This window comes from Chelmon rostratus, chromosome 2 (genome assembly GCF_017976325.1).
Source record: "Chelmon rostratus isolate fCheRos1 chromosome 2, fCheRos1.pri, whole genome shotgun sequence".
In the NCBI taxonomy this organism is placed as follows: Eukaryota; Metazoa; Chordata; class Actinopteri; order Chaetodontiformes; family Chaetodontidae; genus Chelmon; species Chelmon rostratus.
This window is the reverse complement of record NC_055659.1, coordinates 14,649,080-14,882,586: the sequence shown is the minus strand read 5'-3', so window position 1 is coordinate 14,882,586 and position 233,507 is coordinate 14,649,080. Positions and strand designations below refer to the sequence as shown.

At 41.6% G+C, this 233,507-nt stretch overlaps 10 protein-coding genes across 17 annotated transcripts; 6 read left to right on the top strand and 4 right to left on the bottom strand.

Annotated features, from left to right (window-relative positions):
* The first annotated feature begins 24,926 nt into the window (after positions 1–24,926).
* cfap20dc (CFAP20 domain containing) lies at positions 24,927–59,542 on the top strand. 2 transcript variants are annotated; one of them, XM_041961916.1, is made up of 17 exons: positions 24,927–24,947; positions 25,072–25,161; positions 26,163–26,256; positions 26,353–26,425; positions 27,390–27,504; positions 27,648–27,795; positions 28,187–28,333; positions 31,146–31,318; positions 31,436–31,544; positions 33,152–33,262; positions 33,367–33,492; positions 34,770–35,092; positions 46,766–47,101; positions 48,893–49,132; positions 53,734–53,795; positions 58,452–58,546; positions 59,424–59,542. In XM_041961916.1, exons 1-17 carry the CDS (start codon positions 24,927–24,929, stop codon positions 59,540–59,542), a joined length of 2,382 nt encoding a protein of 793 aa, XP_041817850.1. The 2 variants fall into 2 exon arrangements, with proteins under 2 accessions (XP_041817850.1, XP_041817858.1); XM_041961924.1 differs by having other exon boundaries at positions 33,152–33,271; positions 46,766–47,086.
* A 7,695-nt stretch (positions 59,543–67,237) lies between these two features.
* Positions 67,238–78,256, top strand: si:dkeyp-67f1.2 (uncharacterized protein LOC556106 homolog). Of its 2 annotated transcripts, XM_041944479.1 has the most exons (9): positions 67,238–67,420; positions 67,507–67,605; positions 67,689–67,730; positions 67,813–67,936; positions 68,029–68,087; positions 69,573–69,620; positions 69,723–69,807; positions 69,889–70,015; positions 70,126–73,435. In XM_041944479.1, the coding sequence occupies exons 1-9, from the start codon at positions 67,408–67,410 to the stop codon at positions 70,228–70,230; spliced, it is 702 nt and encodes a 233-aa protein (XP_041800413.1). In that variant the 5' UTR covers positions 67,238–67,407; the 3' UTR covers positions 70,231–73,435. The 2 variants fall into 2 exon arrangements, with proteins under 2 accessions (XP_041800413.1, XP_041800406.1); XM_041944472.1 differs by lacking the exons at positions 69,573–69,620; positions 69,723–69,807; positions 69,889–70,015; positions 70,126–73,435 and adding exons at positions 75,963–76,143; positions 76,222–76,378; positions 76,886–78,256.
* Positions 78,257–78,281: 25 nt separating this feature from the next.
* Positions 78,282–97,311, bottom strand: camk1a (calcium/calmodulin-dependent protein kinase Ia). The gene is made up of 12 exons (XM_041944460.1): positions 97,241–97,311; positions 95,597–95,715; positions 86,160–86,291; positions 85,116–85,190; positions 84,346–84,484; positions 84,134–84,260; positions 83,787–83,862; positions 83,594–83,706; positions 83,418–83,496; positions 82,501–82,588; positions 82,186–82,360; positions 78,282–80,855 (listed from the first exon to the last, which is right to left on the bottom strand). The coding sequence occupies exons 2-12, from the start codon at positions 95,680–95,682 to the stop codon at positions 80,752–80,754; spliced, it is 1,194 nt and encodes a 397-aa protein (XP_041800394.1). The 5' UTR covers positions 95,683–95,715; positions 97,241–97,311; the 3' UTR covers positions 78,282–80,751.
* Positions 97,312–99,219: 1,908 nt separating this feature from the next.
* Positions 99,220–112,288, top strand: pbrm1l (polybromo 1, like). Its single transcript, XM_041945170.1, has 30 exons — positions 99,220–99,325; positions 99,662–99,836; positions 100,104–100,201; positions 100,405–100,552; positions 100,654–100,803; positions 100,950–101,066; positions 101,157–101,225; positions 101,344–101,442; positions 101,540–101,625; positions 101,755–101,846; positions 101,933–102,149; positions 102,325–102,466; positions 102,644–102,729; positions 102,900–103,179; positions 103,302–103,407; positions 103,803–104,442; positions 105,243–105,463; positions 105,543–105,728; positions 105,947–106,104; positions 106,208–106,447; positions 107,016–107,161; positions 107,287–107,444; positions 108,119–108,302; positions 108,403–108,610; positions 108,738–108,936; positions 109,016–109,171; positions 110,271–110,432; positions 110,814–110,878; positions 111,195–111,399; positions 111,861–112,288. The coding sequence occupies exons 2-30, from the start codon at positions 99,696–99,698 to the stop codon at positions 112,022–112,024; spliced, it is 4,923 nt and encodes a 1,640-aa protein (XP_041801104.1). The 5' UTR covers positions 99,220–99,325; positions 99,662–99,695; the 3' UTR covers positions 112,025–112,288.
* A 214-nt stretch (positions 112,289–112,502) lies between these two features.
* stau1 (staufen double-stranded RNA binding protein 1) lies at positions 112,503–120,871 on the top strand. 4 transcript variants are annotated; one of them, XM_041949230.1, is made up of 15 exons: positions 112,503–112,654; positions 114,532–114,846; positions 115,716–115,837; positions 115,929–116,073; positions 116,205–116,358; positions 116,472–116,643; positions 116,748–116,843; positions 116,975–117,187; positions 117,274–117,417; positions 117,550–117,696; positions 117,777–117,852; positions 117,975–118,294; positions 118,406–118,528; positions 119,276–119,355; positions 119,899–120,871. In XM_041949230.1, the coding sequence occupies exons 2-15, from the start codon at positions 114,654–114,656 to the stop codon at positions 119,984–119,986; spliced, it is 2,073 nt and encodes a 690-aa protein (XP_041805164.1). In that variant the 5' UTR covers positions 112,503–112,654; positions 114,532–114,653; the 3' UTR covers positions 119,987–120,871. The 4 variants fall into 4 exon arrangements, with proteins under 4 accessions (XP_041805164.1, XP_041805157.1, XP_041805148.1 ...); XM_041949223.1 differs by having other exon boundaries at positions 116,202–116,358; XM_041949214.1 differs by having other exon boundaries at positions 115,929–116,085.
* Positions 120,872–121,648: 777 nt separating this feature from the next.
* On the bottom strand, positions 121,649–125,270 carry LOC121620708 (retinol dehydrogenase 10-A). The gene is made up of 5 exons (XM_041956872.1): positions 124,818–125,270; positions 123,970–124,068; positions 123,599–123,744; positions 123,120–123,251; positions 121,649–122,185 (listed from the first exon to the last, which is right to left on the bottom strand). Exons 1-5 carry the CDS (start codon positions 125,268–125,270, stop codon positions 122,065–122,067), a joined length of 951 nt encoding a protein of 316 aa, XP_041812806.1. The 3' UTR covers positions 121,649–122,064.
* Positions 125,271–128,962: 3,692 nt separating this feature from the next.
* Positions 128,963–132,987, top strand: si:dkey-7k24.5 (somatomedin-B and thrombospondin type-1 domain-containing protein). The gene is made up of 5 exons (XM_041961638.1): positions 128,963–129,197; positions 129,619–129,810; positions 130,617–130,695; positions 130,802–130,984; positions 132,870–132,987. Exons 1-5 carry the CDS (start codon positions 128,963–128,965, stop codon positions 132,985–132,987), a joined length of 807 nt encoding a protein of 268 aa, XP_041817572.1.
* A 6,376-nt stretch (positions 132,988–139,363) lies between these two features.
* On the bottom strand, positions 139,364–164,815 carry kcnb1 (potassium voltage-gated channel, Shab-related subfamily, member 1). Its single transcript, XM_041948021.1, has 2 exons — positions 164,207–164,815; positions 139,364–141,289 (listed from the first exon to the last, which is right to left on the bottom strand). Exons 1-2 carry the CDS (start codon positions 164,813–164,815, stop codon positions 139,364–139,366), a joined length of 2,535 nt encoding a protein of 844 aa, XP_041803955.1.
* Positions 164,816–169,030: 4,215 nt separating this feature from the next.
* Positions 169,031–176,022, bottom strand: ptgis (prostaglandin I2 (prostacyclin) synthase). Its single transcript, XM_041948031.1, has 10 exons — positions 175,891–176,022; positions 175,039–175,162; positions 174,413–174,588; positions 174,157–174,303; positions 173,946–174,058; positions 173,632–173,816; positions 171,371–171,533; positions 170,877–171,058; positions 170,272–170,423; positions 169,031–169,732 (listed from the first exon to the last, which is right to left on the bottom strand). The coding sequence occupies exons 1-10, from the start codon at positions 175,959–175,961 to the stop codon at positions 169,573–169,575; spliced, it is 1,473 nt and encodes a 490-aa protein (XP_041803965.1). The 5' UTR covers positions 175,962–176,022; the 3' UTR covers positions 169,031–169,572.
* A 4,915-nt stretch (positions 176,023–180,937) lies between these two features.
* Positions 180,938–214,543, top strand: LOC121612049 (SLIT-ROBO Rho GTPase-activating protein 3-like). 3 transcript variants are annotated; one of them, XM_041944807.1, is made up of 22 exons: positions 180,938–181,393; positions 188,665–188,860; positions 192,968–193,130; positions 194,827–194,889; positions 197,879–198,070; positions 198,371–198,499; positions 198,615–198,836; positions 198,973–199,074; positions 200,578–200,775; positions 200,874–200,958; positions 202,399–202,426; positions 204,641–204,671; positions 205,006–205,066; positions 206,907–206,984; positions 207,318–207,452; positions 207,543–207,648; positions 207,721–207,948; positions 208,893–208,966; positions 209,082–209,262; positions 209,992–210,132; positions 210,324–210,639; positions 212,068–214,543. In XM_041944807.1, exons 1-22 carry the CDS (start codon positions 181,327–181,329, stop codon positions 212,524–212,526), a joined length of 3,255 nt encoding a protein of 1,084 aa, XP_041800741.1. In that variant the 5' UTR covers positions 180,938–181,326; the 3' UTR covers positions 212,527–214,543. The 3 variants fall into 3 exon arrangements, 2 of the variants coding, with proteins under 2 accessions (XP_041800741.1, XP_041800731.1); XM_041944797.1 differs by lacking the exon at positions 204,641–204,671 and adding an exon at positions 203,461–203,563; XR_006007128.1 differs by lacking the exons at positions 207,543–207,648; positions 207,721–207,948; positions 208,893–208,966; ... (2 more) ...; positions 210,324–210,639; positions 212,068–214,543 and adding an exon at positions 203,461–203,563 and having other exon boundaries at positions 207,318–207,373.
* Positions 214,544–233,507: the final 18,964 nt, after the last annotated feature.

Here is a 233,507-nt window from a genome sequence, read left to right as displayed (position 1 = left end):
TCTCGCTAAAACGTCGGAAGCCCGAGTAAACCTTCAACCGAAGCAATTTCTGCTAGATAACAACATTCAGACGGAAATACAGTCAGGTTTTCGAGCCGGCCGCAGCTCCGCTGGAATTAATTGATGGTGTCAAAGCCCTGGACAAAAAGCAACACTGCACCGCTTGATTTGTTGATCTGTCTGAAGTGTTTCACTCTGTAGACCCTGAGCTATTGCTAAATAGATTAAAAGATACTGGAATAGGATCCTCACAGCAATAAAACGGTTCAGGAATTATCTTTCAGAATGCACACAGTGTTTTTACAGATGGTCTTAAAAGAGACTTTTTTTTAGAGATTTCCCAAAATTTTAGCTCCTATTTTACTTCCTGTATCTACAAATAACACCGGGAAGGACTTGCAAACCGCTAAATTGCACCTTTAACGCAGACGGCACAGTGGCACACTCAGCTGGTCCTCCTCTGAGCAGAGCCATTAATGAGCTTCAGATGGCGGTTCGACAGCTTCTAGTCTCACTACGTGGGCTCAAGTTAGCTCTCGATGCTAAGAAAAGTAAATTCACAGCTTTTTCTAGGGCTCGTTCTCAATCCCCAGGTAACACAAATCTCTGCACTCTAAACGGGGACTCAGCTGTGTCATAGCTGTGGCATTTCTCCACCTTTCTTTCAAAGTCCACAGAGAAAAAAAACACAAAGAAGCTTTTTATCTTTTTAAGTGCTTTGGCCTATGGTGATGTTGTCTGCATGCACGGTGTCTGTTCTACACTGATTTATAACCAGCTCTGGTTTCCGTGCTCAGCATTGTATACTTCATGATGTGACGATAACTTCATTTGTAGATTTTTCTGTACAAGGCCGTACTGGGTAAACTCCCCTCATGTATATCTAATCTGTCTACCTTCAGCTTCATTTCACCAATTGGCTTTCGTACCTGGTTCTGATGGTTTGCACTGAAACTGGGGAAAAAAGCCTCCTACTTTGCTCCGTGGACTTTGCAGAACATACTTATTTTTTGATTATTCCTTGTGTGTTTGATGTCTGTATTCCCTGTCGGTTGTGTTTTCTTTCAATCTCAAAGGACTTCCCGGTTAAATAAAGGTTAAATTCAGTAATGATAATAATAAAACTGAGTCTCCTCCGGGGTTCACAAATGACTTTGTATTTCTGCAAAGAAGTTGGCAAAACAAGTGAAACTGTCATAACAGTAATTAGCCAAAGAATCTCACTCTCCAGGAAACCAATCTGACAAATGTTGAGCAAAAATATAATTGATTAAAAAACAAGCTCTAAACTAAGCATTGCTGATTAATTTCGCTACAAGGGTGAAGCAAATCACTGGCAAGTCAGACATGCTCTTCTGCCAAGTCACGTGGAGTGTATGTACAGAGCTGATATTTGACATCCGAGCCGTGCCTTCATCCCCCTTGTGCAAACACACGCCTCACTCAGCACAGCATGGATCGAGGGGTGATGGTAGAAACCCGCTATCACATGCTACATTTTCGAACACGTTATGTGAGAAGGCGCGGCGGCTTGCAGGAAATGTTCACAGCAGCGTCACGGCTGGGTCTGCAGTGCAACCGTTGGCCTCGCTGCAGACCACGGAGGGAACGTGGTGTCCAGTGAGGCCTGCAAGCACCTGACGTGCAGGAGCGTGCTAACACAACAACATAGATTAATTACTGGCATAAATTGCTCTTAATGACACCTTTCAGGCTATATTGTTCTGTGTCCAGGGAGATAACGACAGGAAACCTTTGGACCGACCTGTCAACCAGGCAATGACAACTGACAAATCAGTCCTAATTAAATTGGTAGAGTTGCTATTATTGTCATGTTCACTTCTCTTTCAACTGAATAGTTATGTGTCTGTTCTATTTCAATGTGACTCTCTACTACAGCCATGCTTTGTTTAAACGGCTGCACTTAGGCACGGCAGCGCTTTGAGCTAAATGCTAACATCATCAAGCTAACATGCTCTGACTGACAATGCTGATGATGTGCTTAGCAGGTATAATGTTTGTTTGTTTGGCGTGTTAGCATGCTAACAATTGCTAATTAGCATAAAGCACAGAGGCTGAGGGTGATGCCATTAGCTTTGCAGGCATTTGGTCATAAACTAAGGGAGCGGACAAAGTGTGATTTTGAGCCTGACGACAAAGAACACTCACCTATGTGCTCTATGTCCCTCTCTTGCTCCTTCTCAAAAAAGAAAAAAAAAGTAATTTAGGCACTTTTATATTACACATATATATGTCTTCATGCACCTGCAACCCTTGTGCCACTTTTCTGTGTCAGGTGGAATGTGGAACGGAGCGTTGAGGCACTTATTCTCAAAGACTTCTCCTTGATCTATTCTGGCTTGGATTGTACCTCATTTGCACGTCGCTTTGCACAAAAGCGCCTGCCAAATGAATAAATGTAAAGTAAATGTAAAATGTAATGAATAATAGAGGAAAAGTCCGGGGATCACCAAAGTCACAGGATGAGATTAAACCATGAATGTCTGTACAACATTTTTCATCCACAAGAGCATCAGCAGCCTCGCTGTGCATCATACTGAAAGTGCTTCATTGATAAATGAGATGTGAATTATCATAAATTACCGATCGCAAGGAATTTCAATCAGCGGTGCCTTTGAAGTTTAGCATAACTTTCAGAATTGTGGTTTAGCATTTCTCCAGCCGGCTTCAGTAAAAAAGTGCTGTGATTTACGGTATTTGCACACAAACTTAATTCTTCGAATAGACTTGCTTTTATTATTCAGTGCATTGTTTTTGCAGAAACTCAATTTTATGGTGACAACAGATTTATGAGTTGAGGGAACTACAGTAGTTAAATTGAAAGAAAAAGCATCCACAGTGCAGTTTTTTTTTTTTTTTCATCATTTTCCGTTGCAGTTTGATTCCTGAGATGTCTGCGGGACTGAAAGGCAGCACGAGGGGATGCAGCTCATTTGTTCGATGCTAATGCGATGGAAAAAAGATGAGGTCAGCAAGGCATCGGAGTCACCAAAGTGGGATTGATTCCAGATCAGATCTCACTTACATGAGAAACATGGGTGTAAACGTATTGATTATGAGTGCTCAGAAATCCTCGGTGCCTCTGGCTAGATTAAAGCTGCCGGAGCCAGAATCAGCAGCGTCCTTCTCCTCTGCCCCCGTCCTTCCCTGACAAGATCATGATTATCAGGGATCCGACTCTGTCAGCTCTTCCCACCGTCGGCTTCATGGCATTAACAACTGGCCGGCGTAACTATACTGGAAATCACACTGGCTGAAGGTGTTTAATTAATAGCTACAAATTCCATTTGCGGGAGTATTCCCCTGGCGTTAAATTCAGAAAGCTGAAATGCAAATGGCAAAAAAATTAAGCCACATTTCATATTTATGTGTTATGACAAGGGTGAAAATCTGAACTCTTGACACACATCAGCAAAGTCTACAGGCTGACTGCCAGAATTCTCCTTCAGATATCTCTTTTTTTTTTCAAAACCTTGCCCTTGTATTTTTTACTTAATGTAGTAGAAATTCAATGCTACAAGAGAAAAAACTGCTTCTGTGCAAATATCTAATCATTCACAAGGTGACACTTGTAGACCTCAGAGGCGGCCCTCTTTCACAAGTCTCAATAATAATCTGCACTTACTTACATCACTGATTATGTCTGTGGAAGAGAAAGTCCTGCGGGCATTCAATCCCGCTATTGCACAGAGACACAGAAACACGAAACAAACAAGATTAATAATAGCCCGCGGTGTTCATCCCTGGGGCCAAGCAGCTAACAACTCTTGACAAAACAGGGTTTAGAACGGCAGATGGATTGTCTGTAGAAATGAAGGGAATGTGCAATGGGAGTGTAATGAAGAGAGAGAGGGAGCGGGGTGCAGGCTTCTCCCCGAGTCCCTTTGAACGAGCCTATGGAAATTAAATCAGCCTGTGACACTTCCCATCGACCGATTCCACCTGGGGACAGTGACCACGGATATGAACATACACTAATCAGCCTTTGTTTTATCAGAAGAAAAGAATGCTTTTAATAATCACAAACAATGCTCCTGTGGTTCTACAATAAAGACGACCAGTCCTTGGGAGAGCACAAGGCGACGAAACTGAACAACATCTTCGGTGGCTGTGACGGGAAACGTGAGATGCATCTCTTTCCACGAAAAGGGCAAAAGCAGTCGAGCGTGTTTGGTTGCGAAAAATTCAACATTTTTGATCATGTTCAACATCAAAGCTTACAAGCACCTTGATGTTAATTAAGACTCTCGCTTCTCTGCGCTGCAGATCCTGGTTATGACTTGGGATGAAACTAGATGCTGTGAGGACAGCTAAGTGACATGTTATCACTGCACTGCAGAAAAACTTCTCATACAAGAGGATGTTAAAGTATCATTCTGGTTATTACAACTTGGGCTTTTTTGTAGTTTTTGTCCATCAGTAATAACACTGTTACCTGCTGTGATCCTGGAACAGATCGACATCATTAAAAAGTCAGAGGGGGCAACAACCACGAACAGCCAAACAATTGTTCAGGTACTACAACAAAGGAGAGCTTTGAAATTAGTGCACATACTGCTGTCTCTCCATCTTAGTTTACAGTCTAACCTCTTGGTTAAAACTGCCATAACGACTTGTTCACACAGATTTCCTTTACAATGACAGGTGACTGACAACATTTCCAGTGTGCTCACTTTCTGCTTTACCTCCAAAAAAAAAAAAAGGTTCTTGGATAATCCATGGCTGGATTAAGCTACAAGGGCCCCTGGGCCCTTGTTATCCCCCTATTTCCTCCCGCTGCCCATGCAATGTTTACTGTTTTTCTTAACCCCATCACCAGACAAAAATTGGAAGTTTCTGCAAAACCCTGCATTTTGTTCACTGACAACCATCTTTTATGTCCAGTGGCAGCATTTTTAAAATTCTCGCCTTCTGTGATATCTGTGATAGCTACTGTGACATGATTATTGTTAGGGGAAGATCATCAGGTGATGGCGAAAGCTAATTTGACGAGGTGCGTTTTGGGTGATTGACTGCACATGTTTATCCACCGGCTCAACCTCCACATCCTTACAATCCACCTCACTAAAGGACACATTACTTCCTGCATTCACATTGAATGTTAGCACAGGTCAGTTTGAATGTAATTCCAAGAATAGCTTTTGTACACCGGAGCTGGAGCACCGGAGCACGAAGCATTTTAGCCTCTTTCAACTCATTGTTTAGGTTTTCTGACCAGCGGCTCTTGGTTCACTCTCATAGAATCATTTTTGGCTGCAGCGGGCAGCTGTTTTCAGCGAAAAAAGCTCAAAAAACCCATTGACAGCCGCCTCTGGCAGGAACACCCATCCACACTCTAAAAAATACACCTGGGCTTGTTGAATGAAACAGTGATAGATAGCTTTAATCATAAGGTGTAACTGCTAATGTTGTGCTCATGTCTAGGCAAAAAACAGGGATCAGAGATCAAATCCAGAGGCTGTCAGGAAACTACACCCATCGGAAGCCCCCAGGCAGCTGACATCACAGTCCAACTACTACCTGACACATTTAATCATGTGAGAGGGTCCACATTTAGACAGGCGCGGTCCACAGGGAATGTGCCGAAGGTCCTCACAGTAAAAGGAAGAGAAAGGGAGAAAAAGACCATCTTGTCTGACTGATTCGTTCAGCCCTTGATTGAAATTCGTCCACTGCCGTTTAAACATGTGACTAGAAAGAGAGATTCAGTATTTTAAAGCTAGGGGAGTATTTCTGAAGCATTTTTTGCTATATTTGTTGAAATGGGTGGGCTACCTGCCTGTCTACCAACGTACCTGCGGATACGTGCACGCTCTGTTCGTGCACTCTTTGCAAATGACCAGAGTCTGCCACAAGGCCATGCAGATTTAGTGCTAAAGCTATAGGAAGCAAGTCGCAAAAGAATAACACGTAAAGTGCAGCCAAAATGACCAGATCCACCTTTAACTACAAGATCTGCCAGACAGAGCAAGAAAAAAAAAGACTAAATGACTAAACAGTTAGAGTTGGTACAGAGGTGTGCTTGTATCTTTTACTCAAGCAGAAGAACAATGTGTAGGATCGTTGTGGTCTAACATGGGCCATGCACGCCAGGTTGCATAGCTCTGAGTTTGAGCAGTGCAGAGAAAACTAAATGACTTATAATCCTGCAACATCTGCCAGCTGTTTGCCACGTTTCTGACACTGAAAAGGGGGCAGATTAATGCCATCGACAAGTCACATCCCCTTTCCAAGAAAAGCTTTAGGTTTGTGAATTTTTAAAGAAAGACATCAAATAGATCTAAATGCGCTGCCGTTTTTAGGTACATGTTGGCCTTCAATGAATTTGCAAAAGCGTATTTCAAGGACTTGCATCACTGCAGACCTAAAACGGGATAAGCTGTTTTTATTTAATTTGATTTGAATATCTAGGACTGTGATTCAGAAATTACTTCAGTCCTCAGAGGTTGCACGCAGTATGTTGAATGTAATATCAGTTAAAGGCGCAGCGTAATGAAGATGTCTCAACATGAACTGGCAGCTGTATCGAGGCTACCTTTCATCTAGAGATGACACCATGTTGTAGAAGCTGGATGTTTCTCGCAAAAGACAGTTCTAATTGCTTTCAACTAGATAGATAGATAGATAGATAGATAGATAGATAGATAGATAGATAGATAGATAGATAGATAGATAGAGTACTTTATTGATCCCTTCAGTGAAATTGCAGTGTTGCAGCAGCAATTCACATGTCCCCCAGCAAACATAACTTACTACTGGCAACGACGTGCCCTCTACTGCTTAAATTCAATAAATCCTGAACCTGACAGCAGAAGCTCAATGAGATATTACTGGAGATTTTCATACTGTGCACAGGAAAAGCAGCAACACCTGCACAACAGATGACAGGTAGAAGATGTGGAATATGAGGCAAATAAAAGGGAGGGGCCACACAGGTTTGCGACCACCTTAACCTGCTGAAAGGAGTTAATCAAAAAGTGTTTTGCTAACGTGCTATCTCTTCTTAGAAAACACACCAAACATACTCCCTTACTGAACTTTTGTCTGCAACATCTGCACCCGTGGCTGCTCCACCTGGGCTTCTGTACTCACCACGGCAGCCCTTGTGGCTCCAGTTGACCAATGTAGCTGCATCGTGTGCTCAAAACTGATTGGTTTGGAGAGTTGTGGGGGAACAGCTGATGCTGCAGGTCAATATACTGTCTGATGGTTACTACATGACTGTAATACTGCTAATACAAATACTAATAAAGCATCGTGTTAGCTCAGGCAGTGTGCTCGTATTATCTGACTGACATCAGCTGTTTCAGTGTGTGTCACAATCATTGGCTCATTCTCAAGCTGCGTGGCTAGCCCAGTCATTTTCATGCATTTCACCGTTGGGCTCAGGGTGGGGGCCGCCCCCGTGTTTGAAAAGATGCATTAAAAGTGCCCTCTTCAATGCCCCTCTGGTAGATAAAACACAATAAAGTGCTCTCTGTGGTGGCCCACTGTGATGAAGAGCCCACTGGGGCGCCTCTCCAGTGGAAAAAATGTGATGCAGTGCTATACGTGCCGCCCGACATGCTAGAAAATTAGTTGGCCTCCACAGGCCTCAAAATGGTAAAAGAGAAAATAGCTCCATGTGTGTTTTAACAGGTGTAGCAGTTATACTTTAAATCCAAGTCACATAATGAAGCAAATGCTTCACCATAAACGCGTCACAACACCCCGCGGGCTGGTGCCCCACCGCACGCAGCCAGTGTACAGAGCAGGACTTTTTCACCTGAGACTTATCACTGTCGCCCTCAAACCGACCGCCGCAGCTCTCTCCTTCACCCTGACTTCCTCCTCACGTGGTAGTTCGTGTCCCTGATTTAGCTGAGATTTGTATTCATGTATGTGCTTATTAAGGGGGTTTAGCTTCCTCAGCAGAAACCTCGTCGCCGCTCGTGCTCTGTGAGAGCTCCCTCAGAGAGGAGAGCCTTTTCCGCCGAATGTAACTTCATTCCTTTGCTGTAAGTGACTTAAGCGCCACTGAGTGAACTGGTTTTTTGCGTTCCTCTGACTCCACATCCCAGGAAAGAGAAAACACAGCCGTTTGGTTTTGCCTGTTTAGTGATACTTTTCAACATCATCATCACAGACAAGCTGAAGCCTTGACGCTGTATATCAGCAGGAAATTAGGTACGGCGAGGCAGTCACAATACTGTGTGGCCATTAGTTGAGTGGTACGCTCCATAGCTAACGATGCCCATTCATCTTTGATGTGGACCGCTGCGGTGGCTTGTTGCAGAGCGAGCAGCTGCTGGTGTCCCGCATCTTATTACCCTCAGCAGAGGGGGGCTTTGCCCAGGTTTTGCACATGGTGGCGGCAGATTTTTCCTCCTGCTCTGTGGGGCGGCAGGGAGTCGGTCACTGGCTGGATGACTCCCCGGCATGTTGTTTAGCGGGGTTATGTGGCAGCAGGGTGCTGTTTCGAGCATCATGTGTGACTGGAGGGTGATTAGCGACTCAAATGAGCTGTATGCACGGCTTTAAGTGGGTGAATTAACAGCTGAGTAAACAGTGCTTACATATACCATGTTCTGTGTTTTCGTTACAGTGAGGCTGGGTCCACACACACACACACAGGAACTGATTTATTTTTTCAGGTTTTTCAGTAGGGATCTCTGTGTGTCTGTGTGCTGGTCTCACTTCTTGTCCTAGAGACGGACTTTTAACAATAAGTAATAGTTTAAACTGGAGTCAGATTCCTGCACACACACACTTGGCCGATTCTGATTCTGAATAATGCATACTTAAAAAGCTTTCATACAACACAAATGTAAAAAATAAGCTTCTTTGCAAATATACTGCTACTTTCTTTGCACCCCAGCAGCATATAGAAATCTGTTGTTTTAGCTAACACACACACACACACACACACGCGTCACATTTATTCCCCGTTGTTTTACGAGTGTCTTTCAGTAAGTCATTTGAGAAATATATATTCTGTTACCCCGAGGGTGAAGCTTCATAAATTAAAGTGAGAGTAGCGTCTTTCTCAACCTTATCAGGTCATGTTCATTATTCAAACAAACAGACGTTGGCACAGTTTTCTCCCAAGTTCTATAGTTTCCCTGAAATCAGTCATAAAAGTTGCATCAAGAAAAAAAAAATAGACCGCACAGTAATGAGACTAAGCCAAAAGTTAATCATGTTTCGTTTATGCGTTGTGTAACTGGAGGAGGACGACACACGGCGTACACACGGCACGTGTGGAATACCAGCTGCATGTGAGCGAGGCGATGGCATGGACTTAAAATTGATTTTTCGCCATTTTTGTAAGAAGTTTCTAATTAATTAACTTCAGTCAGTTGATGAATAGGCATATAATAGCGCATAACAGGCATAAAATGTAAGTCTAAATGTATTTTCCATATCGTGTCTTGACCCCTCTACCACATTATCTCAATGGTATGTCCACATCTTACTCTTAACACAGTATCATCCATACTGAGAGCGCTGCTTTGCCTGTGCTCGTGTCGTAATGAGGCATTGACAACATTCACCGGCGATGGAGTCTTCATCACTCAAGCGACTGCATGACGCTCGAACTCATTCAGCTGATGTCTCAAACCGGCTCGGGGAATGTGACAAGTGTGGGGTCCACGCAGGACATTTTACATAAAACAAGAGTCATTTATTCAAGCTCAAGTCAAACCAAAAGACAGTGATGCAGGGTGGATGTCAGCTGTAAGGAGGGGGAGTTAGTGTGAACACAGAGGCCGGCTTTTATAGCCTCTGGATCCAGGTGAGCTTCGTCAGGTGATGACCCTCACATGTCAAGCCGATTGCCTGCTGAGGCTGCCCAGAAAGCCTCTAGGACAGTGGGAGGACATCACACTGAGCATATGCAGAGTGCCGTCAAGGTCTCTTCAACAGGGACACAGCTCATCCACCAATCCAACACCAACGAGATCAGCAGTCGGAATGAATCTGAATTAAAATCTGCTTTGATATAGACACTATTTGCTGATAAATTATTGCTGAAAGTCTTTGCAGTAAATTGCTCTCTGAATTAACGGCTTTAAAGTTGAAGAAAACAGTCTTCTATGCAAAAAAAGGCAGTTAAATGTTTTTTTGAGAGCACGTCATCCATGTATGTCATTGTAATATTCTGTTGAGAGGAGGGCACGAACAGGTCTATTATTAACTATCATTTTTGATTAGCAGAAGTCATCCCACTGAATTGATAATGCACAACTCACCTTGCCACATCGCTGGCTTTCATTTATTTATTTTGCAGCCTTTTGTTCCTCGCTTGTCTGTCCACTGTGTTTTAATGAAAGCAACCCAGAGGCGTCGATGATGATTTCACCCTCTATTCTGACCTCGGCTGAGTCACTTTGTTGGCACTTTTGTTTGTTGATCTGTTTGCAATAAATTCCAAGAACTTTTTTTTAATGATTTCCAAACGCAAATTCCTTAATTTAATGATTGGTTTCCAAATAGAGATATCAATGACATTTGTTGGAGGGGTAATGAGGTGTCAAAAAACATGGTTAAAATGGCATCATGGAAAAAAAAACTTAAGATCATATATCATGATTGAAGTTATGATTGATGAAGTGGAAACCTTAAGCTCTGCTGAGCCCATCCTCACCTAAAAAAATGACTGTGTAGATCAAATCTGCAAGTACATTATTACGACCCCGTTTGTTGGTTGGAAGCCTCTGGTGACAGTGGTAATTATGACGGGAGCAAAGGAAGAAGTCAGGTGACGTAGTATAAAGAGCAAGAAAATCTGTATATGGAGGAAGGCGGGGTGGTGAGCGCTGTTTGTGTCACATGAGAAACCGAAAGTCAACACTGACCCAGATCAACTTACATCACACGCTTAACAGTACCATCTCCTAAACCTAACCAAGTAGTTTTGGTGCCTTACCAGAACCAAAGTGTGACCAATTCGTGCTCAGGATGTACGACGATGTCTTTTCGAGACTCACTGGAATCGACCGATTCAGTCGTTCGGGTATGAGGATGTGTTGGATCCATTTCACTTCAATTTCTAGTGTTTTAAAGCACTAGTCGAGTATTCTGATGCATTGATTCACAGTGGCCTTGAAAAGGCGCTGATGTTATGGCGGACGGTCCTTTCAGACTGCAAAGATTCGTAGGATCTTTGCATTCTCTGCTTGGCGAAGGAGACAGCAAGTCAACAATTAAACCTCATTGTCCGTTTACTCTGATGGCGATCAGCGCCCTCCCTTCCTCCAGCCCCGCACTGAAGATCCACACCACACATCCGACATCTTTTGTGACTTTTTCATTGGGTGCACTCAAACTAAAAGTGCTGAAGAGAGCTTGAATAGAGGAGGAACTGAATGTGATCGAACGCTCAATGAACGTTCGAAAGGATTAAGAACACTGGAAATAGTTGGAGTTGAACTGTCAACAAAAGAGGCGACACGAATACGAGAACAAGTGCCCCCCCCACCATTCCAATAAGCGCCCCCTTTATTTGGCCACTTCCATGAGTAATTCACAGATATTTGAAGTTGGGCTCCTGATTTTTAGCCAGCACTTTAAGAAATCAGACAACATTGTGTTTTTGTGAATTGGACACAGTGTGTTATGGCCCATGAGATCACTTAAAGTAGTGTTTGAGCACAGAGTGCATTGTGTGTGTGCAGCACAGGCAATGACCTTACCTTCCCTGAAAGAAAACATCCTTGAAGTAAAATAACTGTGATGCTCTGGGGCTCAGGAGAAATCTCCGTCCCCAGAAGAGACGTTGGCACAGGCAGACCTGCTTTGGGAAGAGGAACGTCGGAGGGCCCGCGGGCTGATGAGTCACTTTGAGCCAGATCTGAACGCCGCTATGGCTGCAGGGGCTGGAGAATTGTCAACCGCGCATTCTTAAACCTGAAGAGCTGCAGGAAGGAGTCTCCCCCTCACTTCCTCACTAATATTAAATGGCAATGAATGTTTTTTTTTTTTCTTTTTCATTTCAGTTCACATTTAGTTCACATTTATTTTATAGAAGTTTTTGAATAGCCACAGTTGAACACCGAGCGGCAGAAAGACGCTTTTTTCATGGCAAACACAAAGGTATGTTTCTTTAGGAAAAAGAGCAGGGCTGATGACAATATGCAGGGGATAATAGTCTCAAGACTCACAGATAGCGAAGTAAAGATTCTGCCTTAAGTTCAAAATGCCATACAGCAGAAAATGAAAGAGTTTCCGCCGGGTCTTATCTGTCTGTGTATTAGAGATTACTTTTTTTTATCTTAAGAAGACTAAAGAAACCGATGAACTAAATGCAGTTCATAAGGTCTCTTCTGAGCAGAGCAAAAGATTACCTTACTCTATTATACAGTAATTTGAATGTGAGGTAAAGGTTAATGATGAGAGGAGGGCCACTGTCTGTGGCCAAAGGTTCCACACAGGCAGACGGGGCATTACTCGTGAATGTTATACAGAAATGATTCGACACTTAGGAAACTGTTTCAATGACGAGTTAATCAAATGTATCAGATTTTCTCTCTTTTTCGAATGTTGCAGATTTTCTCCTTCCATAGAAATGAGATCTAAGCGGTAAACCCAGTCCTGCTTGGCAGATATCTGCGTTCTTCAAGCGTCCTCGTTCTGACTCGGTCCTGTTTATAGGCGGCTACAGTCAGAAGCATTTGTGTAATGGAGGATTCAAAAATGATGATACCCTGGCTGACAGCTTTGTTCCACATTTCATTTAAGGAAGGAGATCACGTGTCTCTGATGGTGGAAAAATGTTTCTGGTTACTCAGAATAAAATACAGAAGATCAGCTCAAGTTTAAAGCTCCATAAAAGGCACAGTGAAATCAAACCAAACATTTTTTCTGTTCTCATCCTTTGTTTCTGTGTTAATTGTTCAGTTATCTCTTGATGTAAATAAAATCTATGTGAAAGTAATAATCTTGTAGCATTTTTATCTCAATATCTATCTTTTTTGTCCTGCTGAAAAACATTTAGATAATGTTGGGTGACTCATCCTGCACTTACCACGGTGCATACACTTGCATACAGTAAGCTCGTCCAAGCAAATGCAATTTAGGGCGACAAGCTAACCTGCCCATCAGAAAAACACTCTTTATATCACGGGTCAGAGGTGTGTGTTGGATTTCAGCTGAAAAAAAAAAACAGAAAAAAGAAGAAGAATGTGCTGGTGCTCGTCATTATTTTCTCCCCCTTTCGCCTCCTCCTCTGCAGCTCTGTTTTCACTAAATCACGCCCACGTTTGAGCACTCCAATCACTTCACCTGGAAATATGTCACATTCCAACATTGTGGATAACATGCTTGTTTGCCATCTCTCCCAGAGTTACATATAACATCAGTTTATCAAATGCATGCAAAACAATGTAAATGTAAAACAAACCTCTGCCTCTGCAGGTGCCCTTTGTCACCTGAAATCCTGTTGCAGTTAATCTCTTATGAGAAAAGCATGTGGAATAACCTCAGTTTGAGGTCGAGCCCTCTGACATGCTGCCACTGTTTCCAGTTCAAGAAATAACCCCAATCCATACGCATGGCCTTGCAGCTGGTTTTTCTGTTTCTCCGTGTGCTGTAACGTTGTCTGAGAATCCAAATTTTCCCCTGAAAATGCTTCTTTGATGCACAAACACAAAGGCCACATTTATAATGCTAACGAGTTGACCTCAGTGCGCCGTGCAACAACAAATCCAAGAGGCTGAGGTTACTATGGCAACATGGTACGGCAAGAAAGACGGCAGGGGCATCCACAAGCTGTATGTTTGAGTGTGAGACAAACTCAAAATACTGTAAAGACTCCCAGCAACGCTCATCCCAACATGCAACACAATGAAAGGTTTCTTTGTGTTCAACACTGCCAGAGTATCAATACACCTGAGAAATGAGAGCAGCTCAATGTTACACACTGAATCGATTGAATACAGCTCAATGACTGACAAAAAGCTTTGTCTTTCACTGTGTGTGAGTGTGTGTGTGAGAGAGAGAGAGGCAGGGTGTCTTAATTTAGTGATGCCAACATGCCCCTTAATGTTACATGTCTGTCCAAACACCCAGTGCTGAGCTCTACAAAACACCAACAATGAAGCCATTGTGTCCTGTACTGAGTCGCGTTCACTGAGCCCAGTTTGTTTCATATTGAGTCCCGGCTGAAATGCACACCGCATATAAATATCCCATTTCACTTAGAATACATTGAACGTTTTATGTTGAAAAATCCAGCCAAATGGACTCGGAGGTCTGCGAGATTCAATTCTCTCGACTCTAACAAGCAGATTACTGACTTGTCAATCACACAACAAAGGCGATGTCCAGGGCAGGACTGTGTATCTGGAGATTTCTGTGCCTGGGAGGAAACAATCCGTCACAGCTCGCAGCTAGTCCCGAAGCAGGGAAACAAGACAAAAAAAATTAAAGTAAACATCAGTCAAAGCAAATGTCGCAATTACTATCATCGTTGTCATCAATAAACAATTAGTGGTGACATTTCTTGGAGTTGTTGGCAAGACGACTGACACAGATCATTAGATTTCTTTTTAAAGACGCGTTGAAACGAGTTTGGTCAGCGTTGTGCAGAACACACTGATGTTGTCAAAGCTGCCTTTTTTTTTCTGCCCCCAGTTGTGCAAAATTATTTAAAGCAGGTTTGATTTAGCAGTTGTAACATTGCCAACACGTAACCATGGCAACATGCAGAAACATGACGAACGTGGACTAACTTTTTCTTCATGACCTCAAAAAACAAATGCAACAATAATACGTTTATTTAAAATGTTTGCCAATGGCTCGTAGTGTCCATGTCTTGTGTTTGAAACCAGCTACTGACGCCTCACTGTGTTTTGCATCATGGCGTGTTCCTTACTTACAGCTTTATTCCACTTAGGAATAACTACATTACATCAGACAATCTTAGCTTGTGGCAATGCAAGCACATTAGGCGAATAAATTCCCCCAGCGGACCGGACATTATTATGTGCAAGCATGTGTTCAAGATATAGCTTGCTTCAGCAGATGTCTCGTCCTCAGTAGCAAATTAAATTAAACTGACCAACAAGGATTACAAAATAGCGTGAGCCAAGTTAAACAATGTATTATTTTTTTTCTTCCTGGCACTAATGAGAACAGAGCACGTGGCATGTTTTGATTAACATGTCATTTGTGCTCGGTGACACAGGGATCATGCAAACACGACGGCGGTTACGCTCTCATGAACGGGTTAAAACAAAGGTGTGTTGTGCACTTCGGCAGCTCCTCATTAAAAGTGAGTAAAGTAGCGACCACACTCGGCTTGACAGCGGTCGCTCCCTCCCATCGTATTGCAGGCACAAGACCCTGACTTCCTTCCTCTAACGTTATTAGTCATTATTTTGTTGTTCATCAGTGCTTGCATGGCCTGTGGTATTGTTTTCAGTGTATTGACTCTGTGTTTGCTTACACAGAAAATATAGGCGGACTGGCTCTCAGTCCCTCTCCCCGACTCTTATCTTGTAAGTGAATTGCTGCTGATTGCCATTGACTTTTTAAGGGTTATATTGTTGAAATAAAAGTGCTATTCATAAATCACAGCTCAGGACATGTATGTAATTAAAGCTTCAGCAGCAAGCGTGCCACAAGATCAAGCATGAGGAGAGTGACGAAACTGGAGTGTTTTCAGGCATATTTTGGAGAAACTGTTCATGTTTGCAACACTTTCCGCACATGGATGGAGAGCAGAGAAGTGGATTGTGCTGCGCAAGTGGTTTGAGAAGACGATATTTTTTGGTTTTTGGTTCTTTCATCTGCAAACCCGTTACAATTGGAGTACTGTACATCCTGATTTAAGTGAGTTCAAGCTGAGTGCAGCTGCTGCACCTTACTATCAGGACACTTTTTGCATGAACCATTGCTTGAAACACACATCTTGTTGTTTCCACTAGGTAAAATCCACAAAGCGCTTGTTGCTTTGGATCTTCCGATAACAGAACTAATGTTATTAGGTGGAACCGCTGTTATATTTCGTTCAGACTTTGCCCCTGAAAAGGGCTCTGTTGTTCTCAGGGCCACATCCACTACAGGGTCATTCACCATATTTACAACACACAGAGCCCTGTGCGCCAACCGTGTCTAAGAGAAATTAAGTTCAGTCTCAAGCTCGTCTACGTGTCATTTCTGTGCGTATGTGAGTATGCGGGAATGAAATGTCATTTCTCACGCCCCGAGGCGCTGACACAAGCACACAGAAGTACGACGTGCCGGACTAACGAACACACAGAAAAAAGTGCACTTAAAAACAAGAAAACAGAACCAAACAGAAAAGTCTGGCTGTCCCACAGGGAGGGGAGTTTTTAGCAGTCAAAACTCTCAGCAGTGTAACAGCCATTGTGAATATTATGAAATTATAGGTAACAACACTCTACAGTGTTTGTATCTTACTTCCGTTGTGGTGACAGCACTTCAGGGTCAGGGAAAGATCGTCTGGCATTAACCGAGTGCTGCCAGTGCCTGAACATAATCATACAAAAGCTGAATAATGGTGATAGTCACCACGAGTGGATAGTGAAAACATTTCAAATGTGTTGTCAGTGATACGTTGAGGATCAACACTCTTAATCAACAACATTTCCTCTGTATACTAATAGAAATGGAATAGGGCATTACATCTCCCTCAGAATGTGTTCGCTGCTGTTTGTTGTATATAACTGTAATCTCTAGGAGACAGGGCTGCGCGCAATCATATGTGACTCAAGGTTAATGCTGCACGTGCATAAAGAAATCCTCATATTGTGAATGGCACCATGCCGAACACAATGAGGGCTTTTAACAACAACAAAGCCAACAAAGAAACCCATAAACCAAATTGCTTGCATTGCAATCATTGCGATCTCAACCTGCAGGATACTACTAACAACCGCAAGACTGTCACGCAGCCAAGCCCACCTCCAGGGCGGTATACTCACACACACACTCACACACACACGCACACAAGCTGGCATCTACGAGGGATGGAGTGCATGAAACCAGTTCCACCGAGAAACCTGAGACTATATGTAGACTAAAAACAAAAATGACAGGGCAAAAGTAACACCGTGTTCAGTTTGAATTTAGAAAATGACAGCACAGTCTTGGCTGGCAGGTGGTGTAGGTGCTGGGTGGCAAGTAATGTGCAGTTGTTGGCACTGCTGAGCAATACGAGGGTTAAACAAAACCACCACTGAGCTCTCAATGCAGCTATGCCAACTACCACAGAAAATAACTGATTCTGTCTGTCTGTCTGTCTCTCCACAACTCACACACACACGCAGCTCCAAAACGTTTTTTTTTTTTTTTTTTTTTTTTACAAAGGAAGGTCAGATGAACCAGTCGTGAATCTATTCACTGCTGTCCAACAACATGAGAATCGGGCTGGTTAGAAAAATTGGTCTTCCCTCTGCCGCTTCTCAGTCGTCTTGACTGTCCAGCAGCAGCCTGCCGCTCATTAACTGAGCACAAAGCCTCCTCACAGTTAAGGCTTGCGACGGACTGCGTGCTTGACTCCCTCAATTAATAAAATATCAATAACATCAGTAAGATGAGCAGCTTGTCGTTTTCCTTTGTCAAAGCTCCCTGTGCACACAGACTGCAGTGCTGAATCTTCCGGCTTCCAATTTGCTCTTGTCAGTCAAGTCAACCTGATGTGTGTTTGGCTTTCGGTAGCCGGATTTTTAAGTATTGGGAAAAAAAAGGTGTCACCGAGGACACGGGAACAAAACAAATATGAGCGGAGAAGGAGCCAGACTATTTTTAATGACCAAAGTACTGCGATGGTGTTCCACCTCGGGAGCTGTGAACCCAGCCTGCGCGGGTTGTCATGTGCCACATAAATATTGTGATCAACTTCAATCGTGTTAGCTGCAACTTAGCAAAGCAACCTGACAAATTACATGTTTATTCTCATGTTATTCTCATCTAATTATTAAAGTGTTGTGCTAAAAATACATTAAGAATTACACAGAAAAAAACAATAAAATATCAATTACCCATACAGATGTTCTGTTTGCTCATTGCACAGATTAAATGCCAGAACGACCTGACAGAAAGTCAATAAATTTGCAATATTTAATTAAACATACGACTAACTCCAATGAATTTAATAGTATTATATACAAGAAGGAGCCCTCGCATGATCAGATTAAAGTCTCTCAGCAAAAACAACCAGTAAGTTAAATCAGAGTGGAAAATAATGAGGCCTGTAAATCTCCCATTTGTCTGCCTCACCATTCATCTGTCTTGCCAAAGCAATATTAGAACCTGATGAGAATGAGCCGACGGCTTTGCCAACCTACAAGTTTGCGTTGCCAGCTCCTGTCATGTGGAGGGAGGTTTTTGCAGTGTTTGCCGGTGCCATAAAAATTCTCCAGCTCTATCCACGTTTTTTTGGCCATCGAAATGATTTGAGACAGGATACACCATTTTCAATCCAAGGTAACAGACTCTGTGTTCCCGGCTTTGGTTGCTTTGTGCGGAATCCTTTATCCAGTGAGCAGTGCTCAGAGGAATAACACGCTGTGTGCATACATATCAAAAAGCACTGATCATTACTGACTTTCATCAGATTAAAAAAACAAAAAAACAAAAAAATGACCTCACCCATCCACAAATGCTTGGTAGGCATGGGCAATACAAGAGATAGCTGATACCTCTATTTTGGTAAGTGTGAATTAGTGGACATGGAAAATATACATCCTTGTGCGTAGGAATATATATAATTAAGATTTGATAGCGTAGATCAGAATTTGCTTTCTGTAGTTCAATTTGTAGTTCATTTGCATGGCGGCATGTAACGATGAATGTTGAGCTTTTATCTCTTGTATCTCACGTGCGGCCTTGGCATGCCAGGGTGTGTTTCAGGAGCAGAGAGGGAGGGAGGAGATAAAAGCATCAGATGCATGAACTTGAAAAGAATTAAAGAAACAGTCCGGTTTTGTGTCCAGGGCTCAGAATAAGCATATTTATTTCATACATTAGTGCCACTCTTACACTGGGGGGGGTTGGAGGGTATTGTTGAACATTGCTGACTCAATGTGGAGCTGTCTGTTTTTCATAATTTCCTTTTTGGAGCTAGGCTAGTGTCACCTGCTGCAGAGCTCCCCAGCTATCGCCACAAAGATCAGAAAGGCAATGTATTTTCATCATGTGGCTCGCGGCCCCAGCAGATTCAAAGATCACCAGCTTAGTGTCTCCATTTCACAGACACGCTCATCAGTCTCCGCTGCTCCCAAGCCCTGTCTCTGGCCACAGTCGTGTTAAAGATGAAGCACGGAGAGGCCGTATTTTGGAGGTACTAGTGCGTGTTCTGTGAATTTATCTGCTTCCCCTGCAGCCCGAGCAACAAGCTCCTCTCATGACGGACACGATTATCCAAATTCAGCAGCATCCTTAAACGGGGAAAGCAGCTAGCCTGTATGCAACCATGCATGTGAATTATCACCTGTCATAGGGGTGAACCATTCTTTCAGAGCAGACGTGTAATTTGGAAACAGCACACTTTGACAAATTAATCAACACTCTCCCTCATGACACACATTTTACTGACTTTGGCTCACGCCTCGGGCTAATTTTACTGAATGACAGTCCCTTGCTCATTATCTGTTTTCAGCTTTTCCAGTGCAGGCTTTCTCTTCTAGGGTGGTGCTTGATTGGATCACAGTAAATTGTAATCCAACACGAACAAGCCTGATATAATATATGCCTAATATATCATTTTCACAGCTTGTGTTAGAATACAGTAGGGAATTAATGCACGATGATTTTCAAATCAAATCACTGCAGCGTTTCAGTAACAAAGGTCATTTCAGCACATTCAGCATCAGCAGAGGGAGCATCACTCCAGTCTGAGGTCAGAAATTCTCTGATTCACCGCAGCAGACGCCAGCGTCTTATATCCTTTCAAGGTTTCAAACTGAACAGAAACTTTTTGGTGAAAAGCATTAAATGTTTTTTTCTACATTGGAGAATAACAGCAGAGGCAAAACACACCAAAATGCTTCATTTTGAAGGGCTGTTGCATTAATGTATTATTAAAAATCTGAGGTTGTTTCCCAAAACTTTTTCTTGAGATAAAATCTGTTTTTTTAAAATGTGTTTATTGAAGTGTTAAATCTTTTTTTATGATAAAAAACCAAATCGTTTAGGTAGATTAATCTCTACTGTTACCTGCAGCTTCATTGAGTATTAAGTGTTAATAGTGTTAATAGGCAGTTTTTCACAGGCAGCATGAACAATGCCAACACCCTGAAACTGAAGCAGCTGACTGGAATTAAGCCATCATTCATTTGATCATTAGCACCTGCACTTTATGGCTTATGGGGTCTAATGTTTATTTAAAAACTCCAAGGCAGCTCAGTGTCCGCATTCATCCAGACGAGGTCAGCTGCAGCGTCACACAGGGAGTCCTACCTCCCAGCTTGAGCAACGACACACTAAAGTTACAGGACTTCTGTCATCACTTGGTCACCATGGTACTTTTTGCACTGCAGCCAATGCTATTAATCCTTTTTTCGGACAAATGCAACCGTGTTTGTTTAGTCTCAACTCATCTCAGCTGTGTTTTAGTTCAACGATTGCTTGGTTAATGCACACAGTCACGTTGACCCACTGGTGGTCACAGCATCCAAGCCCATGAAGAACATAACAAAGACTGGAGTGACCTATATATGTCTTTAGCTATAAAAGAAGAATTGTTGAAGGTGATACAGTTTATTGGGCCACAGGCTGAGCTCTTTGTTCCAGCTCCCAGCGCACTGCTAAATTACTCACTACAACATCTGACAAAAGCTGTAAACAAACTCTATTTGACTGGTAAGCTGCAGAAATTCAAACCAAAGTAAAAGAGTTAGTTAAAGAAAGAGTTAAGTCAGAGCAAACATCTGCAATAGTCTATGATTGGTTCAAGGGTGTGGGTCAGAGGGTTGGGGCTTACTGGACTGAAGTAAATTAGCACTTGTTGGGGAATACAAGCAGACACAGGGTGCGAGAAGCTTTATGATTTTCCCAATTAGTTTCTTTTTAAGGTTAGAATCGTGGCTGTGCGGAACGCAAAAAAGAGGTCACAGTGGTTGAGAATTTGTCCCACTTGCCACCAGCGAGAACAGGAAGTGAGAATATGGAGGACGGTAATGACCCTGATTGCGAACTTCTCACTTTGATTAGTTTGCCTTTGTGGTCTTTGGACAGGTCTGAGGGCAGGTTTCTATAAATAGATGTTGCTTTTTTCAAGGTTGCATGTTTCGTGTGGCCACATTCTGTTAAGGTGACTTGAACAGCACTTGTCCCTGTCTTTAATTTTATTAAAGTGGGTCACAAATGAAAAAGTGAAACAAGCACGTAGCTTGTGATAAGGCTGTTTTAAGGTCTGTGGCACATGGGGGAGGAAAGATAACGTAAAAGCCTCCTTGAACTTAACCTCTCAAATGCTTTAATCCCAATTACAAGCGCTACTACGAAGATGGTTCATACTAGTTGCTGAATGCAAATAAGATTCCAACAAGGCCTTGCAATGTAAGGCCTGATAAATGCTGCTCTAATATGTCTCCAGTTTACAGCAATGTCTACAACACGATTCAACTGCTTTTATGACAAGTATTTATATTTTCTTCACTTTCTCTATTTGGAATTTGGAGGCTACTCGCTTCAGTGAATAATCACTCACATCAGGAGAAATGGAAACAAAAACAGCCTAAACAACCAATGACTGTCATTTTTCACAATGCCTTTGGGATTTATTTTTCTCTTTTCTCAGCAATTATAAATGGCTTGATTTTTAAAGTGTTAGAAAACTCAGTTACGATTGCACCTAACAGAAAGTTTTCTCAGTTTTGAATGAATTGAATAAATGAATGAATGAAGAAAATTTCATATCCACATGGAAACCAACCTTTGGATGCAAGTGGCTTTTCTAATATGCTGCGCAGTATATTTGGCCTTCTGGGAAACCATTTTCTATACTGTCTTGCAGTGAACGATTACATTTTTTACTTTGAAAGATGCTTCAGTGATGATGAGCATGAGGACGAAAAACACAGACAGGATCAATACAAATAGGTTTATGGCAGAAGTCTGCTGCTGTATGTATGATATACGCTAAGATGCATTTTAGTCAGGCAGCTCATTTGTAAGGATCACTCCAGCACACAGCAGCCTGGTGCCCCCCGGAAACAAGCTCCGAAAATACTCTGTAAATCTGGGCTCCTTTATTTCAATCACAGTCTTCATAAAACAAATATTTTGGGAATGTCAGCAACACGAATGTGGTTACAGCAGTGGGGGGAAAAAAACTCCACCTTGTCTTACTGTCACTCCACAGTATATCAAAACTAACATTGTCTACACTAATTGATGTGTTTTGACTCTTGCAAATGAATAGATTCTTTTGGAAATAATGAGTGAATAATTAGTCATAATTAAGTATGCTAACAAGCGCTGATTTATTAACTGATTTCTCCATACCGCCATCGTCAGTGTTCAGTGCATGCCAGGCTTTATTTTAATGAGACTGTCTGTCCCAATCAGTGTCAAGTCATTCCTGTAGAGAAAAAAAGTCAATTATGAAACTTTCACTGTGCCACGCTCTATTGGCGCTGTTTCTATCTTCTGCACTTCTACATAGAGCGTCATAATAAAGCAGAGGGGGCACTCTTTACAGTGATTGTGAGTCCAGAGGTGATGCAGCTATAAGAATGACTTACTGCAGCAGCAGGAGTACTTCACACAAGTCCTCCTCATTATGGTTGCGAATGAATCATGATAAAGTTAAGCCTTTCATGAGATTATACTGTAGTCGTGTTTGTACGTGTACCAAGAAAGGTCTTTTTAAGAGTGAAAAAACAGAAAAAGTACAATTTGTAATACAACTACATATCTCCCTGGTTACCAGTGCTACAGTCGCTCCACCTTATCAATACCTGCAGTTATGCAGAAAGCTCAATCAGCATTGTGATGTTAACATTTTGACCTTCAGGAATTTAAATGTACCACATCACTTTGTAAAGGTGGGAGAACAAATGGTGAGAGAGTCATTCTGCGAAGAAAGGGCTGGCAACAATGAGCTCAAGTTCAAGTTTAAGCTTTTTGTCATTCCAACTATAAGAAATACAGTGGAGCAGCAGAGGCCTTGACAGAGGAATATTTTAGCACTCTTACTGTACAGAGGTACGATGCCACATGTGAAAATGACAGGCATGTCAACGGAAGGATAGGATGAACCCAGAGGGCGAGCGTTTTATCAGGAGAGAAGAGAAAAAGAGGCTCCTGCACTTGCAGGGCTGTGAATGTGAAACTGGTGCGAGGAGATGTGGCCAAAAGAGCTCAAAACACAGCACCAGCTATGTCACATTAATTACAAGCAAGCAAAGTGGACACCATCTGGACACAGTGATATCACATGCAAAATCCTTGCCCATATGTGTCCTGAAGATCTGCAAGACACAACCTGCGAGGGCTGAGACACGATGACCAACTCATGGAAGTGGCTGCATATGGAAGAGCTGGCATCTTAACTGCTGCTTCGTACGGCAGCCCTTCTCTCTACAATGCATTCTCACCATTAATCCCGAAAATGTTTAGAAACGCTTAATTCTCGCCACAGCGAGCCTGAAAACAAAGGAATCTATGAAAATGGGGACAGTGATATCTACTTTGTAGTGGTGTTTGTTCAAGAACAATAAAACTCACTGCAGGTGTGACTGGACAGATTTCTTTTTTGTGGTGTCTTTTGTTCTATATCCATAAATAACTGAGACCACCTTGTGTTTGAAGTCAGATACATGGAAAACATGTTAATAAGCTGTAAGCCATACAGTTGTACTTGCGGATGTGGTCTCCCTCATGAGCTAATTAAAAAGACATCTTTTTGATCTCTTAATAGCCCTGCTGCCAGGGTAAACAAAGCAAGTGACAATGACACAATAATGGATTTTTGCATTTCAAGACAAGATACAACTTTAACACAGATCTATTTTTAACAGTTTCATCTTGCAACATCTTTAGGTACGGTGTTTATTTAAACACTGCATCTCGCACTCCATGAACCTTCGTATGAGGATTATTCTATTGTTCTTAGGAGTCCAGAGATAAGAAGGAAAACATTTGCTGGGAACATTTTGAAAAGACGAAGCCTTTCTACACAGGACTGTTGTCCTCTCGTTCGGATCAAAGCAACAGCCGGCTCTGCCCTGTCTTTCTTGACTGACAGATAAATATTCTTTTATCTGTCCAGCTATTATTGGAAAAACTGCTGGAATTCAATAAAAAACCCAACCTGCAATAAATTGTTGTGGAAACAAGCATGTCAAGCTGAGGGTTTTTTTTTTAAATATTGAATTCTTTCAAAATTTCATGGTAATATTATATATTTTGTCTTTATTTATTCACATGAATATTTATTTTACATTTTGCATTGCACACTTTGGGTCCACGTAATGGTCCAGATCACTCTTGAAGTTCTCCAAAATGGGCTTTAGGTTTTGTTTTGTCACAGCACTGTGATGCAGGGAAATTGCATTTCACAGTTGTGTTCACTGAATGGAACCGCGGACAGGACATATCCGGGAGATGTGTGCCTCAGCACATCCGGACGCGACATGGGGAAGTATATGACCTGGAAAAACAAAACACTGGGCTGAAATTTATAGGAGAGAGGTGAAAGACAACAAAGCTCCATGTAACATGTCCAGACGCTACATATGAGTGTTTATTCCTTGGTTTAGACCATAGGTTACCACGGCAACCCGGTTTAAACGAGCACCGGTTGCTTGTTGCTGCAGTAGCGTCAGGTAACCATGGAGACATATCCGGTGTTAACTACAGCTTCGGCTTGCACCTTCAGAGCGAGCTAGCTTGTTACTTGCTTGTTCTCAAAGTTTGTCCGTGTAACACTTAAAACGCTTTCGTCACGAAAAATGTTCAGGAGTAATTATCAGGTAACGTAGATAGGCCCTCTGTTCTCTGCGTACTCTTTGTAAATAACATGCTATGCACTGTTCAGGCTAGCATGAGCTTTTTCCCCATGTAACGTTAGTGTTACCATAATGCTGTTTCTCGCAGGGTGGAGCTGTGGTTGAGGTCTTCAGTGGACAGGGGAAAGACCCTGTAGCAAAGTGGAAACTCTGCGGAGGGCCGTCTTCCATACACAAGGTGGGTTTTTCGAGCGGCTAATTTACCTCAGCCTACTCTTATGGAGATTTAACATGCTCATTATTATTCTAAACACAATGAAATGTAGCTAGCTAAGCTTACATGTCCTGTAAGTTAAGTTAGCACGCACGGCCTGGATAGACAGCAACAAACAAGGTCTAAATGATTATCACGGAGTTGAATGAATCCTTAATGAAACTGCATCAAAAAGGCTTATAGCAAGTTTTACACTGTACAAGTTCCCGTCGGTGTCATCCTGGACAGGTTACATCAGAAATGGAGCTGCAAAGATTAATGGATTATTTGTCAACTGTTCAATTAATTGCATAACTATTCTGATAACTGATTAATCAGTTTATTTTTTAAAGAAAAAACCCTCAAAATTCTCTGATTCCAGCTTCTTAAATCAGAATATTTTCTGGTTTCATTCCTTCTCTGTGACAGTACACACTTGAACATTAAGCATTTGAGGACACTGTAATCAATCAATCAATCAATCAATCAATCAATTTTTCACCATTTTCTGACATTTTATAGACCAAACAACTAAATGATTAATTGATCAAATAATCGACAGATGAATTGATAATGTAAATAATCGTGGGTTGCAGCCCTAATCAGATGTACAGATTGCCACCTGAAAATATGGGACAGTACACGAACAGTATGAGAGGTTAGTTGGAAACGGTTAAAAAATTATAAAACTCATGTTATCACTGAATTGCATTGTCAGATAAAAGTCTCAACTCTTAACTTTATGTGATAACTGTATAGTAGCTACCAGAGATGCTGCAACTCTAACTATGCATTTTAGTTGCCTGTGCAGACAATAGATATGTCATAGCTGTTCTTAACACACACAGACGTTCCATCTCAAACCTCATTTATATGTGTGCATTTGCAGTGACTGACTGCAGTGGCACGACAGGTGCACAATGCTGGTCATGCTTAGCAAGGACTTACTTTTAGCAAGGCCTCTTCTGTATTATTGCTTCCCGTAGGAGTATAATAAAGAAGTCAAAGGATTTGTGTACTGTCTGGAAGGTAGCAGCCAGACAATCAAGATGCAGATGCCAGAAAATGGGAAAATGTCTCGTAAGTCATTACCATACTTTTACCCATTTGTAAATGTTACTTTGTTATTCTCACATGTGAAAAGAAGTTCACTTCCTTGCCATTCTTCTTTCATAGTTGGGCTTCTGCAAAGATTCTTGGTCCTTCAAGTGAATATTCCTCAGTGCAAAGATTTTTCCGTTGAGCTTGTGTAAGTACAGCAGTCAAGAGTGTTATGCTTTTTTGTACTTTGTACATGGCAACTCACCTTGAACATTTGTGAGAGCTGTCGTAGAGCTCAGTAAATCTTAAACTCAGTGGTTGATAGAGAAATTTTGTTACGGTGCCATGGTATGGTTGCTGCATTAGTGTTTGATAAAGTAAATTAACATTTTTTCTTGCACAAGAGAATGCTTGATATTATAATGCACAGTAAAATACATAAAACAATTATTGAATCACAGTGAATTCCCCTCAGACCACTGAACAAATTAGTAAAAGACAGCCTGTTTATGTTCAGTAGGAAAACCCCATGAGATACCTGAAAAACTGAGTGCATCATATTAACAATGACTGTTATGTAATTGCTTAAACAACCATTTGTGATTAGAATACTTTCTAGAAGGCTTTCATCTATCCCGCCACAATCAGTTTCACAAAGTTATATACAAAGAATTAGCCAAATGTGTAAAACATACAAGGGTGTAACGTGTATGTGTTTATTGATACGATGTTCTTCTTTAATTTATGCAACTGGGTCTTTTTAAAGTCTTTCTTGTACTCAAAACGTGTGAATTCACTTCATGGTAAAAAAAAACAAAACAAAACAATTTATTACAGACAGAGGCTGTGGTATGTAGTATAGGTCCTGCTGTTTAGATTTTGCTAAGTCATGGCCCATGGGAACTGTATACTGTAGAAAACAAAACTAGGAATACATACTCTCATGCATACTTACACACTATATTAATTTTAATAATTGGTGGAAATTGTTCTTCTTCCATTAGATTGTGTTGTGACAGCTGATTTCACAGCATTAAATTAAAGTGAAAACACCTTCAAGGGCTTACCTTGGAGACCAATAAAGCTTGTGGCTTTCTCTGGTCCAGACTTATTAACGACACCATTGATGATGGGGATAATTGAAGCTCTGTTCTGTTGTCTGTTGTTCACAGGATAACTGATGTAGAGCACCTGAAAAGAAGACTTCACTTATCAACAGTGCATAAAGAAGTGTCTGCCACTCTTTTGCATGCAAAGATACCCTTTGTAGGATTGAAACGTAATATTGTGAGTATCTAACCTATCCTTGACAAATTCTTTTAGTATTTGCTTTCAGCTATGTGCTTTTTTATGTGGTGTTCATAACTTATTGAGCTGTTTTTTCAAGGGATCCTTGTAACTACAAAATCATGTCGTTTCTCTTGTTCCAGTGGTCTGCTTTGTGCATCGACCTTGTATCATTCACCGGTGAACTGTTCAAGGGATTTTTGACATTGGATGTCATCACTTTATTCGCTACCTGTAAAGTCCGCAGAATCTTCACCATGAAAACAGAGCCTGCAGGAATGTCAGATGATGGTAATGGAGTTCATCACACCTAAATGATTAATGTCAAATTAGAGTTTTATCAGCTTACCTGAAAGGTCAACCCCTTGAGTGGTTATTAAAGACATACAATAGGTAACCACTTACCACTGAAGCCAGTCAGTGGTCTTCACTTTGAGTTGGCTAAGAGCTCAGCAGTGGTTCTTGTTTAACCCAGATGTGGCCACATCTGGGTTAAACAGCTGCACTCAGTAGTTACCACTCAGTTCATACCTACACTGCTTGCCAGTAAAGGCTGCTAGTCATTCTATATTTTTCTGTTGATCACAGTAGTACCTATGTTGTGTGATGTTACGTCGTGAGAATGTGTTTTGGTTTATTCCATGATCAAGATAATTTTGAGATTGTTCTCATTTTAATCTAGATGTGTTTCTCAGTGGAGCTGGCCTCATGGACTCGATCCCTCGCAGTTGCCAGTTCCCACCAGATGTCAACCATGTCACTCAGGTGTTGAACATGAAGAATTTGCAGAAGGCAGATATGAGGGCTGAATTGTCGAGCTCTGACTGTGGTAGGTAAGAGCAAATCACTGTACTTTAATCAGCCTCTCACGTGCAGAGGCAGAACACAGGCAGAAATAGCACTGTGTCTTTCTGTTAAAGATAGCATTCAGATCAGTCCTCCCAGGCAGTCATGACAGTGATCTTGAAGGATGAAATCATGTGTGATCAAATGAACCAGACAGTCATTTATGAGTTCTCCATAATTTTCCTGTGATCTCGAGAAAATCATTCTCCTGTGATAAATTATCTTGTCATCTCGAGAAGTTGTTTTCTTGAGATAATGAGATAAATTATCCCGTTATCATGAATAAACAGGCTTGTTATCTCAAGATAAAGAAATAATTAACTTGTGATCTTGAGATAACAGCATAAAAACAACAATTGCAATTGCAATGGCTGTTCTTGGCTCCTGTACCATTTTGTATAATGAGTCCTCCTACTTTTGGTACTTATATTTTGATGCTCATACTTAAAGTATGTACTTTTTTTGAATTTGTTCTTTTACTTCTATACTGTTGTTTTGCTACTTATTCTTGAATAAAATATCTGAGCGAAATGAATGTGAGGTTACACAAAGACATTTTACTTGGGGTAACTAAGCAAACAGCTTTATATAAAGCAAACTCACATCAACATACTTTTATGGTGTGATACTTGTCCCCTTATTTCCAGTTAAGGGAAATCTTATCACTACAGCATACAATGATATTTAACACAAAATGTTGTGGAACCCATTTGGTGAAGGCCTTTTGAAATTTGGCATGATGACATGACCCTCACACCCAAAGCCAGGTCAATGGTACAAAGTTTGCAGTCTCTCCTGCTTAAACTCTACCCAACATCTTTTGGGATGAACTGGGACGACAAATGTAAGCCAGGCCTTATGGCTAACATTAGTGCCCAACCTGATTAATGTTCTTGTGGCTGAATGGGAGCAAATCCCTGCTGTCAGGTTCCAAATCTTGTTGAAAGTTCTCCCAGATGAGTGGAGGCTATTACAGCGGCATTTCGATTGGAATGAGATGTTCAACGATCACATATAAGTGTAATATTCAGGTGTCCACATACTTTTTGTCCATTTAGCACATGTCTTCTCTAATGCATCACAGCAGGTTCATGGAATTTGTTGGTCTGAGATTAATTTAGAACAGGTATATTGCAGGTGTGAATTTATACATTTACAAGACAACACAAGATATCAGCCATAATCTACAGATGAAATGGTTAATATACACAGAGACTGTGATGATAATCGTTTTGTTTTCCTTGTATGAAATTCCTGTGGTCCTCATTTTTGTGTTCATTTGCACCTCACCTGTTCTCAGAGAGCTGCAATTATCTCCTCATATAAAAAGACATGCACCAGTAATCCAGTTCCGCCGCCTCTGTGGCCTTTTTTATCAGCGCTTATTTATTTGTTCTGACAGCTGTCTAAGTCATGTTTAGTCAACCGGCAGTGCCCATAGAAGAGAGCAGTAACCACACACAAGAAATAGCTTTTCATAATTAGCATCTGCATTATTAGCATAACATTCCTAATCATAATTAAAACGATTGCTATTAAAGTGGGCATACAATTTAGCTGTGACAGAGTTGCTTGGTGAATATTGTTGCTTCAGCACCCAATCTGTCAGAAACTGTTAAAAGTAAGCCACAGCAGTTTTTGTCACGCAGCAACAAACAAACAGTGATTATCTTACACACCAAAGACATTCTGTTTTTCTCAAGGTCAGTACATTTTCACAGATCAAAATATTTTTTAGTCTATCAACTACCATATATCTCCTTTTATTCCTTATTATTTCCACATTATTTCATGGGCCTCAGCAGATTTGAAGTACACTGAAATTTACTCACCCCTAAACCTGGGTCATTTTCAGAGTGTTGAATGTACTGCATCAAAGGAATTCTTCTTTTTATTCACTCTCAGTGCATCCAACTCTGCTCTGTCTGTATCATCTTTACGATCCTGTGTGTTTTGTGGAATGGAAGTGTCTGCTCTCTGCTCTGATGAGGATCAGAGAGAGTGTGTTTTGCTGTTAGCGGAGGAGGTCCTAATGAGCCCTGGCAGGGTCAGGTCATGGCCGTGTCACGACTCTCACTACAGCCCGTTATTTTTACATGATGATATGGAACAGACTGATAGATTAAAGAAAAACATCAGCTCAATCAGTTCAGCAGTAGAGTTTAACTCACGTCTAGCCACCATAGGCTGTAATTCATCTTACAGAATCATGTCAGTAATACTTAACTGAGAACAGCAGTTGAATCTTGTGCTCAGCTATTCAGCAGCTAGACTTTAGATAAAATTTATAGTAGTCTCTGACTGGTTATGTTTGCAATGTAGTGTAACACATCTCAAAAAGTGCATAAAAAGGCATATTTTTAAAGTTTTCTATTCACAGTAAAAAAAAGTGAGTTTGAAAGGGCTTTGTGGCTAGTGTGAAGCGGCTTCTCACTAATCTTAAAAAATGCTGGTCTGAGCCCTTCACACTGATTTGGCTGCACGCCTGCATTTTTCATCTGTCTGAACTGTGTGACTTATAAATCTAAAGCATAACTTTACAGTAGCTAATTGATCATTAACGTGACTGACAATAGATTAAGAAAATTGCTTAAAATTAAAATAAAAAATAAAAATCTTACTTTCCAGGTAGTTGAGGTCCAAGGATCTAGTAATACTGTACCATAAGTAAGTGTAGTCTTGATTTTTATTTTTTAAACTTAGAATATGTATGAGCGTAACATGTAAGAAAATTCCTAAAGGAAAATCTAAAGGAAATCAATAACGGTCAATGAATAATGGGTATTTCTTTGCAGTTTCTGATGAGTCTGCCACTGCCAGATCAAGCAGTTATCGAAGAACCAGGCCCCAGGGTGTTTTACACACAGCCTCAGGCTCCAGAGTGTCAGGACCACCCACTCAAATTGGAAGAAAAAGCAATGCAGCCTCAGATGGAATGGATATAAATATACTCTTGAACTCTAATATGGTAAACGCGTGACTGCCATAATGACATATATCTATCTGAATGATTTGGGCCATAATGTCATGAATTTCTCAGAGTGCAAAATAGAATATGTTTTTCTTCTTTTGTTGTGCCCCGCAGGGATCCTCGTCCAGTCGATTGAACCAAAAAGTTAGTGGAGAAAATCAGAGCATTGCCAACTTGAGTAAGAACTTATCACAAGGAGAACCCTCCCACATTGTTCTTAAGGGTAAATTTGAATAAAAGTTCATCGTTGTTGTTTTCTCAAGTCTGCATGCGTTCTACACTTAAACAGCCATTCATTTGTTTGTTTCTTTGCATACTGTCTGAGTTACATGGCAGGCTTGAGTTTGTTTTGACTTTTCACACCAAAACTGGCTATGTACCATATATTTTTGTTCAAAGTACTGTACACTTTTGGGTCCAAATTTTTGTTCGTGGTGCATGGGCTCGCCATGCCAACCATCTTCTGGTCATCTGGCCAAATATGGGTGCTGCTACTCTTCCTGGTACACGGTAAGAAGCAGCTAACATGGAAAAAAAAGAAAGAATGAAAGAAAGGATGCCGAGGTAGAGCAGTTATCGTAAAAAGGCACGTTGGCTTGGTCTTTGTTCAAAAGCAACAATAATGGGTCAATCAACGAAGGCAAACAAAACTGAGAAAGGAGCTGCAGGGAGGCATGTAGTGTATAAGGTGAGCTTTTGGACTAGTATATGTATAAAATAAGTGACTGATGGGTAAGAATATAGAGCAGAAAATCTGAAAATTAGACAAGAAAGACAAGACAAGAAATATAGCTGATATAATATATAATTTATCATTAATATCACCAGAAATTTCCAGAGGACTACAGTAGAGTGCCGAAGCTATAAAAATATTTGAAAAAAGCAATGTCTGCTTTCTATGCTCAACTTTTTGCACAAGTACTCAGCAATCATAATTAATTATTAAGGAGATATCAATACCACCACTGCCCAAAACCCTCATTAGTTCATAATTCAGTGGTGCCCCCAAACATGTTGGATTTTGAGTACAGAGCTTGAAAACCACTTTTTCATTTCACTTGCCAACAAAGAAAATTAAGAGCTTGTAGAGTCTGGTTTGTGAAGCCGTTTCCCCTTTCTTGTGTTGGTGTGCCGTGAAAATCACTATTTTAGTTTTGTTATTTACTTAAATTGAATAGTACAATGGAAAATGTGCATTTGTGGCATAAAAAAATGATAGATAGACATTGATGTAGTAACAGTTTGAATTAAAATAATGCCACTTCATTTAGAAAATGAGGCGCTGGAGTGCTTGCTAGGTGAGCCCAGCTTGTTTTGACTTCTACCTCTACACATCTCCATAGATGATAATCACTCAGCCTCTCTTTTTCCAGCATGTTTAAAGGCTCACAGCAGTAAAAGTGCACACTGTATTCTTCTCATTGCATTCTTCTTGGCCTTAAGTGTGCGCATGGCTATTCTTCTGTGTGCTCTACATCGGTGAAAAGCACTGCATGTCAACCAACAAAACAGTCCAGCTCTTGCAGAGTATGTTATTTTATGCCCCTAATAACAGCTTTTACAGTTGGTAATATGCCATCCTTTGAGCATGACTGAATGCAAAAACGGATGATTAAAATTCCTTAATTCAGCTGAACATAATGTAGCTGGATGTATTCTCTCTGCACTGAATGAATATAAGAAGCTCAGTTACTAAAATGCCTTCATTAATGGGGATTTTCACAGTGCATAATCAGTTCACAGATATACTTCTGGCAAGCTTCAGTAACATTGTTAGTTTGACTGTTTTGTGTTATAAAGCTTTTCTAATGTTCAAACTACTGTATGTAGGAACACCTGGCAGTTTACAGCCCCATCCCCCAGAAGACAGAGTGTTTGACAAGCTGGGATCTAAGAAGCTACGGGTCTGCGGTGCTGGGAGAGAGAGGCTATCATCGTCGGGTAAGCTGTGTGCACTGCATCTTATGTTCTATGCATTTGTGGGAATATAGAGTGTGATTTGGTAATATGGTAAGATGTCTAATTCTGGTTAACATTCCATTCAGATGCTGTATCTGGTGGCCACAGAAAGAGAAGTAAAACCAGGCAGAAATACACTCCTCCATCCAGTAAGCAAGAGAGCAGGCAACAGCCTCTGACTCTAACAGAAAGGACACATCACCTAACAGGAGGTGAGGTCCACATCTGCTGTGACTAGACAGAGAAGCAGGACAGCAGGAAGACGGGTGCACTCTCAGACTGAGTGATGGTTAGAGAAGTGTGGGAAGACAGTGGGCAATGGGACAAAAGAGAATAATATGGCCGTTGAGTGAAATTGATGTCTACTTTTTGTTCTGAATTTACCTAGTAGCCCCTTTATACTTGAGAAAAACACCTATTCCTACTCCTAATTTATGAATTAGATCACTTCAAAATATTGCATGAATTTTAATGAGCCTCATTCTAGGCTGCATACACCATTGGTTTTGTTCCCCTTTTTAAATTTTACATAACCCACGTCAAGGCCATTTTCACATTTTTAGTACCCCCGACTCCAGCTCACGAACACCCCAACCCCCCCCCCCACCCCCAAACCCATACACACACACACCTACACCAGCATTGTCCTCACAAAATGAGTGTGCGTGCTCTGAAAGCTCATTTATGGATGTTTCTCCACAGCAATAAGCTCCTCTGCTGCAGCCCTGCCCACAGACAGAAAGTAGTCAGTTCATTAATGGTAATGTGGCACATTAAATAAAAGTCAGAGGGACATCTCTCGGGCCTAGGGTTTGCCACACAGTGGGCAATTAGAGAAAGTGATTATACTGTTGAGAGGTTCAAATGTGCTCACTCATTCAGACAGAGGTGCCTCTTTCTGTGAGCTCAGCCTTATCGAGTAGTTTAAGGATTCAGCGTTTTTTGCATGCACGCATCATGAATAGATGCAACTTAAGTTTGAAAGAGATCTTACCCTGCTGGATCTATATTCAAGAACACCATGCCAATTTTGCAGTAAACTGGTGTTCTACTGATTATGTTGTTTATATTGTTATACTCTCATTAAAGTATTAGCATAGCAGGGCTATTAAGACAGCTACAATAATGTCAGTGCCGGAGAATTTAATTTTCATGTTTGGCAAGCAGTGGAATTACAATTTTACATATTGTTATACATTTTTATGTGCATACAATCAAATGAACTTGAATGACATTAGCCACATGATGAAATAATTTAAAACGGATTTATTACTCATTGTAATTAGATTCTGATTATTATTCCCCACTAATTCTTTCTCTCAGTTCTGAAAGACTTATTCATGTATCATACAATTTCTACACTCAAAGCCCTGAATTCTTTATTTCATCAATATTCATGTGCAACAATGGGTGTTTCAAAGGGAGAATTTACTCTTACATTGGTTAAAACTGCCTTGTTTTTGTTTTGTTCTATTATCTTTTATTTTAGATGAGTGTAGCTGCAGTCCTGTCAGGGAAAGTTCAGGAGCTTCTCCCACAACAGCAGAGTCTGTCTCCTGCTCTGCCTGGCCAGGTTTGTCTTGTGACCTGCAAGGCTGCGGCAGCTGGGAGAGTAATGAAGGGTCCGAGCCCCAGCTCACTCTGCAAGAGGAGGTGTTCACTTTCTTATCCCAGCCACACTCACCCAAGCGAGGGCAAGGCCGGGGTGACCAGGAGAAGATGGAGATGGGAAATCATCAGGTTCAGAGCAAAAGTGGGAGGCGGCATGAGGCCCTGCCTGAAGATGACTTTATCGGAAGTGAAAGTGATGAGGTATGTCGGCTCTCGGGGAGAGACACATCCACACTGTACTCACAAACAGTCGAAGTGCATCTCAATGCAGCTCAATGACTATCTGCCTTGAATAAGCAAACTACATCACATACATACAGTACTTTTAGGAATTTATTGTGATTTGTGTTTCCTAATTTGATCAGTTTTGTCCACAGTTTTAGCTTTGAGTTTTGGTTTTGCGTGTAGATGTTTCAGTCTTTTTTATTCAGTAGTTCACTCTGTATGATAGCTCGTGCCATTTTTGCATTAGGACATATTTTATTGGTCTGGGAATGCTCTTATGGACAAAATAGAGGAGCCTATAGCTCCCTATACATTATGTAGTTTGTTTTTAGTTCACATGTTGCCTTAGAAGTTGCCTGCATTTTAAGTGCTTGTTTTATGTGACATTTAGTGGGGATAAAAGCTTAAAAAAAGATTCTTTTAATGTAACGGACATTGAATGAAATTCTTTCTGGAGGGGAGTTAGAGGGATGTATGTCAGTAAGCTGTGATAATGTAAATGTCTCCCACCAGCTTTACATCCAAAATGATGACATGTTCTCTAAAGGCCTTCCTTTAGATGTGATTTGTGATTTTTCAGTCATTTGATTAAATTTGAAAATTTTATTTAATTCATTGATGAGATTGAAGTGTCTCAAAAGCACACAGTATGTTTTGTATTTTGGACTATAATATTTAACAATGCAAATTTAACAGTATGCTATGCTTTCACTTTAAAGGTCAGTGGGGTTATTTTATCATAAGTTAATTAATGGCTAAGAGATAAGAAAGAAGATGACTATCTTCAAACTAAATGCTGATTGCTTTTACTTAATTTAAACTTTACAACAAGTCTGATCATTCAGAATTAAGACTCTCAATTTGTTGTGCAGTTAATTAGTTTAACATTAATGCAATTTTTTTTTTTTATTTACATTTTTGTCATATTTCCAGGTCACCTATAATAGAATCAAGCAGGAGAAAATTTCTAAAACATTAACAGTAAATGTCAGATTTTGGTATCAGTAACTCGGGCGCTCTCTCGAGACTCACTATTATCAGCATTGTGTGCATGAGCAGATGTGCATGTGAAGAAGTCACACCAGGGTGGCGCGGGAAGAAAAGCAGAATGAAAGAGCTTCTGTTCGAAAAAATGTGATTCTTTTTATGGTGACCTTTGTAAACCGCAGGTATGGTCTTCTCTATCTGGAGTTGACATTTTTCTTTTGAGTTTGCACAACTTTTTGGTTTTGAGAATAGTTCTATATCTATATTCACCTCTGTTGAACCTGCACAACCTTTTCAATTTCCTTGGCTGGCATTTTAGTTTGTTTACAAGCCAAAAGTAGCTTATTATTAGCTTATTAGCAGTAATGCCTCCTGGAACTACTTCCTAAAACAAAACAAAAATAAAAACAAAAAAAATAGAAAGAGAGTACAACACAAGTATCTGCTCTTGGAAAGAAACTCTGGTTGTGTGTTACCCAGATACCATAGGAAAATATTCCCTTTGACTAGTTGAATATTATGTGCAGCATGTCTTTTTTCTTTCTTTGTTTCCTTCTTTCTTTCTTCAAAAGACCTGCTTGTACCCTACTGTCTGAACGAGGACCATGCATCTAAACACTGGATTGTCTCACTGTAGGTGTGCGGCAACCACTGGCAGGTCTCTTTCTTGTTTAGATTGGAATCTTGCTCTGCCATTGATACTAATGTGTTATATAGCTTATAGAGTTTTTCTCACAGCCTTTACATTTAAAAAACACCACAACCTTTTTGGGAATGTCCCCTGGCAGTCAAGGATATTAATTAATTATATAGTACAGACAGCTGCTCCAAAAAATGTCACATTTCACAATGAAATAACACCGATGATGTGTCTGAGCAGGGGATGTTTAAAGGATCACTTCTTCAAATTGACACATTAAAATCATCTCCACCACTTCTTTATGAAATATGGTTGGAGCATCACAGGGCATTTTTAATTGTTTGATTGCTTTTTTCAAATGTTCAGTTCGGCTATTTACCATAACTTTACCAGACTACTGCTGGTTTACTAAAAAACAATTTTAACCTCAGTTGTTGCAGTTCAGTCGCCAATAGGAGAAACACATGTCTGTTTAAAAGCAGTATTATTAACATAAATATTAAATTTCAGTCTTTTCCGAAATGTCAGCACCAACTTGCTTGAGTACAAACCAAATTAACACTGTCTGTGTGGCAAAATACTAATAAAGATTTGTTTCCTCAATAACAGCAACTGTGGCAGGAAATCACTGGTCAGGAGACTCAGTGTGTTTGGTTTCTTGCGTTAATAACAATTAACAAGGATAACAATTAGGTAAAGAAATGTGCATTGTTTATATGCATGTATTGACTCAATATACCAACATTGAACTTGGCCACCTTGTTAGCAAGCTGTTATCTTAAATATAATGATATATATAACAATACAACAATATTATACTGTGTATATGGCTTCCAACCTGATATTTTGTTTTGTCTGTCTTGATGAAACCTGCTGTAATACATCAGTAGTAAATCCTCTTTTTTATCACTGTTAGACAGAAACACCAAAGGAAAGAAATGAATTATTTATGTTATTCTGGTGTATTGGTATAAACTGACTTATATTCAGAGATTTGACCATTTACAGCACATACAATATTGTCATGATTGATAAGACACAATGTCCAGGTTTGTAGGTGAGCTGCTGCACTCACAAAGTCCCAAATTGTAGATTTTCAGTTTGTAAATTATAACAGACCAATCAGTCTGATATACAAGTTATGTTTCTTCAACATTTCACTGAACAGATTCCGACCAGATGATACGTGGCAGAAAGGAGACATTTTAATTCATGTGTATTAGTAACCACCAAGACTCACAGATTCAAAATGAAAGAAAAAGGTAATGTGAGGTGAGGCCTCATTCTACCTCCTACCAGAGCACCAAAGTCTGTTCTCAAATGTAACATTTTAAAGTTTCTTTGAATATGTAACAGTATCACATCTGCATAAATTAGATCTGTCACATGCTGCTTGTTTAGAAAGGAAATACGTCACTGGTTTACCTGTTAGTCCCATTATTTCTTTCTTCAAAAACAGTAGTGAAGAACACTTGGATTCCTCCAAGTGTTCTTGCCAGGAGTTGAGTGTTCATAAAAACAAAATTATGACTGGTGTATAGCAGATTAATCAGAGTGCACAAGGCCAGATTGCCTCCTAAATTACCGTATGATCGGTTGCTGACAAGCAATGTAACATTTAAAAGGCTACTTTTTTTGGAGTCCAATGCCCACGCCACATAAAACGCTCTAGGGCTACATTTGATCACTTCCAGCTAACTTCATGGAGAACAATTAGGACAAACAGCCTTACAAATCTGCTTTAACTGAATATTCTCCGCAGTCTGAAGCCTACTGAACAAAGCTTGGGCAGATGAGCTAGCACTGACCACCAACTGCTGGACAGCTCTCACACATGAAAGCTACATCACACAGCCACCTGTCACTTCAACAGTCCTGACTGAAAGATGAAGTCCACTGTGCTGTGTTGGTTAGGCAGTGAAGCGCCGGGCTAAAAGGAAAGTGCCTCTTGTGTTGCCAATCATTTTGCTTTTTTTCTTAAAAAATAACTGATGAGTTACCAGTTAATGGGTGTCAAGAGCAAAATTAACAGAAACCGACATCCCTTCTTAGTGCCTACTGTTTCTGTAGTGATGATGGCTGATGATGAAGCGAACTTCCCAGAAAGAGCCGCGAATGGCAAAGCAGACTCAGTGATCCTAGGTGACAGCCAGATGAGAATTGCTGTAGGTTCAGTAGAGCGGCTGGGTCAGTAATTCCTCAGGAGGATGAATCCATCTCAGACTAGCTGAGGCCTCACACACACACAGCGTGTGTTCCGCTCGTCTTGCGTCATCTTAAAATACAGTGAAGAGGCCAAGGAGCGGGAAGACCAGCAGGAACAAAGAAAAGCCAAAAGGGGCAGAAAGAAAAAAGGGGCCTTGAAAGAAAAGGCCGGAGAGCAGAGGAGACGAAAAATAGAACACAGCCCAACAAGCGCTGTTAAAGTGTTTATAGTCTAAGAGGTGTGTTTGGAAAAAAGATCCATCCTTTGTGCTCTTCTGATGGACTGCATTGATTGCTAATGACTTCCTTTGTGTGGCGAGAAGATCTGGCCCCCAGCTTTAAAGAGGAATATTTGAATGCTACACGCTTGCAAGTAGGATATTTACTCATTCAACTGCCATGTCATGAAAACAGTGGGAAACACTTAGAACTTCCAATATTGATTAATCCATTAACACAGAATAACATCAATGCCTTCATTTTCAAAACTGTATGACAGTGGAGCACATCTAAAGTAATACATGATCCTAACACTCAAGCCACTCAGTACGTCAGGTCGTGTGATCAAGCTCCCCCACACATAAGCTCCTTTGTTGTGCAGATATAATATCAACATTTCCAGGACACAAAGAGGCCTAGACCCCCTTTGGACCGAACTACTCTACAATGAGTCCATTCATTTCAGTTACACAACAACACAGACATGGTCAGATCATGTAAACATCTAAATCCAAAACTCATATGTTCTCACAAGAGACTGTTGCTTCCAACCCTAATGACATATTTAGAAAGAATATTTTTAAGAGGGTGGGTTTTTCAGTTTTTCCTTCAGGTCAGAGGTCATAGGGTTTGTGTATTTGTGCTCCTGCACCTACGCAGATAGACTGTGAGATTAAAACATCATAATGTTCCTGAAACAATTTAACTTCATGCATACAGTTACAGTGCTATTACAGTGCATTGATAAGTTGTAAGCTGCCCCCGAACTCAACAGAGGAAAAAACATTGCCGTAGAGAAACCAATCAATCAAAGGCACAACAGAACAGCAGAGTTTTTATTTATATTTGAAAGTGGATACAGTTGGGGCACATTTGAAATCATCAGGAGCTTTCCATGTTTGTGCACCGTTGTGGCTAAAAGCAGCTTCACCCTGTTTGGATCTGACTCAACGTACTACCAGTAGAATAATTCTTAAAGATCTGCGGGCCCTACTGGGTTTACAGTATATTCTTCAATGAAATAACAAAGGTATTTTCACAAAATTGTTGATAGATTTACAAACTAGCAGCAGCTCCAGTAACTATATGCAGGTGTAAAGATTCAATAACAGGATTGATGCCCTCACTTCTGGCAGCAGTGTTCTGAATGAGCTAAAGTTGTCTGTAGTTGTTGTAAAGCGTTTTTGGGAAGACCAAACAAGAGACACAAGTCAACCCTGGAGGAAATTAAGGCATGAATGAATTTCTCTAAATTGTTTCCTCCTTGTTGTCAAATACATGATGATAAATAATGATTTCTGTTTTTATTGAACTGAAGGAAATTTAATTCATCCAGTTATTTACTTACTCTAACCATTTATAGAGTGAGTCTAATGGTTCATAGTTACTTAATGAGAGAGCTAAGCAAATGTGAGTGTCATCTACGTAGGCATGATCAGCAATCTGAACCAGCTAACGTTTTACATGAGTCAGTATGCCAATGAATGTCATTTAGTACCTTTATTAGTGCCTTAGTACCTTTATCAATAGTGTCTTTTATTTCATATATGCTTCACTCTCTAAGTCTGTTGTTGGTGGGATAAGGAATACGGTCCATGCCGACACACTTTGTCACAGCACAATAGCACCATAGCATCACAGTACATCCTATGCACACAGATGGAACTCAGACAGTACAGTACCTGATATTAATCACGAGGGAATGAAACTGGAAATCACTATAAAACAGAATAAGTTCTCTTTCAAAGCATGTTGTGTATTGACCATACATGACCTAGCCTTATACTAGATTCGACCTAGACTTGTTTCACAAAAAATGATGCAAACTTATTACACTTCTTGAGAGGTAAGAAGGGAGGCACCAACCATGTTGGGGGATTAGTTTCCCTCTCAACAGTAAATAAAGCACGAGAATTGTTGGTATTCCTTTTGATGATATTAGAGAAGAAGGCTTATTTTTCCTTATTTATTTCAGAATTGTATGAAGCCTTTCTTTATAGATGACGTAGTGAATCTGAAGATTAATTTTTCTCCATTTGCGCTCAGCTTTCTGCATTGTCTATTCTGACTTGTGACAGGTGGGGTGTTTCTCCATGGTGCTTTCTGCTTGCCAGAGATAATTTGTACCTTTTCAGGTGCAATAGTGTCAATAACTTTCAGAACTCTCACAGTCAAAATGATCACAGAGGGAATCAACAGAGTCTGATGTTAAGCATATTGACATAGACGTAGCTTCCGTAAAAAAGATTTAACTGTTGTCCCTGACGAGAGATAACAGAAGGCAGCTCAGTGTACGTATCAACAAAGTTTGTAGAGGACCTTGGAGGTCTGTAAATTGTTAACAGCAGGATTTTTGGTGTGAGCTTCAACACAGTGCAAAGATATTCAAAACAGGCAAAATCACTACATGATAACTGCTTGCATTGAAATTAGTTTTAAAGTTAATTTAAACACAAGATACTTGTGCTCAAAAAGAGGATTCATTCTCAGTGAAGAACCTTGGAGCCCTAATCTGCCTCTATACCTGCCAAAGAGCAGTGATTCCTAACACGTCTCTGGGGGTCATCAGGTGGAAACCTCCCTTCAACAGTGTTTCGCCTACTTAGTCCCACTACACCTTCAGGAGGTTAGGCAGTGAACTCCGGCGTCCCAGAGTCACCCCCCCTAGTGCCAGTTCACACTGCTCCTACACAATCCAAACAGCACCACCACGTTCAACTGACCCAGAGATGCTCCAGGTAGTGGCCAGTACCGATGCTACCATTTAACTATTGCTAATGCTAATGCTAACCGCTAAGAAGAACAGAAGAAGACAATACAGTTCCGATGCTACCATTTAGCTAATGTTACGTGCTAACCGCTACCTGCTAAGAGGAACAGAAGAAGACAATAAAGCTAGATTCACCTATACTGTTAATGTTAATTGCTAGCTACCAATACTAACTGCTAAGATACTATCATACTCTCACCGCTTTAGCTATTGTTAGCTGCCACAATGCTACCACAGGCCTAGATGCCACATGTAACTGCCGATTGCCACACTACCATCATCTACACCTGCCTCTCGCCAACTGCACCAAAAAAGCGGGGTGGGAATACAAACCCTGGTTCGGGTAGGGGGTAGAAAATAAAGAGGTAGAGTCAAAAGATGAAAGTAGGGATTGGATACAGACCCTTGTTCGGGTAGGGGGTGGAAAATTTAGAGGGTGCTGAAGGTGGAGGCCTAAACCACAGACTAGATTTAACAGCCTCTTCTAACATTTTCTTCAAGAAGCAACAAACCCTACCATGTCCTTCAAGAAGCAAACAAAACAGGAATACAACCAAAAAGATCAAAAAAACAAGCCAACTCTGTATCTTACAACGCAAACTCACCTGAACAGGCCGCATGGTCCCAAAGAGAGACTCTGGCTGGCCACACCGCCACCTTATCTAAACTTCCTCTTCCTGGTTCTCTTCCTATTGGCAGAGCGAGAAGATGGGGCGGGGAAAGCAGAGCAGAGGGGAGGTGTAAAATATAGGATCAACGCCACCTTTCTTGTCAAATCAAGAGGCATTTATAAAATTAAAGTTTGGAAAGGCTGAATAATTGAAAAGTGCACTGCCACAATTATCTAGCCAAGTTTCAGTTAAAAGCATCAGTTCCAGATTATATGTATATTATTATTATATGTATATTATTTTTCTTTTGTTTTTTTGTTTTATGCCTGAAGCAGAGGCTCATCACATAGATGGATAAAAACGAGAAAAATAAATTATAAAAATTAAACCAGAAACCTTGCGTAGACAGACAGGCCGGTACGTCCACAGGTAGAGTGAAAAATCAAGGAAATGGATTACAGATTAGCTAGAATTGATGACTGAGAAGAGGGCACTATTCCCTTTCTATTACCTATCAAGACAGGAATAGAGAAAACGTCTGGTGCACTGGGTCGGAGCTTGGCATCTGATATCAGCAAGAGCATGCTGTGTTTTGTGCACAACCAGTTGTACGAACTGTTTTAAACTAAGGCCATTTCTTCTGGCTGAAATGGCTGCTCTCCTTCAAGGTTTCTGGTGTGTGGTGTTATGTGTTGTCTTGTTTTGATTTCTCTTGTCCTTGGAAGAGGGAGCAGATGGTTGACACAGGAAGTAGAATAGATTGGAGATGAACAGTTTTACTCCTTACTTGTTGAGGCAAATTCCATCTGCTCTAAAAAAAAGTCAAAATTGTCAATGTTGTGTACTCTAGCACTTGAAAGCCATGTTATCAGTGCCAGAAGTCTTCTGAATCTCTTAACTCCTCTTTTGACTGGTGGTGCTAGGCCACTGATAAACAACGCAACATTCAAGGAGATGAGTGTGTTCAATAAATCAGTGAGCTTGTTTCAGTGCTTCTGATTGCCGTTTCACTCTGTCAATAGTCCCTATGTGCACTATGGTTTTTTTCACAGTTGGTTGTACAGACAGAATATGTGCCTTTCTTTCTATTATGTCAGAGACCACATCCTTGGGCACGCTGCTTATTTTACTGTTCTTACTGCTTATGCTTTTTACATCTTTAATAGCAAAGACACCCACAATCAGAGTTGGGGGCCCAGTCGTTGGCTTGATCTGTTGCATTTTGCTTTCACAATTACTCTCAGCCTGTTCCCTGCTGTGTGAGGATGAGAGGTTATCCAGGTCATCTGACGAAGATCCAGGGTCCTGCAGCAGTGGTTCAAATCAAATTCATGTTGTGCACTTGCTTGGTGGGAAGGTTTGTAGCTAGGTCTTCTTTTGCAGCACAGTGGTGGCTGAGGCATTCTGCCTGCATGGTGGTGCAGACAAGACAGTCGCATCAGAATCTCAGGATGCTGAGCTATGGCTGTCATTCGTCTTGCTGTGTCCCAGGGAAGTGATTTATGCTTAGGGTTTGCATCAGGAGGATTTCAGAGAGGTGCACTGTTGCAGATTTATTGCCAGACAGCCCTCCATTTTCTTAGTAGTCTTGTTTCTGTTAGTTAGCCTTGTGTTAGCGTTCTCTTGATGTTTACTGCTTTGAGCCCGTGGTGAAGTGGTATCACTCCCACACAGTCCGTTCACTTCCACTTTCACTTCTAATCGGTGGATCTTAGTTTCGGGCACTGCAATTTTCCGGTGAGGACTGTGAAAGTCGTCCATGGAAAAGGGGTCTATTAATCCCAGGTTTTCAGTCGCTGCAGTGTGTCGTGACACAACAAAAGGCCTGCGCTGTCTGTAGGCCATGCTTGTGTAGTCATGAAGAAGTAATAAAGGTGTTAAAAAATACATAGTTGTAGACTTCTGTGTCCTTCATAAATGAACATCCCAATGATTTGCCAAGAAGCTGCTGTCTATGATTTTAGCGAAAAAACAAGGACATTAGCAAAATAATGTAAGCTGAGCAGAGAGTAAGCAGCAAAGCATTGACCCTTAAAGAAAGCAAGAAATCATTGTCTGAAGATGTGTGAAAGGAAGCAAAATGTTGAAACGCTCATCTGTGTAAATTGTTGACTTTCCAAAAAGGTTTACAGGTGTACATAAAAAAAGGTGTGCTCATGCCAGACATGGCATTAACTACACTGGAGGCCTGAGACTGGACCCCTAACTGAGACATGCAACATATTTCTAAGGCCACGTGTGCCAGCTTGGCTTAAATATCTGTACAGTATATAATGCAATACATGCGACAGAGGCTAAGAGACAATTTTTCAAATATCACCTGAGCTTTTGTAGTGCTGAAAGCTTTTGCTTGGCATGCCACCATATTCTGCAGCCCTGGCTATGCTGATAAATCAGAGCGTGGTTCGTAGCCCTCTGACACAAGTTGGCCTGATTTTGATTTTCATTCATTTGTGGCAGGTTGCTCATTTCTCAACTTGGAGCAATATCATCTTTCAAGGTGTTGCATCAGGTTCATGCAATTCTTTTGAGCTAACGTTTGTTCTAAAACATAGAGAAATATTAAAAGCAAAACAAAGCAATGAACGTTCAGCATATGAACTAGTTCAAATTGTATGAGATGCAGTAGGCCGAGGTAGTGTTTGTTATATTTTCAGGGAAATTCTGTTAATTTAATGCAATAATAACTGAAAGAATGGACTGTGCAGTAGCATAGTAAATTGTTGTCATGACGCTAATACTCTAATGCTAGCAAAACAACGCTTTGCTACGTGCCATTAACACACATACACACACATACACACACAAACACACACACACACACACACACAGCAAACCCACATGCTCACAGCCACACCCACAGAGGGCCCTTCAATAATAAATGTAGTCCATTGTTTATTCACTTGCACTTACGAAAATGATAAAGCAGAGAAAGAAAAGCAAAACAAATAACATATGGAGCAGATGAGCTAAAAACCTCAAGGGGCTTATGATAACCTTTCACCCCAAAACAAAGCTTAGAGATGAAAGAAAACACCTCAAAACGAGACAGCAAAAGAAAGAAATACAGAGTCTTGCACTTCAGAGGGAAGCTTCAAGCAGCTTAATTCATGAGAGACAATGTCTACATTATGAACTAAAGAAATGTAGATTCGCTGGCAATCTGGCTGTTAGTAAGCTGAGATATTAGATCAAATGATCAATTATTGATGGTGCAGAACAACACCATTAAAGGAACACTCCTCGAAAAATCTTATATTTGGAATATGAAACATTAGACCCCTTTAGGCTTGAATGGTGGCTCTGAAAAGTTTGTAGCTTTCTCCTTCGTGGGCAACGGCAGCTGTGCTCAGCTTTGATTCAACAGTTACAATGGATTCCAATTGCGACCCAGTTTCGCTGCAAAAGAAAATGTTCAAAAAAGGCCGCAGAAACTTTCTCTGTCCACACATTGTTTCAAAACAATCATATTTTCTCCAATACGGCTAATTGCCCAGCTTTTGTGTGCCGCTGGCCTGTGTTTGTTTATGCACCTACTACACTCGCTGTATATTGGTGTGGAGTTCTAAGGTTGGTCATTTGGTTTACCTGTGTTTTCTGTTACAGAAGTGGTTTTTGCTTCAGGAATTTTTTGAGAAGTATTCATGTGTTTTTTTTTTTCCCACTATGAAACTGGGTCACAATTGGAATCCATTGTTACTGCAGTGAATCCATTGCTGTCCTCAGTAAAGGAGCAAGTTACAAACTTATCCGAATCACGTATCTTTCAAGCCTACGGGGATGAGTGTTTGATATTCAAAACTTAGTTTTCAGTGGCGTATTCCTTTGATGTTTGGGGAGAAATGTCCGTGTGTACAGTGTGTTATGTAACCTGATTGGTAGGTGACAAATTTTGAACTACATCACTGCGTGTTACCTTTGAGTCTGAAGGTGGGAGATTAGCAGACTTAAAGAGAATGTCATTAGCCTTTTTAAATGTGAGGTTAATTTAAAGCTAAGCTACCAACACCTGGCCAATCCCAGTGACTGTGTGCCATCTCATTATTAAGCACACATCAATCTAAAGGCAGAACACAACATCAGAGTTGTTGGGCTAACATCAAAAAAATTAGAAACAGTCTGCCACTTACTCTTAGGTCGTGGCTAATCACGCTTTTTACGGTGTGGCAATCACTTTAAATCAATATTTGATAACTAAGTCCCTGTATTTCTTTCAGGATAATAGCTGTACCATTTTCCAGCATCAAAGGAAAATTGATGACTCCAACCCTGCTACTCCCACATCTCCCTGTCCAGCTTTGGATGTGCAACTTGAAGTCCATCCCGAGTCTCATAACACGGACCAAACAGCACCAAAGGAGTTCAGTCCAGCTCCGACACGCTGCCTATCGCCCAGTGTGACATCCAGCAGACAGGAACACAAGTGTGGCCCGCCTGGATCAGGGGTAGTGAACCAGGTTGTTAATGGGAACAGCGGTGTATCACTTTCTAGGAGACTTCTGCAAGAAGTCAAATTGGATGACTTCACACAGCACGAGGTACTGCTTATATCCGTCATTATAACAAACACCCGTGTTCATCCAGAATGTCAAGGCTCTATATAGGTTTGTGACAAAGAGACAAGCATATAAATGACTATTTTTTGAACCTCATACTTAACTAAATAGCTGTGGATTGGCCATCACCTCTAATTATCTCCACTGTGAGATGCTCATGTTTGATGCTACATTATATTCCCACTAAAGACATTGCCAATTTGGATAACCTCTCACTGTGTCTACACTCACAAAGCAAACATGCTCATTATTTGTCACATCGATGTCACACCTATCCACAAAAACAAGTTTGACGTCCAAACAAACACCTCCTGTATTTGCAATGGTAAGCTGGGTTTGTCAATTTGCATCATTATTGTCTTTTAATTTTAAGATTTATGTCATCATTGAGGAAAGAACAAGAGTAAACACACCACTGATTCCTCTAAGTCATGTCCTGGTGAAAAGATCAACTAAAAACCTTTAGGATTTTTTTTTTATGTTTTATGATGTTAATCAAATGACTGAGGATGCTCATAGTCCTAAAATCAAGGAGAATTAACTACAGAGCTTTAAGCCTCATTAAGTGCATGTTTTTGTTAGAAAGGTCGGCAAATTTACTTTTTAGTCTGAGTCTTAGCCACTCTCAAGAATCCCTGCAGGCAACTGTTTCTACCAGAAAAAGCTTTGAGAAATCCACTGTACATCATTTTCCCAGCACCAAACATCAGACAGACAATGTCATGAAGTCGCTGGTGAAAAAAGTTGAAAAAAAAGGAGACTTGAGCCAAAGAGCTGGATATTTTTGTCAGGAGCTGGTGGAGATCACAACAGAATAACAAAGAGAGTCAATGATTTTCTGTTTTTCCTCCCTGAAAATTGATTAATGCAGCTTGGTTAGATAAACATTAGTTTGATTGAATTCCATTGGAAAATGTTTGTTTACAGTGACTGTTATTGCATCCCAGAGTCTTCAGTAGATGGACTTGGCTCAATTCTCATAATTTACAGTTACAATTATATTCGTCCTCAGTTAGGATGTGCAGAGTGGGTTTTGGAGGCAACTGTGCACTGTATTAAAAGCTCTGATGGTATTCAGTCGAGCTGTCTCTCTTTGCCCACAATTATGTGTGGTCACTGCTGATTTGGACAGCACGGAGGACTTGTGAAAAGGTTTGGAAAGCCATGCTGAGATGGATCAGACTGTGGTCTGTTACAAATTGAGGTAGGCCCCTGCTCCAGTTGAAAAGATCTAGGATCAGAGGATAGTCAACTGGAGAGATCACAAGGCCTGAAGGGAAATCTGTCACTTGGCTGTTACTTTCTGCATTTACACAACTCACTGCTGAGACATATCCCAGCATCCTTCATCAATGCGGCTCCTGACTGTCGATTTGTGCCAACTCCAGCAGGCAGCATGCAGTGAGGGCTTTGACTGAAAGCTTGTCAGAGAAATATGACAACGAGACTGTTTCCCTCCCTACAGCCCTGGCTTATTGACTTCCATTGATTCAACACCAGGGCAACACCAGGCTTCCTTGCATTTTGTCATAAATCAAGTTAGCATAGGATTCTATAGATCCACTTTTACAAGACATTTCCTCAGAGGGTCAAACCAGTGAATTATGTGCAGCACTGCCTTGAGCTCTGTCTTGGACTCCTGCGTGCTGTTTAAGATTCACACTATTTTGTTGATTGCACACAACATTGTATCGAGTTTGTGAATTGAGGGTGCGTGTGAGAGTGTGGCTAAGTGCAAGGCATGCTCCCAAATAAGTCACTTCTGTTTTATGGGTGATTGTTTGAAAGGAAGAGGAAAACAGCACACTGAAGCCTGTTGATTCCAGCGATCACAACTTACACTCGCTTGGCAGTCTACATGTGCATGGGGATGATGATGAGGAGCTTCGAATGCTGGCGAGTCTAAAAAGGGAGCAGGAGGAAGATGAGCGTAGAGCCTCAGGCCTCAGTACATCTCAGATCCTCCAGTGTAACGTCAGCATCAGCATGAGCAGCGACGACACCTCTACCTGGACCCACATCTCCATGGTCTGTACCATCGTACTCTGCTACTCTTGATCTTTTTCGGTTGATTATTCACTAACAGGTGACACTTATGTGCAGCTCATCTTCTATTTGCAATCATTAGCAGGTTGTCCCTCTGTCTGTCTCCCGTGTGGAATAATTTTTTTGACCCTGGTTGATCCTCACCCTTGCTAATTTCCATTTCAAGCCCCCAACTTATGCCACCATAAAGTGCTAATGCATCTCTTTCTCCAGCATGTTTTCTGCATTACAAAAGATTATGGAGATAGAAACACGTTAATTGGCCTCTTACAGTTTTTAAAAGTACACCGGCACAATATCCACCGTTCCCCCAGTGACTAAGAATTATTTAGGTCATTTGAAATTATCCCCAGAAGTCTTTTTAGAATTCAAAGATGGTATAGTTTGCTCTTGGCTATTGAAGGTCATTTTGATCTGTGAGCCATTAGCATAAGCACATTGCACTGCCCTGCCTGGCCCTACTGGGTCCACTGTGTGATCCCCAGTGAATACAATAATGGCAGATGCTCGAGTAATAAGCTTGTTACCATTTCCACACATGCAGGTATCCATTAATATACTGAGATTTAAGCAGAAAACAATGAATACTGGTATTACCACAGGGATTATCATCTCATGGTTCCTTTTTGAGGACAGAGCAATGTGGTCACCAACAAAAACATGTATCTTTAGACCTTGCAGAAGGTACAGTTTTCCACAGGGACGGGGTGAGATTTGCATCTGACTTCATCAAACCCTGAAGTGATGTTTTCAAAATCAGCTGCAGTGCTTTACAATTCAAAATATATATGGCAACAGCACCACCATCAGCATATTAAGAAAAAGCTTGCCAATAAATAGAGAGGAAGATATCTACAAAAGACACCACCCAGAAAAAGTCATTCTTCAAATGAAAGATAGCTTTGGTGACATTGTAACAAATAAAACTTTAAAAAGGACCGCATAAGTGTCTGCGAAAGATCAAAACAAGAGATGTGAGACTCCTCCACAAGAAGTGACAAGCCATTTCTTATCCCAGGAGGCTGTGAATCGAGTGGCCCCGCTGTTGCTGCTTGTGTCACTGCTGCTAAAGCTGATATAGCAGCCCAGCCCACGTAACTTCACCTCCAGGCGACGGTTACTAGGTTGAAGACAAAAAAAATAAAAAATCACCTTGTAGATTGTTTGATTGTGTGAATCTGGATTTCAGACACCTCAATATGTGGTTCTGGGTTTGATACCTATCCTCTCTGTGGGCACATGGCTGTAGTCAGAACTGTCAAGTCAGAATTTCGAGGTTTTTTTTTTTCTCTGTTGGCCCATGATGTTACAGATGACAGACAGAAGAAAGAAAACACTCAAAAAGTAAAACTCCAGCCAAAAATCATTTTAGAATAAAATATTCACTCCCTCTTGGCTTGAAAATTGGATGTTTCTTCCTTCACAGTGAATTTGTGTCGGCTAAAATGAACTCCAGAAGCAAAGTTGAATAGTTAGTTTTGACATATAGGTGAGCTCTTAATGGATCTTTTGATCGGATGAAACGTTAATTAAAAGTTTCAACCGTATCACTCCACATAAAAAGCGAGTGTTTTTCACAACTAATTCCTGACAAGAGCAGTGTGAAGGACTAAATCCAATCTCATTTTAATAAACGGAAAAACAGAATCTACGATTGATACCGTAGAAATTAGAGTAGGTAATTGTCAGATTTCGCTTTCCATATAAAGATGATGAGACAGTGTTTGTGCCAGGAGCTCTCACAGTACATCATTATATCTTTCTGTTTCAAACAGCATGAGTAAGGTAAGGGGTGAAAGCCTGGGATGTGATCTATTTCTTGATTCTAAATGTTTTGTATGGAACACGAATGACAGCAATGAGGGCAAGTTTATTAGAAAATCTCCCATTTTTTTTTCCAAGATAGGTTCACAGTTCCCATAGAGGGTGGTAAATACAGTGTGGAATTATTCTGAGTATTTCCCCTAGCGTCAACATTCACAGCATCATAATTAACGTTCTGGAGAAGAGTTAAGTAATTATACAGTGAAACAACACTGCATAATCCAGTCCTTTACTTTTCCTGTCACTTCAAAGGCAATGTTCAGATCCGATATGTTTTTTTATTCATGACAGTTTGAAGAGCACAAATCACATGCAATCTGATGACTTATGTCTGCATGTGAACACTGGCGTTGAGCCAAGCTTCTATGAGGTCCGTCTGGTGTACTTTCACTTCATAACACAGTTGGAAGCAAGCTCCTTATATTGAGGTGTAAAAAATATTTCAAAGATGTACAAAGATCTTTCTTAAAATCAAGTGAGGGTTATTAAGGTTAGATATGTTAGCAAAGGAAATAATAATAGGAGGAAGAGTAGCGATAGGTCTCCGATTCGCTAATGTAATGTGCAGTTTTACGGTGGAGTTAGCAATATAAATAACATATACAGAATAAAAAGCAGGAAAACAATCACTAAAGTGGAGCTGATCCATCAGCCATCACCTTGAAACTGCCATGATAAATAAGGCAGTAAGATGGCTATTATAAAGAAATTTGCGGAGCTTGCACTGTGCTGTTGAATTTTATTGCTAAACAAGTCTGTGCAGCCCAGAAATGCTGTGTGGCACAGTTTTACAATCATCTGTTTTGGGCAGAAGGTTTCCTCTGGTTTTTCTCCATACCAGAGGGCAGAGGTCATAAAGTGGATGGCAGTGTTGATCGGAGACAAGTGGAGCTCCTTCAGGTTCACTGGATTCTGTAGCATTGTTTGACCCAGTGTGCAGGATAAGAGATGATGCACAGAGGTGGACAAGTAGAAGGGGAGCATCTAAAAGCTAAATGTTTGAGCATCAGTCAAAGAGACTGGTCAGACAACAGGGGTAACTAGGACTTGGATCTAGGCTTAGCCATACGTGGTGTGTAGCAACCTCTTAGCCAACACCTATTCTGGGTTTTTCTGGGAAGCTGTACAGCAGGTTGTGATTCAGGTAAGTCATCATATCTACGGCTACAGGCAGCTGTGCTCACACTCCCAGCCACATTTTGCTGCTGGATTAAGAGGTGATGTCTGTTCTAAATAAGTAATGTTCTTCTATTAGAAGCAGATGTGCTTCTAATTCTTTTAGACCTAAGTGAACCCTTTGATTCTCTACTTCTTGTAAGTTTAAATGACCATTTGAGGCATTGGGTTAATATTATAGCTACAGTACCGAGGTGGTTCAGCTGCTACCTCCCCAAAAGAAATTTCTCCATCACCCCACAGGTAACTCATCATCATCAGTGCATATTAGCTGCAGAATTCCACAGGGTACAAATTTAGGTCCTGTCTTATTTTTAGAAGAGGATTACATAAAGAAGGGGCTGGCGCACACAGATAGCTAAAATTTACTTAAGCAATGCAAGGGCTACAGCTTCAACATAACTGCTTCTTCATCAACGTCATGTAATGGAATAGCCTTTAAGCAGGCAGTAGACTTAAATAGCCTCCTGAGGCTATAATATGGTCTTTAGCTTTGACAAGATGGAGAGGGTAATACACTTGCATTTCTTACGGCTGAATATTACTATATTTTGAAAGTGACACCATTCTTATCTTCTGCCTCTCAGACTCACAGCTCACAAAAAATGTAGCCGTTAGTGTCTTAACAGGACCCAATCACAAATACAACCCAGCTTCAGTCCTTTGTTTCTCTACAGCGGTTAGCATACATTTAGAATTCTGAAAAGATTATAAGATTTTACGCATCCCTTGATCTTGGTTTGTTCACCCTCCATTGTTCACCCTTGTTTTCTGCCTCTCGCTGCTCTCTCCAATTTTCTTTTGTGTGTGTTTCTGCAATGATCTTACATACTTGACTTGTTAGCCAGTTAGCGCGGCACGCAGCATAGAAGAGGACTTTTTTTACTCGACCTGAACAGGCTGCACAAGGATTTCCATAAACTACAGAAGCTTTAGGCTTAATTTGCGGTTGTGCAAAGGTTTTGTCTTTGTCTAGCTTGGCTTTTATGAGGCAGCGTTGTTGCGTTGTTTGATATTGTGGCAAATGAGTTGATATTCTGGACTGTGGTCTCACACAAAGGACATTTTTCTCCTCACCCTGCATTTAAACTTGAGACACGCTTGGTAGAAATAGATAAATTCTTAAGTGGCATGATGACATAGTTGACTTCTGTGGCTGAGTTGCAGTAGATTTATTCATGGTTATCGTAGAAATAAATAGAAATGTACATTTTCATATGTCTGTGTTCCAGTCCTGATGCGACCGACATTCCAATTGCAAGAAAGTCCAAGTACACTGTAACAATTGCACTTTATCTTGTAAAGCAATACACAATTTCTGTTGAGAGACAACATTTGCCAAGCATTCAAGCTTATATAGATGTTGTTGGACATGATGGCTGTCATTACTGGGTGAAATTGAATGAAATAGGTTGTTCTGATGTTATATGTTATATTCTTTTTATGCCCCAATCCATCACTCAGTGGTCTTTTAAACTTCATGGAAATAACTGAATGGTGATCATTTTTGGAAGCATTTTACAAGTACTGAGTATTCAGTGACATTTTTAACACAACTCTGTGCTTTTTCCTTACTGATCCAGCCAGCCAATCAGGGTCACCACTACCAGAAGGAAATGAACCCCCTCTTGCAATCAAACCCCAGGTAAGCAAGCAGTTGTCCACACACATTTGTGACACATTTGCTGAGCTCCGGGTTTATACCTTCATGATAAAATGTACACACCAAGACAACGTCCTGCATTCTTATGTATTGTGCATCAAAGCCAGGCTCTAAATAGGTCTTTTTCTTTCAAAACCGCTGACATGCCGTCTCCAAAGCCAGTATTTTCGAGGGGTACTGGGTTGTTATTAACCATAGTTGAGAAAAGCAAGCCACCTTAATGTATTTCATATATTTCCTGACAAAAAAAAAGGTAGCCTGTATTTGCATTTGGCTGCATGTACATGAAACTCACCCTGAAGTTCTTAATCAGATGGTACCCAGTGACTGCAGAATTAAAGCTAAATGTCAACAGTCAGATAGATATGCAAACTGGGGCTTATCTCGCTCACTGATGAGTATAAATAGACTGAGCATGCCAGGTAGGCTAGTTTTCTTCCTCCTTAACTGCTGTTATCATTTTTGCAAGTAGAGATTGTTTTTCACTTATTATTGTGCTTGTTGGGCAACTTTTTGATGACATTTTTCTATACTAGATAATTAATGTTAGACATAGTTTTTGGTTCAAGTCCTTAAAAATTAAACACAGGGGTTAGACTATTTAGCACTGACTTTCAGCAGCCATACGAGGAGAAATCCATCATTGATGAAGCAAAGGACGACTTCTGCATGGCTGGAGCCTCAGTAGCTCATAATGCAAAGCAGCCGCGAGACATGTTCCACCTTGTTTTACCTGCCTACAGGTTAAAACCAGAGTAAAGTTAAAGTTCTAACCTCAAAAAGAAAACATATTGATGAATGGGGTTACATTACTGGAGGAGGCAGAATAACTTAGAGCTGCTACTTTAAATATTTGGGAAAGTGGATCCAATATTCAGGCATGTACAATGCTAAGAAGAACACGGAGAGTACTATGTAGCCCATGAGAGGAAGTGGGTACGTCTGAAAGGTAAATTACAACTGTTCATCTGAAAATATCCTCTGTCATGTGTTGAGCATTACAGATTGCCGTCATGTGGCAGTGACAGAGTGTCAGAGAGTGGATTTTTTTTTCTTCAAGGGAAGTTAAATGGGCCTTGTAGTTTTCAAGGCAAGATGGAAAACAATTATGTACAATGTAGCCATAACTGACATTTACGCCAGTAATGTACCTGACAGGGAAAATAGCTCAGAGTTAAGGCTCAAGTCAAATAGCTCTCATGCTGATTTACGGTTGGGGTAGATGAACCCTCTCAGTCGTATAATATCCTATACTATACTATAATACTATCATGAATAATACAATATCACACATTAACTTTGGGAGCGTATTACAGTGTTTTTATGCAATCTAAATTCTGGGTAGTATCTAAAGCTGGCTTTTAAGCACTGTATATCCAATTCAAGACCCGACCATGGCAGTGTATGGATGTGTTCAGTCAGTGATAACAAGGGGGGTGGCCCAATGCGAGCACCCCCCTGCCCCCACACCAGCATCAAACACACACACTCCTATGTACATGTTCCAAAAGGAGGACAGTTGGCTTGATCGGTGGGGTGTATTTTATTTTATTTTCAGTAGTGCAGAAGCTACTGAATGATCACAGAAATATTATAGAAATACTAAAGTAATAGTACAAGTATCAGTGTGTCTCTATGATCCTCTCGCTCCTCTGCGACTACACGTTGCTACTTGTCACTTTAATCATGAAGGTGACACCAGTCTATTGGCTACAATATGTATTATTGAGTATTTATAGTATATGGTTTAGAGAATATCACAGATCCAAGACAGAAGTGGGACTGAGAGAAAAAGACACAATTACAAATCAATCTGCTACTTCAGCACCACAGACAGCGCCATGGATTCATCAACACACAGCACAGTTACTCTACTGATATTTGAGAGCCACAATGGGGGCCAAAGATTCTAACTTCTAACAAACCTCAGATGAGTCAGGTAGTCTAGACTAACCTAACCCCTCTGCCCCTGCACTCTCTCTGCTGCTGGGGGAGGGGGGGTTATTTTGCTAACAATGTGGATGGTGTCCTCCCCCTCATCCCCCCTCAAATCCCTTGGTTCTCCGCCGGAAGGTTCTGGAGACCCTGCATCGCCCAGCTGTCCGCTAATGCAGAGCCCTGCCTCTGCACATCTCCATCTCTTTGTGGGTGTACACAACCAAGCAGCATGTTACAAAACAAGACAAAGGGATTGCATCATATTTCCGCTACTCAAATTATGCAACTACCCCCTCTCAAACACTTTTGCTTTATTGATGAAAAGCAAGGTAGCCCGGTGTGAACATGTGTAGACTCCCATGCACTGAAATATTTAGGTATTATTGTTTGAAACTGATTAAAAAATGTATCACATTGCTCATTATCTGATCGACTGTGAGGACAAGTGGGACCTTTCTTTTTGTCATCTATCAGTGCTAACATGTTTGGGGGCTGTTTAAAATATTCAGTGAGGTTATGCTGTTTGATTGAATGTCCACTGAAATGAATATTGCTGTTGACAGACACCTCAAACATACTCCCCGACTTGTCTCACACGGCACTACAACATCCACAGCTGTACTACTGAAATTAGACATCGAAGCGAGCCTCGATTTACATATTGAAGAGCAGCTGCACAGGATTTGTCGTTGTTTTCTCTCCTTTTCTTTTAGGCGTTGCATTCTGAGACACCCCAACATTGAATTCTATCAGGTTATTTTGTTTTTTTGTTTTTTGAGCATCCTGGCATCACTACAAGGCTTCCTCAGTGCTGAGAGCCACAGTTTTTTTGACAGCCAAAATGGTCCTGTTATTGTGCTTTATGTTGCCAGGGCTTTTCTAGCATTTTTTAACATGTTCCTTTACGTGTGATACTTGTTTCTGCCTTTGGCTGGGACTCCAAATGTGAAACCTCAAATCAGGCTGTCAGAGAAACCTTGAGTAGCGATTCAGTTGTTTTACAATAAACACAATTGTGAAATTCAGTACAACTGCCAGGGTGTCAGACAAACAGAGCTGCCTTGATGCTGTTTCAGTGGGGGATATTTGGAATGGAAATCTTAATTTCAGTATACTTTACCGTTGTGCAAAAACAGTGTACTTGCTCAAATTAAATCAACCTAATTTATTCTTTTTATCACAGGTTCTTCCGTATCTGGATTAGAATGACTTTAAAATCTCAGAATTTAATCACTCTCACCAAGTCCCCTTAACAATTTGAAGTCCAATTTGCAGCTCTGTAGTAGAGGCCTTTGTCCTAGAAAATTGCTTCCATTAACTTTTGTACTGTGTCCCTGCCTATCACACAGTCAAAGGGGTGTTAGAGTGGGGTGAATGCCTTTGTTAGAAGGAAAAATCAGCGCCTCAACAGAGATAATGTACTTGATCACTTTAAAGGCATGTGGTTAGAAATGAAGTAATTTCTGATTCATGCTTAAATGCATGGAAAGATTTCTGTTTGCAAGTGTTCATTGCCTCATTGCTTTTTTTTATAGTCACAGGGATTAATTTAATCTATGGTAGTCATAGTCATAGTGCTTAAATGTGTATGTAGAGGCCTATTCCAGCTGCTATTCAGCTGAAAACTGCATTTTAGCTTACTATTTCATGCAGGTGTTAGAATATGTGTACTTGATATTCTATAAAACAGTTTCTTGAGATAGCTTTGGCATCTTTGATATTTTTACTTGATGCAATCACTGGTGCAGTTAGTTCCAGACACCATATCACTGAAGGCAGATGTACCTACATTATTATAGTATGCACTGTAATAATGACAAGGAAGATTCATTGGTACCCATTAAAACCAGCATCCTGTTCAGTCTGCAACAGTAAATTTAATCAGAGCAGATACTAGAATTGTAAATGTTTTAAACCTAGACTGCTGAAAGTATCAACATGTCACCCTCTCTTCAGAAGTGCCTATGCTGAGTAAACATTATGTGCTGTGGTTAATGAATGCAGAGTGACATTATCAATCACTGCAGCTCTTGATGGTGAGACAGAACAAGCTGAGATGAACATTTGACTTGCCTGCTGTCAGTTGAGTACTGTGCAGAGGAACCTCATTAAATGTGCTACGATGTGCTCTTATGAGATGTTATGACCAGAGGCAAAAGATGTAAATGGATAATTGTAACTATGCAACTGATGTATAACCTAAGATGATTATGAATGCTGTTTAACAAATTAATCTTGCATTGCTCGCACGTAATAATTCATCTTGTGGCGATTTTTCCTCTTCCTCTATCCTGCAAAAGAACAGTGTGTTACTCTACTAGAGAATGATTGATGTATAGTCGCAGCCTCTGTGCTTCTCAGCACCGGCAAGATAAACTCATTGACAGTGAAAGGAAGTCCTGCTCTCAAGGTTAAGACCCCCACTTTGGGCCAGAATGTGGACACTTGGAAGTCACAGCTTGAGTCAGAATCTAATAAATGATCCTTCAGCTAAAACTGTGAGGCGGAGAGGCTAAGTGTGCAGGAGAAGTGGCTCAAGGACGATGGAAGCTTAGATGGGCTTCTGAGAGCGCGCGATGATGGGACTTCATTGTTAAAATGTCACATGGAGGCAATTTGATGTGCGGGGTACAGTAGGAGGATGGGGAGTGTAATGGCATGTGTTGTCATGACTGTGTGCCTTTATGGTCTTTTCCATAGGGAGTGGATGGATGTGCTCAGCCCTCCTATTATGCCTCCCAGCCAGCAGAGAAGGTCAGGCAACACATGGAACAATCAGGAAAATCTAATCGGAGGTACAGTAACCTTAATTTTGGTCGGTTTTGCCCCCAGACGCTCTTTTATGTCCTTTAAAGTCAGGCAGACAGCAAACAATACAGTGCTTTAACATTAACCCCACTAATTGTGCAAATGCATAGCACTAATGGAAACATTCACTGGTGTCAAAGCTTACAAAAATGTTACGCTTTAACCCAGGGACTGATCTCAGCAGGGGGGGGGGGCATGTGAGACTGTATCTAATTAAGGGTAAAAACCCCATGAGAGTGGAGCTCTCTGTCCTCCACATAACTCCATAGGTCAAAAGAGACAGGCTCATTACAGGTCTGCACCCCCTAGACACATCGACAAGGTTAATTGATGAAACCTTTTCGGTTTACAACATCATTTTTAAACCTCTTACACAATGTGTCTTATAATTAGTTTTCATTATCGTCGCCGAAGTTCTGATAAGATAAAATGTTCCTCCCGGAGCATTCCATAACCTTTTTAGCATTTCACTGCCTGTCAATTTAGCAGCTAAATTCACATGCTTTAAAGTAGTGGGGATTACAGGGAATCTCTTTACAGCTTCATAATGTGGTACAGGGTCTGGGTGTCTTAGGTCTTGATTGATGAGAGAAAAAATGGCAGCGGCAGAAAACTTTTAAATCCACCTGAGTCTGAAGGTCACCTCGCCATCCACGCTTCTGATTTTATTCCAGCAACAGCTAATAGAGGAGGCCCTTATTCATATCTGGCATGGCTGTGCCACTCTATATAGAAAAAGCAGTATACGTATTACATTTACATATTTTAACTTCATTCAGTTGAATTAGTGCTGCACTGGTATACATGTATGTTTTGAGCAGTTACTTCTAAGTGTTGCAGAGTGATTTCTTTGCATTGTTACAGGACGGGATGAGCCTGTGAATGAAGAGGAGAATGAGGACGATTATTTGAATCTGCTCTATGATCCTTGCCTGAACTGCTATTTTGATCCAAAGACAGGGAAGTACTACGAACTAGCTTGACTCAAAGCTCAAGAGAATCCCAACTAATAAATCAGAAGTCATTGACAGTGGATGAATGGCTTCAGGGTTTTTTTTAAGGCTCATCTTATTGATCAGTAATGAATACCCCATTCACAAAAACCCTTCCATGCTGCTGCTTTTGTTTTTGAGAGACTAGCAGGACCTTTGTGTCTCCATTGGTAGCGCCATGTTAGCGTGTGACTCAGTAAATCAGATACGTGCTTTTTGCAAGAACTTGAGTTGTTGCCCATTCAGCAGCACATCTGATGGTGGAGAGAGGCTTTTCAGAAGTCTTGGCTAGCAAATTAATATGTAAGCCTTTTGAAAGAACATCCTGGAGCTTCTTTTTACTCCGAAGATTTCTAACATGTGAATATAGCCAGGATTAGTATTACAGTATAGGTCATTTTGATCTTTGATGTCATGTATGTTGAAATGTCATTGAAAATATGCTGATGTGTGTGTATATATAGTTTGAATTAAATTTGAATTGAAACAGCCGCTGATTGTGTGGGTTTTGTGCTGCAGTTGCTCTTATTTAAAAGCCAAACAAGCAAAAGTGCCAAAAGAAAGTGATTCATTTTGCATGCATTTGATTTGTGAAATATTCCTCCATCACAGCTGTCCCTTGTTGTAATACCTCTGTTCACAGTTGAACCTGTAGCTGGGATTTTATCATGGTCTGTAAGCGTAACCAACAGCAACAACAGACGGGGAGCTCATGGGGCTGGCAGGTCTTCCCACCGGTCCTGCCAAAACACTGATCACACCTGATGAGCAGGTGATATGAGACTGATTCATCATTTTCAGCCAGAGATGAATTGTTGCTTCCCAATGGCAAAAATGAAAGAAACGAAAGGGAAAAACAATATTCATCTGTCACATTGTGATTCCCGGCAGTTTTAATCAAACAATACCCTGACTGGATCAGTGGACTGAGCCCTCGGCAAGCATGCTGGGCTCAGGTCACAGGGCAATCTCCCTGTCAGATCCTGATATATGGAGAGTGTGCACAATCACGTTACATGAGCTGACAGAGAAATGTGTTCACGACTCGTGCAACAAATATTGTGTCCCATAATGCTTTTTTTTCCAATGACAGCAATAGCCTTAACATTCACCTAAACAAGATCTTGAACATAGAAGCCAACAGTTTAGACACAAAATTTAACATTTGAATCAATCACCAAAAGCTGGTTCTGGTACTGTATTAAAAGCACCTGTCACATGTTTCACAGTCTTGTGTTTTAAAGATGACCCTAATGCTTTTTCTTAAGAAGTATGACTGACTGCTTCTTTTTTTTTTTTTAATCAGGCTACTAAAAAAGGTCTATTTTTTATTTTCAAAAAGTAGTTTGGAATGTGTCTTACTAGAAGGTCACGTGGCCAAAACCCACACGTCACATGATGTTTCCGGAAAGGGGGCGTGGAAATGCCCCTCGTCGCTACAGGTGAGAGCAATCAGGAAGTAAACAAACATGGTGTAGGAAGGGCACAGTCGGACAGAAAACAGTTGCGTTAAGTGATTCTACTTTCCCCACTAATTCGGGGTTCAATTGTAATTGAATAGGCAATTATACACCACATGATGGAAAGTAGCACAACCAGGCGCTAAACTTCACTGTAAAGATGTCAGCGCAACAGGTAAATATGAGAAGATAAACGGCAGCTAGATTAAACTTTACACTTTACTCTACATTAACTCGAGCTGCAATTGTCATCGGCTTGCACACATGGTCAATATACAAACACATCATTATTACGGTCATCAGAGTTGTTTGTGCAGGCCACAGCAGCGGCTGCGCGACTGCGTCTGTTCTGTTCACTGTAAGGCTGCTCACTCTGACGTACATAACGTGCAGGTAGAGAGGTGGATTTCTTATTAAGTTCTTTGAAGAGTCAGACACAGGCTGACGTCTTGTAATGGGATTATTAAGATTGATGCACTTTGCAGCAGAAGCACCACATTTACTTTGCGGGAGGAAAATGCTTCCATATCGCACTGAATGCAGTTGATGTGAAGAGGCTCCATCGCCTATTTATTGCACAATACTCAGTTACAGATCCGTCTGCAGGCGTTCGGGATGGCAAATTCACTTAAGTTTCATGTGTCACGATGCAAAGAAATGGAATAGTATGTAAGTTCATGCAATAAAGACGCACTGCAATGATAATGGGTGCAGCTGAGGTTGGCTTCTTGTGTCCAGATCAGCTCACTGCACAGGCTGCATGTGCTTGAGTCAGTGCAGGAAGCTGCCAACCTGCCATTATCTGGTGCTAAAGGACATTTCAGCTGCAGAACCTGTTGTGATGATCTGATACCAGTGTTTAGCTACTAAGCTGCATGCCTTACCATGAGGAAGAGATTTATGATAATAAATCATTGTGCACCAGGAACTTGGTTAAAAAAAAAGGTAGTTACAATTCAAGTGTTAAACTTTTAAATGCAGCAACAAATTGGTCAGCAATTCGTAGAAAACAGTGCAACTTCATCCAGCGAGAACCAAAAATGGCACATGAAGGCACAAACTATTGAGCCTGATGAGTTAAATCACAATTCACACAAGTGGTAAAAATCAAGTAAGTTGGTGAAAGCAAAAACCATCAAATTAAGCAGGAACCTGAACACTTTGTGAAGGCGAGCAGACACATAGACGTGAGAACCGCCCTGAATCGATCGGGGTCGACACCGGCCCCACTGCCTCGATGTACGATATCAGTATCGGATCGCATTCGTACTCAGAGCCTGCACTTTCGACTCGTTTCCCCACATTTCTACACAGATTTGAACTGTGAAATGTTTTTATATATAAAAAAAGTTTTCTTGTGTTTTCAAATAATATTCTAGTTTCTTGATCAAAGCCAAAATAATGCAGGCATGGTGATTAGAAAGCCTGCGTCACCACAGGCCTTCTCACCCCTGGGATTTATGTGGATGGATGGTGGGTTTTTTTTACTTTTTGACCGCTCTCCATGTGACTCCTATTTATCACTACAAAGGTAATGTTCTCACACTCTGCTCATGGCATCGCCTGTGATGTTACGCACAGCTCTGACTTTAAAGATATCGATCACAGTTTTGATGCGAGTGACCGTTTATTGTCAAAAATGCATCAGTTTTCGTGCTCGGTCGGGGACTCCCACCCCTGCTGCTGAGCTTTTGGGTCGTCCTCCGTCGCCGCTCAGCTGTCATACCTCCTGCCCGTATTTCCTTTTTATCTGAGCCACACATCATGAATTGAGCTGTTAGGTTTATGGGCTCTTTAACTACCCCACTGTTAGATCTCATTGAATTCATTTGTCTTTTCAGGCCAGGTTGAGGCTTCACCCTGGGATTATTGCATCTGTGATCTTCGTCTCCGTGGCAGCGATCGTTGCAGCTGTATTGATCGTCCGAAAATACTGCTTCCCAGTCAAGTAAGCACACTTTATTAATGAGCCTTAATGAGATTATTTAATATTCTAAGTGCAGTAAAAACACATCGCCTGGGCCTGTCACATCACTTTATTTCAGCGAGGCGACATACAGATACTCGCTGCTGAGGCGGATGGAGGATCAGGGTTCAGCAGTGACAGGGGAGGATGGCGACAGGGGGGCATGCACAGTGGGAGAGGAGTCAGATGAGGTCAGTGCATCATGGCTTCCCTGATAGTACCTTTCACAGCCATCCGTCCTGCAGTACAAGCTGACACAGCTGTAACCTTCCTCATCACATCGCATGTCATTTGTAACTTCCATTTTTCCTCTTGACAGGATCTCCTGGAATGAATCTCAGACCTGGATGCTGCTGGACTGACTGCAAAACAGTTTATTGTGGATGAACTGTGTTGTTTAGGGGCACAACTGGTGATTATTTGAGTAATGTTTTGAATATTTTTTGGAATGTCGATTAATCATTTTATCCTCACAACATACAAAAATGGTAAAATAATAATAATAATAATAATAAATTCTCACATTTGAGGAGCTGGAACTATCAAATCTTTATTATTGTTATTTTTTGCTTGAAGAAGGACCTAAACAATTAATCAGCCATCAAAATATTTGCAGATTAATTTTCAGTCTAATCTATTAACCAGCGCGTTGCAGCTATAATGTGGTTTCTGTTCCTGTATTTGCATTCATCAGCTAGCTTGAAGTCTTATCAGTTATTTCTCAAAGCTTAATGTGAAATATTGAGCTTTAATCTGTATTAACACTGACGCTCACTTTTTTAGCAACAACGCACTTGAAATATTTATTTATCATATCAACAAAACTAAATGTGATTTTTAACCAGGGCTTGTGTATTAAAAACACAGCAGTTCACGTGGCATTTCTGCTTTTCCATTAGTTTGGAAAGCGTGACGTGACAGATTCTATAATCACTTGTTAATTTCTAGACTGATGTAATATTCAGACGTACGCCATTGAACAAATGACGTGTAGTTCTGTGAAAAGGAGGCCAGTGCTGCTGAGAATCGACACTTGCTGCATAAAATGCTCTGTCAGTTGATTGGTAAAACTGAAAAAACTGACAAATCAAAATGTAAACAGTCTTCTGTTATGGGCACACATTAGATTAAAGACTGAAGAGATTTAAAAAAAAAACCTGTGGAACTAAAGTTGCAGCAGAACGTAACCATAACAGGATAAACATTTGTTCACATGTGGTTAAATATACCTCAAACTAATGTGACAAAACATGTTATTGTAGCACCGGCAATATAACACACTGTTAATTGGGAACTGCTGCGATATACAGAATTAATACCTTTTCCCTCATTCGTTATGAGTCTGAACATGTCAGAGGAGTCGCCACATTATCCAGCCGTTATGAAATAAGCGGTTTCTACAAAGCATCACACAGAGATTTGACATTTCAGATGATTTCAAACACTCTAATTGACTTGCAGCTAAAAATAGTCCCACTAAGACTGCAGCTATCTACCAGTTGGCCACTTCCCTTTGAAATATACTTCCCTTTTCATGCTAACATTAACCCACTTGAAGTAAATTTGCTGTAGAGTTCAGAGTCCATTGGCTCGTTAATGGACTTCCAGGCTGCGTGATGTTGCATGATATCTTTTGACTGCTACATTTACCAAAAAGGAAAAAAATTCAAATACTCCACCTGCTTATTATTATTATTAGACGATGGGATGCCAGTGACTGCTTTCGCTGTGGTTTCTCTATTAATTAGTGTTTGTACCATCAACAAATGAATCAGTTCATTCAGTCTGTTGTCATAAGTCCCTCCTGTGAGTTTAAAATTCAAGTATTATTGCAAATTTTGCAAACATCTAATGATGGGCTTTGCTCTGCATGCACTTATCGGTGATGTATGAAGGATTTTAATGGCTGCTGTGTCATCACTGTGTATTCTGGTGTACGTTTGAGAAATATGCATGTCTGTTATTAAATACATCCATCCTGAGTGTTGGCTGGCTGGTTTGCCTCCTGCATGCTCCACTCTTCACATCTGAAGAGCTTCTCTGCTTTATTAGGAAAGGAAATATTTTCTTTTTTGTGCCACTCATTTCCTAAAGATGGCCGTTTAAAACTAGCTGCGTTTCACTATTCCAGATAAAGTGGACGGGCATATTGTTCACCGTGAAAGGGGACAAAACATTTTGTGTGCCGCAACGTTATCCAGCCTATTGATTTCTCTGAATGCATCATGTCGATCAGGAGAAGATAGTGCACATGCCTCCTCTGCTGGTTCTCTTTAGTACTACAGCATGAGATGAGCTGCTGTGAACATCTGCTGCTATATAACATTTTCTAAACAGAATGTATGTAACGTTACTTTAACAGTCAATGTCTGTGGCAACAGAGAAAACTACACTAGAAGACCTGTAAAAACATGCAGCCAGTGGCAAGGTTTGGTCAGAGATGAGGGAAAGATTCACTGAGCACATTTTAACATTTGCCAAGAGATTTCAGGTGTCAGACAGGAAAACATTTCATGGCATTTACTGTGTCCAAGCAACAGCTAGTGGTAGTGCACAGACTGTAAATGTTAAACCTGTTTTCAGCGTTTGTCCTTTAATTCTCACTGTTCATAGTTTCTTATTGTCGGGGCTGGGTTATCTATCAGGCGGAGCGTGCAGCTGTCACAGGGCCCCCGGGCCTTTAGGGGCCCCGAGGTCTTTATGTTCATTGCGTGTGGCAGTTAGCTGGCTGGAATTTGATTAATTCATATAAACTGAAATGTCAAGGAGTTTAAGGTGGCTCCTGCATAATCGTGTGCCCTTGTCTCGCAGAGGAGCCCAGCCACATGTGTTTTTGGAGCGTCCCACAACTCTCCCAGTCTTTAGTTGCTCCTGTCCCAACCTGTTTGAAACCTGTGGCTGCATCAGCTTCAGAATAAGCAGCTTTATAATAATCAATAAATGTGATGAGGTAAAACAGATGAGCAAATGATCACATTCTGTTTTATTTACGTTTTGGAATGGGGCTTGTAGATCACCATAACTGATTACACCACTGAGTCGAGCTGACCAGCTGAGGTGAAAACTGGATGATGCGTATTGGTTTTCCCCGAAGTGGCTGCTCATTTTTATGGATATTATTTACTGTTGCTTTGCTACAGTTTGTTGTGGGTCCTACTAGCACACTTTGTCAGTGTCCAAGGGGAGGTATGTAATTGTGTGTGTGTAGGAGGAGGATTTTTATGAAGTAACAACTGGAATTTCTCGAGGGTCTTCTGAATGCAGTTTGAGGGCACTATGGGAACATCAATGAAGCTGATGAGGTCCAACATTAAAGATATTGTCTTTGCACTGTTTTCTATTGACTATATGACAGAAAGGATTAGTTAGAAGTTATCACGTTACGTGTTATTTGTTTTACACAAATGCAATCACAGTTGTGTGTGTGCAAGCGTGCAGAAGCTTTAACTCCTTAATCAGCTACTCAACTCTTTCTTGGTGGATAAATCATGATTCTGACTTCATTACGATCTTTAATAGCAGCTGCACCATCAGTTCATGTCTGAGTTTGGACCTCTCCAGGCAGGTGAAAGCTGGAGCTCAGAGACCGCTCAGGGATCAGCAGGGCACATGCTTCCTGACACGAGGGCTTGACCTGGTTTCCTTTCAGAAACAACTTTCAGCCTCTGCGACCTCTCCCTGTGTGAACACAGGTAACGTAAGGGTAAAATGTCTCGTAAATTGATTCCTCATCTGATTCTGTTGCACCTTTTCTTTTTTTCCGTGGTTATTTATTTGCTGTCAGCGAGGTTTGGAATGAGATCATTTTTATTATTCCATAGGCTTTTTTTTTTAAGACTTTGTTATTCGTCTGTAGCAATTTTTTGTATATCAGCAGTTTTATGCAGATAAGTCCCCACATCAAATGGGATTTACTAAAATTTACATACAAATAGAAAACTCTGATAAATGACACAGTGCCTCTTTAAACATCTCTCTTTTTTTCCATTTACTCATCCAGTTTTGCAGTATGTGGGTCGTGGCCTTTTTTCTCCTCTTTGTGTCATTCACTCGGCAGGTCTCAAATGCTTGTTTGCGCATCAGTTAAGCACAATCTTGTTTGCAAACGTCATTGTTCCCTTCAAACAGTAGACTATCTGTTACTGGTTGACTCCCATAGTTGACATTGTAAAAGAGAGAAACTTGATCATCTAGTTCCCACTGGGTGTGTGTCTGTATATATATAATGCCACATCCTGCTTTCACAGAACTCGAGGAGGAGACGTTTTCTTTGCATATCTTTCACATTATCAGGTGGTGTTCATAGATGAGGTGAAATCTCTGCTCTGCCTACAGTAGCTCTTGCTGAGAGGAAACACTTGCATTGACGTGCATTTCAAAGGCTTCGGCTCTTCCCTCTTGGAAAAGAAGCTCACTGATTTGCTGCAGATATGAGATATCGAGGTGAAATTTTTTACTTTGTTTAAAACGCTGGTCGTTTCGGTTGCATGTCTGAAAGTCGCCATCTGTCTATTCTTTGTGCTTGACAGCTGTTCTGCACCTTCCTGCTATAATTGCCGTCCTCCTAATAACATGGGGAATCTCCATCAATTCCTTCGATGTGCAGGAGAAGGCCAGGAGTATTCTTGGTGAGCTCATTTCCACTTATCGCATCTTAAATCTGCTTCCTTTGCCCCATCTCAGTGACGCTGTCTCTGTTCTCTTACCTCAGGGTTCAGCACCATAGATCAAATCAAAGCAAAATACAAGACAGGTAAATCACGGTAGAACTCATCCGTCTGTTATTGCATGAGCCTCATTGACCGTGTGTGACCATCCTGCTTCTGCACTTTCAGCCACGGCAGCACCTCAGCCGAAGTGCAGCCTGTCCAGAGTCTGTCCCCCCGACCACTTCGCTTTACACATCAGGAGCGGGTCAGCCAATGTTGTCGGACCGAAGATCTGTTTCGAGGGTAAAATGTGCGTGCATGATACGGACGAACCTGAACGAACACTGTGGACGGCAAACAGTGACTCCGCAGTGAAATTCAACCTTGTTGGTATCTCAACAGAATCATGAGCCACGTGTTGAATAATGTGGGACCAGGACTGAACATCGTGGTGGTGAATGGTGAGTCAAAGGCTCAGTTCCTGTAAAGTAGTGCCGTATGCTGTAGGATTTGTGAACTGAACTGGCTGTTAAATAGTCATAAAGCACACTTAATATGTTATTCTTGAAGGGAGGTGAGGATTTAAGGGCGCTATGGGTTGAACCCAGACACGAGGGGGCGCAGGTTCAAATTTATTAACAAAGAGAAAACCAAAACTCAGGGAACTATGAAACAACACTCAAAGGCAAACAAGTATAAGACAAGGAATGAAGACAACACATAACAAACACTGACAAAGAATGTGGCATGGCTAGACAAAGACACACTAACATGAGCTGTGGCATGGTTAAAGACAAAGACAAGACTAGAAGCACACTTACATGGACTGGGGGAAGGCTAGGGAACACAGATAATACTAAAGACGCAGGACACACATTTGCAAGAAAGCAGCAGAGAAAAGAACAAAGACAAACCAAGGAAACTACTTATGTGAAACACGGCACAGACACAAACAAAGATAACACAAAGACTCACCTTTTCTACTTACATAGAAGGTGGCATAGCTAGGAAACACAAGAACATGGTGGACAAACACTGACATGAAACTTGGCACAAACAAACATTAAAGACAATGGACAAACACTCACTTGAAACCAGGCGATGACATGAACAAAGAAGACACATGGGAAAAACACTAAGGGCAAAGGCAAGGGTTCTCAGGCTATGGAGGTTACGCAGACAACAACCTGACAAAAACTGGGGGGAAGACACGGACTTAAATAGACAAGGGAGGACAACTAATTAATTCACACAGGTGAAACAGATTAGACAATCATAAGGACAGGAAAACAAAGGAAGTAAAGCAAACAAAGAAACATAACTTGAACCTTCAAAATAAAACAGGATGTGACAAAAACAGACTATGATAACAGGAAGAATCTTCAGGCGTGAAAAACACAGATCATGATAGAACAAAAGAAAACCAACATAAAACTAATAATGTGCAACTACCAACCTTTAACTAAGAGTTTTTCCTCAATAACCTTGTAATCAATACTTGATAGTGAGGAAGGGAGTTGTGGCACATGAACTGCGACCTTAATAACATTGACCTCCAGAATAATGCATTAATAAATGCATATGATGACAAATAAAGAACCAATATGCTACTAATGTCCACAACAAGGAGCAGCTAGTTAATGGTGAGCCTCACAGTTCATTTTGAAACTTGGAAACAGCAGCTGATAAAAGGTCTGTTAATTGTTAATACAGGTTTTTGTGATCCTCATCAGCAGGTGGAGTTGGTTAAAGAGTATTTGTAGCATGTTATGATCTAATTGTCTCTAAGATGAGGAAAATCTGTTTCTAACAGTGCTCAGAAAAAAAAGAACATTTTAGCATCTGCAATTGGGCAAGCTCCATGAAGCTCATGTGATATGATCAAAAGCTCCAGAACAGCTATTATATGGACCTTGAAAGTTTTTTTTTTTTTTTTTCCATCTCAGAAAGTGGCGTTGTGGAGAAATTTACCAGTCTTAACATGGGAAGTGGAAGTAAGAGCTGTTTTTTTTTTTTTTTTTTTAAGAAATCTTTTCAATCCTGTTCAATTTCCAACCTCAAAATGACGTGTTTTCTTTAAACGCCACTGACAAAAGACCCAGATGACATCCTGGCATACTTGAAGGAGATAAAACCTGGAATGATCGTTCTGGTCGCCTCGTTTGATGATGTGACAAAAAAGTAAGTCTAAATCTCAGTGATTGGAGAACTAAAACGGTTTCCCGACACACAATGTGACCCCTTTCTTCTGCTTGGTGGCAGGATGACAAACGAAATGAGGGAGGTGTTTGTTGGAATGGGAAGCACTTTGATCAAGTCTTTGAAGCACAGAGACAGCTGGGTGTTTGCTGGAAGAGCAGGGGCGCACAACAAAAGCCCCTTTGAGATGGTTAGTCTTCATTTTGTCCTCTGTGTGTCAGAAAAGACCACCTATTTTAAAATGCTCTAACGTGATAATGGACGGCAAAACAAATGTCTTCTCCCCTGTTCGCCTGTCAGTACGCTGTTAACGATGAGAAAACCAACATTTACGAAGGATGGCCGGATTTGGTGGAGATCGCCGGCTGTTTCCAGAGGACCCAGACTGACAAGGATAAACTTTAACGGGTGGAGGATTTGTGATGAAAAGGAGGAAATGATGAAGAGCACAAGTACTGATAAAAAGCTAAAAAGATAAAGATAAAAAAGATAAAAAGCACTGTAAAAATACAAGTATAAGTCCTGCTTTCAAAACCTCACTTAAGTTTAAGTATGTACTGTAAGTATTACAAGAAAAATTTACTTCAAGTATCAAAAGTGAAAGTGCTGATGGTACAGTAAAATGGTCCCTGTCAGTGTTTTTCTGTTATTTATGATGTTTGTGGGTTAATATTACTGTTTCATTAATGTCTCTGTTACAATTTCCTGCTCTACGTGTGTAATGTTGAGTTCATTGTAATCTTCTTTATAGACCGATGGGTAGTTTAACCTACAGCGATGCATCACATTCTGTGAGACTGCAATATGTATGTAGTGCTGCTGGACTGTAAGAACCACGTATCTCCAGCAAGTCAACTTTTCAGAAAGCTCAGAAAGTCCTCAGCTTCGTGTCGATGCATTTTCCAGCTGGTCCAAGAGGGAGAATTTTCTCCAACCATGAAGGAGCGCGTAATCCTTCAGGTTAGCAGAAAAGTCAGTGCATTTGGAGTTACGGGTTTTTCACAGTGTGGCGAGCGAGGGTGACACGGGATTGGGTTGGAGTAGAAGTATAAGAGTTTCTGGTCAGATTGTACACTAAACCGACAACGCCACCTGGGGAATTTCACCCCAGGAAGTAAGTTTCGACAAAGCTCACCTTTAAGGCACGCAGTTCGTTTTACTCAAAACGGTAGACACGTTCCAATCAGACATACATGTTCTTTATTTTGACAAATTTAAAACACTTAAAACACCACTCACACGAGGACAAATCAACAGGGGGAACTAATTCAAAGCTGAGGCTTACCGGGGTGCGTGGGCTACTGACTGGTGCAGAGAATCCCCAACCAAAAATATAAACACCCAGGCACACGTGACAGCCACACACAGCATACACTCAGTGAGGAGACCCAGAACCCAGGGAAGCACAGCACACAAGAAGGGGGGGACCCCACCACCAGGATACCACCACCACCGGACCTCAGCAACTAAAGAGGAAAACAAAAGGAAATTAGTGGGGTCACAACAAAATTCAATGAACAGAAATATCCAAAACTTATATACAAATCAGCAACTAAACAATACAAACTACTAACCACAAATGAAAGAAATAAAGACAAATACTGGAAGAATAGCCCTTTGCCCAACCAAAATATCAAAACCAAAGAAATTAAATAAGTAAGCAAACAGAGAAACTGAATAAAGTAATGAACACAAAAATGAAAGAAAATGTGGAGGGGATCTAACCCCACTATTCAGTCACTACATTAAAATAAGTGCGTTAAATGCCAATTAAAACCTTGGTGCAAAACAGAAAGCATTGCACCAAATGCAACACATAAAATAAGGAAAACAGAGCTGCAAACAAAGCAGTGGTCACAGCAGCAGACAAAAAGAGTGGAGACAAAGCGGTAAGACAAAGCGTGGTACGAAGACAAAACAGCAGTTGCCCCCTGTAGCTGTGGCGATGTGTCCCTTTAACTCTGGCGCACACGATCAGCTGATGCCGAAGTCACTCGCGCATGGTTCGGCAAACGACGCTCATACAGTCTTGGGCAGCTGGGATCGTTAGCAGGGTTGGCTGGATATGACACACCAAAGAAAGGAGATAATCGCGCAGCTACTGGCGTTCACCGCAGCAGGCCATCTAGGTGACACACACAGGAGTCTCTGGAAGCCCCAAGTCAGCCGCTCTGTCCACACGCAAAGGTCCGACCCGGAAATGACGTCACCGTCAGGAGCAGCAAGAGAGAACTGGCCGGGAGGGATCGACCCCTTTTATAAAACGGTGCGCCCCTAGTGGTTGGCTGTGATGTTGCCAATTAGGCAGGCTCACCCACAGGTCTCTATCCTGCCACAACAGGACAGGAGGGGCATGAAAAGCAGTACTCTGAAACGTGACTAAAACTGTCAGGCAAATGTAACGGAGTAAAAAGCGTTTACCCCTGAGATGCTGTCGAAGTGGAAAGTTGCACAAAATGGAAATACTCATAAAACGTACAAGTACTTCAGAATTGTACTTAAACGCAGCACTTGAGTAAATGTACTGCAGTTGTCTGAGTCCCAGCCTCAGGACAGCGGGTGTCGTGTTCTGCACAGATTGTAAAGCCGTCTGAGGCGAGTTTGTCCTGCGTGATTCTGGGCTGCTGTGCATAAATAAAATTGACAACACTGGACGAGTGTAACTTCATACGCCAGCGGCTTTTGTCCCGACGGGATAAATGTACGATATCTGTCAGGTTCCTGCAGGCAGAGGATCATTTATTATTGAACTGTCGATGAAACCCAGGCGCTGGAGTTTTAGTAATCTGCAGTGCCCTCTTCAACATCACACGCCTCACCTTTTCTCTTTACCTTGCATGAAGGCACTTTTTCTTTCCTTCTCACATCACTTCCCATTCTAATTTTTTTTTCATGTTTGATGCGTTTTCCTCTGTACACCAGTGGTGGAGGAAGTACTTCACCTCAATAAAAGTGAGCCGATGAACTATATCAATGCATATCAGCATTTTACTGCTCTAGCTGGTGGAGGTGGAGCTGGGTTGAACTACTTTTTGTACAGCTGGCTAGTTTAGTCTGCTGGTTCCCAGCTTGGGGTCGGGCCCCCTCCAGAGGGTCACAGTATAAAGTTTACCTTTTTTTAATAAAATATTGGATCATTTCACATCTCCGGGTCTTGAGCAGCTATGAAAATGAACCCATATGTCTAGTTTAAGGGGGAACTGTCTCTTCGGTGGGACACTCAGACATTTGAAACATGACAAGGACCCCCAAACAGAAGCTGGTTTTTCCTTTATTATGTAAAATCTGAACAGTAACTGTAGCTGTCAGGTAAATGTAATAGAGTAAAAAGTACATTTCCCCCTGAAAAGTGTAAATATAAAGAACATGAGGAAGTGAGAGCATTCGTTACTCTCCACCTCCTCTGCTGTGGACTAAATATGCCTCCAGCGTGTTGCTCTGCAGGGCTCGCTGCCGGGAGCTTCATCATTGGTCCAAACCCAGCAAAGTTTCCCCTCTCTGCCATTCTTGGCTGCTGGAGTAGAGAGAGAGAGAGAGGAGCCTCAAATGATTATTGAAAGTCTGTCCACTGCGAGCCCGGGAGGTGTCCGGACCCTGATACTGAGGACATGGGAGTCTCCCATGGAAAGAAGGTCAGTTTGTCGATTTCATTCTCTCCTTTACTTTCCGTTACTGACGTCACGTTAAGATAAGCCAGCAGGCGGATCCATGTGGCGCAAATACTTTGCTGGCATTCAGCGTGTGTTTGAGGAGATTAAGACACTGAGAGTTAATGAAAACCCTGGTGTGACAGTATGCTCTCTTACTTGTGCGTCACAGTAAATGATACATACAGTGTTAATTGTGTAATCTTTTTCACATTTAAAACTATATAGCATTTTTATGGTAGTTTTATCTGTTATTGCTGCCTCCTAAAGACAGCGAGCGCGTGGACCAAGCGCAGGTCTTTAACCAATAGAAAAGGGCCTTGCCGGCGCTGGAGAGTGGGCCTTGGAGAGTGTTTATCCCGTCATGTCCTATTAATTCTCTACTCAATACCCACTGTTGGAGATTTAGCCAAACAGCAGCTGGCAACAGAGCTGTGATTAAAATTCTTCATTCTGACTGCACTTTTTTTCTCATTCAGACCACTTACTGTCATCCTGCTTAAGCTCTACTTTACCTGAACACTTGTTGTAGTGCCGCTGTATGTTCTTTGTGTGTGTCGGCGCTCAGACATGGGCCAAGGCTACAACAGGACACACAATTTCTGCAAATATTTCATCAAATACCAGAAACAGAGTCATTTTCTTTCCCCCAGCGGTCCAGTCCAAATCCCACAGGGGAATCGCTCTGATCTCCACTATTAATTCTGCTCAAACTCCAGCAAACGAGTAACTCAGTGGGAATCAAACAGTGTTTTGTTTGATCCTGTCATTAATGAGGTGGCAGTCCTCCACCTCGCCGCCGAGGGCACTCGCTTCACTGAGCACGTGGAACTAGAGCCCTTCATTTGTCTGTCAGCATCATAATACAGCTTTGTGCTGCTCTCGGTGTGTTGACCTGACCGCTCTGTCTCTGTTTGGAATGTTATCATGTGTCGCAGCAGCCCCCCCTCCCGGCCCTTTGTTTTTAATTTCACACACTTGTATTTTGATTCTTTTTTTGCAAAAAAAAGCCACTCTCTCTCAGGGATAGGATGGTAATACCTGTGAGATATATTCCTATTATTTGTGACATGTCATTGCCTTTTTCTGTCGGCAGAGAGATCTGCAGCATTGTTCAGGTCGAAGCGAGACACATCTGAACGGGTCTGGTGAGAAATCTAAAAATATCCTTGTTCATTTTGGTGCCACCCCGTAGTTATTTGTCTCACTTTCCACAACAGCAAGGAGCCGTTTTTATTCATTTTATTCTGCGAGGCAGAGCAGAGCTGACCAGTGAGTCAACGTGGCATCCATAAAGTTTACTCTAATCAACTCCATCATAAAGAGGTGGGGCACGGTGTTTGCCTCTTTTGGTCTGTTTGTGTTAAGGGAAGAAACTCCAGGGGGTGTGTGCGTGTGTGCACATGTCCTATAAAAAGCAGTTCTTACTGTCATTAAAGAGTAATTTGCTGAGCCGCAAATTGTGAAGTCAGCAAACTGTTGTCAATAGGCCATATGCCCACTGATATTCAAGGCTTTTAAAGTAAGATGTCTCACTTTGAGGCAAGAACAGGCATGATTATCTGTTCACAAAAGGAATGATTAACCCAAACATAATAAAACACACCCTTTTCTCTGGTCGAGTGGGTTCGCTGTTGGTTTGGTTGCTACACCCTCGCTGGTCTGGTATAAACAATGGCTTTTGGTGCATGGCTGATGTGTGCTCATGTGGCTGCTGTTCAGCAACAGTTACATCGGCTCGCTTCGGTAGTCTTGTTTTGTGTCTCTGAGACTAGAAGGCCGCAGGTTTAGACGCGGATAGAAACAGTCAACAATCAACTTTGGCACTCGAGTTAGTTTGTTCAATGCTCTTTTCTGTATTTGAATCTATTTTTACAATCCTTTGATTTGACACCTGGATCAGTTGTAGCTGAAACAGGGCTCAGCATCATAACTGCACCTTTAATTACAGCCGTTTCTCTTTTCATAAGCCTGTCATTAACTCCAGTTAACATATTTACTTTTGCAGACTCATTTTGGAACAAAGTGCTAGTAAACAAACGAAGTCGATTTTTCATCAGCAAGCTCCCCGATACTGTAGTCAAGATGAGATGTTTTTACCTCAGCACATGGCATCTTTGTTGAAATTAGACATTTTTTCCACTGCGTTCTTTGCAGTGATTAAACGAGTATGTGATTGTCTCACTCTTTTTTTTTTTAAACAGAATTAAAGTAGCTAAAGTGACTTTGCTCAGCTCTGTGAAGCCTGAAACCAGCTCTTTGCTGCTTGGTGGTTTAATTAAGGTCATTAGAACTCCAGTGTTTGTCATAGTGCTTGATCGCTTGCTCATCGTGTCCCTAAAAGCTGCTGTAGTTCTGTGTTTATATTACTGAAACTTCACCAGCTGGAATAGTGAACGTTGCGGTACAATGAGCACTGTAAAAGTTGCACACACTATTGGCTTTGGCAGGAAAACACTTACTGTGTTTTGGTTTGTTTTTCCTTCCCAGGCTCAGTAATGCAGACACGCCAAACTGGGCAGCATGAACGATGCTCAGAGCTTCAGGCTCCTCCGCTACAGAGCGAGGAGGAGAGCGGTGATCTGATCAGACCCCAAAAACCTCTCAATCCTTTAACGGCCTCCAAGAGCCACCAGGAGCTCCACAAAGAACTGCAGATGAGCCACAAGAGGTTGGACGAGTCGTAAAACACTCACACTTCAGCTTCACTGTTGGTATAAATCTTAAAGTCTTCCTGTGTTTCTGTCAGGAGGGTGTCGCAGGAAGGAAAGAGCGAACTCCAGAGGGCCTTAGAAAAGAGGAAGTGGGAACAAAGGGTGAAGGCGAGCAGGGATCAGGAAGAGGCAAAGAAGAACAGATCCCCACTTCATCAAGAGCTGTTGAAACGGCATCAGAGGCTCGAAAAGGTTTGCATCGGTCGGCTTCTATTTTTCACAACAAGTCATCACAATGTTTGACACGAAACGATCTGAGAGCAGAAATGATTGCATCAGATAAAAATGCTCAGTATTTTTCACACGGAAGCTTGACGTTGGTAGGAAATGCATATCTATGTGGAGCATCAAGGTGTTCTGCAGTCAGCCACTGGAGGGCAGTGTAGACATTGCACAGGTGCAGTCTGGACTGATAAGAAAACCAGTCAATCAATCACTCAGACTTTGTGTATAATGCTTTTCATACCAATAAATAAAGACTTAAAGAGCAATAAAAAAAACAGTTAGAATTAAAGGTAGGAGTTTTTAACTGTTCCAGAGATGTGGACCATAGTAATAAAAGGAAGCCTCACCACAGGCTTTTGTCCTGACTTCAGGCATAATTAAACCTCTAAATCTAGACATTTGCAAAGTGTCTCACTGTGGCTACACGTATGACCAGCAGATTTTTCATGTTAGCGTGTTTCCATTGCTCCCCAGCTGGAGAGAGACAAAGGACAACAGCGTGAGGGGCCAGAGTTCCTCCAAGTCAAAGAGAGACTGAGACGAACTGCAGTGATGGATGCAGGAGAAAAACAAGCGTGACAGTCATGATTTGTGATTCTGTAATTTTGAATGTTTTCTCTTGACAGTCAAGTAATAGATTGTTGGGAATATCAGCAGGGAATATAAACTCACTGTGAGAGCTGAGGCGTTTGTTTTTTCTGCTTGGTATTAATGACCAATTAAGTCAGTCAGATGAGGTGAAGTAAGACATTTGGCAGCAAATCGTCTCAGTGATTAACTGCTCAAAGGGGAGGAGGTACGAAAGGAGCAGTTTTTCTGTTTGGATCAATAGGAATCAAAGTGTGCACAGACAGATTAATGATTGCACTTGAATAACATCATTAAGTCTATATGGCAGAATTAGACTGCTGTGTGTCATATATACAGTAGCTGTAACGTATCATTACCGCCATATTTTGTGAGCGTTTGCATTACCATTTTGTTCACATGTTCACATGTGTCTCCACTTTGTCTCCCTGTTCCCATAATAATCAACAGGATGGACTCACTGAGGTTTTTTATCTTGTCAGTATGATGAAGAGTGTCAGTGTTTGACTGCACAGTTTCATAGTGTGTATTTTGGGCATTCAGTTTTCCCTTCACATGTCAATGTTTAATGCTGTCAGTGTAGTGTCATCAGTATGCTGGTCAGAGATCAGGTCTATTTGTCTGTGGTATCAGGAGGCACTGACGATATGACTGGTGTCAACACTGAGAATTATTGTAATTCTAACTATTGTGTCCCTTGTGCGCCCTTTAGTGATATTTACATTAAAAAAGATATTAGCTACATGACATTGATATGCTGGACAAATGAGTGCATTTCCACAGGTGAAAACATGCAGGCAGAGTAAAAAACGTAAGAAAACCACCAAGTTCATGTGAACATTTCTTTGATTATAAGTGACGTGCTTTAAAATGACAGAGCAAATAAATCTTCTTACTTGTATTCAGGTACACCAGAAACATCAAGCTAAAATTTAGCTTCAAAAAAATCTATAAACATTTAGTCTGGTAATGTTTGAGGCTGTAGTTTATGGTGGTGTTATTTGGGTTTGCTTTGCATTGTATATTACTCACTCAGTATGACAATAGAGGGAACTTGAAGGCTAATGAATAAAGTAATAAAGAGGTCAAATAAGTAATGTGAATATGTTTAAAAATCAGCAAACTGCCTGCTTTTGCATTTTGCAAGTCATTTGTAAAGTTTGCAGCTCATATGTTTGCATCATTTCCACAGTGTCCTCGGCACACATCTGAAAATAAAGCTGCTGTATGACGACAGAACACACAATGCATAGACAAGGAAGTTTTATTTCATTTCCTGCAATCAGATCTCAGTGGGTACAAATCATTGTATTTTCTTACAGCTTGTTCAATAACCCATGATGCATTGCATCCATACATTTGTAGCTCAAAACAGCTTTTACAAAAAAAGGATATACAATATATACTTATATTTATATATATAATATACACGTGTTTCTTTATGCATTTAGATGTGTTTGTAATGGGTAAAATAAGCTTTAAAAAAACACAGCCAAGTGGAAACAAATCCCAGGTAAGGTTCAACATAAGGTCATTACCAAACAAATAATAGCCAGGTTATCAAAGTCATCAATGTTGGCTATCTTACAGTTAACATGAAGCCCTTCACACACAGTTTGCATATTTTCCACAATTACAGTCATGTAAATCCAGAGGGATGGCCTTATTTTACTGCACTATTGAACTGAAAGTATCACTGACAGATTGAGGGAACTGGTTTTATGCGGGCAACACATTTTTTAACGACTCGGTTAGCTCTACAGCTAACTGCTATTAATACAGCATTATGTCATGACATACCCGAAAATTATAATGTATGGTATGATTAATATCAGGAAGTGTTTTCAGCAAGTTGTCGCGGAAAGGGTCAATTTTGTCTTTTCCACATTAAACATCTTGCCAAAACGTTGCCGTCCTTCATCTGTGCCAATCTGAATCTACAGTGAAACATCCCCATCTACTGTATGGCTTTAGTACTGCAGTTCATCTACTCGGGGGGGACAGGTTTTGAGCTTGCACGCTGAAGGCTACTCCCTTGGCAGATGAGTGATGTTTCAACCTAAATGTTGAATATATATATATATGTATATATTCCTTTTTTTTCATATCTTGCACTGTGGCTGGCACCTGTGTAAAATTAAGATATGTGTATTTTTTCAGCTTGTGCCTGGGTGTCACACAGGTATAAACAGCTTCTACAATAAGCGACGGCAAGAAAACAGACTGAAAAACATGTTCGAGTTGTAAATAAACGTAGTACAGGAGAAATGTCACTCAAGTAGACTCGGCCTTCATAGTCAATGCAAATGATAAGTCCACTGTGCTGTGTTGTATTTTGTCAACAACATTACTTCTGGTGTTACTCACTTCACATTATATAGCTCAAAATTACAGTATTACATCATTTTTCAATACAACAGAGTAATAATAATCATGTGTGTTTATACTAATTGATCATCATTCATGTAAACATATTTAACCAGGTCATGCAAACAGTAGACCAAAACTTCTTCCACTAGAGGTGCACAGCACAGAGCAGGCGGAGCGCCCAGACTGAGATCCCTCCAACTCAGCGTGAGGCCCAGAGACTGACAGCAGGCGGAGATTTCGACGCCCACCCGAAAAAGAACAGGGAGGATGAGCGTGACAGAGGATTGTCAACACAGATTTCACCGTCAAAATAACTCCTCCTAACATGATGGTCAGATTCCGGTGATTTACGGACTTACGGGGATCTCAGTTTGAGCCTCTGAATAACAGAACAGCCATAAAACAAACAAAAGAAAAAGTCTCCTTTTGATATTCACACACTGTCAATGTTTTCCCCAACAGAAGCATGCAGACACTCCAGGTCAGAACCTCTCTTCACAAACCCAGTCTGAGCCAGAATATAGAGTCCACAGCCCCCAGAATCACCTTCCAAAAAAAGGCTTTAAAAACAAAAATACTCAGAAAAGGACAGAAACACTTCATGTGAGAAATAAGACAGAGCGATCGAACTGAATAATGGGCAGGTGGCATCGGAAGTGAAGACATGCCTTGAGATTAATTCTATTCATCTAACTGGCTACTTGGTCAGTGACTGGACTGAGTCACATTGATGGGGAAGGAGTGTAAAGACATGCAGGAGTAGCTTTCAGGAGTCTCCCCCTCGAGAAAGCGATTTCTTTGTGCCCCGTCTGGCCAGATTTTCGGAGAAAGCTGCCAGTGATGCAGAGGGTGTGAGCCAGATGGATGTGGACAGACAGTAACTGCGGTTAGAGGTAGATGTGAGAGATAATGTGAGAACAAAAAGAATGGAGAAGACTGCCTTTAGGCTGCTGGCGCCTCTTTGATTGAGACTCCAGAGGCTTGGATCTTTCCCGAAGCTAACATCCAGGACCACTTCTTGTAATGCACACGCTGCCAAATGACTGCTGTCTGCTATAGCTGCACAAAGGACAACTACGTGTTAGCTTGCTTGGGGGTTTCTTTCAGGATGATCAGGCCCTTCCTTTGAATCACTGTGACTAGGAGCAGCCTTGCCTTCTGTTCTGCAATAAAGTAAAAAAAAAAGTGTGTATCTTGAATCTTTTTTTGAACTTTTTTTTTTTTTTTTTTGGACAAAGACTTACAGCATGTTTCTCCACACTGTGACAGTGACCTGCTCGCTGTGAATGTACTCTGGTGGACACTGCCTGATAACTACTCTGCATTCCTGGCCAGACTGGGCGGGCGGGCTCTGGGCGCTCCGTGACAATGGGAGGTTGTGCTCAGACGCGACTGGCTGGCCTGCAGCAGTAGGTGCAGCTCCTCAGGCTGTCCCGATCCGTGCTGCCCTCGGTGCTTCCACGGCGGCCGTCCTCGTAGTGGGACACTGGAGATCAGAGCAAAAGTGATGTTAAATAGAAATTCTGGTATCAACTCGGGTCTTATTCTCACAATTGTGGCCATTCTGACTATGTCACAACTTACACCACCTCTGTTAAGGTACAGAAAATGTGATAGCACCTATCAGGCTTTCCTACAGCTTTCCAAATAAACATGCATTCTGGAGAAGACGTTTAAAATGCTTGTTTCCGAGTCTCGCCAAAATTAAACGGCTCCCTGGATTCGATATTGTTTCTAACTGCACAGGGATCAGCTTCTGGGGCGACCAGCCGGCAAACCAAACAGCTGCCTTGTCATCTGCACACTCCGGTTTGTTTGCCAGGCTGTGGGCTGAAGTCAATTTAGCGTGTCTGCATGCTAGAGAACGAGTGGCAAACAAGGGAAGATTGAAGAGGAGAAAAAACTGTCATCTTCAAAAGAAATTCAGGAAAACGAAGTGCAAATGCCGGGCAGCAGACTACTATGAGGGCGGCTGAGAGCGTCCTCAGATGGACTGACTGACAGTCAAGAAATTCACAGGTCTGACTCCCCAAAATTTAACTGGAAAAAAAAGACTTGAAGCGGACCAAATGGTCAGCTCTCTGCACGGCAGGCACCAGTTCTACATTTCTGCACATTAAAAGATGGCTAACCATACAGTCGGCTTGGCCAGCCGGCCGGTCGTTCTGTAAGTAAATCACTGTGAAGTTAGCAAAAACAGCTAATCCTTGGCGCTAAATTTTGTTCTTACATTCAGCAGCAAGAGTGTGAAATGATGTATGATTTGAGAGCTTCAGGAGGCTTGCGCTGCTTGTCCTGAAAGGCCCACACGCTGTTTTGCAGGAAGTCCCACTTCCCAAACGGGTGTGCGTTAGAACTGCCAGAATTATGAAAATAAGACCCAGGTTGGAAAATAACATCTTAACTTAGGATTCAGGAGCAACATCATGTCTCAGCTAAGCCTCTAATCACCTGTCAGTCCTACTTAGAGCACACCTGGTTGACCCATCCTCTCTTATTTGCCTCAGTTTTTTCTTCTCTTGCCTTCATCCGCTCACCTCCCTGCTTCATCCCTCCGTTCATCCCCTCCGTCACTCCATGCACACTCCTCCCATCTTTCCCTTCTCCTCTGTACTGTCTGAGGCTCCAACTTGGATGACATTGCCTGAGTCTGATCCATCCTCGCTCTGCCTTCTTAAGTTCCCTTTTACACATACATCTACCCTAAATATCTATTACTATCATACATCACTGAATCCATGCAGTGGCATGACGCTTATAAGTGAAGAGAGCCACGGGTCTGACAGAGAGCGTTCGTTCATTTGCTGATAACTTACAGCTCTCCTCCTCCCCATTCCCCAAATCATCCTCCTCCTCCTCCTCCTCCTCCTCCTCTGGTAGCAGATGTCCATGGCAGGGACTGGTGGGAGTTATCTGACTGGGTCCCTCGAGACTGGTGCCCAGCTGCAACTTCCGCATGTGGCGCACCACTGCTGTGGCATTAAATGCTTGCTACATGGAGAGAGAGAGAGAGAGCAAGAGAGGAAGGATAAAGCTTGTGTGTCTGACAGCTACCGAGGGAGAAAAACAGCAACGGCGTACAGAACGTGCTCTGCCGGTCTCAATACTGTTGATTCAGCCGAGACACTGACCTTCCATTTACTTTTGGCAAAGTTTTTCTTGATTTGAGCGCTGACAGACTCATGGATATTCTTGTCCAGAGCCGTGTCTCCACAGATCCTGCAAAGTCAACAGGAATTAGACAACCTCCAGGCAGTCGAGGAGCCCGAGCGGTGCATATTCATGGTGTTATCGTTCGATTAGTAGATGGATAGAAAATTAATTGGCAGCTATTTTGATAATTGATGAATGCCAAACAAGAGATAGTTCCAGCTTCTTAAATGTGAAGATCTGATACATTTCTTTGTGATGTGTGTGTGATGGTAAACAGAATATCTTGGAGTTTTGAACTGTTGGTCGATAAAACAACACATTAAAATGTGGCATCTTTTGCAGACGTCAATCATTTAAACCTTTTGTATAAAATCATCTTTAAATACCTTGTTTTTGTTGACCGACTGTCCAGATCCCAAAGATGATTAACGTATAGGTATATAAGAGATATAAAACATGTAGAAGCTGCACATCCTCGCATGGAGCGTCAGAATGTTTGGTATGTTTGCTTGATAAATGTCTTTAAAAATGATTATACTTTCAAAGTGTGTTGGTGCTTAAAGAAGAAATACAGTTTGCAAAGAGTGGTGTGTCCTTCTGGTGCTCTTCAGTTTTGGGATCCAAATAGTTTAGAACCTGGTTAAGAAGTCTGAGGCACTCTGGAAGGTAAAAAGCTTTTATTAATGCATGGCTATTAATTTAAAATACAGGTAAGCGCATGCCTACCCCTTTCAGCCATTACGTTCTACTTCAGGGTTAATTTGAATTCAACTGACAAAAAATTGTAAAATTCTTCAGCTCCTTCCATCAACTAATCGACACTAATTTACTATCAGTAAACAGTGGAAGAGATGAGCGTGAGTGTATTTTCAGATCTGTGTTTTGACTTTCTTACCATGGATGCTGGAGCGCCTGCTCGCATGTGTATCTCTTCAAAGGCTCCTTCTCCATCAGGTGACAGATGAAGTCTTTGGCTGCAAACAAAAACGGAGTTCATGTTGTAGTAGTCCGCCCCGACTATCAGCTTCCACTGCTGGATCTGCTGCAGATACTGTTAGAAGCTGTTCGTACCTGAGTCTGAGATGTCATCCCAGTACGGAGAGTCAAATTCGTACTCCGCTTTCAGAATCTGCTCGAATAACTTGGCATCGTTTTCATCGTAGAAGGGCGGATATCCACACAACCTGAGAGATGTTGGAACACAGTCAGTGCTAGAAAAGAGTCGCGTCACGTCCTCGCCAGTGATGAATGAGCTCAGACTTACAGAATGTAAGAAATAACTCCTATGGACCAGCAGTCCACGGCTTTGCTGTACGGCTTCTGAGCGAGCACCTCAGGAGCTGTGGAAAACACCCATTCACGACAAAAGCGGAAAACACACGACACGGCAGTGAGAGTGAATTCAAGTAATCTTGACATTTCAGCGATACCATGTGATCTCACAGGTCACGTTAAACAAGTGGAGAGCACTTCTGAAACACTTGCAGTTGACTCAGTAGTGGATGAGAGAGCCTCTCGTAACACAGTGGATAAAGAGGAGATATCAGCTGAAAAAGCGCTGAGCTCACATGAAGGGGGGGGTATGGCTGACCAGAGAAATAAATGCCTCACCCACATATCCAGGGGTACCGCAGGCTGTGGACATGACGCTGCCCGCTCCCTCAATCTTTGACAGTCCAAAGTCACTGATCATGATCTTGGAGTCTTCATCCATGCTGTAATACAGCAAGTTCTCCGGCTGCAAAGACAAGAGGACACATCAGGTTTTGCAAATGGGAGAAAAGGCCAACTGTTATATATTTCTGTTCCGTGAGCAACGGTACCTTCAAGTCTCTGTGGACGATCCCCATATCATGGAGGTATTTGACTGCATCCAGGATCTGGTGGATGAGCTGGCTGGCATCTCTCTCTGTGTAGAAGCCTTTCTCCACGATCCTGTCGAACAACTCGCCTCCAGATACCCTAAAAGACGAAAATGACGTGGAAACAGCGAAAGAGTACTGTAGCTTTACGAAGACGTGAATATTAGAGGGTTTGTATTGAGTTCAGCCTGCAGCTGATACCATTATTGTAAAAAAAAAAAAAACATTACTAACACATGCTGTGCAGCCAAATATTGTTCAAACCACAGAACTTATCAAATATGACAGAAATCAATTTATTACAATATTAATTAATTTAACTAGTAGAAAAATACAAATTCTACATAAGACATCTAGACTATGTTATAAGACCAGTTATAAGATAATAAAAGTCTTGGTTATGAGCAATTTGAGTATTTGAATTGATACAGACCATATATAATTTATACATATGTGATGAGATCCTATGGTGACATTTTTAAATGTTTTATTTTGTTGCCCAAAACGTGAATGCATTCATTTTACATTGAGCTTAAACAGAAAATAGTCCAATTTGACACCCTGAACTTGCGAATGTTTGGCATTTTTGTGTCATAAATTGCTGATACATTTTCTGTGAATCAACAAATTGATTAAACAGATCATTGTTTCAGCGTCTCACACTAAACAAAGCGCCTGCTGTATGCCCTCTATCATACAACTGTGTAAGATGAAGAGGAAGAGGAACTCACAGCTGCATGACAAGATATAGATGGGATGTACTTTCAAAGATGTCCTCCAGCGAAACAATGTTGGGGTGCTTGATTCTGAGGAAGACAAACAGACAGACATCATCACACAGAATATGTTGCATTTTCGATTGAACATTTCTCCGGCGCCTCCCGTCAATCGGTCACCAGATGGCATTCTTGCTGCATAATTCAAACTAGGGCGACGCGTTCTCTCTTTTCCATGGACAGCCCTACAGTAGACTGGGATCAAACCTGTGTGTTTGCCATAAAGGACAAACTGTAAAGCAGCAGCTTTCAGATCAAACACAAAACGACCTTGCGTCTGCAGCTGGAACCTTTAATGAGAACCAGCTTTGGAGATTACAGGGTTTGACAGAGTGACTGTAACAAATGTTAGCCTCTCTCTCTCACACAAACACACACACACACACACAAACTAGACCTGGATCATTTATTGCTGTGAAGCAGCAGACAGTCGAGCATCTCTCTGGGCTTTCGAGTAGAGTTGAGAGTGTCTGAACACACCATCGCTGTAACACATCAGCGGCTGAGAGGAGCTCCTTTGACTTTACGCAGAAACAGAGAACCCCTCTGCCTTTTTTTCAGCTTTTTGAAAACTTTCTCTCATCACTCTCTCATTTATTCGACGGTGACTCGAGCTATTTGGCCAAACTCCACTCCTCCCATTCTCCCGTATCTTCCTCCTCCTATCATACCCCTACCCCCCTCTGCACTTCTCCACCCTCTATGTCTCTTTCTCTTTCTTCAATACACTGCTGCGGGGAACTCCACACCATCTCCGCCTCTGTGTGCTGTTGCCCTGGCAACAGGGACACTAAAAATAGGTCTATCTTCTTTACTCCTGACATTTCCGGTGCACAATCCTACTGTTTCTACTGACACCATGCATTTAGTCACCCATTCAATTGACCCCTTGCATATATCCCGCATCTGCACATGCACTGCCGTAAGATGCTGCACTGGCGAGTTCCTGCCGCTGGACACACAGCGGCAGATGATGCGGCGCGAGGAGCTTGACCTCACCTGTGCAGCACCGCAATCTCATTCTCAATGTTGTTCTCTTTGCCTTCCAACGCTTTCTTGGGGATGCACTTGATGGCCACCAGCCTCTGGGTCCTCTTCTCCTCTGCTAGAACCACCTCTGAGAAAGCTCCCCTGAAACAGAAGCAGTGGAAACACACACAAATGTATGCACACATTAGAGGAAGAAAGAGAAGTGTGTGGGAGTGTGAGGTGAAGTGGACAAGATCGGAGAGCTAAAGTAGGATTCATTCTTCTCATGCTACGGGCCACGATGGATGAAGTGTTGTACAAAAGAAGCCTCTAACGAGACAGAGTACTCACAGCTTTTACTGCAAATTGTTTTTTTTTAATTCAGTGCAAAGGTGCGTTTTTGGTTGATTTCCACACTAGAATAAAGCCCAGTTATCAGATCTGCTTGTGGCCTCCTGAAAACGGTCTCTCAACCAACCACAACACCAGAGCTTTCAAGAATGATCTCAAAATACCGCACTTTCAGTCATCTGTGTGTGTGTGTGTTTGCACGGTGTGTGTGTGAGTGGTGTTTAGATGAATAATTCAAAATGGTGACATTGCCGAGAGGTTTTGGGGGCTGAGCTCAGGAGGTGAGGTGAAGTAGCAGTCACATACGGACATTCATAGTAATATCAGTTGCTTTTAAAAGAGAGCAACTATTTTTAATGCGTTCAATAATAGATCCAGTAAATGTAGTGTGGCTGTTTCTGAGGGAGACTAGACTGCATTATGGATTACGGTGATGGTGAGAGGGAGAATAGTGTGTATTTACACAGTCTCCCCACAGGAGCGTGGGAGGGAGCTCAGGAGGAGGCCTGAACACACCAACATTGTTAGCAACCGCAGGGATCCTTACATGCGTGTGAAACAGCACTGTCATGCAATACACAATGGAAGTCCACTGTTCATGCTTTAGCAAATACTCCCTCCGCTTTCCCAGCTGTCACACTGTGGAGCATGTGAGGAGTCACTCAAGTCTGCAACCTTGAATAAAAGGGTGCAGGCCTCACCGTGGTGATGCAGCAGCAGCAGCAACTGTTTATTCTGCTTTTAATGCTTATTCACAGTGCTGAGCAAAAGAGTTATTGTGCAACCCGACCTTCTCCCAGTAACCCTCCTCCCAACGTTATATCATGTCACAGTTAATGCTCAGTGTGGGTCTGTGGTAATCCTTGAGATGGCTTTGCACCGTGGCCATCTTGTGCTCAACAAACCAGCGCAGCAGAAACGTTTGCACGGCGAAGCTGATGCGCACGAGGAGGGACGATTCCCACACTCGTCTCCGGTTTCATTTTTAAAAAGTCTTTAAAATAATCTCAAAGTGAAATCACATAAAGCTCAAATTCTCATCGACCCATGAAAGCATTTTAATGTGTTTAAGTCTGCAGCTTTTACAGCCAGAGTTTCCTCAGAGGGTCCAGAGCGTCACACTTCTATGATTGGTGAGTAATAATCTATTTAGTCTAATTGGATGTTTAAAATAGAAGGGTCAATAATTCCAGACAGGGAGACAGATGGTTATGTCCCTAAATTCACTGACATGTGAATCTGGAGCAAATTTCTGCTTCTGAAAGCAATATTTCTGTTTCTGGCCATGCATGGAGAAAAAGCTTTGTTTGTTATAGAGCTGCAACTAATGATTATTTTAGCAATTAATAATTTTGTCTATTAAATGCTAGTCAAAGTAGTGAAAAATGCCTGTCACGGTTTCCCAGAACCCAAGGTGGGGTCTTCAAAATGTCTTGTTGTAGATATTTTGTTCCCAATGAGAGAAAACAGAGAAAAGCAGCAGTTTTTCACACCTGAGAGGATGGAACTAGAGAATATTTGGCTTTTCTGGGGGTTTAAATTGAGTCACAAAATGATCATTTGATGATCAAAATAGTTGCCAATTACTCACCTAATCTAGCTGGTTAGCTTCAAAATGAATCAATCTGAGACAAGGAAACATGTGTGATGTGAGTTGGCCTCAACCACCTATTCTAAAATAGTGGTGTGGAGTTCCCCGCTGCAGTGTATTGAATCAGTGGCAATATGGCACAATGAGAGCAATGCAACCCTCAAAACTAACTAACCAGAACATTCGTTTTTTATGCAACACTTTTCCTGCACTTTCTCCCAGAACTAAAAACAATATTATTAGAGTGAAAGATGTAATTTAGAGCAATTTACGGTCCGCTTAGATTGCACACATTTCGACTTAAATCCAAACTCTTTGTGACCTAATCCATGCTTTATCTGCTGCTCCTAAAAAGAAAAAACTGCTTGCATGCACGGTTTTCTGCTGTCGCCTTGAGACACATTGTAATTAACCATCCAGCTGCTAATTTCTACTTGGAGACGTAGTAGGGGTGGGCTCTCAGGGGGGTTTGGGAGGAGGAATAGTAGACAGAGGAGGAGAGGGAGCTACTGTAGCTGTTTTTCTGAACTGCTGACAAGAGCAAATGCTTATGTTTTAACATTAGACCAGATAGAAGAAAGCTAGAGTTTATTGTCCGGCGTAACAGATTTCAGTTTGTTCAGTTTCAGATTACAGCGCACATTTTCTTTACTCCACCCGCAGTTAGCAGCACACCACCGAAAGCTTGACACATCATTTTATCTATTTTCTGCCAGTAAATAAGCCTGGCGAGAACATTAACTCGCTGTTGACAAATTGAAATAATTAAGTTTCATATGAGTCATTAGTCTCAAGACTCATAGCTGACGCTCGGCTGTTTTTGTGCACACGAACATGACTGTCACAGCATATTTTTAGACATTTGTACAGATAAAGTAAATAGATAGATCGATAGATCGATAGATCGATAGATAGATAGATAGATAGATAGATAGATAGATAGAGAGATAGATAGATAGATGAAGCGTGATATAAAGGCCTATGCCTGGCAATCATGCATCTGGAGCAGAGTGATGGTGTCTGCCCCAAAGCCATCAGCACAACATGAACACCACAGCATGGGTCACACACACACACGCATACACACATGCATACACACACACATATACACACCCATACACATATGCGCACGCGCACACACAAACACACACAAACACACACACACACAAGTTGTTGAAGACACTGTAAGCCCAGCTGTCCATAAGGGAAAATATTGATTCACACATTCTCATATCGCTGTCAGCGTCTCGCAGTGCTTTCACCATGATAAGTGTGCCCTTATTGCCGTCTTCCATGTCTTCGCGGCCTCGCCTGACAATTTATCATTAGGAATTTTAACATGACGGGCTGTTGGTAAAGTAGGTGAAGAGACAGCTGCTCTGTAAGGCGAAGACACGACCTCTCGAGGTCCAGGATTGAGCTGTAATATATGAATATCATTTTCCACTTCTGCCAATAACCCCCCCCCCCCAAATCCTTCAAACTGGTCCTTTAACAGCCAATCCTTTGTGAATGTAGGTGTGACTCCATTTAGTTATACCTGCTTGGATGGAGAAATATGTTTCAGACTTATACAGTTTACAAAGAGTGCAGAGATATGCTAACCTATCTAAGGTTATTAAAATGTTGTTAGCGTAACATTTTGGAATTTGAGGTTTGAGGTAGTGCGTTATTTTTGTCAAATGCTTTTGAGAATCTTATTATTATTTAGAGGCATTTTATCAAGCAAGCTGATGTTAGTTTTGTCAGTGGGTTCAATGGGTGAAAGCTATTTAATAACAGCTCATCTCCATGTGAGAAGTAGATTGTGTGGTGCAACCCAATTTGATCTACAGATGAGTATATCTCTCTCTCTCTCTCTCTCTCTCTCTCTCTCTCTCTCTCTCTCTCTCTCTCTGCATAATAAAGACTGACATTGTCACTAGTTTTGACCTCCTCCAGGACTGGGACTGAGGAGGTCACCTTAAGTCACAAAGTTCATAGTGATCACTAGCAAGTTTACCCAGATTGCACCAGTCATACATAAAAAATGCCTTTAGTAATGGTCATCAAGCTGCGACTGAGGCAGCGTCCAATCAGTGCACTGGACACTGTAAACAAGGAAGTTTTAAGTCAATGGCAAGATGCATAACAATGCAGACTTGCAATCTTGGGGAAACTGCACGGTCACAATCCATTTGGTGTTCAAAGTGTAGCAAATGTCCACATCATCAAGTGGGTGTAGCCTGTGATGCACCACTCACTAAATACACTGTCTAGTCACTCTGAGAGGGCCTAACATTGTGTTTTAACTGTTGCAGCAGACAAACTGTTGTGTTGGTCATCAGCTTGTAACCTGCTGCTGGACTGGTTTAACAGTGACTAACTACAGGATGAAGAGCGTGATCTCATTAAAGCCCGTTCACTCAAACTGATGGATGTTTGATGGATGTTTGCTACAATGGCAAACATTATTCATAATGCTTTTTTGCTTTTTTTTTGCTGTTGTTTTAAAGATACACCATCAATCAGGCAGAGTCAGACCTGTTGCAGCTACAAGCATCCATCAGTCTATCGATCTCACCCCACCTGAGCGCTGCCTTCCAGCACAACATGCCTCCAAGTCCCAAAAAAAGCTTTCTCTTTTTAGCCTAATCCATTTTGTGTGTGTGCTTGTTGGGTGTTTTTGCGTGTGTTAGAGACCGAAAGAGGCAACAGATATGTGCGGACATGGACCTGCTGCACAATCCCAAACAACCTCCAGATTTGATTCTTACACGATTATGAAAAATAACTTTCGTCCTACCAACCAGGCCTGGGACTGGGCCATTCGCTAACAATCGACCACTGTATATTTTCCATCTACTCTGCTAAAGTCATGCTTATGTCAAACCTCTTAACTCCTCTGCTCTTCTTTAGAAACAAAGCAACCAGCGCAAGTGCTTTCAAACAGTGTTTAGTGCTGCATAGTCACAATGTTTATACTCCTACACATTATCCAATCGACTGCACAAGCACTTCTTAAAGCTGGCCTGCCTTGTGTCTTATATCTTCGTCCCTTCTTTAAGGCTATATGACATTTAAAGTTCATGTTATTGTTATGCTTTGTTGCATCACATGCCAAATATATGCCAATATATGTATTTCAGAGCCCTGTCTCCCATAAATTATATACAACTCATTAGCAACAGCAAATCCACTTTGAAGGAAACATAATGCCAACTGAAATATATTTTCTATAACCATAATAGGGAAACATTGGTTATTAAAATACTTGGCAAGTCACAAAAATATTTACACTGAACAGATGTTTACTTACAATGTAATTTATCTGTTTTCTGCCAAAACAGGCAATCTTGCAATACTACAGCATTATTCAACTTGTATATGGTTCGTTTAGCTCTGACAGGGCTTGGTTAATGTTAGGGAAGGATCCTGGTCTGTTTTGATACCGAAAAAGTCAGTAGTAATCAGGATCTTTCCCTAACCTTAACCAGAGTGCTTTTGTTGCCTAAACCAACAGAAAAACTTGAATTCTGGAGTTACTGTCCTGCACTTTGCTCGCCCGCCAGCTGCCCCGACCACCTCCCTGCGACTCCTGCACCTTATATAATGTTATTTGTCATTCGCTGAACTAAACGTTGATTCTGAACATAATCCAGGCAGTGATTACACTTGTCAGCATGATATCAAATCAACTTTTGTCAGCTGATACTTCAATATTGAATCACATAGCGTACTATGAAAGGGGTGTTGCATTGCTGCTCAAACTGAGCAGCTCTTCGCAGGTTTCTATCATGCATGCATCGTGTTACTATTTTGTTGCGTGAATGGCTCTGTGGTGGAGATATCTGGAAGGGGAGTTGAGCATCAGCAACACATTTAAGAAGTACTCTGCTGTGGATACTTAGGACTGTTTTTACTGCTGCGTCCTGGGCTGAAATTATTTTGCTAACTGGCCCCATGGTATCTCTGTCCACAGCAAGCTGAACTCGTTAGCCTGTAAGTCTCGCCCCAACATCCTGTTCCATACAAAAACACATCAAACTCAATCAAGTGGCTCTCTAAGTGTGGGACATCTAGTCAAGCTGTAAAAGAAAATGACGTCCATGAAAGACAGCGTTGCCACAGAAGCTACTTCTAGTAATTACGCTGATTACAACAATATCCTATGACAACTACAGTGACGGGTGAGCCGCTCCACCCTCTCCCCCGCCATCGACGGGCTTAAAGACGACCTCCAGGTCTCGTTCAGTTCACTCTCTCTAAATGACATTCTTACAGGAGAAAAGTGTTAATGAGAATAACAAAAGTCAAAACATATACGAACAAACGGGTGACAGACACGATAGCTGTAGAGTGGGTGGATTTTTTTGTTTTTTTTTCATCTGCTACCTCGAGGACAGCTTGTCCTGAAGTGGACTCCAAACAGAGGTAGAACTGTGAGGATTAGCTGGATCTGAATATAATATTTCAACATAAATCAATTAACTTCACACACTGAGTTCCTGGATAAAGCTCCTCTGTAATCTTCTCTCCGAGCATAAGGAGCTTTCCGTCAACACATTAATTCTGCCCTCTGCCAGGTCCAGCTATACCGACAGGAGGGAAAGAATATTACTACAGCTTTTTTCCCCCCATTTTCCTCTCAAATACGGGAACATGCTATCCTGGCGATTCACTCTTTCAATCCTTGTTACATAAGCCTTAATATCATACTTGAAATTACAATCACTGTTTTAAGTTCCCGCAAGTCTTAGCGGAATCACAACAGAAGTTATCAGCGTTCAGCAGCACTCGCGAAGTCTCAAATATACAAACTGCCAGTCAAAGTGCATTTCATACAGCATGCAGAGCTCTGAGACGCAGACTGGTGGAGACTTGTTTGATGTCCTCCTACAGCACTCGACACAGCCAGACAGCCTCATCGTCTTCCCACTGCTATTTCACTTTTTTGGATGCGAACCAGAGTTGCACAGTCATTAAAATCTGATTCTGTGCAGCCTCTCTAGGGAAGCAGGTGCGATTCCAAGAAGAAAGAAAACAACCACACTCCATATGGCACACTCGTGTCATCACAAGTGGACGTGAGCCAGGTCACTTGTACTTAGTTTGGGGGGGATGGGGGGGTGGGGGTGGGCTGGAGAGGTGCCGCCCGACCATCTGGGCTCGATCCTGTCCCCCTGGAGAGTGCAGTCACAGGTCTGTGTGAGTCCAGCCCTCACCATTACTGACTGCAAGGGAACCTTTACCCCACGGGTGAAAGACAAATTCAGCAGATTATTGCAAAATGAAGGCATTAAAACAAAATCGCTAGATCCCGGAGTATCTAGCGATATCACGTGCGTAGCTGAGATGAAGTTGAACTTGACTTTTTCAGACAAATCGAGCTGCAGGAACAGGTTTATGCGATCTTTCCTTTTGACTATGAGCACACGTGTGCTCTTGATTACTTAAGAAATGGAGAGAAAAAAAACCTGTTCTACCGTCTCTCACATCCCTCCAAGCAATCATCACACGAGCGGAGGAAGGTGCAGCTGATTCTGACACGTTCAGAGAGAGAGACGGGTATTATTAAAAGATTGCAGGTGTCATTGGGTTTTGTCTTGTCATTTGTATAAGTGGTATAAGTATTTGTAACAAGTGGTGGGCAATAAAAGAACCACTCAGTTTAGTTAGAATTCAGTTTCAGGAGAAGTAGGAACTTTGGCTTTCGCTGCTCTCATACAAAGAGAAAAATTTTCGTGCACTGGCAACAGCCTTGCATCAATTCAAGACTCTTCCCACTCTCCACACAAAAAGAAAAGCAAGTCAGAGCTAACATGAAGGCAAACTGCCTAAATATCAGCACTCCTGTGATATCAGTCATGTCCATTCCACATTATACACATTACTATACATACTATACTATACTATCTATTATCTACATACTGGCCTGGCAGGATAAGTTTAGGGATTGTTGCTATATGCTTAGGTCATTTGTGTGTAATGGCTAAAATAAAGTCCTCTGTATGAATCTGCCATTGGCTGTCCAAGTCGTTTTTTTCTGATTACATAAATTAGTGTTAAATTTGAAATACAGTTACTCATGTGCACAAAAACTGATGTAATGTCCAAGGAAGGAAGAATAATGATGATAGTAACAAACACACTCATATGCAACCATGCACACATGCCTGCGCACGCTTAATTACATGTGCAAATAAAACCCATGCATGTTAAACGCATAGAGTAATCGCAGCTCTAGCTACAGCAGTGTCATTTTAAACTTGTGGTCATCAACAGTCATGGCTGTACTGAAGACAAACTGGAAAAAATGTTTGCACAATTACACTCTAGACTAATTATTTTATTTCATACATTTTGCTGATTACTTTGCACAGACATTGACCAGTCAACACATAAACCTTAACTCTAATCCATTTAACATGTTTTTGTGCTGCTCAGGCGGAAGCCAAACGGGCCAGGGACATAATGTATTTTTGAGTACTTTTAGGCGAGTGGGAAACAGTTGAGTCAGCGTCCAACAGTGGCCAAGAACAACACAAGCTTGGGTCAAAATGGACATAAGTGTTAGGCACGTCCAAAATGTCAGTCAAGTTTCTTTGGAGACGGGGTCAAGGCTCAAACACTGCAGCCCTGACAGCATGGACAGATGGAGGGAAAACGAGCAGTGGGTGACTTTTGATCCTCCCGTTTCTCCAACTCTCTGTACATTGTGTTACTTGCAAGTACCCATCAATCACAGCCGAGTACACACAGCAGCTTCATTATGCTTTGCCTCAAACCTACTGCACTGCAAAATCTCAGCTCTCAAAACAAGAAAAAAAGCAATTAAATAAGCAAAATATTATCTTTCAACAGAACTGGAATTTTTTTACTTACCAAGAATTTAAAAACAAATAAAAATAATTAATCTCAAAGACTCATCGTTATCTTAAAGCTAATGTGGCCAGACTAACAACACATTCATTTGTCTGCATACAAACAAATCTGACAAATTCTAAATTCAATTCTAGTTTCCAGCAGTAAGTCACTCAGAACCAGTAATAAAAACTCAGTAATAAGTTCAAATTTCTTCTGAAGATCATTCAGGACAAAAAAAAAAGAAGCTTGAAACAAGTGAAATTCTCTAACATAAAAGCTTCCTGGTAAGAAGATAAATCTTGTCAAACAAGCACATATTACCTTGATTTAATATATTTTATCTTAGATTTTGCTTTTTGCAGTGTGGTACAGTATGGAGCTCAGCCTGGCCCTATGTTTAAAGACAATTGTTTTTTGTGGTAATGAAACACAATGTGATCCATTTAAGAAGAGCAAAATCTCTGATACTAAAGAGCAGATCTGACAAAGGGCGCCCTCTAAGATAAGACCTCAGTTCACCCAAATCACACAAAAACATTCACAGTGGAGGAAAACTGAGCTAAAAGAACAGCTGAGGTGTTCAGGACCCTTGAGGGTCCGGGGCCACTGGTGCCCGCTTCGCCCCCTCGTTAATCCAGCCTCGCTCCGACAACAGCACGAAACTATCTGTGCAACTTACGTTCCCAGCACTTCTTTGAAGTCATAATGTTCTTTGATGTCTGAAGTCTTCTTTTTCCATCCATTTCCATCCTCTCCAAGAGGCATCCTACAACGCTGATCGGATTCGCCACACTACAGCTACCGGGCAGAGAGAACAAAATAAAATAAAAAAAACAAAACAGTGAATTGACTCAGAGTACGCACAGTTAAATTTTCAGCCACAGGATGCGTAATCAAATCTAGATTAAATATCGGTGGTCAGGAGGATTGAGCTAAAATGAACCTATGACACAATACACTGACTTTTAAAGAAAATATGAGTTTAAGACAAAAATTCCCTCAGAGGCAACATGTTTTTTCATCATGCTATTGTGAGTTTTTGTCTCTATTACAAGCACCATTCCAGCTCATCGTGGGGATATAACAGATAAGACATGAAATATTACACAACAATCAATAGGATCCTTGCACTGTTTAACGTAGCTGATTATGAACTGAGTATAAAGGCTGCCAGAGATATTCTGCCTCTGCATCACTTTATTATTATGTCCATTACAGTTTGGCTGAGTGATGTGAATGTTGCATAAAGCCATTAAACAAACCATTGATTTTCCTGATTAAGTGATCAGGTTACTGCAGCCCCAGCTTGCTTTTTTTTTTTAACACCAGTGAGTTTGATTGGACTGAATGACAAGAAGTCAAGTTAGTAGCATTTCCTGCTTATATGCATGAGGACTAATTAATAAGGTGAAGAAGCGCAATCAGTGCAAAAGACAGCACTGAAGCTGTTGGCCTTTCCTGCACTGCAGTGTGTCTCTTTTTTTTTTTTTTTAAATCTTTGCTCTTCTGTTATTCTTTCTTTAACAAGGGAGAATAAACGAGAGAGAAAACTTTTACAGGGCTGAAAATGTTTTGTTAATAGCACATGAATGAGAACAGACACATTCAGATGAATCAAGACAAAAATAGAGACATGCGGGGGGGGGGGGGGCACAATAACTACAGACTTCTTTGCTGACAACTGGCCAGGCAACAATAAATAGCAACAAATAACAGCTTGAAAGTAGGGCAAACAGTGCAGCAGAGACAGTTGCAAGAAAGGGACCATCTCAAAAAACAAACGCATGGTCAGAAGAGGCAGATACCAACTGGGGGACCTGAGCTATATTTAACATCTGAGACTATAAACAATTAGGTTGCTCTGAATCTTTAAAAAAAAAAGAAAAAAAGAACTACAAATACAAGAGCTGTGGTCAAACTGTATTCCACAGAGGACCAATTGGCAACCTGCTCTGCATTAAGGCTGCAGGGCGTGAATGGGGAGCAGGGGGCTGAATGGCAATTTCAAGATGAATAGAAATAAACACTTAGCCGGTGCAATATGTCTGCAATAGTGAATCCGACGGTCGTGTTGGTGATCATGCATGTAGGCTGCAGAGAGAATAGGCGATGTGGGTGTGCGAGCCGTACTGCAGCGCTCAAGGGTACGGCAGTCAAAGGAAGACAGCATCTTTGGGTTAAATCGGGAGGCTGCAGACATGCGACACGGACGCTCACCAAAAGCTTTACAAGTTTCACTGCAGATGGGGGCGAAAAAACACCCCTGCACGATTGATGGTGCGTTTCGGTGAATATATATGCTGGAGAGAAATCACTCACATACCTAAATGGCGATCTGTGTTGCTGTGATGCGTTCTCCTTCCCTCTGGGAGCGATGTGGTTGCCGTGCTTGTGCGCAGCGCCGGGTCCGCTCAGACTTCTCCTGACGTCAAGGAAAGCAGACGTCTGTGGACGTAGTGCAGCGCAAAAAAATAAATAAATAAAAAAAATAAAAAAAAATCACTCGCTGTTCTCTTAACAACGTGATCTGCGATTCACCTCATGATAGTCGAGCCGCCGTCTGTTACATGCGAGCAGCTTTTCGGTGCATCTGCTTGTCATTTTCTGCGAGCTTCCCGCAGCGCACTTGGTAGCGCTCTCTCTCTCTCTCTTTCTCTCTTTCTCTCTCTCTGTGGCAGAGTATGCAGGCGATTTTAGATGCTTTTCAACAGAGGCACAACGTGTCACTGTGAGTAATGTAGTATACATTGCTGACAAGGCACACACACGTGTATGAAATAAAAGTCTTTTGGGTTTAGACTGTAAGCATGCTGCAGAGTGATGGAGGTCCGGCGCGCCTTGAACCAACAGGCCGCATGTACACTTGCAGGGAATTAACGCTCCGATGTTCCGTTAACTCCGAGGCAACGCCCTGCTTCTCTCTCACACAGAGCATGAACAGGAGCACACTCACGTGACCCTTCCCGCAGTCCACCTGGGCATCGGCTGACAGGGGGCCCATCGGAGGTGTGGGGGCCCCGGCCATCCCGATCACAGTATGGACAAATAACAAAATACAGCAACGCTTAGGACCAAAAAGTGTACTCACCATCTCTCTGACAGTCTTATCAAAAGAGGACCAACCCCTCCAGGAGATCTTATCAGTCAGATGCTCTCAATCAAAGGACATTGGTGGAGGAACTTATTTTGATGCGAGTCTCAAATGTTGTTTTGCATTTCTCGTCTCTTTCCTGAGTTTTTGCAAGAGAATTAGATGCATAACTTTTACATACCACATGTTGAAGCTGAATGTATTGCATCATGCTATAAGGCTGTCTCCTCTGCCCCATCTAAACCATCTAACCAGCATCCAACTCTCCAGTAATGAATCCAAATGAATCACTTGAACTTATCTGAAAAATGGTGGACGTCTCTGTTGAGGTGTGGGCATACTGCTGAAGACTTGTTCACCTGTTTTAGGCAGACTACCAAAGGCAGTGAACACTCAGTGACTTTGATCGTACTCCTCTATAACATGTGCATTTCAGCCAAGTTATATGTGAATAAGCATGTTTTTACATAAGACTGGAACTCATCTTGACTATCCACAATTCAGATGTGACCCGTGTTAACTGAACATGTTGCAGTGACTAATCTGCATGCACAGACACTCCAAGTAACACAGTTGTTTGATCATTGCTTTTGGACTATGGTCAAATCCATGATTTGCTCCACTTAGCAGAAGTGAGGTGAGTGAGGTGAGACTATGAGGTATAACCTTTTGAGCATTTAAGCCAACATTTAAAGAGTTTTAACTATTAGCAGTTCCAGTTACCTGAAGTTTTTATTTGTTCACTTCTGAAATGATAGATTCATTTGACTTACTGATCTGATCTGTTTTGTTTAACTGCTTGTTTTTTAGGCCCATATAAACCTTGTCTCATCCTAGGTTGTTGATCTCCTCACTACTTACACTGGTATTTGTAGGTTTTTATTATTGTTACTACGCCACTTGTAAAACCTGCCTCAGCAAACGTACACTGCTGTATAAAAATTAGTACTCTTGCAGGCTTGTATGCCTATCAATATTACAAAAATAATAATAATAAACTTTAATTATGAATGACTTTTCGAAACAGCTGCTTTACTGGGTTGAACCAGGTGTAAAACAAACTAAAATAAAACATTTATTAATATTGTTTATTGTCTGGGCGGCGTGGTAAGCGCTTTCTATTAAGATTCTATTCTATTGCGTTACTATTCCTATACTAAAGGGGGCAGCACTACCTCGGGTGGCGCTTTCCTCATCTACACAAAATCACAATACAACCTCAACTTCCGGGCAGGAGTTTTCAAACAACACTAGCTAGCCAGCTAGCCGTTAAACATTTTTGCTCAGGGAACTACGGCAAACTTTGCTGAAATTTGGGTGAGATTTGTTTTCGAAAGTCAGTTTATTTTTGTGTTTATTTATCCCAGCGTGTGTGCGTTTTCTGTCGACTTAGCTATAAATATTTAGCTTGGCTGTGTTGGTAGGAAAGCGGCAAGACAGCTAGGACAACATGCTAACAGCCGCTCGTCTGTTTGCTTTGTTTCATACAACCAAACGGAGCTAAAGCTAACCGCTTGAGTTTGCTCTTGAATCAGTGTTAGCCTTGCTGTGAATGGCGCGATGGGCGACCTAGATCCCCTTTAAGTTAAGTTAATAGCGTGTTAATCGGACCCAAATCCACATCAAGTTTTAACCTCTTTTTTGTTTTTGTAGCTAGCAGGCTAGCTTGTTGTTCAACCAACCAGCGATGTCAGCGAGCTCCAAGAGGAGAAGAGCCACCTCGCCCTCCAGCAGTGTTAGTGGAGGGGGTGACCTCGATGAAACCTCCTCCACTCCTGGAAGTGGCAGAAAAAGAAGAAGAGTCTCCAATGTTCCTCCTGTTGATACGGTAACGTGTATGCTTTATTTGAATCGGCATTATTTTATTGTAGTCCTCTTAATTGTATTCTTTCTAATCTTTCTTATCTTTCTTATTATCTTGTTTCTAACATAGGGTTTGCAATGCAAATTTCATTGACATGTCATGCACAATGACAATAAAGAATCTTGAATCTTGAGTGTGTATGTTTTTAACTAGTTATTATGTTATGTGTGTGCATTAGTAAACACTTAAACAGATATTAGGAATTCGATTAACGTTTCGTGTTTTTTCCAGATTGCTGTATGCCATGAGCTGTTCAATGCTGTCAGGGACCACAAGGATGAACAAGGGAGGCAACTTTGTGAAGTTTTCCTAAGGGTACCAAAGAGAAGGTATTGCAAGATAAAGGCCAGAGTAAATATTAAAATTGGCAATAATATGTTGGTGGACCTGTCCAAGATACCTCTAGTAGAACATTATATAATGTGCATGCCATACTGAGATTTGACAGTGACTGGTGGGTGCGTTTTGCTGGGCATCTCATTCAGACATAAGGAGATTACAGTGATGTCTGATCTCTTTTGTTCTTTTTCAGGAATCAGCCTGACTATTATGAAGTGGTGTCCCAACCAATTGATATGACAAAAATTCAGTATAAACTAAAATCAGAAGATTACACAGATGTGGAGCATCTTACTGCAGACTTTCAGCTCATGTTCAACAATGCCAAATCATTCTACAAGGTAGGGAGAAAAAAGTACTGATTCAGTATTTATTGTTATTTAAGTTTGGTTTTCATGTTCCCATGATAATTCCATATTCATTTTCATGTTCAACAATTCAGAGTGACAGTGAGGAGTATCAAGCTGCATGCAGGTTGTGGCAGGTATATTTGCAAACAAGGACTGAGTTTGTGCAACCCGGGGATGGAGATGAGGATGATGAAGATGGTGATGATATGATGGATAATCCAGGAATGTCAACTGAGGATGAGGTAAGATCTTGTTGAAATGTATTGTTGAGGTGCCTTCCATGCTTGCATGATTGTCACTTATGTGTGTAACATTGTTTTAAAAAAGCTTAGTGTCTTTTTACCTTTTTACCGACAAGAGAACCAATGTATACATGTTTATCTTTTAGACCTCTACCGGCAGTTTAAAGGAGGTGTTGGAGCAACTCTTGGAGGCTGTGGTGTCACATGCTGATCCCTCAGGGCGTCTGGTCAGTGAGCTGTTCCAGAAATTGCCTTCCAAAGTGGTAAGTCCTTGAAGAGTTTTTGGTCTTCAAATAGTGCCTTCGGAATTTTTGCACATTTCTGACATTTCCTGGCCTGTCTGTCTTTCCTAGCATTACCCAGACTACTATGCCATTATAAAGGAGCCAATAGATCTGAGAACGATCGCTCAAAGAATACAGGTAGTCACTTGACTTGCTAACCGAATGCTTTGTTGTGCAGTTATCTTTTTGAAGTTAACTGATTTCAAAACTTCATAATTTTTAATTATACAAGCTCTAATTTGATTTATTTTCATAGATTGGATACTACAAAAGTGTCAATGCTATGGCTAAGGACATTGACCTGATGGCCAAAAATGCCAAAACATACAATGAACCAGGATCTCAGGTTTTCAAGGTTACCTTCTTTTCTTATTTATTTTTATTTATTTATTCATCTATTTTTTGTAAGATGTACCTTCTCAAATGTTAACAGTTGTTTTCTTGTTGTATAGGATGCCAACACCATAAAGAAAGTCTTCATCCAGCGGAAGACTGAACTCGAACACGCTGAACCCACTAAATCTAGTCTTCGCATCAGGTATTAAATGGCAGTTTTTAGTGGATTATTTTTGTCTCAAATGCTGTCAGCAAATTACTCCCTGTCAGAAAACAGATTCTTTCAAGGTCTACATGGTGAATGTTTTATGTCTTTACTGTTACTATTCAGAAATCGCAGGTCTGGCCAGGGGGATCGACTCTCTGGCGTCAGCGTAGCTCTTCAATATGGCTCAGAGAGTGAGGATGACCCTGTGCTCTCTGGTAAGTATCAACCCTTTAGGCAGCAGAGAAGTTCACCTTGTTTTTGTGTTGATAAAAATAACTATTTGCCTTGCGAATGTTTGCAGGGTCTGTGTGCTATGATGAGGGAGAGTCAGAGGCTGAGAGTCAGAGCTCTAGTATGGAAATGAGCAACCCTATCTTCCAGCTGTATGAAGCTGTGAGGGGTGCCAGGAACAACCAGGGCCAGGTCTTCTCCGAGCCATTCCAGCACCTGCCCTCCCGCAGGGAATATCCCGACTATTATCAGCAGATCAAACAGCCCATTGCTTTGCAGCAGATCAGGTAAGGAATGCTCAATCGGTAGATTCAGTTGGTTTTTTGTCAAGAGGCAGAATGGCAAGTTAAATAGTTAGTGATACATTTTATTGGTTGACATTTTGTAATGACACCCTCTGGTGTGGTAGATTGACAGTTTCTAAGAGAAATTCAAGTCCTTGATGATCTGTTTATGTTCAAGGGCAAAGATGAAGAATGGCGAGTATGAAAGTGTGGAACAGATGGATGCTGACCTCACTCTGATGTTTGAGAATGCAAAGCGTTACAACATGCCTAACTCAAGCATTTACAAACGGGCCTTTAGGCTTCAGCAGATTATGCAGGTAAGGACATCTCCATCCTTTTTATGACAGTATATGCTGCAAAATGTTAGACATGCTAGAAGAAATTAGCTGTAATTTGAGAACCAATCATGAAGCATCTTACAGAAATGGCCCTATTTTAGAGTGTAGTTGTCCACTGAGGTATCCACAAGTCAGCTGATCCATCTGTTTGTATAGGCGAAAAAGAGGGAACTTCTGAGGAGAGATGACGAGGATGGAGACAGCATTCTGTCGTCTGATGCAGGGAGCATCAAGAGGAAAAGGTACCCTTGTTTTCCCTAAATTGTGCTTTGTATCTATTGCTATTTCTCTTAAACATGAAGAATCTGTCATTTGCTTGCTAGCAACACAACAAAATACATAATTCCTGAATCCTTGTGTGGTGTTTCAGTGTTGCCATCCAAACTCATTCATATTCTACTTTCTTTTTAAGCCACAAAAAAAATGTCAAAAAGAACCGAATGAAAGCCTTATACGCTGCAGTGACTGAGGCTAGGGAGGCAGGCACCAATCGCCGTCTTTGTGATCTGTTTATGGTCAAACCATCCAAGAAGGACTACCCTGACTATTATAAAGTGATCCTTGAACCGATGGACCTAAAGACCATTGAACACAACATTCGCAATGAGCGCTATGCCACAGAGGAAGCTCTGATGGGCGACATGAAGTTGATGTTCCGTAATGCCCGGCATTACAATGAGGAGGGATCTCAGGTAGGCAGTGCATGCAGTGTAAAATGTGCAATGTTAGCCTTTGCTATTACAGAATGCAAAACAGTCTTGCCTTGGCTCATATTCTTCTGATGCTACCAATTTTTTTGTGGGACTTAACATAGGTGTATAATGATGCTGATATTCTGGAGAAGATACTTAAGGACAAACGCAAGGAGTTGGGACCACCGCCTGAGGAGGATGATGTGGGATCTCCCAAACTGAAACCAAGTAAGTTTTTTACCATAACCATGTTTTTGCGTGTTTTATTCCGTTTATTAAAAATCAGATACTTTTCACATTACTGCTTCTAAAATGTACCACAACGCAATTAATTTTTCTAACATTTGAAGTAGCAGTAATGTTTCATTTATTTCATTACAGTATAAAAGAAATGATTTATTTGTTGATCCAGTGATCATTGCTCTAGCACCAGCATCCACCCAAACTTTGCCTTTCCCTATTTGCTATTCACCTAGTAAAAGGGCAACTGAGGAAATAATGGCTGGCTGAGTGATTAATTAGGTCTTTGCAGATGTCTGAACTCTGTTGGGTCTTTTCATGTTCCTGTTGGTGCCCATTTTTCTTGGCTTTGATTCTAAAATGTATATACTTTTTTAATCTAGGAAAGAGTGCTGTTTCTCCAAAGAAGTCCAAATACCTCACCCCTCTCCAGCAGAGGTTAAATGAACTTTACGATGCTGTGCGAAACTTCACTGACCGTCGAGGTCGGCGCCTAAGCACAATCTTCCTCCGCCTGCCATCTCGTGCCGAGTTACCTGACTACTATGCCACTATCAAGAAACCCATCGACATGGAGCGCCTGCGAAGCCATATGGCGGCCAGCCGTTACCAAGACGTTGAAGCCCTGGTGGAGGACTTTGCTCTCATGTTCAACAACGCCTGCATGTATAATGAGCCAGAGTCTCTGATCTATCGAGACGCTCTAGTGTTGCACCGTGTGCTGCTGGAGACACGCAAGCAGCAGGAGGGAGGAGAGGACTCTGGACCTCCTGCTGTGGGACCTCTGGTTCGAGAGCTGATCAGGAACCTCTTTGTGTCCGTGCTGGGCCACCAGGATGAAGAGGGCCGATGCTACAGTGACTCACTGGCTGAGATTCCTGCTGTGGATCCCGCCGCCCCCGAGAAACCACCGCTTAACTTTGATGTCATCAGGATGAATGTGGACCGTGGGCGTTACAGGAGACTGGATGTCTTCCAGGAGCACATGTTCGAAGTGCTGGAGAAGGCAAGGAGGCTGAACAGGTATATCATCTTATTTTTAACAGGCTGCATTGTGGTTGTCTGAAGCTATATCAGTAAAAATAAAGTACTACAAGTGTACGATAATTTTATCTCGCATTGAAATGGCAAATAGAAAAGAAATTTCATGTACTTGGGCTATTGACCTTTTACACTGGATGATATTGGCATTTTTTGACATAAAAAAACTAATTTTGATCCTTGAAACATTTTCTGTGAGGGACAAACTATATAAATATAAATAATTTGCTCTTTTCAGTTCACTTAGGAGAACTCTTAATCCAATTGTCTGCTGACTTTTACATTTAAACTAAATAGTCTTTCATAGTTTTTCTCCTACAATTTCAATCAATAGGAAATAAAATAATAAAATCTAATGAAAAGATTATGACATGTGCCATTTTCTGACTGTCCCAGATACATATACATTCTTTAAAAGAATTATGGTTCACCTACTTTTTGACTTTAATTATATACACATAATACACACATAATTTGGATTATATGATGTGTTATTGTGATGCCCAGTGGGTGGGTTGGGTCCAGATATAGGAATCAGCACGTAACACATTTCACAAGCAGTATGAAATAATCTAAAACATTTAATGCATAATTATTTAATTTGTAATAAACTGTCTTGCAGACCAACACTCTGCTTCCGCAGCTAGAACTTTGTGATATTCTTTATTATCTATTTAATGCATCCTAAATCTGAGGTTGCTTTACAAAAACCAAACGGCTGAAACAGACAACTGAAGTGTTTGCAAAAGTGTCTATATAATGTCTTTTGTTTGCATTTGCAGGACTGACTCAGAGATATTTGAGGATGCAGTGGAACTACAACAGTTTTTCATTAAGATCAGGGACGAGCTATGCAAGAATGGAGAGATTCTGCTGTCGTCTTCACTCAACTACACGTTAAAACACCTGCACAGCGACGTGGAGCAGGAAAAGAGGGAGAAGATTCCCAAAGAGATTGAGGAGGACAAGCAAAAGACGGAGGAAGAGGAGGAGGAGAACAAAGGTATGTGAACTTTTGGCATGATGCACAGAAATGTTGCTGTGGTGTAAATTTCACATCATCATATATTTCTCACCTAAAGAAGGCGGGAAAGCCGAGAACCTGCCAGGAGATGCCTGGCAGTCGGAGGCAGAGCGAGTGTACAGTCAGGACTGCAGCTTTGAAAACAGCACCTACCATGTGGGGGACTTTGTCTATGTGCAGCCATCAGAGCCGAACCTGAAGCCACACATCGTCTGTATTGAACGTCTGTGGGAAGATGAAGCAGGTGACACACTCATCAGTTTTTTGCAACTTAAAAAAAATCAATTGGCCACTATTCATATATGTGTGTTCAATACAGTGCCATACAGTCATAAACAGCAAGTGTTGTACCTTTAAAAATCAATTCGTATAGATAATGGTTTGTTTTGTATTTTAATTTCAAATTTATTTATTTTTTGTATCAGATATTAAATATGTGCTTGTCTCGGCTTGTGTTTGAAGGTGAGAAGTGGCTCTATGGCTGCTGGTTCTACAGACCAAGTGAGACCTTCCACCTGGCAACACGCAAGTTTCTGGAAAAGGAGGTCTTCAAGAGCGACTACTATAATAAAGTGTCTATCAGCAAAGTTCTGGGAAAATGTGTAGTCATGTTTGTGAAGGTGAGACAACTTAGAGAAACTGAAAGACACAGAGAAAATAGTTTTATCTAATTTTGCACAAGGATCTGTTTAACTAATTGTGGGTTTTTGCTGGTTTCTATAGGATTATTTCAAAATGCAGCCTGAGGGCTTTGGAGCCGAGGATGTGTACATCTGTGAATCCCGCTACACTGCCAGGACCAAGTCGTTCAAGAAGATCAAGATATGGGCCATGCCTGTGAGCTCTGTGAAGTTGGTGCCTCGGGAGGTGCCGCTACCTGTTGTCCGCGTTGCTTCCATGTTTGCCAAACCTGACCAGGACAAACTTACAATTTCATATACGGATGGCAGTTTTGTGGACAAGGTGAGGGACACTGTATTTTCTAGAGTTTGAACTTGGCAGTTCATAATTTTTTTGTATAATTTTCATTTTTTTTCTTACCAACCCAGAGATAAATTAGATCATGTCCTTAACGAGAGACAATTTGCTCTAAATAAATCCTTATAGATTCTCTGAGCTGCATATGATCCTGTGCGCCTCTTTTTCATTGAACTTTTATGAGAACTGGGTCACTGTAAGAACAAATAAAAGGACACAACAAAGACAAATTATAGGTACAGATAATATCAGAGTTTAGTTCTGACCTAGCTTTGGCCTAATCCCAAAAGGCCTCCAGAATCAGGACACAAGCCCTCTAGTCAAATTCAGTGTAAAGGATAAGGCTGGAGTCCAGCTCTAAATGAGAAAGTAAATTGTCGGCAAGCAAGGCCTCGACTACAGGGGATTCATTAAGTCACAGAGTGGTAGCAGGCATGTCTTGACAAGGATTAGCTGGGTAACAGAGGGGTGGTTAGTTCCAAGTACGAAAGTTTGTTTGCCACAATATAAACAAACACCTGAGTCCTCCTTGTGTGCATATTTATTCATTTAGGAGAGAGAGGATGTCCCTATGGAGATGAGCGGAGCTGAGCCCGGCTGTCATCACTATGAACAGTTGCGCTACAACAAAATGTGGTTTAAAGTGGGAGACTGTGTTTACATCCAATCACATGGTCTGTCAAAGCCCCGGGTTGCCAGGTGGGTGAGAGTATTTTGCTGTATTGTGTAAGAAGGTCTACTATTTAAATTGAGTCTGAGGTGACATTGGTGCTGCATTGTTATTGCTGACTATTGTTAACATGGCTCCCTTGGCTGGGCTGCAGGATAGAGAAGCTGTGGGTGCAGAATGGAACTACTTTCTTCTTTGGACCCATTTTTATTCATCCTGAAGAAACGGAGCACGAACCCACAAAGATGTTCTACAAGAGAGAAGTGTTTCTGAGCCATCTGGAGGAGACCTTACCCATGACATGTGTCATAGGTACTGCTTTGTGAACTTCCTAGAACTCACCCTTCATTTAATGCACATAAAGGAATAGTTATACCGTTGTGGGAAATCAGCTTATTAGATTTCTGGCAGCGAGTTAGATAACAAGATTCATACTGCTCTCATAGCTGTCCGTTATATATATATAAAGCTACAGCCAGCCGCCAGTTGGCTTGGCTTGGCACAAAGACTGGAGAAAAAATGGCAAAATGGCTTGCCAGGTTCTGTCCAGCTGGGACATAATCCACCTACCAGCACCTCTAAAGCTCACTAATTAACATGTTATACCTCGTTTGTCTGTTCTGTACAAAAACCAAAGTGTTGAAATGACACTTTAGCATTTAACGTGTACAACTATTTCTTGGCTTTGACCATTATCGTCCTAGAGTTGTAGCTGGTTGCCCGGCAGCTATTCAGTGCCAAGAAATAGCCTGGCATAACCCCCTCTTGTAAAACTGTTGTTCATACAGTTACAGTAACTCCTCGCTTGAAAGCAAATAATAATTATATTTCCTTGATGTCAAACTACTCCTCTCCCTTGCCATGTTTTTAATTGACATGGACACAGTTATGCATTTTACCTGTGAGGCCTTGTGCCCTTGTTCTGCTGAGTTACTCTTTAACAATCTTGTTAACAAGCAAGTTGTGTGTCTCTGTCTGCTCTCCAGGCAAATGTATGGTGTCCTCCTTTAAGGACTACCTGTCATGCAGACCTACTGAGGTGTCAGAAGAGGATGTCCTGCTGTGCGAGAGCCGCTACATTGACACAGAAAAGCAGATGAAAAAGTTCAAGGGTCTGAAACGCTTCTCCTACTCTTCCAAAGTGGTGGAGGATGAGATTTTTTATTTCAGGTTGGTCAGTCAAGCAGAGCACCGATTCTGGTTCAGCCATGCAATTTCTGGCCCAGTCTGAATTTTTGTTTGTGTTCTCTTGCACTGATACCCGATGAAGGAAATTGATGGTGCCACAGAAGGAAGCATCACCCTTTTTGGACAAGAAGATAGATGAGCTTGAAGTTAAACTGGCAGATATGGAGGATGCAGATGATGATATGGAAGATATGGACGACGAGGAGGAGGCTCCAGAGACGCCTTCTATGCCTCAGATGCAAACTCCACTGGCAAGCGATATGGACATCATGCCATACACACCTTCTCAGGTACCCATACACCTACAAAGGCCTTAACCCAAGAAGCCCAAGTCTTATGTCCAAAGGCTTCACACCTCTGATACTGATTAACACACAACCTCTTTGTTTTCTATCTTGTGCCCTTTTTTTTCCCAAGTCCACTCCTAAGGTGAAGGGCTTATCAAAGAAAGAAGGGGCCAAGAGGAAGATGAACATGAGTGGCTATATCTTGTTCAGCAGTGAAATGCGAGCAGTGATCAAAGCTCGACACCCGGACTTCTCCTTTGGGGAGCTGAGTCGGCTCGTGGGCACTGAGTGGAGGAACCTGGAGGGTCCCAAGAAAGCAGAGTATGAAGGTGAGGAGAAGCAATTTGTTGGCGCGAAAGTTGCCTGGTGTGATCTGAAGTAAAGATAAAAACGATTTGTTTGTTTCAGAACGTGCAGCCAAAATAGTGGAGCAACAAGAACGTGAGAGACCACCTCAGAAGCAAGCGTCCCCTAGAGCAGGTACCCCCGTAGGGGCACTGATGGGGGTGGTGCCTTCGCCTAGCACTATGGGAATGATAAACCAGACCATGTCACCTGTGTCAGGTAACCCCTCTCAGGGGCAGCACGAGTGTTTGACAACAAGACAGCAGGGAAATGAGGCTGGACTGTTAAAAACCTTAATCCTCTAACGTATTTATCTCAAAACTACATTCTTAAAGCAACATTTTTCTTCTTTTGCTGCTGTTTCACATTGTTTTATGTTTATAGTTTTTATCATCACTAGCTTCATTTGTGAAATTGCATGACATTGCATGATTGACTTTTAACCATGAATAACTTTTTTTACATTTCATTTAACGTTTGTGTTTGTTTTTTGCCTGCTAACATTCTCAGACCCATTTGTATTGTCTGCCTCTTTCACACATGGAACCTTTAACGCCACCAGCAGCTGGCAGTGGTTTTCACTATCCACATGATAGACATTCAGTGTCAGGTCTCCTATCATCTTACATAGCCGTCGTGGCTGGATTCATTATGTGTTCGGGTTGTCTTTCCATTCCATCCTACTGAACGTGATATCTCAGGATCGCCTTGAGGGAATTTTGGTGGTCACCTTGCAAAACATGGTTTTGCCCACAACTTAAAATTTAATGTGTTAATTATGGCAAAATTTCACTCCAATGCCTAAAAGGATAAAATTATGAAGTGATCACTTTTTATATCCAAAAGGTCAAAGATCAACTTCCTTGTGACATCATGATGTTCCCCAAAACCACTTTTCTAGCCATTATTCAAAACCATAACAGAAGAGGAGATGCCCCTCATGGCATGAATAAACGTGCCTTCATGACTGTTACGTTTCCAACATAGACTATTCTGGAGAATACCCATTTTGAAAAGTCGACTGCAGAATACAGCTATTCTGTATTTTCAGGGTCTACCCAAATCACTCTTTTACAGTGTAATATATATGGTTAGCTCAGCAGCTATTTTAGGTATTTTGATATTTTTAGACATCTAACTTGTCCAGAAAAAACAGACAATTGGCTCAGACACCAAAAATTGCCAGAGCACTTATGGCTTAAGGTACATGTGTGAAAGGGGCCACTGTGTGCAGTAGTAGTGCATGTTATTTTAGAGTCAGCTGCATGTCACTTATGCATGGATATGTTGTTGTCCTCTCCTCGCCCTCTTCCCCAAGGCATGATGGGAGCTTACGGCCCACCTTACATGCCCATGCAGGGGCCCCATGAGGGCTTGTTGAGTGTGGCCACAATGCCAACTCACCCTGCAGGGGGGCCCCACCTGCCTCCTCACCATCTCCAGCAAGGTATGCCTGGGTACCCTGGCATGCTTCATCAGGGTAAGGGCCACTGTCCTAGCCACACCTGCTCAGTCACATCCAGTCGTGTCTCTCCTGCTGGAGGGGTTTACCTGGTCCACAGGCTGCACAGCCTGATATACTCACAGAGCAGGCAAAGCTCTCTGGTCTCCGAGACTCTCTCGCAAATTGTACTCACATGCCACACCTAAAATATACAGCATCCACATCCACATACACGTTCACAGATATAATGCATGCGAAAACAAAGCAAACAACTAACATTCAACTGATATTAAAAAACTAACATTTCCATAAGTCACTGACTATAAAACATTGTTATAGATCTTAACATAAAGCAAACCAGCATGAGTTTCACCACAGTTATAAAATGCACAGAAACAACATATTGTTATTTAACAGGTATGATGGGCACTGGAATGAATGGCATGGCAGGAAGTCCTGCACCAGGAAACTTTATGCAACAGGTGAGCCCTGTCTCAGAAAATACTCCTGAGTTTGCATACTCTTCAACTTCATGTTAAATTCTGGTTATTGATATTGATAATCATTTTGCTCCCTGCATGATTTATCATTACTGGTATTCTGCTTCAGTCATCAGCCACTGTTTGCACTAATGGAGTCTTATAAAATGGGGTCAAAATGCATAAATTAGAAAACAAACCCCTCGTGGCCTGTGTATATAGCATACATGTTTATTATATATAACCTGTTATATTTATACTTCAGCATTCCCCATATTGTCCACATGCTAAAAAATCTATTGTCATTGTTCGATTTTAGCCTGGGATGTTCAGCCCAGGACCGCATGCTCCTCCACCATATCCCGGACAGGGACAACCCTCACACCTGCAGCCCACCACTCCCATGTTTGTGGCTCCACCACCAAAGACCCAGAGGGTGCTCCACTCAGAGGCCTACTTGAAGTACATTGAGGGCTTGAATGCAGAGTCTAGCACCGTCAGCAAGTGGGACCAAACGCTCAAAGGTGGTGTTCCTTAGCTCGTCTTTTCAGTCGGGGCTTGTGTGTGTACAAGTGTTCTTGTGGACACAATATTGACAGTACAGAAACTTGAATTATACCACAGATTTGCCCCACATGATCGGATTTACTATCTAATGTCTCAGTCATTCATCACATTGGAGCCTCTTCTTAAGCCAAAACAGGTGTGATGTAGCAATGTTTGCTGTTACTTACTGTTGTTTGAATCAAGAACAGCAAAGGAGAGAAGCAGTTTTGTCGAAGTATAAGATATAGTATACAGATATATATCTGGAAAGCACTGCATTGTTTTTCTTATTAGCGAAAATCACAATTTTCATTACACATTAATCAGCTCAAGTGCCTCTTTGTTTTTGTGAACTTTAACAAAGAGAGAAACACACACAAAAATAATCATTATTTACCTTTGAAGTACTTTAATCAAAAATCCTGTGTTTCGATTACAGCTCAAAGGCGCGATGCTCACCTGACCAAAGAGCAGGAGAGCCGGCTGCCAGCTCACTGGCTGAAGAGCAAAGGAGCCCACACCACCATGGCGGATGCACTGTGGCGCCTGCGTGACCTGATGCTAAGAGACTCTCTGAACCTCTGTCAGGGACACAACCTGTAGCCTGTTGGACACTAACCACTATAACCAGCTCACTCACTGCTCTTATCCTCAAGCTATGGAGTTTAGGAAGGATCATAGGCCATAGAAGCAATATTTTTTAGTGGTTCACAATCATGAATTTTATATTTATTAGCTAATATGATGTGCTTGATAGTTATTTGTGTGTGCATTGTCATTTTTTTTACAGACTGGATTAATTATGCTGCAAACCCAGTGTTTTTTGGAGTTATTGACCTACCAAAATAAAATTCACAATATCCTGTTTATACTTTGTTTGTTTTTAACTTGGATTCGTTCCCACCAAGCGTTAGTTTTGTGGTTGTGCTTACCCAGTTGCACTTATAATGCTGTACCAATGTGAGAAGCGTATTGGAAGCTTGACTTTCCACAAAATCTGCATTATTTTGGAAGTACTTCCTGTCTGGTGACGTCATTTCCTGAAGAGACTCAAGATAGGGCCATTCTCTTTAGTGTTTGCCCTGTTTTCCCAATGTCCATCTCCTCACCGCCGGTATTTTGATAAAAAAATAGCATAGACTGACTCTTGAAACTGGGCCTTATCAAAAACAAACGTCAGTGAATAAAGTTGTACTATGGAGTAACTAAAAACTGAACAGAAGGAACGACGAGGTGAGGTTTACTTTGTACATTGACTTACCGAGGGTTGAGGTTAGCTAGCTAGCAAATTCACCGGCTGTTCCCAGACTCGCTGGCAATTAATAGTAGACGTGTAATTGGCAAAGAAACCGGCGTCAGTTACTGCTGCTAATAAGCTGTGAGTGCATCTTCCTGAAGACATCATTGCTACAGCCATTAAATTGTTCGTGTTAATTTTTAAAGGGGTTGTCCCATTATGTCCATCGCTGCCACTGTAATTAGCTAGTTAGCTTACGTTAACGTGGTCCTTTGGGAAACCTCCTATAGCTACCCGGTGGCCCGGTGTCATTTAGAGGTAGTTAATGTCCTGCTGACAATAATATTTTCCTTTTCACACAGACGGTCACATCATTAGTAAAAGACAAGCCTACTGATGGAAGAGGCATTCTCGTGTATTAATATTTGCAAGCGGTTGAAGCTCCGTTTTTTTAACCACTCTTACCTAGCTTTCATTTTGATTTCATGAACTAGCTAATGTTTAAACTGACATTTTCATTTATAAGTAAGTTAGCTTTCGTGTGGCCAACACTTAGTAGAATGAGGCACATGCTGAAATCAGTGCATGTGAATTTTAGCTGCGTTAAATCACAGCGAAGGCTCCATGGGCCCCACAGCACCCAGACTGTGATGGACACCTCCCCACCGGTGCACCCTGAATGAGAACAAATAACTGAAGTTTTTGGATCAGTTGCATCCCTAATTGACAAACAGGGTAATGCATGAGGAAAACAATGCAAAGGCAAGCTAACAGTGGTGGTCAGCACGTCACATTCAGTGTCCATGCCACCCATCTGGTTGCATTGTTTGGTTGTCCTCTTTCTTGTTGGCTGTGACTGATAAATGATGTTGACATTCGGGTGTCGCCCTGTGTTGGGGCCATACATAAATCAATACCTCCGGTGTGCATTTATAAGGGCCAAATATGTAGTATTTTGAGACCTTCATGAATGCTAATGCCTAAGTGAATACATTTTTGTTAAAGGCAGTTGGCTACCAGGGTGTCGTCCTGTCTTGCATTTCTGTCAAATGAATTTGACTTTTTGTAAATCCATTAAAATGTCGAAGTCACATGTGAAACTACTAAACCACATAATGAATTTTTTTTCTGCTGCTATAGATGAAACATCTCATAGAAATGCTGTGGTCATGCAGTTTTTGCTCTTTTTCAATTTAATGTAGAAAGATGCATATAATAAATACGCATCTTTCTACTTTTTGTCATATAGTAAGAAAGCTGCTTCATATGCTGCCAAGGCTTTCTCCTGAACTGCATTGTACTTTTACAATAACCAAACAATCAAGAAAATCATGCCAGTTAATTATTGTAACCAAATCTTCCCATGTAAGGCAGAATAATCTTAGCACTTGTCATATGTCAAAACATTGTATTCAATTGAAAAAGTCATATTTTCAATTCTCAATGATAATCAGAATGATTTAAAGGTGCAAAATGTATCTGTTTCAAGGTAGAAAGATGAATATGAGGGTGCAAAAGCCACCTGTGAAGCTCAGTGGTTAGCAATGTTGACTCACAGCAAGAAGGGGCCAGTTTCTAAACCTGATCCAGGCAGCGGGAGCCTTTTCTGCAGTCCTTTTCTCCCACGGTACAAACATGTGCGACTTCAGTGAATTGGACATTAAATTGTCCTAATGTGAATGTGGTTGTCTTTGTTTGTCAGACCAGTGAAGGGCAGCCTGTCCATGGACTACCCTTAGTCGTGCCCACTGGGTGCTGAAGGCTTCAATATCTGTAACAGTGACATTTTTAGATAAATTGAAAATGGTGTCATTTTATCATATGTAGAAATTGGCACATCTTTGTTGCTTATCATATATCCTCACTTTTCTAGGCAGAGCTTGCATTCAGACCTCCTCAGTAAACAGTTCCTCCAACTTTGGCATTCACCATTGCTGCACTACAAAGTTCATACCTTGACCTCAGCCTACGACTGACTAAGCTACACCAACGAGGATGTCCCAGCTCCAGTTTCAGTGTCCGGCTAGCCCCATGCCTGCTGCCTCGGCCCCACTGCAGCTGGGGCAGCCGCAGCCTGGCTACAGCATCCCTTGTGCCTCAGGCACCCTACCCTCGGAGAGCGCCAGCCAGCCAATCAGGAGCTCTGCTCTCCCCGCGGGCTCAGCCACTCCCTACAGTACCACCACAGGTTTGTTTTATTTATTTGTTTGCTGCAGTTTTTCTTTTTCATGCAACTTAAAGGACTACATTTTGTTTAGCCACTAATGTTTGTGGGTAAAATTGTTCTGTTTTCCGTTAAAAAAAAAAAAAAAAAAGCTAAATTGTTTTTTGGACATATATATCATACTAACCTCTGCTTGACTGGAACTACTTCTCATTGGTCATCTGATGTCGGCTGGTAGTGATGATGATAATGTTCGCAGCTAGTTTTCCATGTTTGGGTTAGTCAGCTTTGAGTGGAATCGAGTCTATGCGACAGTCAGTTTTGAAATAACGGCTTACAGTAGTAGATCATTGCTTCACTGCTCAATGATCTCATGTTGTAGGTCATCAGGCACATCAGCTGGTTCCTCATGAAAGACTGTAGCAACTATGTTCACTTCCTTTTCTTTGCTTTTCATGTCCCGAAACCTCTCACCAAACATCTGAAGGAGTTTTCACACTCAGCAGCATATTCAGATGTCGTAGCAGGCTTTTGTTCTGCAGAGTAGGAGAATGCACAGTGTCACCCCTTTCCAGTTGCTCTTGCCATGGCTTTAATTTCACTTCAGATGAGTTCCCATTTGAAAGCAGGGAGTTGAGATGCTGGCTTTAGCTTTAGGTTCAGCTCTGAGAGGTACATGGTGCTGTCCACCACGAAGGCCAAATCACACAGACACCTGCAGAGGTTCCCCACCCCTGCTCTATGACTTTCTCATATATGACTTTCTTTGTGTATTTTCTGTTTGGGACTAGGAACTTTGGGACTAGGAACAACCTCTTAATTTTGTGTTCATGATTATGTCTATTTGCCTAATCATTCAACCTATTTTGGATCTAATTTTTGTTTTGTCGCAGTATCTAACATGGCAAACCCTAAAGAGAAGACCCCCATGTGTTTGGTGAATGAGTTAGCCCGTTTCAATAAGATCCAACCCGAGTATAAGCTGCTTTGTGAGCAAGGACCAGCTCACTCCAAGGTACATTGACAGTAATTTTATCTCAGTCTTGTTTTGTCACAAGGCCATGCTAGTGACTGCTGAATTTCCTTTATTTCCGTGCCTCTTCCAGATTTTCTCTGTTAGACTCACACTGGGTGATCAGCACTGGGAAGCAGAGGGGACCAGCATCAAGAAAGCCCAGCATTCCGCTGCAGCGTCTGCCCTCGCTGAGACGACACTTCCCAAGCCCACCGTGAGGACCCCCCGTAACACAGGCAAGAACCCAGGTGGGCTCTTCCCACTGGCTCTGTGGCAGTCTCTTTTTAATGCTTGTTAAAGCTTTGCAGAGAAGTGTTTGCTCATATATGGTTTTATCTTTGTTTTTTGTGTGTTGGCCTTACAGCAGATGGTTTGACACATACCATGGAGTTAAATGCACTATGTATGAAGCTTGGTAAAAAACCTATGTATAAACCCATCGACCCATACCCAGGGATGAGACCACCAAACTTCAACTACAACGTCCGGGCTCCAGGACCTTACCAGCGCTCTATGCAACAGTGAGTTTCCGTTATTTGGAAATTAGAAAAGAAGAAATTCTCCCAGTTTGTCTTAATTTTGAATAATTTCTTGTATCTGAAAGACAGTTCCATTGACTTTTTTTTGTCTGCAGGTACTACTATCCATTTCCTCCAGTGGGACCAATGTTATACCACATGGAGCTTTCCATCGGAGGCCAGCAGTTTTTTGGTAAGGGACGCACACGGCAGTTAGCAAAACATGACGCTGCTGCCAAGGCCCTGAAAGTGCTGCACAAGGAGCCAATATTGCAACAGTTGCCAGTGGTGAGAAAAGAAGTGCACATTTAGCATGAAATAGTGCTTGAAAGCCTTGGTACAGTTTTATTCAGACTCATTGCTTTTCTTTCTGCTCTCTCTGCTCTTGACAGATGAACGGAGAGCCAGAGGAGGAGAACCTCAACAAATCAGAAATCAGTCAAGTGTTTGAAATCGCACTTAAACGCAACTTACCTGTCAACTTTGAGGTAACTAATACATTTTTTTTTGTAATGTTAGTCAGTTAAGAGATGTGTAGACAAACCCCGGTGTCTTATCCAGTTTAATTACAGAGCGCAAATGCTCCTGTGCATCATGACTTGTCCCCGCTGTTTTCCAGGTTTTAAAGGAAGAAGGCCCTCCCCACATGAAGAGTTTTGTAGTGTGTGTTACAGTCGGGGAGTTCACTGGAGAGGGCGAAGGAAAGAGTAAAAAGATTGCCAAGAAGCTGGCAGCAGCAGCGGTGCTGGGGGAGTTGAAGAGGCTGCCCCATATACCCAGTGTAGAAAAGACGCTGCCACGCATCAAAAAGAAAACCAAATCCATCATCAAGGTAACGTGACGAGTGAGTGGAATAGAACAATCAGTGCAGACCTAAAGTGTCTTCATGAAGTGATGATTAACCTGTCACACCAACAGCTGCAAACCAGCCCGGAATACGGTCAGGGAATGAATCCCATCAGCCGCCTGGCTCAGATCCAACAGGCCAAGAAGGAGAAAGAACCAGAGTACAGCATGGTGACAGAGAGGGGTCTACCTCGCCGCAGGGAGTTTGTTATGCAGGTGAGATGACAGCAGCTGAAGCATGTCGGTCGCACAGCATGACACCTGTGTCCATTTTCCTCCGCTGTTGTGTAATAATTGCCTGCCCGGTCAGTTTTTTGATCAGTTTTTGTTACATGTTTTGTGGTACAGGTGATGGTGTGTGGCCAGTCTGCAGAGGGAATGGGACCTAGTAAGAAGGTGGCCAAGAGGAACGCAGCAGAGAAGATGCTGGAGCTCTTGGGATATAAAGTGCCTCAGCCTCAGCCTCCTAAACCGGCACTTAAAACTGATGAAAAGGTACTCTTACACCTTTATCACATGGCAGACAAAGTTTTGATATCCCTTCATTTACGTGTGTTGTTTTTTGTAATATTTAGACCCCAGTGAAAAAGCCTGGTGATGGGCGCAAAGTGACCTTCTTTGAACCCGGCTCGGTAGAGGATGTGGCATTGGGTAAGTGTCAGTAGATCTACTAGACTTTGATATTTGGCAGTGCTCATATTGTATGATTTATTTTATTATTTCTGTTGTGCTTATATACTCTTACTTATAACAAATGTGCCTTTCCTTTGAAGGTTCCAAGGAGGAGGACTTCCGCCTGCCTTACCTGAGCCACCAGCAGCTACCTGCAGGTATCCTGCCCATGGTCCCTGAGGTGGCTCAAGCAGTTGGAGTCTGCCAGGGATCCCAGGCCAAGGACTACGGTCGAGCTGTACCCAACCCCGGCAAGGCCACAATCACTGCCATGATTGCCAACGAGCTGCTGTACGCAGGGACATCCCTGACTGCTGAGACTATCCTAAAGAACAAGAATAACATGAACCAACTGCCCCACGGACCCCTCACCAGGCCTTCAGAACAGCTCAGCTATCTTGCATCCGTGCAGGGCCTGCAGGTAACTGATGGCATGTTCTGCGTTTGGTGAACGCAATAAGGCCATTAGTGTACAAGCAATTAATTTAAACTAAAGAGTTAAAATTCATTGAAATATTTTATTTGTTTGCAGGTGGAATACAAAGATTTTCCCAAAAACAATAAGAATGAGTTTGTGTCACTGATTAACTGCTCCTCCCAGCCACCGCTAATCAGTCATGGGATTGGAAAAGATGTAGAGTCCTGTCATGATATGGTGAGTTGTTTTTTTTTTTTTTTCCTTAAGCTACAAACTTTAGACCTACAGTTTAATGCTCTTTAACAGTCCTATGTCCAGAACGCATCTGTCAAAAGAGGAGAGGATTCACAATGTGTGTGTGTGAGCAACAACAGCTATGAGAGGAGAGACTACATCCCAGCCAAAAACCACCACGAAATAGAAATGATGGAGTGTTTGAATGCCTCAGGATAACTAATAGGAACAAAATGCTGAAAACAAGTGACTATCAGTGCGTCGAACAAAGAAGCTTCTACAGTATCAGTCTTTGCATGCAAAGTTGAAACACGTTTGTCTTGGTGACAAGGTGTTTAATAAATGTAAAAATGTCTGCATATATGTATTGTTCATGTATGTATATGCTGCAATTTGTGCAAAAACGTCTTGCTCCGAAATTGATTATAAAAGCCTCTCTTGTCCACAGTCAGTATCACTGACTTGCACAGAACAAATCAGTATGGCAGGTTGTCAGATTTTGGGAAAGTCTTCAAAGGTCACACTGTTTCCTCGTTAGTGTGCAGCCATTATGAGCAGCTGTGGAACCAGACAAACAATGTTTCTACAAGCACGTTTTCTCCAGATTCCAGGCATGTGTCCTGACTTTATTTCAAGAACATACCATGAAGTGGATTAATAAAAACTTTAGGGGGGTGACCATGCAGCTCTACTTTCCAGGCTTGTGCTCGGTTGAGCTGCAGTAACCTATCCCGTTCTTCACCGCTACAGGCTGCACTGAATATATTGAAGTTGCTCTCCGAGTTGGACCAGCAGCCAAATGAAAGGACAGGAAATGGACCAGTCTCTCGGTAAGCTCTGACAAACAGTCTTTTCTCTTGCGTATAGCTTTGTTTGCAATAAGTCTGTCATTCCATAAATAATTAAAATGAGTAATCAGTCATAATAATAATGCCTTATTTAAACGCTTCAATTATAAAGTGGCTTTTGTTGTTTGTCACTTACCGGTGCTCTCGATGTGTTTTCCAAGTGATGCATGTTTGGGAGGTAATTAATTGATTTTTGGAACGTAAACAGAAGGCTCAAGGATAATTCTCTGATAAAACTGTGTGAAGCTGCTGAGCTCAGCAGGGAGCCACTGATAGTTTCAAGCACTCTGCAGCATTTATATTTTCAAAGGTCGGCTCATGATTAGGGGTTGGATTCGGTGGTTGTTTCTTTTCTGATTATTGTGCAAACAGCACAGTTTATCACATCATTTCAGTCAGCGCACATGTAAGTACTCTGTAAGAAAAGGTGAATTAAACACATTCTGTCTGAACAAACACGAGCACGCCATCAGAGGAGGCTGAATAACTTAACAGTGACCCATACATGTGACTTGTTTTCCACAGGTGTGGCAAGCAGGAAATCGAAGGTGACTTGCACCTCAAACAGACTAACTCAAGCACATTGGCACAGACCCTGGATGGCACTGTTTAGATGATCAGGTTTGGTTGTCTGTAAAAGCACTAGAGAAAACTCTGACACTGTGTTCTTAGTCCGTTTTAGAAGGCTACAGGAAGCTCGGGGCACTGTAGGCTCTAAACCATCACTGTTCATACTCATTGTTCCAAAATGTTCACAGTTAAACAAGATTGATAGGAAAAGATAGTTCCTTCCCCTTGATGTTGTTTAATTGTACACATTATTTATTTTGTTGCGTTGTAGAAAAAGTAGCTGCATCCTAGTCAATGAGTTGGGGGTTTACGTGATGAAAAAAAAGTGATTTAACTGTGAACCGTGTTTTGTTTTGCTTGTTTCCTCTCTGTGAGACCTTCTAACTCTTGTTTTTAAGTCTTTTGCGTTTTATCCCCTGCTGAGGTAGTTCATTAAACTAGATCTTGTAAAGGTTTGGACCTCATCTTTGTCTAGGGTGCAGCTAGCGAACCTCTGTTGATTTTCCTAGAGTGCTTTATATCAACAACCAGTGTTATCGACATTACCATGTAGGGCTGGGAAGAATTTCTGACTAAATGTAGCGTGTGATGTAATGTGACGTTGTGTCTGCTGTGTGCAGCAGGGACGTTCCCCTGTTGCCTCAGTTTCCCTGATACTCCCGTATGTCAACCACCCTTCTTTCTCCGCTCCCCATGGTAATTAAACTGAACGTGCTAACATGCACAAAACAAAGATTTCGGCTGTCTTGTCTTTTTCTTTACCTGCCAGTGGTGGAATTTCTAACAGAAAAGGTTTAGGTTGTCTGAGGCTGTACCATAATTCAATATTATCATTTATCAACTTTCAGCACTGTCGTATGGTCATGATATGATTATATTGTGTCACTGTGTTTCCAAATGAATGAATGAATAAAAACTAACAAGAGGAGCAACTTGTAATCCCATTGCAGTTGAATACTAACTACTAACACTCCTTGACTAGCTACTTGTTAATAATGGCTTTTTATGAAAAAAAAGGTCACTATAAATAGTATCAAAAATGTGGTTTGATTTTATGAAAATGTTATTATAATATAAAGATTTATTTTACACATTACCTGGTTGCAGTAAAATAGTTGAACATGATTGATTACATTTAACAACAATTATTTAATAGTTCTTTGTTAAAAGCTAAAATTGAGGAAAAAATGAAACTATTTTGACATTATTAGTTTGACTGAAGACATTTTAAACATTACATCCTGACATGCTGTATGCTGCGTGGTCACTCATACTTACATGAAAGTATTTTTCTAAAGTCTTCATGTTTAACTGTCTTCTGAGATTAACGCATATTAAAAAGTGCAGAGGGTCCAAAATTTTTTTAGGAATGAGTGAAAATGAAAATCTTTTCTTATAGAATTTGTGGTAGTTCGACATTTGGATCCTGTTCCAATTCAGATCCGGTTCTTTAAAAGGTGTCAAACTGTAGGAAGTGAGATACAGAGTACACGGCAGTACAGTATGAGAAATGTGTTTTTTGATCATTACGGCATGTAAACATTTTCTAGTAGATGTTTAATACCCAACTCGACTCAGTGCTAGCATCAGTCTCACCACGCTGGTTGCTGATTTGCATCTTATGAAATTCAGAAAAACAATGCAGCACACAAATCGTTTGCTGTTTTTCAGTCAATTTATTTAATGTAAACACAACACAGCACGATATTCTGGCACATTTACAGATGATAAAGACATTCCCCTTTTGGCCAGTCCAGGATTCAGACACTGTTAAATATTTTGCCATTTTAAAGGTTTACGGTGAAAACATCTGAAGGGACCTCAGACTTTGCCTGAACTTTACTGAAGTGTTTCTGTGGGTGCTGATGACCACTTGGCTGAGTCGTCATCTCGTACGTGCTTCTGAATGATCAGTCTCAAAGTCTGAAGCTCCTTCCATTTGGCCTCCACATGTTATTGAATCCTGACTTTAGCTGGGCTGTTCGGCCCACTGCTGTCCACATGCAGAAGGATTTTGTTACTTTATTATTATTTATTTATTTTCATTCATCTAATAAATGGTAAACCCTTTGAGTGACATTTAAAGGTTTTTGACCCAACGCAGTCTTAACTGTACTTAGATTATGCAACCTTAATGGAGCCATTAGACGCTTGTTTCTTCATGGTGTCGATGAAGGGGTACATGCACTTGTCGGACCCCATGAAACGATATGTGACCACGTTGGATTCCCACGGCAACAATCTGAAAGAGAACGTGCCGCAGAGCTTAAAATCAGATGTTAAGCAGCAGATGATGTGTGAAGAAATACAGAATTAAAAAAGGAAAGTATACGGTAGCACTTAATACAGTACAAGTTACAACGTCATTCTGTTGTATGAATCAGGTACTAATGAAATATTTACTGGTTCCTACTGGTACTTAAACATAGGTACAGTGGGTGATAACAAGACTGTGGAGAACAAGGGAGGAACAATTGTGCATTGTAGAGAAAAGGAGAAATAAATGGGTTTTTCATGTAAATACAGGGTACCAAAGGATTACAATACTCTGATATCTTCTGCAGAACCCATAAATTAACACATAACTGCTAGGAGCAAAGCACACAGGCATTTGTTTTTGTTGAACTGTAGTTCATCCAGTGACAGTAAGCTGGTTGGTTAAATTACCTATGCTGTGGACTAGCGTTAAACCTGTTGAATCCCCTATCAGTACATAGCTGTACAAGTCCTTCATTATTCCAAGATTTGAGCTTCCTGCCCTAAAACGAACATTGCTGTAACCCAGCATGTGTGGTCACACAGCCTGGATGTTTTATATGTTCTTTGATACGTGTCAGTATTGAGAGGTTTTACAAAGGCCCATTTCCTTGCCACTCTGTACCCTTGCTGTTTTGGTAGCATATTGGTACTGTGGAATATATCAAACCATAATTAGTTTATAGGTCCTGCAGAATATCAGTGTTGTTGACACCATTTTTCACAAACTTCAGTTTCATTTCCCAGAACTGCACCCTGTAGGTCTCCAGTACATACAAAAACACTCCTTTCCTCTGAAATACCCTGCTGTTACTTCTTTGTTCTCCATTGTCTTGTTTTCCTCCACTGTCTACATTTACCAGTTGAACCGGTATGTTGTAACTTTATTTATTAATGGTCTTTGGTTCATTTCTACTTACGCTCTGGACAGGAAAGGCAGGTAGGTGAGGCGAGGGATGCACACTAACGGTTGGTCTATCAGGATGGCGTTCATGGCCTGCTCCACACAGTACTGGGGCTCCAGAGGGGGCAGGAACAGTTCCATTTCCTCCCTGTCAGTGGCACCAAAGGACAAACGGACTGTCACTCATGAGTTAATGCAGCGTTTTGACAGCCAACCCGTGTCCAAACATAAACAGCCCGTCTAACAGACTGCTGTGGAACAGAGGCGAGCCAGGACGAAGGCAGGCCAAGACGCAGGAGCAGTTGTTTTCTCCTATTTTTCTTTCATAATTGTGTTTTTAGAAATGCAATACTTTGCTTGCATTTTTAAAGCAAATGTACAACAGATTGAATGGTATTTGGTGTGTCCATATATTTCCAGGTTTTGTACTATATTCTTGTCTGGGTCTAAATCACTCTATTAGAAGAAAAGAATGTGGGTGTTTGCTTGACATACCGTATCTTGCAGCCTTCAAACATGCCTGTGTCCACGATGTAGGGGCACACAAGAGTAGTTTTCACTCCGTCAGCCTCCTCGGCCAGCAGCTCGTGGGCCAGAGACTCATGGAAGCCCACTGCAGCAAACTTACTGGCACAGTAATCCTGTCCCGAACAGAAACCAAAACTCGTTTACTATGCCTGTGCAAGTGTTGGATGCTTACAGAATGAGCTGCGGTTGGTCAGACCTGCTCAGACGTCTGTTTCTGTCATATGCTTTTGAATCTGTTACATCATTTGCTGACTCGAGCTGAGAGCTGTGTGATAGACTGTGCCAATAACGCTGTCATATCATAGTGTTGCAATGATGTTTCTCCCTCCCTGGTTCACCTCAACACAGGCGGTGCTGAAGAGGCCGAGGACGCTGGCGATGGTCACAATGTGTCCGTGGTTCTGAGCCTTCATCTGAGGGAGGAAGGCCTTCACTGTCTGAGACAAACACACACACACATGCAGCAGGTTATTATGAGGCAACAAACGGCATTCATATGACTCGTAGTGACTTAAATGTTGCTCAATGTGAGGGAAGCTTATGTTGCATGAGCAGCTTCACATTAAGCGGATTTATGTGGGAATCCTACAGTCCATAGTGTGAAGGGGATAAAGCTATTAACGCAATACATTTTACACGTCATGCGTCGCACTGCGCACAATAACCTGCTCTGTATGGCAGCTGATGAAAAGATTATACATTGTGAAATTCAAATGCTTAATTTCAGCGCTGAATCTTTGTCTGTGTTCGACTTAAAAAGTGTGTCGCCTACAAGGCAGGGAAGATTTTATACACGTATTAAATACATATATATTAAAAAAAACTGTGAGGAAGTAGCCTCGTAGGAAAATACATAAGTGTGTAACAATCAAGACATGAATTAATTCCACAAGTTTTAAACAACTGATTTGAATTGTGAAGTTTTTCTCTCTGTCTTTTTTTGGATTTGATATTTGCTAAAATTGACACACATGATCAAATATTTCTGTGTTCACATTTACAACAAGAGTTATTGATCAGGACGTAAACATGATCTACATATTTTAGCAACATAATTACGCAGTAATTGTTCTGGATGAGCACCAGTCCTCCAGGTGACAGGAGATTTAGGACTATTAATAAATGAAGGATAGACTTCTTCAGTGTGATTCTTCACCACATTTCATTTGGACTCTAGACTTCTCACCCAGAAGAGAGCGTGGCAGTTGACCTTCATGGTCTTCTCCATCAACTCATCGGGACAGTCCAAAATGCGCTCCCCAGCCACCACGCCAGCGTTGTTTACCAGCATCGTGACGTCCCGGCCCAGCTCCTTTCGCACAAGGTCTGCGGTGCGATACACGTCCTCCCTGTTTGTCACGTCCACCGTGTAGGTGTGCGCCTTACCCCCCATCTCACGCACCAGCTTGGCTGTCTGCTCGTTGGAGCTGCTGTTGATGTCCCACAGCACCACCTCGGCCCCATTCTTGGTGAATTCCTGAGCGAAGAGGCGACCCAGGCCGCCACCCGATCCGGTGATCAGCACCAGCTCGTCGTCGATCGGCTTGATGCGTGGGCGCAGGACGACCCGCAAAGAGTTGCGCAGGATGAAGTAAATCACATCCAGAAGCATCATCTGGAGGTCCATTAGAAAAATCATGTTGATCTACTTTTACTGCTGACGGTGCTGATTTAAAAACAGAGGGAGCCCACAGTGGATTATTCACACCTGTTACCTGTGCAGGTGTGTTTCCTATTCCCTAAGTGTTAGATTGTTTGGGAGCAAAGGATGCAGACAGCCAAGCTGGTGTTTCCCTCCTTCTATGACCATCAGCCTCCATCCACGGTTTATTTAAACACTCTCCTCCCGGATTAGGGGAAAAAAACCTTGAGCTCCTCATAAAACCACTTTTGTTGCGAGCTGTGAATGTATGCGTTTTCACCATTACTGAGGAAAATAACATGTGCCAGAAGGCATTACAGAGAGTTTCTGGGTCTTTGTAGGACATTATTCCATGTTCACAGCTTGTGCACACTGTACACGTGAAATTCTTGCATATGCACAGACCCACACACCACATAGGCTACCTCTAGTAACTATGCTTACACGCAAATATATTAAACACTTGCGCCTTTATCTAAGCATATATGCACAATATCTGCATCATATGTGTGTGTAAATGTCTCAGTTTATCTCTAAGTCTTCTCAGCAGTAAGAGGCTGCAGAGGAAGGGGAGATGATGAATGGCACTGTAGGTGCTTACACCAAGTTGAAAAGATTAATCACCACCATGACTGACTTTAAATGGCACAAACTGGTGATTTTTCTTCATTAGTTTCAGTAAGTTCAAGGCCCCATAATTATCTCCTGCGGTGTACAAAAATTATGATATCAGTGGCTCATATGCAGGTTTTGCAGCGTGATACAGAGGTTGCAAGCAAATGCATCACTAATTGTGGCTCAAACTCAATGCAGTGCAATGTGAAACTAGGAGGATTCTCGGCATTAATCAGAATCAGAGTGAATCCCAGCCTCAGCTGTACCAAACACACCGGAATAATGAACAGGACTAATCAGTCTTTTTTCTAAGTTTGAAGTAGTTTTGAAGTAATACAGAAGTAAGAAAGTGAGAACAAAGAGCAGCCAAATAAGTGCAAATACTCTAAACCGTATACCTCCATCAGTGGCGCAAAGTGACTAAGTACATTTATTCAAGTTCTGTACTCAAGTACAGATTTGAAGTGCTAGTATGTGACTTGAGTATGCTAATCTCATGCGACTTTCTCCTTCCACTCCACTACATTTCAGAGATAAATATTGCTCTTTTTACTTCACTACATTTACTTGACAGCTTTAGTTACTAGTTACTTCACAAATTGAGTTTTTTGCACACAAAACATATGAGTACAAGTACGGCAAAACAATAAGTCTCCAACAAAACAATAAGAAAATGAATTAGCCACTATGTTGATAGTCATGGAGTCATTTTTCATGCAAAACAGATCATTGTTTGCTGCTTTTCTTTTTAGTTAGTTTGATTACTTTCATTCATTTTTTAGAATTTTGAGGTTTTACTTGTCGTATCTTTACAGTGTGGTATTATTAGTACTTTTACTAAAGTAAAGGACCTGAATGCATCTTCCTGACTCCTGTGCAGGAGGACAGTGCAGTGGCTTAGATTAGAGCACTGCTGGCTGAAAGCTAAGCAGGGAGATAAAGTTAAAATTTTTAGTTCAGTGTTACAAGTTTCGATCCTAGTCCTACCTCTGGCCCGTAGAGCAGTCAGAATCATATTAAGTGAGAACATAAGGAGATTATGTGTATCTGAACTGTAAATCTCTGCATTGCTACTTATGTCCCAACACAGCGGCTTGTTTCTGTATCATGTTCTTGTTTTAGGCGAACACTGCCAGCCTTGTTTACTCCCTCTGTTGGAATGTGAGCCATATTTAGAGAATCATAGCAGTTAATTTGCATATTTGAACCCATTCTGTGTATTTAAATTCACTGTTCACCATTTTTCAAAGCATTTTATAGATTTTCCCTACCTCTCAGGCCGCCATTATTCATTGCTGTCTGTGCAGAGTGACAGTCAACCTGCAGAGACTTCAAACATGCTTGATAGAGATAATCCGTGGCTATGATCATCTGCTTTATGTTATTGTTGCATCTGTGTTGAAAGTGCAGTTGAAGTTGTTACCAGCGATCATCTGTGTGTACATGTATATTCTAAGTAAAATTAGGTGGTATGTTACCTGGTGGAGTGTTATATCTCACAACAATATGCTGTGCAAATAAATATTTCCTTTTCTAAAATACATAATATATTTACAGAAATGGGTCAAGGCTGTAAGTAGGAGGTTAGTTTAAATACTGCCAAGAATTTTGCCCTACTGTGAGCTGTTGAGCAACACTTGGAAACAGCAGCAAAGACCACATCAGAATGAGCGCCTTGAATCTAGCGGCAGCACCTGTGTATTAAAAGTGATGTGGAGCCGGTGTGGGGCTGCGTCTGATCGTTTGCCAGCCAGTTTCCCTGCTGGATACGCCATAAAAATGATACATTTTTGAGTGCAGTGTGGTGGGAAGCCGTTCAGCCCCGGGCCATTTCTATCTTTTGTGAACTGAAAACACAAGATTTCAACATGCCGTCGCTTCCAAATGGACTTTCTTCCACCTTTCTGACAGCAAAAAACCAAATTTTATAAATGAAGGCTGATATTATTTTGAAATGGACATCTTCAACTTTTCCTCATGAAAAGATTTGATGAGATGAGATAGAACAGGACAGAGGGTGTGAGAGGTGTCTATATGGACTGTTTCCATCCAGTTAGTGCTGACTTTCTGTTCACTGGAGCAGCAAATGTACAAGGTCCCTGTCTCAGCAAGCTGCCCAGTTTTGTAGATACACATGGGGGCCACAAGGTAGGGCCGCACATAGGGGAAAGGAACCCAAACTGTCACGGTGTTCCCTCTTTCCGTTCCTAGCTTCTCCCTCTACTCACACAGCAGAAAGCCACCGGGAATCTCAGTTTGAGTGGAGGCCTGCACTGTTGTTCTTTTTGCATGAATAACCTCGGCCATAGGACCTTCATTAATCCACTCTTTTCACATGTTGAGGCACACATGGGCCTGGGAAGCCAACAGAGAGAGAGAGAGGGGGGGCCAGCAAAGGAATTAAAGCAAACACACATTTGTTTTACAGTGATTTTCCCCCTTTATTCCGGCTTCTGCAGAAAATATCCGCTATGCAAATGCAGCTCAGTGATTTTTTATTCTGTTTCTACCAGCTGTCTTTATCTTTTCATCTCACTTTTCTCTTCTGCACATGTGGCTCCATTAATGCACAGAGCATTTAAAGGAGCTGCAGGGGGGGACTAATGCTTAATATCTTGCAGGGCAGGGCAAACTATATCAAGAAACTGAATACAGTGGGAGGAGATTTCCATGATGCTTGGCCAAGATCAGGGAAGCAATGCAATGGAGGAAGTAACAAATGAACTGCAGCTGTTTATTATGATATATGTTTCAATTTGGTCTTGTAATTGCCTAATTGATCTCACATTGTCACATTAAAGTCGGTTTTGTGAGTTTTTTGTTCTTACAGTGGTGAACTGTTCCTTTAAGAGATGCAGAGTTGACACATGAATAACTTCCAACTCACCGACCAGCTTCAGCTCCTGATGGTCGCAGCTCTGACCCAACTGACCGCACATGATGGGAGCTCATTGTGAGGACTTTAACAGCGCAGCACTCCTCTGGTGAGGCGGACGGGACGCGGATCACCGCTCGGGACATCGCTGCGTTCAACTCACCGAACTTGCTGCAAAGTGCATGTCGGCTCCTTCGTGATGACGGTCTGGAGGAGCTGCAGCTCTGTCTCTCTGCTTTGCCTCGGGGTGTCTTTACTCCTGGCGGGTCCCTGTCAGTCGGGCTGTCGGGAAGCGGGTCTGTGCTGCACCGGCCGGGACCCGTCATGCATCAGCAGGGGGTGGAGGTCTGACCGGTCCTATGGCACCTGCTACTGCGACCAGGCCTGCGTGTCCACCCTGGACTGCTGCCACGACTATGAGACGGCCTGCCCAGGTGGGTTTGTGCTGCTGACAAGAAACTCCTGTTAAATCTCACATTAACTAAATGTTTTCAGTTCAAGTGCATCTTGAGATTGTGTATGAGTGACAAAGAACTGATAAACATGCTTTGACAAAATTCTGTTGTCAGGATTTTGTATTAAAAGCCAAAAGTTTAGGTGTAGTGAGCTCATATTAAGAGGATTTAACTAGATCTCACTATGAGAGCCTATCAGTGGTTTGATTTCCATTGATACACATCTGTATTGTTTCTGCCTCAACAAGCAGTGACTCATGAAACACAATGCATGATGCTGCGCGTGTGCCAAACATCCACTTTCCTGTCCCCACTGCAATGTTCTGATCTCTTGAAGTCAGCTGATCTGCAGACACACTCTCTGATGCCCGTTTCGTTTTTTTTCCCCTTTTTTCCTCAGCGGTGTCCTGTGTGGTGAGCGAGTGGGCCGGGTGGTCGGGCTGTGCCGAGCCCTGCAGGGCCACGGTTCGCAGGCGCAGCAGGACCATCCTGCAGGAGCCGCTCAACGCGGGCGAACCCTGCCCCCACCTGGAGGAGCAGGCCGGCTGTGCAGAGTACTGGACTCAGAGAGGGCACTGTCACAACTCACTCGGTGAGCGACACCAACCTGGATCTTTGCACCTGTTCAAGTGATGGACACATTATTCTCTGCCATTCTTTAATATATAATATATCATAAGTATCTCCACCACTAAAAACCATGTTATAATGTCCCTTCATACTCCTACATCTGATTAACTGATCAGACTACAGATCATTACACATCTGAACCGTAATGTCACACTGTATTGGTATTTTCTGGGATATATTCAATGAAACAAAGTGTATGAATGCAGAACAAGCTTTTTTTTTATTTCTACATTATTGTAATTGAATCTACATATCAGCTGTGGAAATGTAGACTTAGTGAATATGAAAGTTATGATCCCGCATGTGCCGTCTTTAATAGTTGCACTAACGTGGCTTTTAATAGTCGTTGCCCATACTACAGCACACCAAAGTACTTCTGTCTTTTTTATGGAACAGTTGTGACTGTATGTTTCACAGTGAGAGTGATGGAGATACTGATGCGTGGGGTCTTTAGACACAGTCGTATGTGCAGTTTGATGGTGCTGCCTTTAGACATGTTGAAGCCTGTGGGCGAAGCTGTTTCTCCCAGCTCTCCAGGCTGACATGTTTTCTTTCTTCAACGTGGAAAACAAGGAAAACGAGATGTTATTTCAAGCGTGCATTTGCCTGTGTTTTTTTTCTGAGCTTCCTTAATTTGAAAACGACACGCCAGAGAATCCTACGGTCACGAACATTTTCCCAGCACACGCTCATTGTAAATGCATGAGGCTCCAGTATTGCAACATACGGTCGCATGTAATGTTCTTATCACGAATGCTCCCTCTGCAGTCCCAGCGCTTATCATCACTGGTGGCTATGGCAACGCCAGGAAGAAAAGAGACATCCCCGACAGCAGCGACATTATAGGGTAACGTCTCCAGAAAAATGCGAAAAATTACACTATTTCTGCCTTTGATGTCTCCTCGTGTGTGTTTTCAGCCTGAGGTTTGCTTGTGCCTGTTTGTGTGAAACAGGTATTGTGTCCAGTTTCGGTTGACCTCTCTGACAAAAGGATGCCAGCACAGCGCGGGCCCACACACCCAGTGGATGGAGCACCTGAGGGAGGGGCACCGCGTGTGTGTGGAGTGCCAGCCACCGGCTCTGGCTGCTGGACAGGCGCACTGCACCGGAGACGGAGAGGAAAACCAAGAGGACAGGCAAGACAATAAGGACAATGTCATATCACAACCCCCCCTCCCCGATAAAGAAAAGTTGTGTTCGACAGTTAATATTTGTTGAATTTAGAAAGCCTCACCAAATTTAAGCCTGTGTTGTTCAGGAAATGTTAATAAGCGATAGATAAGGTATTTGTTTTTTAAAGCCCAGCCAAGGGCTTATTCAGCCATGAAATTAGCTTGAAGTTCATTTTGCTCACATGTAAAGAAACTCAGCGTTGAGCATAACCACACTAACGAAGGTGACCTTTCCGCCTCAGCCTTTGGCAGTCAAGTATTCTGAGATTACCAGCTAAAAGCAGTATAACACACGAGTAGATTAGAAAGTAATTAGAGTTATTTGAAACACACCACTTGTCCTCCATGATTAATAATATGTAATAATATTTGCAGAGAAAGAATATAAAAAATATCCCAGATTACTTCAAATGGATTGAATATTGTCCATTTACTAATGCACATTCAATATATTTGTTCATGAGTCAGCAGTTTAACATTATGGCAAACGGGGATTGACTGCATAAGGGGAGGAATCAGTGAAAAATTGACTATTAAATGGTTTCCTTCTCACCTGCCAAGGAGTGAGAAGATAAAAAAGAAGGTTTAAAAGAATATTTTGACCATTTGGGACAAACACTTCCATGCCACTCTCATATCGGTACTGTAATTATGTATGCTGGTAAGCAGATAGCTGCTAGCTGTTTTCCCATTTTCAGTCTTGGTGCTAAAGTCTGCTAACCAGCTGTTAATGCTTTATATTTACTTGTACACACAGCTGAGTGGAGTTCAATCTTAATATCGTATGTCCCAAAATGCCAACTATTCCATCAATGTTATACTTAATTCTAAATTATGATTAGCATTAGGATAACTGTAGAGGATTTACCATAAAATGCAAATCTAAAAAAAAGCACAAGACAACACAAATATTGCTATTTTCTAGAACTGCATTGGGAACAAACAAAAATTGTTCTTAAATAATAATAATTTAAAAAAAAACTCTCTGCAGCTGTCCATGTAGTTTTTAAGAGCAGTCCGATTGCAGGCCTCACTGAAAGGTGACCTGTGGAGTTTTCTTGCAAGCAAAGAAAAGTTATGTTTACATTCAGTCTTATTCTTCAAAACGTATTATGTGGATCCAGAGGTCTAACACACATGATGAATGCATTTCCTTCATCATAAAACTCTTGCAAGGCTTGTTTTTCTTTTTGAAACTTACATTGTTTTCCTCCATGTTCCGTACTGTTTTTTGCCTTTGCTGGTGCGTTGCTGCATATCTTTGAGCATTATGGCCACCTGTAGATAAGTGGAATAGTGTGACACCATTGGTAGAAATGAGTATGTCGTCACTGGCGTGCATGAGTGCTACATGTATGTCCCCATGCACATGCACAAGACGATATATATAGTGCTACTATATATAGTATATAACCTATAGGTTAAAAACACCCCAGGGAACCTTAAATCCTAACATATATTCATCGTAAATGTAAGCCTAATCATACCCACAGGAGCTATATTTTTGAGTGGGCTTGCATTCAAATGAAAAGGAAGTATACGTGCACATATATGCACTTTATCTGTGCCGCAAACAGAAATTGTTGCACTGCATAGACAGAAGATCCTGGCTCTGGTTCCTGCAAAAAGTGTAGTGGTGGGTAGAGTATTGATATGTGGTTCTAAAAGAACCGCCTGCGTCATACATCCAGGACTTGTTTTTCACCCAGTCTACTGGTCTACACCCTATCTCTCAGATCTGATTAGTAACAATGAGGCCTACCACTAGATGGCAACATTGATCATCACTTCGATTTAAAAGAGAAATCTTGTGACCACTAACTAATTCCTCCATGCTTCCTTCCTGCAGAAGACAGTCTCTCCAGTGGCAGGCGGTGGGAAACCCTCGATGCAGGGGTGTGTGGAGGCGTGTTGGGAGGCTGGAGGCCTGCTCCTGCCCAACAGCTCACAGCTTCCTCTTCATCTAACATCCTCCTTCCTTCTGTTAGCCTCTCTCCTGTACACATTTACTCACGTGCATAAAGAACAGTCTGCCAGTATGTCTATAAGCAAGCCAGAATAATTACAAACAGGTCGCTAAACCCGCTCTATTAAAGAGTGCTGGTCAATTCCTCAGTCATGCTCTTTTAGTTATAATGATCAAATTAAATCTTCTCCAGATTGGTGCAACACCGTGTAAACGTTTTATTAATACGGCTGCATGTGTTCCAATGAAGACTTCAGTTTTGCAGTCGGAACATAATAAATGTACTGTCCTCACTGCACAACACAAACCTTAATAATACATACTCCTGTTTTTGTTTGCATCAAAAACTGCAAGTTATCAGTAAAATGAAAGTCAGCAAACCCTAATCAAAATGTAAAGTGATCTGATTTATTTCATTTTGAGTCATCCAAGGGAAATGTTGCTTTTCTTAAGAAATAGAAATATCTTGGGACATTGAGACACACATTTTTTTTGTTTGTTTTTTTTGTTTTTTGTTAACATGACAAGTACTGGCTCTGTGTGAATCATAACCAGTCACAACGCCAAAGTTACAACATGCACTGAACAGTAGAACATTTATACAGAAACGACAGCATAGAAAGTCAGGTAAAAATGTGTTTGTTTTCTTTTTTTTTTTACAAAACAGACAGCCTCGGGACCTACAAACAACATTGTATAAGAGCTGGCTAAGGTCGTTCAAATATCTTTTTTTCAATTCCCTGGAAACAGTGTACTTTACAAAGACTGATGGCTTAGGCAAGGTTGGGGTCAATTCCACTGAGAGCTTAAACGTAGAAAAAATATAGTTAATATTTTAAATTTGTATTAGGTCTTAATTTGTCTCATGCTGTAATACTGGTTCCTATCATAGTGTCATGTGTGATGTGCGTTTTACTCCATCAAGGCGTCCTGAATCGACCCCAACCCTGTAATACAGTGCTAGATTCAGAGTATGTGGAACTGGGCTACTTGCTAAAGCAGTGGTTCTCACTGGGTTTTGGGAACTACCACATGTCCTTGAAAAGGATCCAATGGGATTCTAACAAAAATGAAAAAGACTGTACAGATAAATTTAGCAGCTAGCGCGGCAGACAAATTCTATTTTAGCTTTCAAATAAATGCGGTTACTGTACAGTGGGGAGTCTTGTTATGGAAAAGTTTGAGAAAACTGTGCTCTTCATCTTAATTTGTATCAATAAATGAGAAATGAAACAAGTCACTTGAGTGTGTTTTCTTCATAAAGCATGATGGTTTAGTCCTTTGATTCATATCATAGTTTCTCCACAGGAATCTCAGTGAAATGAAAACCTCTTTCATACTATTAGATTTCATTAATCTGAATGGCTCCCTTGGAGATGGAGGGGAGTAAAGTGCCCAAATAAAATAAAAACAAGAATGACTTGTAAAAATAAATGATTGTTTTCTCTCTCTTTTTTTTGTATTATTGTGGTATCATGTCACAGTATCACAGTCTAGGTATCAAATCACAACATACTTGATGTTTCTTTTTTCTGCTTTGTCTAAAAGCTCAATAGTATCATTGATAGAATCAGAATTTCAATACTTTTGTTTGTGTGTATGCACATTGGTGCGCAATTGTGTAATATTTGCCCATAATAAATCTCAGTCCTCTGCAGTAGTGCTCACTGCCTATTCATGGAACATTGATTGTCATCAGTGAATTCAGTGAAAAATGGTCCCTGACTACCGTAATATAGAAAATCTAAATGATGGGACAGAAGCTCAAATGATGCTTCGTGAGAGGTCATGTGAGCTGAATGCCCTTCATCTTTGTATTGACAAATGAAACTTAATGATGCTTTTTTTTTTAAAAAAACAAAGTGATGTAGTGCACTCAACAGTCTGAGTGAAACATTTTTGAAATCTCCATCAGCATTCAGATGTAGAGGGTAAAAGATCTTGAAATGTGTGCCACACATTGGCCTTGACTTTTCTCAAGATAAAGGTAATACAGAACAGAGAACTGCTATCTAACTGGTGGTCTATGGACCAAATGTTTCTCCTGTTGGGACTGATGTCGTTTAAACAAAAGAAAATATTAAGGACTGAGCTTGTATGTTTATCATGTTTTAATCTTATAACTGAATCTGTGCCACTTCCACCTCATAACTTGATATAAAGAAAAGTTTATTGGGCAAAGGATAAATTAATTTATGAAACTAGCCACAAGAGCACCCATTTAAAAAGAATGTAATCTGAATATCATCAGAGGCCTCCTGGAAAATGTAAAAAAATAAAAATAAAATAAATAAATGCAGGCAATAATGCCATAGGACATGTTCTCATTTTAAAATAACTGCATTCAGGAACATGTCTTTGCAGATGACACCCAAGTTTATGTTCGTGTGATCGTCTGTGAAGTTCTAATATAAGAAGATACTTTGCAACAAAGGACGATGAATAGAAATTTCAACTGAATACAAAAAAAAAGAATTGTGATGCACACATGCATGAAATGAATGTGTCACCAGCGCAGACAAGCCATCCTTGAATGATTATATGATGCATGCTAAATAAAGATTCAGAAAATGCTCCTCCCATCCCTCTTTTCTCCACTATGAACGAATCTTCACTCCAAAGATTAAATGTGTGCTAAAGTAATCTTAATTTCTCGTACGATTAGATTTGTCTTGGTATTACAATCTGTGTTACGGCCGCATGTGAGAATCAGGACTGCAGATAGAACACAGACAAAACAAAAGCAGGATTCCCCCGACATGCATACATTCATATCGGAAACAGTTCATTCTTCTCCATTAAGCGGCAGCCACACTGCTCTAATGCCCTGGCTTTACAGCAGTCATACACACACATACAGACACATGCATGGTTCCCTCTACCTCTCTCAGTCATTGCTATTCCTTTCACACCTCTGCTCCTCTCACTATGGGAGAGCAATATGAAATGGTTCAACTCTGTGATTAAAACAGGAAATGAAATCAGGGTTTGTGATTAAACTCAAGCACAACATTAAATCTTTTACGTAGATCCCCTTCTGTTAACTTTTGAATCAAATTTTACTCAACACCCACATTTATGATGACCTGTTTTATGTGTGTCCTTTACCAATATATCTGTGTCAGGAGGCTTTTACAGTTTGGTTCGTTTTCTTTGAGAATTAGTTGGCAATGAGGTTCTCCTTCACTCAGCTCATTAACACCGGAGAAAGTTGTGATGACATGAGACATACCTGCTCTTGAAATTTTCAAAGGCGTTAGAAAAATGTTCTACCTTCTCATTTTAAATTGGGCTTGAGGGGGCGGACAGTGAACAGTAGATTATTAATTCTTCATACCTTCAAACCTGCTTGTGTTCGCATGATCTATATGGATGTATCAATTTATAGTTTCTATTATGCTTCTCTCAGGGGATGAAGCACTTGTGTCCCTCTATTTCTGTGTGAAGAGGATTGTCACCCTTTCAACATGTGACACTTATCCGTTAGGTAAGAGTGCTTCCCTCTGCTGTACAGCACTATAAACACATAATAGAGAATGCATTGTGGGGAATTGTAGTATTTATGGGATGCTACAGATTTTAAACATAAACATAACAATGTACAAGGTCCTCACATCTCAATGTTGCTTCTACAGAGTACTCATAAATATGCACAGTGAGGAGTGGCTCTGCTTACATGTGACTACTGTGCATACCTGTCACTCTCTGGGTACGTGTGTGTATTCTTGTATATGTTTTGAAGATACGTTACATGCATTGAGACATTCCTGCCCCAATTAACAAACCATTGCTGAGCTGCCGCCGGCCTTTGAGGACAGCTGCTGTCACCATGGAAACTAAGTGTATCTATCTATCCTGAAGATTGTCTTCCATGCCTGCATGTATCCTTAGTGGGTGTGTGTGCTCATGCATGGGTTTTATCAGGTCAGGCATTTAAAACTGACTTATGGTAAAGTTAACCTGGCTGTGTATATTCAGTGATGTTTATGTTGATGATTTAAGGTAGAAAGTGGAGATGTAAAAATTTCCCGCTCTCCTGATCAAATACATGCATATTCCATTATCTGACAGTGTGATCTCTTTGGCTGCTTTCGTCAAGGAAGGCCGACGCATGCTGAACACCTGCTACTGAAAACCAAACTTTGTGTCTGTAATCATATGCTGTAAACACGAAAAGTAGGTAACACTTTATTTGAAAGGGTGTGCATAAGACTGACATGACACCATCATAACCATGACATGACAACTATCATGAACATGAAGAAGTCTTTATGAATGTTTATTGTCATTAAGTGTCAATTATGTTATTTGAATGGGGGGTCAGAGTTAATTGACGGAAAGACACACCCCTTCACATTCATGATAGGTTCCATGTCGTGTTGTGATAGAGCCATGGCAGCATCATTTTATGCATAGGCGTAGATTTTGGGTGGGGTGCAGGGAACACATCCCCCTCAATATTTAGGACACATACATCATGCACGTAGATGCAACAGTGGCTCCGGTAAAGTAGCTGGTGGTAGTTTGCAACCTCAAAAGCAATGGATGTGATCTAAGACAGAATGAAGAAGCAGCAGCCACGCACTGTTGATAACCATGGAGGAGCCAGAAGGGAAAAGGAGGAGGGGGTCTGATATTAGGACCTTTTTTCTCAAATAGTCTCCAGACCAAGTTGAGAGTTGTGATGGCAGCCAATGAGCTCCTAGGTAATGTTTTTTGAGAAGTGCCAAAATACAGATATGTGGGGTATATTTTGAATATGTTGAAAGCTTTGAATATGAGCAGAGATCTTGCTGAAACACGTACGAGCTATTCAAGTCCAGGGGCCTATACAGTTATTAAAATTAATTAATGTATTGTTGATGGGAATAGGTGCCACGTGCATATTTAAAAAACTTGCTTCCCCAAACAAAAGACACAAAAGAGGACTGTAGAGTAAAACATGCATACGTGTGTTGACTCAGCAGGAATAACATCATATAAATATAAATACGTGATAGCAGTACGGAATGCCTGAGAGCCTTACTGCATTATATTCCATTATATTTTGAATTGCCACTAGATGCCTGAATTTTGTATTTTCCTTTACATAAACAAAGACATTTCCACCTTAAATTGATGCAGAAAAGGCACAAATTGGTGAAGAAAAGTTCACCAGAATGCAGGAAATAAATAGTTTGATGCTCAGAATGTCCTGGGGGAGGATCTTCAGACTGCCTGCTTAATAGACAGTGGATCCCGCCTTCACCCACCTTAGGAAATCTACGCCCTTGGTCTCATGCACAGCCCTTCAAATACGGTGTTACCAACTTTTTTCATATACTCAATTTCTAAAACTGTCTCATGTTTTTGTATGTGGATTGATTAGGCGCATGCATGCTTCATAAATGTGTGCTTTATGCAGCAAACGTATTATTTCTGGCTATTAGCTCATATCAAAAATTCTTGGTCCACTAACATCCCTCAAAAATGATACTGAGGTGCTAAGACAATATTCACCGGTCAAGAGCTGAAGGTTTCATCCATACTCACCATGACATGATAACATAGGGGATTGCAAAATACTGTTCAATAAAGACCGTTCATTATAAGTTATGATGGACTGGAGCCTCTGATAACTGCAGCCTTTGTGCCTAGACATTGAACCTTATACAGGATTACTCTTCACATATGATTATGACACAGCAGACTAGCAAATCACATAGTTCTATAAGGATCTCTCTTATCTATATAAAAATAAATCAGGTAAGACAATCTCAAAAGTGTGTATACATGAATTACCATTAGATCACCCATCAACATTCACACTCACTCACACACATGCACATACACACTTATATGCAGACATGCACACCCCCAAATGCAAATGACTAAGGCCAGTTTTGGGAATGGAGGGCACAAGTAAGTAGCTTATAGGCTTCTAGGTCCTCCCCTGTATCTCCAAGACTACAAAATGAACTGGGACTCAGTAACGGGATAGTGGGCAGCCAGTTGGGTTACACCAGTGATAACCACTTTCTCAATGACTCTGCTTCCACAGGAATCTCTGACGAGACCAGTTGGCTACCTGGGAGTGCTCTTTTGTGTTGTGGGTGTGTAATACCGCTAATAGGAATGAGTTGAAGGAGGGGCAGTGACATTCTCCAATTTAGAAGTGTTTTTCTCCCAGAGTATTCACCACACATGTTCACCTGAGCTAAATGCTCAATGGCATGCTCAGGTAATTTGTAATTTGAAATGTTGAGAGAGACCCTTTGTCTTTGTCTCTATCACCCTCTTTCCTTTGTCTCTGGCTCATAGAGTGTTTTTAGTCTGTCCGAAGTCTCCATCACAAACACTCTCCCAGCTTCCCATTTAAGTCTGCTCCAGTTGTTACCTCAAAGACTTGTATCCAAAGTGTTTTGACGTCCCCTCTCAACCTTTGGTCTACGTGCCATCTCAGGTCCTACATGATTCTCATGAGCTACCCCACGAATCCCTTCGATGGGGAACAGACAGTTTTGGCCCAGCATTTTTTGGGCTGCCTCTAAATGGTTGGTGCCTTTCTGGTAATTGATATTGATGCTGCGTTTCGGGCTTGAACCGGCCAAAAGCCGCTCTGAGGGACTGGCGTCAGAGACGTCGCGGAGGTGCTCATCATCATCTGTATCTGCGTCGATGTATTTGCTGATGGAGGAGTCATGGAAGGTGAAGACAGTTGGGACAAGGGCAGCGCTCTCTGGGGACTTCGGTGGGGTTCTGCTGCTGGCAGTGGTGTAGACAGAAACTTCAGGGCTTAACAGAGAGTGGTCTGACAGGACTGAGCTGTCTGAAAGCGGGGACGGGCCTGACTCCCCCTCACTGCGACAGCTTCCTTTGGGGATAAGGCTTTTTGAGGAGTTGCCAGAAAAGAAGAATTTCCGTGCATTTTCTGAGTATGAGGGCTTTGTGACAGACACGGGGGTCAACATGGGCTCACGCTCCCCAGTGGTATGCTGACCTGTTTTTGCACTGCCATGCAGGGACAGAGCTGTAGCCGGACTATGGGAGAGCCGGTTACTTTCCTGATGACCAAGGTCCATTGCTGGACTATGGGGGAAGCGTGGATTCTCCTGGAAGTCTGTAGCACAACTTATATAGCTGTCGATACTGGACAAGCTTTTCATGTCCCCCACCCCTTCTCTGGTTCCTAGCACGGGTGGCCCGTGATCTTGGATGGCCCCCAGCTCCATCTCATCCCTCTGTTTGCCAGCTCTGGAGCCCCTGTCTTTAGCATTGAGGTTTGGCTGGGATTGTGTCTTGGCCATCTGGTTGTACATTTCCTCTAGCTTCTGAACATTTAGCCTCTGGGGACTGCTGGCTCGGGCCTTGTTGGGAGAGCCTAATTCCTGGGCATTGAAGGAACGGTTTGAGCTTGTCTCTGATGCAGCCCTCTTTGGGGTCCATTTCCAACGGCTTGGAGAGAGGTGGTTGTCATGAGGCCTCTCACTCTTCTCTACCACCACATCCATCAGCTCTGCACTACGAGCAAATGCCTCTTTCAAGTTCATGGAGACAATGCTACCATTTCTCTTTGCCCTCTCTAGGGCCTCCCTTCGTTTAAGTGCTTTCTCCTGCCTCTTCTGCTCCTTGTAGAATTCTGAGAAGTTATTTACAATGATGGGAATAGGTAGGGCAATCACCAGTACTCCAGCTATGCAACATAAACCCCCCACTATCTTTCCCAGAAGAGTTTTTGGGTAGATATCGCCATAGCCTACTGTGGTCATAGTAATAGTAGCCCACCAGAAAGAAGCTGGAATGCTTTTAAACTTTGTATCCTCCTCATCCTTCTCAGCGAAGAACACCAGGCTGGAGAAGATCATGATGCCCATGGCCAGGAAAAGGATGAGCAAGCCCAGCTCATTGTAACTCCTCCTGAGAGTGAAGCCCAGAGACTGAAGACCTGTGGAGTGTCGAGCCAGCTTCAGAATACGCAGGATACGCATGATCCGAAAGATCTGGACCACGCGGCGGACGTTCTGAAATTGCAGTACACTCTTGTTGGATTCTGTCAGGAAGATGGTGACGTAGTAAGGTAAGATGGCCAGCAGGTCGATGATATTCAGAGGACCCTTAAAGAACTTCCACTTGTTGGGGGAGGAGAGAAAGCGAAGGAGGTACTCCATGGTAAACCAGGCAATACACACAGCTTCCACATGTGCCAGCTGTGGATTGTCTGAGGACTGGCCAAACTCATCTGTGTCCTGCAGCTCTGGAAGGGTGTTCAGAGACAAGGCGATGGTGGATAGCACGATGAAGAGGATGGAGATGATGGCCAGGATCTGAAAGACAAATTTATAAAAGTAATGTGAGTAAGGATTGCTGGATCATGGAATTACATATATCAGTTCTTATTGTTATCTTTATTCTTTATTACACACTATGCAAAAGAAAAGGCACATCCAGAGTATTCGAAAAAGGGTTTTGATTACAGTATGAAAGTGCTGGCTGTAAGTGAATTCCAATAACATTGCTGTCTAAAAACCTTCAATAAATGCCTGAAGTGTGTGATTGGCTGAGAGCTAATGTATCAGATTGACTTTGACCACTTATTTATTTATGACTCACTTATCAGGCTTATCCACATGAGTGAGTTTGCTTGAGTGGAAAATAATGTTTAGCGACCAATAAACAAAAGCAAAAGCATCACTGAACACGATTTATGTGACTTGTTGAAAATCTCAGATGTCGTCAGTTAAAAAATAAAACCTTCAAATTTCATGGTGATCCATCGAATGGTTGTTGAGACATTTTATTCAAAACCACAAACGTAAACCTGATGGTGGCAAAACCTGATGGGGAAAAGTCAAGTGATCATCAGAGTCATTAGGATTAAACCTCTGGGTAACAGATATGTTTGTGCAAATTTCATGGCAATCCATCAAAGAGTTATTGAGAGAGGCTATTTGGACCAAAGTGGTGAACCGACCACTAGCATTGCCACAGAAAACATTTTCGGGCGTTTTCACACCTATCTTTAACTTGATGTGGTCCGAATCAGTTGATGAGTTGGTGAACATGTTGCATCTTCTCTTGGTTTGGTTTCTTTTCACAAACAGAAAAGCGAGCCAGAACGCAGCACTACAAGCCACATGAGAACGTACACTTCACTCAACCTGTCCTGAAGGAGGCCCAGTGGTCAAATACAACATACTACTTTGCACTAGTCCAGGTTCTACCATGATTTATTATGAGGCTGGTTTTTAGCAACTGTTAGATTCAGTCATGCACATCCCGCTATGGCTACAGGAGGGTTTAACTCAAGCTTGCAGAGTACAACCAGTAGTTGGATCAGATCGCAGTCAGATCACAATCCCACCACCAACAGCTCCAGAGAGCGTTTGGGACCGGACAGAGACCATTTCCTCTAAAGGAACTGGTGATTACTGTGTTCACACCAGCCCAAATGAGTCGCGCCAAGGAGAAAAACGAACCAGAGTTCAATTTAGAATTTTTTAGAATAAGCAAACTAACTTGCCGGAAAACCTCAAGAACGAGTATGGTCAAACAGAAGCTAGAGGGTAAATGAAAACAGACTATGAACACAGACAGAGACCTTGAATGCGCCCCTGGCCACTGCAATTTTCATGACGTTGCTCAGATAATCAGACAAGCCAACTATTTTCACACAGTGCTGACCATTCTCAGTATCCACTAAATCAGTGACATGGTCAATGCTAGATTAAACAGCAAAACGCTTCAGGGCTCTGTAGAAGAAGGGTTATAAAACATTATCCTCGTGCTATTTCATGCAGGTTTCGCCCTCTAATGGTCTCTCTAGAGGGAAGAGGCCTATCACTGTCTGTCACTTGCACCCCATGCTGCAACACCACCACCACACCAAAATGAACATGCACTAGTCACATAGGAGCAGCGTGTCCACTGCACTAGATGATGCTTGATTCACATTACATGGTGCAGAGAACTAGAGAGTCTGTCAGAAAACAGCATCCCGACACGTGCACACTGCCCCACTCACACTCCACCAATCATGCTAACAAGCAAGTACGTGGTGATAGACTGCACCTCTTGTAGCAGCATATGACAGCTCTCTCCTCAACCAGCATTCATAGTGTAAACAAAAAAAAAACCCTGTCTTTGCTTTGAAGTATTATTCTTGTAGCTGGAGCTTGTTTGATCTGAATAAGTGACTATGCCTCTATACCACAGCGAGAAATGCCAGAGGAAAGGTTGCACTGCTCTACAGCCTGTGATATCCCTTCAGCCTCATGTGCAGCTCAGATAAAAGATACTAGTAATGGTAAATAAGATGATTTTATGTTTAAAGTGTGGATTTTGTGATTAACCGCTACTGCTGTCAAAAGTTGCGACTGGTATTTCACTGGTGTCACATCGCAGACTAAAGGTCAGTTTACAAAAATCGCATAAAATCACATTTTCTCTTTGCTTAGATGTATATAAACATACAAATATACTTGTTTTATTTTCCCAAGTTTTGGCATATGAGGCCCCAAGATTACAGCTCACGCCTTCAGGAAGGTGAGCCGAATTTTAAGTCTGTTTCCTGAAATGTTACACTCACTCATTATCCACTGGCCTGGTAAGACCTCTTCCTGGAACCGTTTTCATTTGAGCTAATGTTTCGTATTACAGAAACAGTCTGTGAAAAAGGAGGTATGTGGATTGTTCAATAGGAGTAAATGAGAAAGTATCATGTTTTTGTGAAGCACTTTTTTTGTTGTAAAACTGCAATTATAAATGATGTTTATTGTTGTTGTTTCTATTCCTATTTTATTTTCTGTAATATTATTTGGCTAAATGACCTTTTAAATGTTTGTTTCTGTAGACACTGACAGATTTGTTAAGCTTGGGTATAAAAAAATCAAAGTTTAAAATTACGCAGTTTCTTATTAAGGGTTTATTTTAGTACTCATATAAAAAAAAAAATCCATGTTGGACATTGACCACCCCTGTGTGCATCCCATTGATAAGAGTTTTATAGAGAGACTCCAGAATCAGCTTTCCTCCAACATGGGGATGAAGGGCCCAAATTCAACAGCTCTCTCTTGATCTGACTGCTAGGGTATAAGAGCAGCGCTCCTGCCTGACCTGAGCGATGATGATTCACAGAGGGAGCTTAATCCAGCAGTGTAAATTGTATATATTTATCATAAACTGCCATATGCTCTAATATACTGTCATACAACCATTTTAATGCCTCTACACAAGTGTGACACAATGAAGCATTACATATTTTTAATACTGACTGAAAAACTTCAGATTTTGTGCCTCACAAACTGTGGCTCCATGGCTCAAGCTGAATGCACCTTTGTGGGAGGCTGCAAAATGGACTATAGAGCCGTTCCTTTAGTGGACGGAGGACAGGATTACCTCATGAACTAGCCTGTTATATTAACCCTGAACGACTCCAAGAAATTCTGACACAGGACCAAACAGCACAACTTAGATGATGAGTAGGAGGTTGTAGCTGGAACACAGAACTTATTTTTGGCAATAGCCCACACGAATGAGGTTGGGATGTTACATGTTGAAATAAATCAGTGAACAGTTAAATATTTTCTCTAAAAATGAGTGCAGCTGAAAACACAAGGCGCCGTGTGAAGACATATTCAGCACTGAGCGTGTGAAATAAATTCATTTCGTTATGATTAAGTTTATCATAAAACAATACAAAATAAAAATTCTTTCCTCGCTCCTTTTGTTAAGCCTGATCAAAAACCTCATCCATAAACTGGATCCAGTGGTCAAACACACAGCCACTTGTGTAAACAAACAGACAAAAGGCACACGGTGCAGGGTTTCCCTATATATTGTCCAGAGGAAATTAAAGCACCACGGCAGAAATAGGGCAAAAGCAATGGTTGTTAGGAGGTGAATGACAGCGCAGGGCTTGACAACGGCCTAATAATTCAGAGTCCACTCCCAAGAGTAAAAGTGATGGCTAAAGAGGCAATCTTATCTACGACCAATCAGAGCAGGAGGACACTGTTGCCATAGCGTCATGGCAGGCATGAATAATGACCCTGTCTGTATATTTTCTTCCCTCTGTGCTCCTCTCCTCCTGCCCTGGAGAGAATCTATTTGAATCAAGGTGCCAGGAGCGGAGAGCGAAGGCGGAGCTGACAGGTGCAGCGCCAAACTGAAGGGACAGAGACGGCGCAGCGCGGATCAGGAACGGAGAGCGATGACACTGTTAAAGAGGATATTATTTCTGCAAAGTCTAAACAACGTGGTGTGTTGCCTGAGAGAGGCTGCATCTACCTTTGTAAAAACAACCTCTTAAAGTTCACTCATTGAGTACTAGACACAGCTGAATTCAAATGAGTCAGAAAAAGGATCGAGGCACACTGTGAAGAAATCCAAGCACTTGAAGCCATGGGAGATTGTGACTACAGCAAGCAGGACAAAAAAGGGCAGAGGTAATAGGATTGAGAAGCTATATAAAGGTCGCTAATGAAGGTGCTGTGCAACATTATGGTTATGAGGTCAAGTTCGACTAGGAAACCCTACACATTTCCCACTGGCCTGTGTCCCTGTTGGCTCCACACATTGTGCTCTCGCTCACACTGCCTTGCTTGTCTTTATCTGTGTCTCCCGGGCTTATTAATGTCACGGGGTGCTAATTTCATGAAACTATTGCACTGTAAATCTGAGATAAGCCTTTCAGTGGACACAAAGGAGACTGCAAACAAACACTTATCTAGGAAAAGGTTGAATGGAGCTCCAGACATGATTGCAATGGCATTGACACAATTACAGGCTATTTATAGACCCTCAGCAGACCCAGACGCACACTTCATAAAACAGATGTTAATAGTGGCCACACCTTGAATTATGTCCTTTATGTCATGCAAGTGCTGGATGATGAAGACTCAACAGAAAATGAGGGTGACTCCCAGCGAGTGCTCCTCAGTGGCCTACCGAAAGGGAAGAAAAGGGAGGGAGATATTTATATCTAGAGGAGAGGAAAAGGCAACATGTGTGTGAGAGATGGAGAGAGAGAGGGACCAGATTGACAGGCAATCCCGCTGTGACTCTAAACAAAGCCAGATCACACTGGCTTGTGTCTGTCATGGCACATCGTCATGTGGCTCGGCAGACACAATAGTGCGCACAGGCCCCCATCTTCTAGGACAAGGTGACAGCAGCCCTCATTAGCCTGTTTGAAAGGATATCCGGGACACAGTTGGTGTGAACGATGGCCACAAAAACCACCCAAACACATACACAGCCCTGTGACGTCAGTTACAGGGGGATAAATCATCTCATGTATGGAGGAGGGAGAAAGCCTTCACATGGCAACCATAGCACGGACACTATTGCCTGCTGCATTGTACATACACCAAAACAATTTCAGCTCTCCAGAGGCACGTACCCGCTTAGGGAGAAGAAAAACTAATTCATTTACAATTATTCCTTATTCCATCTGACTGTCGCTGTACTCGCTGATTGTTCTGCCACCAGCTCTCAGTCAGATGCAATGGCCTGGTTTTATGTTGGCTGAGTCCCAGCAGCTGTGATTCATTTTCTTTGTGCTACATTGGTTTTGTCAGGGTCGGGTCCATTCATCTGTCTGCCCAGCACTCGTCGCACAAGGACAGAGCCTTGAACTTTGCTCTTTTTATATAAACTTAAAAAAAAAGAGCAATATCATACATCAGATGTTTAAGCATTAAATCGCTGATGTTTATGTGAACATCGAACTGAAGGAAATTAATAGTCACTGAAGCATCAGCTAATAAAAAAAGGAAAATATCAAACCACTGAACCCTGCTGGTCCATTTTTAAGCAGCATTAATAGCTTTTTGGGCCACTTAGGGGCAGCAAAAAGACCTGTAAATGTTACACTGGCGTATTCTCACCATATACATTTGTGATTGAGAACATACTCGCAAATTGTTGCCCATTAGCTTTCATTTAGAGTTGTATTTGCAGCCACACCACAAATATAAGTGGAATATTTACTCTACTTTTACCTCTTTTTTTGGTTTCCTCCAACTCCTAAGGGACACATTTTGCTTCTTGAGCTGCTAAAAGCACAACTATGTTCACAAACTTGTCGCTAACTTTGTCTGTTTGAGGAATCTTAGATTATGGAGGGTTTATCAGAGACTGTTTTTTGCAACAGCTGTATAATCATAAAAACAAAAACAATGAAGTTTAAGTTTGTTTATTGTCACTCATCCATTTACATAGTACACAGCTGAATGAAATGTTGTTCCTCACTGGCCCAAGGTGCTACTACACCAATAAGAATAAGAATCAAAATAAAGTAAAATAGAATAGGATAGAAATAAAATAGAATAGGAATATAAAAGGAAATACTGTAAGTTGAATAGAAGGTTTACATGCTCATATCTAGACCTATATAAGCATAAGCTATGTAAGCTCCCATCCCAGCATATGTTAGTGGGTGCACTATGTGGAGAAGGGGTGAGGTGTGGAGGTGAGGTGCTGATGTGGTGGAGGGCAGCATCGTGTTGTGATGATAAAATGGTCTGCAGCTGATGGGAAGTGCGGAGCTAGATGGATAGATATTTTTCTATGGGTTCATCACTGCAAGCGCCCCCTTTCACAACACACGCAGCCATTTGATTTACTGTTATTATGAAAATATTCATTAGTGCAGCTTTAAAACAAGACTACGCAGGCCAACTTTGCACAGAAGCCACTTGCAATGATTATGGGATGACGGTAAAACACAGTTTAGCAGTAGCACAAGTACAGAAGAGTCAGAAAGTAAGCAAGCTGTGGAATTACACAGCAATATCTATCTTAAGTTTGCTTAACCTGACATTAGCCAGCATTAGCTACTGTACACCAGAGGGGAGACTGTAGCGGTAAAACCCCAGAGTGTCTTATTAAGTTGAACTTTTAATTTGTTGGAAAGTCACATAACTTTATGGGCTTTTGCGCTGTTTGAGCGCGGTTTGAGGTTGTACTTGATGCAGCTGTTTATGTGCTTCAGCCACCCCTGGTTAGGTGCAGCTCAGGTTAGCGTTCTCACACTATATTAAGTTTGGTGGCATCCCAAGTGACAGTTAAGGAAGTCCCAGACTCCCAGTGCTCCAGCTGGCACTTTTCTCATTAGCAGTAACAGGAGCAACAGACACACTGCTGTGCTTTAGCAGTGGAAGCTCATTTTCCTGTGAGTCCCAACACGCTTGTCTGTTAAGTCTGCCAGCACTCACCCAGGGAAACACATCAGACCTACCTAATAATGGCAGGTGATGCTTTTAAACTTACACTTAACACTGAAATAGGCATGGACTGCAAAGGTTTTGGCGAGGGTGTATTTATTTTCAGGTGAGTAAATCCAGGTCTTTCTTGATCACTAAGATCCCCTGACTAGCCGACTTGCTTTCCCATCATCCCCTGAGCCACATCCGAGGCCACAGGGATACCATGCAGCACTCTCCCAGCCTCGACTGCCAGCCACTGTCACCATGACAACCCCCTTGAAGCTCGACAGGAGGTGGCTACGTGGACCTGCTTGTGAAAAGCAAGTCTGACAGCCCCCCCTCCCTCCCTCTCTCCTTGCTTCTATCCCTGATTTGTACCTTATTTAAAGCTAGCTCACCCAGCTTTGAACCATCTGTACAGCTCCAGTCTCTGCTCTATCTCTGGGTTTTTCTCTTGTTTGTATCAGATTGCTGCTTGCATTAGAGGTGCTGCGCTGCCTTCCTCGCATGCTTAAAATGTTGTGAGTTCAGTTGGTGCATGTTGGTCCAGAGCCCTGTGGTTTCATCATTTTTCACATCGTGTTCTTAAAACTGAAAGAATACTCAATTACTAAAGCTCCCTCCTTCAGGCACAGACGTTTGAATTACATGCCACACTTTCGCTGTCATATAGCCTTATTGGATTAATAGGCATCACACAACCACACTACTGATCTTCATCTTCATCAAGATGTTGTCGGTGGTCGACAGTATGACAGTAATAATATGAACATTAAATAATGTGGATTAATTCACACCCCTGATTCTCAATGTGGACGGGCTCTGCCTCTCTGCCTGTGAAAGAGATGGGGTTTCCATGGAGACGGGAGGAGACTGTGTCTTCCACATTTCCCCCAGCATGATAGCTTGAACACACGCACACACACATTTGCAGTGCTTTTATCTGTAGTCTCTCCACCCTACATCACGTCTACTTGTAACTTCGAACAGCAGAGCCTCGTTCATCTTGGCCTCCCACATCTTGCCAAAATGAATAAGTTGTATCTTGTGGCTCATAGAGGGAGCTACTGCCAGTTCAGATTTCTACACGTATGCACAGGCCTGTCGATTTAAACAAGTGACCTATGATCGTGACCATGCAGCTCTAACACTAAGGTTACTGCCTAACCTCCTTGAATGTGTCTTATTGATGGGCAGCTACTCGTGCAGGCTTGGCCTCCATAAATATTAAATGATGGTTAGGAGTCACTTTTCTTAAATAATCTGTGCATATATTGCAAAAGACAGAGAGTCACATTATTGTGATAGATTTATGTGTCTTTCCAATTATATTAAATTTAGTTAAATTACACAACTGGCACTTGCTCCAGCTCTTAGAATATTCCCAATGTGTCTCTTGATAACTTAATTTTCATTAGATTAGATGTGTAGCTTCTGTATGTTATTATCTCTTTTTTATTTTCTTATTTCCTTATTTAGCCCCTTAAAACACTGTCTACTTTAAGGTCATAGAAAAGTCTCAAACAAGCCATTTTTGGGGCAAACTTCTCCCAAACTCTTGCAGCGCTTGCATGCACAAAGTGCACCACAACCCCATTCAGTAAACTACTAATGTAGGTAGGAAATCTATGCCTGGACCATCCATCTCCTGAATGAATCCCACCTCATCTCCTCTCCCTCTCAATTATTCATGCATTTCAGATGAAGAAGAGAATCCAGACTCAGCATCTATATTTAAACTCTGGCTGGTCCATGGTGGCTGTATAAATAGAAACAGTATAGGGTCTGGTCTGGCACACCAAAGGAGGCTGTTTTCATGAGGAGTTTTGACTTGGAGTACTCAGCATTTATAAGGATTGGAAGGAGATGAAAGGCAGCTTCGTCGATGTTGTCAAGGCATTTCTTGATTGAGGAAATATAGAGTAGTCATTGAGGTAAGGGTTTCTGCTATTCATTAACGTCTAAAAGAATATAATCTGATTCCCATGATAGTACTCCCACTGCACAGAATAACATCCTCAGCAATGGTGAACAGTCACCCACTGACAAAAAAATGACATTATGAGTGATGTATGTATTGCATAGTGTAAAGACAGTACTATATACTTAAAGAAGTAAGTCTATCACATTGTTCAGGGATATTAGTGTGATAATTAATGTACATATGTAATGCAGTTCGTGCAGTCAATGACAGTTTATTCATTACAGAAATCAGAGAACGTCACAGTATACTCTGCAGACAGCAGCGCAGAGGGAAAATGTAAACATGAGAGAAGCATTGATTTGAAACACAAAGACAGACGCAGACAGCGAAAGACACACAAAACCCCTCAATACAAACACAAACACACACACACGCAGTCAATCAACAATGATGCCTGAATAGAAGGCAGCTGCAAGCCTCGGCATCACAGAAATGACAGTTGCCATGGTGACAGTGACAGTGAACTTTTAAACATTTTAGCGATGGCAGTGAAAGGTAAATAAAAGAGAGGCAAGAGCACATAAACGTTCAAAAACAAAGGTAAGACTCGAACGGCCTAGACTGATGCGAATGTCACATATTCCGCTCACAGAGCAAGAGCAGTACACAAAGCCCGATTACTCTTAATCCTGAACTCAAACACGTGCTTACTGCAGATATTCTACTTACTAACAGCGTAACATTACACTGAGTCCACATTTCACAGTTTGTGAGAGCTCAGATCAGTGGCCATTCAGTGCCGGTGCTGTTAATCCCTTTGAGAGTTACACTCAGATTAACATGCAAATCCTTGAAGTTTTGGTAATTGGACAGCTGTAAGCATATGCTTTTTGTGCTTAAAACAGCCTGCGTTGTATCGGTCATGAACTAATTCAGGAGCCGCCTCAGACTGTGTTTTAAATGTGTCTTAGGCCAAAGAGAACATAGGCATGAGCTCTATATACGTTTAATTAATTCAATTACCGCAGCCTGTACAGGAGGATCTGTGCTGCTCTAATGTAAATAAATGTGCAAGAAGATAATTAACCAATCTCAAAGCCCCACCCCCCTTAGTTACAGTTGCCATGCATCAAGCTTTCCTGTCCAATCGCATGTAGCACGGTTTACAATGTGAACAGATTTACCCCTTAACATTTGTAGCCATTTTCATAGCTGCAATCGTCCACATCTATGATTTCAGACAGAGGTAGACAAAAGCGGTCCTTTTTAGCCAGGACACGTCGATAACTGTGGCCCGCTGTCAACAGCAGATTTGGTCAGGCGGTAACTAGCTAATTAAGCTAATTCGCTCCGTGAGCCAGTTGTAAACATCGTCTCTGGCTGACTGTTTAAGGTTCCCAGGTGACTCGTTTTACGAGGACAGTCTTGTGAAATGGAATTTGCGTATATTGATGGCTGCATGTCCAAAGCAGAACGCCAGCATCCTCACCAGATAAAAGTAAACAAACGCCATTGTTCAGTCCCAGTTAGTCCTAGTATTACACATGCAACAAGGAAAAATGTATGATCAAATTGTTATGTAGCTCTAACATAAGCCTGTTTAGCTGCCTAGCTTGCATGCTTCAACAAGCAAGACAGAGCTTACACTATTTTCAATATTGCATACTGTGTTTTACTTTTAACCTTGCATGAGATAGGGTTGCTGGGGATGCTGGAGTGAATGTCCAATGAGGGCGAGCAAAGCTGCTAACGCTACCCTAAATTTGGATGCAGTAGCATCCTGGACCTGCTTCCACTCAGTGGAGAAGTTCTACACAATGGACGTGCTATTGTGAAGACGACGTTTTCAAAAAAATGTACCTCGACCTTCAGTAATGCTAAGCTAAGTAAGATGAATATGCTAACATATTCTATCAAAAAAGGAAACAGGAAGTTATGGTTGCTATGATTGGATAATCACTGTTTGCAGGAGGGGCTTAGAAAGTGGTCAATTTGAATTTAGAAGGAAGAAGCATGATTGATACTCAATGACCAAAAAATGTAATGTAATATGATGTGTGGAGGAGAGCGTGTGCGTGCCTGCATTTGGGTTTGCGTGTTGAAAACTGCAAGTAATCCCAGGCCGGCTGAAAGTGCTCATCAAGGCGAAAGGCTTCTCACACCAGTAGTCAAGTGCTCTCTCCCTGCTCTCACAATCGGCCATTGGCTTGATGAAGGTTTCTCCTTCACCTTGGCGGATTCTATTTCTGCCTCTGGCCTTCACACTTTCCTCAAAGTCATTCATTCACCTTTCCACACAACCTGCGCAGTGGAATGGAGTCCTCCAATAGGAGAGCCGCAATGGCTACAGCAACTGGAGCAGCTTCTGGACCTGAAAGCACTGATTTATAGACCCTGTCGTGCTGTGCACATATACAGATGTTGAGGATTAGGTATGGTGCGCAGGGGGTTGCACATCACAGTAATGCAGAGGTGGCCTCTCTGCAGGGCCACGGCCAGCTGATGCCTCAGGGCTCTGCTTTGTTGTGTGTACAAGAAATGGTAAAGACAGGAGATGAACAAATGGTCCCATATACCTGTTATATCCCATAAATTGCATAGTAAAGATATAAGATGTCATGATATACAACTGGGAGCAAAAATATAACATAATATACTGAGGAAATCATTTTTAATGGTGCAAGGCCTGTGAGCTGGGTCAGGCAGGCAACTCAAGTTGGGCTGATCAAATCCTACTTGATGCAACACCCTTTACCAGGCGGTCTACTTACCTGAAAACTCCCCATCCTCTGTTTTGCTCCTGCGCACCCCTCTTTATTGCAAACTCTGCTTCAACACTGATGCAAGCACTTGCTACGGAAGCTATTGCGCATAAAACCTTTCCTAACCTCCGTCTCCACCTGTAGGGTCTGATTCAAAGGTATTCCAGAGGAGAGTTTATTACTGACACCCCCAACATCTGCTGTGCTGACCTTGATTTAGTCTCATGGGAACAGAGGCCTGAGCCTGGACACCACATATCAACTCAGAGTACACACTCTGTATTCCCATAAAATAAATCCATTCCACGTGGATTAACTGACCGAAGTGGTTATTTTCCACTTCATTGGGTGGAGAAAGCGGGGAATGACATGTGACAGAGGTCCCATGTCGGATCTACAGTATATGGATCTGTCATGGTGTGCATCTGAGCCCCGGTGCTCTGCCTGGACTTATCATTCATTGAACAGGTGATTGTCTCAGTATTCATTGTAGTGACTCATACTTACAGACACGGCAAACATTTATAGGCTGTAGTGGAAGTGATGAATGTTAAACAAATTAAATATACAGTTAGTCTTCGATTTCAGTTTGTGCCTTTGGAAACCTGAAACTGGCTCTTTCTCCTTCAAATTTTTAAATTCTGCCATTCTTTTAATTTTTCTTACAGGCTCTGGATTCTTTGAAATGGCTCCACCGAGGGTTGCAGCAAAAAACAAAACACAGTTTGGCATTCTGTGGTATTCTGCTAATTTGTGATTTGCCTCACAATCACTGAGAAAGGGGAGAAAACTATTGCTGCTAACTCTCCAAACAAGCTTTGGTCAGTTTGGATTTTTTTTTCCCTGGTTTCCCTGCTGATTGGCAGAAAAGACAACACTGTTGATCAGAGTCTTCAAACTCTCTGTTGTTGCCCAAGTAACACCAGTGTTTGTACAGTCTACCGCATCATCTGTGTGATTCAGCAGTTGTGACAGTCTTCGTCGAGCACTGTCCTTGAGGGGTTAACGCTGATTCAGGAAAAGTGACAGAGAGTTTCAGTTTTAATCACTCGCTCAGGCTGCAGGCAGCATTACCTCTAGATCACTCTGACCGGAAGACTGAAACTACAGTGTCTTCAATAAAACATACTAATGAATGCAAGGTCCCTCTTTGTCAGAGAGGAAATGACCTGAAGCATACATGGCTCCATGTTGAGGAGACACACGCTGATCACTGTTGTGTCTTCTTATGATACATTTTGCAGTGCAGACAGTTGAGCTCAGACATTAAAAAGCATTACGTAAACCTGCTCCTCTATGTTCTCACTGCTTTTCTTGTTTTTTCTTTCTCAACATGCTAAATATTTCAGGATTATTTTAACTATACATGTGTTTTCTCCTGCAAACAGAAAGGCATCCGTGTCCCAGACTGGCTCTGTCGCCATACATGTGTCTATCAAGACAACTTGTGATAAGAATTAATTTAGAAGATCTGAGTCTTCGATGCTGAACTCGAACTTCGATGCTCTCACAGCGGAGACAAAATACGAACCAGATGCTTTTGTTCTTTTGGCGTCTGGGAATGGGGATGATTGTCCTGCACATGGGCCTCGTTCTTTAGACTTTTATCTGGTCCGAAGGCAACCGCAGACTCAAATGGCTAATATGCCCCTTGAAATGTGTTTTTCCCAGGTCATCCAGGTTCAACTCATTCTAGCTTGTTAGTCAAGAGGTAGTTACTGAATCGATCAACAGTGTGAATGTGCATCTGTGGAAACATGTACAATTTTGTGCATTTTCTAATTTTTCCTGCACCTCAGCACATTTCAGTACCTTGAATATGCTGACATGCAGACTAGTATCTAATTAGTAGTGTGGATTTATTGAAAAAACACGTGTTGTAAACATCCTTGTCATGTCCTTTTTAATGATAACAATAATCTGGATAAAAAGCATAGTTATGGTTTTGTTATCATGTTAACAATATGTTGTTTTCTCATAAAGGCAGCATTATATCTGTGTGTGATGTGAAGGTCCAAACAGCATAACCCAAACTTCACCTTACCAATTAATAGTTTAGTTTAATTAGTTTATAATTTGGAATAATGAAAATATCGAAGTAGTTATTGCTGCTGTCAGGCAAAGTCCTACACACACTGCATGCAAACTGCATGACGCATACTGATTCCCAAACCTATAAGAAACAGGAATCTGAACAATACTTCGACATCAGCCGCTGACAACCCAGAATCTGAAGTGTTCTTCCCACAGGCTAAAGAAGGGTGAATATTCAACTCTTATTATCCGCTCTATCCTTTTTTCCCCTTAGTCATAAACCTACTTCTTCATTTTCGGTTTCTCTGGCTCAGATTCAGCCTCCATGTCTCGCAGTAATTTTCTCTTTCATCTCCTTCATTTTCACAGTCTCCAACTCTCCAGATCTCTTCATCTATCTCTGTTTTTGCTTCCTTCCTTACAGTCTTTGCTCCTCAGGCTTCTTCCTCTTGGGGACAGTGAAGTCTTTCGCTCAGTGCTCACATAACAACAGCTCAACCTAAACTGAATGAACAGAGGAGCTGTGTAGCTTTGCAGCGGCAACACACAATGCCTGACCATTTTCTTATCATCCACGACACAGTCTCAAAGCCAATATCCTGTAATGACGTGATGGCATCATTTTAAAGACTTGGAGTGCTTTTGAAAATTTTTGTTCACGCTTTCTTTTCAGCAGATCTGTGCAATCGCTTTGCATGAACTTCGGGTTGCTTGTTGCTCTGACGACCATAGTTATGTAATGTATAACTCACTTATGAATTTTAGTCACCAAACAGACAGAACACGTCCACGGAAATAAATTCTGCAATAGTAAATAGAGCAAGACGAGCAAACTGCCTTTGCAAAACCTATTCTGCAGCAGTGAAAAGCTGTGCCTCTAGTGCGAGCCTGAAAAGCTGAGATGACACTACAAATCCTGAACGACCCACTACAAAATGCATGACATGGCTTGTAAAATACGCACAAACACGACTCAACCACCAGAGACTCATACCTCTGCACGTTCACGGTGAATGAGCGTTAAAATATGCAGCACAATGTTAAAACAGCAACCAAATAGTCCCAAACTCCTTCCAAAACCTCTATCTGACCAATTATACTAATGAATATCAATCAAACAAACAGTGAACAGATGATCTTGATCATCCTCAGTGTGGCTTGGTCTTTCTATCCTTGGTCATATGGGTTGCACTCTCTTGTTTCCTCACATAATATACCCCTAACACATCAAATGATAATTGCAGCCACCAGTGTGGTTATGTAATCACCTCTGAATCAGTGTGAAACATGCCATGAACATTCAGCCTCCTCAGAGGAAGCAACATAGATTTTGGAGACCCCCACCACCTTTTCTCTACTGCCGCCATCTGCCCAAATATCCAACTTTCTAATGAGTGTGTCTCCTGGCCTGAAGCAAAATGTTTGTGATGCACAGCTATGCTGCCAGCAGAAAGAAACCCACTGATACTGCGAGTCCCATCACCTTTCCCTTACTGTTACCATCAGGCCAAACTTCTGCTACTATTGTGCAAGCAGCAGATTGTTGACTGTGACAGTAACAGCTGAGTGGGGGGATTATCAGGCCTTAGTGGACATCTGCACTCTACTGTGTGTTTTCCCTAGGAAGTGCTTACTCCAGCACCATAAAGTATTTAAAAGGGTGAATTCATGTTTTCATATGTTGTTCTCGCTGCAACTATCAGACCAAAATCAACATGCTTTTAAAAGAAAACAGTTGACCAGTGCACACCGCTGGTACTGTCAACTACACCTGGGATAATGCAAGTGTATGAATGTCAAACTGCGCTGCATAAATAGCCTTAAAGCTGCACTAAGCAATCGTTCGCAAGTCGCTCATGGTGATGGACCCACAGAGAAGAATCTGTTAGAATTGCTATGGTTTTCCTGAGCAGATCACAGTTAGCAACTAGCTGGTAAACACAGTAGAGCATATGACAAAAGGAGAGTGAATATTGGAATAAACATTGTTCAGGTGGCCAGAGATAGGACTGCGACTGAATGCTAATGCTCCTCTGTATCTGCTGTGAGTGTGAAGAGGCAACTGTTCGCTCACAGATTCACCATACCAACATTTGGTGATAATACTTTGCTTGTTCTGCTGCCCCCAAGAGGCCAAAAAATTAATTAGAAGAGGTTCGAGTGAGTCGAGATGTGCAATCCAACAAATATGTACTTGTCAGTTTCATCGAAGTCATTTGGATGCCACTCCGAGCATCAAAAACGAACAATCTTCACCGTATGCATGGAGAAGCATCTTCTGGATGCCTTTAATGAGGCATATAAACAGAATTTTGGTGCTCCAAACCGTTTGGCTGTGCTTTGCAAATGAATTTGTAATGAGGATGCAGGGTAGGGAACGGAGCCATCTCCCTGCATTATAAGATCTCGATCATAATTGCTCGGCAGATACACAAATCCTCAATGTGCCATCATCCATCTGGCCAAAAGTTAGGTCCCTTCCTGGCTGACAACTTTCCTGGACACATTTGGAAAATAAGAAGATAAATAAATAACTGAGTTTCATAGATCAAAACAAGTAAAAAAAAAAAAAAAAAAAGATCAATATCAGCTGGTAAATTCAACCTCCGGTTTTGTGAAAAAGGTTCACTGAGTCTAAAAACAGCAGCTCAGCTTCCTACACTTGAGCCATTTATCCTTTGAATGTACAGGTTTGCAGGTTCTGTTAGTTTCTTCACTGTCACAGTTCTTAGGTAATACTTTTTTTTGACACACAGTTGTGAAGTAGTGCCATTAATTTCATTCATCTAAAGAATTTTTTACTCCGAATGTCACTCTTCATCTCCTGAGGTTTTCAGCCTGGATGAGTAGGATTGCTATGCGTGTGTGTGTGTGTGTGTGTGTGTGTGTGTGTGTGTAAAAGGGGGGTTAGAGAAAGAGGAAGTAAAGATATTTTTAAACAAGACGATTTAACGTCATCATAAGAATCCATTATAAACTGTGGGGATCGTGTTACATTAGAAAATGTATACTATGCAAATATGGGTGTGTGTGTGTGTGTGTGAGAAAGAGAGTCTGTTTGCTCGTGTTTTCTTATTAGCAGCAGCAAAATCGGTCAGAGGTGAGAGCTGTTAATCACTTCCCTGCGCTGCTCCCTGTCAATAAATCTATATGTTTAGCTAACTTTAGCTAATCCTGAAATATTGACCAATTAAGGTTTAAGATTTGCAGTTTTTAATTTCAACTTTAACCGGAGCACCTGCTGGAGAATTTGAATCTGACTTCAGGGCAGGTTAGAAGAGGCATAACCACTCAGAGCCACTGCTGCTGACGAGGAGACATTGTGACAGGCAAGGGAGAGCAGCCGGCATGAAAGCAATCGCTGAGGCGCTCAATCTCTGAGTGCACATGATCCCAGTTTATATCTCCGCACTTTACCGACCCAGGCAACATGGACACAGAACCTGGCCAAGTCTGATATGTTACTTCCCCCTAATCCCCTATCAAGCACAAATTTGTGACTTCGGTATCGCATGGCCACCCTGAGGCTTCCTACCACAGAGACACATGAGACACCGGACACACGCTGTGATACTGCCCTCCCTCTCTGTGGGGTTTGCAGCACATAGAGGGCATGTAAAAAGGTGCGTCCTCTTTGTACAGACGCTGAGGGGTGAGAGTGCAGCAGAGCTGAGGGATCAGCTGTGCGTGATGATCAGTGGAAACAGAACGGCGTGAGCCACACGATGAGTTCTTGCTCATTGTTGCTGGTTGGCGTACAAACCACCAACATGAAGCAGGAGGCATTGGGCGAACACCCGGCGTGTCTTGGGCTTGGTTCGACATCGAAGGGAGAAAGTTGCCGTTCTTTTACTTTTTGGAGGTGCACAGACTCCTCCACCTTAAATGTTAAATGATAACAACAAATATGACAAAGGGGTTGAATTATTCATCATCGTGCCCTGCAGCTGTTATGAGGACTTTGTTTACAGATTATGAAGGCAGCCTACTTTATACTCTGCTTCTGAATATTGAATGTTTGTATTTTTGTCTTACCCCATGACATCATGGTCATGTTCATATAGATTCCATACAAGATCATGTTGTATATGGCATATGTTTTACATACAGTATGCTATTTATATCATGCAAGATGTATTGTATTGTTTAATTTATCTTAACCACTCTTATATTTTAGTGGTAATGTATTTCTTTTATGCTGTTTGTCCTAACTGTTATTGATTTGTATGCTGTTTTCTTGCCACTTGTACCATCACTTTGAAGCTGGAGCTGGTGACACTGGACAAAACCAGCATGATAATGATTTTGAAAGAAAACAACCAAAGAACTCCGCTCCCGATGAGATGAGCGATGAGAACTGCTTCTTTTAACAAATACATGCACAACTCTGTGAAGTGCCACAATCAAATAAAGCAGCCGTCACAAACTCAACTTGCAGTCTGAATCAGTCCCCTGGCCCTGCAGTCGCTGCTCACTGCCGTGGCCGTGTGCTTGGTGCTGCTGGGTCTGTGCTGTTTGTCTCCTCCATGAGCACTTCTCTGGGGCCAAAATATAAGGTTTGTAAACAAAACATCCCCTCATCTAACAAGCAGATTGAAGAGGGAGCTCTAACTGATACGAGCATAACTGCATTACAGTAGTTCAGCAATATTTATGGCAATCTGCTCAGTCGTTTTTTTAACAGACAGCCTGTCTTGCTGATCATCCAGTTTGGGCGTTTAATGGCATTTAGGCAGGAAAGAAGAATTAGTTAGACTGCTGCAATTGTTGGATTGCGCAGTAACAAATAACTTTGCGTCATCATCATGGCTTTGTATCACCTGACAGAGGGAAAACATGCAACCTGAAGAATGCGAAACAAAACAGGGATGTATCTGCGCGAGGGCACGGGAGCCAGGCTGAAGCTCTGCCTCTTCCCCATAACAAGGCCATCCGATCTTCCAGACACCAAAAACGTTGATAAGGACCACCTGAATGCTCTGATCTTTGCAAAATGATTCATGGGATTTGTGCAAAAGAAAGCGACATGTAAAAATCCCTTAAAATGGGATGAGAATCGTTGGTCTTTCACTTATACGATATAGAAATGCAGACTGTGGACGATCAAGCCCCTGAACACAGCATTTTTGTCTCATTTTATAAGACTTCCTATATGTCATCATTCATATGACTGTGTGAGACTTTCCAGCTGTCAGAAATAGTGATGGAGTGATCTAGTCTGGTTGCTTCATGCCTTGGACCTTGCTGCAGACTGATTTATGATTAGGAGTATCGCCAAACCACATTTATATGTCATCTTAAGTGTGACATGAGAGGAGCATAATTGGAATTTGTTGCCTGCCATCTGATGCACAATACCCACTGACAGAGCAGGGATTGGTAATTCTCCATTTTGGGACGTATGCAGGATAAAAATGACAGCAACATTCATGTTCGGCTTCGTTTTTTTTATGCAAATTGGTCGAAGCCAAACCCATGCATTCCATTTCTACGCTAAGCATAAAACAGAATCTTAAAATTGTTCGTGAGAACTACCTCAAATGTGATTATTTACAGTTGGGCTTGGTGTATCTGAGTCCTACGGTAATGAATGTCTGGGAAATGATGCTCCTGAAATAGAGTAAAATTTTCCAAATGAATTTCACTCAAAATTGGGAATCGCTAGTATCCTAATTACTAATCTGGAGATTATCATCACAACTTTTTAAATTAATGCTTTGTTTGTAAGTGACAGGATGAAGACGGATTATTTGCTTGTTAAGTGATATTCTCTGCATCCTAATACGGTGACGTCTACCAGCTGTGGTATTGTTTGTGGTTATTAAAGACAGAAACAGCCCAAATGTAAGATGACATTACATAAATGCTACTGCAGCTGAAAACGGCCTTTCCTTGGTGCTGCTTTGCCAGCGGTCAGACACAATCTTATTTTATGGCGCCTCAAATCTGATTTTGAGCGAGAGACAGACAATGCTGTGGCTTACAAAGAATGTAAACAGAGAGGGGGAAGCTTCAAATTGGGCCTGGAGTCTCCTGGAGAATAATTAATGTGACATTTCCCTGACATTTAGTCGGCGGTATAGTGGAGGAGCCTGGAGAAGGGGAGGAAGGAAGCAGAGATATGAGCCGGCGAAGGAAAGGAGAGACAGGAAGGACGACAGGGCAGAAAGAACATTGGCTTTTTCCCTGAACATCTTGACAAATATTGCAGCTCCTGCTCAGTACCTTGTGTTGCTCTGTACAGACATTTAAATACAGAAACTAAGCAGAATTACATAGAGAGAGAGAGAGAGAGAGAGAGAAACACAAATAGACCTACTCTAATGTTCAGTACCCACTCCTTCAGTGATGATAAAATTATACTTTTGTTGCTTGGTAACCATTTGTTTTATGCTCACTGTCTGTTTATGGGCTGTTACACATACATTTCCATCTCTGACCCAGGACAGGAGAAAACAGCTGATGCGCTAACACTGGGACAGTCTGCGGTCAGAGCCGGGCCGCTCGACAATCCCGCAGTTTGTTCCAGCCTATTAAACAGCGACTTAGACAATACATAAGGCCCTATCAGTGCTTTCAGTAGTTTGGTCTGTGGTTTCACAGTTTCATGTTGCCCTTTTAAGCTAATTAGGAACTGATAAACTCTGCGTCGCGCTGTGTCAAGGTCGCTTTTTTTCTGGCATGCCGTCTTCCTCTATAAACTTCTAATGATGCCAAACGAAGAGATGATGAGCACTTTTTTCGATGGCAAGCACTGCACCCACTCATCAGTTGGTGGTTGTTGAGAGCTACAGATTGGGAGGAAACAATATGCATAAGCTCTCTGCTGTGTCATTATTCAAAGCGAAGAGTACCCATCTTGGTTGAGCGCTTCAGAAGTGTTCTCCAGTGATATTTTGATAAATTGGAAATATCACGGTGCGGTAATGGAGACAGCAACGTGCGTTTGACTCGGAGTGGTCATCTCCTTTTTGTAGGCTACAGCACTTCCTTAGCTCTAACACAATGAACATTGATTTTACATCTCTCTGATAGCCATGAAGATATTCCACTGACAGTCTCGCAGCACTCATCTCAGTCTGTTTGTGGGGCTGCGCTGACAGTTCTCACAAATCCTCACCACAAAGCATCAGCTGGCACAAAGTGCTAATAGTTTCATTTCCATTTCCTAAACGCTCCCCAAACAAGGCCTTCTGCTCCCCTTAAAGCAGCGCTGGAAAGAGACAGCATCCTCTTTGATCCCTCCAATCCAATCTAGAAGAGTGTGATCAAAGGCTGCTGTTGTTTAACACCACTGCGGTCTCCCAGCTTGCAGTTGCAGGTGTGGCTCTCTGAAAGGCCTTCTGAGGGCCAGCCTTGGCGTTTTGAGCCGACTAAAGGTGAGCACACCTCACAGGAGTCAGCGCTCTCAGGCATGGCCTTCAGATAACGAAATCACTTGCAGTAGGATGAGGAACCTGATATCTGATGTTCGAAATAAAATGCAGGGTTACACTCTCATTCAACCAAACAGTGCATAATATTAACACACAACCACATGGGTTATGAATTCCAGCTGCTGCTGCGCCGTCACCTTTCTTTTTTCCCTAAATTCTTCGTTAAAAAAGTGCTTAGGTATGGTCTGACTGCTTTCTTGACTGATTGAGCTAAACACCAGAGCTACCAGCTAATCTGCTGTCACACATGTCACAAACTAATCTTCCACTGATCATAAAGTGCCCTTCCCCAGCACCAATTAATCCAAATGATGCAAAACAATCCTAAATCACTTCTGACTTGTTGTTTGCGTGCAAAAAGGTATAATTCAACACCCCAGCCTCCTACACATTATCTCAAATTCAATTGGCTGAAGATGATGCAGGGTGGGGTCACAAACACACAACAGAAATTACGTGAAGAATCAAATATGTATTTTCGTGCTGTAAGCGAGGGCAGCTAAGTGATGTTCAAATGATTTATTGATGCATGACCAGCGTGTAAGCTCAGACAAAAAGTAAGCTTGCATGTGTGCACGCCTGGATGTTTTGCATTTGTTCATCTGTGTGTCTTTTTTTGTGTGTTTGTGTGTGTGTCTGATGGTTCTGCAGTGAATAACAGATATTTTCAGAATGACTGACCCTTTTTTTAACAGGTTTGGTAATAAGAGCATTGCAGGAGATACAGATGATGAACCTTGTGTTGTGTTTTAAGGATGCTTAATAACGATGCATCCAGGAAGTCGCTTTCACTGTTACCAAAAACATGTGACTCTTAAGACTTTTGCTTTTTCTACTTCTTGAACAACAGTAATGGCAGATAATGGCTCACACATCCCACACTGACAAATCCACTGGCTTTTTCTATAATTTACACTCTTTACTTTGTGTTCCAACCTCGGAACAATCAAAACATACAGTAAATAGACACCAAATCACAACAACACGGAGGCGTCCTGACTGACCCATTTTGTGCAACCGCAAACGTCTTTTAAAATGTGTTAGTAGGTCTAAAAAGTCCACGGTGCGAAACTTTTGTTTTCCTCTGTTGTTTTCCCCTCTAAGTAATTATCATTGTTCAGTGGTCCATGTTACTCACGCAGACACACTAAGCAGTGCATAATCACATAAAGGCTGTGGTCTTGCGCACAAGCACTTTTACGTTAGGCCTTTTAATAAGGATTTAATGGTCTGAAAACTACAACAGTCCAGCATCACGTTAGGTAATTTCAAAATGAACTCACTAATATGCAAAAGCATATCACTCACTTCAGGAGAGGGACTATGATCATGCATCAATATGTGTGATGCACCATAAAAGAAGACTGAACGTCTGCGGCCAAGCTAACGTCTCTGTGAGGATGTATTTTGGCAAAGAAGTGCCTTGAGCTGAATGCTAATGTCAGCATGCTAACATGCTTGCAGTGACAGTGGTAGCATGCTAATGTGAGCAGGTATAATGTTTACCATGCTCATCATCTTAGTTTAGAGTTTAGCATGCTGACATTTGCAAGTACAGCTGAGGATGATGGGAATGTCATAGTTTGCAGGCAACTGAACTACTGGACAAAGTTACGTTTTGATCTGAGGAGGATGGAGAACATGTTAAGGGATCAGTGTGATACAATGAATCCTGAGGGGGTCATGAATGTGTGTACCAAAATTTATGAAAATCCACCCAACAGTCAACACATCAGGGGATCAGCAAAGGCAGCAGGGTTCATCCTTTAGGACCATGAACATCTGTACCAAATTTCATGGCAATTTATCAAATAGCTGTTGAGATATTCCCAACCAATCACACACTCCTCTCTTCCACCCAATATCCAATGACAATTACCTTTGCTGCAACAGATGAGCTGGGCTTTTCCAGGAGGTCCCAGAGCTTCTTCCGTTTTTCAGCACAGCAAGTGTTGTCAAACTCTTCTCCCTCTCTGTCTTTCATGTTGTTGGCCTCTCTCTTGAGCTCCTCGTTCATTTGCTCCTTTTTCTGGTGGTACCTCGCCTGGCAGCACGACTCCAGGTAGATCTCGTCGATGCCCCAGTAGTCGAGCTCCTGACTGAACGACAGGGCGCACATTTCTTCCATCATGTGCAGCTTGCCCGTGCGGTAGAAGTTCAGAATCGACGTGAACGCTCCCGGATGTCGATCGAAAAAGTACTCGTTCTCCTCAAGGTTGTAGTCATCGCACACCTCCATCAGAGATTCATGGGTGTTGCAATCTCTTAACTTTCCCAAACGCGTTCGTGGTAGCCTATCTAACGTTCGCCACAAGACTTCATGCGGGAGACCCCCAACATTCAGCCTGACTCTGCGGAAACATGACTTGCTGCGAATGATGTCCACCGGTTCGGGTGGCAGCGAAGATGTTGAGCGGGAGCCAGCTTTATTTAACTCTGTCAGGGATTTCTCCATGATGACTTTAGGTTCGATGAAGGAGGCAAACATCTGGGCCTATAGGCGACAGGTGGTCCTGTTTCCTTTCATTATTGTATCTAAAGGATTCAAAAAAACAAAACAAATCATTAGCATTCGAGGACTTGCCCCACATACCAAGGCCCACACATCAACCATCAGACTCTGAACTAATACAGTCATAAAAGCTTAAGGCCTGGGCCCTGGGGATAGTTCAGAGCAGGGGTTCCTCACCTGGGGGTCAACAGTCAAGGTACATAAGATAAATCTGACTGGTCACAAAATGATTTAAAGAGAAAATAAATATTGGTTTTGTTATTCAAACCTATTTGGATTTTTCTAACTTTTCCTATTTTTTTTCCTTTCTCCTTTAAAATACTGGATGCTTTTGCCTCCTCTGGCCTCTAGAATTCCAACAAATGAAACAATCCAAGAGGGCAAAATCACTCTTGAGCTGCTCATGTCCACACCGAGGCCACAATCTGCAGATCACCAGCCAAAAAGACTGGAAACCAGTGGTCACAAGCAGCGTTTGGTCCAGCCTGTTTTGTCATGATAGTCCCTGATTGATAGATCAATTGGAACTGCAAGCTCCTGAAGACCAGATTTCAAAAATCTCTGCCATGGTCCATGAACACCAGCTCAAGGCCAGTTAACTAAAGAATAGATTAAGTATCAGTTATAACCATCATGTATCAATTCCTTTAATCAATTATTTACTAAATTACTTTTTCAACAGTGTTAGACGGGAGTTATAAAACAAAAAGGCTATAAACCAGTTAGGAACTGGCAGGTCCTGAAGACCAGAGAAATACAGAACAGATAAGCTGTATTGTTATCTTTGGATATTTCACTATTTGTGTCACATACTTTAAAATGATTTATCCTCTTTGAATGGGGCATCTTGAGATGACTCACACATGCAGTATCAGGAGTTAGACTTAACATTGTATTATTGTCATGTAATCCAGGTACCAAGTGAAACCTAACTGAGTATTATTTCCCACAAGTTTTCCCAAAACATTAAAAACTACTTTAAACTACTCAGACTGAAACCCAGAATGGAAGTGCAGGTTCCTGAAGGCCAGAGCTGAACCTCACTGGTTTAAAGGGCTCCTGGGTAAAGAAATGTATAGGACAGACTAATCGAATCATTATCTCAGGATTTTCACGAATCGGTTGCTGTTATCACATCATCTATTGTATCATCCTCTTTGAATTCTTTTTACACGACGTCCTGAATCAACAACAAACAGTAACATCCTCAGATGTGGGTTCTCAAGATGACTCATACCTAATATCACTTTGCAGAATCATACATTTCTATTTAGGGTTAACAGGAAAAATAGTTGGGATTCATGACTCATCGCTATAGATTATCTCGTTTTGTCCTCAACTGGTGTGTTCAATATAACAACTTCCCACCAAATCTTTAAAACAAAACTGTATTTTGGTGACTGATGCAATATTATTACCACTAATAAAATACTTGATTGATTGATTGATACAGATGTGATTATACCTTTATACTACTATTATTTAGTGGTTACAACCTGTTTACATCTTGTATTTGTATTAATACAGTTTATACTTGCATTCATCACATTATATGTATGTATATGAATATTTATATTTATTTCACTACCTTCTTTTAAAAGCTGTTTAACTATCCCAAAATCAAGTTTCAGATCAATGAAACACTTGATTCATTTTATCATTATTTTATCATTATTACATGATTTTCTTTTTACACATATACTTTGAGCATCACTAAGAATCTCATTGCCAGTGAGACCTTCATTTTCATTTCTGCACATATGACAATAAAGAACTTAAAGATCCCCTCCACACGTGTATTAGGGCACACATCAAAATTGTCTTATGTGTGCCTGACATGGTTTGCTGGGGGGAAGTCCTTAAAACGCCGCCTGCTCCTTCTCTCTCATCAAGAATCTCAGAGATGCAGATGTTTTTCATTACACAAGTTTAACTGCTGGACACAAGATGTCTTCAGGTCTCCACATCACACTTGTGCACGAGGAATATTGAACCAGGATTGGTTTCCAGACTATTTGTGATGTCACAAATCATGCTGGTAAAAATTAGATTTTTAATTAGCGCAGAGAAAATGTTCTGCACCTTCTGGTGTCAAAACTCTGCGCATTGTTCTGCACAGTGAAGCTCCAACATTCAACTGTAGGAACCAGAAGAAAAACCTCTCTGGCCGAGAGGGGGGGTGGACTTTAAAACACTTCTCTTGAACGTCTCACGTGGCTGCGCACAGCTCAGAGACCAAAATAAATAAATAAAAAAAAGGGTTTTTAATCTTCTGGTGTGATTTATTTGTTTGGCTGATCACCGCTCCTGCTCGTGTGACGCCCATGCAGAGCTGTGGGTGGGGACGCAGGGCGCCACAGCGATGATGAGTGTGGTCCAAAGTGAGCGCTGTCCACTCTAATGGTGCTGAAAGAGCAGGAAGCGCCGCGCACTCCCCCGAGTCACGGCGAGCTCCCATGAGGCAGACGCTACACAGCATGCAGCCTGACGCGGAGTCCAACATTTATTTCCAAATCATTAATCTTTTTTGGATCCATTTGTGACCGTGCGCTGTGGCACAAGCTGCTGCGCCTAACACGCTGCTCCTTTTTGCCTGGGAAGCCCAACAACACCCCAGGGCCCTGCAGATGTGATCACCGATCGCTGTCACACAAAGTTTCGGATACTTCGCAAACACAATTAGGCCCGAGCGTTATGTCAACATGCATCACAAAGCTGCGCACAGCACAAAAACACGGACACACAATGCAGAGCTGGGGACTGTTATGTCGGCGTTTGGACGTTCAGTAGCAGACTGCAGGGGAGCGGTGGAAAGAAATGTTAATTTGAAGGAGCCTCCATCCTCCTGTTTTATTCAAGGCTCCGTTAACAAGCATTAAACGCACCACTAAAACAAACAGTGTTTCCTCCTGTGTACACACTGTACTGTCATGCGCAGCTACATATGCCAATGAGAGGCAGCTCAATGCTGTTTTATCAGCTACAGCTGCAATGTTGTGAATGCAAACCCTCCATCGTTAAGCATTTCTCTGTCTCTCAAAGCTGCCTGCTCCATATTGGTGCAGTTTAAATGCAGAGTAGTCCTGGACTCATCTGATAGTCTATTACAATTTGCAGCTTTCATATCATTCAAAGTCCAAAGATGGAAATAAGCTTTAAAAAATACCGTAGAGAGTTGTTGTCATCCTGCACTGAATCAAACCAGCACGTACCGCTCAGGGAACAATCAATCCGCTGGTACAAACGGAGATGAAGCAGGAGCATTAAAAAATAATAATAATAATAAAATAGAAGCGCCGTTATTGGTTTACTATTGCCAGGGTCTAACCCAATCCATTCCCCCCTCCTCTGCCTCCGACATGGCAGAGAGATCCTCAGCACGATCTACCGCCTCCCCGCCGGCTTCCTGCTCCGCATATCGCGCCGCTGCTTCGTCCGGAGATCAACAAGTACGCCGAGAGCCCATCGGACAGACTACCTGTGTCTCCCAGTCAGCTGTGCGAGGAGGCGCCGCATCCCTCCGAAGGTGGATCCGTGGCAGCTCAGCGCTCCCTTTCCACATCTCGTTAACTCCTTCAGCACCGCGCCAGGACGCCTGCCTCCGCCGCCGCTCATGCAGGACTCCTGAGCGCTGCTGTTGTCAATTTAAGGCTGCTTCGCTTGGCGAGTGGAGGTGGGTTTACCCTCCACCTACCTCCACATGCAGTGGTGGGAGAAGTGTTCAGACCCCCCCCCCCCCAACCCATAGTGCATTCATATAAAATAGTACTCTATTTCCTGCAGCAACACATACCTGAAGCATCTATAGTAAGAGTATTCACTCTGCTGGAAAATGGCCCCTGCCAGTGATATATTATCATATATTACATTGTTAGACTGGTGATGCATCAATGCATAAGGAGCATCTGGAGGGGGCGTGAAGTGATTAATAGGAAAGGAGAGAGAAAAAGGTCTGCAGCACTATCCATGTTTTCGGACCTTTTTTGTTACCTCTTTTGGCTTCGGACAGTTATTTAAACGGAACCATGTGAGAAATTTAGAGGAGAAATCCATTGTATTGTTTAAGCCCTTGCATGTTCTTAATGTAAAACCTTGATTTGAAAAGGAAAGAGTCGAGTAGCATACAAGTACTTCAAAATTGTACTTTGGTACAATAGTTCTTTTATTATACTCACTGTTTTTGTATTTTCTAGTTCATATTTTGCTTTATTCATATTTCACATTTTTTTCCACAAAAAAAGTTAAATTTACTGGTTAAAAATTCTTGTGATTACTTCTTCTCCTTTTACGCCATTGAACACCCCATTGTATATTTTAAAAGTTTAACCATGCATCCAGGAGCTGGAGGTTTCAAGCTTCCACATCACACTTCTGCCAGTTGCAAACTCACAGTCGCGACGACACGTTTAAGGTGAGCACAGAGAAAGTTCCCTCCCTTTGGCACATAATGCTGAAAACAACCTTCTGGTGTCAAACCCTGCACATACATCATTCTGCACAGTGAAAGTCAAACATCAAAGAGAAGCAACAATAGGCAAAGGGGGACTGTAAAACCTACAAATGGTCAAGTGTGCTTTTTTTTAATTAAAAACATTAGCAACAAACAACACATTTAAATATGATATACAGATACACTGAGTAAATATTACATAGAATAAATAGTGTTACAGTACATATGAACAAAAGGTTTATCAATCAACATTTCTTTTTTTACAGTTAATCAAATTCTCAAGTCACATTTCATGCTGCATCTTCTTCAGTCTGTATTTGACTTGCAGATCTCCGTCCGGCTGGAGCATCCCAAAGCCGTAGCGACTGGGATTAACTGGCGGCAGTTTGGCCTCTGGGTCGCACATCTCCAGATCGAGGTGGGTCAGGAACAAGAACACAAATCTGCAGACGAGAGGGGCAGAGCAGTTTAGACGGGGCGACAAAACCACCCACTGATAAACAGGATTCATTAGACAATATTAAAAAGAGGAAATGCAGGCTTCACACATCCAGTTAAAGGCAGAAAAAGCCTCCACAGTCTACACATCAGCATTTACTAACCTGCTGCACCTTTTTGTGTGCTGAGGATTACAAGGATTTAACCCTTTAACCCCTGTGACCGGATATGATCACTCACAAACCCCCACCCCCAACTCGCCGTCCTCTATGGCTCTCAGCCTTTTTCATACAGTTCATTACAGAGTATAAGCAATTACTACATTACAGCTTGTTGCTAATGATAATAGAGGACATGAAAGCAGGACTGAAACGATAATAGGGGAAATATTATGTGGAGATGGATTGTGCTTGTCTGGTCTGGTAATCAGGATGAAATTGCAGGAAATGCTTTGATCATAAATGCATCATTTTGAACCTTATGATACACACATGGAAAGATATAAATCTAAACAAGAAAAAAGGCTGTGGATTTTTACACTCACTGTTTAATGGTGGTAACGGCAAACTCTTTGCCGACGCAAACGTTTCTCCCTGCACCCCACGGCAGGGTGTGGTACTTCAGCCTTTTCCCATCCTTATAGAATTTCTCCTTTACTGTCAGATCATCATTTAGGAAACGATCATACTTGAAAATCTGTTGAGAGGAGACAAGAAAAAAACGGCATGTGTTAGATGTGTGCACTATAATATCATGCAAATGTGTTTGATCATACGTCTCATGATCTTGTTAAAAATAATGTGCTATTATCACCTCCAACCACTGATTACAAACAAACTGCATGAACACTGGGAACTGATCTGGCGCTCGTGCTATTCAGCTAGTTTTTTCAGTTGTTGTCATTTAACAGCTTATCCCAAAGGATGTATTCTGTCAGTGATTCACATCACACTGCTTAATTCTGCTCCTCAGGATCCTCAAGACTGCTTTGTGCACTATAATGTGGCTTAAAAATATCATTTCCATTCCATTTCCCACAAAATGTCACAGCATATCCTGCACAAAACACTGTTGCATTTTCATGTTTGCGCTGTTAAAGCTTGTATTGTGGTCCATGCTAGAACATGTTGGGTCTGCACGTAAAAGTACCTGTGGCTCTTGGTGTATCTCTGGGTCCATCTGAGGGCTGAGGAAGGGGAACAGACACACTCTGTCCCCCCGTCTGAGGTGGTACTCCCGTCCACTGGCCATGCGCAGGATCTTGTCCTGCACCACCTCCCTGCCGATCATCACCGCAGCGGTGAGCCGGAGGGTCTCACTCAGGACGCTATCTGCAGAATGAAAAGGACAGCAGAGCGGATGATGTCAGAGGGGTGTCAGCGTGAGTTAAATCAGCGGTGCCCTCGGGCGTAATTTGGAGTGGTGCAAATATTTGTATGGATATGATTGGGATGAAAAAGGTAATCAGTATTTAATTGAATCAAAGGCCAGACTTTTATTGTAACTGTCACTGCCTCAATGCGCTGCATGTATCTTGTTATTTCCAACAAGTCACACGAGCCGTTGTTTCCATCTCACTGGAGAGGCTAAACCCCGAGGTGGTGGAGCTCAAGTGAATAAATGAAAAGGCAGCTGCTACGTACCAAACACAGGTGTGCTGTGTGCTCCCAGCCGGTTGATGGGGGGATGCTGTAAGGAAGTGTCCTGCCGAGTAAGGCCTCTGATCTCTGATTTAAGAGCCTCCATGGCCTCAGGGTGAGTGAGCAGGAAGCCAAGGAGCCAAAAGGCAGCAGGTCCAGCATTACACTGAAAGGAAACACACCAAACTTAGCACAAAATATAAGCTTCTAGTATGAACTAGAATGACCGACCATGGCTGTCGCTGGCACGGAGGCATACTAACTGCACAAAGGTCAGTGTAGATCTTTTATATGTGTACAATGCATATACAAAAGAGACAGTACTTCTGATTATTTCACCTAACATTTCCTCACAGCTCTCTGTAAGGATGCTGTCTCAATATGACTGACATGAGAAGAAGCCAGTGAATCAGTCAACACTTTGTAGAGACTGCTGTCAGCCTCTCTGAGGGAGACACATGCACCTGTCACACAGTAATTGCTATGGGGTAAGGGAGCTGTTCTTCTTACCGCCACACATCTCAGGTCAGCTCTCCATTGACAGCTGGGGCAAATACTTAAGAGCAGCTAAAGGTGCATCGCAACGTCTTTTCTGCCCTCTTAGATGGCCAGACCACCAGGTGTTTGTAAAGGAATTGCTTGGCGTGTTGGGAAACATGCTTACGGAGTTAGATGAGAACGTTTATCCCACTTGCATGCGTGTCTGCAAAAACTGCAGTTCAGCTTTTACACTTCAGCTTTTGTTCAGATTAAATAAATAAGATATAGCGTGTTAATTACTAAGCTTCTGAGGTGTTGGTAGGCGGACTTGTTACCCTTGGACAAGCCAAGACAACCGGCTGCTGGCTCCAGCTACATATTTGGTATCTAAAAATGAGAGAGGGAGTTTCAGTCTTCTCATCTAACAACCCTCATGAAAGCATATTTCCCAAAATGCCAAACTATTCCTTTAGGGAATGACTCAATTCACTGGCAGCTGTATACTGGGAAAAGCTAGGAAGGCAAGGCCCACTAATCACTCAGTCTATATGTGCTTCAGTCAATAACTTTGATTTGTTTGTAAACGGAGGGGGAGCAGCAACCCCCAGCTTGTGCAGGACCCTTGATGAAGTGGTAGGTGGCTTCGGTGAAAGCCTGGCGTTGCACCCTGAAATACCTCAGTCTGCCTGCAGCACACGCACAAGCCATATTCACTGTGGCACGTCTCACTACTCTCACATCTAATCCCTCTATTCTCTGCAGTGGTGCTCCAGTTTCCCTCCCAGGCCGAGACTGTGTGCTTCCGATATCCCCAGCAGACGTGATGAAGCACAAACAAACAAGCTGGGGGAAGAGAGGTCTTTCCCAAGCCAGCAGAGCGTCGGAAAAAGAGCTCGCAGTGGGTGACCTGGGAAAGCTTTCTCCTCTCTTAAATACTCTGCACTGGTGTTACTGGGTGAACAATCACTGTTCCAGGTTAAAAAGAGGGCTGAGGCTATTACAGCTAAAATGCAGCACATGAGGGCAGACAATCAAACAGCTCGCTATCTCCCCCACCTGGCAGCACAGCGCAATGGCACCTTGTTGATCTGAACTTGTCTGGACTGGCGAGGTCGAGGAACAATCCTGCACTGGCGCCTGTGTCAATATCACTCATATTGGAACCTTTGTACGCTGTAGCCATTTGAAACAAGGTGAATGAAAAATATTTAACAAGGTGATGTATTCACGGGTGAGGTTAAGGAGTTGCAGATTAACCTGAAGTGAAGTCTTGCACTAGCAAAGCAAAGTTTGATATACTGAGTTTAAACAACCTCTGTTTTCATGCACACAGGTTAAACAGCATTTCCAGTGGAGCTGCATTGTAGTCAGCAGTGGGAAAACCCAACTGATGGCACAATTCCCTCCCATGAGCGCCTGAAACTGTGTTCAGCAGGAAGAAGAGGAAGCAGCTGACTAACGCAGTTGTCTTGCGCACTGTATTGATGCGCAATTACTTAACCTCAAACAAGATAAGATGTCATGGAAACTGATTCACATGATCAGACCTGGCAAAACTCCGAGCTCCGAGTTACAAGCTGAGGCACGCTGAGTGAAGTGGCAGTGAGGAATCCACTGCCTCTCGCTCGTGCATTGTTCTTTCGGGCTGAGCACCTTGGCGAGGTATTCGAGCATGCAGGGAGGGTGTGGAGAGCTTGCATGCTTTGGTGCCATTGTGTGGCCCTGAGTCTGTCTGTGGTTTTATGTGTTTGTGTGTGTGTGTGGGACGATAAACCAGCTCTCACCTGTGTGGTCCACAGCTGCAAGAGTAAAGCTCGATTCTGCATTTCTGCATCCACTCCCTCCTCCTGCAGGAAGCGATGGTAGCTCTGCTGCCAGGAATCAGACTCCGCAGACCCTCCGCTCAGCCAGTTTGGAGACAGCAGCTCCCACAGGCGCTCCCGGCATGAGTTGGCTGTCTTGCTTTCCCCTGTTAGAGAACATCAGTTCGTACATGCCTTACCGTGCTCTCTCTGTATACTGTACATATATTTATAAAGTAGGAATAGGGAATTGAAAGTAAAATAATTTTGCTTTAATTTGCTTTTGTGCAACTAACCTGGTTTGAGCGAGCAGCGGGCCAGTTTGGCGAGGAGCTCGTCAAACTTGCGGAACTCTCTGTAGACTGCAGTGGCATTGTCTCTCCTCTCAAACAGTGTAAGATATCCAGCCCTGAGCAGAGCAATACAGTTAGAAGTGTACCTTTCTGCCACTCCATCACATCATTTGCTTTAAAGTATTTCACTTTCGTTTGATATGCTGTGTGATACCTGAACAGCAGGCTGTAACAAAGGCTGAAGAGTCCATCCTGTCTCCAGTCTGAAGGCCTGCAGCCTTTCTGGTCACTCAGCAGCAGGCTCTGAAGGTGAGAGTTCATGGAACTGCTGAGCTTGGAGAGACTGAGACCTTGAAAATGTCTGAGGAAACAATAAATAGATATTGAGCTCTGCAGCACTCATTCAAAACAGATTTGCTCTTATCATTTATTGAAGCGGAAAGTCTGTGTTTAAAAGATGGATTTACTACCGTTCCATCCATTTCCTCTCTGCTGCAGGTGTGATGCTCGGCAGCTGCAAACTGAAGATCCTTTTTAGGAGCTGGTTTCTGTTGCGGGCGAAGTCCAGGAAGACTGTGTCATTCAGCACAGCATCAAAAGAGTTAGCGTCCAACAGCACCGTCACATAATGACCAGCAACACGGACCTGGAAGGAGACCACTTTAGTTGTTCCAGTAAGCATGTGGTCACTTGCAACTCTTGTCTTTTAATTTGAAGCTATGTGGAATGGCCTTTTTTTTTTTTAAGCTAGAAGGCTTATTCAGCGAAACATTTTGTTCTATATCAGAGAAAATAATGGTTTGCAGTGGTATCTGCAGTATTAATTTGATATATATTCAGATTGGAAGCATTATGAAGGACTAATTAACCTTCTGCCACCACACATGCATAATGATGTATTTCAAATTTCAGATCATAAATATCAGACAGACTTCTTGCTCCTGTATGCAAAAAGCATCTTTGCCACTTTTCTTTCAAGTCATCACATATTTGACAGTCAAATTTTCATCAATCACAAAACAGCTTCTCATTTCCCTAAACGTTTCCATTTTTGGCGATGACAGCCCGACACCACACAGTCTCTATGAGGACTTACTGTGAAGATATCCCCATGCTTTTCCTTCATCCGGACCAAAAACTTTGTGGCATCTTTTCCAAACCCGAGAGCGTGCCCCAGCCATGGAAACCAACCCTTGTCCAGAGGTGGCTCATTCTTCTGCCTGATCAGGTGTAAGGAAACTCATTAAATTAACAGCAATGTGATACAGTTGCTTTATGTACCTTTCTTCCATTCATGAATCTCAACCAACTGGTTTGGAGTCAACATGGAGTTATGTCATATTGAGCTTTCAATCGTGTGGTTGAAACGCCACGCAGCCCGTAGGCTGCTACATAAGCCATAAGAATTATGTTGAGCTTTGTTCTCTTATGTTGTTTAAAGACGAAACTAGTACTCAGAGTTAATCGTCAGCATGGTTCGACATTCAAATATTTCATCAGTCAAAATCTGAATGAAGAGGTATTCTCATGTAATTATTACTATTCATTAACATCTTTGATCAATATAAAATGTGCTTAAAATAATAATAAAACTTTTCTAAATGGCAGTATAAAAACATGCTTTTGGAGTGTTTTACAGACCTTCAATCTATTATATTCTATGAAATGCACCTTTATTAATCATTTGATATCTGCAAATTAAACTAATTCCAATTCAATTCAAAATGCTTTATTCATCCTTCATTCATCATTGGCAATTCAAGGCAAACGATCCTGCAAACAGAAGTACATACGCCATTCATTTACACACATTAAAAAATAATAATCTAAAAATATAAATACAACAATGTTGGAAAGTGTTTAAATTTTAGCAGTTACAGAAAAGGCCAGTCCAGAGCTGACCAACTATCAAGCAAGCGAATATCAGCGTATTAATGAATGGCTTTACCTTGTGCGAGTGGAGTAAAGCAGAACTAGTATAAGCAGTCCATTAAGTAGCAAGAATATTGTCCATAACATGTTTCCGTAACGTCCGGTACTTGTCCTGTCCTGCAGATGATTTACTCCATAGCTGCTGGCAACTCACTTATATCTTTGAGCCCGGCTCAGCTGCAACTGCTATTCGTCAGGAGGTTTGGAAAGGTGTGGCTTGCGACACCAAGTGTTGCACAATACTTCCCAGTAGACAGAGTCAGACACCACAAAAAACCCACATCCAGAGTAAGTAAAACAAACTGAAATTATTCAAAACACCACTTCACTATTTAGACTATTTGGAGAATAACGCCTTTCAGAAGACTGTTAATCAGCCTGCACAAAGCCTTTTTTTATTCTGCTTCACAGTAAACCACCTGCCAGAACATTTCCCAGCACTGACATCATCAAGGTAAAGGGACTGGTGTCATTCACAAAAGGGTAATGTCAGGGCACACATATTTCATGACGGGTGTCATACTGTTCACTTCTCAGACAGGAATATTTCTCTGTCAACACTCAGTTTCCCATTAACATTGTGAAATTTCTATTTTTACCTCCCCTATAATGACATCAAGACAGCCACAGGCACAAGTATCTACTGATGATGCTGTCCGCCACACTGAAACCGGTGATTAATTTGACCTGCCTCTGAATTACAGACATGAGCTGTTGCCAGTGTGAGTTTCGTTTCTGCCTATATATGATAGTGTGGTTGTGACTGACAAGTCATGTTTTCATTCAATGCAAGAATAACAATTATACAACCAACGTAATGCTCATAAATCATAATTAGAATAGTGAGCATAAAAGTGATAATAGTATTAAAGGTGTAATTTTTATGAATTATATATATTATAATAAAAAAAGGTTGACTGCTGATTAGCAGTTAATTTGGCCTGTTGGCCGGTTGCTCGCTGTGTCCAGCAGAGGGCAGTCATGCACTGACTGTGGCCTCGCCTTTCAGCAGCTAGACAGAAGTGCAGCAGTGGACACTGGAGCGACAATCACACAGCTGAACAGCCCAAAAGCAATTTTCATCTTTCCACCTGAAAACCACAAGTAACTTCGTCAACAAGCAGCTTGATACGTAACCTATATAGCAGAACAGCACTAACGTTGTTTTAATAATCAATGCGCTTGAATTGAGGATTCAAACAGAAAAAAATGCATATGTAAGGAATATCAAATATAGTCAGCAGGCAAAACTATAGTAACTTAGCCAAACATTTAAGTTAGCTAAACTATTAAACCCATATGGACTGTTGAAGTTGTCTTTAATGGTCGTGTTTTGTAGGTAAATGGGAACTTCAAAGAACACGGTCAAGTTATAAATGAAAACGAAGACTTTTGCGATGTCACTTCGAGGACACTAAATGAGTACTTTGAGGGTTTTTCAACACAGTCGCAAGAAGCTAGCTTGTAGCTAGCTAGCGCTACCGTTCTGTGTGCTCTTCGTTAAGTGACCGGACTCGCTACAACAGCCTGGAACTTCCGTTCCTACAGCAAACATTTACACCACGATATGCACGAATTGGCAGTTTTATATTGTTTATTTATGTATGTATTTTGATCATGCAGCTAATGTACAGCATACAGTAGGCACACGGAAAAGAATATAAAAAAGAAACATTGCTGCAACTTACCATTGCACAAGACATGATACCTAGCTAAAAATCCAGCGTTTTATAACTTATAACACAAATTGTGATCCCCAGCCGAATGACGTATTTTACAATAAGACAATAAGAAAATACGTTCGTGAAAATATTTAACGGCCTAATCTATAAAAGACAAAGAAATATGTAATAGTGACAGTGATGCAAATGAGAAGTGCCTTTAGCGTGTGAAAGATAACGCCCTTTCTATTTTCAGATGCCGCGGTAACACAATAGCAGTAAAAGCCGAAGGCTGTCCCTGCTCAATTTTCATACAGGCAGTTAATTTTATTTCATTCAGTTCTAATATTTTTGACCGAACTGGTATGACCAGTATTAAAAGTTCACACATTATCAGATATCCAAACATCACACATGACCACAGTTGCTTTTTATTTAAACAGAAGGAAGAAACGGATGCGTTTGCGTGGCTTTGTAGACAAAAGAAATCTCATCAGTTTATCTCAGCATTTGCATAAACCTGGAACTTATCAACTGGCAATATGGTTACACTGAAAACATTAACAGTAAAACCCTTTTTTAAGAGGTGGATCTCATGTCAAAGTTATATTAGAAGTGCTGACAGTATTTAGCAGCACAGTGACCTCATAAAGAAAATGCTGAACCTTTGAGTGAATGATATAACACAGTTGATCTTTTCCCAGTAGTACAGTGAATTTACAGACCATATTCTAACTCACTGTATTAGTTAAAGAATGTTATAAATGACCAAGCCATTAATTCATTTACAGTTAAAGACAAACTGATAATACCCAATTCCAGTATATTTGGGTTCTCTGTGTTCTGCTGACTTTTGCTATATGATAACTTTAGTTCCATTTGAATTAACTGTGACGCCTGAAAAACGAGGATATATTCACTATCTAATGCTTTCCGTTTAAGTCTGCATCTGGCTCCCAAAGGAAAGGAAGGAACCAGCAGCACTGCCGGCCAATAGGTGCAGCGTCTCAGGAATAATGGTGTTATTTTGTTAATGACCCTAAACTGTTTGTTTCATAAAAGGTGGGTGTGGTGCACTGAAAACCAAATGACCTCAAACAAACAGCCCCATGGAATAAACAAACACCACATTCAATGTAACATACAAAAAAAATGGTTTCACGTAACAGTTTGTCTCAAAACATATACACGCGCATTTAGTGTCTGGTGATTCTCTTTTAAAACCAACAGCATATCCCTTGATTATAACTCTCAGAGGTCAAATTCACTGTCGGATGGTTGAAAATATTTGTATTTTACTTCATATTCAGGGTGAAACTACACATTTTGCCATCAATCATGTCCAGGGGGTCAGATATAGACATTTACATATGTCTACCACACAGCACTGAGCTCCATCAGCTGCTTCTAAACACATATGAAGAATGATCTCTGTCAAGTTAAATACTGTATGATTATCACTTTACCTACTGTATTTATATATATATTTTAATACTCTGAGATGTACACTTGGTTTATCAGTTCATTAAGGACAGATACATAATCTGATCCAGTACAATAACAATGAAGTGTAAATGAGGTTATATAAAGTATTAGCCTTAGTTAAACATAATAATAATAATTTGGTAAATGGCACAGTGAACATTAGGCATAATGCTGAATAAGTCCACCATAAAGAGTGCTGTACATTACATTTACACAGCGAGGGATCTTTATTAGCCTCCTGAAGGAGCCTAATGTTTTCGTAGATGTAGACCATGTGATGATCATTCCTCCTGTAAAGGCCTGTAAGTGGATGGTGTTAAAGTTTCCGTGGCCTACTTACACACAGCTTTTTCACATTATTTTCAAACCCAGCCCGACTTTTATCAGGCTCGCTCTGTGGCCAGAGGATTGGTGAGTTACATTTGCTCAGGAAATTAGAAGTTGAAGTGGAGATTGTGTGGTGAGAACTGAACGGCTCCCCCTGCAGATTTCTCCTGGGCTCTCTCCCAGCTTGACAGTAGCCCACAGATTTCCTGAGAACCGGGTGCGAAGGCCAGAGGGAGCGGGATCTCCTGCCGCAGTTCAAAATGCAAGCTTCGCACAGATAGGCTCAAAAAGAAAAGAAAAGAAAAGCGCTTCATTATCCCTGTCGTATACATCAGTTTAAATTGCTTTGACACAAAAACACAATTTGGGTAGCTGTCAAAGGCTTGGTGCACAGTTGCACTTGAGAAAATGATTTGACAGTATTTTTCACAAAGCTGTGCTGAAGTGAAGAGCACTGAGGGGGAAAGAGCAGGACAGAGTGACTCATTGAGCCATCCTGACTCTCTCTGGGGAGATACTCCATCTTTGTCAAAGTGTTGCAACTGTGTTGTGGAGGACGGGTTCAGCGGCTACACAGGTCATTTGTGACACCTCAGTTGCTTCCACTCAGAAAGAAGTTTCTGTCATTGGCAAGTGGTTGTCTGGCTCACACCCGAGAAAAATCCAAAACTGTGTAGGCACCTTTTTTTTTTGCTCATTTTTAAAAACCGATTGACGCTTTGGGTTATGTTTCCTAACATTTTCATTTCCTGTGTAATCTGGATAATTTGGTGAATTTGTGAAAGCAACATGAAACTGATCTGCATTTGATTTGCCAGCAGGCCACACAGTAACACCAGACACTGTGACAAGCTTTCAGCTCAACACTGGCGCTGCATGGGCAGGCATAACGGCAGATCTTTGCTGGGTTTTATCCAGAAATGCAATAAATTAGTTGATTAATCCACAACTATTTAGACTGCATTTTGTTTCTGTGAGGATTCAACGCTTTCCTTCGTCACACATGATAGTAAACTAAAAATTACTCTGACACTCAAACATCTCATAATTATGAGACTAAGATGATTTGATTTGTTTCTTCATATCTTAAATTTGAGATGTGAGATCACACATACTTCATATAATGAGGGTTCCAGCAACAACGAGCCAACATTTCTTACCATAATGCGTGTATTTTTGTCTGCATTGCAGTGTGAAGATGCCTGTATTTCATCCATGTTCAAACTGTTTTATGTTTTTAGGTTATCAACACATAACACAAGCCTAACATCCCTGTGTTCTGCAGTCAGCCTCAGTCTCATGTTACTGCTGCTGTCCTGGAAACAGGCATCAGATCCTGCTCACCAACAAACCATCTATGAACTCCGTCAGCTGTGGATTACAACATGTCTGCTCTCGGCAAAGGTTTGCATATCAGTTCACTCAGACAAATCTTAAATCATCCATGAGGAGAAAAGTGGTGAAGAAGGGAGGGGGTTGGGGGAGGAGTCTCACATTGACTTTCACGTCCATTCAGCCTTTTTCTGCGGCAGCATTGAACTTGTAGAGAGAGAGAAAGAGAGAGAGAGAGAGAGAGAGAGGGGGGGGGGGGAAGGCAGTCTGGACAGTGTTGTGCAGAAGGGGCTCGGCGCTATTCTCGCAGAGGCTGCCATAGCTGCTGCTGCTCTGAGTGAAATGTACATCAAACGTGAGTTGTTTTCCGATTCACTGAGGAGCGCTACTGAAGAGGAGTGGTCAGGGACCGAGATCTTCACGCACTTTTAGGCTTGCGCCGTCGCCGTGAACGCAGCGCCGCAGACCTCCGCACCGCCTCAAGTGCGTTCAATCGCCGAAGTTGTGTCGAGCGGGCGATGGTTCGCGTCTGATCGTTGCTCAACTCTCCGGAGAGGACTGCGGACAGGGCGCTGCATTGTGGCAACCGAGACGCAGACTCCTGCCCGAGGATTGCACGATCCGTCGCCCCCCACCCCCTCCAAAAAATGTCATCTCAGGGCAAAGTCAAGAAGGACAAAGAGATTATTGCCGAATATGAGACCCAAGTGAAAGGTTGGTACCGCGAGGGCCCGCTCGGATTGTTATTCTGTGTGTGTGGAGCCACTATTGCGTAACTTAACCACACTGCTTTATATGGCTTTCTGTGTGCAGTGCTGTGGGGTGGGACGCATTCATAGTTGGGGATGACAGTCATGTATTCTGCACATATGTCATAAATTCACGTCATTTTGACTCAACCATTAACTCTGACTGTTTTGGGATAGGGCTATCACTCGAATCCAGCGATACAGTCATTAAGATGAGTGTCAGCTCTCTGAACATGCCTAGCCCTGCTTGGTTGGCCATGCAATCTTCTGGATTTGATGGTTTGTATGAAAGTGCAGCTGCTGTTTGTATCAGACTGTCCTGATGCTGCACAGCCAGCAAGGGAATTCACCTTGGACAGTCTTTCCAATAGGCTGGAGGTCATGCACCTCAGGTACAGGGTGCTCCTGCAGGAGACCTCTGGGTGCACTGTACAACTTCTCCCTCGAAAGAAAGGTTTAAATTTCCATTGAAGCGTGTGGCTTTATTTTAAAAGACAATAAAGTGAGAGATGAGTGTTTACCTGACACTCCAGGACAAAGTGTAGTACGGAGGGAGAGGGAAATGCTCGAAAAGATCACACAGCAAACAGTTCAGAAAGTCCATAAATAATGTATGCTGTCTGTATGAATTATGAACCATGAAAGGATTTTACTGTCTGCCGCTAAATATGTGACTGGATAAACCACCCAGAGAGAGAGGGGAGAGAGAGTGAGGCACACTGACGCTGTGTTGCCGCAGACTGAGCAGGATGTATGGGCTGTCTTATCAGATTTTTAGAGACAACTTCAGGCAGTGTCAACTCAAACACTTCTGTGCATCACCCTTGCACAGTTGTGGTTTTGCTCAGTGTCATGTATCAGGTTTTTTTCGCAGAGACAGAGCATAGGCCTCCTTCTAGAATAAGTTGCCATTTTAAACCAGGATAACTCAGTGCTGTGCATGGGGTTTTAATACTTGCTTCGTGGATGCTTAATGCTTCATGGACTATAATAATGTTTGTGTGCAGTGAAGCTAATTGATTCAGTATAAAGCAGGACAACTCAGATTGTCCTTGTCCTATATGTAGTCACAGGGTGCAGTAACTCTGCTCAGACCTGCAAAATCACCCAGCAGGACTACAGACCTCTAAATGGCCAAAGAGGTGCCTTGACTTGGGCAGACAGATTAAAACTTTGCCCGTGAGCTGGTGGTGTTTGTCGGCGTCTAAAACTTCGTTGTATAACTAGACAGTTTCTGTTTAGTTAAAAGAAAATGCCTATTTGCCTTCTTCCCGACAGTTAAAGGTATAATATGCAACATTTCTATATTAAAATATCTAAGCACAACTAGACCTATGCTACATACTTTGTTGAGTTGAGTACTTACATTATTCCAAATGTTCAGACCCAGAAAATCCAAAATTTTAGTCATATTAACGGTGTGTTGCATTTGGTCGCCTCCAATGGCGACTTGGGTAACATCAGATGTTAAGCCAGAGAGCAGGGAAGGGAGCCAGTAAATGTGACTAAATGTAATGTGAATAAAACTTTAATACGTTACGTTGCCTGTAAACATCCCCGCCTGAGTCATGTCAGACAGATTTTCATCAACAGTGGAGTTGTTGATGAACAGTGAAAACAACAACTCCCATGATTCCACGCAACTTCACGACGTCGTCAAATGACGTACTGTGCGTTTGAAGGCAAAGGGCATGAAAATAATAATGTTAAAAATGAATGAAATGAAAGTTAAATGAAAAGATCAAATCCATTCTCACTTCTGTCCGCTAAATATGAAGCTACAGTTAGCAGCCAGCCAGGTTAGCAAACGACAGAGGGCAGAAGAAAAGCAGCTAGCTTATTTCTTGGCCGGCTGCGGTGACTTCCTGATGTCAACAAGAAAAGTGAGGTAAAAACCACAACTTGATGTTTTTACACATTTTTGAACAGACTTAAAAAAAAGAAAAAAGAGACATATTGTGTTAATTGGTGAGTGGTGAGAGCCAGGCTAGCTCTTTCCCCCGTTTCCAGTCTTTAAGCTAAGCTAAGCTAACTGGCTGCTGGTTGTAGCTTCATATTGAACATGAGAGTCAATCCTCACTTCTAACTTGGAAAGAAAGCAAATAAGCATAGTTCCCAAAAGGTTTTACTTTTGCTTAAAACGTTTGACTTTTATTTTTTCATTTGATGGCTGTTAACATCAAAGTTTCTTTGCGATTTCATTTTCACTTTGATATCATAGCCGTGTCTGCATGAGTTTTTTCTTATACATTTTGCAGCAGTCACAGGTTTAAACATCCTCCTTTGTTTGTCCTACTGTAATATTATTTCCCTGTGAGTTACAGATGTTTTCGTCTGAAACATGTAATATCAGTGTTGATGAAGTCATTATGTGGAAGTATTTGGAAATATGTCACCAAAGCCTGATTTTCCTGTCACAGACTTTATTTAGACCTCACTGATGTCGTACATGCACGGAGCAAAAATGACCGAAGCTCGTTAATGTGTGTGGAATGAAGGGTATGATTAGTATTTTGCAGATGGAGGTGTTCTTCACTTTCTCCCTGTCACTCTCTGGGTGTGTCTGTTTATTTGTTTTAACTCCTTCACTCTCTCACTCTCACTCTCTCACCCTCTCCCTCTGGTCTCCACACCAGCTTTGTGGCTGTGAGAGAGCCATCACAGCTCAGTCTCTCGTCTCAGTTTCAGGAAAAGCTTTTAAGCTGACATCTTAAGCTCATTTGCAAACTGGGCTCAGATCAGTTCGGAGCTGTGGGGGCTTTACTCTGACACTGACACTGGCCTCCAATAATGCAGAGTTGCTGACTGCACAGCGGTTCAATCAGGCACAAACCTAATGCACTTTGCAGTGTTTTTAACATGCCACATTTGAGCAGTGTGTTCTCAGTCACATTTGAGCGATGATTGTTGGTGTGCTGGTGTGTATTTTGAGCTCAAAGCGTTACAGGTCTGGGCCTGTATTTTGCAATTATTGTCACATGCCATCCCTGATTCATTGATGACTGAAGAGTCACTCACTGACAGGAGATACTGCTTAGTATCATTACACTAAGTCACCGTTTAGTCATTATCAGCAGCTAAATGTTTTTTGTTTGTGACCATTATATGATTTGTCTTCCTGATTAATGTGGGTTTCCTTCTGCAGTGTACTTTGCATTTGAGTAACACTAATATTTTTCCCTTTAAAGAGTGCAGTCGACCAGCCTGAGGGATTTCAGCTTCGTGCAAAACACAGAGAAATGAGGGGATGCCCTTCATCATGCATCACACTGTACTTTTAGCTGTAGGCCACATTATCTTTAATGCCATTTGATCTGTTTGGAGCCTAGCCGCTTTAGTCTCATGCTCAAATTGCTCTAATAGAGCACATCATAAACTGTTTATTGTAAGAGTTGCTGCTGCTAAGGAAACATATAATGTGTTGTTTGTGCAGTATGTATTTACATGGATATCTGGCCCTAAAACATTATAAAAATAATTGAAATTTAAAAAAGCGTGTGACATTTGAACATTTGTAATATTTTTGTTTTAAAGATTAAATTTTCTTATGCTGGCTTGATAGCAACTATAGGCACCATGTTCAGAAGCACAGACACACCCCTCTGTGTGCAGCCGTCATAAAGAAAGAATGCTTAGACTGATACTGTCATGAAATGTCACGGTAGCGTTACGACAGTGAAACAATATCTTTGTTTCCAGTGTCTTGGAAACAAAGTATGTGAGACACAGTTGCTGTGTTGACAGATGCATACCCACAGTTGAGAGATTTAAAGCGAAAACTGCTTGGAATTCTGCCCACTACGTCCTGGATTTTCCTGTCCTGTGGTTGCACGAATTGCGATTCCTTTTCCTGTCAGAGATATTTGTATGGCGAGAGGGAGAGAAGGAAACGTGAACTCAAGCAAATAGACTGTAAAGGCATACCATAGCCATTACTGCATTCAGAAGACAAGTGTTCACAGAACACAGCCTTGATTTGTACCAAATTATGTCAACGTGTCAGTCTGGGTTAGGCCACATGTGACTAGCCACGCATGGCTAACTGCAGACACAGCCCCAGACACTGCTCCTGGCCATTTCAATAGCTGTGCTAGGCTAATTTGAGGAGGCTACTGTGGTGACAAGGACTCTTGACTATGTGATTTTTGGTGCTTTCTGTTGCAGCCTAACTGGCAACCCTGAGAGGCGACAGTGACCAATATTTTCCCCCAATTTCATTACATTATCTGTTAGAGATCCAGATGTGTAGCCACTGCAGATGTGCTGGGTTTGAACTTCAGGGTGAAAGAGAAGTTCAAGGCTTCATAGCAGCTTTACTTTTCTATGGCATAAACCTTCAGACAGTAATCATATATGACTAAAGGACGTAGATGATGTAAATTCTGTGTTTGGGTGTCTTGGTTTTAGATTCATGTATTTAAAAAAACATCATCTGTATCACACTGTTGGGCATCGGTATCCCAAATGCTCAATCACAACCAGATCGGTGACTTAAGCAGCTGGACGAGCTCCTGTCTTTGTTTTTATTCTGCATCAAGTTTCTGGAAGCAATTCATTTATGCTCCAAATGCATGTTAAAGTCACCAGAAAATACCAGGATGTTAACCATATGAGTTAACCGTAGGAGTGAGACAAACATTACAAATGGGTAAAGTCCTATTAGTGAAAATTCCACAAGCCTTTGGGTGTGGAACATTTTATTCATTTTGGATGCACACTGTTCACAGGCAGAGAACCCGGTGTAGCATATGCCCCTGCATTTCATTTAGAGACATCTGTACTATTGTGCACGATAAAAAGATGGAGAAGAGACTGCATTTAGCTTTTCAGGCTTAATTCTCCGTATATTATTCACTTGAATTCCTTGCCAGCTTCCTCGTAATTATGCATCACTCTGCAAAGGCTTGAATCATTCATCGAATGTAGTGCAGTGTTGCACAGTCCCTAGTAACAGTTTTAAGTTCTAAAAATAACATGCTCACAGGAGAGCAAATGCAAATATCATGAGTCTATTTGGTGTCTTGCTGATAAAATGATGCAGTTAAATCAATTTAGGTTTGCTCACTGTATTGTCTGCTCCTTTTTTCGTCACTGCAGGATTAAAAGTGATTAAAGTCACACAGGCCAACAAATTGTGTTGTTCTGGGATCTATTTTCGCACAGGAGCGCATCACAGTGATTATTTTGAACTTGATTGCTGCCTCGTTCATCAGCACAGGCTGTTTATTGAGTATTTCTAAGCAGAGAAAGTTGCCCTTGTCCTTGGCCATTATGCTAAGAGACTGACTGCTGCGACTGTCAGAACAGGGAACCGGCCTGCTCTCATTGAGATGCCTCCAGAGGCATGTAACCAGGCAACTGGGCAACTGTGGGGACCATGAGGGGTACATTTCCAAACAGCAAGGGACTACATATTTACTCTGTCCTTCTCCCTCTTGCTCGTTCATTCACATTTTCACTCACACACTCGCAGATGATGGGGGAGGCATTTTTTTTTAAATCCTTTATTCTGCATACAGAAACAGCATTTAGATGTGAACAAAAGGGCTTTTCTTCTTCCGGGCCATCTTTTCCATTGATAAATTTTCAACACAGTCCCTTTCTGTGCACAGCAATTGTGTGCATGGTTGAAACAGTTTGTCATAATGGAATCTTCAGCCATCTCAGTGTTGCTCAACTACTTTGTAATGTCTTGAAGAGAGAGAAGGCCTTGTTTTTTTCCCCTTGTGTTTCTGTGTGTGTGTATGTGTGTGTGTTTGTGAGTGTGTATAATCCACAGATGTGAGCTCACCAGTATGTTAACTTAGCATAGTACGGTACGTCTGCACTAACTTCAGTTGCTCTGTGGGAGATCTGTCATATTATTGTTGGGGTTTTTGATGAGGCTGGGCAGTAATTTAAAATGCTTGTGTATTGATGCGATGATCTGAGCGTGTGGTGTAATTGCTCTTCAAATTTCTGTCATCCACACCGATGATTTTAGACAAGCTAAAATGAAAAGCAAATAAGTTACTGAAGCTTTTGTGCAAATGGAAGAGTTTCTGTCTTATGTACGGAATGACAACAGATTAATTTATTCTTATCTGCATCAGTTTCCTTATTGTGATGAATGTAGATATCTGGAAAACATCCACATCAATATCCTGAAAGCGATGTCAACCATATCACTCAGCCCTACAGGGTCTGACATGATTTATGGTTTGTCTCCAGCCACACATTCAGCAGCCACTTAGCCACTGGATTTATGGCAGCCTCGCAATAAACAGTATATGGATGAAATAAAATGTTATTTGTGTTCCTTTTCAGCGTCACTGTAAGACCATAAAAGTGATGTTATTACTCCAGTGGACGTTTTTATCACCTGAAATCCCAGAGGTGTTTAGGTACAGCCAACCGCCAGTACAAGCTGCCCAACATGGAGTCTGTGGATATTTTGATACTATACTGTTAACACACAAGCAACAACAGTGAAACTTTCAGCACAGATGAAAGTAAATTAATGTAAACCCAACTTTTCCCAAAGAGGGTTTTTTTTTTTTGTAAATTTGCATCTCAGTGCTTTATTACAACGTAAAGCACTTAGTTTAGAGAAGTATTTGCAAATATAACGTCAACCTTATTTTTGAAAATTTAGACCAAAGCATAATTCTTCCTCATTCTCAGACTGTGAATAGGAGCAGCGAGTTTCCAAACCTCATAAGCAGAAAACCTCAGCGTGCTTGTAATCGAAAGAATGCCTGCAATTTGTTTTTTCAAGACAAACTTCTCTGAAGGCTCGCTCAGCACAATGCATTTTGAGAAGCTGACCTATTTTATATTTTTCCGTGCTGTCTGCTGCAATCATCAGACATGCATCTCATGTGCACGTGTGCTACCCCAGCGTTTAGACACCCCCACGCTCCCTCCCTCCCACTGCACGCACACACACACACACACACACACACACACACACACACACACACACACACACACATCAGACAAATGCACTTTGACATCCAGTTTTATCCAATTATGATGACTTTGTTGTTCTATTAGCGCTTATGCTTGACCGTATCCTCACATATTTGTATTAACTACATTACGTGCTGTTCTCAGTCCGCTGTTGAGGGATTGTGGGTTAAATGCTGACCTCCAGCATTGTTTGGCAGGCAGAAGTGAGGCCCAGCATGTAAGCCCACTTCCCCAGAGAGGCACTATGTGTTCTGAAGGTGGTCTCCCTTTTTTTTTGATACGCAGAGATCCGTAACCAGCTGGTGGAGCAGTTCCGTTGTCTGGAGCAGCAGTCCGAGTCTCGGCTGCAGCTGCTGCAGGACCTGCAGGAGTTCTTCCGTCGAAAGGCCGAGCTCCAGCTCGAGTACTCCAGAGGCCTGGACAAACTGGCCGAGCGCTACTCTGCCAAGATCCGCACCTCCAGAGAGCACCAGCACTTCAAGTGAGTCTCCCCACTGTCCTGTCTGCTGAGCACCATATGGAAAGCCTTGACTGCCGAGTAACTGCTAGATATTTCATACTGATCACTGGCACGGCACAGAGAGGTGGAAAAAGACAGAGGAGGGATAAGCTACAAAAAGGAGAAGAGGGATAAAAGCAGAAGAAATGACCTGAAATGAAGCCAGGGCCAGGGAAGCTTGTGGCCTCAGGCTGCTGTGTTTCTCCCAACTAGGTCAGGCTCTTTATCCCCCACCCCCCCAGCTTTTTTTCAATGTGGCTGTCGTTTCATTTCCATTCTCAAGCAACCTCACGCTAGACCGCTACCCAAACACTCATATTTTCTCAATGGACACAGAAAATTAGGAGTCTGAAGAAAGCATCATTATGGGCCAGTTTACTCAGATCGACTTGAACTGCTATGAATCTTTGTGTGAGGGAAATCTGTGGTCACGCAGCAAACATACCCCCCAGCATGTTGAGGAATTCCTGCTCAGATGCTCTGACCAGCCTGCAGCTGGCTGCGACTTTTAGATCATTTTCTAGCTGTGTATGCATGTCCGCGTGTCCACGAGTGTGTTCATTTAAAACCTTTTAATGTAAAAGTTATCTCTCCACCTTGGAAACAGACCAGTAAAGGCTGCCAGATGTGTTTGAAAGCTCCAGAAAAAGTGGACGCTGAGTTAAGATTAATTCGTCAAATTAGAGTCAATTTGAAGAATCTACTCGTTTCTAATACGCAGTGTTAAGGTTTTGAATTAACACGGCAGGAAATTGAACTCACCTTAAAACACTACAGTACCAATGGTAATTGATTTGTAGGCAGGCGCACACCCTTTCATGTGACCTGGCTGTGTCAGTCATGTGTAACAAACCCGCTGGTTTATTCAGGAGAGGTCTCTCCGTCTCTCTTTCAGTCTCTCCGGCCAATTGGACGTGAAGCGTAATCGCGGCGGAGACCTCCCTGTCACTGACAAATGGAGCGTTTCCTCAAAGGGAGACCCCTGCAAGAGAGTCACATTGCATGACTTCTCTCTACACCCTACTGTCCCAGATTCTCCCCCGTCACATTAAATGGTCATCATTATATCTCTCTGTCAAAGGCTAGATTCATACTCAGACTACAATGGACCGGCTAAGTCTCTATCATTAATAATCCCACGTGGTCTTCTCTTCTGAAGTTTCAGGGCTGGCTCTGCACTCCCTCATTTAATTTTTCCTTTTTGCAGTGAGCAGTGCCCCTCTTTCTTATCCGTGAACCTGACAGATTTTCATTTCTGGTGTCATATCTGATAAAGGGGCTGGCAGGAGATTGTCAAACCCTCCTGCAATGGACTGGCTGCAGCAAAAACATCATTATGAGAGAACATGACTCTGTGGACCTTTTTTGAAAAGACAATTTGTATCCAACGTGTTTTACAGCAGTTAATAGATGCATTATGTGTTGTCGGCTAGTTGTACTTCAGTCGGCTGGTGCATTCTACATTAGACTTTATCACAGAACGGGTATTGCTCTACTTTTTGTAGGCCGTCAGGTTCAAAAACCTCGCTCTGTCATCTTCCATGACCAGTTTTACATCAACTCCTTTGTGTCCTGAACACTACATTCTCATCCTTATTCAAGAGCAGCCAACCACCAAAGAGTTGAAGTCAGGTTGCTGGCATCCCATGTACACGATCAAACACCTGCTCCTCTTGAAAGCAGGGCCTATAGGGATGGCGTGTTCATGTTTTTTTATCAAAGTGTTAAAGGATGAAAGGGAGAGCAGAGAGAAGATGCTGATGTCCGGTGTTCCTTTAGCATCACAGGCGCAGCTCTTTTAACTCGATGCACAACTTTTCAGAATGCTGCTCTGTTGTATGAAGTTTGTGCTGCTTTTTCAACATCGTTCCTCCAGACAGAAGGGTAGAGCCATGAACTAAACTAGAGTGTCAACACTCAGCAGGAGAAGCCAAGTGAGAACCGAACAGCAATTTCATAGAATATAAAATTACAGATGTGGAATTTAGACCCGGAGCAAAGACAGATGGTGTACATGTAAAAATGAGAGCTCGGATGTGGACTGACAGACTGTGGTTTGAACTTCTGAAAAGAGTCATGCAACTTAACATATTTTGGTATTAAGGCCAGTTTCTGATTCAATTTCAGCATTGTTTTGGATGCACGGAGGGCCCACATGATCTCTTGTCTTTGTCATAGTGCGGAAGCCAGCATTAGCTGAAGATTAGAGTGAGCTGCAGCAAGACAGGAAAACAGCCCCATTTCACTTCAAAAAGAAAATGAAAGCGTGAAAAAAAATCTCGGCTGGGATAAAAATGATCAAAGTTTTGAAGCAGTTGACAGAAAACAAGTCAGGACTACTCTTTTTAATGTGATCTTCAGAACTGAGATTAGAGTCAAAAATAACTGCTGCATGTCTGACTCGAGCTTCAGTCGAAGATACTGCTGCGGATCAGTTTTCCATCATATGATTTGCAGAGAGACCAACAAATGATCTGTAATTCAGAATAATTTATTAGACGTTGATTTATAGACAACATTTAATCCCGTATCATATAGTTTTTGTCATTGGTAGATGATTTACAATCAGCATGTTCGTAGGAACAAATGCAATGAGTGTGCATTTTTTGACCAGCAGATGCAAATACAGAATCATTAATGGCCCAGAATATAACCTTGAGTTTCTCGTTGCCTGAAAATAGCAATAACGAATGTGCAGTTACTTGGATCAAGTGAAAAATGTCTGATAGAACCTTATGAGTTCAGTTGTGAAAAGTATTATGATTACAGCCTTGTGAATTAAATAGACTGTAATGTTTGTACTGTAGGGACAAGATTCTTCAGTTGGATTGTTTATCAGTTGCTGTATGGCTGCTTTAAATGCTTCCTCAACCAGGAACCAGACGGTAGAAATCTTTAAAGGCAGCTTTCAGTGTGGCAGATTGCTAGAGAATAGCTAGTGATGTGTTAATGGAGGTAATAGCTCGCCCACTAACCATTCATGAAAGTCACTTGGCCACATCATAATAACTGCATCACCTTCCTCTTGAGTTTGCCTCTTGAGGTTTATGGTTGCTGCAGGTGGAGCTCTATGCTGTGTTCTGGCAGCCAGTGTCAGTGTTTGCAATGCTTTCTTGTCAAAACACGGAGGAGTGGGCAGCCTTATATTTCCAAGTCACAAGCAACATAATAGCATTCTGTTTGACAGGGAAAAGAATGGCTTTTTTAATATATATATAAATTCAAGCTCTCAATTAAAGAGATAATCGTGGCAGCTCTGCTCTGCAAACTAAAACAGTTCGTTACTCTTCCTCTCGCTGCTGACAGCTCAAGTGATATGATAAATGTTTCATGGGTGCAAATCAGCAGAGATGGCTATCAGGGCGTGAACTTCCTTTTGAGCATCCTCTTCCCGATCAACAACGACTTGCAAAGTGTTAAAATCATTCATCTTCACTTCACCCTTCTCCCTCTCACCAGCCATTAAAGGAGGAATAAAGTGTGCGTTGGATCGGATCGCGGCACAGGTCAGCCGTCAGCCAATGGCAAAAAGTGTTTCTGCGCGCAACTGTCGAGCAGGCTGTGCGTCAAAAGTAAAATGATGCAGCATTTTTATGTCGAAGTCACAGTTGTTGGAGGTCAGAAAAAAACAGTTGAATGCTCTTCAAAGACAAAAGATGAAGACAAACTCTTTGGTGTGAGGATAATTGAACTCACATGCTCCCTCGAGCAAGGAAGCAAGTGCAGTCAGCATGCCTTGTGTGTGTTTGTGTGTGTATGTGTGCGTGTGTGTGTGCGTGCACAGCTGCCCCCTTTTTTGCTGATTCCTCACCACATGTGCAGTGACCCTTCCATCTCTAATATGTAAAGCCCCAGTACTGCTACCAATGGATCGAATGTAAGATCTGTGCAGTCTTTAAGAAGGTCCTCATCCTGTTTTATGCTTAAGTACACGGACATAATACCTGCTAAAGACTGAGTTCAAAGCATTTTGATAAGAGATGAAGTAGTCATGCAACATTTAGTATGTTTTTTCTTACTTATGGCTAAACGCAATGTCTTAATGTTGCAGTTGCGTTGGTTTTCATCGTATCTCCTTTGCTGTTTCAGAAAGGACCAGAATCTCGTGTCCACTGTGAACTGCTGGTATTTGGTCTTGGACCAGACCAGGCGGGAGAGCAGAGACCACGCCACTCTCAGCGACATCTACAACAACAACGTCATTGTCCGTCTGGCACACGTGGGCGAGGATGTCATCAGACTTTTCAAAAAGGTCAGAATCGGAATGAAATGGATGAGGGCACGTAACCCCGACCGTGACTAACGCACACAGTCACCGGTCTTATCTGCTCCAACCGCATGACTGAGGCCCACAGCTGGGAGCTTGACGCCACACCAACAAAAATATGTAAAAATATGTTAAAACGTATCAGTACGAACAGTATATTTCATGCTGTATGGTTCTCGTACAGCAGGGCATGTGGTTAGATGTACTGTATCATTGTCTCAGTGACATTTATGCCTCGGTTACAATACACTTACAATATACAAGGTTGCTGCAGCCACTTTATAGTCTGGTTTGAAATAATGGCCATTAGGTTGATGCCCGGCAGACTATTCCCAGCCATCAGTAAGGTTTTAGCTGCCGAAAATTGCACCACTTTAGCCTTCCAGTAGATGCTGGCTATTCTGAGAGTACAGAGCGTGTACAGTAAAGTGACACACGGTTGGTGAGAGATTACATTTCTCTGTCTAACCTCCCCCATTCATCCTGTGTGTTGTCATTCTCCATATCATGCTCAGCTTGCTCGCCATTTCAGATCACCAACCTTTTTTTTTTTGACGGTCTTTACACCTCATCACCCTTGTCGCCTGTACTCCTACTCACTTCATGTCACACCAGATTCACATTAAATAGGAATCATTCAGCAACTTGCAGAGAGAAGGTGATGTAACTTATTTACTTTGTTCGAAGTCTTACATCCTAGAACATATTTATGTGACGCTCTTGCCCCCGCTTATGCTCTCACATCTCATACACGTAAGGCATATGCTTAATGTATGGCACGCGTGAGAATAGCAGAGCGCCTGTGTTGCGGGGTTTGTGACGAACAATCTGCCTCGGGGATCTTAGCTCGGCCTCGTTTGACAGCTGCAGGAGTCTGCAGTAACTTATTTCCTCTAGGGGGCTCTGCCCTGTCACGATGGGAGCCTCGATGAGAATGGGGTGGCTTGCAGCCAGCGCGACGGGGAGGACTAAAAACTCCCTGCAGAAGAAACTGTCTCCCTCTGCAAGAAGTTAGCTCAATTTGGGACAAAGTTCTCCAAAACAATAATCCTGTAATGCTGTAGCATCCTGGTTCAGCTGCAGTGCAGCCTCACTGCTAATGAATTACACATGCGGGGAAGGGAATGAATCAAGTCTGGTGTTTGTTAAGTCAAAGTTTAAATGTACTGAATGTGCTGTAATTTAATTCTTGTCACATGTGAAAATGCAGTGGTCGCTGTTTTGACAAGCGGCCCCTGAGCGGTGGCAAAAAAAAAAAACAAGATTGATTGGGCTAAGTGTCGCTCCATATCCCCTCAACAGGATTTCCAGAGTCACTCTCCACTGGCCACATTCCTCCTCTCGGACTATAAGCCCTTTCATGGGACATGTCCAATTCATCATTGGCTCTTAGCCCCAGTAACTGAGCTGAAACTGTGACACAGCTCCTTGGGAAATGTTCTACAGTTACTGCACTGTTCTATTTTTGTCTGCATGTGCACTTTGGGCATTGTATTAGATCTTTTCTGGTGCAGCGTAATGACAGCATTTCAACGCCTGCTGACATCCCTCACATACAAAATATAAGCGGCATACAACCTCAAAGTTTTTCACTTCTGTGGAGGAAGTTCTCTTAAATAGTTAGTCTTAGATGTCTCAGTACCTCGCCTTTGAAACTATCACCTGTTTTTCTCTTCTGCAGAGCAAAGACATCGGGGTGCAGATGCACGAGGAGTTAGTGAAAGTCACCAATGAGCTCTACACGGTGAGTTGTACCACTGCCCTGTCATGCCCAACCTTTCTTTGGCTACACCAGCCGGCCTGCTCTGCCTCTGGCTCGTCAGTCCTGAGCCCGAGCTTTTTTCAGACCTGAACCTGTAACCTGTGAAGCAGCTGGCCTGACACTGCACACGGCAGATATGCCTTATCAGCAGTGCACCCTCTAACAGGTCATTTCTTCCTTCTCCTGAGGTTGTGAAAGTAGAAAATTAGCATTCTTCCTCCCACCGTGAGCTCCTACATCTGCTTGAAGGGGAGAGCGTTCTTGCCCCCGGCTGTGCTTCGAGCAGACTCAGCAGTCTGTGCTGCAGTGGTGCACTGTGCTCACAGCAAACACGAGCTGCTGTATTACTTTCACCTAACGTTACATGTAATCACATGCATCTGTTTGTGTGTTGGTAACAGCTGTCACTGTCTATTCTTTATATATGTTGTGTTGCACATAATACTCGGGACACCCCATGTGGAAACCCGTACGCACACATGACATTAGGCTTACGGAAACATAGCAGAAACAGCTGTGATTCATTTGGCTGATGAAAATGAAGCAATGCAGTGATATCATCCTCAGTGTGGTACAACAAACACACCAGAGCGCTTCCTTCCGCGCCTCATTGCTCAGTTATTGTTCAGCAGCTCATCCGCAAAAGAAATCAGTTAATATGAATCCAAACATGCAGCAAGTTAACATACTAATCTAGATAATTTAAGACGCATTGAACAGATGCTTAAAATTGGACTGATCTGAGGTAGCTAAAACAAGAATACACGTATGTTTCTGTAAACTGGGTTGTGAAATTAAATATCCAGCATTATTTCCAGAATCAGAATCATAGGTTTTATTAGCTGAGTATGCGTGCACATATGAAGAATAGACTCCAGTTTAAACAATGTACTTAAACCAGACTTAAATTATGCTTTCGATAGCTGTAACTGCAGTTGAATAGAGCATATGAAGATTATTTTTTGTAGGTCTTAACAATTTTCAATTACAAATAAGCAGAGTCACACCTGACACTCCAGTGGTTTTGCAGTATTTTCAAAGGTATTGTTACGTTGTATAGAATTTAATTTCCTGACAGGTAAAAAAAACATTCATGTCTGAAACGCACTTATTTTCAGATACACTCCCATTCTGCTTAATAATTATTTTACTTCATTTTTCACTGTCGCGTGAAACTCCACCTTTGGCTGCTTGCTGCACACTTAATCATCCAGATTATGCCTAGAATGTTATTGGGTAAATACTGTAAGTGATCGATCAAAGGTAATTAAAAAACTTTGGCAAAAGTTTAGGCCCTTTTACTTTAGACACATTTATCATGGTGCTGTAAAACTAATTGTGACCCCAAACTGTAATTGTGCCAAAGTTAAGCAATGTCCGTAATTCTTTAAAGTGAAATAAATTCTGATTTGATCCCCTTTAAGAAGAACAGGGAGTGACAGAAAGAGTCTTTAACATAGTTTAATAACATTTTTAAATGGATGGTTTGAATGAGTGAATGTGAAGAGATGAAGCAGAAACACACATTATATAAACTGCTTGAGAAATACGTACCCACATGTAACATTATACAGCACTTTCCTGCTTTACTAATATTGATCTTTCCTCTCTTATTCATGCATTATTAAATGCCTGTCTGCAGCTCCCACACACAGCATAAGGAAACACAGCATTCCTAGCAAATTTATATAGCTTAAAGCAAACATGCATGCTTACATGTATAATATATTTCTATTATCAGCAATGAGTGGAATATAAAATTAAGTATGGATTTGTCTTTGTGAGCCTGCTGGTCTCTGCTATTGATCTGCTGCCGACTTTTTGTGGAAATCAGGTAGTTTCTGGTTTTTGCGTATAGCTGGGAAGGTTGCATACTGTCACTTTGTAACCTCCTTCCTCCCCTGCTGATCAATCTCGCTGTCCTCTGCACGCCCATTTCAGATGGGGTTGCTAGGAAACCAGAACTTGAGAGTGAGTGATGGAGGAGCAGATGTTGTTTAATTGCACTGTTGATTCAGGGTGACTAGTTAAACGTTCACATGTGATCTCTTCAGAAACACCACGAAACATGATTCTGTTCAGATTCCTCCAAAGCAAACTGAGCGGTGGGAGCAGAGAATGAACCCTGGTTGTAGTAAAACATACAGTACTGGTTTTACATTGCTCGGATGTTTGTCTGTTTTTTTTTAACCCACTACAATGCAGTGGTGAAGACAAACACAAAAATGTAGACACATCAGGCGGATGCACCCAGCACAACACCTCCAGCTCAGTTGGGAAATGCCAATCAAAATGTGACGCTCCCTTGAGCAGGATGAGTAAGCTGCTCATGAGTGGAATGAAAATAAATATTTTAATTCCAGGGTTACAAGAGGTCATGTGTAATATACTCTTGGGGCTGCAAATTATTTAATGTCTTTTAGTTAATCATAACATAATTGTATCATTATTAAACTGACAATTTGCACGTTTTATTTATCAGCCACTGTATATAATATGCCCACGTGAATAAAACCTATTTGGAGAAGATGGGAGAATACTGAAGTTTCACCAGCCCTATTTATTTATAGTATTGTGTTGTTAACTAAACTAAAATTAGTAATGACAATAAGTCCTCAATAAGACCACCAAGGACCCCAAACATGTCTGACTGTTTGGCTTATACCATGTTGAATGTTTTATATATTTATATTGTTGTTTAGCAATAAAGACAACAACTCCCATGATCCCACGCTTCTTCATGATGTCATCAAACTACGTCTTTTCTTTGTTTTGACTGAGAGCTGCAGAAATTACATACAGCGCTTTTAAAAATTACAGATATTAATCATTATAAATTTCAGCATATGATTCTGCGCACATCGTCTATTCCTCCTCAAATTCACATCCGTTTTAACGAGCACTTCGACTCGACTGCGATGCCCTCGCCACTGAGTGGAGTTTAATATAAGATGTGCGCATGTTGTTACAGGTGATGAAGACGTACCACATGTACCACACTGAGAGTCTCAGTGCCGAGAGCAAGCTGAAGGAGGCAGAGAAACAGGAAGAGAAGCACATTGGGAAGGCCAATGACATTACTTCCAGCCTCCTGCGGTACGGTCATGATGAACGTCCACAGCGACGCAGCTCTGTGAAGAAGATGGAAAAAATGAAGGAGAAGGTCTGTTTGGGTTAAATGTCTTGCACATTAAAGTCATTGCATCCACACTCAAATACAAAAAACCTGCAAATGCATTCGTAATGGCCTTCTTGAGTTGTTCTTGAAAGCTGCTATTTGCACAAAATACACTGGAAAATGTAGTTAAAGCTCCAAGGAGCCCGTCTCTACATCGTGCAAAGTGTTACATATATTGACAGATTCTAAGATAAAACCCGACTGTAACAATGCATTCTTTCAGTACATTAGCAAACCATTTTACATCCTGCGCTGATGGGACTCTTTCTTCCTCTTTCTCCCTAGAGACAAGCCAAGTACTCTGAAAACAAGCTGAAGTGCACAAAGGCCCGGAACGACTATCTTCTCAATCTGGCAGCTGCCAATGCCCTAGTGGCCAAATATTACATCCACGATGTCTCAGACATGATAGATGTAAGTTATTACTGTCAGTAAAAATGAACCACTTTTTAGTCTTGATGCTTTTTTATGCAAGTTCAAGGCCTTTTATTGGTTTATGATTAATATATGTTTTATTTCTCGTCCTCAGTGTTGTGACTTGGGTTACCATGCAAGCCTGGCACGCACCTTGAGAACCTACCTATCTGCAGAGTATAGCCTGGAGACTTCTCGCCATGAGGGTCTGGACTTGCTGGAGGGAGCAGTAGATGCCATGGACATCAGAGGAGACAAGCTGAAGTTTATGGACACGCACAGTCAGATCTTTTGTCCTCCAGCATGCTTTGACTATCAGCCCCACATGGGAGATGAGGTGAGTCTCTAGAGTTCAGGGCCTTAGGAATGCTTTGTTGTAGGTCTTAGCTCATGGTACAAAGTGTATCTCATCGTGTTTGCTGTTCTCTATGTTAAGTCCTCCCGGTAAACTTCCCTTTCTTTCTTAATCCCAGGTGTGTCAGGTGAGTGCACAGCAGCCTGTTCAGACAGAGCTCTTGATGCGCCACCACCAGCTGCAGTCTCGCCTGGCCACGCTGAAGATAGAAAATGAAGAGGTGAGAGTGAACACAAGTCTCACGGGGCCCGAGGTAGCCAGTGTCAGCGTTTCATCTCAATACGAAGCAAGCTCACTGCAAGTGTGCAATACACAGTGATGTTTTCTGCGGACTCAGACGAGGACATATGGCTAAATGTATTGAGTCATATAATAATATAATACTCATTTAATTAAGTCGTTTAGTCATTACATAATCTTTGCGCTCTTTTTTGTGGATAATCATTCATATACAGGAAATCCTTGTAAGGCAGTGTTACAAGCCACCCAGATCTTGACACGTCATCATTTGATCCATTTGGTTGTAGATGATGGCTTAAGCAAAAGCCACACAGTATAATGTCGACATCATTAAATATGATGTGCACATAGTAGTCTGAGTCACTGAGTGACAAAAAAGTTTCAGAGGCCATTGCAAAATACCGTAGCAGGAAATATATGTTGTTGTTAAAAAGATTGATCAAGTGTGACCACACGTAGCCGAACAGGAAGATGTCTTCAAGATGCTTATCTGATGCTCAAGTTTTGAGCTTTATATGATCCAAAATGTAAGTTTTATAGGTAAAGCTTGACATTTAAGGTATTTTCTATAGAGATTTAGATGAAGAGATCAACAGAACTTTAATATTTTTCCATTAAATATCAATCCACATCCAGAAGAAGCAGGTCGCCAAGTAGTGCCTCTAAAGCTCAATAGTTAACATATTTTATCTTGTTCGTTTGTATAAAAACCTGTAGTCCTCTCCTTCATCTCTAAAACAGAATAAGTGCATTTCTCAAAATGACAAAATATTCCTGTAACAAAAACTCTTAATTTGAAAACCTTACTTGCTATTCGGACCCTCTAACTGGCAGATCATCACCAGTCTTACACTTTATCACTCATCAAATGGCTGTTTGTCTTAGTTGTAGCACCTGAGGCGTTCTAATACCTCGATTGGTGTTTACTATTTTAAGATTGGCAGCCGCGTGTGACAAAAACAACCAGTCTTCTGGACTGTCAGCCTGCATTTGTGTTTATCTCTCATCTGATGCTGACCTGTGGGGTCGTCTCCTGCCTCCACTGGGGGGCCACCCCAGCACGCGGAGTCACTGAGGCCGCTGTGACTCACACAGACCTGTTTAAAGGTCACCCAAGTGTGCATATGTGCCAGGGCCTGTCTGTTATGAATATGGAAATGCACACTGCCTTCCTGTCTGCCTCACATGGAAGGAACATAGTTAATCTTTCATGTCATGATGCTTCATGCGAGGAAGCTAATTACTCCGTTGTTTACGGTGTGTCAGTCAAAGAGCTGTGAAAATGGCCTGCAGTGGTATAATCTCAGACTGTGCTGGCTTGTTTGCACCATGCAGCCGGTCTTGGCCAGCCTTTGTTGTTTTTATGTGTATAACTCACCTAATTCATTTCATGTGCATTTCATATTAATATAACAACAATTTTGTAATGGTGGATGTAGTTCGAATTAAAGTTTCAGCAGTGCTTGTCTGCCGCGTGTGTCAGGTGAGGAAGACTCTTGACGCCACCATGCAGACCCTTCAGGACATGCTTACCGTGGAGGACTTTGATGTGTCAGAGGCCTTCCAGCACAGCCAATCCACAGAGTCGGTCAAGTCGGCTTCCTCTGACTCCTACATGAGCAAGGCAAACATCACTAAGAGACGAGCCAATCAGCAGGAGACCGAGGGCTTCTACTTCACCGTGAGTTCTCAGGCAAAATGAGCTGCAGCATGGGCACGCAGACACTATGACTGGAACTAACCCAAAAAATTTTGCCTTTTCATCCGTCTCATCTACAGAAATACAAGGAGTACTTGAATGGCAGCAATCTCATTGTCAAACTGCAGGCCAAGCATGACCTTTTGAAGCAGACACTAGGAGAAGGTAAGACGTATTGTCTTATACATTCATTTTTTTACATTAAGTTTAGCATTAAGTGGGTAAAGTACCAATAACAGAAAAAACATCCATCAGAATAAGAGTTCACCAGTTTGCCGATGGTGTTTTCCGACAAATCCGTGTTTTCAACAACAATAAATCACTAATGTCCAAATACTATATATGTGTTCAGTTCTACATTACACTGAATTTGTCATTTACTTGACAATTTTTGGACCTAAAAGAATATCCCTGGCAAAACAAAACCCATACTTTTCAAAATGAGAAGTCCTTAACATGAAAAGGCTATGACATCCTATAGTCTGTTTATATATTTAATGCACATTTACCTGAGCTGAAAGTGTGAGTATAGATGTTTATCTTCCAGCATCAACATGCTGCTACTTAAACATCTTGCAAGCATCTGCTTTTGGTTATATATTGCCTCTGACTCCTGTGGAGATATGTGTATTTACATTTAACACGTATAGTCAGTCATACAACCTTTGTAGTTATTCTGTGGAGTGTATATTGTGGAATTTGATTAATCATTTCCATGAAAAATTAACGATTTTAGGCAACAAAGATGAAAAGAGCTATTTTGTGCTGAAATAGCAAATAGCAAAAGGCTTAATATGAGAATGATTATTAACAGCATGAAGGTTCTGTCAAGTACATAATTGTGTTATACTGAAGATGTCATTCACTTGACAGCTTGACAATATTTGGACCTAAAAGGGGGTCACAGGGTAGAAAAGACAGAAAAAAGCCCTGGACTACTTGCGCTTGAAGGGTATTGATTGCCAATACTTTGATCATACATTTCTCATATCTAGTATGCATTAACCTCAGCCATAAGAGTGAATAAGAATGTGCATTCCATGTCATTGTGTTTGTACTTCAGACTCATGCAAACGTCTGCCTTAGGCTTGGAATTATGCGCGTTTGACATAAAGTCGGATCGTGCTGGAAGCTGCTTTACACGTGACGCGATCCTTGAACAAACATTTCTGATTGACTGATCAAAGTGAGGCCTCAATTTGTTTGTGTACAGTGAGATGTGTGTGTTTGCGTGTGTGTGAGTGCGGCGCACATATCACCAAATCATCCCACTGTACATTCAGCTTCCACAACCTCCCGCTCTTGTTGCCCCTGGATACATTTTCTACTCTGCAGAGCGAGTAGACAGGCTATCCCCTTCTGGGGCTCTTGTGCTGTTTCTAGGGCGACCGCTGAATGACCGCTGCCTGGCGGTGAGTCAAAGGCAGCCATGGCGCTCACCCCATTGAGCCTGGCTGAATAGATGCCTGTTTTCTCATAACACCCCTTTCCGTCTCCATCTGCCAGCCTCGTATAGTCGGCCAGCACTCAAGCGTACAGCAAACTTCTGTGATTGTAAAACCAGCGTATACTAATTTAGTCCCTCTCTGCTGTTTTTCCTTTTAGGGGAGAGGGCTGAATATGGAACAACAAGGTAAGATGTCCAGTGACAAGAGGGTGAATAAAGTAGGCGATGGTGTGTAAAATCCTTCCTGTGTCCCTGGATGTGGCATGAATGAGATCACACTGTGGGAATAGTCTCAACTTCACTCTTACTTATTGAACAAAGGGTTCGATCCTGATTCGAGAAGGTGGCTCTCAGAGTTGTTTTTCCTCATCTCTAAGACTGTAAATGAAGTGCCAGTGAGATGGATGGTGTTCTGCCGTTGTTCTATTTATAAACAATTCAGTGAGCAGACAATGAACAAATATTGACAAGGCAGGCTCATGACTAATTGAATCCAAGGGTTTAGCTTTTACCTATTTTCATTTATGGCTCATTTCATTGAATGCAGTGAGTCTTTATTGAATTGTGTGTGATAGTTTGCTGCAGCTGCTGAGGGTCATTTTTAAAGGAATGGTTTGACAATTTGGGAAAATCCCTTATTTGCTTTCTTGCCTAGAATTAGATGATTGCTTGATAGGGGTAGATAGGGGGGCAACATGCAGCAAAGGGTCCCAGGTTGGAATTGAACTAATTGTACTGTCTTTGTACATGGCTCAACCAGCTCGGTGAGCTACCGAGGCGCTAAATATGAAGCTACCACTAACAGACAAACTAGCATGAAGCTCGTAAGCAGCAGGAAATGGCTAGCCTGAAAAAATTCACTTTTTCTGCAAACAAAACTAACACACTTTGGAGAGAGCCAGGCTAAGCTAAGCTAACCGATTGTAGCTTCCTATTCACCGTACAGATGTTGCAGTGGTATCGATCTTCTCTTTGAACTCTTGGCAAGAAAGCAAACAAGCATATTTGTCAAACTGTCAAACTACTAATTTATAACTTTAAATTTGAAATGTATTTTCGTTGGAGATGCAAATTACTGGTTACGTCATGGCAACAAATGCATTTTAGTAAAAATGTCAAAACATGTTAATGTCAAACTGTCTTTTGGTGTATATTCATTCCAATTGCATTATTATTCATATTTACCATGTACCAACCATACACCCCCACCATCTCCCCAGGCCCCCCACTCTTCCCCCTAAACCCCAGAGAATGCGGAAGTCTAGACCTCGCTCCATTTTTAACCGTAAGCTGTTTAACGGCAATATGGAGGCCTTCATTCAGGTATCAGCCCATCTGTGCTCTTTGTCTCTCCATGAGCTCAGCTGTCTCGCTAGCAGTCCTTGGGGGCTCTCTTGCCTTTGCCCACTCTTTTACCCAAATGTTGGCTCACCCATGCGCTGACTTTCCTCTTGCTCATTGCCTTGTCTTCGCAGTCTTGCAATTCAGGAAGGACAGGGTGAGGTGAAAACCAATCAAACAAGCTCTGGAGGTGGTTTGATTTCACAAGCGCTGCACTGGTGCAGGGTTCTCTTTTGACTTTTTTTTTTCCTCCTTTGAGCCCCCAGCCCCTAGACACCGAATTAATTTGGCTTCATGAATGTCAGTTGGCCATGCACCAGCCATGTTAGGCTATGCAAATAAACACATGGCCGCATCCACTCTAATGCTCAATCAAACAGGGACAGGCAGACAGGGTGTGCATCGACAGAAGTTGAGATAAAAATCAGGATTCGGTAGAGCTAAAACGATCAGTCGACTGGCAGAAAAACAACTGATACACGATTAATAGCTTTCAAGCAAAAATTCCAAACGTTCCCTTTCTTATCAAGTTCTAATTTATGCCGATTTTCTCCTTTTATTTGTCCCATATGACAATAAACTGATTACTTTAGCTTTTAGAGTCATTTAATGACACCTTGCGCTTTAAGAGATTGTGATGGGCATTTGTCACCATATTCTGACACAACGAATGAATCAGCCAATTAATCCAGAGAATCATCAGCAGATTAATGGATAAAAATAATGAGTTAGCTGCAGCCGTAGAATTCAGCCTTTAGTTTCCTCTCCATCAAATAGTCCTTTCTGGCTGAAAAAATGCTTGACTGTTTGTAGCCTCCACCCCCGTCCTCTCGGGTAGCACCCTTCCTCCCACACACTCCCCCCACCCCCCTCGCCGAGCCATGTCCTCATGTCTCACACCCCACAAGGCACTGATGCTTTGGCTATTCTCTCAGGCAAGGCCTCCTCTTTTTCTCTCTCTCTCTCTCTCTTTCTGTACGATCTGTCTCTCTCACTAACCTGTTGTGGTTGTTGTTGCCTCTCTTCCTCTGTCTACGTGCCTTACCGCTCTCTGCCCAGGGGAAGACGGAATGTCCGTGCCAGGAGTCAGGTACTCTGTCTTATAGCAGGGCGGGGATCACCACACTGTGTTCAGTATGCTAACCAACATTTCTGTGCCTCTGTCCTGTTGGCATTCCTGTGATAATACTGCAGTAACAGTAGTATACAGTGGTGCACACACCAACATGATTTTTTCTGCTTATTTGTAGCAGTTTGTTAAGCAATACATGATTTTTTTTTTAAACTATGTTCTTTCAACTCTGTGAAGTTAATTCATTTGAGGGGCTGCCTCTGTAAGCTTCACCCTTCTTGCATGAATACTTGTTTGCCATTATTTACTGCTCATCTGCTTCCAGTAACGATCATTTGAATCTGTCTGGCAGGACTCGGGGCAGCCGATACCGGTGGTGGTTGAGAGCTGCGTTCGATACATCAATCTGTACGGTAGGTTCTTCTTGTGTTCACATGTTGTCTCTCCACAAAATTACATGGTAGGCTGGTCACACTCTGTCTTTCCTCCTTTTATGCAACATATGTATTATGAAAACGATTAACTGAGCTGTTGTGTCAGACAATCATACATGTTCTTAGTATTGTGAATTTGGAGATTCAGCTTTAAAAATGTATTTAACAGAGAACATCTACCATATTTTTGATAGGATTGCCCTAGACTGAAAAAGTCTACAAACAACCCTTTTCCACCACCATCACAAGCCAAAAAAAAGTCCATGCCCAAAAAGTCCAGTCATTTCTAATGGTCCAGGTATTACTAGGGCAGAGTTTGCAGTGCTGGACATAGCTGATTTTTACAAAACACAAAACCTGCAGCTGCTACAACTGTGCAATGTCATTCACACAATAAGCAAGCACTGGGTCCCCATACCTGCCAACATTTAGGTTTCATAATGTGGGAGGTTTTATAGCTGACAACAGCTACCATTAGGTTAGCTGCCCTGTCTGCCCGTGCAGACAGCAGCTGCGCACACACCGCTTCAATCAGGTTGGGGGTTGCCAGGCAGCGGTGATGGATGGGTTGAAATTGTATGTAGTGTGTGGATTGTGTTTGTAGATTGTGTTTCATACACTGTCTGACAACTTAGGTGAAGTCAGACACACATACAAAACCTGTGGATCCGTTTATGATGATTATGTATGAAGTTTGAGCACCATCGCAAATTACGGGAGTTTCCCGGGAGGAACAACACAGCAGGAGGACGCTGGGGTGTGGCCTTGAAATATGGGAGAAAGTGTTGGCAGGTGCCACTTATATCACTATTAGGGAAGGGTTGACACAACACGATGACCCAATTTGTTAAATTAGCAGACAAAATCTCATAAAACCAGATCACATAAAATCAAGTGCTTGTTACTGACAGTGTGAAGCAGTGTGTTTGTGAATTGATTATCAGTGATTATCATGTCATCTAGTAATGACTAAAAACAAATACTTCATCACCCACCTTGTCCACCTTAATGAACCATTAGTCTCTGAAATCTTCGCGCAGGCAGCAGCCTTGATGTCATAACACCTTCTTTCAGTTTCTGTTCGCTGCTGCTATGGTCTGTCATATCCAGTCTCACACCATTTTGCACCGTTTCTATCACATGCTTACTTACAGTACATACACACCCACCATAGACTGTATAAAACATGGACATCATCTCCGTGACGTCACTCATTGGTTTCTGAAGAGCCACTGTGAGGCTCAGTGACAGTGATGGTGGCTCCGGCCGTCGCCATTTTGGCAGTGCCTGACTCCACCAAACTCCTGGCTAATCCAAAATGGACAAAGAGTGGGAGGGTGGGTGGAGCTGAGGCAGGCCGATGAAGCTGGGTTGCTGATACGTAGCAGCAAGCTGTCACTCAAAGCAGCCATTTTTAAGCCTTAATATAATTTAAAGGAGTGAGTATAGAAAGATTCACTCCCTGTAAAGTTGTCATGACGTGGAAATCAGCAGTAGAGACCAAAACTGTTGTTGCATGAGGCTGTAAACTTGTTTATTTCTGCTGTAAAGTTGGCCATTTTAATATGGGGGTCTATGGGGACTGAACTGCTTTTGGAGCCAGCCTCAAGTGGCCATTCAAGGAACTGTAGCCTAAACTAACGTTTGTTGTTTTTTTCTTTTTAAACATTTCTTTATGAGCTTTTACCTTCTGGTTTTAAGTGCTGCACATGTACTGTGAGAACTGTTTACTATTCTTACACTGTCAATTCAATGAAAGGACATTTGTACCAAAACCTTTTTTTCCCATTTTAAAACCTTCGGCTCCATCTGTCCACAGGTCTCCAGCAGCAAGGTATATTTCGAGTTCCAGGCTCGCAGGTCGAAGTCAACGATATTAAGAATGCATTTGAAAGAGGTTAGTCCCTGTGTGCTCGGCCATCTTCTCGAGATTGATTTTAAATTGCATTTTGTCCGCCTCGAAAGCCACAGTGTCTCCCAGAGGCCTCTAAAGTGCAAATAAAGAGCCCATGTGTCACATTTAACCCCATAATGGACATGCAAACCATTTTAGATGCATAATACATAAGATCAGCATCTTGGGGTAATAATAAATGAGACTGCGCTCTCAATGTGTATATTAACATCACAGCTTAGAAAACACTTCAAAGATTGCATCGGTGCCATGTTACGAGAACGCCGATAGGAATGAATGATTAATGGATGGATAACATATATGGTACATCTTTAGGAGAGGATCCACTGGTGGATGATCAGACCGATCATGACATCAACTCTGTGGCAGGCGTCCTTAAGCTCTACTTCAGGGGGCTGGAAAATCCGCTGTTCCCTAAGGAACGTTTCCTCGACCTCATATCTACAACCAGTGAGTCACATTCCAGGAAAACCCCTGAAAAATGCAAGGTTTTTATTTAGTGGAGCTTTCTATATTTCTCACACTCCCTCTTCATTTCAGAGCTTGACTCAGGTGCAGAAAGAGCTCATCACCTTCAGCAGATAATTGTGACTCTTCAGCGGCCTGTGATCATCGTCATGAGATACTTGTTTGCATTTCTAAATCAGTAAGTCCCCTCACAACAGATTTCACCTGGCTGACGCTCATAAAGTGATGCTAATTGCTTCTGTCTGTCCAGTCTTTCACAGTACAGCGATGAGAACATGATGGACCCCTACAACCTGGCTATTTGCTTTGGCCCCACATTGATGCCAATACCAGACGAGCAGGACCCTGTGGCCTGCCAGGCGCATGTTAACGAGGTCATTAAGACCGTTATCATCCACCATGAGGCCATCTTCCCGACCCAGCGTGAGTTGGAGGGACCCGTGTACGAGAAGTGCATGGCTGGTGGGGAAGACTACTGGTAAGTGCAAGACAAGGCACCTCAACATGTATCAGTATGTAATTTTTGGGGCAGCTGCGGCTCAGGAAGTAGTAAGAATTAACATAAGGTTATTTATCACCCATTTTTCTCAGTTGTTAACAACAGAAAGGAATATATAGTTTATGCTGTAACTCAAGTACATAGAGAATATGCATAATTATATATAGAAAAATATATTAATGATATTCCAGTTATGTAGACGGTGCTTGACGGTGAGTGAAAACTGAACTGAGGACAGATTTTACCAGGTTATACTTGATCCACTGCTTAGTCAGATAAAGAGGAAACTAAAAAGGCTGTGGACATCGTCTTGTGGACAGACAGAAACCCAAGATTGGAGATGGGCTTTTGTCACAGTAATAGTTTCTTCTATTGTGCGTCTTGTTTTTAAGACACTATCAAGCCGCAGTGCTTTATTATATCGTTATATTGTTCAGTTGGATCTGACAATGATGTCTTCTATTGTTCAACTGAGGAGTTCATTCGCAAGAACAGATAAGCTGAATAAACTAACACCAATTTCATTAATACTGATTTAAATTGAGTGCACAATAAGAAAAAATGGTTTATGAAAATTAAAAGAATAAAATTGAGACATCTTGTCAAAACAAGCCGGCACCAGTTTGACTGATGTTTCCTGGATTGCACACACACACACAAAAACATGACTTAGAAAAACAGATAAAAACAGAGATATTGGTTTTTGCAAATGAACCCTTCATTTCTTATTTATCTGCACAATCAGTTGTGAATCCCACATTTTGTTTGCCAGGTGATTTGTTTGTTTGTTTTTCCATTTTATGTATTCAGATTTGTGCTTAAAGACAAAAATGGGAGGAAATTTTCATTTTAAGTTGAGAAATTTTGTTTGGTTCGTGTATTGATGGACTGCCTGTTTTTTGACTCCTTGTTCCTTTATTCAGTGAAAGCCCCCACAGTGAGCCAGGAGCTCTTGATGAGGTAGACAACGGTACCGGACCCAACACTAGTGATGAAGGTGAGTCACCAAATACAGACTGCAGCTGCACCTGAAAGAGCTGAAATAATCACAAGGCTCAAATTGGATTCTGTCACATTTCTTCACGCTGCACTTTGTGTTGTTTGTGCTGCAGAGTTGGAGCAGATTGAGGCCATAGCGAAGTTCGACTATGTGGGTCGAAGTCCGAGAGAGCTTTCCTTCAAGAAGGGAGCCTCTCTGTTACTCTACCTGCGAGCCTCTGAGGACTGGTGGGAGGGCCGACATAACGGCGTGGATGGGCTGATTCCACATCAGTACATTGTGGTACAGGACATGTGAGTGAAGACCACAAAACAATAACCTCGATAAGCTTTTGGTTACATCAAACAGTCATTAGTTAAGTATGAAACAGCATCAGAAAAGCGATCCAGCACCGTGAAGTCGGTACCTTGATTCTGCTGCAGGACAACAGCTACATCGGGCTTGGTCATTATTTATGTTGCTCTATTTTCCCAAAATGCATGTTTCTATTCTTATCTCCCTCGTGAGCTGTGTTGTTTTCAAAAAGCTTGGCCTTTCAAGACCTATGTGGGGATCAGTGTGAATAAAATGATTTCTCATTATAGCTAGTTGGAGTGGAAAAAAAACAAACAAAAAACAAATGGCCCCCAGTTAGCAATTAGCTATAGAGCCTTAAGGAGGAGCTTTCTTTTAACTGGACAAGCACTTAGGTCACCTGATCATCACTCCTGCAGCACAGGGCAGGCAACAAAATTAAAACCAAATTAAGAAGAGTGATGTATCGTATGTACGACCAACGCTGGCTTCCAGGGTCTGATCAGTGATTAAATTTTGTCTGTTAAAGTAATGAGGCTCTCTGTGCTGATGAGATTTTTGAGTTCTGGGTTGTTTTTGTGGCAAGAATGTAATTACTACGGATTCTTGCTTGCGCTTCGAGAGCTTAAACTTTTGCAGTTCGATCTGTCAAAGTAAAAGCCAGTGTTAACTTGTCTGAGGACAGAAGCAATTAATGGAGATCGGTCTCCTCTGTCTGCATCTATCAGGGATGATGCATTCTCAGATAACAGGACTGAAAGTGCAGCCAGCAGTGGACCACACCACGACGAAAGAGCCTCGTCCAGGAATGACCGCCAGTCTCCTTGCGAGCACACACCTGAGCACCGCTTTGGAGCAGCATTGGGACGGTGGGTTTAGTTTAAACTCTATTGGATATATGCCTTAGGTAGTGAGAGGGCGCAAGCACGCACAGTAGGGTTACACATGAGTAATTACAGCTTTTTGATGAACAAAAAAATCCATCTTTGCATTTTGAATTCCCATGTAAGTGTTCAAATCAAGAAATTCACACTAAGATTCAAACTGTGATTTTTCTTAGGGTCAGGGTGCGATCAGATGGAGCCGTAGTTCCACGCCACAGGAACGGCGCTGACAGTCACAGCCCCAGCCGAGCTGCAGACCAGCCCCCTAGGGTTATGCCTCGGCCCTGCAGCCCTCACAAAGTAGCTGTTAGCAGGGGTCCAGCAGACAGTCCAGAGAAACGCCGTCTCACCACTTTTGGCAGCGCCGGCTGTATCAGCCACCCGGACAGAAAGGCCTTTGTCGACAGCCACTCTCAACGATCTTCACCCAGCACCACCCGACACGCAAGCTTAGGAGACCACAAAGCCCTCGAGGCTGAAGCACTCGCTGAGGTGAGGGTTAGTGCTTGAATACACCTTGAAATGGACAAATACAGTGGAAGCTCTGGGTTGCTAAATTCTGGGAATATTCTAGGTGGAAACTTTCCATGGAAATTAACAGGAATTTATGGGAAATATGAGGAATAAGATGGATATATAGGGGTTATTTGCTCAGACTGTCTTAATAATGTCATATGCAGATATAAACAAGTCATTTGCCTTATTATAAACAGACATAATTGAAAACCCTTCTAAGATAAAATCAATGCTTTAGTTGAGTTGAACTTAAGTTAACTGAGTTGACTCAGTATGTATGGAAATAGATTAACTCCTCAATTAACACGCTCAATCATGCTACTGTACATCCCACATGGTAACAGCTATGTACCATAAACTAGCAGAAGGTGCTGTTTAACTGTTAATTTAAGATATATTCACTCCAGTCAAGTTTTAATTGAAAGCCTATAGTCCAATTGGCTCACACAGTGCTGTAATGTTGGCAGTAGTGTGGCTGCACATGTGCTGGTAGGAAACACTGTGCATGCAGAGGGTTGTAATTTCACTGAATTCCTAATTAGTAAAATGCTGAAAAATTATCTGCACATGTGATGGAAGAGTGTGCTGCTGAATGCAGTTCATGGCTACATTTCAATTAAACGGGCATAGTTTTTACCAAAGCATGCCATACGACCTAGTATTGCTAGTTTAAATAATAATAAGTTAAATTATAAATTCAGAAATTTCCAAACCCTTTGCAACCCTAATCCAGACACTGCATGTAGACTTTAGAAAGAGACATAGGTTTGGTGGAGGGTGACACATGAGGTCAGAGGTTAATAATACTTAATAATGTAGATTTCTGTATTATTAATATGCCTACCATACTAAAAGTCATTAAGTTTTGTTAATAGACACTTTATACTTTGATGGATCATTATTGTATGTAAATCATCACCAAAAAGAACACCATCCTTTACCACCTTATCTAACATTATATATTAGATTCATATCAAATTCTAGCATCTTTTTAGGAGGATATAAAGTGTAAATAGAAATGTAGATGAAATAATTTTTGTACCCAGTCTTCCTTTCAGGTTGCAGGTTCAGTAAAGGCTGTATGTAGCCTGAGAGGCAACACCCAGGGCAAAGAAAGAATGTTCACTGATCAATTAATGCTACTCCTAAAAAATACTGCTGTGACGGTACACTAATAACTGAATTTGAAGCGTTTCATATAGGGCTTGTATCCAAAGCCCTTTACAGTTTGCCTCTTACATAGTAACACACATCTGGATCCTGGGGGCTGGACAGTAAGAGGACACTTTTAAAGAGTAAATCAAACTGAAATTGCTCCCAGTGAAACTCACACACACCCTTGGGTTTATTTACTCGTTGCCTGATTGTTTGATATTCATTTTTCCCTCTGCTCATGTTTGTCAGGACATAGAGAAAACCATGAATACGGCTCTCCATGAGTTGCGTGAGCTGGAGCGACAGAATGTAGCCAAACATGCACCTGATGTTGTTTTGGACACACTGGAGCCCCTCAAGCACCCCGGTGGAGCCCAGGATCTGCCTGGCAGCCCTCTCCACACCATGGTGATCAGGGATCCAGACGCAGCACAGCGACGCACCAGCAGCAGCTCCTCCTCCGAGACCATGACCACTTTTAAACCTGCTCTGTCGGCGCGTCGGCCAAGCGCACCTCTAAGGCCCCCGCCTGTCAGACCCGTCCGGCCTGCTCCTGTGATTGGACAGGGACCGCACCGCTCCAGCAGCTCTAGTTCCTCTGGTCTTGGCAGCCCGGGCATCACGCCCACTGACAGGGTCTTTCCCAAACCTCCGTCGCCATCACCATCCACCTCCTCCTCATCCTCAGACAAACAAGGTAACATGTAGCTCCAGTCAGTCACAAGCCAAGTGGTTGAAGAACATTGTGGATACCGAGTGATTGTGATTGGCATCGCATTGACACCCGGTCTGTGTGATGAATATTTACCACTAATCTTGTACAGTGTAGGACGGCCACTGCTGGTTTTTGACAACTGTGTGCCCACACATTGACTTGTTGGCCAAGTTAATGTACTGTATTACAATATTACACAGACATAGAATTTAAATGATCATAGAATGCTACCATGCTGAATAGCCATGCTGGATGAAAAAGGGATGCACTGGAAAATACTTGTGTTTACTGAAATCTGACAATGAAACATCTCATGTTAGCAGGTTACAAAAATGCTGTGAGCTTGGACTTTGTATCTGGTTTCATGTTGCATTATGAGGGAACACTTAATGGACGATTTCACCACTGGTTATGTCGACATCCAGTCTGTGCTGGTGGTCTGTGTAGTCTTTTAAAACTATGAATCCTTGGCAACATTTATATTGACAGAAATTTCCTTAGAGAGCCTTTCCCAAAGTGCCAGCACATGCCAGCAAGCATCAGGTTTCCAGCGACAGGCAGACACCATGGCTGTGTCTGAAATCACTCTCTATTTATTGTGCAGTGCACTAAAATAACTGTTCGCCATTTTGCTTGAGTGTCTGAATTGAGGGTGGGAAACTCCCAACAATAGAATGAAAAAATTAGTTTGCATGGCATGTAAGCTCTTTTCTTCCAGCAGTCCCGCAATGCAATGCATTTTCTAAATGGAGAAAATGACAGTTGTGTGACGTTACGCCTGTTAGCGATAATGCAAAATGATGCTCGTTCATATGTGCTGGAAATCTCAATTTTTATTGTTCACTGTAGAGCAGGAGATTCCCAGACTTTTTCTCTTGGAGAGCCAAAACTGAAATTTAATGGTGTACCACAAGCCAAAAGAAAAACAACAAAAAAACAGCCTGCTATAGAGTAAACTCTCAAGTGTCTGTTAAATGGGGAGGTGTGTGTATGTGAACGAGGGAGTGATTTCAGACGCAGCTCATGGTTGAGTGGTTAAACCAGGGAAGAATTGCATTAAGTTGCAGTTCTTCTAGTGGCCACTAGATGCTGTTTCTAAGACAAACGCATGTGTATTGAGCCACTATTTTGGAAAACTCAAATTTCGGCACCGCCTAGATACTGCAGAAAGCAGCTCTTGCTACACCGCCACGTTGACTAATTTGTATACAAAAAAAACTTATTGAAAAAAAAAAATCCTACACATAATTGCTTTAAACTCACTGGAATTACCCTCCAGTATCTCTCATGAAATGCTCAATGAACTTTTTTCCACTGGAAGAAGAGTAAGGCGTTCCAAAGAAACGCTCCAGGAAACAGGAAAGAAGAGAACGAAACTTATCTCAGCCATCTAAGCCAAAACGATCTATTTCTCATTCATTCATGACCAGGACGACCAGGCTGCGGAGCTACAGTTACACACAGAACGTTACAGACATGCCACCTCAGTCCCTAATACAAGGAAATAAAGATGAAAATCAGTAATATGTTCTTATAATATAGTCATCTCTCTATATAAAAAGATTAGCTGTGTTACCTCAATAAACAAGTAAAACGTTCTCCTACAATTCAAGTGACTAATGCACTTCTGAACACTACAGGGAACTGTGCCGCATTTGTAGGTTCTGTGTTTTCATTTTGATGAAGTTGTACTAGAAACATGATATAGCACATCAGTATCATTGAAGCTTGCATAATGTCTAGATTGCACACGGTCAGTTCAGGCTGTGTGGGTGTTTAGATGAACTTGTTTACTGTCGCTGGTGTTTGTCGTCTGTCTTATAAGGATGATCAATATATCTTCAAAGTGTAATAGGTACATTGGATTGAATATATACATACTGTTAAAGGATACTTGTATAAATAACATTGTATGATAGGAACAGGATATATTATCATGTCTAGTCTGTAGATTTTTGTAACTCTTATCCTTGCACAAACATTAACAAAACAATAAATCAATGAAACCTCGCAGGAATGTCTTGTTTCACTGTGTTGTGACGTTCAGTAAAAATGTGAAGTGCTGAGTGGAGGTGACTGAGGATGAATGGCAGGTAATGATGATAATGTTTGTGCACCACATGTATTTGAAATGCATCAAACGTTGAATCTATACAGAGAGCAGTGACTCTTCATTGTTATTCTCTGTTTAGCTTTAATGTCCTCGCAACACTGAGCAGTTGTATGAACATAACATCACTCAGCACGTTTCACTCCTGCATGCAGCGACTAGAGTGGTCGTGCAGTGCCACCTACTGGACAGCATGGATTTAATGCTCATCCTGTGAAAAGATTACAGGAAGCATTTAAAAATAAAGGAAATACCAGCATAAAATGCACCAGAGCACCAAAAGCTGCCAGAGCAGTCTGCAGATAAGCATATATCTTGTCTGGAGTGTCTGGATCTTTAAGGTAGGGTCACGGCTTCGACCTGTTTGGTGTTTTGATGAAGCTGTTGCCTCTTGAGGTGGAAACAACCTGAATAAAATCTGGCACCTGTGACATAATAATAGTGGTAATCTGTATTAAAAAGTAAGTACATTCACTCAAGTATTGTACTTAAGTACAGTTTTGATGTGTTTTACTTGAGTGTTTCCATTTTGTGTACTTAATACTTGTACAATACTAGAAGTTCAGAGGTAAATAGATAATTTTGACTCAACTACATTCAGCTTTAGTTACTAGTTATTTTGCAGGTTCAGATTTTACATGTAAAATATGGGCAACAAATGACATAAAATGCACGTTATAAATGAAGTGCATATGAAGTTAAAATGAACGAATTCACACCAACATTAAAATGTAGCCCCATGTTAATGCATTGATAATAATATTGGTATAAAACTCTGAATGAGGTTGTTCCGCATTGTGAAGTATAATTTGCTTACAATACTAATGTACTTGTACTTAAGTAAAAACATTTTACCTTTACTAATAATTGCTTTTTTTTACTTTTACTTAAGTACAGGATCTTAGTATTTCTTCCATCACTGATAGTAATGTAATGTATTATTTACATTTCTTACATACTCAATCAAGGCATTCACTTACCACTTGTGCCCTGTGGATGGAGGTATTGTCATCCTGACGCAAAGAGAGAAATATGACTCAAAATGTCTCTTAACCTTCTGAAATGTTTTTCATTAATAAAAATAGCAATACAACAACGTAAAACAACTCAATTACAAGTAAAACCTCCGCATTAAATATCCCACACAACTAAACATACAGAAATAGCGTCAGATAAATATACTAAAAGTACCAAAAGCAAAAGTACTGCAGAAAACCTGAGAGTGATTATACTTTATTATACATTATAGGATTTTTAATACTAAAGCAGTAATGTGTGAGTAGCATTTTACTGATGGAAGTGGAGATAATTTTAACTACTTTTTTATACAGTTAAGTAGTTCGGGCCAGTGGTTCCCAACCTAGGGGTTGGGTCCCCTCCAAGGGGTCACAAGATAAATCTGATGGGTCATGAGATGATTAATGGGAGAGGAAAGAAGAAACTGTGTGTACACGGATTTCTTTTCCTTCGCTTTTCTCTTAAAAGGAGAAGTGTGTGTTTGGGGGAACTGATAACTGACAAAACATTTGAAACATGAGGAGGAGCTGTGCTGCTTTTTTTTTTTGTAAGAGTTCACAACCGAAACAGTTCAATCTCATCAATACGCTACTTATATGTCTTCAAGTACAATCTTAATTTGAAATAAAAGCAGTATATAGCTGTCAAACAAATGTAATGAAGTAAAAAGTACAGGTAGTTACGAAGTACAGTGCTTAAGTAATTATACTTCATTACTTTCCACCACTGCTCTACCCTTTGCACCACCTCACATGCAAGATAAACTTCAGCTGACAACGACAGCGTCTCTTTCAGTACTCTGTATAGACTTTTAAATCTGCTCGAACATTACACCAGCATTTTCTCTCAACTGCTCATCTTATTTCTCCTCATATCTTGAACAAATATGTTCATTTATTTGTTTATCTGATGGGGGCAGAGCACATTAATGAACATCAGTATAAAAATTCAAGATGTAAACAAGCCGGATTTAAGCAAAACTGCGAATTTACCTCTGTAGTCCCCAGGCAGGAAGCAAAAAAGAGTAAAATTACAGTGAACAATAAAAAATACATGAGTAAAAAAGACCAAATACATTATGTAACATATCCAGTTAGGAGTGGCCACAGTTCTGGTTTGCCTTAAGTCACTGTTTGACTCTTCCAGTGTACACAACATGTCAACAGCACCTACGCCGCTGTTCTTTAAACAAGTTCATGCTCGTATGTGTTTTTTTTTTTTTTTATCTCTGAGCACACACACGTGTAGCCCTCCATCCTCAAGCTCCGCCACACACACTTCGATCATTTCAAGTGGAGGACTTGCTGATGTGGAGGTCAATGCCCTGAGAGAGAAACTGAGCTGAAATAACTGATTACCGTCTGATTATTACAGATTATCAACAGCTAAAACACATAGTTCGGATTAAAAAGAGAAAATATATAAAATGGAGATGGATGCGGGTAAAACAGACACATGCGGTCTTTCTCTACGTTGTTTTGTTTCAAGGTCATCCTGGTTGACTGCCTTATTTCTTCCATGTCCAGCACACAGGTTTAATTCATTTAGGTGTGTTTATTGAGATTAAAGTGGTAATATAATCAGATTATGACCTTGCTCCGGGACTGAATGGCTGCCAAGAGGGAGCGGACCACCCATGGACTAACACCCAGCTTTCTAGCCTGTGGCTTCCTGCTGTAGTTCAAAAGGCCTTTTCATTCATGCTGTGATATGATTAGCGAGGCCACCAGAGTTGCAGCTAACACAAGGTTAGGGCTTGTGGCATCGATGCGCTCAGTATTTCCAAACAATCGCTCGGGTCCCAGGGTATTAGGATGTAAGTGTTGTAATACAGCACTCGAGTAAATTAAGAATGTTGTTCCTCGTGGCTCCTCTTGACATGTCTGTTTAGCTGTTTGGAGTAATGAGTCTCTGGCTAAAGCACAAATGGTCCAACGCTGTTTTTATTCATTTGGAGTGTTTAATTTCCTCATTTAATCTATGCTTCTGGCATAAATATTGCTACAGCAGCTAGCCAACATGCCACAGTCTCTAGTAGGAGATGGTAATCAAAGCAACGGGCCAAGTATCACTAAATTGTATTGTTGTACTATTTCCAATACACTGTATTTTAAAAATAATTGCTTGATTTTAATTTATGTTGTTCCCTGTTTCTCTCTGTGTCATCCTCTTGTGATGATGATGATGATGATGGTCATCTTCTAAAACAGGCTCAGCCTTCCCTCCCTGGCGACTCGATATCAATTGAAGAAAAAAATCCTGTTTAAATACGGTTTCCAACTTTTTTTCCTTTTTTTTCTTTTGTTTGTGACCCATAAAACCTGCAAACAAGCAGAGACAAACTGCGACACTATCGTACTGACATACTTTTTAGTTGAAACTTGTTAGCAAACGTTCAAACATCCAGCAGACACTGAGAAACATGAGCACTCATTTGAAGATGCGAAACAAAACAGTTCGGTTGGAAGCTAAAAAACCCCCCGAAACAATGCAAAGACGCTATAAACGCGAAATAGAGAGACTGTCAGCAGATAATTCTCTTAGGTTCTTCGCTATGAGCGACACAGTTCACATACAAGTAATCATATGACCCATTGTGAATAAAAGAGAGTAAAATATTGATAATAGTCACTTTAATGCAAAGCATGGTTTACCTGCCCCCTCATCACAAAGTCTATGAGTTGTGAGCAATTCTGAATGAATGAAGCAGCCTGATTATGGAAAACCCTCATCAGGCTTCATTTTGAATATTCTGATATGCTTGAAGGAGTAAAATAGTACAACAGTATTTCCTGAAAAAGCACACAGATCGGAGAAACGTCTGTAAAATAAATAGATCTCACCGGAGAAGAATTCAGATTTTTATGATTTCCTACTCCAGTAACCATCCCACAACCGCTCAGATTCATAATGACCAATAATGAGATTAAATTACGCTGCCGCAGACTCATTTCCTCCATTTATAGCAGATCTGTTCATGGTTTGATCAGGTCTGCTTGTGTGTCAGTCAGAGGGAGGTGTGTGTTTGTTGTGGCATCTGTTTGACAAAGGCACGTAGCTGACGATTTCAGTTGCAGCTCGCTTGATCTATTGACCTGTGTTAAATCAACCAGTGACACTGTCTGACTCAGTATTTGTGCTCATTTGACATGGAATTAATTGATAAGATGCTTATCCACAGTTCAGTTCACCGCTAAGACTTAAGACTGTAATGTGCACTGAACTGGCTCACAGTTCCACATTACAATTAGTTTTAGATCTTATTTTTCAATAATACGCTTCAAACATGAAACAGGGTCAGAAGGGTTCATTTATCTTATATAGTAATATTATGAGTATGATGTAAGATATCCTTCATTTTGTAATTTGAACTAAATAGACTGTAAGTCATTTCTCAGTCACCTATTCACAAGTACTTGTTTTTCAGTATTTCAAGTATAACTCAAACAAAAGGAACAATTTTCCTGTCATATTCATACCTTTCTGTGAGAAAATGAACCAACCATTATCCGGCCCCGTTTGAATTGCTTCTTAGAGTCCACACTGGTTCACTTGCTGGTGCAAATACCCCAGAGTCATCTCAGTGTCATAAATGTGATTAACCTCATGATTCTGTTTGATCAGAGCATTTGGAAGAAGTTCGACCTGACAGGAAAAAGTGATTCACACATACACATGGGTTGAAAGTCACTGAAATTATTACGATTGTCAACAACTCAAATTGCCAGACTTCGAGACTCTTTCCATTTTTATTTTCTGTTATGTGCTGCCATGTGACATAGTTCACTGAAGTTGTGCTCAGAAAATGTGGACCAATGAAACTGCACCCCCTCCCAGCCCACTCCCATCTTCCACACCATTAGCTCTTAGTGTATAGTTTTAACTGAGCTGAACTTATTGCTGGCCACAGACTAACCATGTCATATGACTCATTCACTGCAAACTTTTGCATCAGCTGCATGTTCCAAATTAACAAAATGCAAAATCAGTAGTGTATGTTTTGCACGGTCCATGCAATTCAGAATACGACTACGGGAGTAAAAAAAAAAAAAAACACAACAGATCCATCAGATTTTAATTACAAAATATTGTTTGCATGCTAGTGTGCCACTGATATAAACGGTTCCTTGTTTCATGCTCTTGTATATTTTCCACACTGACTGATTTGACAAATTAGGGAACATGGCTAACTTTGTCCACATTTCATAAAATAGTCAATGCTGAAGATAAAGCGTTTGTAATGTACCTTCATGACTCCTTTAATTTATTGTAAGAAACATACAGTATGCATTGGTTATCTATTAAAGTAATTTTCCACTTTTTTATACCCCCTGTGATTATTGCAACATGTTTTTTTTCTGGGAAAGCTGCCTAATATGAGCCAGAATTACCTGGAATTGGAATGCAGACCTTATATCTATATCTCGGCATATCTGGTTACATTTCCTTGTCAAGGCTATATTTTATACTGTATGGGTGGTCAGACTAACAAAATAAAATAGGACGATTTTCATGGTCAGGAACAGCTGCCAACTGCTGCCTTGTTACCGGATCGTTGTGCTCTGCAGGTATAGTACACTCCCTGCAGGAACATGCCTGAATATGATATGGTCCCTTTCACCTCTCCAACTGGCTGACTGGGTCAGCCTCAACAGAAAGCTGCTGTTGGTAGATGGAAAAGTCATCTGTTGTCTATCAGTTTGTTTAACTTTGGTTCAATCAGGCAAGTCAGCAAAAACAAACAAACAAAAAGTTTATTTTGGTGCAGTGATGCTTCAGAGAAGTCAGGAGGACTCTGAGAAGTAATGATTTGATTAAACAAACTTTGGCGGACATTTCGGGCAAGATGCAATGCAACAGAAAACTGAGGCAAGACAGTGAAACACAAAGCCATCCTGACATTGTCAGGCAGCTACATTTTGAATTATTAGGATGCATGTGTCGTATTGAAACATACATTTCAGCTTCGGCTTGGTTTGTTTTAGTGAGTATAAAAACTTTCTTAGTCAATACCCGATCGAATTTAGGTGCGATGTAGGCCGACGACTAAACATGGAAATAGGCTAATATACCTTGTTCATAGGCTATTATTGGTAATAGTTGTCTAAATGTCCAAACATCACATATATATTACATTTTCACTTTGTTTTTAAGAGTTAGATGAGAAAACACAATATCATCTACAAGTGCGCAGCTAGAGCCAGGAGGTGGCTAGCCTAGCTTAGCATAAAGACTAAAAGCAGGGAGAAGGGCAGCAACTTAGTTATTAGTGTGTTAGTGTAGATTATTTTGGAAGCAGGAACCAAGCTAGCTGTTTCTTTTCTTTATGTTAGCTAGGCTAGCAAGGCTAATGCCACTGTACGCTACAGTTCCTCTCAGCTAGTTCTTGGAAAGTTCTTAAAAGTTATATAACACACATTTTGCTTTCAGTAACCGGCGGTCATATGAGTCTTGAATACAAATCTTTAAACCAATAATGCTCACGGGCAGATAAGGGAAGTAGCAACGCCACAGAAGCCACCGCACCAAGACTCCAGTTGTGTTTTCCATTTTAGCAGTTTATGTCCTCCCTCAGTCATTTAATATGAAGCTTTTGTGGCGAATGTTAAATGAGGGCTTTTTTCTGGTTTCATAACACCAGCCCAGATAAGTGTTTAAGTGGTGCTTTGACTTCACATTAGCTGCAGCAAAAGGACAATTTGTGAAAGCAAAAAATTAGCCTACTGTTCAGGCTAATTAGATGAGAAGACACACAAACTTCTGCCCAGTTAGACTTGTGCAAACAGCTCAGAGGAACAGCAGTACTTTGCTTTTATTTGTCAAAGGTGGATGGGAGAGGTCAGGGTCAAAGGAGGTAAACTTGTGTGTTTTTTCATCTAATTGAATAAAATGAAGAGGAACATCATGAGGACCACTGGAGGCTCAGAAGAGACAGGGCAGAGAAACAGCGCTACGACTGAACCACTGGCAACCGAGGGAGGCGTGTGATAAAATCTCTGCAGAGCACAGAACTGCTAGAAGTCATGTTGTGAGTTGAAAATATTGAATTGCTTTAGCATGGCTGAGTATGAGAGTGGGAAATTAAAATGTAAGTGGAGTGAGCCCTGCCACGCAGCCTCTGGCTCCTCTTGCCCCTGCTGTGCGAGAGGTGCAAACATCCAGGTGCCTGTTTCCAATCAAAGGGACACGGTGGGTTGAGTCAGCCCGCCCCCATCGGCTCCCTGGCTCTGCTTGATATTACCAGCAACAACTGGAAGGTGCTGAGGTAACTGTCGGGAGATGTAGGGGCCCGATCAACTAAAGCTCTCAGTAGACAGGAATTTTGGCCCGAGAGGAAGAAGGAGAGAAAGCAGTCAGATAATAACTGATGACCGGAGGCAGACGTCAAAGTGCCAAAATCCTCCTGGCGGGTCACAGTGATTAATATCTCATTCAGTGAGTCTCACGATCCATCACCAGTGGAACTAATGCGCTCATGGAAATATGCAGGTTATCAGTGTCCTGCAGGTGAAGGGGATAGATCTGGATATGAAGAAACAATTCTCCTCTCAACATCAAATTAAAACTTTTCTAGCTCTTTTTAACTGAAGATTGCTTTACGGTGAAACTGATTCAGGATGTGACCTTGTAGAGGGCACAGTAGGTAATTCCCACGGAGCAAAGGCTTCATTGACTGTTTCACTAATCAATATTTTTATGTTCAACCTGTAACAACAGATTTTTAGCCATGTGGGGGTATTGGAAAGAGGACAACACTGGCATACTGTATCATCACCTTTTTTAAAGTTGATGTTAGCTGCTGCACTTCTTCAGCTGATATGACAAATGAAAACGATCCCCACACCAAAACCTCCAAACTAGACACAATTAGTGTAAAGATTTCCCCTGACAAAGAAACTAAACCCTCGTCACGTACGGATGCTTGGTCAGGACCCCTTGGCATCACTTTTCCAGGCACTGGGTACCCCTTTAGCGTTTATTTTTCATCATGCAGGTTGTCTGATAGACTTCTACAGACAGAACAATGCGTCAAATGACATATGAAGAGCAACTGTTTCACCATGTTAACCACATGTTTATTATTGTTTTCAGCAAGCTTTATTTTGAAAGTGTAAGCAGACGTTGTATATCTATTATTGCTGGAGACCAGCACGCTGTAAAAGCTAAAGGGTAAGCTAGCGCCTTAAAAAGGGGCTCTGACCAAAGGGGCTCTGACCAAACGCCTGTACGTGACGATTTGGGAGAGGGAATGTGTTGATGTGATTCTTGACACAACTGCTAGTGCATACTGTATATCTTTACCGAGGCAAAATTGTCAATAAATTACTTTTATTTGTAATGGTGACTCTTTCTGCTTTCTGCTACTTTCTCTTTTGCAGGCATGGATATTTCTCCCAGCACTGTTTTAAGTGTGAGTTAAAGGTCAAGTGACTCTTAAATGAGTTAAGGTGATACTTCCTTTCTGATGCGTTCAGGGACACACTGTTATCTCAGAAGCCGACATGGGGTCAGGGCTAGGAATCGGTTTCCATTTCATCATCTACCTTGGCTGTTAACACGGACTGTGATGTGACACATTTTGAAACTGGCATTATATCGTTGCATGAGAACTCACCCGCCTCCATCTGTTTAACATATAACTGGAATTTCTATCCATCAAGTACAAGGTCCAGAGGGTCAATTATGTAAATGGCCAGCAGCAGCATATCCTGAGATTTGATACGGATGGAGCTTCTTAAATCTCATGAATAGCTTGAAGCCTTGTTACTACATTACACTGCTGAGAGCTCCCCAGTATCGATTTCATGGATATCATCTTTCTCTGTTTAATATGAGATACAGATGTAGGATCGCTTTCCCACATTTGAGATGCAATGTGTTATATATGAAAGACTGCAGCGGGGGCTTGTTTGTTTGCTTAGCCTCTGCTCTTCCTGTGGACCAGAAGTGGGCAGCCACAGTGGACAGTGGCATTAAGCTGCAAGAGTCTCATGGGTAAAAAAAAAAAGCTCTGAGGGATGAAGGACTAAATGTGTTTGGACATCCACACACGCTACCACTGCGTACTCTGCCTTCCTGACTTTGCCTAAGGACACTCGATGACAATAACTTTGTAAAACAATTTCTTTTGAATATCTCAGAAGTTGATTATATTTTGTTCCTTCATGCTTAGAGTTTTAGTAACTGACCTCCTTGAGGCAACTGAAATGTTTGTTGTGCACACAATTTGCCATTCTAGACACACCAACTGCTTTGAAGAAGACTCCTCAGCTGTTTGTGCTAATTCTGTTTGCGCTAATTAGCAAATGCTAGCATTCTAATGCACTTAGGTGATGAACATGGTAAACATGATATGTTACCTGCTAAACACCAGCATGTTTGCATTGTCATTGTGAGCATGTTAGCATGCTGACGTTAGCATTTAGCACCCAGCTTCACAGAGCTGCTAGTATGGCTCATAGTCTTGTTTATTGCTCCATATACCGCAATGTTACATACTGTTGTTCTCATTTGAAAATGATCAGACTGAACCATTTAATGCCCAAGTACTGGAAAAGTTTATAGTCCGTAAGACTTTAAAGACCTTTTCAAATCCGTTTGGATAAACTCAAAAAGGTTCTGTGCAAGCTAAAAATTACACAGATAGATCAATAGATAGGGAGATAGATTTTTCTGATAATGTGTGAGTACTCCATGCTTTAATGCCACCCTTGAAACATATGAAGCAGGTCTAAGTACACTTTCATATCATATCATCATAATTTTCCACAGCTGCATTAAAGCAATTGAAGTTGCGAAGTACAGTAATGACTCCTGAAGCCTATGAAATCCATTTCCATTTCTTTAAGCTTTGGTGATCATGATGGGCTGCAGATCATGTCAGACCCCATTCAGCTGGTAAAAAGGATTGTAGAGCAAGATGATCAAATTACAGCTAAATAACCATACAATGGTAATCCTTGCAAACAGTTTGTCCTACCCGGCATGTAAATATTTAGAATATGTTACCAGGAATTGAATTGAACTGCTTCTCCATACACATCCAAAAATGTCCTCTTCAGCAGAAACAGAAGATGCAGCTACAAACGCTTTCCAGATTCACCCCAGAAATGTTATGAAGACATCATTTGTCTCATTTTACGTAAGAACCAAAGCTGCTGCCTTGTTGTTTGGGTAAGTGACACAATGAATCAACTTCAACACATTGTGATGACTTTTAGGTCTACATGTGTGATGATTTGAAGATGCACAAAGTGTCTCGCCACAATGAAGAATTTTTGTTTGTCTTTTCTGGTATCATTGTGATAGCTCTTATTAATTTAATTCTGCAGCTTGATGCAAAGCAGAAGTGTACAAAACTTGCCATTTATATGTGGCTAAATGTTTGTAAATAAATACCAGATTTATGCACTTTCAAGATTATTTTTCCCTTTTTACCTACAAAAATGACATATTTTCTTAAGGGAAACAGTGCAAATGTTTCTATATGCTAAAGGTATATATTCAAAAACAAATTTGCTATGGAGTGCGGTTCTCTTTAAATAAGAGCAGATCAAATTTGGCAGATTTATCTGAACTCTTTGGCTGTAGTGTGGTTATGATTAGCCCAAGAGCTTTGGGATGATGTTTAGTGTCCAGCATTTGTTTGCTCAGTCCTAAAGAGGCAGAACTGGAAAAGCTGGTTATATTTGTTTATTTATCGAAATGACCACCAGTCTGCAGGGATCTGCTGGGAAGACTCAGTGAAACGTATGACACACCGACTTAAAATATCTTGTGATTTTCTTTTTGGTGGAGGGGTTGCATGCTAATTGAAGGAGGTTATGTGAATCAAAGAAGGCCTTTGCTTTGATCTGACTAATAATGTCAGATCGGGGTGAGGTGTCTGGTTCAGCAGTTTGCGCTTGCAAACAGGGGTAAATGGCTGTGTGTGGAAAATATTTATACTAAAAAAGCCGCTTCGAGTAGCGTGAAGAATGGGAAACAATCAGAGAAAGGTTCAGCAAGGTCAAATCTCTCTCAGAGGCTACCTCATAGCACAGTCATGCTATGAGGTCTGTTTGGCACACCACTAAAATATTCAGAAAACATGTCTTGGTGAGAAAGTGTACACAATTTGGTCATCTTTCACACTGTAAGATTTTGACATAGTTTAGTCTTGACATCCCTGTAATTACTGCATTTCAGCTTCCCATACATATTAAAGAAATAAAAAGTCTCCAGCTGCAGTGTCTGTGGGCAGTAGCTCACAGATCACATCACAGATGCTTAACCACAATCCATTATTGGGAACCTCAGGCAAAGAATGAGTTAATAATTGAATTAAGGCCCCTTTAACAGACAGCATGCTATGCCAAATATCCACTATAAATATCAACATCTACCACATTAATCAAGTCACTATATTTAGGATTTGCCTGTGGTTTTTCAAACTTATTCTTGAGTTGTGAATGGATGGAAAGGACAAACTGACCTCTTCCCAAGTCTGGCACATATTAATGGTCAGCTCACTAATGCCGGGATCAGGATACATGAATTGAGCCCGACTTTGAGAAGATTTTGTCACGGCTGATGAATTACCAACGTCTTGGCCGACCAAGTTGTGCAGCATCTGGGATGTCCCACAACACCCTGACGAAAAGCCTAACATGTCAGAAGTTTTGTCTTGACCAGCCCGAGTGTGACATCTCCCAGCACTCACCAATCAGGTGCTCTCTCTGGAGTGCAGTCAGGTAACCATGGGGATGAAGTAGAGGAGGAAAACAGAGGAAAAGTTTGTTGTTGCCCATACTTTCCTCTCTGTGCCACCCAGGAGTGCATCCACAGCCATTTTTTTCTTTTTCTGTTTGCTAGACAAGACCACCAGCATCACACACGACGCTTCTGTCGCCATGATTGACACTTATAAAATATAGGGGATCAGGTAGCCTGATCCCGGCATCAAACGCGCAGTGTGCAGGATTTAGTGGCATCTAGGGGTCAGGTTTGTGGATTGAAACCCACTGAGTCCTTGCCTCACCCTTCCCTACAGAGACTGCTAAAAATGTGAAAAACACACAAGGTGCTCTTTAGAGCCACTGTTTAGTTTGTCCGTTCTGGGCCACTGTAGACACATGGTGGTGCAACCTGGCAGCCTCTGTGGAAGAGGATCCGCTTCCTCTGTAGATACAAACAGCTCATTCTAAGGTAATGAAAACATGATTCTTATTTTTAGGTGATTATACTTTAATGAAAACATAATTATAAATATATACCATCTCTGCCAATAGATGCTGCTTAATCCTACACACCGATCCTTTAAGACGTATTAATGGAGCGCTGTACTGTGGGAGGCAGGAGTCATTGCTCTATAACTTGTGCTTTGGCTTAATTTTCTCAGCTTATAAAAATGTTTTCTTCACTGTATATTCTTGGAAGTAATGTGTCTGGATGCCACTGGTGGAAATGTCCATTAATGGCCACTGATACCGTATCTAAAGAAAACATCCGACTTTGATATACTTTCATGGGTAATAGAAATGCAAAAACAGATCAGTTGTCAACCACCTTTCATCGCAGCCAAGCTGATAAGTGGATGTGTTGTTTATCTTAGTATATGTGTTGACATGTGAGAGGGCATGGGCTTGGTATTAATTTGCCTGTGATTTATTGTTTTACAGCCAGCTGAGCCTAAAAACAACAACCTCCAGTCTGCATGAAATGCATGTAATCTCTTTTCCCTTTTTATTATTGTTAAGCGAAATTAAAGCATCAACAGTATATTGTTGCGTTGCATCTAAAACTATTTTCATCTACAGTATATTGACATCAGAGGATATAAAGCCTACTTATATGATCCGTGGCAACAATCCAAATGTGTGGTATTAAATAGAAGATAAATCCAAATGTATTTATATATCTCACAGAATACAACACTTGTATTTAAATGAATCAAAAAGTCTGAAAGGTCACTCAGAAGATGATTCCAGTAACATGCGGTCTTCCCAGTCAATAAGCAAACTGTAATTTCCTCCGTGTGTGTTGCTATCTTATTTTATTCCATAAACATAACAACAGCCCGGGGCTAACTCTCATTTCCTCAAGTGATGTCATGATAAGCTACAGGCAGTTGATGAGAAAAACGTACCTTACATCACGATGATGGTTCAGAATAGGTTTTTTCATTGCTCCGGCCAGTTCAGATGACAAAAAGGAAAACAAATCTTTCATACCTGCCTTTAACGTGGCAGACATGATACAAGAGCATGCCTGCTATTCCCTGGCATAAATTGAATTGGATTATGCTTCCATCTGGTATTTATCATGTTTATTGAATGATTATCGCCACATAATTTCTTCAGTAGTCAAGATGAGACAATAAATTCAGCTGCTACGGCGTATGATTTGTGGTCAATTAAAGTGGAGTGTGTTAGAGAAGAGGTAGATAACACAGGAAGAGGCTGTTTGGCTTGAGACATGACAGCCTGTATGAGGCTCTCCGTTAACTGTTTTTCTAATTGAATTACAGTGAAATCTCTCTATTGCACACTGGTTTCTAGTTCTTTTTCAGGAATGGTAGACGAGAGGCCACTCTCATGTTTGCTAAATATGAAGCTAGCTAGCAGATGGTTAGCTTAGCTTAGCATAAAAACTGGAAACAGGGCGAAAAGCTAACATTTGCCTGGTCTAAAGGTAACACAATTGACCTTCCAGCACCTCTAAAGATCACTAATTAACACATCGTTTGCTGAATGGGTGAAAAGCTGGAACGTGAAAGCAAAAATTTGTGAGTTTATGCAAAGCTAGCTAATCATCTTGTCGCTCTAGCTTTATATTTAGCATGCACACATGAGTATGGTATCGATCTTCTCATCTAATTTTTGGCAACAAAACAAATGAGCAAATTTTCCAGAACTATCCTTCTGATGCGTCCGAAACATTTGAACTTGTTGCATCTCTCCACCTTAGATATAGGCTCATATTTCTCATTGCTCAAATTGAGACGGAAGATAAGAATAATATGAAACAGCCTCACTGAAGGGGAGGAAATGGAAAGGGTAATGTGCACCATATGTAACATGCCTTGAGATTTCACTGAAGATTAGCCACTTACTCCTAAAATGTGAGCTGTAAATTGAATTTTCCTGTTAAAACTTAATCAGCCCAGAATGTTAAAGAGGGTGCCACAGATCCCTCAGGATTTCAGTTTTTGAGCTCATATTCTGATAAAAATCTTCTCACTGAAGAGTTCTCACCAAAAGTTCAGATCTTAGCATTAGATCCAAATACTGCTACTGTATTCCTGTTCAAATTTAAGGCGGTTTTATGAAAATATTGATGTTGGACTTGGATGCTCTGTCTGCAACACATGTGCTTTCATAACAATCTATATTAAAGCAAACATGCAGACTCACTTGATGTAATGTAGAGCAATTTCTAGTTTCATGCATGCAATTTATTTATTTAATTGTCTCAAATGTGTCTCAAATATATACATGTCGAGTCTGTCCATTTAAAGCCACTGTGAAGCCATACAGATGTGTCTTGGCTTTAAGTAGCTCAGTAGTTTATTGTTGGAACAGGCAGATACTAAATATGTAATGCTGTCATACATGGAAACTATCTTTTAATGTTAACATATGGGAACTTGGTCAAAACAGTCCAAAATGTTTGTTCATCAACACACCAAACTACATGTTCTGTCATCATGATATATGGTGTCTGTCATATATCATGATGGTATATCTGTCATGGTATATAACACTTATTATTTTACAGTGCTTTCACACACTCTTGGTCTGGGTCAACCAACACGCACTCTTTCCGGTTTGGTTGTGATCTGACTCTGAGGAAAACTTCTCAGAATATCCAAGGACAAGGTAAAATTAGACTGATGCCCATTAAGCACTGACAAGCACTGATAAAAAGAGAGAATGATTTTATTTTCAGTGCAGCTAGAGCTATCAGCTGGTTCGAAATAGCTAAAAAAAACTGGGCCAGTCGTATACATAAGAGCATAGTATTTACTCTGAATGATAGTCTACATTAAATATATTGAACCCAGAGTTTTGTAGAATGAAATAAAGATTATTCAAATTGTTGTGAAGTAAAAATGAGAGTTACTGGGTGTCCAGTTTTACCCTTGGAGTAAATAAATAAATCTTAGAGCTTAAAGAAAATTAAACCTCACAATGTGAAACAATGCTCTTAGAGGCACGTCTGTCAGGACGAAAATGACAGAATCTAGAGAAATATTACAACTCACAGATATATTCTAATGTACAAAGTATGAAATTAGGATTCACAAGTGATCACATTCCTTTTTATTTATGTTTTACACAACATCCCAGTGTTTCTGGAATCAGGGCTGTTTTAGATGCTGCTGTATTCCAGCTGATCAGGTGCTAAATGGCAAAAAAAAAAAAAAACAATAACACCTATTAATGTTTTGTGTTCTGTTGAGTGGTAATGCACCATTAGTGCATGAATGACATGCAACAGAGCTGATTAATTTTCATATGAAGTGAAAGTGGTCAAAGTGTTCAGATTCTTCACTTCAGTAAAAGTAACAACACCACACTGTGAAAATGCTGCTATAAGTAAAAGTCCTGCATTCAAAACCTTACTTAAATAAAAGTATGTAAGTATTATCAGCATCATGTTAAATAGCAAAAGTAAAAGTACTCATTGTGCAGTAAGATGGTCCCTGACACTCTCATATATAATGTTTTTGGATAAATATCACTGCTGCATTCATGTGTATGTTACATTTTCCTGCTGTAGATGTTTCAGGTTGAGCTCATTTTAACTACCTTACACAGTGTTGGGTAGTTTAATCAACAGCAGTGCGTCATTTCCTATAAGATCATCTTATGTTTGTAGCGTCGCTGCCATGTGAGAACCACGTAGCTCTAAAAAGTTTTCATGAGCTCAGAAAAACAGTCTGTTCTTTTATTATCTTTAGCCACGCTATCAGCCTGGCTCTGGAGATGGAAACGACAATCTGTTGGTCCAGACTGAAATATCTCGACAACTATTGGATGGATTATGATAAAAGATTGTACAGACATTCATGGTGCCCATATTGTGAGTGTTTTGACTGTAAGGTTATAGTATTCACTCACCAAACTTTAAACCACACCACTCTGATTGTAGATTAAGCAGCTCAAGGACATGTTGGTGGATGGTGAAGAGGAAGGAGTAGCAATTTTCTTTGTACATACTTCATGTCTTAGATGAAATTTATCAGCCCGTGGATAAACAATATGTTTTAGACCAAGCTTTCTAACTAACTGCCTGAAATTCCTGGTCAGCTCAGCTGAAAGCTCCCAGAAAACGCTCCATTGCCTGTGGATTTCTTTAAGATTTAAATCTAGTCTCCATCTTGTTTTAATTTTACATGCTCCCCGTGCGATCTGAGAGCACAGTATCTTCTTTCATTGGTATAATACACAGATCTGCCTGAGACCAAGTGAGCAGCCAAGAAACGTCTCAGTGATGCACGCCGCTCAATGTGACAAAGTGTGCCACTGCTAATCTAATGAAGCAGCTTTGAATTTTTTCATAATGAAGTGCACGCTTTGTAAAGCCAGACGCCTCACACAGCGTTTGTTGTGGCGCAAACTTTGATGGGCTGTTTGTGGACAGGTACAAACAAAACAGCACCATCTTGCTCTTTTAATTCTTATAAATAAAGGTTCTACCGTTTACTATTATAACAAATACAGAAATACCCTGACAACAGAATCTATCATGGTTCCACACAAGTTACAACACATAAACAGACAAAATACTTTGAAAGTACCTGGAAACAATTTAAATTCATTCTTCCACAGACATGCAAACACCGCTCATTCATGGAAAAAACACACACAAACACTTTAACATCAACACATACTGTAAACATAAAGTAAAGCTTTTTCCAATAATATTTCCCTTTGTTAACAACAAAAAATAAATCCCTTGAAAGAGGGGTGAATGCATCCAAAACTTAAAAACAATCCTTGACATTTTTTTCAAGTTTGATTTGCAGATTTGTCACATTAAAGGTTCACTCATGCAGTTCATGGCATGGCCGCTCCGTGCATTTTGTATAACAGGATATTACCTGATTTCATGGAGGGGGGTTACAGTACTCTGCGCCTCACTGCACTTCTAACACTTATTATCCTGGCTCAGCCCCATCTGGGATAATTTAATGGGTGTAAAGTCGACTCTGTTTGACTTTTTACAGGATACGGTTTCCCTTTACCCTTCTACTCTCAGTGTTTTATATAATGCACATCTCAGTATTAACATTCATTCAGTGTTGACATGCAATTGTTAAACTGTTCTAAGTATGATTGTTTCTCTTAGACAGGGTTTCTCTAGTGTTAATTAATCTCTGGTGATAATGAAAGAATGGGCCTCAAGCAAAGCCTGACTTCAGTATGGTGTCAGTGTCTGTGCTGTGGCTGCCGACTGCTCCCAAAGAAGTGTTAGATGCAGAGGAGGAAGGTCCCCATGGGCCACTGCAGAGGGCACTTTCTCATGTTTGACAATGACCTCGCAAAATGTGGCAAAAGTCAAGTCTGGTTCAACTGATACCCTCAGTGTGTCACCAGACTGGCTTCACTCAAATACATAGCGGGCTACATTTTTTTCATGCAGGTCATAAGTCGGTGTCCAAAAGGGGCAAGATAGTCATTATCAGAACAGCTCATAGTGTTCAATTGTCAGAATATCTGTTGCAGTAAAAACAACTTCATAAAGCTTGAAAATTCGTGAAAATCTGATTAAAATCTAATTTGAAAATCACATTGTTTGTTATCTATTCCACGCAGAAACGAACAAGTGTTTTACATAAGGTAATTAAATCAAGCAGTGGCCAGTTCAGTCTCGCTCCAACTCAGTTTGACAAGGCACAACCTTGAAGTGAATTTACTCAGGGGGAGTATAAGCCTATGTCAAGTCAAATTGACCTGGAATAAACAAATGATGATGATTTGGGGCTACATGTGCGGTTAATGTTTGACAGCACAGGAAACTATAACTTCCAGTGTTTTGTAAGCCATCCAAACATCTGAGGAAGATCTGATGCATTCAAAGCCCTTTTCCACTGAATTTTACCTGGTAAAGGAATCGCTGCTTCTAATTTATACTCAAGAATTATGAGCTCATAGACTACACACAATTTAACAACAGGCACAATAGCAAAAGGTAGCATGCAGACAGTCTGTTTGGATGCGAGTCTGTGATTTTCCATCAACTGAGCTCAGCTGCAGATGTTACAGATGCTGCGAGTAGTTTGCTATTCTCCATGAATTGTGCCACAGGCTAGTGGCATACACTGCCGTCTTATGGATTCTCTGTGGATTTGGCTTTCGTCCCTGTCCCACATGCTGGAGCAGTTGTGGATCTGCTGGCTCTCCAACAAAGTCATTACTATTTTCTCGCTCGGCCAAAAATTGTTGCATGCTTTCGAAGATCTAATGAGAAAAACTTTGTGTAGCTCTTAAGTCATAGAAGCACAGAGTTATGTTTCGCTATACTTTGAAAGTAGCTCTGCAAGAACAATGTGTGCTCAGTTAAAAGAACTGAAAGTCACACACACAGTCCCAGCAGCACTCATGTCCTGCCTTTGGCTCTGACAAGTCACAAATGGTGCAAAGGAAAATTATTCAAGGTTGCTGTGACAGATAGCACACCTCTCATCAACCACTGCACATCAAAGAGATAATGTACAAGAAGAAACAGGGATATCCTGGGGAACTGTCTTTTGGTTACATTAAATCCATTTTGCTAAATAAAAGATTCAACAAGGCAATAGATGCCTCCTTGGGCTTGGAGCTATGCATGCAGCCTCACCAGCAGGGCTTAATGGGACAA

Bases quoted from the DNA above. Each gene is read 5' to 3' on its own strand.
- si:dkey-7k24.5 (XM_041961638.1), top strand. From the start codon at position 128,963: ATGACGGTCTGGAGGAGCTGCAGCTCTGTCTCTCTGCTTTGCCTCGGG. The intron at 129,198-129,618 runs GTGGGTTTGTGC...TTTTTTCCTCAG, and splicing joins CTATGAGACGGCCTGCCCAG to CGGTGTCCTGTGTGGTGAGC. The intron at 130,696-130,801 runs GTAACGTCTCCA...TGTGTGAAACAG, and splicing joins GACAGCAGCGACATTATAGG to GTATTGTGTCCAGTTTCGGT.
- si:dkeyp-67f1.2 (XM_041944472.1), top strand. The intron at 67,731-67,812 runs GTAAATCACGGT...CTGCACTTTCAG, and splicing joins CAAAGCAAAATACAAGACAG to CCACGGCAGCACCTCAGCCG. The intron at 67,937-68,028 runs GTGCGTGCATGA...GTATCTCAACAG, and splicing joins ATCTGTTTCGAGGGTAAAAT to AATCATGAGCCACGTGTTGA.
- ptgis (XM_041948031.1), bottom strand. From the start codon at position 175,961: ATGTTATGGACAATATTCTTGCTACTTAATGGACTGCTTATACTAGTT. The intron at 175,163-175,890 runs GTAAAGCCATTC...ACACCTGATCAG, and splicing joins CTTTACTCCACTCGCACAAG to GCAGAAGAATGAGCCACCTC. The intron at 171,059-171,370 runs GTACGTAGCAGC...TTCATTCTGCAG, and splicing joins ACACAGCACACCTGTGTTTG to ATAGCGTCCTGAGTGAGACC.
- kcnb1 (XM_041948021.1), bottom strand. From the start codon at position 164,815: ATGTTTGCCTCCTTCATCGAACCTAAAGTCATCATGGAGAAATCCCTG. The intron at 141,290-164,206 runs GTAATTGTCATT...TTTGTCTTTCAG, and splicing joins GCTCATCTGTTGCAGCAAAG to ATCCTGGCCATCATCTCCAT.
- LOC121620708 (XM_041956872.1), bottom strand. From the start codon at position 125,270: ATGATTTTTCTAATGGACCTCCAGATGATGCTTCTGGATGTGATTTAC. The intron at 123,745-123,969 runs GTGAACCAGGGA...TGTTCGGGACAG, and splicing joins TCAGCACCGCCTGTGTTGAG to GATTACTGTGCCAGTAAGTT. The intron at 123,252-123,598 runs GTATGTCAAGCA...TGCCACTGACAG, and splicing joins TTTGAAGGCTGCAAGATACG to GGAGGAAATGGAACTGTTCC.
- stau1 (XM_041949204.1), top strand. From the start codon at position 114,654: ATGTCCCAGCTCCAGTTTCAGTGTCCGGCTAGCCCCATGCCTGCTGCC. The intron at 116,359-116,471 runs GTGAGTTTCCGT...TTTTGTCTGCAG, and splicing joins TACCAGCGCTCTATGCAACA to GTACTACTATCCATTTCCTC. The intron at 117,418-117,549 runs GTGAGATGACAG...TTTGTGGTACAG, and splicing joins GCAGGGAGTTTGTTATGCAG to GTGATGGTGTGTGGCCAGTC.
- pbrm1l (XM_041945170.1), top strand. From the start codon at position 99,696: ATGTCAGCGAGCTCCAAGAGGAGAAGAGCCACCTCGCCCTCCAGCAGT. The intron at 101,067-101,156 runs GTAAGTCCTTGA...TGTCTTTCCTAG, and splicing joins AGAAATTGCCTTCCAAAGTG to CATTACCCAGACTACTATGC. The intron at 106,105-106,207 runs GTGAGACAACTT...TGGTTTCTATAG, and splicing joins GTGTAGTCATGTTTGTGAAG to GATTATTTCAAAATGCAGCC.
- LOC121612049 (XM_041944797.1), top strand. From the start codon at position 181,327: ATGTCATCTCAGGGCAAAGTCAAGAAGGACAAAGAGATTATTGCCGAA. The intron at 188,861-192,967 runs GTGAGTCTCCCC...TTGCTGTTTCAG, and splicing joins AGAGAGCACCAGCACTTCAA to AAAGGACCAGAATCTCGTGT. The intron at 208,967-209,081 runs GTGAGTCACCAA...TTTGTGCTGCAG, and splicing joins ACCCAACACTAGTGATGAAG to AGTTGGAGCAGATTGAGGCC.
- camk1a (XM_041944460.1), bottom strand. From the start codon at position 95,682: ATGCCTCTTGGAGAGGATGGAAATGGATGGAAAAAGAAGACTTCAGAC. The intron at 83,707-83,786 runs GTAAGTCTGAGC...AACATCTCTCAG, and splicing joins GGAGTTATTTCTTACATTCT to GTTGTGTGGATATCCGCCCT. The intron at 80,856-82,185 runs GTAAGTTATCAG...TCTGATCTCCAG, and splicing joins GAATGGGGAGGAGGAGAGCT to TGTCCCACTACGAGGACGGC.
- cfap20dc (XM_041961916.1), top strand. From the start codon at position 24,927: ATGTTCAGGAGTAATTATCAG. The intron at 31,545-33,151 runs GTAAATTTGAAT...TACTGTATGTAG, and splicing joins CTCCCACATTGTTCTTAAGG to GAACACCTGGCAGTTTACAG. The intron at 47,102-48,892 runs GTCATTATAACA...ATTGTTTGAAAG, and splicing joins ACGAGGTACTGCTTATATCC to GAAGAGGAAAACAGCACACT.